The 284,174-nt window shown below is 43.1% G+C and overlaps 3 protein-coding genes across 6 annotated transcripts; 2 read left to right on the top strand and 1 right to left on the bottom strand.

Moving 5' to 3' along the window:
• Nucleotides 1-17,058: 17,058 nt before the first annotated feature.
• GFI1 (growth factor independent 1 transcriptional repressor) lies at nucleotides 17,059-23,561 on the top strand. The gene is made up of 6 exons (XM_062193439.1): nucleotides 17,059-17,203; nucleotides 17,521-17,703; nucleotides 19,414-19,904; nucleotides 20,003-20,140; nucleotides 21,020-21,185; nucleotides 23,383-23,561. The coding sequence occupies exons 1-6, from the start codon at nucleotides 17,089-17,091 to the stop codon at nucleotides 23,559-23,561; spliced, it is 1,272 nt and encodes a 423-aa protein (XP_062049423.1). The 5' UTR covers nucleotides 17,059-17,088.
• A 54,425-nt stretch (nucleotides 23,562-77,986) lies between these two features.
• On the bottom strand, nucleotides 77,987-181,477 carry RPAP2 (RNA polymerase II associated protein 2). 3 transcript variants are annotated; one of them, XM_062191735.1, is made up of 14 exons: nucleotides 181,354-181,442; nucleotides 180,668-180,727; nucleotides 175,902-176,142; nucleotides 174,967-175,081; nucleotides 173,046-173,144; nucleotides 172,350-172,415; nucleotides 171,317-171,405; nucleotides 151,938-151,973; nucleotides 149,089-150,010; nucleotides 145,469-145,551; nucleotides 142,294-142,374; nucleotides 129,063-129,131; nucleotides 85,901-86,050; nucleotides 77,987-80,571 (listed from the first exon to the last, which is right to left on the bottom strand). In XM_062191735.1, coding segments are annotated over exons 4-14 (1,605 nt in total). In that variant the 5' UTR covers nucleotides 174,976-175,081; nucleotides 175,902-176,142; nucleotides 180,668-180,727; nucleotides 181,354-181,442; the 3' UTR covers nucleotides 77,987-80,570. The 3 variants fall into 3 exon arrangements, with proteins under 3 accessions (XP_062047719.1, XP_062047721.1, XP_062047718.1); XM_062191737.1 differs by lacking the exon at nucleotides 175,902-176,142 and having other exon boundaries at nucleotides 181,354-181,389; XM_062191734.1 differs by lacking the exon at nucleotides 175,902-176,142 and having other exon boundaries at nucleotides 77,988-80,571; nucleotides 180,668-180,713; nucleotides 181,354-181,477.
• Nucleotides 181,478-181,549: 72 nt separating this feature from the next.
• On the top strand, nucleotides 181,550-223,174 carry GLMN (glomulin, FKBP associated protein). Of its 2 annotated transcripts, none has more exons than XM_062191732.1 (19): nucleotides 181,550-181,626; nucleotides 182,380-182,439; nucleotides 182,848-182,973; nucleotides 192,045-192,164; nucleotides 193,428-193,536; nucleotides 195,237-195,477; nucleotides 196,349-196,451; nucleotides 207,042-207,229; nucleotides 208,997-209,050; nucleotides 211,136-211,166; nucleotides 211,269-211,358; nucleotides 213,289-213,330; nucleotides 213,433-213,506; nucleotides 214,541-214,625; nucleotides 215,787-215,896; nucleotides 216,549-216,612; nucleotides 221,352-221,475; nucleotides 222,738-222,820; nucleotides 222,929-223,174. In XM_062191732.1, the coding sequence occupies exons 2-19, from the start codon at nucleotides 182,401-182,403 to the stop codon at nucleotides 223,043-223,045; spliced, it is 1,800 nt and encodes a 599-aa protein (XP_062047716.1). In that variant the 5' UTR covers nucleotides 181,550-181,626; nucleotides 182,380-182,400; the 3' UTR covers nucleotides 223,046-223,174. The 2 variants fall into 2 exon arrangements, with proteins under 2 accessions (XP_062047716.1, XP_062047717.1); XM_062191733.1 differs by lacking the exon at nucleotides 181,550-181,626 and adding an exon at nucleotides 181,751-181,867.
• The last annotated feature ends 61,000 nt before the right edge of the window (nucleotides 223,175-284,174 follow it).

Raw genomic sequence — 284,174 nt, 5'->3', positions numbered from 1 at the left:
CAAAGCAGGCACTCTAATGTGGGATGCGGGCATCCCAAGTGGCAGCCTAGCCCACGGTGCCACACCCAACGCCTGCCCTGTCCCTTCCCTTTAGAAAGCCTCTTTCCAGCCTCACTTTCCCTGTAGCACCGATTAACAACATCCTATGCATCTTCCATCTTCCTGTGTTGTTGTTTGTCTCTTCACACTAGGGTGAAGCTGTGTAGTGCACAGATGATTACCACTACACTACTGCCAACAGCCCCTTGGCTCTCGGCACTTCTCTGTTGAATGAATCACCTTACCTCAGTTTCTTCACTATTAAAGTGGGATAAGCAAATCTGTGAAATATGAGTATTCAAAAAGTTCATGGGGGGTGGGGCCAGCGCTGCGGCGCAGCAGGTTAACACCCTGGCCTGAAGCTCCAGCATCCCATATGGGCACTGGTTCTAGTCCCAGCTGCTCCTCTTCCGATCCAGCTCTCTGCTATGGCCTGGGATAGCAGTGGAAGATGGCACAAGTCCTTGGGCCCCTGCACCCACGTGGGAGACCCGGAAGAAACTCCTGGCTCCTGGCTTCGGATGGGTGCAGCTCTGGCCATTGCGGCCATCTGGAGAGTGAACCAGTGGATGGAAGACCTCCACCTCTCTCTGTAATTCTCTTTCAAATAAATAAAATAAATCTTTAAAACAAAAACAAAAAAATTCGTGGGAAAGGTGCATTACCTTTGAATTCCATTTTCCCCCAGTCCTTTTGAAGTGCCTGGTACAAAAGTCGGTGGAAAACTCAGACTCCCAGGACAGCGAGCCTGGCTCCAGCGCCCTCTACTGAATGCTGCTTTAGCACAGAGCGCGCACAGGCAAGAATGCGTGAGACCCACGTCTGCCCTCACCCGTGGGATGTGTGTTAGCTGGCTTTTCATCCCTATAATGAAATACTCGACGGAGCTAACGTCAGAAAAATAAAGAGCTTTATTTAGCTCACAGTCCTGGAGGTGCGAAAACCGAATGACGCAGCGCCATCAGCGAGGTGTGTCTCCGCATGGCAGATGGCGGGTGGGAGCGGGTGGTCGCGCCTCAGGCCACGCTTGCTCCCGTGTCACGGCTCTGCTGTGAAGGGGCTGAATGAGAATCGACCTCAGTCCCGCTCAGGGACATGCCCTCCCACCCCCACCCCCGCCGTTCCCGCAGGCCCCACCCTTGAGAGGCGCCACCCTGGGGACCAAGCCTCCAGCACGCGGGCCCTTGGGGAACACCCAAACCATGGCAGAGTGAGAGACACAGGGGCCCAGAGGCGAGGCCGTGAGACTTCAGAGATTACGTGCGACTTGGGGGAGGCCTCTCGCCTGCTTCACTTCCTGCCCACCTAAAAGCCCCCACTGTGCACCAGGCCAGGCCCCGAGCCGCGGCCCCGGCTCTTCCGCGCCGTCCCCTTCTCCCCCGTGGGCTGCTCCGCCGCTGCGTCTGGAAGGGCTGGAAATGAAGCATGGGCCCCAGCGAGCCTCCCCTCGGAAGGCAGCCGCCCCCGGGGCCGCTCCCCGGCGCCCGCGGGCCGCCTCCGCGACGGCAGCGCGCTCCAGGCCCAGGTGGGAAGGAGTCCGCTGCCTTTAAAGCTGCTGTGTCTCTGACTTCTGCGAAAAGGAAACGCTCGCTGTACACATGACAGGCTCCAAGGCCGAGAGATGCTCCGCCGTTGACGTGCACCTGGGAGCTCCTAACTGTTCCCGGCCTTCGCGGGCAGGGGGCGGGGCGGCAGGCAGTGCCCCGGCCCCGCACAGCCGCGGGTGCACCGCCCCGCCTCCCCTCTGCCCGCCGCCAGAGCCGCGCCGCACTGGCCCTCCGCACGCCCTGGTGTCACCCGATCACCGGAGGCCTGGAGCGGCCGCCGCTCCCCGGCACGGCTGTGTGAGCGAGGCTGAGCAGACAACTCCTTATTCCCCCACTAGCCTGCACTGTCGCTTCTGCTAGGTTTGCCTCGGAGTCGCACCTCCATGCTCGCCGCCACCGGAGTGCAGGGCTGGCCCAGCCACGTTCCATGCACAGATAAGGAGGTTGCTTTAAGGCATACGTGGTGCTTTCTGCAACTCCTTTACCACCAGATAAGCCGCGGTCAGGCTGGGGCTGCCCGGTTCAGGGAGTCTCTCCCTCGCCGCAGCCCCGGCTGAGCCATTGCTGCAGCGGCCAAAGGGAACGGCCAGAGGAGATGGTGAGAGACCAGAGGAGTCAGGAAGTTAAGCATCGATCCGCACATGTGAAGAAAAATCGCAGCCACTTCCCCCAGTGGAGTCTCGGTGGATTCCCAGGCTAACCCTTGGTCCAGCTCTGCCCTATTCCTGCACACGGCCTTCCAGTTGTGCCTTTTGGAGGGATGTTGCCACAGGCCAGCGCTGGGATTGGAGTAATCACAGGCCCAAGTAGGGTGTGTGGGAAGGTGTGTTGTTTGGTCTGGCTCACAGCCCCTGACGCTCTGTGGCTATTTTAAACGCATCCCACAACCTTTCATTTGCTTCACTAATTTCTCTAAAATAGAATTGTTTATTTTGTGGGTCAAAATTGGAGAAGCTTCTTGTTCATCACCAAACTGCTCTATGGTGGCACTGGAGACGCCGCTGGACCCCAAAAGGGCTTGTTGGCGAGTCCTAAGTGCTCGCCGGATGTTAGCTGCTGTTACTAGCTGAGTTCCTTCAAAAGGAGAAACTGTGCATCCTATCTCTAAATTCCCCAGGACCAGTGCAGGCCACACAGCAAACAGCTCCTGATTTGAATATTCCTTCTGACCTGACTCCCCATTTGCATTCCCCATACTACACTTCCATCTGCACAGGAGACCTCCCCGCAAGCGTATCATTTGTAGTGAGGCATAGCAATGATCATTTCCTGATTACGGCTGCTGGTGGTTAATAACAGTAGTTACTCTGGTTACATAATTCTAATATCCGGAACCAGTCAGGATAGGCTGAGTTGTGCCGAGGCAACAAGCACCTGGGAATCTCAGTGGCTTGCAGCAGCTACTCGAGCTCAGGCCCATCACACCCACACCCACCGCTCTTCAATCTGTGCTGCTGTTACTCTAGGACCCAGGTTCACAAAGCCACTTCTGTTTTGGATGTCGTTGATTGCATGGCGGAGGGAAGGGAGATGTGATAAACTGTGTGCTGGCTCCCCGACCTTCTGCCAGGAAGAAAACAGGAGTTCAGGAATGGTCCCCCTACTCGAGCAACCAATTAAAAGCTGCAGGTTCAAGATCTTGACTTGAATGTATGTGGATTTCTGTGTCACCATTGACCAAGTTGTCCTCTCAACACTGGCGCGCACTTTTACTGTAGGTGTGTAAAGTGTTCCTGGGTAACACTTTACAAGAGAATCAAGCCCCAAGACTTACATCTAGGGCTGTTTCAGAATTGCTCTGACGTAGTGGGTTAGGCACCCACCTGCGGTGCCGGCATTCCATATGAGCGCTGGTTCAAGTCCTGGCTGCTTCTCTTCCAACCCAGCATCCCTGTTGCTGGCCTGGGAAAGCTCCCGGTTCCTGGCTTCAGATCAGCACAGCTTCGGCCATTGCAGCCATTTGGGGAGTGAACCAGCGGATGGAAGACCTCTCTCTCTGTCTCTCTGCCTCCCTCTAACTCTGCCTGTCAGATAAATAAATAAATCTTTAAAAAAAAAAAAAAAGCAAGCATGATGGGATTTCTTTCTTAAAAACAAACAAAAACACGGTGATTGAAAAGGTTTCCTAGTTGAGCTGGACAGCAGCTTTCTGTTGTAGAAAAAGAAAGGCAAACACTACTACAGATGCAGATAGATTGTTCTGATTATCTCAAAGGCTCCGATCCCCTTTCAGCTAATTACTGTCAGAAAGATCTGATATTTGCAAGGTAATTTATACTTGTAAGTATTTCTCGTTTCAAAAATTGACTTATTTATTTGGAAGGCAGTGTGAGGAAGAAAGAAAGGAGAGACAGACAGGGAGACAGCTATGTTTCTGGTTCACTCTCCCAATGGCCACAACAGCCAGGTCTGGGCCAGGTGGAAGCCAGGAGCCAGGAACTCCATGCTGGTGTCCCACGTGGATGGCAGATACTCCAGCACTTGAACCACCATCTGCTGCCATTCCAGGCTCATTGGCAGGAGGCTAGATTAGAAAGAGCAGGCAGGACTCAAACTGGCGCTGCGAGGCGGGATGCTAGCATCACAAGCCACAGCTTACACCCCTGTGCCACCATGCCGGTCCCGGAATTAAAAGCTGCTGCATAAGCAATAATGTCGTGAAGGTGACTTTGTTTAGTCACCTCCCTGTCTGTCACAAATCCTCTGTCCTGGAGAGTGTAGCAGAAAATGGCACTACTCAAACTGAAGACTTCTGAGGGCGCCTTGAAATTTTATTTTGGTATTAGCATTATTTTTTTTAATGTCAACATTACGTTGATGTTAAATATAATTGGATTATGTGGAGGGTCATTGTACTATTCCTTAAACTTTCTGTATTGAAAAAAGAAATTTGGGGCTGGCGCCGTGGCTCACTTGGTTAATCCTCCGCCTGCAGCGCCGGCATCCCAGATGGGCGTTGGGTTCTAGTCCCAGTTGCTCCTCTTCCAGTCCAGCTCTCTGCTGTGGCCCGGGAAGGCAGTGGATCATGGCCCAAGTGCTTGGGCCCCTGCACCCACATGGAAGAAAGGAGGAAGCACCTGGCTCCTGGCTTCAGATCGGTGCAGCGTGCTGGCCGTAGCGGCCATTTGGGGGGTGAACCAACAGAAGGAAGACCTCTCTCTCTCTCTCTCTCTCTCTCTCTCTCTGTCTACAACTCTACCTGTCAAATGCATTTTTAAAAAAAGAAAAATAAATTTAGGGGCCAGCACTGTGGCACAGCAGGTTAAAGCCCCAGCCTGCAGCACCAGCATCCCACATGAGTGCTGGTTTGAGTCTCTGCTGCTTCACTTCCAATCCAGCTCTCTGCTATGGCCTGGGAAAGCAGTAGAAGATGGCCCAAGTCCTTGGAACCCTGTACCCACATGGGAGACCTGGAAGAAGCTCCTGGCTCCTGGCTTTGAGTCAGTCAGCTCTGGCTGTTGCAGCCATCTGGGGAGTGAACCAGCAGATGGAAGACCTCTCTCTCTGTTTCTGTCTCCCTCTCTGTAACTCTGTCTTTCAAATAAATAAAATAAATTTTAAAAAAAAGAAAGTACAAATTTGAAGACAAATATTATTTAATCCTGTGATTTTTAGGGTCTCAGATGCAAAACGATTCCCTGGGGAAAGCTCACAGCTGACCTTGGCTTTCCCTTGTAGGTGAGAAAGCCTTTTATAAAGCCAGCTGTCCCGAGGGACCTCAGCTTCCACACCAGGTCGAACTCCACCCTTGAACTGTCTGGCACAGCATTCGGGTCACATTTAGACACGCGATAGCTGCCTTCCAGGATTTAGCTGGATGTAGAAGCTCATCTTGCCACCCAATATTTACCAAAAACTCAGAAGGGAAAAGTAATTTTCAGGGAGGATTATTTGAAGCATACATTAGCTTATGCTCTTTTTCAGATGCGGCTAGTCTAAACCCATCTGTGGATTAAGCTAGATCGGTAGACAGCTGGTACCTTGCTACCCAGTGTCAGAGCTTCTCAAAGAGTTTTTTTTTTTTTTTTTTTTTTAACCAAATTGCACTTGTGTTTGATGTCCACAGTGTATTTTGGTTGTTACAAGAAATAGCAACTTTTGTTCGCTGCCATCACAGTTACCCCTCTACGTTCCCAAGGAGCAATATATCTGATGTCGGTACCAAGAATGGTTAATACTCACTGTTGATCCTAACTTGTGATTGAAAAGAAAGCAGAAGGAGATGGAGAGAAAAGAAGGAAGGAAGGGAAAGAGAAGCATTTCCACGGACCCTGACTTCCTCCTCCACAAATGCAAGCAAGACCGTTGCGCTTTGGTTGAGAAGCACCATGGAATTAGCCACAGTGACGTGCCTCTCCACGGGACAAACTGCTCAATGCTCCGAAGCCAGAGGCAAAAATGTCTCTGTGCCAAAAGTAGGTCACGTTCACCGGCAACCGGTAGACTGTGGCCATGCTCCAGAATCCTGACTCCAGCCACGTGTGGCATGGAGCTCGCGTCTGTAGAGAAACTGAGCAACGTGCTGAGTGCTCTGAGTCCTTCCCCTGCCACCCACGTGGGAGACCTGGATGAAGCTCCTGGCTGTGTCCTTGCACAGACCTGGAAGACACAGGGCTGTCCCTCAGGGTGGCCTCTGGCAAATGCAAGATGCACAAGGCCACTGCTAGTGAACCACAGCTGACTGCGCTGCAGTAACCCAGTCACCGCTGTCCTTGTAAGGAGCACACTCTACAGTAACAGTGCAATGTGCAGTGTAGCAAATACAGCCAGCAATATGGTTGCTTATTATCAAGTAGTAGGTACTGCACAGACTTGTCTGTGCTCTACTTTGTATTTCATTTTATGTGAAAAGTAGAGAGAGAGAGAGGGGTCTCCCATTCACTGATTCACTCCACAACAGCCAGGGCTAGGCCAGGCCAAAGCCAAGAGCCAGGGACCCCTGTGAGTGGCAGAGATCAAAGCACATAAGCCATCACCTGCTGCTCCCAGGGTGCACATCAGCAGGAAGCTTGAAACAGAAGCAGATCCAGGACCCTATGTGGGCACCATAGGCCCACCCCGTGCTCTACGCTATTTTTTAAAAACATTTATTTATTAGTTTAAAGAGCAGAGTTAGAGAGAGGAAGAAAGAGAGAGAGAGAGAGAGAGGTCTTCCATCCACTGGTTCACTCCCCCAATGATCACAGCGGCCAGAGCTGGGCCAATCTGAAGCCAGGAGCTGGAAGCTGGGCGCTTCCTCTGGGTTGCCCACGTGGATGCAGGGGCCCAAAGACTTGGGCCATCTTCTACTGCTTTCCCAGGCCATAGCAGAGAGCTGTTGCGCAGCTGGGACTCGAACCAGCGCCCGTAAGGATGCCAGCACTGTAGCCAGCAGCTATACCCACTACGCCAAAAAAAAAAAAAAAAAAGGTAAAGTCCTTGTGTCCGGGTCCACATCAGATGGCCATCCCCAAGGCCTGGGATAAGAAAGAAAGATTTTTTTTTAAGAGAAAGATTCTTCATTCACGTTTTCCCTCCTTGCTACTCTCACTCCTTGGTGTGACGAAGGACAGCAGAGACCGCATATCTGTCTCTGTATCCCACATCTGGTATATGCGTGGCTTTCCGGCCAATGTCCAGTAAGTATTCACTGAATTGAAATGAATTGTGCTGTGCAGTGCACAAACCCTGTCCCCCTGTGGGACATGGGCAGCTTTGGGCCTTTCCATCCTGCAGGCATCAATGGCTGCTTTCACACTCAGCCTCCACACTGGTGGCTCTGGAGTTAGTGCTCTGGGCAGAGTTCATGTTGGTGCCATCTCTGGTGTTTCCTTGTTGCCTCTTCCACTTCGGAACAAAGGGACCGCGACGTACACAGCAGAAGCCCTGTCCATTGTCCATCTGGTGGGGGGGGGTGTCCGTGTCCGTGTGTGTGGTATGTTGTGTTGTGTGTGCACGCTTGTGTTTCATTAAAGCTCAGATGGAAACTCACGGTGGCTCCTACTGACAGACGGGTCCTGGCCTAATCACAGGAACAGTTAAGACTACATTGGAAAGAGTCAGCGACCCTCTGGCTCTGTTCCGTGGAGATACAGCCCATGACAACTGGAAGTGACCTTGGAAAGCCCGGAACCGAGGCCTCCTTCCTCCCCCCATCTGTGGAGGTGACTCCTGTAGGTCTGATGGGAGATGTCAGAATCCTTTTTGGCTGTGTGACCTGAGGAAGGCTGTGCAGCAGGGTGCTTGGAGATGAGGTGTGAAAGAGCCCCTGACGGTGGCCGGCGTGGGTGGTGCTAATGCTGACTTACAGTTGATGCCCACTCTGTGCCTTCTGCTTGCTAACTCACTGATCGCACACAAGGGCTTGAGTGCTGGTGCTGGAGCCACACTCACAGATGAAGAAACTGAGGTACAGAGAGGTGAGGAGCTCACGGAAGGATAGGAAACGGGAGAGCCAGTACTTCCCGTCTATAGACATCTGGCTCGGTCCAGGCCTGGGGTTACTACATTCCGCTGCTTCTCGGTACTGTGATATTTGTGATTTTTTTAATTTGATTTTTTGACTATAACTATTACACTTATCTGGGGAAATGATTTGCCAATATGTGTTCATTGGCCTTAAAACATTTTTGAGTTCTTACCCTTTGACCCAATCATGGAATAATGAATTAATGGTGATCAATCCTAAAGAATTCTACATTCAGAGGCCTGCGCTGTGGCATAATGGGTAAAGTCGCTGCCTGCAGTGTCGGCATCCCATGTAGGCATTGGTTCAAGCCCCAGTCTCTCCATTTTCAATCTCTGCCTGGGAAAGCCATAGAAGATGGCCCAAGTCCTTGGGCCTCTGCACCTGCGTGGGAGACCCGGAAGAAGTTCCTGGCTCCTGGCTCCTGGCTTCGGATTGGCGCAGTTCCGGCCGTTGCGGCCACCTGGGGAGTGAACCAGAAAATGGAAGACCTCTCTCTCTCTCTCTCTCTCTCTCTCTCTCTGCCTCTGCTTCTCTGTAACTCTGCCTTTCGAATAAAATAAATAAATCTTCTATACAATGTGAGCATAGTACGTAAAATATACATTTAGAATCGTCTTTTCGTCAAGACTGGAAGAAAATAGCCCAAGATGTAGCTAATGGTTGGGCTAAGATGGTGGTAGGGCTTGGACGTCTTGTTTCACCTGCTTTACAAATGCGCCCTCCCATAGCTGTGCTGCTCTTGGCAGCTTTGGTCCTGTGCTTTGCTCTCCCTCCTGAGCAGGACGCCAGAGAAGCCCATGCGGCTGAGGTGGGGGGATTGGGACCTTGCTGCAGGGTGCTAGGGACAGTGTCCTCTCTCCTCCACTCCATCCTCATGGCCTCCCAAGCCTGTGACAGGTATGTGGCTTTTGTCTCAAGGCTTTTCCACCCTGTGCTGGAGTGGAACAGGCAGTGTGGTTTGGTGGGAAGACACAGGATTTGTAATCAACAGACTTGGTTGGAGCCAGGCTTCTCAACGCCCACTCTGCTTGGAGGTGAGGCGTCAGACACTCCTCCAGGGGAGGTGCTTTGTGAGTAATTGTTCAGTGACAATATATAGGATTTGCTGTTTTAAAGTGAAGTGTTCCGTCTGAGGTAGGGGTGCAATGTTCACTAAACATCCTGGAGGAAATGATGAAAAACTCGAAAGAAAAATCATTTTGTGTTTTCTCTCTCATTACATTTTCCATTCACCAAGTAAAATCGACTCCTTTTTTTTTTCCCCATGAAAGTTCACGCTGGGTGTGTTCCTATGAAGAGTCACCTCATGCAACCCACACAGATGATGCCACGTTATTCAGTCAATATGTTCTTAGGAGCTATGTAAAAACACATATGTGGCGAGGTGAACAATTTTCTTACTTGAACTAGGAACACCAAAGAGGCAGCCCCTCCGTTTTTAGCTGTTTGAAATACTTTGCAGAAAAGCTTAATTTAAATTTTTATAATACCAGATTGTATTTTACAATACGATGAGATTTAAATATACCAGTCTCAAAATGTTTACTAAATGGAAATCATGTTTTTCTTCATGTTTGGAAGGTTCAGAATATTAACACAAGATTGGTTCTTACTCATAGTGGAAGTCTTGTATTCATTTGTCTCCAAATTTATCTTTTACCTCATTTCCCAGTTTTTATATGTTAGTAAAAAGGCATTATCCACTTTCCACAAATGATGGTACAATTAAATCATACTGTGACTTATGGTGTGTCATATTAATTTTATTTTGATAACCTGATACTTGTAAGATGAGAAGGCAGGCAATTCTATTGCCTCACAAGAGTTAGGGCATCACACAATTACTACTTTGCTTTTATTTTCCTTGAATCCATACAAGAAAAAATGTATATAACTTTTATTGATATGTGATTAATAACTCACCAAAACAGCTAATCCAAAAATAAAAACAAAGTTCTTTTTAATGCCATGAGCATAAAATCGTGGCAGTGTGAGGGGTGGCCCACTGTCTAACACATCCTTCTTGTATACACAGTAAAAGCCAGTTCTATATCTGGTCCTCATCAAAGTCTAACTTTTCCATAGGTGATTTTTATAGTCTTTTAACTGTCAATAAGAGTTCTTTGGCTTATGTATTACATAATAACCCAAAACACTTACATTGGTGTGCACTGTATCAAGGACCATGAAAATATTCATGGTTAGAGCCAGAGATTCCATCCCTTAAAATTACATTCCAAAGAAGTAATTATAAACATGGGCAAACTCTATCAAGAAAACTTTTCATTGCATTAAGCAAAATCGTAAAAAAAAAAAAAAAATTACACCAGAGGTAGGTGTCTGGCCCGGTGTTTGGGATGCTACTTGGGATGCTTACATCCCATAACGGAGTGCCTGAGTTTGAATCCCGTCCAGTCCAAATTCCAGCTTCGTGCTAAGACACACTGTGGTAGGCACTACTGATGCCTCAAAGAGTTGGGTCCCTGACGCCCACGTGGTAGACCTGGACTGAGTTCTCCACTTCTGGCTTCTGCCTGACCCAGCTCCAGCACTTGCAGCGTTTGGGGAGTGAACTAGTGGAGAGGAGCTCTCTTTTCCTGTTTCTCTGCCTCTCAAGTAAACATGAATACATTTTTAAAAATGAAAACAAGCTAAACACTAGAATGAGAGCTATTTGAGTAAATTAGAGTCATCTAATTGATGGAATCTTTTTTACAGCAATTGAAAATAATGGAAATTATATTAAAAGCCAAGGAAGATGAACATTGTGATTTTTACCTAAATAATTTTTACTACAAGAGTGTATTTTCTATTAGAGAAAATATGAAAAATAAAGAGAGTAGGAAGAATACGATTATAATATTCAGCAAGAAAAGCAGAATGCAAGTTGTATCTATAAGATTATAGTTGTTTTTAAATAACAGAGCAAGAATACTGAGAGTAGTTTTGCTGGGTTGTATTCCTTAATAGATTATAGGTAACATAATCTATAACTTTAAAAATTGGTATTTTTTAAACTAGGATACTCTCCCTTGGAGTGTTCTCTCATTCTTGCTGCCCAGTGAATTTGCAAAGTGTGGGACTCAAAAGACTGTTCCACTGTCTTGCAAGGTGGGGACTGGACTCTGACTTTACAAGAATGAAACTGAGGCCAGGAGAGGTGAGCCAACCTCCCAGGACTGCAAAAGCCAGCACTGGCAGACAGAGATGAACAGCTACCTCTGACTGTCCTCAGAAAGCCTGAATGTGTTATCCCCTCATGGCAGCAGCTCTATGAGGATCCAATGAGGCCAACATTACCGAAATGTCTGTTAGAAATGGTGGCGCCACCTCTCCCTGAGGTTTCAGGATCACCTACTCTTTCTAGGTGCTCCCCCCCCCCCAATAGAATGGAGATTGCCACTGAAAAACAAACAAGAGGTATACTATTCTGTTACAATTCTCTTTCTCAACACCTCTCAAATCTTCTTGTAAGGAACTTCTGATTGGTAAGCTGCTGCTTGAAATTAATGGGCCACTGACCCAAACCTGGGAATGTTTGCCATCTGAGAAGATCACTTGCTTTTGGTGCCTACAGATAAATGACTGTTTAGAAACAATTAGGAAATTGCTGAAAAATCAGTAAACTTAAAATTCTCTTTTTTTGGGAAGCCCCTATAAGGGCTTTGCTTTGTTTATAGAAAATAATGCCCCAAGTTTACATTGTGCTTACCGTTAGATCCATTTCGGCTCCATAGCAGTATATGTGGGTGGAGGAGGAGTCTTTTTAAACAATGTACATGGGCCTGTTCTTCACCCTCAGTTCAGCAGTGAGCAAGAGGCAGCTCGGAGCACTGGGACGGCAGAGGTATCATGGTATCACGCCTTCCAGCGCTGGAACCCTGCAAGCTTCCTAACTGTGCACTCCAAAGTGTGGAGAGCACCCCTCGGCACTCGCCGCCTGGGAGCTGAGCTGACCGTGTCAGTTATATATTTCTCACGTGCATTTGTTTGATTACCAATGCATCCACATGGTTCAAAATGTCAAAGATCTGTAGGGGGATTCAGTGCCAACTCCTTTCCACCTACTCTGCTTTGGGCGTCCCTGGCCCAGTTCCCAGTTCTAGTGAGTAAACTCAGAAATCCTGAGAGGCCATGAAAGGCAACCAGAAAGACGACTAAATTTAATCTGAATGAAAGGGATGTCTTCCGAGACAATTCTGCTCACTGTGCTTATTAGCGGCTTCATAGCCTCCTCTGAGTTTCTTCCTCTTCCTCCCCCCCTCCCCCCTCCTCCTCCTTTTTAAGTTTTAGGGTTTTCAAAATTTTAATTTTAAACTGTTATGTAACACTCATACTTCTCATACTATTTACGAGGTACTGTATTGAAATGTGATCCATGCACACAATGCGTAATACATTTCCAGCTCCTTGACTGTTATCATTTCTACATATTGGGAACCTCTCAGCTCGTCTCCTCTGGTCATTCTGAAATGGATAATAAACTGTCGTAGACTGTCATTTCCCTGCCCCAAGTTTTCTCAGACTTCACACAGCAACACTCAACTAGACTACTAAATAGTCACAGCACCTTTTCAAGAAATTCTGGCTTTGAACTTTTTTAAGCTGCAAAGGAAATGGTTCAGCCATTTCTCTCGCTTTGTTGATAAGAAATTGTATTTTGTCCAATTTATCATTTTCTTTTTTTAAAAAATGTGCTCCCCCACCCCCCTCACCCCCCTGCTCTTGAGCAGAGTAGCAGAGAATAAGGGAAAGATTCGTTTTTGGACTACTTTGAGATTTTTACACCTTAGGCTAAAACAAAGCACACAGGATCGAAGCTATCAACAAAATGTCCTTAATTTCCCTTTGGCTAATTCAGTATTTGTAATCCTTCTGAGCTTGCTGAGCTCCTCACTTATCAAGAGAGGGTTTGGGGCGCAAATGGACAGCAGCAGCAGGAGGCTAGGGAGACAGCCCATGGAGAGCTGCCCTGGCCCGGCGCTGGGCATCCAGTGGCAGCACAGTGTTTAACTGATCAACCCATGCCTGAAGCACTGCTACGCTCACTCGACAAATATTTTCCACGAAGTTTTAAATGTACAATGCAAAATAAAATTCATTTTAGAAAACATTTTCTAGGGAGAGGATTTAAGGGCTTTTTGCTCGTTTTAAATAACAGTTTTGGATCGACCTACAAATAGGGTTATTTTGCAAGGGGAGGAAACACTTCAGCGTCTGACACTGGAGATTTACCCCGCACGAAGTACTGATCAAAATCCAGTTCATTTCATTCAGAAAAGTAGCACGGGCACAGTGATTGCCATTTTAGCAGGCAGAGCTTTGCGTACGCAGCAGGCCACGCACTGTCCGTCGTGGCACACTGTTTAGGAGTGCAGTTCTGAGGTGTTCTTCCCTGTTCTATTAATACAATCACTTCATCCATTACACTCGCTCATGTACTCGGTCTACACACGTTTGTGCAGAGCCCACCCACCGGGGACGTAATGCCGAGGCCCGGTGCCTGCCCAAACGAACGTGCAGTCGGAAACGAGGAGCTTCCCGTGAGCAGTCACCAGGGTCGTGCTGTTGGGGTGCATTGCGGATCCCCGCCAGGACCCGGTGCCTGAGCGCGCGGCCCCGCTTCCCCAGGCTAGCCTCTGCCGGGCGGGCTCATCCGACCAGCCGCAGCCGCTGCCCCTCTGAATCCCGCAGCCCCGAATCCCGCAGCTCCGACCCACGGAAGTTAGCCGAAGCTGAGTGGCCCGGGCCGCCGCGGGCCAGCCGCGCGCGGGGTGGGCGCGGCCACCGGCCCCGCCGGGCGCCCGCGGGACGCGCCGCCTGGGCCCTGTCCGCCGGGGGCTCGGCACTCGCCCACCTCTTCCAAATTTAACCATTACCTAAATCCGAAGGGAAATGAGCAAACCTCTCGGATTGGGTGTCAAGGTATTTTCAGCCTCGTTGGGCGTATTTATCCCGAAGTGTTTCCACAACAAGCTATTTCGGGGCCGCGGGGCAGGTTTCGCTCTGCGGACGCCGCGGCCACTCGCCGGGCTCCAGCCCGGCGGCGCCGCGGGCCGGTGATTCACGGCCCGGACCCGGGGGCGGCGCAGCCCGAGCAGGCGGCGGGTCTGGGGGTGCCCACGGCCGGAGCGGCGGGGAGGCACCCTCGGAGCCGCGCGCACCCCCACCCCGCGCCGCTCCCGTCAATCTGTGTCCCGAATCTGTGACTTCTTCTCGCTGCGGAAGCCTCCCGGGAGCCAAGAATAGTTCTTTTTCTTTCGAGCCATTTCTAGTGCCTGGGTGTCCGGACCTCCGGGTTCCCCAGCCCCTGCTCCCCGCCCCCACCCCGCACACACACAGGGCCGCGAAGGGGCTCCCGGAACCCGGGCTGGAGAGGCCGGTCCGGTGTCCGCCCCCAGCCCCTTGCGCAAAGAGGGAGCGCGCCGGGGCCTGGGGGCAGGTCGGCGAGGGCTCACGGGCCGCTCTGTAACGCTCAGGAAGTGAAGCTTGTGGTTTTGGGGGCTGAGCTCCGAAGGAGATTAAAAAAAAAAAAAAAAAAAAAAAAAGTCAGAGAGCGGGCTCTCCCGAAAGCCAGATCCCGCTTGAAAGCTCTCGGAGCGCGGTGCCCGCGCCCTGACCTCGCAGGTAGGTCCGCTGTCAGGGGCGGCTGCGGGGACTGTCAGGGCACTGGCACTGCGGGGGGCGACCCGAGGGCGCAGGCGGCTCCCCACCTGCTGCCGGCTGCTGTGCGAAAGCCGGAGAGGGCTGGCCGCTGGGTTCCGGCGGGATTCGCGCGCCCAGACTGGAACTGTGGGGCTGGGGGGCGCGCACAAGAGGTGGTCTGGTGATTCGGCAGGGGAGTGGGATCCACCCGGGAAGGAAACATCTGGTGGGGAGGCGGTGGCCGCTGAGCTCGGGAGGCCGCCCCCTCAGCGCCTGTAGCGCCCGCCTTCCCGGGCCCTGAGCTAGAGGCGAGGCCCCGCGCGGCCGCGTGCGCCTAGGGCGCCGCCCCGCCCCCGGCTGCCAGCTGCAGCGCCAGGTCTCCTTCCCACGCGCTCAGCCCCAGGCACTGCCGCCCCCCACCCCCCGCCCCCCTGCAGGAACTGGCAGAGCTGGCCGGGAGGGAGGCGTGGGTTTGCCTCCCGGCCTGGGAGGCGGTGTCCGCGTCCGCGCGCCGACCCTGCCAGTCCAGACCCGTGGGGGAGCGGACGGCCCTGCAGCACCCCCCGTTCGTACTGCTCCCGGCTAGCGTGCTTGGATCCCTAGGCTTCGCTTCACCCCGGTTTCTTCTTCCGAGTTCCATGGTTATTTAAATAATTGGTTCGGGCTTTTGTGCTGATTTGTATTGCCAAGAGTGCAAGGTGGGTGGGTGCGTGGGTGGGGAGGCCGAAACAGCACAGTCCCAGCCAGGCCTTGGAGCCAGTCCGGACGCAGGCGGGCAGCACCCTCACCCCTAGGGGCAACCTGGCGCTGCAGTCGCAGGAAATGTCGCCAGGGGCCCCACGACATGGCCCAGCCGTCTCTTCTCCCAGGCCTTATCCCCAACTTCTCCCGGGAAGGGACGCCGTGGGGCTGAGGCCCTGCAGCAGGAACTGCGCTCCCCAGGACTCGTTTTGAGCCGTTGTGCCGTCGGACAGACTCAAGCTGTGTCCTGCATCTCGTCCTGGGAGCTGAGTGGCTCCTAGTCCGGCCGTGCGAACCGCGCGAAGCCAAGGGGTCCTGCCCCTGGCCTGGAGTCCCCAGGACCCTTGTTTCGGACCCAGCCGAGGCCACCAAGAGCCTGCCAAGGCCGCAGGTCTCCTGGGAGCGCGGCCCCCATCTCCTCCGTGCCCGGAGGCCGGCAGATTCGTTCACCACGGACCTCCGCGGCGGGGTCCCGCCTCCAGAGCTGGCCGGGAGCTGAGCGGGAGTCGCGGCCCCGCCTCCCGCCGGGCTCAGGTTTCGACCCGGGATTAGGTGAACTGATTGGGGGTTAATGAGAGCGACACAGCGGGCGGCTCGCTCCCTGCTGGGCTTGCGGCCGACCCCGGCAGTCTGGCCACCGCCGGTGCAGCCTGCGCGCTCAGGCGTCTGTCTTGCCTTGTTCCCTAAACCGTCGGACACCGTGCGCTTCCCGGTCAGCGCGCCTGAATCGGGTTCGACTTCCCTAGGACAAGATTTGGGGTGAGCAGATTGGAAAGTGCTTGGTTTCCGAAATTATTTCTACCACGTCTGGAGTGGCTCTCAGCCGGTGCGGGCCGCTCCCCCCCCCCCCACGCCCCGCGGCTTCAGAGACAACCGTTCTCTGCGTGGGGCAAGAGTGAGGGGCGAGCGGGATCACCTGGATGCGAGTTTCTCTCCGGACTGGGGTTGGTCGTCTGCCACCCCCTTCACTTTTCTGCCCTCTGCCCTGCTGACTGTTCTCGGCTCTGCTGTCCCCAGATCCTCTGCGACAGTCCTCCCCGACCCCGCCCCTTAGTCCAGCCTAGCGCGCCCCGCCCCTGCCCCCCTCAGGTTTGCAGCGGGTTCTTGGAGGTCTTCTGGGTCCTCGACCACTGACGTACCACCAGCCCCTGAACTGATGCGGTCCCCGCGCTCCCTCCCCAGGCCTGAAGCTGAGCCAGGCAGGCAGTGGGGGAACCGAGCCGTCGGGTACTAGGGCTCTTAGGAGAGCTGGATTGCGGGAGAGAGGTTTGCTAGGCCAGGAGCGGGGCGTGGGGGCGTGAGCAGGGCAGGGGAAGCGGGGCCTGAGCTAGGGCCCTCCGGGGACGGGTTTTACCGCTGAGCCGTGGCAGTGGTGGCGGCGGACGCGGCTTGCGCCACCTGTCCGAGTGCCACCTGGTGAGCGCGGCGCGGCGGGGCCAAGCCCCTCCTTCCGCAGGCCTTCGCTCCTCCCTGGCCCGCGCGCTCTCTGCGCCTGAGTGCCCAGTCCCAGGCCCCGGAGGGTGCTGACCCGCATTGCCAACGGGTTCTCCTCGATCCCTCCGTCTCAGATCTCCTCCGGGCCGGGGCTGAGGAAGCGCTGGGCGTGACCGTGGGCTGACAGCGGCTCCAGGGACCCTCGGAGCGGAGTGGGGAGAGTGCCGGGCCACCATGCCGCGCTCATTCCTCGTCAAGAGCAAGAAGGCTCACAGCTACCACCAGCCGCGCTCCCCGGGACCAGATTATTCCCTGCGTTTGGAGACTGTACCTGCGCCGGGCCGACCAGGTGCGAGGCGCGCGGGCCGGTTGGGGCTGCTCCTGGGGAGGCGACACACCGCTCACCTGGAACCGGGAGAGGCAACCCCTAAGTCCCATTTGCGGCCGAGCTTTTGTTTTTGTTTTTTCCTCCTACTGTCCTGGTTCCTCCGGGGCTTGTCTCCTCGAGGCCACGGCCTCCACGGGGCTGGAGCTCGGATCCCGGCGGGTTCCAGTGAGGGTCTGGGAGGAGAGGGAGGACGCCTGGGTGCTACGGACTGGCGCCCCTTCAGAGTCCTCCGGGCCAATTGGGCCAGCCTGAGCCCCTCTCCCACCTCCTCTCCGCAGACAGCACTTCGAGTGCAGGCGGGGCGAAGGCGGAGCCCGGGGACCGTTTGTCCCCCGAGTCGCAGCAAACCGAGGCCCCCGACAGAGTCTCCACGTCCCCGGACAGCTGCGAAGGCAGCGTCTGCGACCGGAGCTCGGAGTTTGAGGATTTCTGGAGGCCTCCGTCGCCTTCCGTGTCTCCAGGTAGGGCCCGGTTGGGAGCGCTTAGAGCTGCGGGGACCCGCGGTGCGTGGGCGCAGAAGTGCCAAGTGGGTGGCTGAAAGAGTCTTTCCTGCAGGAGAGAGCTTGTCCGAGGGGTAAGAGGCGAGTGGGCTGGCTTCCTGCCCGCCGAGTCCGCTGTGCCCACCCAGGGTGGTGGGAGCCCAGCTGCTGGTCCCCAGCACTGGTTTGCGCGGGGAGCCCGTGGGTGAGAGAAACACAAATCAGTCGTCTCCACCGGCAACAACGTCGGTGTTTCGTTTTCTGACCCGTGTCCCTAGAAAGTGCTGGGATCCCAGAATCCAGACCTCCGAGCCTAAAACGAACGGAGCCCTGGGCAGCTTGGGTCTGGCAGAGCCAGCGCCGGGCAGGAGGAAGGGGTCGGGGATGAAAATCTCAGCCAGCGGCTCGGTCGTGGCAGGCGCAGGCGGGGGACCTGTTTCATTTTTCGTTGGGTCAGGTTGGCCTAGCCTCGGGACCAGCCCACTGGGGTTTCATTTCCAGCGAGCAGTCGAGTTTCCCGCAAACCAAGTGACTGCACGTTGGTGGGGGCGAGGCTCGGTCCGGCTGGGGAAGGAAGGAAGGCGCAGACGGCGGTATTCTGTCAGGGGGCCGGTTGCTTCCAGTTTAGGTCTTACTGGTGTTCGGAGATTCCACCACCACCCACCCACCCCAAACCCAGTGAGTGGACTTGGCCAGAGCAGAGCTCCTTGGGGTCTTTGGGAGCCAGTGGCAGGAGGGTCCTTCCTCACTGTGCGCCACGCGGGGGGCAGAGACCGGCCCCTCAGGAACCCCTGGCTTGGAAACTCCGGGCTCAGCCTCCCACTGCAGCGGGCGGCGGGGTCAGGAGACTGCAGGCGGTGTGTGCGTGTGTGTGTGTGTATGTATGTGCGCGCGCGCACGCGAGCAGATTTGAAAGTGCGCGTGCACTCGGATACATTGGGTATCTAATTTTAGCAAAATGCTCGCAGTAAGGGGCGAGGTTTCAGAAAGCTATTCTCCTGGCAGGTGGTGGCTAAACATTACTAATTGTAAAATTACTCTCCGAGAAATTCGGGCTTCCTCATGAAGCTATGTAACAGGAATGGAAACGGGGAGTACTTGCGGGTGACTCAAGCCTAAAGCCCTTTTCCAGATGTCCTTTGGCTACCTGCTCTGGGCTCTTAATTTTAAGGACTCTTAACACCTGGTGTGTGTGTGTGTGTGTGTTCCAGCTGCCATCTTGGGTAGCCTGGGGCCACTTTTTTTTTTTTTTTAAATTGATCTTCTCCGTCATGGATCACAGGAAGGAAAAGGATTGAATGGGAACACACAGGGGCTGGGAAAGGGCGGGTGCTAGCCACCATCCAGGAGCGCTGTCCAGGGAGAGAGCAGCCGCCGCCTTGGCCTCCCGCACAGCTCAACTCAGAGCTTACTGACGCACCTTTCCCTAGAGGACCGCGGGGAGGTCCAGCCAGAAAAGACCCCAGTCCCGCAGAGCGCTTCCACTGCCCTCGCCCAGAATTGACCCAGGTCCCCACCCCTTGGCGATTTACCCGTTTGCTACCCTGTCGCCTCCAGTGGCCTGCCAGGCCCCTGGCCGCCTTCTGCTTGGGGGGGCATCCCTAGCACCTGGCGCAGGGAGGGTTCTGACGGGGAAGGGCTGGCAGAGAGCAAGCTGAAGCCTGACCAGACGCCCCTCTTGTGCCTCCACAGCCTCGGAGAAGTCAGTGTGCCAGTCGCTGGACGAAGCCCAGCCCTTCCCCCTGTCTTTCAAGCCGTACTCGTGGAGCGGCCTGGCGGGCTCCGACCTGCGGCACCTGGTGCAGAGCTACCGGCCGTGCGCGGCCCTGGAGCGTGGCGCCGAGCTAGGCCTCTTCTGCGAGCGCGCTCGAGAGCCGGGCCACCCCGCAGCGCTGTACGGCCCGGAGCGGGCTACCGGCGGCGCGGGGAGCGGGGCGCCAGGGGGCTGCGGCGCAGGAGGCGGCGGCGGCGGCAGCGGCGCGGGCCTGGGGCTCTATGGCGACTTCGGGCCCACGGCGGCGGGACTGTACGAGCGGCCCCGTGCAGCGGCAGCCGGGCTGTACCCAGAGCGCGGCCACGAGCTGCACGCGGACAAGGGCGCTGGCGTCAAGGTGGAGTCGGAGCTGCTGTGCACCCGCCTGCTGCTGGGCGGCGGCTCCTACAAGTGCATCAAGTGCAGCAAGGTGAGGCTCCCGCCCCCGCGCCCTCGGCCCGCACCCTGGCAGCGCCCGCTCCCCGCGGCCCCTCTCAGCGGCCTTTTCCCCGGCCCCACCCGTCTCAGGTGTTCTCCACGCCGCACGGGCTCGAGGTGCACGTGCGCAGGTCCCACAGCGGCACGAGACCCTTTGCCTGCGAGATGTGCGGCAAGACCTTCGGGCACGCGGTGAGCCTGGAGCAGCACAAAGCCGTGCACTCGCAGGTAAGCGCGCGGCCCCGCTCAGGTTTCCGCCCTCGGGGTCTTGCGCTTCTCCTGGGCGCGGCATCAGCCGCCTGTGCCTGGCAAATTCCTCCTACCTGCCTCCAGTGCGCTCTGGCCAGCCGCCCTGCGGTGCGCCCTGGCCCCGGTGTAGGAGTGCAGGGAAAGGTGGGCCGCGGCCGGCTCTGGCTTTGAGGCAGCCCTAGGTTTTGGTGTCACGTCATTGTGAGCCTTGAGAGTGATATGGATCATCAGTGTGGGTTTCGGAAGGTTTGTGTACACCGACTCTTTGCTGCTGATACAACAGATTTATTAGCTGATTCTTTGCCTCTGTTCTTTGCTCCACATGGCTGTCACTTAATCTGCATTGGCCCCTCCCGACTGAAAGGGCAGGACCTCGGCTGGTTAAGAGCGACCAGTAACACATTTGTCGTGCCGTGTTTTCGTTGGTTCAGTCCTAAGGGTGCATCGTTGCCTAACCTGGCAGGTGCTGAGAGACACCGTGTACGCGGATAGCTATACCAGGAGAAAGCTCCTTTACCAAGGTTGACTCACTGAAAAGAGTCTGCTCATCTTCCCCAACACCCATGCTGGCCCGGGTCGGGTGAGGGGGCGTCTCAAGTGACTGAGGTTGAAGCCTCTTGTGGCGGGAGGTGGCGAAGTGCGTGCAGATGGGTGTCAAGAGTGCAGGGTGAGGACCCGATGTCACCAGGGGGTGAGGGCTGTGGGCAAAAAGCGTCGCGATAGAAAAGTTGTGAAGGGGAAGATGTGAAAGGAGGCGGCTGGAGAGTGGAGCCGGGACGCTGCTGCGCTCGCTCGGGAGGCAGAACCGCGCTGCGGGCCCGCGCGGATGCAGCAGGAGTGCCGCGTCTGTCTCTGCAGGAACGGAGCTTTGACTGTAAGATCTGCGGCAAGAGCTTTAAGAGGTCGTCCACCTTGTCCACACACCTGCTCATCCACTCAGACACCCGGCCCTACCCCTGCCAGTACTGCGGCAAGCGGTTCCACCAGAAGTCAGACATGAAGAAGCACACCTTCATCCACACAGGTGAGCTGGGGGCCGACACCCCCAGGCCAGCCCCTCGCCTGCCGCCTGCCGTCTCGGCGGTGTTCCGGTCCCACTGCGTGCTGGAGGAAGCCTTCTAGCTGGAGTTCATCACTGTTGGGCTAAAGAAAGCAAAGGGACCAGTTCTCCTAGGCTCACTGGGAGACGCGGTTCTCCCCAGAGGAGCCCGGATGTCAGGTTGTGTCTGAAGGACCACGTACCAGGTCAGCGTCTGCGCTAGGAAGATCGGCTTTCCTGCAGGTTAGCAGCTGCTCCACGTGCTGCCTGCTCCAGGCGCCTCTCAGAGCCTTGCTCTGAATGTTTATCTAGAGATTGAGGACTTCCTCTCCGTCCCCACGCAGCCTCTGGCAAAGAGGCTCCTGTGTGGCCCCACTGGCTGCGTTTTTAGGAGTCTGAAAGCCTATTCTAAATGAGAAAAAAAAAAAGGCAAATATTACTAAGCTCTCTGCTGAGCATGTTTAATGCTCTTTTGATGCTCACAACACCCCTAAGAGGTAGGGATTGTTCCTTAACCCCCTTTTAGAGATGAGGAAAGTGAGGCCACAGAAAGGTTAAATAACCTGCCCAGCTAGCAAGCTGGCAGGGCTGAGGTTCAACCTCAGGGCTGTCTGACTTCTCAAATGTCTGTGACCTTGACCACTGTTTATCATATTCTGCTTTCAGAGTCATAGAAGTTGGTAGAGGCAGAAAGCTATTCACCTATTGCCCTTTTCAAAATACCAGCAAGCTCCTGCCACAGTAGTGACAGTTCCTTATCACAGGCGCTGTAAGTTATGAGTGCTTTCAAATCTCCTCTCGTTTGAGCCCGAGCTGCTCTTCCGTCCTGTGCCTCAGAAATCAGAAATCAGGCTGAGTACCTCATGGAGCCACAGAACACTCTGGCTCCAACCCCTGACACTTTATGTGCAGGTGGGCCAAGAATGCCAGGAACACTCTTTAGCGTGGACAAGACATTTACCTGAGACAGAGACTGGCAGTTTTATTGGAGAACATGAATACTGATACCAAATAAATGGTAGCTTGTTCAGAAGTACCCACCGTTAATGTGTACAAGCACACTGGTTGCTACAGATACTCTCACCGGAACACCTGAGAAATACCCTACTTTAATCCCGCCCCCAAGCCTGTATTCACTCCTCATAAGTAAGGGTATTGAACACAGTTAGCCAACTTCAGGTAGGATCTCGGCTGAATGAAACTTTAAGCCCTTATCCATCACTTACTGTTTAGCTAGCACTCACTTCCCAGATTTGGTGGACTGCAAAGCGGTGAGCTCAGTTTTGCTGGGTGGTTCCTGATCAAGGAATTTGAAGCGAGAGGACAGAAGGGAGTGTGGCAGGAGGGACAGCAGTGTCCTGGAAAACAGACTTCATGTTGTGTGTGTGTGTGTATTTTTTTCTCCCTTGCTGTAATGGCCAAGCTGGGGCTGTTTGGAAATCCACGCTGTTTCCCCGAATGTTACACACAGCACGTGATGTGGAGGGAGGAGCCCTTTTCTTGTTCTATTGTTTATTAATCTGCCAGTGAAGGGTTAATCCTGTGATTAACCTCAGGAGAAGAAAGTAAAATCAAACCAAACCAAAAGGAGCAGCTACCCTGAGAAATACACCGTGGCGCCCCACCCCACCCCACCCCACCCCCACCTCCAAGATGTGGGTTTTCAAGTGAGAACTGTTCTCGCTTCTGACCTCTTCTGCTGTCCTTTGAGGGCGAGAAGGCAGGCAGGCTCACTGGCACACACAGACCAACACCCACTTGGAAACTCAGATTTGAAAACTTCCTCTGAATTAGAACAGTCACACGGTTTGTGGGACAGCTCCCCGCCCCCTCTCCGTCCTGTTGAACATCTGCTGCGGGGGCTCTCAGCCTCTCCAGGCAGGGGGAGTCCTCCCGGGCTGGCTCCAGCTGGGGTGGAGGGCACGTGGCCTTGCCTCTGTTTCCGCTCTGCAGGAGACGGTTTGAGGCCTTGGGCTGGGAAACCCCACCCAGAAAGTCTCCCTTTTCACCTGGTGTGCCCCTGGCTTCCTGAGCCCTGCGTTGCAGACTGGGAGTCAGTTCACATTTCAACTTGTCACCCTCCAGCTTGCTCGAAGGCCTCGGAGAGCATGTGGGTCAGGTGGGTCCCCGCTTGTGTCATCACACGCTCATTCTTCCTCCCCTCTCCCTCCCCTCCCCGCAGGTGAGAAGCCCCACAAGTGCCAGGTGTGTGGCAAGGCCTTCAGCCAGAGCTCCAACCTCATCACCCACAGCCGCAAGCACACGGGCTTCAAGCCCTTTGGCTGTGACCTGTGCGGGAAGGGCTTCCAGAGGAAGGTGGACCTCCGGCGGCACCGGGAGACGCAGCATGGGCTCAAGTGAGCAGGCTGGCCGGCAGCGGCTTGGCTCGCACAACACTACAAGGGCAGCCTCCCTCCCCCCTCCCCGCCCTGCCCCACCACTCCCACCCCGACTTCTCAGGCCTCCCAGGTCAGCTGGTGGCTCCTGCAAGGATGTCTCGGGGCTGTCGGGGGTGGAGGGGGGCGAAGAGCATTTCCGGAGGACAGCCAGCGTGGAGACCCCCAGGAACTTGCTGGGCCTTGAACACCAGAGGGTGCAAAATCAAGTGGGGGCGGGATGAAACCTTCCCAGCCCTGCTCCAGAGACAGGGAGGTCCTCTGGGTTCTCCCCTCCTCCTCCAGATCCTGAGTGGGAGGAGGGGACTCACCTGTTACAAGGTGGACAGGTGGACCCGTGCTAATGTGGTTTTCCAGAAAGATAATGAGCGTTACTTTTTTTTTCTTCTGGGGGTCGGTTGACCCCTTTCTGTTGGGTGCTTGCCTGTAGATCTTGGGGGGAATCATATCTTCTCAAAAACTGGTTCAGGAACTACTGTGGAGAAGGAGTTTAGTACTTTGGGGATCATGAGATACACTGTGGAGTGTCCCTCAGGAAGGAACGGACTTGGTGATAAGAGGGGCTTGGAGGCCTGTGGAGACTTCCTCGGAGGAGGGAAAGGCATGGAGCAAAGCCTGCAGAGCAGGTGTCATTCATTCATTCATTCAGCGAATGTGTGTGGACCACCAGCTACCAAGGTACCAAGCACCATGCTAGGTACTGGGGAGCCAGAGATGAAAGTCACGGCCCTATTCCAGCCTCTGAAAGCTAACAGCTGCACCTGCTAGCGACTGGTCTGCTCTTTCCCCTGGAGAGAACTCTGAGAAGACAACAACCCAGGATCTTGAACCTTCCCTTTGGACCCTGCTGGATTTTACCACATGTAAACAAACAGCAGCTAAGGAGTTATTTCAAAGCCTCTTGTGTATATTCAGTGTTTTCTTGTGAAGCTGATACTTTTAAGATGTCTAGCCGACAGGCAGGTGGGAGAGAAGCCTCTGTGTTCAACGTTCTGCCTCTCCATGTGGACCACGTGAGGGGAATGTGGCATTTTTACTTTGGTGATATTTGTACGCATTTTTAGATCTTCTGGAGTGCATTACGTGTGTTTAATACCTATTTATTAGCATGATGTTTTAAGTTAATAAAGTATTAAGACTGGTACACGTGGCCTTTCATTTAGGCAGGGAATCCGGGGGAGGTGTATATCTTAGTGGGGTAGGGGTGGGGATGCTGGCGCTGAAGGAAACTGGAGAGGGGAGTGAGAGCAAAGCAGGCAAGACCACACGCAGTAAAGAGTGAAATCTAGACGCTCTGGTTCCCACGGACTTTTCCTTCCGTGCTCCAGGGTAATTGTTTCTCCGCAGAAACACTAGAAGGCGTGTGAAGCTAAGCTCCCGCACTGCCGAGTCCTTGATGAGCCCACAGCTACCTGGGCTCTTTCCTCTGAGCCTCTCAGGGACTTTCAGGCCAGGAGGCTCCCAGACAGTAAAGAAACCAGATTTCTGGCCTTAGCAAATCCTTTCATTTCCTCAATAGCCGTTTTCTTGACCATTAAGTGTAGACATGATTCTGTCATCTCCGTCCATCAATATTTACTTCAATTCTGTAGACTCGGAAAGAGAAAAAGTATCACACCGGGTAGCTGCCCTGCCCCAGGCAACAGACCAACCGGAAGACGCATAGAGTAGTAGAACTGGGATCTGGATAAGGGCCTGGCCTAAATCCCTGCCATGTGCTCTGACACCTCCCAGCAGGCATTCGGGATGTGCAGGGCCCACGTGACTCCCAGTAGGTTGCTCGTTTTCATTCATATCAGGCTCACGTATACTGGATCCAGCGGCTAGTATGGCCCCAGCACTGTCCTGTGTGTTAGGGATACAGCAGTGAGGACAGTGTCCTGTGACGCTTTCTTGATTTGGTCATTGCTGAATCTTCAGCTCCCAGAATAGTGCCTGGCACACGGGGCAATCAGTAAGGATTTGCTGAGATGGTGAGAGAAGGGACAGGGAAAATTGCCTCCTGCTTCATCTTGTGGGCTGGCTCTGCCCTTCACAAAAGGAAGGGAAATGCCTTGAGTGTGTCAGGAACAAGTGGACAGGACCTTCTTTTTGGAGTTGGTGGGCTGGGGGCTTCAATGCTGCTTTTCTCCAGTCCCTCCAAATCTCAGACCTGGGAGATCTTCACTTGCTTTCCAACACGGCGGCGTCTTTCTACTCTATGTCAGTTTTTCCTCTCATTCAAAAGTTGGCTATTTACTTTGTAATGCAGTTTAAGGTGGTTTTCCAGAACTGATGGGGGAATGGACAGCAGGAACTATCTCCTGGGATCTTTAGAGGCAAAGCTCCCAGTGAATAAAGGTAACAAGATGTTCTTCCCACAGAAGTCACTGTGCCTACTGCTTGGTTGTTTCCAACCTGACTTAAAAAGTAAAGATGTTGCATCAAGGGGTGAGCAGAACTGATTGAAACCGGTCCTGCTCTCCCCTTTCGACACCTGGAACACGTGGCCCGTTCCATTATCCCTGCTTATGCCATAATTGAGAAGTTGTCATTTCTATGTTAACTGAGTGCCTGTTTTTGGAAAGAATTGTATCTTGAGATCCCCAGTTTGGAATCAAAACAAATTACTATGCCTATGACCGTGTGAAATTTGAAGATTGCAAATATCTCTCTTAATGTTATTACTTGGCTCGATTAAAAATAGATTGAATATTCCATGTCACATAATTCATGAGGCAGGCTCGCTATGGCTTTTGTCTGCTAAGGTAACAGGAGAAAGGGTAACGAGAGACACTGGAGCACACCTTTGTGTCTCTCACTGAATTTTTAATAACCCCGCCAGCCAGCCAGTTGGTGAAGCTCAGCTCGTGCATAAAAGTGGAAAAGCACAGCTAGCTCTGAGAAGAGCAACCCTTTCAGTAGCTGCTTTGAGTTTGCCTTCATCTACACCAGGCGGGATTGAATTACCTATCGAGTGTGCCGGGCTATCAGGATTCAGGCCACGCAAAAGGCCAATTTCATCTGATTGATTTGAGACACGGATGGAACAATTGAGTTTTCGAAGCCCCGCCTCCATTAAAGGGCTAGCAAAGTAGCATTCCCTGGCGACTTCTTGACTGCCAGTCGCCCTTGATAACCGGATGGCAAGAGTGATTTGACCCAAGTTACTTTGCTGGGTGCCCGTTTGTTCAACCCGATCATCTAGCAGAAAAGCTTGAGCTAGAGGAAGATCTGAAACCCTTTACTACATTTTACCTTGCATTGCTAGAGCACTTTTGTTTAAATCTCTGCTTATAGTGTTTCTGTGGTGGGAACTTTTCAGGAAGCATGTAATGTACTCACTTTAACAATGTTTTCTTTCATTAAGTCAGATAAATAATTTAACAAAATTTCACCCAAAATCCTCTTGCTTAAAAGTACATGATGATTTTTTGGTGTCTCTTCCCAATCTTTATCTACATGTGTGTATCTTTGTATTTTTTTTAACCCTGTGTTCAGAGTATTTATAATTTATATCTGGGTAGTTATTTCATTTACTTATTCATACACAATATGGACACATTCTTAAAACGGAAACATTTCACAGTAAGAATTTGGACAACTTTTTGATTAAATTTTATTTCATTCTGAGTATTTAGGGATTTTATCAATCATTAAGAAAAAATCTCTTCTGAAGTTCAGTGTTACTCACTTTGTAAATAAAATATCTTAAGAATACCAGAAATTAGAGAGAATAAAACAATAAACAACAGTATACCCACTCTCCTACTACATTTACTTCAGATTTTGTTTTAGAAATAAAATGTTCCAGATATAATTGAATGTTTTTTGGAATATATTCCTCCCTAATCCTGTTCTCTTTCACTTTTCCTCAGAGGCATCTACTATGCCAAAATCAGTACATATCATGCCACATTTTATGCCTATTCCCATAAGCAATATGTAATTTACTATTTAGCATATTTTAAATTTATATGATACTATACATAACCTTCTGTACCTTCCTTTTTTTTTGCTCAACACTTGTTTTTTGAGATTTACCCAGGTTGATGCATGTAGTGTGGTTCATTTATTCTAGCTGCTTCCTTTAGAATTCTGTTGTATGAATGAATATTTTTCAGTTTGTCCACTCTCCCATGGGAAAATTTCCAATTTTCCCTACTACAAACAATTCTGAAGAAGTAACCTTTTACATCTGCTTGTGAAAAAGATCCTTTTGGGTATATTCCTGGGAATGGAAATGCTGTGTTTAATTAAACTGCTCTCCAAAGCGGCTGTGCCAACTTATACTCTCACCAAGAGCAAAGGAGAATTGCTGTTGGTCCACAACATCTTCCCAACACTTGGTATTGTCAAACTTTAAAAACACTTGCCAGTCAGATAGACGTAAAATGTCATTGTAGTTTTTCCAGTTCCTGAATCTTTACTGAATATATTTTCATAAGTTTACTGGTTGACAGGTTTCTTTTCCTGTGAAATGCCTGTTCACATGCTTTGTCCATTTTGGTTGCTTGAGTTGCTTGCTTTTTATTAATTTGTTCTTTAAGTATATTCTGAATACTCACCTCTTAGTACATATTTAATAACAGTTGTTAACTAAATGTGCACTTTTTCACTTTGAAGAGATTTGTTTTGTTTTTGTTTTTGTATTAATGTAGTCAGTTGTATTTCTCTTTTTCTTTATGGTTTCTATTTTTTTATTGTGGTTAAGAATCTCTTCCCTAATTGATGGTAATAAGATCATCCTCTATATTTTCTTCTAAAATATTTAAATTTGTGCTCATAACATTAGCTTTTTAGTCTGGCTGTATGTATATAATGTGAAATAGGATCTAACTGAATTTTTTCCAATGACACCAACATTATTTATTGTAAATTCCACCTTTCCCCTCTGTAATGCCACCTGTGTCACATGCCAAGTTTCAGTTTCTGTATGCTCTCGTTCTGGGCTTGCTGATCTGTTCTGCTGGTTACTTTGTCTATTTCCATGCCAAAGCCATTGTGTTCTAATGAATTTAAGTTATTTTTCCTGACCTGTTTCATCCACTTCAGGAATATGTCAGCTAATCTTGGCCCTTTGTTCTTGCTTGTGAAAAACTCTGTTTTTCTTTACCTGCTGTGGCTTAGCAGGTAAAGCCGCCACCTGTGGTGCCGGCATCCCACGTGAGCTCTGGTGCCTGTCCTGGCTGCTCCACTTCTGATCCAGCTCTCTGCTGTGGCCTGGGAAAGCAGTGGAGGATGGCCCAAGTCCTTGGTCCCCTGTACCGCATGGGGGAACTGGAAGAAGATCCTGGCTCCTGGCTTTGGATCAGCCCGACTCCAGCCATTGTGCCTACTTGGGGAGAGAACCAGTGGATGGAAGACGTTTCTCTCTGTCTCTCCCTCTGTAACTCTGCCTGGCACATAAATAAATACATAACTACATAAATAAATAAATCTTTTAAAAATTATTTACTTAAGAGGCAGAAAGATAGGGATAGAGATGAGGATAGAGAGAGAACACCTATCTTCTGTTTTACTCCCCAAATACCTACTACAGCTGTGCATGGGCTGAGGCTAAAGTTGAAAGCCAGAAACTCAACCCATGTCTCACACGTGGGTGGTAGGTCAGTTACGTGAGCCATCACTTGCTGCCTCCCAGGGTCTGCTGTCAGGAAGCTGGAGCTGAGTACCACATCACCCCCAGGTGTTCCCACAGGGATGGGATACAGGCGTCCTGAATAGAGTGTTAGCTGCTAGGCTGAATGCCCTCCCCCACAGTTTTTTTTTTTTTTTTTAACTTCATTTTCTATTCGTCTGCTTCTGATGTATGGAAACTAAATTAATATTTTTATGCTGATCTTGTGTGATACACTTTGCTGAGCCATCTGTAGTTTGTTGCATATCATGTTAGATTTTCTGTGTAAAATGTAATCGTAAGATGGCCGGCGCTGTGGCTTAACAGGCTAATCCTCCACCTTGCGGCGCCAGCACACCGGGTTCTAGTCCCGATTGGGGCACTGGATTCTATCCCGGTTGCCCCTCTTCCAGGCCAGCTCTCTGCTGTGGCCCGGGAAGGCAGTGGAGGATGGCCCAAGTCCTTGGGCCCTGCACTCGCATGGGAGACCAGGAGAAGCACCTGGCTCCTGGCTTCGGATCAGCACGATGCGCTGGCCGCAGCGGCCATTGGAGGGTGAACCAACGGCAAAGGAAGACCTTTCTCTCTGTCTCTCTCTCTCTCACTATCTACTCTGCCTGTCCAAAAAAAAAATGTAATCGTAAGGTAGGCAAATGATTACAGCTTGGCTTTGTGCTTTCCAACATGTTCAAGGTCTGTATTGAATAGGGATGGGATGTGAGGTGTCCTTGTCTTATTCGTAACTTCTAGGGAAATGTGTCTCATTTCCCACAACTTAGTGTGGTGTTTTGTTAGTTTTTTGTGAGTTAATTTAAAAAAACCAGGTTAAGATTTTTTTAGCACGGTGGTTGAGACACAGCATTCCATATCCAAGTTCAAGTCCCAGCTCCAGCTCTGCATTCCAGCCTCCTGCTAATGCATCCTGGAGGCGGCAGGTGATGACTCAAGTACTTGGGTCCCTGTCACCCATGTAGGGGACCCAGTTTGAGTTTCTGGCTCCCAGTTTTGATCTGGCCCAGCTTTGACTGTTGAGGGTATTTGAGGAGTGAACCAGTGGATGGAAGATCTCTATCTGTCTCTCTGCCTTTCACTACCTAAGAATTTAAATATTAAAAAAAATTATTTGTGTTTGGCAAGAATTTCCAGTTGTGTATATGTGTGTTTTTAACCATTAATTGGTATTTAACTTTTTAAAAGAATATATTATTTATTCATTTAAGAAGCAGAGTTACAGAGATAGAGGGAGAAACAGAGATCTTCCATCTGCTCGTTCACTCCCCAAATGGCTGCAACAGCCAGAGCTGGGCCAATCTGAAGCAAGGAGCCAGGAGCTTCTTCCGGGTCTCCCATAAGGGTTCAGGGGCCCAAGCACTTGGGCCATCTCCCACTGCTTTCCCAGGCACATTAGCAGGGAGCTGGATCGGAAGCAGAGCAGCTAAGACTGGAACAGCATTATATGTGATGTTCACAGCACAGGTGGCAGCTTAACCCGCTGAGCCACAGGGCTGGCCTGGGTATTTAATTTTATTGTATGTTTTTTCCATGTTGAGACTCCTGTGGCTTTTCGTCCTTTGATTGCTCAATGTGGACAATAACATTTGTAGGTCTTCTAATGTTACATCATCTTGCATTGTGGGGGTGGGTAGGGGATGAACCACAACTTAGTCATTTTAAATTTTTTTTTATTTATTTATTTTTATTTTTGACAGGCAGAGTGGACAGTGAGAGAGAGACAGAGAGAAAGGTCTTCCTTTTGCCGTTGGTTCACCCTCCAATGGCCGCCGCGGTAGCGCGCACCGCGCTGCTCCGATGGCAGGAGCCAGGTGCCTCTCCGGGTCTCCCATGGGGTGCAGGGCCCAAGGACTTGGGCCATCCTCCACTGCACTCCCTGGCCACAGCAGAGAGCTGGCCTGGAAGAGGGGCAACCGGGACAGGATCGGTGCCCCGACCGGGACTAGAACCCAGTGTGCCGGCGCCGCAAGGCGGAGGATTAGCCTGTTGAGCCACGGCGCCGGCCAACTTAGTCATTTTAAAAAAACTATATTGTTGATTTGGTTTGTTGATCTTTACTTAAGATATTTGCATTTATGCTTATTAGAGAAACTGGCTTACACTCTTCCTTACACTGTCCAAGGTTTGACTTGTCGCAAATGATTAGGGCAACTGTTCTTTTTCTGTTTTCTGTAATAATTTGTAAAAGATCAGGGTAACATATTCTTTGAATTTTGATAGAACTCATCTGAGGTTTTTTTGGATGACAAAGGGGAGGGCATATTTAAGCTTTAGTGACTCCAGGTCTATTAAGGTTATGAACTTTTTTCTAAATAGATTTATAATACATTCCAGAAAAATTATTGTTTCTTTCAACTTTTCAAATTAATTGACACAAACATTTCATTGGATTGTCAGATTTAAAAAAAAGCTATGTAATTATGTTCAGCTTTTCATTCTAATACTGTTTATTTGTGCCTTTAACTCTTTTCTTGCTCGATTGATAAAGATCTCTATTTTATTAGCTTTTGCAACATTACCATTCATTTTTTAAAAAGATTTATTTTATTTATTTGAAAGACAGAGTTACAGAGAGAGGTAGAGACAGAGAGAGAGGTCTTCCATCTGCTGGTTCACTCCCCAATTGGCCACAATGGCCAGAGCTGCGCCGATCCGAAGCCAGGAGCCAGGAGCTTCTTCTGGGTCTCCAATGCGGGTGCAGGGGCCCAAGGACTTGGGCCATCTTCTACTGCTATCCCAGGCCATAGCAGAGAGCTGGATCGGAAGAGGAGCAGCCGGGACTAGAACAAGCGCCCATTTGGGATGCCGGCACTTCAGGCCAGGGTGTTAACCTGCGTGCCACAGTGCCGGGCCAATATCATTCATTTTTATATCTTATCGAACTGGACTTCTTATTTGGCAAATGTATTATTAACAAGCTAATTAAAAATGTATAAGCATGTTTGTTCAGTAATTTTTAACGTGATTTATAATTATATTTTGATCAGAGAATATAATCAGCATGATATTAATTTTCTGATAGTTGTTGAAATTTATTTTGTGGCTTTCTCCATGGTCAATTTTTACAGATGGTGTGTGCTTGAAAATAATGTGTTTCCAATGGCTGGGTCCAAGTTCTTCACATTAAGTTTAAAAAGGTCTTGTTTTGGGGTCAGTGTTGTGACAAAGTGGTAAAGCAGCTGCCTGGGACCCCAGCATCCCATATGGGCCCTGGTTCATGTCCTAGCTGCTCCATTTCCAATCAAGCTCCCTGCTAATGTGCCTGGGAAAGCAGGAGAACATTGCCCAAATACTTGGGCCTCAGCATCCACGTGGGCGACCTGGAAGAAGTTTCTGGCTCCTGGTTTTATCCTGGTCTAGCCCTAGCCATTGTAGCCATTTGGGGAGTGAACCAGCAGATGGAAGATCTCTCTCTTTCTCTGTCTCTCCTCCTCTCTGTAACTCTGGCTTTCAAATAAATAAATAAGTCTTTATAAAAAAAGATGTTGTTCAAATATTCCTTATTGTAAATAATTTGTCTGCTTAATCAGTGTTACTGAGAAATATATGTTAACATCTCCCACGGTGATTATTAAGTTATACATGTCTTCTTTGAGTGCTGTCAACTCTTTTATTTTTGCCTATTTTTAGACTTCTTATAAGGTGCATAACATTTTTTTTAATTTTAATTTTTATTTTTTTAAATTATTTTTGACAGGCAGAGTGGACAGTGAGAGAGAGAGAGAGAGAGAAAGTTCTTCCTTTGCCGTTGTTCACCCTACAACGGCCGCCGCGGCTGGCGCGCTGCGGCCAGTGCACCACGCTGATCCGAAGGCAGGAGCCAGGTGCTTCTCCTGGTCTCCCATGGGGTGCAGGGCCCAAGCACTTGGGCCATCCTCCACTGCACTCCCGGGCCACAGCAGAGAGCTGGCCTGGAAGAGGGGCAACCGGGACAGAATCCGGCGCCCCAACTGGGACTAGAACCTGGTGTGCTGGCACCACAGGCGGAGGATTAGCCTATTGAGCCACAGCGCCGGCCCATTATTCATTTCTATTCACAATTTTTAATAATTATTTTTTTCACTTTGAAGTTTATTTTGTGTAATGATAATATAGTTATAACAACTTGTTTCTGGTTGGTTTTTGCATAGTATTATTTATTTATCTTTAAAAAGTTTGGGGCCAGCTCTATGGCATAGTGGGTAAAGCCACTGACTGCGGTGCTGGCATCCCATATGGGTGCTGGTTCAAGTCCCGGCTGCTTCACTTCCGATCCAGCTCTCTGCTATGGCCTGGGAAAGCAGTAGAAGTTGGCCAAGTTCTTGGGTTCCTGTACTAGTGTGGGAGACCAGAAGAAGCTCCAGGCTCTGGGCTTCGGATCAATGCAGCTAGGGCTGTTGCGGCCTTCTAGGGAGTGAACCAGTGGATAGAAGACCGACCTCTCTCTCTTTCTCTCTCTCTCTCTGCTTCTGCCCTACTGTTACTCTGCCTTTCAAATAAATAAATAAATCTTTTAAAAAAGTTACGCTTATTTATTTGAAAGACAGAATGACAGGGAGAGATAGGTAGAGAGAGAGAGATCTTCTATCTGCTGGTTCATTTCCCAAATGTCCACAATAGCTGGTCTGGGCCAGACTGAAGCCAGGAGTCAGGAACTCCATCTGAGTCTCCCATGAGGGTGGCAGGAATCCAAGTACCTGAGCCCCCATCTGGTGCCCCACAGCATCCACATTAGCAGTAAACACGAATGGAGAGTGGAGTCAGGACTTGAACCCAGGCATTCCAATATGGGATGTATGTGTCCCAGTTGGTAGCTTAACTGCTTTGCCAAATGCTAGCTCCACATAATATTTGTATATCCTTTTGTTTTAAATCTTTTAATGTGTTTATGCTATAAGTATGTATCTTTGTAAATAGTGTCAACTGAATATTATTTGCCTTTTTTTTTTTTTTTTTTTTTTTTTGGACAGGCAAAGTGGATAGTGAGAGAGAGAGACACAGAAAGGTCTTCCTTTGCCGTTGGTTCACCCTCCAATGGCCGCTGTGGCCGGCGCACCGCGCTGATCCGAAGGCAGGAGCCAGGTGCTTCTCCTGGTCTCCCATGGGGTGCAGGGCCCAAGCACTTGGGCCATCCTCCACTGCACTCCCGGGCCACAGCAGAGAGCTGGCCTGGAAGAGTGGCAACCGGGACAGAATCCGGCGCCCCGACCGAGACTAGAATCCTGTGTGCCGGCGCCGCTAGGCGGAGGATTAGCCTGTTGAGCCATGGCGCCGGCCATTATTTGCCTTTTTAAAGTCTTTCAAACGTGAGTAAAATACAATATCCTAATGAAACTTTATTTTTCTTTTTAAAAAATCTATTTATTTATATGAAAGGCAGAGTTGGAGAGAGAGGAGGAGAGAGAGAGAGAGAGAAGAGACAGAGAGACAGAGAGAGAAGAGAGAGAGAGAGACAGAGAGAGAGATATAGACAGAGATCTTCCATCTGCTGTTTCACTCCCTAAATGGTGACAACAGTGCAGGGCAGGGTCAGGCTGAAGCCAGGAGCCTGGAACTCCATCTGGGTCTCCCTCGTGGATGGTAGGGGACCAAGCACTTGGGCCATCTTCCATTGCCTTCCCAGGTGCATTAGCAGGGAGCTGGATGGGAAGTGGAGCAGCTGGGACTAGAACCGTTGCTTATAAATGGGATGCTGGCATTGTAGGTGGCAGCTTAACGTGCTGTGCCACAATGCTGTCCCATGAAATTTTCATTTCCAGTACTGTTTGTGTGTGTACATGTGCACCTGACCTTTTGATCTCTAAACTACTTAATCTAGTAAAAATCTGTGTGCTGTTCTCTCGTTTCCTCTGTAAGCTTTTACCAGTTAACACACACACACACACACACAGAAAAGTTCTCAATTATACTGTCAAAAGACCAGTTCATTTTCTGGTATTCGAGGAAGGATCCTAATCTGCAAGGTTTTTAAAGCCTGAATTTGTTGTGACTATAGAGGAGAAGCAAAAGTAGGAAGTTAGATTTGCTTCTTGATGCTAGTTTTACAAACTTCATTGAGAATTTTTTAATTTTTGGTACATTTGGAAGCCTAGTTTCAATTCTGTCTTTTAACATGAATTAGACGATTTCCTAGGTTGCCCATTCTGAGAAGTGAAACAGATGGACGTGGCCCTCTGAGACTGGCAGTGAAGGCGATTCCTTAGGTGTTCCTAGGGCCCGGAAGCTCGCAGTGGATGCATCTTGGGACTTTTTAGGAGAGCCAGGAAGCAGCCTTTTGTTAGGCTTCAGTAGCTTTGCCTGTATCTCACCTCTTGGACATAACTTTCCAGTGAATTCTCACAAACTTCACTTCCTCTTTGAAACCACTCACAGTCCATGGGAATCTAGTAAAGAAGAGTAACAAGTTCTTAACCTGGCCAGGGGGGGTCCCGACACAGTACAGTGTCTATGCATGCCATCTCTGGCACTTACCTCTGTGTGGTTATTGGTAACATTGTGTGTTTAGGCACTATATAAAAGAACATGTAAAAAATTAAAAATAGAGGCCAGCATGGTGGCACAGCAGGTTAAGCTGCTGCCTGCAATGCTGGCATCCATATCAGAGTGCTGGTTTGAGTTCCCACTGCTCCACTTCCAATCCAGCTCCCTGCTAATGCACCTGGGAAAACAGCGGATGATTGCTTAAGCACTGGGCCCCTGCCACCCACACAGGAGACCTGGATGGAGTTCCAGGTTCCTGGTTTTGATCTGTCCCAGCCCTGGCCATTGTGGCTATTTGGGAAGTGAACTAGTGAATGGAAAATCTCTCTCTCTGTCTCTATCTCTACCTTTCTGTGTAACTCTGCCTTTCAAATAAATAAATACATTTTAAACTAAAAAAAAAAGACAGCACTGAATTTGAGAGGCCAGGGATCTGTTTTATAATCTCTGTATAGTCCAGGTTTCTCCAAGGAAACATAGCCAGTAGATTATATGCATTTGACAAATGTGATTATGCAGGCTGACACATCTGTAGAAAACTGGGAAGCCAGGCAAAACCAATCTTCTAGTTTCTGTCCAAGAGCAGTTGGAAGCCTGATGTTCCAGTCTGCCAGGCCAGCTGCTTCTCAGCCTTCTGTTCTATTCAGTCCTCCCTGATTGGGCCAGGCCCACCCATCCCATGGAGGGCAGTCCTCTGCACCATCTACTGACCCAAATGTTAATCTCATCTGGGAACACCTTCACAGACAGGTCCAGAATACTGGGCACCCCGTGATCCATCAAGCTGACACATGAAACTGATCATCACAGTCTCCAAACTGTATTTGGCAGATTAAAGAGCCGGGTGGCTAGAATAACTCCACTGTGAAACTGCTCTCTCATGCATAGCATGGTCAGTTTGGGTGTGCCCAGGTTGCTGCCTTCACAGGGGATTGAAGGGTCTCAACTCCTTCTGTTTGGTGGTACCACCGCTTCTAGAGATTCATTTCTTGGCCTCTGCCGGCTTATCTGAATTTAGCTGGCTGATGAATGAAGACTGAGAATGTGTGCAGATCACCTCTGTTTACATTCCATTGGTCAGATCCCAACACAAGATCCCAACCTAACTGCAAAGGAGTCTGGGAAATGTAATCTTCCTTCATAGGACTGGTGCTCATCTTGTAGGTGGTCTTAGCCAGAGCCTTAACCAGCTTTTAGACTTGCTCTTACCTCCTTTCTGAGCCTGTTTCATTCTTTGTAAAGTGAGGAAGATGGACCAGACACTTTCTAGGGGACTTTCCAGCTCTGACCATCTAAGTTCCATGATTCTAGCAAAACCCTGGCTGGGCCCTGGAAACACCCTGCTGGAGATGATCTCTCCCAGCCTGAAAAGGAAGAGTGCAGATCAGAGTTCCCCCGAAGATATTTTAGCCTACACCTGCAACCTCTAGGAAGTTCACCCACTTTCTGAAGTTCCCAAGAATCAAGATAACCTTCTGTTCTTCACCCCACCCTCCCCCTGCCCAGGGTGCAGCCTTACCCTAGGTCACAGTGCCAACACTCCCTCCCATGCGTGGGTGGGTGTGTGCAAACACTAATGTGGCCACGATGCTTCCCCCTTATGTCTTCTTCCTATTTTCATGTTATGAAAAGTGATGACCTTGCTTGGGCTCCTCCCCTAAGACAATTAAGTCACAACAGGAAAGGCCCAAGGTATATCCATGGTGGCCCCAGCTAAGGCTGGAAAAGGACTTCACAAAAGGGTGGCTGGCTGTGTCAGAGTACTGTGCCCACACAGTATCTTCTATTCTGCGTGTTCTGATCATTTACATTAATTTACCATTTTCTCATTATCTGACTTCTCAAGAGTCAGATACCAAGTCTATCTTGTTTGGTCTATAACAGTGCATGGTATAAAGTGAATGTTTTTTGAATGAATAAATATTACTCCAAAAAATTTCAATTTAGTCTAAGTTCAGAGTAACGGTGTTGCTTAGGGAAGTGTGTTAGGAATATATGCATTTGTGTCCTTGGTAATGCTTTTATCTTACCTAAGACTACCTGGTTGATACTTAGAAGCTCAGAATAATGAACAAGCAGCCAATAACAGATTATTCTGGGACCAGTGCTGTGGCATAGTAGGTAAAGCCGCTGCCTGCAGTGCTGGCATTCCATATGGGCGCCGGTTCAAGTCTTGGCTGCTTCACTTCCAATCCAGTTTTCTGCTATGGCCTGGAAATGCAGTAGAAGATGGCCCAAGTCCTTGGGCCCCTGCACCCTCGTGGGAAACCTGGAAGAAGCTCCTGGCTCCTGGCTCCTGGCTTCGGATCAATTCAGTTCCTACCGTTGCAGCCAACTGGGGAGTGAACCAGCGGATGGAAGACCTCTCTCTCTCTCTCTCTCTCTCTGCCTCTCCTCTATCTGTGTAACTCTGACTTTTAAATAAAAATAAATGAATCTTTTTATTTTTATTTTTTGACAGGCAGAGTGGACAGTGAGAGAGAGACAGAGAGAAAGGTCTTCCTTTTGCCGTTGGTTCACCCTCCAATGGCCGCCGCGGTAGCGCGTTGCGGCCGGCGCACCACGCTGATCTGATGGCAGGAGCCAGGTGCTTCTCCTGGTCTCCCATGGGGTGCAGGGCCCAAACACTTGGGCCGTCCTCCACTGCACTCCCTGGCCACAGCAGAGAGCTGGCCTGGAAGAGGGGCAACCGGGACAGGATCGGTGCCCTGACCGGGACTAGAACCCGGTGTGCCGGCGCCGCAAGGCGGAGGATTAGCCTGTTGAGCCACGGCGCCGGCCTATAAATGAATCTTAAAAATAAAAGACTTTACTGTTGTGAAGAAATGTGCTAAATGTTCTGCATACATGTTCTCATTTGATTCCTATGAAGGAATGTGCTAAATGTTTGCATGAATGTTCTCATTTGATACTGACAATATTCCTATGAAGTGTCTATCATTATCATCACCATTTTCTAGGTGAATAAACTAAGGCACAGAAAGGTTAAATATCTTTCCAAGGTCACAGAGTCAAAATGAGACACAGCTGGGGTTTCAGCCCAGGCAGCCTGGGTCTCAGGACTGATCTTAGACTGTTTGCATCCTTCTTTGGGGTCAGCCCATGTCACTGATTTTATTTCTCTACTAGATCATGAATAATCTTATTCTGGGAACCCTGATACTCCTATCATTCCACCACATATTCACTTAAGAGCAATGATTTCAGTATATTTTTTAAACTGACAATGCACAAGGACTTTTTTTTTTAATGATTGATTTGTTTACCTGAAGGCAGAGATAGAGAGAGAGAGAGAGAGAGAGAGAGATCATCCATCTGCTGATTAACTCCACAAATGGCTGCAGTAGCCAGGGCTCAGAGAGAGAGAGAGAGAGAGAGAGAGAGATCATCCATCTGCTGATTAACTCCACAAATGGCTGCAGTAGCCAGGGCTCAGAGAGAGAGAGAGAGAGAGAGAGAGAGAGAGAGAGAGAATCATCCATCTGCTGATTAACTCCACAAATGGCTGCAATAGCCAGGGCTCAGCCAGACCAAAACCAGGAGCCAGGAGCTTCTTCTGGGTCTCCCACATGAGTGCAGGGGCCCAAGGACTTGGGCCATCCTCTGCGGCTTTCCCAGAAGCATTAGCAGGGAGCTGGATCGGAGGTGAAGCAGTTGGGACTCAAGTCAGTGCCAGTATGGGATGCTTGCACTGCAGGCGGCGGCTTAACCTGCCACAGTGGCAGCCCCACAAGGGCACTTAAAAAGCGCAATTTAAAACTTACCTCTCCCGAGCCCGGACAATTTCATTGCCTGGTATCCTTTGATGCCATCAGCCAAGTTATTTCCCTCTGCCTGGAGACCAGGCTTCCTTGTGTCCCTGAATAAATACATTTGTGTGAGATGCTTGATGTAGTAGTTTGCTAATATCCAGAGGCAAAGCTGTAGCTACTTTATTCACTAACTTACTGACTATAAAATGAGCAATGCAGATGTTTTCTGGCAACATTTGGGAAGTGGGGTTCCAGCTTCCTGCTAATGCAGAGCCTGGGAAGCAGTGGTGATGGCTCAGGCACTTGAGTTCCTGCTACCCACATGGGAGACCTGGAATGAGTTCCCCATCCCTGGCACTGGTCCAGCCCTGGCCATTTGGAGCATGTGAGAAGCGAATCAGCAGATGGGAGCACACACGCTTACTCTCTTATCTTTCTCTCTCTCGCTCAAAATAAAAAAAAAAATCAGTTCTAGTTCTCTCTACAAGCTTTGAAATAGCATGATTTTCATGGCAGGTACCCCCCTTCCCAAACCCTTGCTTCCCGTACACTTATATATAGGCTACAATTATTACTTCTCTATTTAGAGATCATTGTGGTTTCAGTTTTCATTGTGTCCTTGTGGGTTTTTCTGTTTTGGTTGCCATTATAAATATCTCCTTTATTCCCCGATGTGGTCACTTTCTTAAACACCTTCTTTAGCACGTCTTCAATAGAGTGTGGTTTGGCTGCAGCATCTGCCAGACGCTAGGGTATTGGCCTTTGTTTTGCTGCAAGGTTGATAATTTAGGTTCTGTGAACTGGGGATGGGGGTAGGGAAATGGGGAGAACATATGTCTTTTAAATAATCATTATACATCAAGTGTTTTGCCACTATTTTCCCAATCAACATTCCTGTTGGGGTATGGTCATGATGGCTGTTTGTAGATAAGCAAATGGAAACTCAGAGAGATACTAAGTGTTGGAGGCAAGATTTGAACCTAGGGCTTCTGGGGGTGACCTGGGTGGGAAGACAGTTGAGCTGAAGGAGAGTCAGACAACCTCGTTCCTGGATATTTGGTTCTCTTTCTCCCCTGTCTGCTCCCAACCTTGCTTCTAGGTAGAGACGGTGGGGCCAGCCCTGTTCCCAGCCCGGGGCCACGTGAGACTTCGCACAGAAATGCTTCCCATTGTGGAGGACAGGCAGCATAGCCCTCCGGGACATTGCCGGTGCTCCTTTCTGATGGCCAGGCAGTGAGGAGACACTGAGTTGCTTGTTGCAGAACACCTCCAATTCAGACATGATCCCGAACTCAGGCCACCCCTGTTGCCACCCATTTCCATTTACCAAACCTCCTCACATAGACTCTTGGTTGTGTATTTGTCCCACCTTCTCCTGCCCCTTCTGGGTCCTCTCACCAAAATGATATTGCGACAGGCAGCACTCCTGATGTACAAATTCAATAACAACTCAGACAATGTCTAATGCTATCAAAAGACATCATGACATTTTATATCAATAAAGATTGTTTGAAAGATGTATTTATTTGTTTGAAAGGCAGAGTCATAGAGAGACAGAGAGACAGAGAGAGAGAGAGAGAGATCTTCCATCCTCTGGTTCACTCCCCAAATGGCTGCAATGGCCAGAGCTGGGCCAGACCAAAGCTGGGAGCCAGGAGTTTCTTTCAGGCCTCCCACATGGGTACAGGGGCCCAAGGACTTGGGCCACCTTCTACTGCTTTCCCAGGCCACAGCAGAGAGCTGGATTGGAAGTGAAGATTAAAATCAGTTAGTTCAAAAAAAAAAAAAATCAGTTAGTTCATCAGAGTTCCAAGGGGTTGCCAGCAAGGAAGTAACTTTCAAACCCAGAGTTTGGTCACGGGATTGGGAGCATCTCACAGATGAAAAAGTATGTGTGCAATAAAGAGTGGCCATTCCTGGCTGTTTCTTTGGTCAAATACTCTGAATGCCCTAAAAGGAATGACTCTCGCTCTTCCTTCGCCTCTGCTATCGGGTTGCTTCCTTCAGCATGGCACTGAGAAGCAACCTGTGCGTGTTAGCATTCAGGGGGTGGTTGGGAGATTTACTCCCGCCAAGTTGATAAACTTCCTCCTTCTTAACGGCCTTCTAGACTCCAATCCTGATCATTGCCTTCTTTCCAAATTCTCTAAGTGTGTTGCTCAGGAAGCACGGGTAGATGTAAACCACAGAGGTTGGCTCTTACCAACTGTTGCGTTCAACCTGTAGAACACTGGACAGAGCATGGCCAGCCCTTCCAGGAGCCCAGAGCCACTCCAAAGTGAAGAAAGTGAATTCAGCTTGTGTTGTGTAAATTGTACCCAGAACAGTCTCAGGAAGTATCACAGCTTCCTGATTGCAAACCCAGATAAAATCTAGGGCCACAGCTGTTAAGGACAAAAGCCACCAACCCCCAGCAAGAAGAAAACGACATCTAAAGGCTGCAGTTGTGAGAAAGTCTCAGCAGATACATCAGAGTCCAAACGACAATTCAGAGCAAGGAATCGGTTTTGTGTCTCAAGAAAACTAAGGTCACCCAAAGCTTAGGGAATATCTGGGAGGCAGATCAGGGCGCTCCGAATGCTAAGGCTGCATGGCCGGGCTTTGCCGGAGGGTTTCACCGCAGAGCATGTCGAATGTGGCGAAGCAGCACATCGTGTGTGGTGGGGACAGCGGCTGAGAGACTGCCATTTGGACTCGAAAGTGGAAAGACTGAACTCACAAACTTCTCTGTTTAATGTGCCGTCAGTGGCTCCTCCAACGTGTGAAACCCACTGTGCACGGTCCATATGCATGCAGAAGTCTCTAGAGCTTGAAAAGGAGATCAGAGCAGGATTCAAGCTGCTTTGCTGACTAGCTGTTTGCTTTCAGACAATTGAATCTGAGTTGCTTCAACTGCTAAGTGGAAAGAATGACGCCTACAAGCGCGGTTACTGGGAGGATTCGCAGACAGTACATGAAAAACGCCAGGATCAGCACCGGGAGCTGATCAGAAGTAGAGCGGTTCATTCTTGGGCTCTGGGGCCAGTGCTGTGACGTAGTAGGTTAAGCCTTCGCCTGCAGTGCAGGCATCTCATATGGGTGTGGCACCTGAGCCATCTTCCACTGCTTTCCCAGGCACATTAGCAGGGAACTGGATTGGAAGTGGAGCAGCCAGGACTCGACCCAGCGCACGTATGAGGTGCTGGTGCCACAGGCGGCAGCTTTACTCACTATGCCGCAGCATTGGCCCCAGTTTTTATTTTTTGTTTTAAGATTTATTTATTTGAAAGTCAGAGTTACGGAGAGGGAGGAACAGAAGGGGGGGGTGGAGAGAGAAAGAGAGAGAGAATCTTCCCTTCACTGGTTCACTCCCCAGAAGACTGACGTGGCCCAGGCTGAGCCATGACAAAGTCAGGAGCCAGCAAGCACTTGGCCCATTTTCTGTTGCCTTTCGCAGGCCAGTAGCAGGGAACTGGATGGAAACAGAGCACAGAACTCGAACCTGTGCCCACATGGGATGCTGTTGTTGCAGGTGGCAGCTTTACCTGCTGCGCCACAGCACCGCTCCTGTCCTTGCTGTTTTACTGGCTTCTGTTCCATGTATCTTGAAGTTCTCTACAGAGCTAACAAGTAGTGTTCCAGAAGAATATAAGACTATAATAATGAGAATGGGACAGAACAGCATTTCTGAGATCCAGGAAACCCAATGAAACCAAGCAAGAAGAATAGAAAATAATTCTCACCTAGAGACATCAAAATGAAACTGCAGACTGCTTATAAATTAAGAGAGAAAGCCAGAGAGACAGGAAAACCTACTTAAAAGAGGGGAATTAGACTGACAGTTCACTTATGAAAAACTGATGAAGTGAGTACAATATAAGAATTTCTTGGGGCTGGTGCTGTGGCGTAGCAGATAAGGTTGCAGCCTGCAGTGCCGGCATCCCATATGGGCGCCTGTTTGAGTCCCAGCTGCTCCACTTCCGATCCAGCTCTCTGCTATGGCCTGGGAAAGCAGTAGAGGATGGCCCAAGTCCTTGGGCCTCTGCACCCCTGTGGGAGACCCAGAAAAAGCTTCTGGCTCCTGGCTTCAGATCCGCTCAGCTCTGGCCATTGTGGCCAAGTAGAGAGTGAACCAGTGGATGGAAAACCTCTCTTTGTCTCTCTCTACCTCTCCTCTCTCTGTGTAACTCTGATTTTCAAATAAATAAATACATCTTTTTTTAAAAAAATAATTTCTTTAATGTTCTGAGAGAAAATAACTATCAACCAAGAATTCCACATGTGGGAAAACTATATTTTAAGAAAAGGATGAGATAAAGAATATTTGCAGCCATAGGCTTCTCAGATGCTCCCTTGCCAGCTGAAGGTCTTCCCGAGCTGCCTCCCCGTAACACATCCTTTGCAATCTCCAGATGCTGCAGCAGCTGCCTTCTATGCATTTTCCATACCTCGTGGTATGATAATGCCCTCCAGATCTGGGTGGGAAGCCTGGGTAAGGAAGATAACTGACACAGTTTCCAAAGATAAACCTGGCCTGTGTGATGGCTGCTGAGCGAGCAGGGCAGGCAGCAGGGCTTACCCAGCCTCCCAGGAAGTTCCTTTGAATTTGGGCGTGGTGCAATTCCTCGTACTGATCCCAAGTGTGGCTTATCTAATCAGCCTTCAAACTAGCCTGCTGACTGCGTTATCACCAACATTCAGGGTCCTCCTCCTTCACAGCTTTTGAAGATGGAATCTACCTTGTAAAAGCAATGCGAAGTGCAAAAGGACCTCGGAGGATATTCAACAAAGTATTATTTAAAACAATGAAGCATCGGTAAGGACCAATCAGCAGAGGAATGGGTGCATCCCTCTATGGTAAGGCTGGGGATTCGACAAAAGCGAGTTGTTGAGTGGTATATAAATCATGATCCCACTGCAGTAAAAACCAATCAGTGTTCTTATACCTAAGAAAAGGCTAGCGCCGTGGCTTAACAGGCTAATCCTCCACCTTGCGGTGCCAGCACACCGGGTTCTAGTCCTGGTTGGGGCGCCAGATTCTATCCCGGTTGCCCCTCTTCCAGGCCAGCTCTCTGCTATGGCCCGGGAAGGCAGTGGAGGATGGCCCAAGTCCTTGGGCCTTGCACCTGCATGGGAGACCAGGAGAAGCACCTGGCTCCTGGCTTCGGATCAGCGAGATGCGCCGGCCACAGTGGCCATTGGAGAGTGAACCAATGGCAAAAAGGAAGACCTTTCTCTCTGTCTCTCTCTCACTATCCACTCTGCCTGTCCAACAACAACAACAACAAAAAAACCTAAGAAAAAAATTTGGAAGAACATATGTATTAAGTACACCACAATGTTAACAAGGATTACTTGGGGATGGGTGAAGTAGGATGGAATTTGAGTAGATATCATTTTATGTGTTACATGCCCCTGCAATATTTGAATTTTATATAATTCTGTGTTACCTTTGAATTAGAAGGAAGAGGAGACAAGGGGAAGGAACAGAAGATAGACAGGGTTAGAAGCTTTTCACATCCCTGGTCTCCTGGTCCCGAGGCTGGAGCCCAAGTGAGGATTTGGTGTGGATTTGCATCAAGGTAAAACGCTTTTGCTCAAGACACAGAGCCATGTTTTTTCCTTTGCTGCAGGTGCAGGTCTTACTCCAGAGGGCACCACAGCAGTTTACCACCTTCATTCAGCTGTCATGCTCTGTTCTCAATGGGACACGCCACACATACGGACATTTCTGTACAAGGCAACTTAGTGTAGCTATTCGGCCACTGAATTTACAATTATTCATATACCACTTCCAAGTCAATGGGTGAATGAGTCCTGCTATTTTTGAGATGTTAGAGTTTCATTTTCTGAGACGTACTCAGCATGTGAGGAAATTCAATACAACATGAAGAATGGAGAATTTCTTTTTTCTTTCTTTTTTGACAGGCAGAGTTAGACAGTGAGAGAGAGAGAGACAGAAAGATCTTCCTTTCTGTTGGTTCACCCCCTAATGGCCACTACGGCTGGCGCGCTGTGCCGATCTGAAGCCAGGAGCCAGGTGCTTCCTCCTGGTCTCCCATGCGGGTGCAGGGCCCAAGGACTTGGGCCATCCTCCACTGCACTCCCGGGTCACAGCAGAGAGCTGGACTGGAAGAGGAGCAACCGGGACAGAGTCTGGCACCCCAACCAGGACTAGAACCGGGCTGCCGGCGCCACAGGCGGAGGATTAGCCAAGTGAGCCGCAGCACCAGCCAAGAATGGAGAATTTCAAAGTGCTAAGATTAAACTCGGAGGTAGCCCACCCCTTCAAAACTTTAAAGCTCCAAAAAATGTTAAGCATAACTACACAGGCAGAATGGGAAATCTTAGCACCTGATGCTGGATCGGGTTTTTAGGTGTTTCCAGGGAGTGGATGTCGTTTTATGTCTAGAGACACAGCCTAACAACATGGGGCATATTTTCACAGGCTTGTTTTGCAATTTCATTCATTCATCCCCTCACTCAAAAAAATATATTGTGATCATTAGTATTCAATATAATAGCTCATAATTCAATAGGTATTTACTACTGGTTGGTTAACATTTAATAGCTGTGTATCACTTACTGTTCTTTAATTCAATGCCTTCTTTTCACTTGGCATTGGGGAAGATACAGAGACGACTGGGACTCTGAAGATATATACATCATCCAAATATGTCTGTGCTCAAAATGGGGTCAGCACTAGGCTATCAGCCTCTTACCTGAATGAATGATTTCCTATCAAGGAAGCTGAGGACGCTTCGCGGCGCGGGGTTGGCATTTTATTTGAGTTTTTAATTCAGGGGTGGGGAACCTTTTTTCTGCCATGGGCCATTTGAATATTTAGAGCATCATTTGCAGGCCATACCAAATTAGCAACTTCAAAACTAGCCTGCTATAGATGTATTGGACTTCGAGTCCCTAACAAGGCCAGACTTTCTCTACTCTTGCTTTAAGGGAAGGATTTCATCCCCTGGAGGAGACGAATTCCAAACAAAGGCAGGAAGGTGGAGGTGGGAGTGTGCAGGGTCTTGGGTGTATCTTGGAGTAGGAGCACGTGGTACATGAAGAGAAGGCACAGGAAAGATGGCTAATGGGACAGAAGCCGGGAATGTGGCCATCGTTAAGGCTAGGGAATCACTTATCACTCAACTCTAATTTTACAGACAAAGGCACCACAGCCATAGCGAAGAGAGATCTTTTTGCTTCATCAGCGGTGGGGATGCAGTTAGATTTCAAGTTCTCCCAGCTCCCACACTTGATCTATCCCAGTTGGGTTGGGATAGATCAAAGAGTGGCTACAGTGCCAGGCTAGCACGAGGCTGCTGTCTCGGTGCAGAGGGAAGCCACTGGACATTCTCAGCAGAATGTGAGTGGCAAAGGTGAAACAGGGGCTAGGAGCATTTCAAGCTTTCTAGGATAAGTGACTGGAAAGCTGGAAATTATATTTTGGTGACTCCAACTTCATATCGCATGGCTTTTGTTAATGCAGAGTGGGTCTAGAAAAAACGATTTGTCCAATTAAAAATGAGTTATTTACAGAGTAACTATTTTAATATGACCTTTTAAACAAAAGACATGTCCTTAACACAGACTATAGTTCCAAAGAGGAAATTATCCAGGCTGGAGAAAGCAGAGACATTCTGTAATGGGTACCAGGTATACAACTGGCTTCCTGGGAATCTTTGTTTCTGCTCTTGGGAGAGGAGAACTATCTCTTGACCACACCCTTGACTAAGAAATCAAACAAACACTGACTCCCTTTTTTTGTGTTCTTTACTAAAGGTTTATTGCAGTTGTGTTTGCTTTATTTTTGGTTTTACTTTCCTCATAAGTAGCACCTCAAGGTAACTTATACAACAGAGATGGGCGAAAGAGGTCACTTTTGGCTACCGACACATAAGTCTGATTGCTGGCATCTATAGATATCACATGATCACCAGGGCTCTCAAGGGAAGCACAGAGCCCAGAGTGAGTCAAACTGTCTGGGTTCCGATCCCAGCCCTGTCCCTCATCCTTGTGCCATCCTGGCCATTCAGTGTGTCCGAAATCGATTGTCATCTGTAAAACAGAGCTAACGATAACTACATCCTGGGTTTGTGCTGGGTGTGAGAACTGCTAGCCAATATGCCAACAAAACTGACCACAACACCAGGTGCACGGTGAGCATCTTGGTCACGTGCTGTATGAATGAATGAAAGCCATCAAGCTCTAGGCACTGGTTCGCTCACACCTCAGGAACAGACAAGCTGCTCAGAGAAGGCAGCAGCACTTCTGGGTGGAGCTGTCGGTTCCGAAGTGTCGAGCGCCCTTATTTCAGATGAGCTCTAACAATGAAAGCAGATGTCACAAAACTCCGGCTTGGCGATTCGGAGCCTTTAAGGAAGATGTGTGTATTTCCACATCTCTGATTTATGTAACACTATCCACCCCAAACCAAAACAGACCCTTTCTCTCCCCAGGTCTGGCCTGCTTCCCAGCTGTTCACATTCCCTCTGGGATTGTTAGAAGCTGCGCTGACTCCGCAGGAGCTGGAGGAGAGTAAACAGCGCGGCCAGGCGAGCGCCCCACCCACCATTTTATTTTGTTAAATCACTCCTTTAGCTAATATTTCAGGGACAGACACGCGACGCATCTGGCTCCAACCAAATATTTTCAGTCACTCGGAACCCAAGGTAAATATTTGCCAGTTCGATTGCAGAAACATTAGTAGCGTGAAACTGCGAGTCATTTATCAACTTTCAATCAGGGCCTGCCTTTCCAGCTGCTCCAGCGTCGCGGCCCCGCCCCCTTCCCGTGGGCCCCTGCGCGGGCCCCGCCCCCGCGCTTCCGGTCTCCGGCTTGGGGACCTCGGAGCCTTTTTGAAGCTGCTTGTGAGTTACCCGTTTTTGCTGAGCGCGTAGCTTTTGGAGCAGGTGTTGGCAGGGCTGTTGCCAACGACGTGTCGAAAGGGTCGTGTCTGAGGTCACCTGGAGGGCCGCGACTGCACAGGGAAGGGTTGGGAAGCCTCCAAGGACACGTGGTGGAAAGCATGATGCGAAGCGGGAAAGGCTGAAGCTCATGGCCGTTTCTTGAGTTGCTGCTTAGGAGACGTCCGCTTGGCACAAGGCTTTTTAGCTACGGTGCTGTGGGCTTTGTGTCTTATAAGGCTTCGGCGGGCGTGGATGAATTATGCCTTTCTTTCGGCACGTTTTAGGCTGGGAGAATAAGAGAATAATAAAGGGACACGGGGACCTAGGGAAGTGGGGGTTAGGTTGAGATTTCATGTAAGTAAACTCCTACCGTATTCTCGGGCCGTTGTTTTTTTTTTTAACCTTAGAGTCCTTTTGAGACTCTGATAAAAACTAAGGGCCATTTCCCCAGGAAAAGATTTATGAACACAGTATTTTGCTTATAGTCCAAGAAAACCTGATTTCCAGACTCCAGTGGGCCTGGTGTGGGGCATGAACTCCATGTTAGGAAACTTTGGTGGTTCTGGCCTGAGAACCCAGAATGCCTTGTCTTCCCCATGTGGTAGGACAAGGACGGAGAGGGTGAGGCACTTACCTAGGACACATGATTTAAGGGGGCATCAAGCAGTACAATTGAGATATATAATATTGAAAAAAAAATTTTTTTTGAGACAGATTCCACTCACTGGCTATCTCTGCAAATGCACTGGATTGGACCTGGGAGCTTTCCTAGCTCAATCCAGGCTCCCAGGGTGGCAGGAACCTAGTCCCCAGGGCAGTCACTACTCCTTCCCAGGGTGTGCATTGTTGGAATGGGGGGGGGGGGTGTATGTCAGGAATTGAACCCACGCACTCTGATGTGGGATGTGGTATCTTATCTAATAGGCTGAAGATCTGCTCACAAGAAATATTTTAGTGCAGTGTTTTAAACAACTCTGCAAACTATGGGATGTGGTCTGTTGTCCTTTTTTGAAAACAGCATTTTATTGGAATCAGGGCTAGGACTAGGGTGAGATGGGTGAGGCAAGGTTGTAGGGACAGATTATTAAACATTTTCATGTTTTGTAGTTTCTTTGTATGATTTTTAAAAGTTTTTTTAAGTGCTTAAAAATGTTACTTGTTTTGAATATTGATTTCTTTGCTACTTCCCCTTAAATTCTGCATTTTTCACAAGTACCTCGTTTGCCTCCCATCCCTGCTTGTGTCCAAGATACTGTTTGGCTGAAAATTCAAGGTAACTGATTGTCGTGTGCAACACTCTGAGCCTGGGCCTCATGCTTCCAGATAGCAAGGACCGTGGGGAAAACTCTGTTCATTCCTTCATGTGTTGATGGACGTTTGGGTTTTTCTATCCTGTGACTATGGTAAATAATGCTGCTGTGAACACTGGTGTATAAATAGCTGTTTGAGTCTGTAATTTCAAGTTTTTGGATGTGTACTCTGAAGTGGAATTGCTGGATCATATGTAATTCTGTGTTCAGTATTGTGAGGAACCACCAAGGCCACCAGGGTTTTTCACAGCAGCTTCACCACTTTACCTTCCCACCCACAGTGAAGAGCTCCAAGTTTCTTCGCATTCTCAGCAACATTTCTTTCCTTTTTGAGAATTACCATACTGATGGGTGTGATGCAGAATCTCACTGTGGTTTTGATGTGCATTTTCCTAGTGATTAGTGATGTTGAATATCATTCCCTGTGCTGGTTAACTTCTTGTGTATCTCGTAGAACTATTTCAAGGCATTTGTTTGTTTTCAAAATTGAGCTTAGATGTTTTGATTGTTGAGTTTTTAAAAATATGTCCTAATTACTAGTCCTTTATCGTATATATGACTTTCAAATATTGTCTTCCATTTGGTGGGAAATATTTTGTCCTGATAGTGTCCTTTGATGAATGAAAGCTTTTAATTTTTAAAAAGTTTTAATTTGGGGATGAACACCAGTTTTTAATTTTGGGTAAAGCTGGTGGTGCTGGAATCCCATATGGACTCCAGTTCAAGTCCCAGCTGCTCACTTCTGATCCAGCTCCCTGATAATGCACCTGGAAAAGCAGCAGAGGATGGCCCAAGTCTTGGGCCCCTGCATCCAAGTGGAAGACTCAGATGAAGCTCCTGGCTCCCGGCTTGGGATTGGCCCAGCTCTGGCCATTGTGGCTATTTGGGGAGCAAACCAGTGGATGAAAGCTCTCTCTCCCTCTCTTTTTTAACTCTGCCTTTCAAAAAATAGATAAATATTTTTTTAAAATAAGATTTTTAATTTTGATATAGTCCAGTGTACCTATTTTTCCTATTTTGTCTATGTTTTGGTGTCATGTCTAAGTATTCATTATCAAAACTAATGTTGTGTCACTTTCTCCATGTCTACTTCTATGAGCTTAGTAGTTTTAGGTCTCACATTTGGATCTTTGATTCTGTTGGAGTTAATTTTTTTTCCATGGTATATACAGGGCCAACATCACTCTTTTGTATGTGGGTACCCAGGACTATTTGTTGAAAAGACTGCTTTCCCCGTGTACGACGTGTTTTTGATGCCAGACTGACTTTGCCTGGACCCTGGGCTGCTTCTCTGGACTGTCCTCACCCTCTGGTGTGTGCTCCAGAGATTGTAAAACTGTTTGACTGGCAACATATGGAAGACATAAACTCAAATCTAGTGTAGGATGGCCCAGCAGAGCCTAGTGAAAGTGATTGCTGAAATCAGGACTATAGAGTGCTACTGAAATCTTGGCTAAGCCAGGTTCATTTGTCATGAACTGGAGATAATGGCCATGAGGAGAAGACCTGCTTTGTTTTGTCTAACAGTAGCATAAATGCTGGTATATTGTGCTAATGGTCATGATTGTGGTTAATGCTTACGAGCAGTGTGCTATGTCTTGAGTGCCGTGTGTTAAACACTTCACATTTACCATCTCAGCACACAGAACAGCTTTGTAAGGGAAGTACTGTCATTTCACATTTTATCACCACTGAGGCGGTATACAATGAGAAACATATCTGCCCTGCAGAACTGTTGTGAGGATTAGATCACATAGCAGCCATAAAGGATTTCGTTAAGAACATGCACATACGAGGTGCTTAACAGATAGGAGCTCCTCTTCCTCAGTCCAGGAAATGATTCCCCGGAGCACAAACTAACTTACAAGCAGATTCTACTTGATTACTGACAGCCCTAACTTTCCTGTTACTTTGTTTTCAAGATGAATTCTATTGGTTATACTGGTCAGATAGAAAAAGTCTGATGCCGCTTATTTATGGGACTAGACTACGTTATAATCACCTCCCTGCAAGGACAAAGCAAGGCAATGGTTTGTTATTTTTTAAGATTTATTTATTTATTTGGAAGTCAGAGTTACAGAGAGAGAGGGAGAGAGAGAGAGAGAGCTTCTGTCCACTGGTTCAGTCCCCAAATGGCTGCAGCAGCCAGGGGTAGGCCAGGCCCAAGCCAGAAGCCAAGAGTTTCTTCTGGGTCTCCCGCATGAGTGCAGGTGCCCAAGTACTTGCATCATGTTTTGCTGCTTTTCCCAGGTGCATTAGCGGAGAGCTAGATGGGAAATGGAGCAGCTAGGACACGAACTAGTGCTCATGTGGGATGCCAGCGTTGTAGTCAGCAGCTTTACCTGCTATGTCACAGCACCAGCCCCAAGGCAACTGTTTACTATTACAAACTAGGAAGGCTTGTACGGTCTCATCTAGGAGTGAGCAAGACCAGCAGCCCTGGAAACAGCTGTGTGTTTCGGTTCAGTGTGTTTGTGATGCCTTAACACTTCATCATTTTGGATGATAAAGTACTATTTCCTTAAACCCTTTTTCATTTTCTACTTTTACTCCTTTTTAAATATATTTTTTGATAATTAAAAATTAAAAAAAAATAATTGCAATGAAGATGACTGATTCCTGAGACGAAACTAGAATAGGCAAACAGCACTTAAAATTGGTTAGTGTATTAGTGTAAGCCTCAGTGGTTGTTATTCTGGGCCATGCTTTCTGGATATCATTTGGGCCCCCTTTGGGTGGATCCAGGCCACACAGAGCCTCTTTGGTTGCAGCTAACAAATTAATTGGTAGTGGGATCAAGTCCTTGTCCTTAGTGGCAGCTGGGCCCTCCTTGGAACCCTTCTGCAATCCCTTCTCTTATTGTTAATTAACTTCCTAATTCCCCCAAACAGCTGTTGTAAACCTTTCCCACTCTCCTCCATCCCCTTAATCATTTCCCTGCTCTGACACAGCAGGTGGCAGGTGATGGTGCACTGGTGATCTGTTCTCTTGCCCACTGCCTTCGAGTCCTCTGCCGTACTCACCTCCTCCCTGGAGATCCTGCCTCATCTTCGGGGACTCCCTTCCGTGTTCAGGCCAGGTTTCCATACTCACTTCCTCTCTTACGTAGCTAAGTCTCTCTTCATTTCTATTCCCATATAAACCAGCTCAGGTTTTCCTCACTTTCTGGAAGCCCCAACTGTACATTTCCATTAAAGCTAATCACTTTCTCTTTTCATTATTGTTAAGCTATTATTATTTTTCATCACAAAAATAATATATACATTTGTAGCAGAAAAACTGGAAAATACAATAAACATACTTGAACCCTAAACACTATATCTCTAGAGGTAAACACCAAAGTTAGTTAACATTTTGGTTTACTTTCAACATTGAGAGTATTCTGTATGTTATATTTTATAACCTGACACTTTTCCTGTGTCAATATTCTTTTTTTAAAAAAAAAGATTTATTTATTTATTTGAAAGGAGAGATACAAAGAGGCAGAGGCAGAGAGAGAGAAATCTTCCATCTGTTGGTCCACTCCCTAAAAGGCCACAATGGCCAGATCGAGGCCAAATAGGAACCAGGAGCTTCTTCTGGGTCTCCCACGTGGGTACAGGGGCATAAGCATTTGGGCCATCTTCCACTGCTTTCCCAGGCCATAGCACAGAGAGCTGGATCAGAAGTGGAGCAGCCAGGTCTCAAAGCAGCACCCATATGTGATGCTGGCACTGCCGGCAGCGGCTTTACCTGCTAAGCCACAGCACCAGCCCATTCAATATTCTTTTACAACATTATTTTTCTGTCATTTTTTTAACTTTTCATAGTATGGATGCATTATAATTTATTTAACCACTGTAGACCATCACTAGTGTTTTTCTAGTTATTTGCTATATTTAATAACATTATAGTACAATCTTCCTGATTGTTCCTTTAATTTATGAAATTACTGAGTGCGTATTTTAAAAAGTTTCTTTATTTGGAAGACAAAGAGACAGAACAAGAGAAGGAGAGAGCAAGTAAACTTCCATCTACTGGTTTGCTCCCCAAATGCCTGCAGCAACTAAGACTGGACCAAGTTAAGCTGGGGGAACTCAATCTGGTTTCCCAAGTGAGTTACAGGGAAGCAATTACTTGAGAAAGCACCTGCTGCTTTCTAGGATGTGCGTTAGCAGGAAGCTGGAATCAGAATAGAGCTAGAACTTGAACCCAGGCACTCTGATAGGGGATGTGGACATCCAAGTGGCATCTTAACTGCTAAGCCAAATGCCCTCCTTGAGTGCATATTTTTAGTATGTGGATTTTTTTTTCAAAGATTTACTCATTTATTTGAAAGCAGAGTTACAATGACAGAAGGAGAGAGAGAGAGAGAGATATCTTTTCATCTGCTGGCTCACTGCCCAAATGGCTGCAACAGCCAGGGCTGGGCCAGGTTGAAGCAAGGAGCCTGGAACTCCTTGTGAGTCTCCCATGTGAGTGCAGGGAGCCAAGGACATGGGCCATCTGCTACTGCTTTTTCAGGTGCATTAGTAGGAAGATGGATCAGAAGTGGAGCAGCTAGGACTTCAACTGGTGCCCATATGGGATGATGGCATTGAAGGCAGCAGCTTAACTCACTGTACCACAATGCCAACCCCTGGATATGTATTTAAAACATATTGACATTTTGAAAGAATAGCCTACTATCACTTCAGCTTTTAAATCCATTCAGTACATTCCAAGTAGTCATGGCCTTTCTACTCTCACTGATGCCACTCTGCACAGGTCAGAGTTAATATCATTTACTAATCACAAGTCTTCTTTTTATGATGGGACTTCTCTTTCCTAGTCTCTTTGCAGTAACTTCTACTTTCTATCTTTGCCTTTAAAAATGTTTTTTTCTGGAGCCAGTGCTGTGGTGTAGCAAGTTAAGGTGCTGTCTGCAGGGCTGGCATCCTATATGGACACTGGTTTGAGTCCCAGCTACTCCACTTCTGATTCAGCTCCTTGCTAATGCACCTGGAAAAGCAGTGGAGGATGGCCCAAATGCTCCAGCCCCTGCTCCCATGTGGGAGATTCAGATGAAGCTCCTGGGCCTTGCTTCAGCCTGGCCCAACCCTGACTGTTGGGGCCATTTGGGGAGTGAGCCAGCAAATGGAAGATCGATCTTTCTCTATAACTGTGCTTTTCAAATAAATAAAATATATCTTAAACAAAATATTCTTTCTGTTTTGCTTGGGTCATTCCATCTCTGGTAAATGCCTTTTTGGGCTCTTTGCTTGTTCCTTTCCTCCTGCTTGATCTTTTCCTTATTCTCTGTGCTTACCCAGGTCTCCAACTATTGAGTTCCTGTCAGTGTCACACAAACCTCTCCAGCCTCATATCTCACCTCTCTTTCCTCGCTGTCTCCTCCTCTCTCCGTCCTCACGTACTATGTACTCCAACCATTCTGAACCACTTCTGTTTTCTTGAGTTTTTCAAGTTTTGTGCATGTGGTGCTCTGTGCTTGGAGATCTCTTTTTCCTTTCTGTACTTAATAAAGTTCCCTTATCCCTCAAGATTCCTCTGTTTTGGGATGCTCCACGACAACCACTCACCCCTACTCATTTATGCCTCTTAACCCCTTGGACTCACTGAGCAGGGTCACGCTCCTCTGTGCTCTCTTGTTCATGCTTTTCTCCTTTGTGCTGTGTTATCTATCTCCTTGTGAAGGAGCTCCTGCATGGCAGGAGTTGTGTCTTTGAGCATTATATCCCGAGTGTAGCATAGCACTTGGCATTTGGAAGAGGCTTAGGGTTAGCATCTTCCATCCTTTGGTCAAATCATACCCTACTCTTCCTCTGGAGTTCTGTTCACTGCCTTACTGTTGAGCCATAGGGATGGGTGGGATTGATGTAATCCCACTTCCAGGGATAGGTCCCATCTCGTCACGTTGCCCAGTTACAACAAATGAGAAGAAAGAAGTTTTTGGAAGGAAAAGCTTCCTTTGTGTTCTGTGACAGCAGTTAGAAAGATGTGTTTCTCTGAGATAAATATTTGACATCTAGAATTGTTTATCCATTCTGCTAGTGTTAGGGATTGCCTGGAACCTCCTGATGGCTATGTGTGGAAGATAAAACTGGGAGCCCAGAATTCAGAGAAGAGATCCAGAGTGAGCCAGCACATGCATGGGTGTGTTGTTATTTTATTATCACATGTGTTTTGTTTCATATGTGCCAGGCACTGTTCCAGGTGCTTTATAAATATTAACTCATTTAATCATCACATACATCTCATGAATTAAGTCTGTTTTCTTCCCTATCTTACACAGAAGAAAAGCAATACACAGAAAGGCCAGGTAACTTGCCCAAGGCCATGTAACTTGAAATTGGGAACTTGAAGCTGTTTGATGCCATCACTTACTGTACAAGGGCACCAAAGAAGGGGTTAAAGGGCAGAGGTTGCTCTGAAGTCAAATATCCTCGTACTATGTCCCTTCAATGTGTCTGAAATCCAGGAGACTCTGAGTCCTGCACCTGGAGGTCTGGAGGTAGCTTTAGGGAGACCCTCAGGCAGGCCTTGTGAGTTCTTGCCCATGGCTAATTAACAGCCTTCGACCTCTGAGTGAGCTTTTGCATCAGAATGCCAGGGTTTTAAATGCTCCCTGCTGGGAGAAAGCTAGACAGGAGTCTGTCTCTGTGTAGTTCATTGGGTCCTGGAATATCAAGGTTAGAAGGGGCCCTTAAAGCTGATCCCCTCTGACCCTCTTGGTTACCAATGGGAAAACTGAAGGCAGTAGAGGAATTGTGGCTTGCTTAGGTCAAAGAGAGTGAGGGACACATCGGGACCTGGGATGCCCATGCGTGTGTGTGTGTGTGATAGCTGCTGTATGGGTGGTTGATAGCCCTTTTCATTTGAGGACACTTTTCAGAGCTCCGAATGTGCCGGGACAGGCTGAGAGTATGAGAAGGTTTGGGACCTGTAGCATTAGGACTGTAAAGGAAAGGACAGAGGTCAGCTGAGACTCAACTGACAGCTGTGTGCACGTCTGCCTTTCCCCCAGGGGAAGTAGGCCCCTCCCCTTCCTACTTAGGGTTTTTCTGAGTGACATCTCCTAAGAAATTCAGAAGTCCTGATGGACATAGCCAGGTCACTTGACCTTTCAGAAGTCTTTGACAATGGTGTCCCTTTCCTCCTCCAAGGCACCACAGCCTGTTTTCTTCCTACTCCTCTGGCTGTTCCTGTGCTATCACCTTCATGGACTGTTCTTCCACCTGATTTTAGAGGCTGGTGTCCCTCCCACATCCTTTTTCTCCCTTGCCATAGTCTTCCTTTGAGATGTCATCTATCCCCATGGCTTTAGTGATTTACATGTTGGTGCTCCTCAGACTTATATCTCTTACCTCTTGTTCTCCAAACATCAGACCCATCCACGTTCAAGTTAGCTGCTAGGTAGCTCTGTCCAGATATCCCATGAGCACTTCAGCTCCCAGCTGGACAAAACTGCTCTCATTGTTTCTCTGCTCTCCCGCACTGCTAACCAGGTCTGATTTCTCTCGTGCTCTCTGTCTCCATAAAAGTATCAGCATCCACACAGTTGCACACTCTTGAAACTTGCCTTTTCCTTTCCCTATCCTCACAGGGTTAAGGCTTCATCAACAGGTACAGTGACCTCATCTGGCTTCCCTGACTTGTGGTTCTATACATTGCAGTCAAAATTTAGTTGTTTTTCATTTTTAAAAAGTGTGCTTTGGGGGCTGGCACTCTGGTGCAGTAGACTAAGCCTCTGCCTGTGATGCCGGCATCCCATGTGGGCATTGGTTTAGGCCTGGCTGCTCCTCTTCCAATCCAGTTATCTGCTTAAGGCTTGGGAAAGCAGTGGAAGAGGGCCCAAGTACTTGGGCCCCTGCACCCATGTGGGAGACCGGAAGAAGTTCTCGGCTCCTGTGAATAGGACATGAACAGGTCTCAGAGAAAGCAAGATGAGGAGAGGACCTTCTGTGAGAAGGTAATGGGTGAGGGGACTGATTTGCTGTGGTATGGTTAGGATCCAGTAGGTACAGAGGAATGCTTTGTAGGGAAGGGGACCAGCTACATTTGGGAGAAGATGGAACAGTGTGAAGTTGAGAATGTAGAACAAACAGATGAGAAGACAGCAGCTAAAGACTACAAAAGCTAACATGTGGGTGTAGGGGGTCAGCACAGATAGGGCCAGGTTGTTTTGGGGAAGACCCAAGTTGTGGCCTCAGAATAACCGTGGGCTGCTGCCTTATAGACCTGCTCAGGGATGGGTCCTTGGTGGTCAGGCCACACCAGAAACTTCTGGATGTCTAAATATGGAGCATTGCAGGCCACAAAGAGCACCTTGCCCTCCTTAGAACCCTTGTCGCGTCCCTCCTAAGGCATTCAAGATGATACATGGACCTCCGAACAGGCATCTCAGTCAGCTGCTAGAGATGATACTACTCAACAATGCCAAGAATCTTGCTTTTGTGGGGCCACTGCTGTGGCGCAGCGGGTTAACGCCTTGGCCTGAAGCGCCAGCATCCCATGAGGGTGCCCATTTTAGTCCCAGCTGCTCCTCCTCCCGTCCAGCTCTCTGCTGTGGCCTGGGATAGCAGTAGAAGATGGCCCAAATCTTTGGGCCCCTGCACCCACATGAGAGACTTGGAAGAAGCTCCTGGTTCCTGGCTCCTGGCTTCGGATTGGCGCAGCTCCGGCCATTGTGGCCATCTGGGGAGTGAACCATCGGATGGATGACCTCTCTCTCTCTCTCTCTCTCTCTCTCTCTGCCTCTCCTCTCTCAGTGTAACTCTGACTTTCAAATAAATAAATAAATCTTTTTTTAAACGAATCGTGCTCTTCTAACATCCATTTTGATTTAAAATCTTTTATGTTTGTGATGGACTTTCCTCTGTTGACAATAGGTTGGGTTTGGCCTGCTCATTAGGTGTGGAACCCCTGGCTTGTGGTAAATCCTGATTGGAAAACAATATAAACATGTTTCCGGGTAAATGTATAAATATATATAGATATATAGATGTTGGTTGTCCCCTCCCTGCCACCAACACACACCAAAGCAGCAGCAATTTGAAGCAATTCAGACATGCTCAGCATCTGGCCCTCATAAAAGGTCTCAGGTGAGTCACATTCTGCACTAACAGAAAGTGCTTATGGAGAGAACAGTGTTTACCTCCCATTCTGCCTGCTACCCTCTATGCTTTATGATCAGTCTGATTTGTGTGCAGAGACTGGTAGGAGAAGCAAGGGCACAGGAGGCTGCATATTCAAGGTAAAAATCAGCCATTTACCTTTGAAGATCCAGCAAAAGTAAAACACTCTTCTGTGGTACCTTAGTTTGTCCATCTGATAAATGGGACCAGTGATGGCTTCTCTTGCCAACTGAGAGGAAAGAAGAACTCTTGCTTGACAGCCCTGCTGGGTGTCAGCTGTAAAGTGAGCTCGTTAAATATACCATCTCCTTTCATGCCCAAGACAGTCCCCCAAAGGAAGTGGCATTAAACATTCTTCTGATGAAGGAACAGACTTGAGGGGCTACGTGGCTTTTGAAATGCAGTACTCAAACCCATGTCTGTCTGGCTCCAAGTGTTCTCTCCATCCCTTCATGCTGACATTAATGTCAAAGAACATGTTATAGCCTCCTCCTGGAAGGGGAGAAGCCAAATGGCTTCTGGGCTCCAAGGCCCTGGCATCCCTGTATCACTGCCCCCAGAGCCCTGCCCTCTGCTGTGACAGCAGGCGGGTTGTTAATCTGATCAACGGCTTCCTGCCAAGGTGGGGGTGGGGTGAGCTAAGGGGTTGCTGTGTTGCCCTCCCAGTGGCAGGTGGAAGACTCCAGTGACTTTGCTCACAGAAGCTATGACCTAAAAGGATGAGGGTTTGGGAGTCAGTCAGGCAGGGGTGGGAGTCCTGGCTCAGCTCTTTGCTGGTTGTATGATCCTAACTTGTCCAACTTCAGTTTCCCCATGGGTAAAACTTTGACCACAAGGCTCACTGTAAAGGGTAGATGTTGTTGGGAATAGTAAATAAAGTCATGTGGGAAACGACCCTAGCTCCCTCAGACTCAACCCAGTAAACTGCAGCCATTGTTTCCATGCAGGAGTGGGCAGACTTCTAGGAGAGCTCTTTAGGTGTTTTTTTTGTTTGTTTGTTTGTTTGTTTTTTGTGTCCAACTCCTCAAACCCACATCATGGCTAACCATTTAGTATTCACTTATTCAGTAAATGCTTTGCAAACAGTCTGTGTGTTAGCGTCCTTTCCCTTGTGGAGCTCACTGTTGGGCTGGAACCGTACAACGTGGAAGTTATCTGTTACCACGGCAACAGGATATGAGGCTATAAACCCAGCCATCTCACAGGGGTCTGTTGAAATCTGCATTTTTGAATCCAGGCATCTTCTTGGGGTGTAACAGGGGGCTCTTGTGGAGGTGTGGGACACAGCCCTTCCTTGGTGGAGCTAGGAGACTGGGCTGCCAGACTGTTGGGAGGGTAGGGTCGGGGGAGCAGCCAGCAGAGCTCCGGCAGGGTGGTGGTCAGCCATGGGACCCTGGAGGTGCTTCCCATCTGGTGTTGGCAAAAACCTTCCACCTTTGGCAGACACAGCCTGAGGCCTCTAGCTTAGAGTTTATGGGATCATATATCTGTTATCTGAAGCATTTATAGAGTGTTAGGTATTGCCATATCTTCCAGGGACAGTAAATGTGGCAAGGACCTGTTCCAGCTCCCAGCCCACTGACTCACCACTTACATTGACATTGGGCAGGTCAGTGAGCACTTTGGGCCTCTCCTGGGAGTCAGCAAGGTGAACTTGAAGGGGCCAATGCCCGTCAGCTTGGTAGGAAGGGCAAGGTACCGCAGTCTTGGGGATTTGGTAGTAGGGTATAGGTTTCACCCTTCTGGGCTTTGCAGAAGTTTCGTGATCCAGCCCCTCCCCACCTCACCCCCCTTCCCCACTATCCTGTTTGTTCCTCAACAACCAACACCCACACAAAGCTAGCAGGTATGTTTCTCATGAATCACAAAGAAGTCATTCATATTTCTTTGATTTTCAGGTTGTATCCTTACTGTTTCATGTGTACTTAGACAACACAAACTCTTCTCTCAAGTCCAGCTCTCATTCTTCCTCCCCCAGAAGGCCTTCATTAACTTCTCTAGCATATGTTGACCTCTCTTCTCTTACATCTCCCACTAGGTGACTGTTTACTACCTTATTCACTAATTTGTTCAGCGCACCAGCAAGCCTTCCCTGTTCTATATGAAAAATACTTCCCAAATCCGACAGCTTCTCTTCGTCTCCCATTTGCTGTCTCTCCACGTGTGCATCAGCAGGAAGCTGAATCAGAAGCAAGGTGCTTGGACTTGAGCCAGGCACTCGGATATGGGATGCATCTCCAGCAGCATCGTAACTGCTGCACGCTCACTCACCCCAGTCATCACCATGTCCTCAGCCCACCTGGCTCCTTTGTTTTTTCTGCTCCTCCTCACTAGAGAAGAAGCACCTTCAGGAGAGAAACCATGTCTGTCTTACACACTGCCATAGTCTCAGACTTCAGAATATCCATAGTTTATTAAATATTAAATGCCCCCTACATATGAGGGACTGAAAATCAATAATTGTTATCACTGATTAGTGATACAAATGCCCATTTGGAGCAGTTTCTTAAAGGTTGTCCATGAAACTCTGGTAGTCTATAAATAAAGAATTTGCAAGTTGGTTGATTACTTTCAGAGAAAAAACACATAAAGTGGTCTTATTTACATACATGTAATTAATTTAAAATGTAAGATTAATTTGTTTTCCATAGTAATTCAATTACTTGATTAATTGTTTCATGAAATTTATTGTCAAGACTATTGGTCAGTCGTCTAACTCTGGTGATAAATTATAGATTACTTTGGACATATTTCACTTTATGATAGTGTTAAAAATCTTAGTTGTAAAAATCTACTTTTTTGTTGATTGTGTTGCAATAATTCTTTCATGACTCAAGAGTAGCTCATTGAAGAGTAAAATTAACAATGAACATATTATTAATAGGGCAATAGAGAGTAATGCTGTGACTGTAAATATTTAGTAAGATCACAGTATAAATATGCACCATCAATCTGTACAAGCAAGGACAAGGTAATCTTTAAGAGTGTTGATTTATCACGGTAGCTGAACAAAGGCTCAAATAGAAGACACAGTGCTTAATGAAAATTGGACTTCATTGAGTTGTAAATGGTCCCAAGGGAGTTGGTTCTTTTGATACTTTCGGAGCTATCAAAGTTTGACATGATTTCTATTTTACATATTTATTTTTATTTTTTTGAATGGCAAGACAGGCGCACACACACACACAGACACAGAGAAAGAGGAGTTGTCCATCTGCTCATTCATCCCCCAAATGCCTGCAATAGCTGGGGCTGTACCAGATCAACCTGAAGCCAGAAACTCAATCCAGGTCTCCCATAGATCCAAGTACTTGACCCAGCACATTCCCAGGATGCATTAGTAGGAAACTGGAATCAGAAGTGGAGCTAGGACTCAAACTCGGGCTCTCCAGTATGGGAAGTGGGCATCCCAAGCAGCATCTTTTTTTTTTTTTTTTTTTGACAGGCAGAGTGGACAGTGAGAGAGAGAGACAGAGAGGAAGGTCTTCCTTTGCCGTTGGTTCACCCTCCAATGGCCGCCGCGGTGATCCGATGGCAGGAGCCAGGTGCTTCTCCTGGTCTCCCATGGGGTGCAGGGCCCAAGAACTTGGGCCATCCTCCACTGCACTCCCTGGCCACAGCAGAGAGCTGGCCTGAAAGAGGGGCAACTGGGACAGAATCCGGTGCCCCAACCGGGACTAGAACCTGGTGTGCCGGCGCCGCAAGGCGGAGGATTAGCCTAGTGAGCCGCGGCGCCGGCCACAACCAAGCAGCATCTTAACTGCTGTGCCAAACGCCTTCCTCTGATCAATTTTCAAACCACATACGCTTACTCCTCTAGTAAATCAACTCATGTTGCAGCGTTTGTGTAGGAAACTGATGGATTTTGTTAATAAAGGTAGAGACCGACATTATAGAGATATCATTCAAAGTTGTATTTCTTAGAGCAAAAAATATATGCAAGTCCTATTACTATGAAGACGCTTGAATAATCAGCTTTGGCAAGTTAATGATAAGATAAGCATTGGGGGCCGGCGCCGTGGCTCACTAGGCTAATCCTCCGCCTTGTGGCGCCGGCACACTGGGTTCTAGTCCCGGTTGCCCCTCTTCCAGGCCAGCTCTCTGCTGTGGCCAGGGAGTGCAGTGGAGGATGGCCCAAGTTCTTGGGCCCTGCACCCAATGGGAGACCAGGATAAGTACCTGGCTCCTGCCATCGGATCAGCGCGGTGCGCTGGCCGCAGCGCGCCAACCGCGGCGGCCATTGGAGGGTGAACCAACGGCAAAGGAAGACCTTTCTCTCTGTCTCTCTCTCTCTCACTGTCCACTCTGCCTGTCCAAAAAAAAAAAAAAAAATAAATAAATAAATAAAAATAAAAAAAAAAGATAAGCGTTGGGCTTAGAAAGAAAGCAGAACAAACTTTGACACAATTCTTTTATCAAAATATTTTGTTGAAAGTAAGAAACAACTGAATGTGGAACCTGACTTATGGTTAAAGCAAAAACAGTTTTATCCCTCTCATTGTTTGGGAATGATTATTTAGAAACCATTATGTTTTATGTATACAGTTTTAAATGTTAAAATAGGTCTCTTATTAAATATGATGGGTTGGACACATGTCTTTATTTCCTATTTCATCCCAACATTGTCAATAAATGGATGTTAGAAAAAAAATGGAATTTGCTATAATTCATGATGGAGTAGCAGGGGTTACATTTACTTGCCACTGTAAACAACTAGAAACTGAACAACATGTATGGAACAACTGTTTTCTGATACTGAATGAAAGCTAGCACAGGATTCTAGTCTTAAAGAAATGAGGTGAGCTCTACCATTATCTAGTTTTCTACCTGGAGGCACATTCCAGGCCATGGAGAAAGGAGGAGATCCAAATGAGAGCACAGTGACATCACGGAGTAAAAGGGAGACTGGAGTTTGAGGGAAGTTGAGGTGTCTAAAAGGTACAAGGAAAAATCACAGACAAGGAGGAGTTATGCAGAGAATGAGCTCTAGAACCTGTGTTGGAGTCTCCTTAATCTTTTTTGAATGGTAAGAAACAGTAGTAAGAATCTGAAAATTTTTCTAAGTTTGATGAAAACGCTATGACAAAAATCCAAGACCAATGAACCCCAAGCAGGATAAATACATAAAACTCACACAAAGATAAGAGTTACTGCAGACTTGTCATCCAAAGAAATGCAAGCCGGGAGACAATAATATGGCATCTTTAAAGGGCTAAAAGAGGGGCAAGCATTTGGAATAGTGGTTAAAACACTGCTTGGAATGCCTACATCCCATATTGGAGTATCTAGATTTGAGTCCCAGCTCCTCTTCTGATCTAGCTTCTTAATATGCACCCTCAGAGGCAGCGAGTGATGGCTCAAGTACAATAATGCATTATTATTTCACATACCGAATAAAACTCCTATCCTTTGTACTACAATTATCATACATTTCACTTCTATGTTTGGTCTAAACATCACCACACATAGTTAATTTTTGCTTTAAATAGTTAATTGTATTTTAAGTAAGTTTTAAAATGAGAGGAAAAAATTTCTTCTATATTTACCCACACATATGACATTTTAGGTACTCTTCATTCTTTTGTGTACAATCATGTTTCCGTCTATTTTCTTTTTACTTGAACAACTTTTTTTTTTGAACCATTTCTTACAGTTCAGTACATTGACAACATATTCTTTCAATGTTTTTGGTATGAAAATCCTTTATTTTGCTTTCATTTTTGAAGACTTTTTTCACTTGTTTTCAAATTGTCACTTTTTTTTTCCTTTTGCACTTAGAAAAAATTTTTAGTTTATTTGAAAGCAACAGATAGGTCTTCCATCCGCTGGTTCATTCTCCAAATTCCTGGGACAATTGAGGTGGGGTCAGGCCAAATCTAGGCAATAAAACAAAAATTATTTCAAAAACCAAGAAAATTGATAACATCTAGATAGATTAATCAAAAGAAAAGACTCAAATTCCTAACAGCTGAGAAAAGACACATTGTTAAGATCCTATACAGATAGGAAAATATTGTGAATAACTATGCAAATACATTCTAAAATTTAGATGAAATGGAAATGTCTTCTCTAAAAGACACAGATTTCCAACATTGATTCAGCAAGAAATAGTCCTAAATACTCATATTTCAATAAAAGTAATGTATGGAAATGTTCCCACAGAAAATTTCCGGGTCAGGTTGGTATCACTGGTGAATCCTATCGGATATTTAAGGAAGAAGTAATGTCAATCCTTTATCCATGCAGAACTTTCAGAAAATAGAATCTGAGAGCTCAGACACTGATAGGGTGGTGCTGTGGGTTGGGTTGATACTTGCAACACCTGCATCTTATATCAAAGCGCCTGGTTTGAGTCCCAGCTACTCTACTTCCGATCAATCGTCCTGGTAAGGCACCGGGGAAGTGGATGATGGCCCATGTACTTAAGCCTCTGTCAACGAAGTGGGGACCAGAATGGATTTCCAGGCCCTGGCTTTGACTTGGCCCAGATCTGGCTTTTGTGGTCATTCAGGGAGTGAACCAGTGGATGGAAGATCCCTGTCTTCCTCTCTCTTGGTGTCTCTCTGTTGCTCTGCTTTCCAAATAAATAAATAAATCTTTAAAAAAAGAATGGGACATTTCACTTTCCAACTCATGTTTTTCAGGCCAATAAGAGAATATTTAAAAATGTTCATGGAAAATGGAATTAAATGCTAAGTTTTGGGGTGGGTTTTGACCTTGTGGTTCAGATGCAGGTTAGGAGACCCACTTCTCACATTACAGGGCCTGGACTGGAGTCCTGGCCCCAGCTCTCAATCCCAGCATCCTTCTACTGCAGACCCTGGGAGGCAGCAAATGTTGGTTGAAGTAGGTGGGGTAATGCCACCCATGTGGAAGACTGGGTTGAGTTCTCAACTCCTGGCTCTGACTCATCCTAGCCCTAGCTGTTGTGGGCATTTGAGGAGTGAACCAGTAGATGGGAGCTCTCTTTTTCTCTATCTGTCTGCCTTTCAAAACATTATTGTGGTACAGAAAAATGTTTGAAATCCGTGCATACAAAGGGTCTTCAGTAAATTCATGGAAAATTTGCATCATGAATAAATAATGCATGGGTTTCAGATATTTTTGGCATCAAAATAAACTGATCTTTTGATTGCACTTTTCCACAAACTTTTTGAAATATCCTTATATTACTTTGATTTCAAAAACTGGAAAAAGACATTACAAAGAAAAATTGCAAACCGGTATCCATCATACACATAAGCAAAATTCTTAATGAGCTATGAAAGAAATTAATACAGCAATATACAAAAAGGAAAACACATTATGGTCCAGTGGGGCTTATCCCAGGATGCAAGGCTAATACAGCATTTAATATAAAAAAAAAAGTAATTGGGGCCAGTGCTGTGGCCTGCAGCACTAGATCCCAAATGGGTGCCGGTTCATGTCCTGGTTGCTCCTCTTCTGATCCAGCTCTCTATGGCCCAGGAGGGCAGTAGAAGATGGCCTAAGTCCTTGGGCCCCTGCACCACATGGGAGACCTGGAGGAAGCTCCTGGCTTCTGGCTTTGGTTTTGGCTTGGCTCCAGCCATTGCAGCCATATGGGGAGTGAACCAGTGGATGGAAGACCTTTCTTTTGGTCTCTCCTTCCCTCTGTCTATAACTCTACCTCTCAAATAAATTTTTAAAAAAATCTTAAAAAATTATAATTTACGGCCGGCGCCGCGGCTCACTAGGCTAATCCTCCGCCTTGCGGCGCCGGCCCACCGGGTTCTAGTCCCGGTCGGGGCACCGATCCTGTCCCGGTTGCCCCTCTTCCAGGCCAGCTCTGTGCTGTGGCCAGGGAGTGCAGTGGAGGATGGCCCAAGTTCTTGGGTCCTGCACCCCATGGGAGACCAGGATAAGCCCCTGGCTCCTGCCATCGGATCGGCGCGGTGCGCTGGCTGCATCGCGCCAACTGCGGCGGCCATTGGAGGGTGAACCAACGACAAAAGGAAGACCTTTCTCTCTGTCTCTCTCTCTACTGTCCACCCTGCCTGTCAAAAAAAAAAATTATAATTTACATTATTAGCAGGTATGAGGAAAAATACAATCATTTCTATAGGTGCATTAAAAGCCTTGGTAAAATTCAACTTTATGATGTAGAGACAGAGACCTCTTAGCAAACTATGTCAGGGAACTCCTTTGACTTGGCAACGGGTCTCTATGACACTTAGAGCTGACATTACAATTAATGGTGAGAGGCTGAACCCTTCTCCTCTGAAGGCTGGGGACAGAGAAGAATGTCTGTGCTCACCACTCACATTCAGAGTCATTCTGAAGGCCCTAGCCAGGGCAGTAAGGCAAGACATACAGATTGGCAAAGAAGGAGTATAATCATGTGTATTTGCTGATGACATAATGGCATTGAAGTAAGTATTCTACAAAAACTTACTAGAACTCATAAGTAGTAGGAAAAGTATTCAGTCTTTCTAAAAATGGCCTAGAACCCTTATTCTGTAGACATCATTACTTCTATCACCAACAGGAGTAGCTGGTTTTCTTGGTGTGTGTGTTGCTTTCCACAAAGAACTTAAGAATTTAATCACAGAGGACAAAGTTGTGACAGGTGTGTGCTGGCAAACGGATCCTTACAGAAATGGGTTAGAAAAGTCTTCAACAGCTTCCTGTCCCACTTGGTAAACATTCCTTCTCTGCCCTGGAGGCTTGAAAACGCCTGAAAGTGACTGACTGGTTTTGCCAAATTTGGAAAAGCCAAGGGCTGCTTGGTGTTTCTATGGTGTCCCAACCTATAAACCAAGCATGGAGGCTTCAAACAAAACTCTGGGCCTTAAAAACCAAATGGTGCTATAACTCCAACGGGGCACCCTTGACAAGCTCAGCTCTCCCTCTGGTGACAACCCTTGTTTTGCGATGGAAGTGGGGGATCTCGGTTTAGCTCATCCGGACAGGGTGGCTGCCCCCATCCCAGGTGAGTTTTGATTCAGAGTCCTGTTTTGAGTTCCCTCTCTCTCTCTCCAATGCTTTTTTGTTATTGCTGTTGATGCTTAGTAGGATGAGCCATCAACGTGGAGTTTGAGAACTGTGTGCCAGCAATTACACTGCTAAAAATGGCTGACCTGGTGTTGGGTAAATCTCTCTGGGTCTTAGTTGGCACAGTTTTAAAGTGAGGGATTTAGACTGCCTCAGGGAGTTTCAAACTCTGTTTCCTACCAGTAAGACTCTTTGTACAAAGGAATCTCATCTGGATGCCCAACATGGAAAACGGTGGTGACAGGGATCTGCTTGACTTGCAACTGGACTGTCTTCCGTGGGGCCATCCTGAGTGTGACAGTCTACAGTTGTATCTCTTTTTCTTCAGTGATGGATAGTGTGTTAGTGGGATAATCTGAATCTGAGGAAGACAAGGAGAGAAGGATGTGGGAACAAGTAAGTTAATAGTTATGATCTTCTTACCAAACATGAAAATAAGATATTGCAGAAGGTATTAGTAAAATGTTTCTCTGAAAAGTCTTACAAATGAAATTACATTAACTTATATGTATGCCAACTTCTGCACATTACAGTGCTGACAGTGGCCACTGCCTTGGCTGTATGACCCTAGTAGGTAGAGGTCAGATGAGCTTCTAGCGGGCCTTGCTTTTCTTGCTCATCGAAATAAAAAAATTTCGTTGCTGCAACACTTCCTTTTGTTGCTGTCTTATTTCTGTCAGAGGCCCTGTAAGCTTTCTTGGGCCAAGGGTCATCCAGAAAATAACGAGCTTCCACTTTATGCAAACTAGAGCTAGGTGACTGAGACCTTGCTTTTGGTCTGCAAGACACGGAGTTTTGCAAGCCCTAAGGGAGTGCAGTTTCCTGAAGATGTTGCAAAGTGGTTGCCTTTCTTCTGAAGTCGCACAGTTATTCTCCTTTGCTTTGGTTATGACTGCAGAAGCACTGGAAAGCAAAATGAAAAGTAGCACCTTGGAGTGGGCTTTTCTTCTTGGGCCCCAGTGGTGAGGCCAACTCACTTAGATGGATGGGTTTGTACCACAGCTTTCTTGTAAAGGTATTTTGATCAAATTCCACCTCCCAGTACCTTCACTGGCAGGCAGTTTTCCAAAAACATTTTCACTAAGGGTGGGACAGAGGCTTGGGCATTCAGGGAAGGCTGGATGTTTGAGGACGTTTTATAAAAGTTTGTATTTTTGCCGGCGCCGTGGCTCAATAGGCTAATCCTCCGCCTAGCGGCGCCGGCACACCAGGTTCTAGTCCCGGTCGGGGCACCGATCCTGTCCCGGTTGCCCCTCTTCCAGGCCAGCTCTCTGCTGTGGCCAGGGAGTGCAGTGGAGGATGGCCCAAGTGCTTGGGCCCTGCACCCCATGGGGGACTGGGAGAAACACCTGGCTCCTGCCATCGGATCGGCGCGGTGCGCAGGCTGCATCGCGCCAACCGCGGCGGCCATTGGAGGGTGAACCAACAGCAAAAAGGAAGACCTTTCTCTCTATCTCTCTCTCTCTCACTGTCCACTCTGCCTGTCAAAAAAAAAAAAAAAGTTTGTATTTTTAAAAAAATTAGAGTTAGAGAGTGAGAGTGAGAGCGAGAGAACGCTTCTTTCTATCTGCTAGTTCACTCCCCAAATGGCTGGGTCTCTCTCATGTGGGTGGAGGGAAACAAGCGGTTTGAACCATTCTCCAATGGGTTCCTAGTGTTAGGGAGCTGGATCAAAAGTAGAGCAGCCAGGCTGTTAGCATTGCAGGCAGTAGCTTAACCTCTTTGGCCACAACACCAGTCCCAAAAGTTTATATTTTGATAGTTTAATTGGCAAAGGACACATGAATTCCCAAAGAAAATGAGCACTATGGGAGAAGACAAATTCCACTGGGGCATTTCTTCAGGAATCACAGAGACCAGCCCTAGGCTGCCACTGGCTCACACCCTGCAGCTTCCAGGCTGTGTTGCATATGCAAGGAGGGGTTAGGATTCCCAACTAGGGCTTTGATGTCAACCAGCCTGGTTACAAAAGCGCCAGGAATCAGTCCCAAGCTCAGAGTTAGGACACTGTAGGCACAGGTCAGATGGAGGTCACCCCTGCTCACTGGCTGCCAGCCCAGCACGGGTGGGCTCCTGGACAGCCTTACTCTTCTCTTCCTACAGCACTTTTCATGTGAGGCTGTTAAAGGTTTTCAAATTTCAGAATGATACCATGGTATCTTGTTCCCTAATGAGTAGGAAGCTCAAACAACTTTCAGACATGAATATAGAGGCACGAGATGCTAAATTATACCAATTATACCTTAAGGAGTCTCCACTAAGTAGGTGAAGCCCAGTGGGGTTTCAAGAGAGAATCTCAAGGGATTGGAAACATTCAAAGGGCAAGATTGAAAAAAAAAAAAAAGCCATAATTCTTTGTACCAGTTCCTAAAGTATTTAATGAAAAGTGAAACTGAATCACACTGTTTACTTTTCAGAGTAAAACCTACTTAGAATTCAATTCTTCTCTGAAAGAGGAACAGGTATGTTATGAAAACACTTTTTCCATTCTTTGAAATTCTGTTTACAAGAAAACTGGGGGATTGTGCTTCACTGAGGGAACCCTTTCCATCAGTAATGAAGAATACCACGAGGGGACCAAGGAGTGGTGTTCTGGAGAGGAGACAGTGCAGAGCACAGGTGCGGACCACAGACTGGGCTACACATGCCAGGCCTCGGGGACCACGTGCTCCAGTATTGCCAAGCTCGAGAGCTAGCCTTTTCACCAGTGCCTACTCTTCCTTTTCAGTCTCTTTAGGATCCTGTAGGAGCGGAGAGCAGGCATGACTTTCCGTGGGTGCTCACTGGAGACTGTACAGAACTTCCCGGGCCAGCACCAAACGTGAAAGCCACACAATGAGCTCTCCTATTGCTCCATTGGTGGCAACACACATGTTGCACAGAGCAAAATGTTACACAGAGCAATGGAAAGCATGCTGATAGGAAGATGCTTCTGAGAGGTTGGTGATCAGCCCTGTGATAGGTAACCTATGGAAGATGCAGCTTAGAGATGGCTGCCCGATTCTGCTTAGTGATGGCTCCAAGAGTGATGTGCCCAGCAATGGGAGCAGCTGACTGGCCAGCATTCTTGGAGGATATGACACTGGCAATAGTGGTATGAGCCATTAGCACGGGTGTATAGGTTCTCTTCATATATATGTATATATATGAATTTGGGGGCTTGGGCCCCTGCACCCATGTGGGAGACCTAGAAGAAGTTCCAGGCTCCTGGTTTCAGCATGGCCTGGCTCTGGTTGTTGTGGCCATTTGGGGAGTGAACCAGAGGATGGAAGATCTTTCTCTCTCTCTCTCCCTGTAACTCTGCCTTTCAAATAAAATAAATCTGAAAAAAAGGATTTGTCTCCTCTCCCATCTATTTCACTTGATCATTTATATCTGCACAAATTCACGTGTATTTTGTACTTTGGGTTATAATTCACCCTCATGTTCTTTTGTCACTGGAACTATTTCACCATTGGCCACTGGTAGCTCTTTCAGGTTGGCTCCTTGTCTCTTTGGCGTGCTCCCCCTCTTTTACTTTGGAGCACTTGCTCCAAAGGTTCTGGTACAGGATGCTCCAGGCTTATTTTGTATTTTCCCAGTACCACCATGGAACTAGCTATTTTCTCAAGGAGTTTGGTTCCTTTTATTGGAAAATGATATTTAGAGATCAAGACCCAGCACAATTCTTTGAACCAAATTCTGTTTCAGTCCTTCCAGGCGACCATAAACTTGGCAGGAATGTGTGGGAGGCATATGCAGCATCAATAAAAGCAACTGGCCCATCAGCGACCTGATAGTTATGGTACACTTGGGCATTGATCTGTTTGTATTCCTTTTTTTTTTTTTTAAAAAAAAGATTTATTTATGTGAAAGGCAGAGTTACAGAGAGGCAGAGGCAGAAAGAGAGAGAGAAAGAGAGAGAGACAAAGAGAAAGAGAGAGAAAGAGAGAGAATCTTCCACCTGCTGGTTCACTCCCCAAATGGCTGCAACTTCTGGAGCTGGGCCGATCCAAAGCCAGGAGCTTCTTTCAGGTCTTCCACAAAGGTTCAAGGGCCCAAGAACTTGGGCCATCTTCTACTGCTTTCCCAGGCCTTAGCAGAGAGCTGGATTGGAAGTGGAGCAGCCAGTATTTGAACCAGTGCCCACATGGGATGCCGGCACTGCAGGTTGTGCCTTCACCCCTTATGGCACAGTGCTGGCCCCTCATATGTATTCCTAATGTTTTGATAATGAGCTGCTGGCTTCTCACTGAGGCCACCAGACCCACAGGATTTGGGAGTTAACTGAGGAGTTAACTCTGGGTACAAGGAAGGAAGATGTAGGGATACAGCAGTTTCTTCCTCTCTTTACCCAAAGAAGGGTCACTAGTAGGCCAGAGAGAGGGGCCCTGTTATCACCTGTAGTTTTTAACATTTCTATTAAGGTATAGTCTATACACATAAAATTCATGTAAGCACATAAATAATTATTTTTAAAGTTTATAAAATTGTGCAAAAAAAAATCACAATTAGTTGGAGAACATTTTCATCACCCCAGAGACATCCTCTGTGTCCATTTGCAAACAACCCATGCTAGGCTCATGCAACCACTATTCATTTTATTTTATTTATTTATGTTTTTAAGGATTTATTTATTTATTTATTTGAAACTCAGAGTTACATAGAGAGAGGAGAAGAGGCAGAGAGAGAGAGAGAGTGAGAGAGAGAAAGAGAGAGATCTTCCATCTGCTGGTTCACTCCCCAATTGGCCACAATGGCCAGAGCTGTGCCGATCTGAAACCAGGAGCCAGGAGCTTCTTTCTCGTCTCCCACGTGGGTGCAGGGGCCCAAGGACTTGGGCCATCTTCCACTGCTTTCCCAGGCCACAGCAGAGAGCTGAATTGGAAGTGGAACAGCCGAGACTTGAACCGGTGGCCGTATGGGATGCTGGCACGGCAGGCATGGCTTTACCCACCATGCCACAGCACTGACCCCAACAACTACTAATTTGATATCTGCTTTAGAGAGTTGCTTTTTCTGGACATTTTATATAAATAGAATTGCACTAGATGTGGTATATTGATCAGAGAGCTTTCACTTAGTCTGTGTTTGAGGTTCTTTCATGTTGTGGCATGTATGAATACTCCATGGATATAGTATTTAAAAAATCCACTTCCCAGTTAGTTGGTCATCCTTTGGATGGTTCATAATTTTTGAGTAATATGAGTAATACTGCTGTGAACATTTGCCTACGAGTCGTTTCTCTTCTGATTGAATACTGAGTAAAACTGCTGGATTATATCGGAAACTTATGTTCAACTTTTCTTTCTGGAATTAAAAGGTAATTTTGGGGGTACAATGCAGCATTTCAACATATATGCATAATTTAAACCAACCATGCCAGGCATGGTCTCCCTTTTTTAAAAAAAAATTATTTATTTGATGGAGTTATAGAGAAAGGTAGAGCCAGATAGAGAGGTTTTTCCATCTGCTGATTCATTCCCCAAATGACTGCGAAGTCCAGAGCTGAGCTGATCTGAAGCCAGGAGCTAGGAGCTTCTTCCAGGTCTCTCACACAGGTGCAAGGGCCCAAGGATTTGGGCCATCTTCTACTGCTTTCCCAGGCCATAGCAGAGAGCTGGATCAGAAGTGGAGCAACTGGGACTCGAACCAGCACTCATATAGGATGCCAGAGATGCAGGCTGGGCCTTAACCCACTGCACCCCTCCCTGTCTTTTATGTTCATTGTCGCCTACCAGCTCTTCTGTTCCAGTTTTTAAAGTTTATTTATTTATTTGAAAGGCAGAATGAGAAGAAGGGAGGGGAGGAGGGAGTGGGGGGAGAGAGAGGGAGAGAGAGATACTCATTTTCCATCTGCTGGTCCACGCCTCAAAACAGATACCAACAGCTAGGACTGGGCCAGGCTGAATCCAAGAGCCAAGAATTCTACCTGGGTCTCCCACATGGGTGACAGGAGCCCAAGTACTTGGACCATCATCCACTGCCTTCTCAGGTGAATTTGCAGGAAGCTGGATGGGAAGTGCAGTAGCCGGGACTCAGAACCAGCACTGCAATAAGGAATACCAGTGGTGACGCACCGCACTGCACCCACTGGCCCCTATTCCAGTTGTTAATGCAGAACTTAGTAGTCATCATGATCTAGCTACCCAACTGTGCTGCAAAACACAGAACCTGTTCACCCTACTGTGTTTGGTACCCGTTATCTAATCTCTCCCCACTTCCCTCCCCAATACTGCCAAGCCTCTAGCTAGTCACTATTTAAAAATTGGATTGAAGATATTCTTTTTAATTTCTACATAAAGACAGAACAAGCAGTATTTGTCTTTCTGTGTCTGGCTTACTTCACTTAAACATAATGATCTCCAGGTCTTTCCTTTTTGCTGCAAATGTCAGGATTTCATTCTTTTTTTCACGACAGTAATATTGTATTCTGTATTTTTAAGCCATTAATGGACATCTGGTCTTATACCATATCTTTGCTATCGTGAATTGTGCCACAATAAACATGAGAGTGCAGGGATTTCTTTTATATGCTTACTTCATTTTCTTTGGGCCTATTCCCAGAAGTGGGATAGCTGGGGCATATGGTAGATCTACTGTTAGTTTTCTGAGGACTCTGCATACTCTTTTCCATGGCTGTTCTAATTTACATTCCCACCAATGGTGTATTCAGGTTCCCTGTTCTCCATAACCTCAGCAGCATCTGTCATTCTGACTTCCCTCATGGGTACTGATACTGAGCATTTTTCTTCATATAGTCTTCTTCTGAGAAATGTCTTTTCAGGTACTTTGCTCATTTTATTAAAAAAAAAGATTTATTTATTGGAAAGGCAGAGTTGGGCGGGGGGAGGATCCATCTTCCATCTGTTGGTTCACTCTCCAAATGGCCACAATGGCCAAAGCTGGGCCAATCCAAAGCCAGGTGCCAGGAGCTTCTTCTGGGTCTCCAACATAGGTGCAGTGGCTCAAGCACTTGTAACATCTTCTACTGCTTTCCAATGCTATTAGCAGGGAACTGGATTGGAAGCAAAGCAGCTGAGACTCAAACCAGCACCTATATGGGATGCCTTATTGTAAGTAGTGGCTTAACTCACTATGCCACAGCGCCAGCCCCTCTTTGCCCATTTCTTTTTTTTTAAGATTAATTTATTTATCTGAAAGAGTTACACAGAGAAGGAGAGGCAGAGAGAGAGAGAGAGAGAGAGAGAGAGAGAGAGAGGTCTTCCATCCGCTGGTTCACTCCCCAGTTGACTGCAATGGCCGGAGCTGCGCTGATCCAAAGCCAGGAGCTAGGAGCTTCCTCTAGGTCTCCCACACAGGTGCAGGGGCCCAAGGACTTGGGACATCCTATACCAATTTCCCAGGCCATAGCAGAGAGCTGGATTGGAAGTGGAGCAGCCAGGACTTGAATCAGTGCCCATATGGGATGCTGGCACTGCAGGTGGTAGCTTTACCCACTATGCCACAGCGCCAGCCCCCTCTTCCCATTTCTTAACTGGACAAATTGTTGTTTTGTTGTTGAGCTTCTTAAGTTTCTTATATAGTCTAGATATGAATCCTTTGTCAGATGAATGGTTTGCAGTCTTCACTCATTCTGCAGGTTGTCTCTTTACTCTGTTGTTTGCTGTGCAGAAGCTTCTTAGATATAATCCCATTTGTCGAGTTTTGTTTCTGTTGCCTATGTCAAAGTCTAGGAAGTGCGTCCCCCCTTTTTTTTCCTAATCATTCCATGTCATACATTTAGATCTTTGATGCATTTTGTACAGGGTGAGATGTGGGTGTGTGTGTCTTGATGTTTTGTATATGTATATCCAGTTTTCCCATTTAATTTGTTGAAGTCTCTCTCTTCTGTAGGGTGTGCTTTAGCTTCTTTGTCAAATATCAGCCAGCTGTAGATGTATGGATTCATTTCTGGGGTTTCTCTTCTGTTATGTTGGCTGATTTGTCTATTTTTATGCCAGCATTATGCTGTTTTGGTTCCAGTAGCCCTATGGCATATTTTGAAATTTGTTACTGAGATGTGTTCAACTTTTCTTCTAAGATTTCTTTGGTCATCCTGCTTAAGTTTCAAGAAACTGCCAAACTGTTTGCCAAAGTGGCAGGGCCAGCTTTTTCTGCCTTCCAGGTGTGTTAGCAAGAAGCTGGGTGGATGTGGAGCAGCCAGAATCAAACTAGTACTCCAATAGAGGTTGCTGGGTGCAGTTGATGACACTGAGCCACAATACTGGCCCCAAAGTTTCATAGTTTTAACTCTTACATTTAGGTCTCCGATTCATTTTCAGTCTATCTTTGCACATGGGTAGAATAAAGGACCTAAATTATTCATTTTGCATTTGATACTCAAATGTTCTAGAAGCATTTGTTGAAAAGACCATCTTTTCCCCACTGAATTGCCTTGGCGCATTTGATGAGAATTAGCTAGCCATAAATGTTAGGGTTGATTCTTGGGCTTTCATTTCTGTTCCATTGATCTATAGTGCCCTTTACTTTTCTTTTCTTTTTTTTTAAAGATGTATTTATTTATTTATTTATTTGAAAGGTAGATTTACAAAAAGGCAGAGGCAGAGAGAGGTCTTCCATTTGCTGGTTCACTCCTCAAATGGCCACAGCAGCCGGAGCTGGGCCAATCTGAAGCCAGGATCCCAGAGCTTTTTCCTGGTCTCCCACATAGATGCAGGGGCCCAAGGACCTGGGCCATCTTGTACTGCTCTCCCAGGCCATCGCAGAGAGGTGGATCGGAAGTGGAGCTGCTGGGACTTGAACCAGCGCCCATATGGGATGCTGGCACTGCCACAATAGTGCCTTTCCTTATATTAATACCATATTCTTAGTTACTGTAGTTTTGCAATACATTTGTTATATATTTATTTATTTTGATTTGCTTGAAAGCAGAGCAACAGAGACACAGAAATTTTCCATCTGCTTGTTCACTCTCCAATTGCTTACAACAGCTAGAGCTTGGCTAGGCTGAAGCCAAGAGCCTGGAACTCCATCTGGAGTGACAGAGATCCAAATACTTGAACCATCATTGGCTGCCTTATAGGATTTATTAGCAGGAAGCTGGATTGGAAGTAATGTATCAGGAACTCCAACTGGAGCTCTGATATGGGATGCTTGTATCCCAAGTGGCAGCTTAACCTGCTGTGCCACAACACCTACCTGTTTTCAAATCAGGAAGTATTCCTCTTTTTCAGAACTTTTTGGTTATTCTGAATCACTTGAATTTCCAAATAAATTTTTAATTTTTTTTTCAAAGATTTATTTATTTACTTGAAACTCAGAGTTACACACAGAGAGAAGGAGGGGCAGAGAGAGGGAGAGGTCTTCCATCCGCTGGTTCACTCCCCAGATGGCTGCAATGGCTAGAGCTGCGTCATTCCGAAGCCAGGAGCCAGGAGCTTCTTTCGGGTCTCTAACGTGGGTGCAGGAGCCCAAGGACTTGGGCCATCTTCTACTGCTTTCCCAGGCCATAGCAGAGAGCTGGATCAGAAGAGGAGCAGCCAGGACTAAAACCAGTGCCCACATGGGATGCTGGCACTGTATGCGGTGGCTTTACCAGCTATGCCACAGCACCGGCCCCTGAATTTCCATATAAATTTTAGGATCTGTTTGTCAATATTCAAAAGTGCTTGCTATGATTTTGATAGGAGTGGTACTAGATTTGTATATCAATTTGGGAAGAAATGTTTATTTATATTTTAGAGTTGGAGAGCCTGGAGTGGGGGTAGTGATGGGGAGAGTATGAGAATGCTCACATCTGCTTGTTCACTCCCTAAATGCCTGCACTGGCTGGGGCAGGGCCAGGGTGAAGCCAGGATCTGAATCAGATTTCTTTTCTTCTTCTTTTTTTTTTTTTTTTTTTTTGACAGGCAGAGTGGACAGTGAGAGAGAGACAGAGAGAAAGGTCTTCCTTTTGCCGTTGGTTCACCCTCCAATGGCCGCCGCGGTAGGTGTGCTGTGGCCGGCGCACCACGCTGTTCCGATGGCAGGAGCCAGGTGCTTCTCCTGGTCTCCCATGGGGTGCAGGGCCCAAGGACTTGGGCCATCCTCCACTGCACTCCCTGGCCACAGCAGAGAGCTGGCCTGGAAGAGGGGCAACCGGGACAGGATCGGTGCCCCGACCAGGACTAGAACCCAGTGTGCCGGCGCTGCAAGGCGGAGGATTAGCCTAGTGAGCCACAGCGCTGGCGATCTGAATCAGATTTCTAAAGTGCGTGGCAGGGACCTAGTTACTTAAATCATCACCACTGCCTTCTCAGGTCTGCATTGCTTTGAACCTGGAATCAGGAACAAGAGGCAGGCACTGAACCCAAGCAATCTGATATGGGACACAGGTGCCTTAACTCACCAGGTCAAGTGACTGCCCCAGAATCGTTACCTTAACAATAATGTATGCTCCAATGAATGAACATGGAATGCATCTACATTTATTTATATCTGCTTTAATTTCTCTGAATGCTTTATACTTTCCATTTATTTATTTTTTTATGATTTACTTATTTATTTGAAAGTCAGAGTTACACAGAGGGAGGAGAGGCAGAGAGAGAGAGAGAAAGAGAGAGAGGTCTTCCATCTGATGGTTCACTCCCCAATTGGCCACAACGGCCGGAGCTGCGCCAATCTGAAGCCAGGAGCTAGGAGCTTCTTCCAGGTCTTCCACGTGGGTGCAGGGGCCCAAGGACTTGAGCCATCTTCTACTGCTTTCCCAGGCCATAGCAGAGAGCTGGATTGGAAGTGGAGCAGCCTGGTCTTGAACCAGCGTCCATATGGGATGCCGGCGCTTCAGGCCAGGGTGTTAACCTGCTGTGCCACAGCACCGGCCCCCTATACTTTCCATTTTAAGTGTTGTATTTCTTTAATAAATTTATTCCTAAGTATTTAATTCATTTTGGTGTTGTTGTGAATACAACTGTTCTCTTAATTTTGTTTTTGGATTTTCTCATTGCTAGTATACAAAAATTGACTTGTATATTGATACTGAGCTGTGACCTTGCTCAACTGGATTAATTCTAGTCCACTCTTTTTCTGTTGTTAGATCTTCAGCCAGTTGGATGGGATGAACTCCATCTGGGTCTCCCACAAGGGTGGCATGGACCCAAACACTTAGGCCATCTTCCACTGCCTTTCCATGTGCACCTGCAAGGAGCTGAATCAAAAGTAGAGCAGCCCAGGCTCATGCTCTGATATAGGACAGCTGTCAGCATTGCAAGCGGCGGCTTAACCAGCTGTGTCACACTGCTTACCCGGTAGTTTAGTTTGCAGTCCTTTCCCAAAAAGACTGTACGTCACAGAGTACAGCACTCAAGTGCAGAAAGTTTATGTGACTTGGCCACAGAACCAATTATTGGCAGAGACAAGAGAATTCCTATTTCTGCCTCCCTGCCCACAAACCTCCCCAGCCCTCCTGGCTGCTTTCTGGTCCCTTTCCATGACTGGGCTTTAACAGCTGCCGTTTCCTCCAGTGTCCAAAGAACAGATCAGGAGGCCAGCATTGTGGCACAGCAGGTAAAATCACCATGACGCAGAGGGCTCACGTTTGTGTCCCAGCTGCTCCACTTCTGATCCAGCTCCCTGCTAACGGCGTAGGAAAAGCAGCAGCAGATGGCCTAAGTGCTTGGGCCCCTGCCATTCATGTTGGATACCAGAGCTCCTAGCTTTGGCCTTACTCAGCCCTGGCTGTTGCAGCTACTTGGGAAGTGAATCAGCAGATGGAAGACTCCTTTCTCTGTCTTTCCCTTTCTGACTTAACTCTTTCAAATAAATACTTAAAAAAAAGTATAGATCTGCTTTTAACTTTTTTTTTCTTTTAGTAACCCCAAATTGTCTGAGACCGCCCCTTCAAATGTTCTGGAGGTCTTCCTAATTTGCTTGTTTGACAGACATTTTATAAAGCAACCCAAATTCTCAAGATTCTTTTTTATTTTTTAAAAATATTTATTTATTTGAAAGGCCTAGTTATGGGGGTGGCGGGAGAGAGGGAGAGGGAGAGGAAGGGGGGGAGAGGGAGAGGGAGAGAGAGAGAGAGGTCTTGATCTGCTGGTTCACTCCCCAATTGGCCACAATAGCTGGAGCTGCGTTGATCCAAAGCCAGGAGCCAGGAGCTTCTTCCAGGTCTCCCACGTGGGTGCAGGGGCCCAAGGACTTGAGCCATCTTCTACTGCATTCCCAGGCCATAGCAGAGAGCTGGATCGGAAGTGGAGCAGCAGGGGCTTGAACCAGCGCCCATATAGGTTGCCAGCACTACAGGCGGTAGCTTTTCCCACTATGCACAGCGCCGGCCCCTACATATCCCATGTTTAAAAACCTTCAGTCCAGAAAGTTCTGAGATTCTTGTGTTTTGGACTTATGAGATTAACTATGTTGCTTAGGCCCATTTTACAGCTTCTTTAAAAGAATAATGATTAGACTTCCAAAGGGCTTCATCTTAATTTGCATTTATTGACCTAATTGTTGTTCACTAGAATCTAGAAGTTAGATTGGGAGGCCAAAATAATAACTTTCTCAGCTTTTGGTTAACTTATATGATGGCTAGAATCATCCAGAAAAATTAAGAGGTAATTATATTTTCTTGAATACTCATTCAAGTTTCAACTTAAGACTTCATCTTTCATTTTCAAATGAAGATACAACGTCTCGTGGGTAGGTTTCGTGGACTTGGTTATCCTTGCTGGAGTAATGGTTCTCCTCTATCTGGGAAAGTCATTCTCTGCAGTTAGGCACTGGGAGGTAGGCGTTCTTTCTTGGAACAAAGCTAATTATCAGTTACTACCAGATTCCCACTGGGGCTAGAATTCCAGAAAGAGGGAAGAGAACTCCATCTTCTATTCTGCCTTCTTGGATTATATCTGTGAAGCAAAAAAAGACAGTTTGAATAAAACATCTAAAATACTTTATCAGCTGTTGTCTTCCCAACATTCCATTTCTTCCCCACTATGTAACAGTGGTTTGAGTGGAATAGATCCAGCTTCATGTTAAACGTGAGGGGTTGGCCTTGACTGATATAGGTCAATTGGAAAATCCCTTCTTTTCCCCATTCCTGAATGATTCGGTTATCTCATAGCATTCCTGGGTTAATGTGCACTGGGTAGGGTTGTACTTGATCTGTGTGAAGTTCAAAACTCTCACGAGGACAGTGTGCTATGTATAAACTGGGAACTATTTTTTTTTTTTTAAGATTTATTTATTTATTTGAAAGTCAGAGTTACAGAGAGAGAGGAGAGGCACAGAGAGAGAAGTCTTCCCTATGATGGTTCACTCCCCAATTGGCCACGATGGGCAGAGTTTTGCTGATCCAAGGCCAGGAACCAGGAGCTTCCTCTGGGTCTCCCATATGAGTGCAGGGGCCCAAGGACTTGGGCCATCTTCTACTGCTTTCCCAGGTCATAGCAGAGAGCTGGATCAGAAGTGGAGCAGCCAGGACTCAAACTGGCGCCCATATGCGATGCTGGCACCGCAGGCGGCAGCTTTACCTGCTACGCCACAGTGCCGGCCCCTAAAACTGGGAACTATAGAACAATTGTGTCTCCTCTGGTAGTCAGCTTCTAAGATGACCCTGCATGTTGCTGCCTCCTGGTACTCATGTCCCTATATTTGTTCAATTCTCTCATCTTGAATGTAGTCTGGACCCAGTGACTTTCCTAACAGAATATAGAGAAAAAAAATGTGATGGGATGCCACTTCTGAGACTAGTTACAGCAAGACTGTGGCTCCCACTTTGGGGGTCCTCTCTTGCCTGCTCGCTGAGGGAAGCCACGTGCCACGCTGTGAGGAATACTATAGACAGGGCCACCCGGCAAGGAATTAGGAGAAGTCTCTGGAAAACAGTCAGTGAGAAACTGAGGCTCTGCGCTCATTAACCTGTAAGGAACTAAATCCTCCCACTAGCCATGTGCGTGAACTTGAAAGGAGACCTTCCGGTTAGGCCTTCAGGTGACACTGTGGCCCTGCGCTGGCTTAACTGCAGCCTCAGGCAAGAACGGGCCAGAGGCTCCCGGCTCATCTGTACTCAGGTTCTCGACTCACAGGAACCGTGAGATAAACAAACGTTTGTTTTAAGCCACTAAATTTGAGTGATCTGAAAAGCAGCAAAAAATAATATATTATCCTAACAGGAGTTGGAGCTATATATTTTCCCTGTTAGTTGGAAGCATATTAGCATATACTACCTCGTAATGATCTTGGAAAGGTTATTAGGCATTAAAATGTTTACACGCAAATGAATTACCATGGTATACAAAAATCATACAGAAAAAACCTATCTACCTACTTAAACTGTCTCCATTTCTCATATGGAAAATTATATAATAAGGCCTCATTCATTGACAGCCCCTTATAATACTGACAAAGTCTGGGCCTCTGATTACTAAACAAATAAACAATGACCACAGGGTAACTGTTCACTTGAAAATATCCACTGTTTAAAGTCATTAAAATCACACTCATATGTCAATTTTCATATAAACTTTAAACTTTTCCATCTGGGAGGCAGAGAGAAAAAGAGACAGAGACAACCTTACCAAAATAGGCAGGTGAGGATATTCAAAATGGATCTGCAAACAGAGACCTCCCGTCTGCTGCTTCACTCCTCAAATACCTGTAACAGCTGGGGCTGGGGGAAGCCAAAGCCTGAGCCAAGAATTCTATCCAGGTTCCCCAAGTGGGTGGCAGGGACCCAATTTTTGGAGACACCTCCTAGGGCAAGCTGGAATCAGGAGCAGAGCTGGGACGTGAACCCAGGCACTCTGGTATGGGATGCAGGCACCTCAAGTGGCACCTTAATCACCAGGCTAAATGCTTTCCTCTACTTACATATTAGTTTTAAATGACAGTTAAAAATGATTCTTTTTTTTTTGACAGGCAGAGTGGACAGTGAGAGAGAGAGACAGGGAGAAAGGTCTTCCTTTTTACCGTTGGTTCACCCTTCAATGGCCGCTGTGGCCGGCGCACCGAGCTGATCCGAAGGCAGGAGCCAGGTGCTTCTCCTGGTCTTCCATGTGGGTGCAGGGCCCAAGGACCTGGGCCATCCTCCACTGCCTTCCTGGGCCACAGCAGAGAGCTGGCCTGGAAGAGGGGCAACCGGGACAGAATCCGGCGCCCTGACCAGGACTAGAACCTGATGTGCCGGCACCGCAAGGCGGAGGATTAGCCTACTGAGCCAGGGCGCCGGCCTAAAATGATTCTTAATTGGTATCTATGCATTAAAGCAGTCCTTTAAGGACTTCTGCTTAGGCACTGCATACTGGGTGAAAAAGAAGCCTTTCAACCAATGGACATAGGGTGTCAAGAAGTGAAAAGCATGATTAATTAAATTCTCTGGACACAACATTCAGTAAAAACAAAAAACCTTAACCACATCATCTTCTTTATTTTTTTTATTTTTTATTTTTATTTTTTTTTTGACAGGCAGAGTGGATAGTAAGAGAGAAACAGAGAGAAAGGTCTTCCTTTGCCGTTGGTTCACCCTCCAATGGCCGCTGCGGCCGGCACATCGTGCTGATCTGAAGCCAGGAGCCAGGTGCTTCTCCTGGTCTCCCATGCGGGTGCAGGGCCCAAGCACTTGGGCCATCCTCCACTGCCTTCCCGGGCCATAGCAGAGAGCTGGCCTGGAAGAGGGGCAACCAGGATAGAATCCGGTGCCCCAACCGGGACTAGAACCTGGTGTGCCGGCTCCGCAAGGCGGAGGATTAGCCTGTTAAGCCACGGCGCCGGCCCATCTTCTTTATTTTAAAAGATTTATTTATTTATTTGAAAGAGTTATACAGAGAGAAGAAGAGACACACACAGAGAGAGGTCTTCCATCCACTGGTTCACTGCCCAAATGGCTGCAATGGCTGGAGCCTGGCCCAGGCTAAAGCCAGGAGCCAGGAGCTTCTTCCTGGTCTCCCATGTGAGTGTGAAGGAGGGGTTCAAGCACTTGAGTCACCTGCTGCTTTCCAAAGTCAAGAGCAGAAGGCCGGCGCCGCAGCTCACTAGGCTAATCCTCCGCCTTGCGGCGCCGGCACACCGGGTTCTAGTCCCGGTCAGGGCACCGGATTCTGTCCCAGTTGCCCCTCTTCCAGGCCAGCTCTCTGCTGTGGCCAGGGAGTGCAGTGGAGGATGGCCCAAGTGCTTGGGTCCTGCACCCCATAGGAGACCAGGATAAGCCCCTGGCTCCTGCCATCGGATCAGCGCGGTGCGCTGGCCGCAGCGCGCCAACCGCGGCGGCCATTGGAGGGTGAACCAACGGCAAAAGGAAGACCTTTCTCTCTGTCTCTCTCTCACTGTCCACTCCGCCTGTCAAAAAAAAAAAAAAATAAATAAATAAAAAAAATAAAAAGAGCAGGGAGCTGGATCAGAAGTAGAGTAGCTAGGTCTCAAACTGGTGCCCATATAGGATGCCTGTGTTGCAGGCAGCGGCTTTACTTGCTATGCCAAAGCGCTGGCCCCAGAGGCACATGACCTTGAAGGGCCTTTGAATTTGAATGCTATGCTTACCCAGACTGCCCTGAACTCAATCCCTAGGTAACAACAGCTTTTGCTTTACAGGATCCTCAGGATTGCAGGGTCATTTGAAACGGCCATTGGGTTCATCTGGGAGGCACTTACTTATATCTATTCTCTAGCAGTTTCAATAAGGGATGATGTTCTTTCTTATCTGCCAAACCACTTCTCTCAGATATCCTTCCTATGTATTTAAAGATTTGCTTTATAAAAAAATCAAATAGTAAATATAAAATGAGATCCATCAAGTGCGCTTCTGGGAAGGAGATGGGCTTGGAGGCAGAGGTAAAGGGACAATTTTCCCTTTTTATTACATATGGAACTCTATATTGCTTAATTATTAGTTTATAACACATTTGTGTTGCTTTTGTAATTTAAATTAGTTTTGAGGTTGGCATTGTGGCATAGTGGGTAAGGATGCTGCCTGCGATGTCAGCATCCCACATGGGCACTGGTTCGTGTCCTTGCTGCCACACTTCCAATCCAGCTCCTTACTAATGGCCTCGGAGAGCAGTGAAAGACAGCCCAAGTGTTTGGGCTCCTGTCACCCACGTGGGAGATGGGAGACTTGGAGGAAGCTCCTGGCTTCTGGCGCTGGCCTGGCCCGGCCCTGTCCATTGCAGTCTTCTAGGGAGTAAACCAGCAGATGCAAGATATCTCTCTCTCTCTAATTCTCACTTTCAAATAAATAAATCTTAAAAAAAAAAAGTTTAAAGCTTTTTTTTTTTTTTTAAAGGAAATTTCCCTGAGAAGGTCTCATTTGTATTTTAAGACGAATTCCTTCAGTTAGAACATCAAAGTGGTTCCTATCTAAAGCAGTCGGGAGTGTGTGAAATGAGAAGGAAGGAAGAGATGGCGAGTTACAATGAAGGCAGGATAAAGGAGGTCCATTGTGGTGGGCAGTTCTGAAAGAGGCAAGATTTAACAACGCCAAGCCTGTGAATTCACCTGCTTATCGACACAGGAGCTGACTAGGGATAGGCTGGCTAGGGGGGGTTTCATGGAAGAGGCAGAGGATGAGAGAGTTCACAGTGCATCAGTGCAGTGGTGGGGTCCAAGTAAACTGCCACTTATCAAGTAGGACATGTGAGATGGCCTGAGCTTGGGGATGAAACTGAGAGTGGGGAGTTTCCTGGATTGCAAGAAACAGGACTGCAAGAGCCTGTAAAGGAGGAATAGCCACCAGGAGGGGACGCAGAATACAAGAGTAGGCAGCGAGTGGCTGAGGCAGCAAAGAACGGAGGGAGACCATGTCCTTCCTGATGAGCTCTTGGTTCTTAAAATTTCCAGCATGGGCCGGCGCCGTGGCTTAACAGGCTAATCTGGGTTCTAGTCCCGGTTGGGGTGCCAGATTCTATCCTGGTTGCCCCTCTTCCAGGCCAGCTCTCTGCTATGGCCCGGGAAGGCAGTGGAGGATGGCCCAGGTCCTTGGGCCCTGCACCCGCATGGGAGACCAGGAGAAGCACCTGGCTCCTGGCTTCGGATCAGCGAGATGTGCCTGCCGCAACGGCCATTGGAGGGTGAACCAACGGCAAAAAGGAACACCTTTCTCTCTGTCTCTCTCTCTCACTATCCACTCTGCCTGTCAAATAAAAAAAAAAAAAAAAAGAAAGGAATTGCTTTAAAAAAAAAAATTTCCAGTATGAAAAATGCATCTACATAGGCAAAACTAAAGTAAAACACAACCCAACTCACCACTCTGGTTGACAGCTTGTTTTAAATATGGTGGTTAAACTTTCAAGGTCTTCATTCTTTAAATGTAATTCATCCAGCAGGGTGGCTATAAACTGTGTGAACACCGTGTTTTCCTGTGAATGCTTCTGAATGCCAAGAATCGGGGCCAGTCTGAAACAATCAAAAACACAAGGTGCATATCTGTGACATGAGATGGGCTAAGGGACTCCCACATTCACCAGGGCAGAGATTTTGTGAGGATAAGGAGTCTTTGTGATTCAACAAAATCCCCAGAGAGAAAAAGGCAGAAGAGAAGTCTCAGGAAAATATCAAGAGATTAAACATTGTTAGGTGTGGAGAAAAGTCTAAAAGCCTGTATCTATAACATGTTCTTCATCATGCCAGCAAAAACTATTAAAACTCTGCTCAGTAAGAAAAATTAATGAACTCATTCCATTTGAGGAAGAGTGGTGTGGAGAGGCACTTAGAGCTGAGAATTATTTTAAAAATATAATTTATAAGGAATTATTTATATTATTTATATTGATTATGTCACCTGGAAAAAAGCATTCGATAAACAAAGATCACCTTTTATTATTAATATTTTTATTTATTTAAAACATTTAAAATTTATTTTCATTTTCCTTCAAAGGTCAGGTCCCTCCCCACCTACCCTATACCTATGGAGGGGAAGAGAGAGAAAGAGACGGAGAGAGAGCGAAAACTGATCAATCTTCCATCAGCTGGTTCAGTCCTCAAATGCCCACCAGCAGGGGCTAGACTAGCTCAAAGCCAGAAACCAGGAACTCAATCTGGGTCTCCTACATAGCTGGCAGGGACCCAAGTACTTGAGCCATCCATCACCTGTTGCCTCCTGGCTATGCATTAACAGGAAGCTGGAATTGAAGTGGAGTCAGGCACTCTGAAATAGGAGGTAGGCATACCAAGTACGCCTTAACTGCTGAGCCACATGCCTGTCCCCTAATACTTTTATTTTTGAAACACTAAGTAAATGAATTACATCTCACAAGGTATTTAATACCAACTTAATAAAAAACAATGTGCTTTTTTTCCTCTAATAATTTCCAGTAAATACCTTTAAAGAATGAATGACTGGGGCCAACACTTTGGCGTAGTGGGTAAAGCTGCCACCTCCATGGGCACTGGTTCAAGTCCTGGCTGCTCCACTTCCAATCCACCTCTCTGCTATGGCCTGGGAAAGCAGGAGAAGATGGCCCGAGTCCTTTGGCCCCTGTACCCTCATGAGACCCAAAGGAAGCTCCTGGCCCCTGGCTTTGGATCAGCGCAGCTCCGGTCGTTGTGGTCATCTGGGGAGTGAATCAGCAGATGGAAAACCTCTCTCTCTCTCTCATTCTCTCTCTGCCTCTCCTTCTGTCTCTATCTCTGACTTTCAAATAAATAAATAAATCTTTTTTTTAAAAGAATGACTGACTGCCTATAATAGAATCTTAAAAGTAATTTTCCTTGAAATGTGATTAGTCAGCATGATCTCCTATAAGTCAGCAATATATATCTAATTAGAAAGATTAAAGACCATTACCTTTCATAAGCTATTTTCTCTCTATAGAGAGTATGCTTTGTAGAGCCCTTGCAAGGTATATTCTTGGAAAACTTCTTGGGAAAAATTCTTTCCCCCCAAAGAGTCTTACACTTCCCACAACTCTTTCAGATGCATATTTAACCTAAGTCATTGCCGCTGTATAATTCAAGTACACATAAAACAACTCTCGGACTGAACATCAATAACAAGCTCAAGGAATCAGAGCATAGTCAGTTCTGCAGTCGTGAGTGTGGAATGGGAAACGTTTTCTGAGGGGAAGATTTATTTCTTCCTTGCTTAGCCATCTCATACAGAAGGCAGAAGTAAGAGGAAAATTTTGTCAGAACTGTCCAAAGATGGCTAGGACACTGGTAAATTCTCTTTATCCCTACAGGTATCTTAGCAAGAACTAGAGAGTAGGTGACACCAATAATAGTTCGGTGAAATCGATAGAGTTCAATTTGGGAAGATCACTTGTAGTGCATTCCTTCCCTCATCTTCTTGTGTGGATGACAGCTAGGGAAGGGAGTACCAAGCTCTTACACTTCATCAGCTTTATCTGCAGACAGTTAATACTGGCAAACAGGACTACTCAAATCTCCCAATGGTAAGTCCAAGCTGGGTACTCAGGTGAACTTAGACAGTGGTAGTCAGCTTCTCCTGAGGCATCTTCCGATAGAGAAGGTGGAACGTAGAGGCCAACTCTGGTTTTTCTCAAATTTAGGCAAAGTCAATATTCAAAATGTGAGTTGTGGGGTGGCACTGTGGCATAGGAGGTAAAGCCACTGCCTGCAATGCTGGCATCCCACATGGGCGCCTATTTGAGTCCCAGCTGCTCCACTTCCAATCCAACTCTCTGCTATGGCCTGGGAAAGCAGCAGAAAATGACCCAAATCCTTTGACCCCTGTACCCGCATAGGAGACTGGAAGAAGCTCCTGGCTCCTGGTTTTGGATCAGTGCAGCTCTGGCCATTGCGGCCATCTAGGGAGTGAACCAGCAGGTGGAAGATCTCTCTTTCTCTTTGCCTCTGCTCTCTGTTACTCTGCCTTTCAAATAAAAAAATAAATCTTTAAAAAAAAACCCAAACAAAATGTAAGTTGCCACTCTCCCACAGTAAGTCTAAAAATACTGGGAATGAGATGACATTGGCTAAAATAAAACCAAGAAGTCCTGAGCATGCAGATCAAATATACTGACTTCACAGAAACCTAGCTCTTGTGTGTATTTAAAATGATATTTACAAGATACATCCAAAACAATTTCTCTGGCCTTCAAGCCTGGTATTTGGCTTACATGAAAGTGCCATTAGTACTCAACAAATTTCCAAACTTAGCCCTAACATTAGAGATACATGCTGATTACAAGATTCTCAACCTGTATGTCTATGCAGAAAATACGAAGAGTTGTTACAGAGAAACTGTGAGAGAACCCCTCTGCCAACAATCCTAGTAAGACACTATTTTAGGAATAGTAACACTTCTCTAGCAAAATTTTAAGGCTAAAAATGACTCCATATAAATTTAAACTCATTACAAAATATATATATATATATATATTTTTTTTTTTTTGCACAGAGTGGACAGTGAGAGAGAGACAGACAGAGAGAGAGGTCTTCCTTTGCCGTTGGTTCACCCTCCAATGGCCGCCACAGCCGGCGCGCTGCGGCCAACGCATCGTGCTGATCCGAAGCCAGGAGCCAGGTGCTTCTGGTCTCCCATGGGGTGCAGGGCCCAAGCACTTGGGCCATCCTCCACTGTACTCCCAGGCCACAGCAGAGAGCTGGCCTGGAAGAGGGGCAACCGGGACAGAATCCGGTGCCCCTACTGGGACTAGAACCCGGTGTGCTGGCGCCGCAGGCAGAGGATTAGCCTATTGAGCTGCGGCGCTGGCAATATATTCAAATTTATCTCAAATTTTTGTTTATAAAGAAAAAACATCAGGATTAATAAGAAACTTTAGTTAGGAGAGGAAAAAAAAAAAGCAACTATGTAATCCTAAAGCCATAGTGAATACTGCTCATCAATCAGGCCTTCTTTCCTTAAAGACCTTGGGAGGTTTACTTGGAGAATTCTCCAGACAGGATTCTGAGCAACCCTTCAACTGCTCTGTACAGGCTCCTGACGTGAGGCCTGTCCACTGCTCAGTCTACCTACAAGCCTGGTGAGGAACTATGGATACAACACAATTCTAACCCTGGCCTTAGGGTCTAAACACAAAATGAGGCTAATAATACTTCATACCTTAAAAGAGTACCACCAAGCTGGTGCCGCGGCTCAATAGGCTAATCCTCCACCTTGCGGTGCCGGCACACCGGGTTCTAGTCCCGGTCGGGGCACCAGATTCTGTCCCGGTTGCCCCTCTTCCAGGCCAGCTCTCTGCTGTGGCCAGGGAGTGCAGTGGAGGATGGCCCAAGTGCTTGGGCCCTGCACCCCATGGGAGACCAGGAGAAGCACCTGGCTCCTGCCTTCGGATCAGCGTGGTGCGCCGGCTGTGGCGGCCATTGGAGGGTGAACCAATGGCAAAAGGAAGACCTTTCTCTCTCTCTCTCTCTCACTTTCCACTCTGTCAAAAAAAAAAAAAAAAAAAAAGAGTAACATCAAAAAAATTCAAGTGAGGAATTGTAGAAGAGCATGTCTTATCAATTATAATAATTATGGTAATCTCAGTTAACCTTTGCTGTGTGCTACCTATGAGCACTTACTGTGTACTTGCTCTAAGCATGAATTATCTTTAACTATACCGTGATGCTAAAGGATGAAGTTACCACCTGTTTTATGTTTGAGGAAATACAGGCACAAAAAAGTATTTCTCTAAGGTCACACACACACAAAAAATAAGCAGCTTAAACCTAAGCAGTTCACCCCCAAAGTCCAATCTTGTAGCCCATGTGCTACCTGTCAGTCTTTGTAGGCTGTAGATCCCGCTAAAGTTAACCCTTACTTGCCTGACGTGTATTTAGGCATCAATGAGCATGCAGAAAGAACTGCATAATTTAAACTTGCATTGCAGAACCAGAGGACTACAAGTGTAAAAATGCAAGTGGCTGGTCTGCAAAGGAAGTGCTGATACAGAAATCACATAGAGGCTGGTGTCTGCAGATTTCTGCAGCAGGCCATCAGCAGAGAGGCCTCGCAGGCAGCTGAGGATTTCCTGACTATTATAACACCTGCGCCGACCCGAGGTGTCACTGTATGATGAGACTCCTGCAGAGTCAGCCTGCAGATTTGCTTTGCCCTTATCTCTCTCCTTGGATTTTCCTTCTGATATTTAACTGAAAAGACTTCTTCTCTGCCCCCAGTCCCTACCACAGAATGTAAATGATTACAGAACTATAGAATACTCAGTTTCTGGCCGGCGCCGCGGCTCACTAGGCTAATCCTCCGCCTTGTGGCGCCGGCACACCGGGTTCTAGTCCCGGTCGGGGCACCGATCCTGTCCCGGTTGCCCCTCTTCCAGGCCAGCTCTCTGCTGTGGCCAGGGAGTGCAGTGGAGGATGGCCCAAGTGCTTGGGCCCTGCACCCCATGGGAGACCAGGAGAAGCACCTGGCTTCTGCCATCGGATCAGCGCGGTGCGCCAGCCGCGGCGGCCATTGGAGGGTGAACCAACGGCAAAAGGAAGACCTTTCTCTCTGTCTCTCTCTTTCTGACTGTCCACTCTGCCTGTAAAAAAAAAAAAAAAAAAAAAAAAAAGAATACTCAGTTTCTAAGAGTTAGAAGCTGACTTAAAATTCTTCCTGCAACAAGGGTAGGTGTAAATACATAAATACAAAAGTTCCTGTGCACCTCTAAACATTAATCATCTGGTGGATGACTTCTGGAGAGTCTCATAAAAATTTGTTTTGTCTTTAAAATTATCCTCTCTGGAAACCAGGCTCAAGAACACAAGGAACAAAGAAAGTTTTGACAACATGAAATCACAAAAAATAGTGTGTCAAGAAAGATGCTGAACCCTGAAAATCTGACTTAAAATTTTATGAATGATTCATTTAAGAAAATTATGATTTCTTTCCTATTTTAAATCTAATTTACATTTGAAGTTGAATAAGGATTACATATATTATCTTTATGTTTTCTAGTTTCTTTGTCTCATACTTTAACGTATTTCTTTACTTAACAGCAGTTGACAAGCTGCCCACTCTCCCAGCTTAGTTGCTTACTATACATCTTCTGATTTTTTTGCGTCATCTTTGTAGCAAGAGGCTCTGTGCTTGTATATATGAACTGGAGCAAAGATTATAACCTTCTATCAGCCTATTATGTTTTAGTTAATGGTAAGAGTGTGTTGTATCCATGTTAAAGATGCTACTAACCAAGTCCTGGGGTTCTTTTTATTAAAGTGCATGCTGCCCCACTGACAGGTGTTGTGGGGCTGACTGGTGTTGAAGTGTCCATCGGACATACAGGGGCACTGCACTGAGCTGGGAGACTGGGTTCTAGCCAGTCTCCTTCTGTTAGCAGTGAGCAATACAGTCCCTTTGTGTGCTTGGAATCAGGTTAAATGACAAGGGAGCAAGTACACTTGCTGCTCTCTACTGTTTCAAGTCTTCATTTTGAAAACACAGACAGCGCTTTCTAACTAGTTCTTTACCATATGGTGAGTGGCATGACATCACAAGCAAAAATCCAGTGTCAAACTGAATCTCATTGATAAGACCTTTATTTAACTGACTGCTCCACATATGCTACACATCAAAAGAAAGAGAATATAAGTCAGGTTAGGACAGGTACCTTCCATTTGTTATTACTGAGCTATCAAACAGCATATGGTTAACAGGAATTATTATGTATAGTAGTAGTAGGAAGAGTTTCAAGGTTTGGACATGGCAACTGAAATGAAAGATACTTAAAAGTTTTTTGTTTGTTTGTTTGTTTTACAAATGCTTACATCCAAGGGCTTAGAGAGGTTTGAACTTTTGATTGAGCCTCAGAAATAAGGTGCCCATAATTTAGAGGTCACTGGTTTGATCACATCAACAGAGAAAATGACATCAGGAGTTCAAGTTGTAGTTGACTGGGCAAGTGGAGCCAAACAACTGATGGAACTCCTATTGTCCATCTCTGGTTGTGCAACACAAACTGAACCTGGATTTTAAAATGACTTTCCCATTCTGGGCCATATTGCTGCACTTAAACCAAACCACTGGGGACTCTGAACCATTGCTCCTAGAACACTGTAAACCATGGACAGTCTGAATTATCCTTTCCTGGTCAATCCTGGGTGAGATGTGCAAATATCACATCTGGCACCTGCCTGAAATGATACAGCAATTTTCTCTGAACCTGAGCCTCAAAACTGAGCAGAAACAATAGCTCTTAGAGGGAGTTTCCTGAGTGTTCACTATTGGTTTTCAAATTCATAGAATCAGACTGGTAGCCTGTTGTAAAATGATAATGAGTAACAGTCTTCATGTACAACAAAATCTTACTGGAAGAAAGAGTCGTGAGAATATCTGTATGAACAAATGTCACCAGAAAGCATGCTTCTCTATGGTTTGGGGTTGGAGGAAGGGACAGGAAGTGAAAAGCCACACTATTTTCTGTACCTATCAGATTTGAGAAATTACTAGGTTCATACAGAGTTCGGCTGTAGTAGGGAAACCTGTGTTCTGATTACCACGCATAAAGGTGATGAAAATGCAAAGACCACTAACAGGTAACAATGGAGACTTTTTTTTCAACGTTCACTTTCTCATCCTTCAGAAGTCAGAGCTGGGAAGGAGAAGGTAATGTTTCAATGTTTACATGTGCAAGCACTGTACCTGTCACTTTACCAATGAAAACAAACAGGTATTATAAGACCTGACAAGTTGGTGGCTTAGAATCAAACAAAAAGCCTTCTGGGATAGATGAGCCACCTGCATCAGTAATGGCATGGGTAGCAAACTAAAAGATGAGGTTTTATTTTAGGATTTTATTTTATGAGGCTATAGTGCCTAATTTCCTCAAGTGTGATTTATTTTCAACCTATTTAATTTTCCTTTTCTTTGATTAAAGTTATTTTTCAATTTTAGAGTAACACGGAATACTTAACAGATAAAAGTTCTTGAGGTAAGGGATTTATCCAGTGTCATCCTTGTTATGAACAGTGCTAAAAATGAATGTCTTTATCACAAAGGTGTCTTGCTTAACTATCAAGTCTCATCTCTTTCTCCTTGCATGGCAGTGGCAACTGTCACCTTACCCATACTATCCTCTTCTAAAGAATGAGTTGGGATTTTCCCTTCTCTACATGAGCAAGTGTTAAATGATAAAGCATTAAACCAGAATACCTCTGTCCGCACAACCACACCTTCAAAACTGAAACACAAGAGAGCTGTGACCAGTAACACCAAGGGTCAAAATGTCATCTATTTTCAGAAAGTTGAGGGCTGACACAAACCCCAGACATTTTGCAAAATGCCTTTCTCAGATACTGAAATCAAGAAATTCTGAAATCAAGAAAATGTTCAAAAGCAATTTCATCTATATATTTGGGGCTCCTCAACATGCAAGTAATTAGAATTTCGTATTTAACATTAACTCTTCCTTTACATTCTTGTTTCTTATTACAAAGAAGACAGAAGAAGATTCAACTTATCAGTGAGCTTCTGACATGTGTGTCCCTGACTTCCTCTCCAAACACAACAGCCAGCAAAGCACAGGGAAAGAATCAAAAAAGTCACCTTTTTTGGTACTGGGCCATGTGTGGTGACAACTACTTCATAAGATGTATTGATGTTTCTAAGTAAACATGGTCTACCCTTTTTTAAAATTTTAAAAAAATATTTATTTACTTGAAAGAGTTTCAGTGAGGCAGAGGAAGAGAGAGAGAGAGACAGAGAGGTCCCCCATCCACTGGCCCACTCCCCAAACGGCCCCAACAGCCAGAGCTGGGCTGATCTGAAGCCAGGAGCCTCCCCTGGGTTTCCCACGCAGGCGCAGGGGACCAAGGGCTCGAGCCATCTTCCACTGCCCTCCCAGGCCAAAGCAGAGAGCTGGACCAGAAGAGGAGCAGCTGGGATCCGAACTGGTGCCCACATCGGGTGACGGCACCACAGGCGGCAGCCCTACCCCCTATGCCACAGCACCAGCCCCAAACATGGTTTACTCTTGACAAAGAAACAAATGCTAAAAAGGTAGAGCTAAGTCTAAAATTCAGACACTAAAATGGATGGTGAGTGACTTTCTAAATTGGAACAAAGGAGTTTGCTTCTCTTAAAAAATGGCAATTTGTTGGGGCCTGCACTATGGCGTGACAGGTAAAGCCGTTGCCTGTAGTACCGGCATCCCATATGGGCACCGGTTTGAGTCTTGGCTGCTCCACTTCTGATCGGCTCTCTGCTATGGCCTAGGAAAGCAGTGGAAGATAGTCTAAGACCTTAGGCCTACTTGGGAGACCTGGAAGAGCTCCTGGCTCCTGGCTCCGGATTGGTGCAGCTTGGCCAGCTGGGGAGTGAACCAGTGGATAGAAGATCTCTCTCACTTTCTGTCTGCCTCTGCCTCTCTGTAACTCTGACTTTCAAGTAACAAAATCTAAAAAATAAAAAAAAAATAAAAAAATTTTAAAAAATGCCAATTTGCTTCCCAGTTTTTCCCTTTGTCTCAGGATCTCAACCACTGAGTCAAACATTAAGAAGCTACAGTGAGTTCCAAGTTTGTAAAGGAAAAAAAAAGTTTTTTGAGACTAACATTGGTTTCCAACCTTTCTGTGAAGCTGTAGCAAGTGTTAACTCTAAGGTGAGACTCAAGTTAATTTCTTAAGGTCATGTAAGTCACTACAAAATGAGAAAATAACCCCAGACGCACTCCCACTAGTCAACATTTCTAACCACTAGACCACATATGCTCACATGTCTGATTCATTTTAAGAACTGAGTAGGTCTCATGATTTTCAAAAACCTACTTATATACGCTCCTCAAATTTTCAAATCATTACAAAATAAAACACGTAAATTAAAACTGACACATCTACTGCTTCTAATTCATCCTTTCTCTGTAACAGCCAAGGGGCATTTTCCACTACCATTAACTCACAAAGACTTTAGAAAAAGCTAAACACTTCTAATCAAGTAAATCCTGGTAGACCAACCAAGTCAACTGATCTAGCGTCTACCTACAGAGCACACCAATAAGCACTGGAATTAAGACACTGGTTCTCAATTCTCAGGAAACTTAAAAAATACTTAGGCCCCACTCAAGACTGGTGACTCAGAATCTTTGAATCAGTCATTAGAATTTTTAAAGAGCTCTCTATATGATTCTAATGTATAGCTACTTTGAGAACCAGTGATTTGAGTATCCATTAAAATTTTAATTGAATACATTTATACAGTTCTGATTTCTTTTTCTTATTTTTGCTTTCCAAAATATTTTATTTATTTGAAAAGGCAGAGTAACAGAGAGGGAGGGAAGAAAGGAGGGAGGGAGAGAGAGGGAGAGAGAGAGGGAGAGGGAGAGGGAGAGAGAGAGAGAAAGAGAATGACTCTGTCTACTGCTCACTCCCCAAACGGCCACAATGGCTACAGCTGGGCCAGGTTGAAGCCCAGAGGCAGGAACTCCATCTGGGTCTCCCACATGTATGGCAGGGACACAAGCACTTGAGCCATCATTGCTGTTTACCTAGGGAGCTGGATCCAAAGTGGAACAGTTGGGACTTTAACTGGCACTCCACTATACGATGCTGGCACTTAAACTTGCTAACTAGACTGTTGGAAGAAATGAAAAGGTAAAGGAAATGAGGGGTTGGTGTTGTGGCATAGCGGGTACAGCTGCCAGCTATGCCTGTTTGAGTCCTGACTGCCCCAGCTTCCACTAACGGCCTGGGAAAAATGGTGGAGGATGGTCCAGGTTCCTGGGCCCCTGCACCACTGTGGGAGACCTAGAAGAATCTCCTGTCTTTAGCCTGGCCCAGCCCCAGTGGCCATCTGGGGAGTGAACCTGCAGACCGAAGCTCTTTCTGTCTCTCCCTCTCTCTCTGTAACTCTTTCAAATAAATAAATAATTTTTAAAAAAGAGCAGGGGATTCCAAGAAGGCTGAATACAGAGAGGATGTACTGCTTTAGGCAAGGGAAAACTACTAGCAAAGAAGTGGAGGAAGTGGATTCCCAGGGGGGAGCTGGAGAGAAATCTGAAGTGAAAGTTCTATAAAAGGAAGAGGGATGCTGTGGATCATTGTGAAGGTACAGAGCGCACAGCGACGAGCATGGACACAACGTACGATCCCCATAGCTGAAGGCCAGAGGAAGCAGCAGCTTTGCAGAGCAAGGCGAGAGCAGACTGCAGCAGCCCGTGCCTGGGGATACTGCTGGAGGGAGGGCCTGCGGCAGCACACTGTCAGAGTTGGCCTGAAGGCCCAACAGGGGGAGGGACCCACCGCACCCCGTGAAAAAAGGGCGTGTTTCTTCCTCCCGATCCCCCAACACGGACACCCCACAACCAGCACGGAGAAGGCACCATTTTGTCACCAGTAGCAGCTGCGGTGGCTCTTGTACATGTGTGTGATCTGGCAAAGGGAAAAATACACATTCCCCACTGACTTTGATTCTGGCTAGGAGAGTGGATGGGGACTGGGCACACATGTAGGACTGTGCCCCCAGCCTCTCAACACAACACAGGCCCTGGGGCTCAAACTGCCAAGGCAGAGCACCCATAGGCAGCTACTCTGGGATGTCTCTGTTCTCTCCACAGACGGGAAAGGCTGGTGGGGTGAAGCGTATTCTCTGCACCCCGTGACTGTGTAAGCCTTGTGTGCTGAGACTGTGGGAACTCTATGATTGCACCATAGGGCACAGGGTGTAGCTGGGTTTCTGGGCAACCTCTGTGTGTGATGCCAGAGGCTCAGAGCTCCCTGAGTGCCTGGAGTGGGTCACTGCAGCAGGATCCATGCTCACAATGAGGATTGCACAGATCCTTTGTGCCGTTCATGTAGCAGTGCAGGGCAGCCCACTGTGGGCTAGCCCCAAGCACTGATGACCTTGGAAAAGAGGAGGTGAAGGTGTGACTACACCAACAGAAGTGATCATATCCTCCACTCTGCTGACAATAGAGGAGAGCTACCACACCCAACTGGACACTTGCTCCACCCTAGAGCACTGACCAGACCTCCTTGACAACACCCAGCACACACTTCTGGGTATTCATTGAAAGAGAAAACATTCTCAGCCAGTGCTGCGGCTAACTAGGCTAATCTTCTGCCTGCAGCACTGGCACCCCGGGTTCTAGCCCTGGCTGGGGCGCCAGATTCTGTCCTGGTTGCTCCTCTTCCAGTCCAGATCTCTGTTGTGGCCCAGGAGGGCAGTGGAGCATGGCCCAAGTGCTTGGGCCCTGCACCCGCATGGGAGACCAGGAGAAGCACCTGGCTCCTGGCTTCGGATCGGCACAATGCACCGGCCGTAGTGGTCATTTGGGGGGTGAACCAGTGGAAGGAAGACCTTTCTCTCTGTCTCTCTCTCACTAACTCTGCCTGTCAAAAAAAAAAAAAAAGAGAGAGAGAGAGAGAGAGAGAGAAGACACTCCAGTAAGCCATACAGGCACAGTTCAAAGATAAAAGTCATCAGGAGAGAAAACCAACAAATATTTTAACAAATGCCTAAAAATAAATGCAGAAATTCAAGAAACAGGAATAAGTAAGATAACATGACTCCCCCCCACCCCCAAGGAACACAGTAGCACTTCAATATTAGAATGTGAAGAATAAGAGGCTAATTAAATGCCTGAAAAGGAACTCAAAACACTGATGATAGGATTACTCAGAAGCAACGAGAAGCAAATTCATGAGTTAAAGAAATCCATACATGACATACAAGAAAAAATTTCTCAGAAATATTAGAAATGAAGAGTTAAATATATCAAATAAAAACACAATGGAAAGTGTTAACAACAGACTTGGTGAGGCAGAAGACAGAATATCCAAGCTAGAAAACAAATCTTTGGAAATGTTTCAGTCAGACAAAAAAAAGTTTGAAAAATTAAAAACAGTGTTGAAGATTTATGAGATACTATCAAATGACCCAATATCTGGGTCTTAGGAGTTCTTGAAGGTGTGGAAAGAGAGAATGGGTCAGAAGGCATGTTCAGTGAAATAATTACAAAAAACTTCCCTAACTTGGACAAAGGAAGGGAGTAGTTCAAGTATAGAAGGTGCATAGAATTCCTAACAGACATGACCAGAAAAGATCTTCACCACAACACACTGTAGTCAAACTCTCCATAGTAAAACATAAAGAAAAGATTCTAAGTGAGAGAAACGCTAGATTACTTTCAGAGGATTCTCAGGTTCACAGCTGACTTCTCATCAGAAATCCTACAGGCTAGGACAGAATGGAGAGACATAGTCCAAGCATTAAGAGAAAAAACCTGTCAACCTAGAGTACTGTATCCTGCAAAGTTCTCATTTATCAATGAAAGTGAAATAAAGACCTTCCAAAACAAAGAAATGGAAAGAATTTATCACCACTTGTTGAGCCCTAAAAATGATGCTTAACGATGTACTTCACACAGAAACACAGAAAGACAGTCATCACTGTGAAGAATGTGAAGGCAGAAAGTCTGCTATTAAAAGGACAAAGGAAATATAATGCAAATAATTGGAATATTTATGGAAAAATGGCAGGGCCAAGTTGTTACTTATCAATAATAAGTATGAATGTAAATGACATAAATTCTCCAATTAAAAGATACAGACTGGTTGAATGTATTAAAAAATAAGACCCATATATTTGTTGCCTACATGAAACACACTTCACCAATGAAGATACACATAAGCTGAAAGTGAAAGGTTAGAAAGTTATTCCATGCTAACATAAGCCAAAAAAGAGCTGGTGTAACCATCCTAATATCATACAAAATTGACTTTAACATAAAACCTGTTACAAGAAACAGCTAAGGGCATCATGTAATGATTAAGGGATCATTTAATAGGAACATGTGACTATAAAATGTATATGCACCCAATGCCAGGTCATCAGGCTATTTAAAAGCAATGTTGGCCTGCGCTGTGGCTTAACAGGCTAATCCTCCACCTTGCGGCGCTGGCACACCGGGTTCTAGTCCCGGTCGGGGCGCCGGATTCTATCCCGGTTGCCCCTCTTCCAGGCCAGCTCTCTGCTATGGCCCGGGAAGGCAGTGGAGGATGGCCCAAGTGCTTGGGCCCTGCACCCGCATGGGAGACCAGGAGAAGCACCTGGCTCCTGGCTTCGGATCAGCGAGATGCGCTGGCCGCGGCGGCCATTGGAGGGTGAACCAACGGCAAAAAGGAAGACCTTTCTCTCTGTCTCTCTCTCTCACTGTCCACTCTGCCTGTCAAAATAAATAAATAAATAAATAAAAGCAATGTTAATGGATCCAAAGGGAGTCAGGCCAGTGCCGTTGCTCACTTGGCTAATCCTTCACCTGCAGCGCTGGCACCCCGGGTTCTAGTCCCGGTTGGGGCGCCAGGTACTAGTCCCGGTTGCTCCTCTTCCAGTCCAGCTCTCTGCTGTGGCCCGGGAGGGCAGTGGAGGATGGCCCAAGTGTTTGAGTCCTTGCACCCCACCCGCATGGGAGACCAGGAGGAATTACCCAGCTCTTGGCTTCAGATTGGCGCAGTGCCGGCCTAAGCGGCCATTAGGGGAGTGAACCAATGGAAGGAAGACCTTTCTCTCTTTCTCTCTCACTGTCTACTCTGTCTGGCCAAAAAAAAAAAAAAAAAATGAGTCATATACTTCAATACAATAGTAATGCATGATTTCAACACTTTACTTTCATCAATGGACAGATCAAGTAGACAGAAAATCAACAAAGAACAACAGAGCTAACTTACACTAAGGACCAAATGGACTTAATTGATATCTATAGAACCTTTCATCTCACAGTTGCAGAATACATATTGTTTCACTGATGAACGTAGATGTAAAAATCCTCAACAAAATACCAGCTAATTGGATCTAAAAATACATCATAAAGATCAATCACTTGGACCAAGTGGGATTTATACCTGGTATGCAGGAATGGTTCAACATTCACAAATTAATAAATGTGATACATCACATTAACAAACTGAAGAATAAAAACCATATGATTATTTCTTTTTATGATTATTTCAATAAATGCAGAGAAAGCATTTGATAAAAGACAACATCCTTTCACGATGAAAACCTTATGTAAATCTGGTATAGAAGGAACATTCTGCAACACAATCAAGACAATTTATGACAAACCTACAGACAACATCTATTGAATGGGGAACAGTTGGAAACATTTCCACTAAGATCTGGAACCAGACAAGGATGCTCACTTTCATCACTGTTATTCAAATATAGTCCTGGAAATTTTAGCCAGCGCAATTAGGAAAAAAAAAATCAAAGGGATACAAATTGGAAGGGAAGAAGTCAAATTATTCCTATTTGAAGATGACATGATTCTATATATGGGGCAAGCAAAAGACTCCACTAATAGACTATTTGAACTTGAGTTTTGTAAAGTAGTGGAATATAAAGTTAACACACAAAAATCAATAGCTTTTGTATACACAGACAATGCTATGGCTTAGAAAGATCTTCTAAAAAAGTTAAATACCTTAGAATATATTTAACCAAGGAGGTAAAAGATCTCTATGATGAAAATTAAAAAACATTAGAGAAAGAAATAGAAGGCACACAAAAAATGGAAAAATCTTCCATATTCATGGATTAGAAGAATTAATATCATCAAAATGTCCACAGTACTGAAAGCATTTTACAGATTCAATGTGATCCCAATCAAACTACCAATGGCATTCTTCTTAGATCTAGAAAAAACTATGCTGAAATTCATATGGAAACACATGAGACCACAAATAGCTAAAGCAATCTTATACAACAAAAACAAAGCCAGAGGCATCATAATACCAGATTTTGAGCTATACTACAGGGCATTTATAATTGTTTTTAAAAGGTTTATTTGAAGGCTGGCGCCATGGCTCAACAGGCTAATCCTCCACCTAGTGGCGCCGGCACCCCAGGTTCTAGTCCCGGTTGGGGCGCCGGATTCTGTCCTGGTTGCCCCTCTTCCAGGCCAGCTCTCTGCTGTGGCCCAGGAGTGCAGCAGAAGATGGCCCAAGTACTTGGGCCCTGCACCCCATGGGAGACCAGGATAAGCACCTGGCTCCTGGCTTCGGATCAGCACGGTGCGCCGGCAGCAGCGCGCTGGCCGTGGTGGCCATTGGAGGGTGAACCAACAGCAAAGGAAGATCTTTCTCTCTCTCTCTCTCTCTCTCTCACTGTCCACTTTCTGTCAAAAAAAAAAAAAAAAAAAAAAGGTTTATTTGAAAGACAGAGTTACAGAGAGAGGTAGAGACAGAGAGAGAGAGAGAGGTCTTCCATCCAATGGTTCACTCCCCAGATGGCCACAACAGCCAGAGCTGAGCTGATCTGAAGCCAGGAGCCAAGAGTTTCTTTTGGGTCTCCCATGCGTGTACAGGGCCCCAAGGATTTGGGCCATCTTCTACTGCTATCCCAGGCCATAGCAGAGAGCTGGATTGGAAGAAGAGCAGCTGGGACTGGAACCGGTGCCCATATGGGATGCCGGCGCTTCAGGCCATGGCATTAATCCACTGTGCCACACGCTGATCCCAGGGCATTTATAATTAAAACAGCCTGGTACTTGCATAAAAGTAGACATGTAGGCCAATGGAACAGAACAGAATCTCCAGAAACCAATCCATACATCTACCCCAACCAATCTTTGACATAGGAGCTAAAATCAGTCCCTGGAAAAGGACAAGTCTCCTCAACAAATAGTGCTGGAGGGGCTGGTGCTGTGGCGTACCAGGTAAAGCTGCTGCTTGCAGTGCTGGATTCTCATATGGGTGCCAGTTTGAGTCTTGGCTGCTCCACTTCTGATCCAGCTCTCTGCTATGGCTTAGGAAAGCAGTAGAAGATGGCCCAAGTCCTTGGGCCCCTGCACCTGAGTAGGAGATCCGGAAGAAGCTCCTGGCTCCTGGTTTCAGATTAGCACAGTTCTGGCTGTTGCAGCCAATTGGGGAGTGAACCAGCAGATGGAAGATCTCTCTCTCTGCCTCTTTTTTTCTATGTAACTCTGACTTTCAAATAAATAAATTAATTAAAAAAATAGTGCTGGGAAAATTGTATCTCCATGTGCAGAAATATGAAACAAGATCCCTACCTTACACCTTATAAAAAAGTCAACTCATCTCTCTCTCTCTCTCTCTCTCTCTCTCACTGTCTGTAACTCTACCTGTCTAATAATAAAAAAAAAATGTCAACTCACAATGGATTTAGGATCTAAATCTACAACCTGATAGCACGAAATTACTAGAAGAGGACACTGGGGAAATTATGCAAGACATTGGCATAGGCAAAGACTTCTTGGAAAAGATATCAGAAGCACAGACAAATGGGATTACATCAATGTGAGAAGCTTCTGCACTGCAAAGGTGCAGAAATGCTCAACAAAGTGAAGAGGCAACCTACAGAATGGGAGAACATATTTTTAAACTATGAAACTGATAAAGGACTAATATCCAGAATCTAGGATGAGGTCAAGAAACTCCACAACAAAACAAACAATCCAGTTAAGAAATGGGCAAAGTACTTGAACAGGCATTTTTCAAAAGAGGAAACTGAAATGGCCAATAGACACATGAAAAAATGCTCAGGATCATTAGCCATAAGGCAAATGCAAATCAAAACCACAACGAGGTTTCACCTCACTCCAGTTAGAATGGCTTTCATACAGAATTCAACAAACAATAAATGGTGGTGTGGATGTGAGGAAAAAGGTATCCTAATCCACTGTTGTTGGTGGGAATGTAAACTAGTAGTCATTGCGGAAGACGGTATGGAGATAACCTCAGAATGCTGAAAATTCTATCATATGACCCAGAAATCCCACTCCTGAGAATTTAATTGAATCAGCATAAGAAAAAATTATCTGTATTCCCATGTTTAATGTAGCCAATTAATAATAGCTAAGATATGGAATCAACCCAGATGTCCATCAACTGATGTTTGGATCAAGAAATTAGTGTGTGCATGCGTGTGCATGTGTGTGTGTGTGTATATATAGTATGGGATACTACTCAGCCATAAAAAAGAATGAAATGCTGTATTTTGCAATAAAATGGATACAACTGGAAACTGTTATATCTAGTAAAATAAGCCAGTTCCAAAAAGACAGATACCGTACGTTTTTCCTCTGTGGTAACTATTAGAGTACCAAAAATGTGATGTATAGAGTGAAACTGACATTTTGCGATTCGATGATTGCTTACAACTCTTTATTGTTGAGGAACACTGTTCCTTCCTTCTTTTTTTTTTTGACAGGCAGAGTGGACAGTGAGAGAGAGAGAGACAGAGAGAAAGGTCTTCCTTTGCCGTTGGTTCACCCTCCAATGGCCACTGCGGCCGGCGCACTGCGCTGATCCGAAGCCAGGAGCCAGGTGCTTCTCCTGGTCTCCCATGGGGTGCAGGGCCCAAGCATTTGAGCCATCCTCCACTGCACTCCCTGGCCACAGCAGAGAGCTGGCCTGGAAGAGGGGCAACTGGGACAGAATCCTGCGCCCCAACCGGGACTAGAACCTGGTGTGCCGGTGCCGCAAGGCGGAGGATTAGCCTAGTGAGCTGCGGCACCAGCCTGTGTTCCTTCCTTCTTACAATTGAACTCTTTACTTAGTGTAGGGTTAATCTTACGATTATAAAGCAAACTAAAAATAGATCACTTTAAAAATTAAGGGACAGAATAAGAGAGGAAGGAGCAGAAAGGATGGGAGTATGGATCGTAGGTAGGGAGGGTAGGGTGGCAAGTACCCCTATGTTCCTAAATCTGAATACATGGAATCTGTTTACCTTAAATAAAATTAAAAAAAAAAAAAGGAAAAAAAGGGGGAAAAAGAAACTAATCTTTTTTTTTTTTTTTGACAGGCAGAGTGGACAGTGAGAGAGAGAGACAGAGAGAAAGGTCTTCCTTTTGCCGTTGGTTCACCCTCCAATGGCCGCCGCGGTAGCGCGCTGCGGCCGGCGCACCGCGCTGATCCGATGGCAGGAGCCAGGTGCTTCTCCTGGTCTCCCATGGGGTGCAGGACCCAAGGACTTGGGCCATCCTCCACTGCACTCCCGGGCCGTAGCAGAGAGCTGGCCTGGAAGAGGGGCAACCGGGACAGGATCGGTGCCCCAACCGGGACTAGAACCCGGTGTGCCGGCGCCGCAAGGCGGAGGATTAGCCTGTTGAGCCACGGCGCCGGCCAGAAACTAATCTTTTAATTCCATTTACCATGAGCTTTCTGAGGTAGCACATACTTAAAATTATAGGGAATAGACTTCATTAACAATATATTTTCAAAAATGTTTTCCAAAGGTATGTCAAATAGAAATAAAATAAAATAAAAATGATTAAAGTATAACATATTCCCATATTTGGAAATGCCATGCTCAAGCCCATAAATATGCACAATATTTTTATTAATAAAATTTTTTAAAATGTCATTAAAAAAGTAAAGGAAATATAATGTTTACATAAATAATTGCATAATAAAGTGAAAAGTAATACTATTAGAAGAGACATTTATGGGCGTTTAAAGAGAGAAGATAATGCTTTTACCTGTGAGGGTTAAGGAGCACTTGTAAGGTGTCAACATTTGACCAGGACCTTGAAGGCTGGGACAGAGGTATGAACAGGAAAGGCATTTCAAGCAGAGGCCACAGTCAGTGGCCTAAAAGTACCTAAAAGTACCTAAAAGAGAATTAAGCTGGAAAGGCGGGTTGCAGCCACTTTAGAAGGGCCTTGAACTTCATGCAAAATAATGCAGTAGAAGCTGGAAAGCCACCAGGTTTTTTTTTTTTTTTTTTTTTTTAAGATTTATTTATTTATTTCAGAGGCAGAGTTATAGACAGAGAGAGGGAGAGAAAGGTATTCCACCTACTAGTTCACTCCCCAGAAGGCCACAACAGCTGAAGCTGGGCCAATTCAAAGCCAAGAGCCAGGTACCTCCTCAGAGTCTCCCATGTGGGTGCAGGGGCCCAAGCACTTGGGCCATTTTCTGCTGCTTTCCCAGGCAGTCAGCAGGGAGCCAGATCAGAAGTTGAGCAGCCGGAACTTGAACCGCTGTCCACAGGGGATGCTGGCACCCCTGTGCAGAGGCTTAACCTACTATGCCACAACGCTGCCCCCAGTCACCAGCTTTTTGATTAAGTCCTGTTCTCATTAAACTTTAGAGAGATGATTATTATAGCTGGAGGAAGATGGACTCGTTGAGTGAAGAGACATGTGGCAAGGACACCCATTTAGGAAGGCTATGATTATAGGCGTCTAGGTAAGTAAAGAAGGCTTGATGGGGACTAGCAGAAGTGTAAAGAGAGGAAAAAATTATACAAAAGAATAACTAAAAAGACTAAGCAATTGATAACAAACAAGAGAAGCCCAAAAGACGAGTCAGGAATGGGTACTGTGTTACAGTGGTTAAAACATCCACAATATCATATTAGAACATCTGGGTTTCAGTCTCCAGTTCTGATCCAGCTTCCTGCTAATGTGCACTTTGGGAGGTGGCAGGTGAGGGCTCAAGTGCTCGGGTCCCGGGCACCTATGTGGGAGACCCAGATGGAGTTCCAGACTCCTGGCTTCAGCACTGGAAATTGCAGGCATTTGGATACTGAACATGCAGATGGAAGATCTTTCTTTGTTGTGTTGCCTTTCAAAAAATTACATAAAACTGAAAAATAAACATATCAGATTTTAATTCTAGGTAATTAGACATATACAAATGCCACCAAAAGAAAGGGGACATTTGAAAGGGACGATGAGCTCAATTTGAAATATGACTTTGAAATGCCTGAGTCATATCCAAATGCAGATGCTCAGGGAAATAATTAAAAAATTTTTTTTGGTCTACAATTTAGGAGAGACGTCAGAGTTGAAGATACAATTGTGGGGTGTCAGGACACAAGAAACATTTGGCTAGGAAAACTATTTTAATTCCCAGTATAACTACACTTTGTTTTACCGCTTATATTTGTTCTGATTTCTGAAACTAATCTTTCATCAGACTTTTCTGAAACTGTTGTGCCTTTGCCTCAGCTATTCCAACTAGCAAAACTGCATCCTGGGATCAGTGCTGCTTTTTCTACCCCTACAGTGATATGGCTGAAAACTACAGGGCGGGAAGAAACAAGGAACCCTGAAGCTGGAACCACAATGATCCATGAGCTCCAGCTTGATCTAGATCCTTAATGCCACTTACCAGTTTTTTCCCTCCCGTGGCTAGATCCTTTTCTGGATCCTCTCAATGAATACTCTGTGATTGCTGTTTTCATTATCCATATAACCAGCAATGACTTTTAAGACTACAACTTCATATTCTACTTTATAAAGAAGTTGTCATACATGGTTTAAAAATTTCTCCCTTCTACTTATAAGCATACTTTTTTTGCCAGTCTTTTTTTATTTAATAAATGTAATTTACAAAGTGCAACTTTTGAATTGTTGTGGCTTTTTCCCCCATAATCTCCCTCCCACCCACAGCCATCCCATCTCCCACTCCCTCTCCCATTTCACTCTTCACCAAGATTTATTTTCAATTATCTTTATATACAGAATATCAACTTAGTATATACTAAGCAAAGACTTCAACAGACTGCACCCACAGAACCGCACAAGATATAGAGTACTGTTCAACTAGTAGTTTTACCGTTAATTCTCATAGTAAAACACATTAAGGACAGAGATCCTACATGGGGAGCAGGTACACAGTGACTCCCATTGTTGATTTAACAACTGACACTATAAGCATACATTTTGCTCTATTGTTCTTCATTTTTTCCCCCGTCTCAGAATATGCAGTGTTTCTCTCCTGTTCAGGCGATTTCACCCCTTGTTGTCTATCGATCCCACTTTGTGCATTCTCTAAGACCCTTCTCCATTGTGTGTAACTCCTTCCCACCCACCCATAGCTTCCAATTATTTACTGGCTACTTCTCTATACCCTACAAACATGCTTAAGGTTCTTTCTGTTAAAAAAAATTGTTGCTGTTCACTCTCATACCCTTATCAAGACTCTCAGAAGTCTTCATTCACTGCTTTCACTTTCTTCTATTAACATGGTATATAGCGGTTCACATCTTTCTTCAAATTATATAAAAGTGGTTTTTAAAATGTGTATTCTTCCTCCTGGGAGATACGTATCTTTTCTTCTACTTTCCAATGTACAGTTATATATCTCAACACAGAATCTTAACTGTAGAGATTTAGTGATAGTTAATTTTATTGCTTTGGGATCTGATTTTGGAATATGAAAGTTGTGTCTTAAAGTGATTTAGATGAGCAATGTTTTTCTCTGCACTGAAATCAGAGGAATAATAGTATAACAATAACCTAGCAATTACTTTAATCTCATGAAACATTTTTGCAGTGCAGAGCTGATTTGTCACTCAGTTAAAAACCTCCATTTTGAGACTAGCACTGTGGCTTAATGGGTAAAGCTGCCACCTGCAGTGCCGGCATGTACAAATGTACACTGGTTCCAGTCCAGGCTGTTCCACTTCTGATTCAGCTCTCTGCAATAGCCTGGGAAAATAGTGGAAGAAGACCCAAGTCCTTTGGTCCCTGCATCCACATCGGAGACCCAGAAGAAGCTCCTGGCTCCTGGCTTCAGATTGGCCTAGCTCTGGCCATTGTGGCCATCTGGTGAGTAAACCAGTGGAAGGAAGACCTCTCTCTCTCTCTGCCTCAGCATCTCTGTAACTCTGCCTTTCAAATAAAATAAATAAATCTTAAAAAAAAAAAAAAACCTTCATCTGCAGAAAATCATCATGATGTGGGCCTGAAAAACTCACTGGAAAAGAAAATCAGTAAGCAAAGGAGACTGTACAATACTTTAGAAGATTAAGGTAGTGTAAGGTGATTTAATCCCTTCCAAAATGGCAGGTGTTTACCAAGTAGTTAGCAGCAGTTTCCAAAAGTGCTTTTCCTACACTGGAATTTTCATATTAAGCCTTGATATTTTGATATACTCCTTTGTCTTTTAATGCAGAGTATCCCTGAGTTGTATTAAAATGCAAAAAAAGCAACTCCCAAACTCATTTACAATGGATGGTAGGACAACACAAAGCCAATAGTTAGAACCAGATAATTACAAGCCTTGTTTCACCCTTTGGCTTTTATTATCTGCTTTAAAATTTTGCACAAATATTTAAATGAGGAAAAAAGGAATCACTTGAGTTTCACCGCCAAGAACAACATGACTTTACTATTAACTAGAATTATCCGAATGAGAAAAGCCAGAGGCAGAGGGATATCTGCAAGGTGTCCAGTCTTTAGTACATGATCTAAACATAAGTGCTCAGAGATAACAGAAAACACACCAGGTGATCAGGGTCTTGAATTTATAAAGCATTGTTAACACATCTGGGAATAATAATTTTTTCTCTTTCTAATGTCATTCAGGTCTGCAAGACTAATAAAATATGGTTAGTAAAACTAGTTAAAGGAAGAGTTTGCCTCCAGAGTGAGAATTTCCATTAGGACCCATTAATATTTGATAGATACTTCCAATTCAGTGAACAAATATCAACATGTAAAACATTTAAAGAATTCTCCAGAAGTGTGTGTGTGTGTGTGTGTGTAATGCATCAGATAAATAACCAGAAAATTTAATGCTGTATTGACCTATGAGGTGATGAACTGCTCTATAATCAATTCTATTTTATTAATCCAAGTCTAGTTTATCAGTCCACAAAAGAAAAAACAGTAAGTTCATGGAAGAGGAAAACATTTGGAATAATGTATCTGAATGAAAGAAGCACCTTTAAAAATTAAAATATTCACTAATTATTTTGATTTAATGCTATAACTAGTACTCAAACAGTATGTTTCACTTTGTGTTTCTATGTGGGTGCAAACTGTTGCAATCTTTATACTAAATTGATCTTCTGTATATAAAGAGAATTGAAAATGAATCTTGATGCAAATGGAAGGGGAGAGGGATTGGGAGAGGGGAGGGTTGCGGGTGGGAGGGAAATTATGGGAGGGGGAAGCCATTGTAATCCATAAGCTGTACACTGGAAATTTATATTCATTAAATAAAAGTTAAAAAAAATATTCACTAATTATAGTATATAAACCTTATACTTAACATCTAACTTTGTTTTTTGTCAATTTTTATTAAATATTTTATAAAAACTTTATTTTAAAAAAAAGTAATGCTAGATTTGGTTAAAAAGAGCAGTTATTTTTTAGGATAGTTACATCCCTATTAAACTATACTCACTCTAGAAAATATGAATCATTACAAAGAGTTTGTCTCTGTAATGAAAGTCTTTCCTTCATAACAGTAATTAACTATTTTTGTATTTTTCACATGTAATGCAATTTTTAAAATACAGATTCACTTGGCTGGCGCCGAGGCTCACTTGGCTAATCCTCCACCTGCGGTGCCGGCATCCTGGGTTCTAGTCCCAGTTGGGGAGCCAGATTCTGTCCCGGTTGCTCCTCTTCCAGTCCAGCTCTCTGCTGTGGCCTGGGAAGGCAGTGGAGGATGGCCCAAGTGCTTGGGCCCTGCACCCTCATGGAAGACCAGGAGGAAACACCTGGTTCCTGGCTTCGGATCGGTGCAGTGTGCCAGCTGTAGTGGCCATTTGGGGGGTGAACCAACGGAAGGAAGACCTTTCTTTCTCTCTCTCTCTCTCTCTCTCTCTCTCTCTCTGTCTAACTCTGCCTGTCTTATATAGAGAGATAGATAGATAGATAGAGTCACTTATTTATTTATTTGAAAGGGAGAGTGACAAAGAAAAAAAAGGAGAGACAATCAGCAGTCTTCCATCAGCTGGTTCATTGCCCAAATGTCTGCAATGCCCAGGGTGGGGCCAAGCTGAAGTCGGGAGTCAGGAACGCCATCTGGGTATCCCATGTGGGTGGCAAGGACTCAAGTACTTGGCCATGATCTGCTGCCTTTCCAGATGCATTAGCAGGAAGCTGGGTCAGAAGTGGAGCAACCAGGAACTGAAACAGCACTTCAATATGGGATGCAGGTATCACAAGCAGCAGCTTAACCTGCTGCGCCATCATGCTGGCTCCTTACATGTAATGCAGTGTTATTAGTGTTACCAAATCTAGTCGAAGCCCATAACATATAGAATAATTTATTCAAGTTTTCCCCATCCATTCACTTGATTTATTCTTTTTTTAAAAAAGATTTATTTATTTATTTGAAATGCAGAGTTACAGACAGAGAGGGAGAGAGACAGAGATCTTCCACCTGCTGGTTCTCTCCCCAGATGGCTGCAAAGGATGGGGTTGGATCAGGCCAAAGATGGGAGCCAGAACCTTCATCTGGGTCTCCATGTGGGTGCAGGGGCCCAAGCACTTGGACCATCCTCTGCTGTTTTTACAGGCACACTAGCGGGGTGTGTGTGTGTGTGTGTGTGTGTGTGGTGCTGGATCAGACGTGGATCAGCTGGGACAGGAACTGGCACCAATATGAGTTGCTGGCATCGCTGGGTGTGGCTTTATACATTATGCCACAACACCCAGTCCCTCATTTGATTTATTCTACAAATATTTTCTGAGTGCTTACTAAGTTCCAAACCAATGCTTGGCAAGAAGGTGAAAAAAAAAAAAAAAAAGTAATCCAGACAATGCCTGACTGCACAGAGATTATGTTTTGGTAAGAAAATGGTTTCAAATTCACCTCACCTACTGTAGACCTCTTTCTTTGTTGTACTGTGTCTTATTCTCATGTAGAAACTTGTGTGTATATGTAAAAAAAAAAGTTTGCTTGGTGACCTAAACATGTATATTCCTATGACTGATTTGTGGATCATGGAATAAGACAGAAAAGATAAAAATTGAATATGTGGGGAAGTGGAAACCCCTACAATTAAACACAGTGGCTGTACAGAAATGCTACCCTAGGGCCTGGTGGTGTGATGCAGCAGGTTAAGCCACTCTCTGCAACCGTAGCATCCCACATGGGTGCCGGTTCAAGTCCCAGCTGCTCCACTTCTGGTTCAGCTCCCTGCTACTGGGCCCAAGAAAGCAATAGATGACCCACATGGGATGGAGTTCCAGGCTCTTGGCTTTGGCCTGGCCCAGCTCCAGCCACTGTGACCATTTGGGACTGAATGAGTGGATGGAAGATCTCTCTGTCTGTCTGTCTGTCTCTATATATATCTGCCTTTCAAGTAAATAAATAAATTATAAAAAATGAAGAAATGCTGCCCTATATTAGTAGTCCTAGGAAAGATCACTACTCTGCGGTAGGAGGGGGTAAGAATCAGAGCCAGTATTGAAATATGGGTTTTTAAAGCAGAAATATTTAAAGAAGTTTGGTTCATTTACTTTTAAAATTAGGGTCAAGAGTCAAAAGGCTACCAATTAACACTGATATTCAAGGCAAGGAGAAAGAAATGTGAAGGCAACAGTTGGGAAAGGGAAGTAGGTGAATGGGGCTAGGAAAGACAAAGCAAAAGGCAAATGCCTTTGCTGACAATCCCAGTTTCTTCATGGCCACTTACAGTTACGCTCTTTCATTCTTCCCACTCTGCCTGTCTAATGTCACCTTTCCTTCAGATACCCACATGCTCAAGGCTCCACTATCTTGAGAAGTCTCAAGATTTACCACATCATATCAGATTACAATGCCATTCTCCTTTCCTCTTGTGCTAACTATAATGAAGAGTAATTAACATTTGCTATGTCCAGTATCCCCACATCTGTCTACTACAACAGCCTTTGCAATCTGTTATCCGCGCCTATCATTCTATGTAACCTCATTTCTTAAAAGTTACCCACAACCCCTAATTGTTAGGAGCCTTTTTGCAATCTTCATCCTTGTTCAGCAAAGGACAAATATCTTGTCCTCATAAAGATAGTTACCAACTTTCTTGAATCTCAAACTCATTTTGGATGCCTCACAGTGTTCTGGTTAATATGCATATCTCTCTGAGGCACATTGTGTAGTGCAAAGTGCAGATGCTATGAAGTCAGATAGATCTGAGATCGAATCTAAGCTTAGAGCCCATTTCTTCCTCTGGTAAGTGGACTACCAGCACTGACTCATCAAAGTGTGAGAAGCAAATGAAATAATGTATGTAAAGAGTCTAGCCTAATCTTGCAGAGTGTCCAAAGAATGTCTCTTTCTCCCTACTCACTTCTGCTTTTTCTGAATTCTTCAGGTACCCTTGGCCTAGATGTAGCCATTCCACAAGGTTCTGTTTCATCTTGACTCTGCATTTAACATCCTCTATCTTTGCTATCTCCCCCATTCCAATGTTGACTCCAAAATCTAGGTCCGGTTTTCCTTGCCATTTGTCAGCTCCACTTCCACATTTTTAACCACCTGCTGGGGACTCATTCAACTGGATCATCTGCCTGAATCTTAAACTGAGCAGGATAGTCCTCAGTAGTTGCAGATCAGGCACAAAACCAATGAATCATTTCTTTCAATTAGTTCCTCCTACTCACTATCCTAAAGGTACCAGTATCTTCCCAGTCACCAGTCTTAACATCAAAATGTTTGACTCCTCATACCCAGCCTATATTGCTAAACCCTGTAGATTCTAGAGTTGTAATGATTCTCATCATTAGTGTGTCCCTTTTTATCTTCACTGTAATCATATTAGTTCATTGTCTCACTGATTAATTAGGCTTTTAAAAGGCTTTGAGAAAATCAATTGGCAGGGACAAGATCCAAAATGCAAGGGGTTTATGAGAAGCTATGGAATCACAAAACTGATGAACTATTACAGAGGTTTGGCAGGTAAGTGGATGATAGTCTGAGGTCAAGGACAAAGGACAGGTGTGTTGTTTCTTTGTTTTATATTTACTTATTTGAAAGGTAGGGGGATGGATAAGAATGAGGGAGAACTTCCATTTTCTGGTTCACTCCCCAAATACCTGCAACGGTAGAGGGTGGGATGGGCTGATGCCAGAAGCCAGGAACTGGATCAAAGTCTTCCATGTGGATGGTAGGAATCTAACCACTTGAGATATCACTGTCTGCCTCCCAGGGGGTACATTCATTAGCAGGAAGCTCGAATTGGAAGTGGAGCCAGGACTTGTTCCAGGGCACTCTGATATGGGATGTGGACATCTTAACTGTTACATCAAAGGCTCACCCCATGTTTTGTGTTTTAACTATGAGGAGCAGATGTTTGGCACATTGGTTAAATGGCCGCTTAGTATGCCCACATCCCACTTCAAAGTACCTGGGTTTCAGTACCAGCTCTGTTTCCAGTGACAGCTCCCAGCAAATGCACAACCTGGGAGGCAGCAGATGATGGCTCAAATATTTGGGTCCCTACAATCCACATGGAAACACTGGATCCAGTTCCTAATTTTTGGCTTCAGCTCGGCCCAGACTTGGGCATTACAGGTATTTAGGGGAGCGAACCGGTGGATGGGATCTCTGTCTCTCAAATAAATAAATTAAAAAATTTAAAAAGATGAATAAGCACTTATGGAAGTAATCAACAAAGACCAAGAAATGATGGTTTTGAAACTAATCTCATCCATCTACTCATTCAAGCGTTGCCAGATATTTATTGTAAGTCTATGATGTTCTAAGTACAATGCTAAGTGCTAGGTATCTAATGGTGAGTAAAATAAGACATGGAACCAGCCCCTGAAAGTCTTTTTTTTTTTATTTGACAGGCAGAGTGGATAGTGAGAGAGAGAGAGACAGAGAGAAAAGTCTTCCTTTGCCGTTGGTTCACCCTCCAATGGCCTCCGCTCTGCGGCCGGCGCACCGCGCCAATCTGAAGGCAGGAGCCAGGTACTTATCCTGGTCTCCTATGGGGTGCAGGGTCCAAGCACTTGGGCCATCCTCCACCGCACTCCCGGGCCATAGCAGAGAGCTGGCCTGGAAGAGGGGCAACCAAGACACAATCGGGCTCCCCGACCGGGACTAGAACCCGGTGTGCCGGCGCTGCTAGGCGGAGGATTAGCCTGTTGAGCCACGGCGCCGGCCCCCTGAAAAGTCTTTAAGTCTAGTAAGGGAGGCAGACATTCATTAAGTAACCATACAATTAAATATAAAACAAAACAGCACAAGTGCTAGGAAGGACAAGTACATAGTTGTGAGGGCCTATTAATAGAGACATCTGATCTCTAGGGAAGGCAGGAAAAGTTTCTCGAGGAGGAAATATTTCCTTAAGTTCTGAAGATGAAGAGGACTGAGCCAGCAGTGCCAGCAGCATGGTTGGGTAGGGAGGACCTTCTGGACCTGCAACCTAAGGTGGGAGAGAGTACGATGAGGAAGATATGAAAGGTGGTCAGAGTGGCTGGATGGGGAGAACAAGGTAGGGTGTGTAAGATGAACCTGGAGAAGAAGGAGTTAAACTATCCAGGGTCACGCAGGCCACAAAAAGAGGTTTTCCTTTAAGAGCAATCAGAAGCTTCTGAAGGCCTGGTTCGAGGAAGACAGGATCAGATCTGACTCCCTGTCTGCAAGACTGATCTTCTAAAGCACAGGCTTCAGATTGCTCTGCTCAGAACTTGAATGATGTTCACTGCCAACTGAATTAAGTCTACCTGTCATTAAAGAATCTATCTCTACAATAGACTCAACCTTCGTTTGCAGTTACCTCATACTCCTGACTATACCTCTTGCTTTTTTCATGCTATAAGTACTTCCTGGAGTGTTCTCATTTCTAACTCTTGAAATCTGTTGGCTTCTGAACCCATCACAAATTCTATTTTCCATTAGGCTTTTTAGATCCTGATTCAGATATTTTATTTCTTTGAACCCACAATAGTTTGTGCTTCTGTGCTGATATCTAAATTCAGTTTTTTATTGCAGTTACTTGTGGACATGTTCAGCCCCCTGCTCCAACCTCTAGTGGCTGAAAAGTCTGAGGACAGAGGACTTTTTTTTTTTTTTACAGATTTATTTATTTATTTGAAAGTCAGAGTTACACAGAGAGAGAAGAGGCAGAGAGAGAGAGAAGTCTTCCATCCATTGGTTCACTCCCCAATTGGCCGCAACAGTTGGAGCTGTGTTGATCCAAAGCCAGGAGCTTCTTCCAGGTCTCCCATGCGGGTGCAGGGGCCCAAGGACTTGGGCCATCTTCTACTGCTTTCCCAGGCCATAGCAGAGAGCTGGATTGGAAGTGGAGCAGCTAGGACTAGAACCGGTGCCCATATGGGATGCCAGCGCTTCAGGCCAGGGCGTTAACCCGCTGAGCCACAGAGCTGGCCACCAGAGGACTTTTTTAACCTTTATATTCCCTATATAGTTTTACCCACAATGCTACTCAAGAATCATTTAGTGTATATTTCTGAGTATAATCTTTATGTATTTAAAACTTTTCTGTTGGCCAGCGCTGCAGCTCACTTGGCTAATCCTCTGCCTGTGGCACTGGCACCCCGGGTTCTAGTCCTGGTCGGGGCGCCGGATTCTGTCCTGGTTGATCCTCTTCCAGTCCAGCTTTCTGCTGTGGCCCGGGAAGGCAGTGGAGGATGGCCCAAGTGCTTGGGCCCTGCACCCGCATGGGAAACCAGGAGAAGCACCTGGCTCCTGATCGGCGCAGCGCATCGGCCATGGTGGCCATTTGGGGGGTGAACCAACGGAAAAAGGAAGACCTTTCTCTCTGTCTCTCTCTCTCTCACTGTCCACTCTGCCTGTCAAAAAAAGAGAAAAACAGACAGAAAACGAAAAAAAAAAAAAAAACCAAAAAACACTTTTCTGTTATTATGTAGATGGCTGCATCTACACTGATGTACTATTATGATGCTCCAGTACATGGATGTCAGTGTCATCTTGTCAGGTATACATGGGCTCTACTTATTGCTGGTTTTCATGACATGATGTTAAAAGAAAAAAGTCCAAACAAATTCTTTAGCATGGAAATCGGAGAAGGAAGTGCGTGGCACAGCTGATCAGGCCACTGCTTGTGATGCTGGCATCCCATATGGAGTGCTAGTTTGAATCCCCAGCCGCTCTGCTTCTGACCCAGCTTCCTGCTAATGTGCCTGAGAAGGCAGCAGAAGATGGCCCAAGTGTTTGGGACCCTGGCACCCATGTAGGAGACCAGGACGGAGTCCCTGGTTCCTGGCTTTGGCCTGGCCTAGACCTGGTTGTTCAGTCTTTTGGGGAGTGAAGCAGTAGATGGAAGGTCTCTCTGTTTCTCTTTCTTGCTTAGTCACTCTGCCTTTCAAATAGATAAAAAATAAATCTTAAAAAAAAAAAAGTCAGAGCTTCAAGTAATGTGCCTATCAATCCTTTAGCAGACAATCAGATAGTACTATCTCTGAGAAGAAACTCAGGTAACTTTCGAGTACCTGGTTTAAAAAAGTTGTAACAACAGATACTTGGTATTTTTTATCAATGAAAGAAAAAGAGAAGAGGGAGTAAAAACAAAACAAAACAACATATTATCTAGAACTACAAAATTAAAAAATCCTTAGATGAGATTTCAAAAAAGAAACAGAAACTTGTAAAATAAGTTTCTGATTTACTGATGAGACTTATTCCCACAATAAAATGTTAAAAAAAAAAAGGGCCACTGTTGTCATGAGAATTCTATAAGCAAAACAATTTTAAAATATATTTGTGCTCTTCTACGCCTCTAATGCTGAGGTCCTAAACCACTCCATTTCCCTTGGCATCAGGGAACGTTCCTTCCTTATGTTTCATATACAGAGCAATATAATGTCAACCAGAGTTTGCAGTAGATGGTGAGGGAATCTTGGATACGTTCCTCCCAATTACTTACATGAGCACCCTGTAATCTTTCAGCAGAAAGAGTGACTAGACATATCATCCGAATGTATTTCTTTGCTAAGCTTAATGACTAAGATACCCAGTGTCACCATGGATTCCTTATCAGCAAAATAAAATTGTCTCCTATGCTAAATATACTACTTCCCATTTTATCTTTCAGTAGACTTTGATATTCCATATTAGAACCATTTCCTAACTCTTTTTTTTTTTAAAGATTTATTTTATTTATTTGGAAGACAGAGTTACAGAGAGAGGTAGAGATAGAGAAAAAGAGGTCTTCCATCCAGTGGTTCACCCCAAAATGGTTACAATGGCTAGAGCTGAGTTGATTCAAAGTCAGGAACCTGGTCTCCCATGTGAGTGCAAGGGCCCAGGGATTTGGCCATCCTCCACTGCTTTCCCAGGCCCAGGTGCTTTAGCAGGGAGCTGGATTGGAAATGTAGCAGCTGGGACTGGGACTGGCGCCCATATGGAATGCTGGTGCTACAGGCCAGGGCTTTAACCTGCTGCGCCACAGCACCAGCCCCCAGTTTCCTAACTTCTAACACCTCATAGTTGAATCTCCACTGCCAAGTTAATTTCACTTGTATTTAGTCTAATCCTTCATAATGAAATATGATAAAAATACTCACTGAGGTTAAATAATTTGTGCAAAGTTATACTGCTTTTTAGGGATAATAATATGATACAGTCTAGAATGAGGCTGAGTTCAGGATCGCTAAAGACCCTCGTATAGTTAAAGATGTTCTCATCTGAGATAAAGGAATTACATTTAATTTTTAAAAGTTTAATAATTAATTACAAAAATTAAAGTTGCATTTAGTTTTATCTTAGGCACAAAGCCAAAGTCCCAAAACTTAAAAACCAAAAGCCATGTGAGCTGGTACCAGTAAGAACTTCTAAGAGAAACAAAGTAAGTAGAAAAGAAGACTATTCCATGAAGAAGTATGTAATTATGGGCTTTCCACTTCAGAACTATTATCTAGCAAACTGAGATAAAAACTTTGATTATAGAAGATGAGGATTGCCAAATAAAATAAAATGTTTTTCTTATAACAGATGGTTTATGCCCTGATGATGTTTGCATTTAATGCTTTAAGATTACCTATTAATAAGGAAGCAGGGATGATTTTCATTGATATTTCTAATTCAAAAGAAACAAGTTCTTTGTAATTCACTTTGTAGTGATATATTACAGGTACGTTTGTTTAAAGGGCTGGGTTGTAGTGACTTTAAAACTTTATATCTAAATCCTGTTTGTAACAGATCTATAGAACAGTTTTGTAGATGAGTGTTGGGAAAGCTTTTCTTCATAATTGTTGCTATGTAACAGTTCTTTCAGAATATTGACTCTAGCTTCCCTCCACCCAATGTTCTCAGATTGAAAAGGAATCAACCAGAGAAATCCACACACAATGGTTATCAGACTTTTATAATGCAGAACTCTGAGTCTGCCTTTAAGCCTTGTGTTTCCTATCTTTCAGGGAGCTCAGTAAGGATGTGAAGATGGGGAATGTTCCCGAAACTGAGGCTATGTTGGGCAAGGACTAACTGTTACCATTACCACGGCTGCTGCTACTTGTGATGGGAAAGCAGGAGAGCATATATTTTTGCTGAGGACATTTGGTGATTTTTAATATGGATCATGGCCTGAGGTTAGGGACTCTAAACTACTTTTGGAACTAAAATAAATAAATAAATAAATATAAAAATAAAAAATTGGGACCAGCATTGTGGTGCAGTGGGTTTAAGCCAGTGCCTATGAGGCCTGCATCACTTATGAACATTAAATCCCAGCTGTTCCACTTCTGACCCAGCTCCCTGTTAACGCACCTAGAAGGGAGCAGAAGATGGCCTGAATACTTGGGCCCCTGCCATCATGTGGGAGATCTAGATAGAGTTCTAGGCTCCTGGCTTTAGCTGGGCCAGCCCTGGTCATTATGGCCATTTCAGGAGTGACTCAGTTATTGGAAGCTCACGCTCTTTCTCTTCTTCTCTAAGTCTTTCAAACAAATAAGTAACATAACTCTTAAAAAAAAAACAACAACACCCTAACATTATAAAGTTGCCATAGATACAGGAAAAATTCCTATAGAAAAGAGGCTTTGATTAAAAACTTAATCAAATATTATTTCTTTAGGAAGCATCTGTATTCTCTCACATTGCTCTGATGGCTGAGGGTAAAGTTACCTCAATGAAAAAAAAGGTTTGGTGAATACAGAAATAATCAAATCACTGTTAATCCTAAAAAATATGCATATATTTAGAAACTGCACAATGACAAAGGTATTGGGATAGTAAATATCACCAGGTAAACCAAAGATTTAGACAAGCAAACAAACAAACAAAATTTTGTGGATACTGAGGAAGTTGAAGGAAATACCACTAGGTACTATTCAGACATAGTTACATGGTCTCAAATTCAGTATTATAACCTTTTCCATCCCCATCACATACTTATTTTGTATATGAGATAGAAATTCCCAGAATATAAGCAATTGTTATTACAAGTCCTTGAAGGTCTCAAATCAATTAGAATCAGTATATTTTAAGTTTTGGAGCCCCTAAAATCACTGAGTGTGTGGTCAGCTGAGCCGGCTTTTTTTTTTTTTTTTTTTGACAGGCAGAGTGGATAGTGAGAGAGAGAGAGAGAGAGAGAGAAAGGTCTTCCTTTTTGCCGTTGGTTCACCCTCCAATGACCACTGTGGACGGCGCATCTCGCTGATCCGAAGCCAGGAGCCAGGTGCTTCTCCTGGTCTCCCATGCGGGTGCAGGGCCCAAGCACTTGGGCCATCCTCCACTGCCTTCCCGGGCCATAGCAGAGACCTGGCCTGGAAGAGGGGCAACCGGGATAGAATCTGGCGCCCCAACCAGGACTAGAACCCGGTATGCCGGTGCTGCAAGGCGGAGGATTAGCCTGTTAAGCCATGGCACCGGCCTGAGCTGGCTTTTAAGGTTCAATCTTTGGAGCCCTCACACATTACCAGTAGAAATCGAAACTGGCATAGCTGCTGTGGAAAACAGACTGGTAGCTCCTCAGCAGGTTAAACACAGTTACCCACGGCCTAGCAATTCCACTCCTAAGTACAGACCCAAAAGGACTGGAAACGTATGTCCATACAAAACATTTGCACACGAATGTTCATAACACTGTATCCACAATGCCCAAAAAGTAGAAAACAACCCAAATTTATCAGCTGATAAATGAATAAACAAATGTGGTATGTCCATACAATGGAATATTATTTGGCCATAAAAAGTAATGGAGTATTGTTATAACACACTATAACAGGATGAACCTTGAAAACATGTTAAGTGAAGAAAGTCAGATACAAAATGCCACATGATATATGATTCCACTCATATGAAATGTTCAGATTACATTAAATCCATAGACAGAGAGAGTAGAAAACTAGTTACCAGAGGGTAGAAGAAGGGGAAATTGGGACTGAGCTTTTAATAGATATAAGGTTTCTTTTTGGGGTGATAGCAATGTTCTGAAATTACTGCTGTTGAATGAAAAACACAGTGTATAATCCCAAAAACCAGTGAATTGTACATTTAAATATGGTAAGTTTTACATTACATAAATTTTATCTCAACAAAGTTCAATTAAATATAAAAATTTCATAATTATAAGAAAATATCTTAAAAATTCCAATGATCTTCTAATGTGGTCTCAAATGCCCTGAAGTAAATGTGGAATGTTAAGATAAAGACTTGGGAATACTTTTAAATACCAGTAAATTTCTAAGGAAACATCTCTTTGTTTTTCATAGAATGCTCACAAATTTTTCTGAAAAAATTAGTTATGGGCAGGCTTTAAAAAAACAGCCTCCTGAGGCAAAAGGCCTTAGTCACATCTTTCCATTCATGCCTGGTAGCCCCAGGGAAGTGACTCTCCAGAGTATCTGTCTGTATGATGGTTACCTAAAGTGGCTGCCCATGTCCAGTGATGGCTTTTGTTTAGTGATCATGGTCAAGTTGAGCTTGTTTAAATACCATTTCCCAGACTTACATGCTACTCCCTGAACGACGGGAATACTCAAAGCTTTTAGAGGGAATAAACTATTGCATGGTCTCTGCTTAGGAAGTGGGCCACAGTTCACTGGAAACAGCCAGTTCAGATAAGCAAAATGAAAGCAGACATTTTTGGAGATGGTTTTGAAAGCTTTCCATTAGAGAACATCAAGGGCATAAAACTAGGCATAACATGTCTCCATGTTAGACTACTGCAAGTCACTTTACCCCCTATTCCTGAGTGGGATGAAGTAAGTATTCATCTCTTTTATTCTTTGACCAGATAATTTCCATGGAATGTAACACCTCTCTCTCTCTCTCTCTCTCTCTGGCCACCCATTAAGAAGACAGTTGACTTCTATGCTACAATTAACCACAGACCACCAGATTATAAAGCAGCGGCCCGTTTACAAAGGTTCCGTGTTACACCTTGGTAAAAGAGTTATGTTTTAAGTACAAGCCATTTTGAGGGAACTTATTCCCATTTCTGGCAGGGAGTATGAAGGCATAAAGCTTCTTTAGCTGCCAGCTTCAGTCTGGATCTTTTCCTGTTTCTCAGCTTTAAGGCAACATCAGAACAACTCCCTCCCCCTTTGTGTTACAGGTTCTGGTATGACAGAAATCAAAGACTGAGGAGGACTAAGAGTAAAGGGAAGAAGAATAGGACAAATGGGACAGAGCTGAAGGAGCTGTCCCATGGTTTTAAAAATCTTCTCAAAATACCAGTCAAAATTCCTCAAAGGAGCTATTCTTATCACTATATTCATGATTAAAAATGACTCTTCACTTTCTGGTTTTCTATATTGTGGGTAAGATGGAAATTATGAAGAATATAAAAATGAATATATGATACCCTATGATCGCCATCACAAAATATACTCGTACACAATTCATTCTTGTGCTTTCTAATTGGGTATATAGATACTTTAAAATATATAAATACATTAACAAGTTTTGCATAGCAGAATTTATAGGTAATAAATATTTATAGAAGACTATATATTTATATACATTTTTATTAAAAATCATGCATCAAAGACTATTGAGAAAGCCTAATATCTTACTAGGGCATATTGATAAATAAGGGAAAATCAGATACAATGCATTATTTCAACATGTAGATGTTTTCCAAGAACAAAACCTGGGGTTAAATGTAAAGTCTGATAAAGTTCAACTGAGATACAAAGTTATAACCAGTGCTAAAGCAATAAATATCAGCAATTACCAGGAAACTTTATTGCATTTCTAATCAGTTCTTTAAAAAAAAGATAAATTTTCATTATTATAGATATTCTTCATGTGAGGAATTTAAAGAGTTATATATAGAGAAGAAGAGACACAGAGAGAGACTGATCAATATTCCATCCACTGGTTCAATCCCCAGGTGGCTGCAATGGCCAGGGCTGGGCCAGGCTGAAGCCAGGAACTTCATTTGGGTCTCGCATGTGGATGGAGGGACCCAAAAACTTGGGCCATCATCCACTGCTTTTCCCAAGCCATTAACAGGGAGTTAATTTACAGGGAGTAAACCAGCGGATAGAAAATCTCTCTCTCCCTTTCAAATAAGTAAATTTTTTTTTTTTTTTAAACTAGTGGAGCTGCTGGAACACAAACTGGTGCTGATATGGGATGCTGGTGTACAGGCAGTGACTTTACCTGCTAAGCCACAACACCAGCCAGGAAGATTTTTTTTTTTTTTTAAGATTTATTTATTTATTTGAAAGGCAGAGAGACAGAGAGAGAGGTCTTCCATCTGCTGGTTCACTCCCTAGATGGCCACAATGGCCAGAGCTGCACCAATCCAAAGCCAGGAGCCAGGAGCTTCTTCTGGGTCTCCCACGTGGGTGCAGGGGCTCAAAGATTTGGGCCATCTTCCACTGCTTTCCTAGGCCATAGCAGAGAGCTGGATTGGAAGTGGAGCAGCTGGGACTCAAACCAGTGCCTATATGGGTTGCTGGCCAGCTAAACCACAGCATTGGTCCCAGCCAAGAAGATCTTTAACTGTTAACATTTACTAAATAAGAATGGGAGGATTCAACAGACATTCATTTCTTCATTCTTAAGATAAATTTATATTGCTTAAATTCTGCTTTCAAAGATCTTTTTATGTGTTCTTGTTAGGGTCTGAATATGCAGTATATATATCAATAGGGAATGGGTGTTTAGCCTATGGTTAAGATGCTCATATACACAGAGCACCTGGGTTCAGTTCCCAGCTCCGGCTCCTGACTCCAGCTTCCTGCTAATGCAGACTCTGGGAGGCAGAGGTGATGGCTCAAGTAACTGGGTTCCTGCCACCCATGTGGGAGACCTGGATAGCATTCCTGACTCCTGGCTTTGGGCCCGGACTCAGCCCAGCCCCAGCCACTGTGTGCATTTGGGGAGTGAGCTAGTGAATGGGAGTTCTTTCTTATTTTTCTATGCCTTAAATAAATAATAATTTGAAAATAAATATCAATAAATGTTGCAATTATAAGTCATTCAAGTCTATTAGTGAGAAATGTAAATGAAGTGGAACTGGGTCATGTTATACACTCACTTTTAGATGGATTTCATTAATGTAGTGATTGGGTCAGCATTGTGACACAGCAGCTTAGGCTGCTGCCTGTGATGCCCACATCCCATATTAGTGCCAGTTTAGGTCTCACTTCTGATCCAGTTCCCTGCTTATGGCCTGACAAAGCAGTGGAAGATGACCCAAGGGCTTAGGCCCCTGCCATTCACATGGGAGATCTAAGATGGAGTTCCTGGTTCCTGGCTTTAGCCTGGCAGAGGTGTGGTGGTTGCAACCATTTGTGGAGTGAAACAGCAGATGGAAGACCTCTCTCTCTACCTTTGCCTTTCAAGTAAATAAATATATCTTTTAAAAAAATGTACAGTAGTTAACCATAACTAACATTATTTGAACAAAATTCTTTCTGAATTATGTGGGTCTAAAATGCCCATCAACATACAGTGATAAATGACATGTTGTGATCCAATTTTTTTAACTGTTAGTACATCAGCAAAAGTAAAAGGGTACCTCATAAAGCTTGCAAAAAAGAATTACATTGGTGAAAAAGTTTATTTTGGTGAAAAAAAATTAGAAATCCGTGCAGTGATTTCAGAATATGTATTTTGACCCTTCAAACAATTGAAGTCACCAAGAAAAGGGGATTTACTGGGGCCAGTGTTGTGGTGTAGCAGGCGAAGCTGCCACTTATGACACTGGCATCCCATATGAGTGCCAGTTTTTGTACCGGCTGTTCCACTTCCGATCCAGCTCCCTGGAAACATGCCAGGAAAGCAGCAGAGGATGGCCCTAAGTACTTGGGCCCTTCTACCAAGTGGGAGACCCAGATGAAGCTTCTGGCTCCTGGCTTTGGCCTGGCCCAGCCCTGCCCTGGCCACTGTGACCATCTGAGGATTAAACCAGTAGACAGAAAATCTCTCTCTCTCTCCCTGTCTCACTTTCAGATAAATTAATCTTTTTTTTGTAAAAGATGATTTAGTGTAAAAATATCTTATTTACTTTTAAAAATATAGATGTGAAGATTCAAAACTCAGCTTTACTTCTGTTGTTAAAGACTCTGGTGTTTTGGTTGAAATGTTGACTAGCTGAGTTAGACTTGAGCCATTACCATAACATACCCACATATGTATATGTAGAGGTGTGTGTGTGCATTCCTTTGTAAGTAGTTCCCAAGAGGAATTTTGAAAACAGCTTTGATGCATTTAAAAAATGATAGTAATAACAAAATTCTGCAATATTCATATACAAATAATAGTACTATAGTATTTTGAACATATTATCTCTTATTTTCATATTCAGTGACAAAATTACCATTCAGAATTTTTTCCTTAGCTATAAAGACTTGTTTTGGGGGCCAGCAATGTGACACAGTATTTCAGGTGCTATTTGTGCCCCTCACAGAAATGTTAGTTGGAGTCCTGGCCACTCTACTTCTAATCCAGCCTGCTAAAGTGCCTGGGAAGACAGAAGATTGCTGAGAACTTGGGTCCCTACTACCCACAGGGGAGACCAGGATGGAGGGCTCCTGGTTTTTACCTGGCCTAGCCCTGGCTGTTGCTAGCATTTGGTGAATGAGCCAGTGGACAGAAGATCTCTATGTCACTCTTTTAACCAATCAATCAATCTCTTTTTTAAAAAATGATTTATTTATTTATTCAAAAGGCAGAAATACAGAGAGATCTTCTATCTGCTCATTCATTCTCCCAAATGGCTGCAATAGCTGAGGCTGGGCCAGGCCAAAGCCAGGAGCCAGGAGCTTCACCTAGTTTCACACGTGGATACACAGGCCCAAGCACTTGAGTCATCCTCCATTGCTTTCCCAAAGAGCTGGACTGTAACTGGAGCAGTCAGGACTTGAACCGATGCCTGTATGGGATGCTGGCACTGCAGGCAGAGGCTTAACTTTCTACACCACAGCACAAACCCCATACATAAATCTTAAAATAAAAAACGAATTTGTTTTTAATGTGAGTACCAGAAAATCCAACAAATTCTAACTACAAAACCTTCATTAGAACTTTGAGAGTAGATACAAAGGTTTCTGAATGATAGAATAATTATTTAAAAAAATACTTCTACATATGCCTGGATTCAGTCTTAATTGCAATACGCTACAGGCTGAAAGGTGGAGTTGGTGCTCCTCTATGGTGCCTGAGGACTCCATATTTTCACTGTAAGGCTCTTCATCCAATGCCTTCTCTAAAAAGTAATTAGGAACTAAGTGAAGGAAAGGGGTATAAATTTGAAGTGTAATTACACTTTATAGTTTTAATATGATGGGTATATATTTTACTGTGAGTAATACAAGGACAAAGTTGAGGATGAGAGGAAGCATCAGTTGAGCCACAGATACCCTGGGGGTCAGAAATATGAAAAGCTAATGGGGACTTTCTGAGAAAAGAGGAAATAAGAAATAAAATAATACACGGGCAGGAGACAAAGCTGTAGAAGCTGATAATCAAAGAATAAGGAGTTTCAGATAGTAAAGATACAGAATGGAAAGGATCTGTAAGGAGGGCTTACAGCAAAAGTTAGAATTATAAGATTTCAACAGCAAAAACCTAGGAAGCACCATCTGAGTTGATATCTATAGTAACCACATTTTTAAAAAGAAGCCCAAAGGGCCCTAATTGGAATGGATTTCAGTTGTCCAGAGATCAAAGGTACCAATGACTATAAGAAAGGTTAGATCTAGCTTTAGGGGCTGGCGCTGTGCTGCAGTAGGTTAATCCTTCACCTGTGGTGCTGGCATGCCATAGGGGCACCAGTTTGAGTCCTGGCTGCTCCTCTTCCGATCCAGCTCCCTGCTATGGCTTGGGAAAGCAGTAGAAGATGGCCACTGTACCCACGTGGGAGATTCAGAAGAAGCTCCTGCCTCGGATTGGCACAGCTCTGGCCGTTGTGGCCATTTGGGGAGTGAACCAGCAAATGGAAGACTTTTCTGTTTTTCTTTTCTTTTCTTTTCTTTTTTTTTTTGACAGGCAGAGTGGACAGTGAGAGAGAGAGAGACAGAGAGAAAGGTCTTCCTTTTTGCCGTTGGTTCACCCTCCAATGGCCGCTGTGGCTGGTGCACTGCGCTGATCCAAAGCCAGGAGCTAGGTGCTTCTCCTGGTCTCCCATGCGGGTGCAGGGCCCAAGGACTTGGGCCATCCTCCACTGCACTTCCAGGCCACAGCAGAGAGCTGGACTGGAAGAGGAGCAACCGGGACAGAATCTGGCACCCCGATTGGGACTAGAACCTGGGGTGCCGGCGCCGCTAGGCGGAGGATTAGCCTATTGAGTCGCGGTGCCAGCCAACCTTTCTTTCTGTCTCTCCCTCTCACTGCCTGTAACTCTACCTCTTAAATAAATAAAATTGGGTATTATGAAAGACAACGCAAGGCAAATGACAAAAAGTAATACCATTTATTGTCACAATTTCAAGATTGATTGCAAGGTAGAAAATAGCTATCTAAGATGTGTACAGTCCTTTCTTTAAAAAAAAAATTATTTATTTACTTGTAAGGCAGTTACATAGATGGTAGGGGTGGGAGTGGGGGAGGTAGCTTTCTTCTGCTGGTTCACTCACTAAATGGCTGCAGTAGCAGGGAAGGGCCAGGTCAAAGCCAGGAGTCAGAACTACATCCAGGTCTCCCACATGGTGGTAGATGCCCCAAATCCAGTGCTTTCCCAGGTACATTAGCAGGAAGCTGGATCAGAAGCAAAAAAGCTAGGACTTGAACCAATGCTCCTATATGGGAAGCCGGCACCAAGGGTGGCAGCTTAGCCTGCTCTACCACAAGGCCAGCCTTCAATCTGTTTCTTGAATTCAATTAAGTTACTGTTTTTTGGGTCACTGATCCTTGAAATCAGAGGTTCCCTATATTACATCCAAAGTTAGGAAAGTCAAATAGTGTATAAATGGACTAGTAAAGCATTCGGTATTTTGTGCTACATGAGTGCCTCTACTAAAATCAAATACTAGAGGTTTATTTTTGTATGTAATAATCATATAAAATGTTAATGGTAGCCTTCATTATTTCATTTCCCACACTTTTTCTGTTTCTTGGTACACGATATGTGGCAATAGTTCAATATAAAAAAAATGTAGGATTTAATGTGTCCCTGATAAACAGCTGCTCATGAAGATAATAATTCCAGCCACTGGCTTAGAAAGCAAGATTCTGAGATTACTGCTGGGCCTAAGCCTCTGACTTGTCAACCAGAAACGTTACTTCCTCTTTAGTATAAAGAATTACAGAAGTATAGTTAAACAGATGTCTATGAGGGTTTATTAGCAGGCGTACGACATGGTGGGTGAGCAGAGATACTGATATTTTCTTTGCCAGTGACCAAAATATTTACAAATTTCATAAAAATGGAAAGAACTTTCTAAAAAATTAATAAGATCTGTTTCACAGATTACCAACTCAACCAGAACACTGAATAGTAGAAATGACAAAAGATTTGTTCCTATAGTTGATAAAAAATTTATATCAGGGCATTCAAGTAAAGTTATTTTCTGTGTTCTGATTTAATGAATCATGTGAGTTGTATCTGGTTGGGTGACACAGATTCTGGCTCACTGAAGCCTACTCTAATGCTTCCCAGCACAGCCTTCCTTGGGACAGAGAAGCCAGAATAACATGTCAGACTGAAGTAAGATCAAAGAAAGAGAAAACAGGGCTGGCAATACTATGAGGTTGACTCTTAACATTTCTTGCCCTGTGATCGTCTGGGAAGTTTGCAATGTCCTATGGGCTTTGATGACCTAACAAGGACCAAGAAGCAACAGTAATGCAATAATGACTGGTCCTCCAAAGGTTTTTGCAATTCAAGCTGAAAAACACTACATTTATTAAATGGTTTAACCCTATTGAAAAATAGCCTTAGAAACCACTAGTGGTTTCTTAAAAGGTGGTTGAGTAGTAAATGTTTTATATACACTTGTTCAGTAAGCATCTATTTTAGGCCTTTAAATTTGTTAGATTTTAAAGTATATATTAATTTGGAAAACAAAACTTCTCTGATGCTATTAATGATAAAATATATTGAAAAATGAAAAAGCACTGAACATGTAAAAATGTAGATGTAAAATAACAAAGCACATCAATACATTAATAATAAAAGACTGTTAAAAATGAAACTAAAGGAAAATATTTATCTCTTTCAAAAGATAACAACAAACAGTATTTGTGACAAAGTCCTCAGAAAAAATAAAGATGGTAAAACATATAAAGAAATGATTAAAGCTTATCAAAATAAAACATAATTTTACATGAAAATTTTTTAGATATACAGGAAAGGAAAATAAGCACAAAATAGACATATGACATTTTCCAAAACAGAAGTTGTTTACAAAATCAGTGAATAGCTTTGTTTTTCTCTAATCAAAATCATTCATATTTAGCATTTAGAGTTAAAATCTTAAAGAATACTTACAATGACAGCAACACCATAGCAATTAAAGTCCATTCTGCAGGTTTGTGTATAATATTTCTATTTGTTAATCTGGAAGATAGTAAGATAAAATTAACTAAGTACTATTACATTTAAATAAGTAAACCTATTTCTGGTTAAAATGATATTTATGACAATTTGTGTCTAAGAAGAACTTTTTTTAAAAAAAATTTTATTTATTTATTTGAAAGTCAGAGTTCCACAGAGAGGAGAGGCAGAGAGAGAGACAGAGAGAGATGTCTTCCATCCACTGGTTCACTCCCCAATTGTCCACAACGGCCAGAGCTGTGCTGATCCGAAGCCAGAAGCCAGAAGCCTCTTCTGGGTCTCCCACGTGGGTGCAGGGGTCCATAGACTTGGGCCATTTTCTACTGCTTTCCCAGGCCATAGCAGAGAGCGGGATTGGAAGTGGAGCAGCCAGGACTTGAACCAGCGCCCATATGGGATTTTGGCACTGCAAAATGGTGGCTTTACCCACTATGCCATAGCGCCACCCCCCAAGAAGTACTTTCTAAATACTTGTTATATTTGATAAGAAAGAGTCACTATCTGATAATGATAATTTCAAAAGGAAGCTTTCAGTCCTATTTTATATATTTATAACAACAGTACTGTTAGACAAGATGGGGGTATAGTGGGAAACTAAATTCAAGGTTTTTCAAAACACATATACATATCCTGTGACAACATCTTCTATGCTTTCCCCTAAGCAAATATCTTATTAAATCTAATAAAGTAAGCAATTTCTGACTCTAATTTCACTTAATCTTTTGTACTCTTCTACCTGGTGCTAGGTTGGCAGCAGGCAATAAAGGGATGTCATAATCCATATCTTATAGAATGTGAGTTGGCTTAATCATAAAAATAAGTCCTTAATAAAGAGTACTTGTTTTTTAAAAAGTTAGAAGTAAATTCTATAACTTAGCTGTTCATGGCAAAAGAAATTCTATCATCTTAATTCCTCAAAATGTGTTTAGAAAGATCACTCTGTATTAATAAACAAGTGATAATACCAAGGTTGGTGAGGACAGGAAGAAACAGCTGATGTGAACAATAAACAATTTGGCAATAACTAACAAAGTGGACAATGCACTATGAATAGTCTAAATGTGTGTTTTCTCATGTTCTCACATATGCATAAGGAAATGTTTATGAAAGTTGTTCACGTAACACTGCTTGTTATGGGGTAAATTGTGGCATAGTATACTGAATGAACTGGATTTACAAATTTTGCTGATTATAATTTTAAATGAAAGAAAGCAAATATGGTATGGTATTATAAAAATTTTTTTTTAAATAAAGATTTATTTATTTGAAAGGCAGTTCAAAAGAGAGAGACAGAGAGAGACAGACAGACAAGCACCTTCTATCTTCCGCAACTGCCAGGGTTGGCCAGGCTCAAGCCAGGAGCCAAGAGCTCCATCAGGGCATCAGGGTCTCCCACATAGGTTGCAGGGATCCAAGCACTTGGACAACCCTCTTCTGTTTTCCCAGGTGCATTTGCAGGGAGCTAGATAAGAAGTGGAGAAACCAATGGGGGCCAGTGCTGTGTGTAGTAGGCTAGGCCTTGGCCTGTGGCACCAACATCCCATATGGGCACTGGTTTGTGTCCCAGCTGCTTCTCTTCTGGTCCAGCTCTGTGCTTATGGCCTGGGAAAGCAGCGAAAGATGGCCCAAGTGCATGAGCCCCTGCACCGACATGGGCGACCCAGAAGTTCCTGGCTCCTGGCTTCAGATAGGCTCAGCTCCAGCTGTTGCAGCCACTTAGGGAGTGAACCAGCAGATGGAAGACCTTTCTCTCTGTCTCTCCCTCTTACTGTCTGTAACTCTACCTCTCAAATAAGTAAATAAAATCTTAAAAAAAAAAGAAAAAAAAAGTGGAGCAGCCAAGACTCAAATGGGCACTCATATGAGACGTTGGCATTACAGGTGGAGGCTTAACCTACTGCACCACGATGCTGGCCCTAGAAAAATTGTTTACAGACACATACACATGTAATGAAAGTATAAAAACAAATTCTAGAAGGTTACACGTTCACTTCACAGTGTCAGCTGTCTGAGGAGGAAAGCAGAGAGGGAATAAAGGGGACTGTCTTCCTCCTCTGCATTAGCTATTCCACCTGTCTGAAGCTATCTTCTGCCAGATAAATTTACTTACATCATCTTTGCAATAAGGTCTGTCCGGCACAACCTATCAAAAAGTGCAATTTGAGGTGGGTATTGTGGCACAGTGGGTTAGGCCACTGCTCAGGATGCCTGCATCCCATACTGGAGTGCCTGGTTTGATTCCTGGCTACTTTGTATTTCTGATCCAGCTCCCTGCTAATGTACCGGGGAGGCAGCTGAGATGGCCCAAGTACTTGAGTTCCTGCTACCCCCGTGTGGTACCCAGATGGAGTTCTTGGCTTTGGCCTGGCCTAACCCTGGCGTTGCGGGCACTCCCTCTCTGTCACTTTGCTTTTCGAATAAGAAAAATTAATATTAAAAACAAAAGTGCAATTTGCCCTCTTCCTCCTAGCCCAATTCATGAACCACTGATGGTGCTATGTATTTTTCTTCTTTTTCCATACTGCTTGGATCTTTTAGCATATCATTATTGATCAGCTGTTTTCTTTTGCCTGAAAGCAGGAACTTTTATGTTCTTCACCTATTTGTTCCAAATGTCCAGAATAAATGCCTGTTAGTTGGCATTCAACCAATATTTTTCTAAATGAATGAATTAATTTCAAATTTTAAGCAATATTAAAATATATTTTGAGTGGAAGATATATTTTGTTACATTAATCTGAATTTTCTCTATAGTTTAAAACTTTTTCAAAATTATATAGTTTAGATGATATAAAAAGGGAGCCCAGTATAGTGGTTACAATCTGAGAAAGATGGGTTTAATCCTCAAATCGGTCACTTAGTAGTATATGATCTTGGGTATGTTATTTGATGTCAGTAAGCCTTTTAAATTTGGCAAAATAAAGACAGTAATTATGCCTACCTCATAAGGTTCTTGTGAAGATTAAACGTACAAGACATTGCCAAATCCAACAGACACTTCCCAGTCCTCATCTTTTGACACTGATCATTCTCTTCTCCACCAAACATTTTTTCACCTGATTTCCCCTCTCTTCTTGCACTTTGCAGATCTTTCAGAGGCTACAGGGCCTCTGTCCTTAGGTCTCTTCTCTCTCTTCTATAAAAATGTTTTGTCCCTTGGTGATGTTATCCAGTCTCATGGCATTAAATATATAACTGTGCTGCCAGTTCTCAGATTTATTATGTGTAGCCTGGACCTCTTCCTTGAATTCCAGACTTTTTTTTTTTTTAAGATTTTATTTATTTATTTGAGAGGTAGAGTTACAGACAGTAAGAGGGAGAGAAAGAGAGAAAGATCTTCCTCCCATTGGTTCACTCCCTAAATGGTCACAACAGCTGAAGCTGAGCCAATCTGAAGCCAGAAGCCAGGAGCTTCTTCCGGGTCTCCCATAAGGGTGCAGGGGCCCAAGGACTTGGGCCATCTTCTACTGCTTTCCCAGGCCACAGCAAAGTGCTGGATCGGAAGAGGAGCATCCGGGACTAGAACCAGCGTCCATATGGGATGTTGGCGCTTCAGGCCATGACATTAACCCACTGCGCCCTAGCACCGGCTCAGGCCCAAAATTCTTATGGTTAAACTCACTCTTTCCATATCCTTGGTCTAACTGGTCATCAAATCTCAATGGCTGTACCTTCAAAATAGAACCTGATCACTTTATATTACCTTCACAGCATTCTCTTAGGTCTATACCATTTCTTGCTTAGATTACCAAAATAGCTTCCTAATTGGTTTCCCTGTGTCTGCCTATCTGTTACAATTCTCAACTCAGCAGCCAGAGTGGTGCTGTTTAACATGTTAGATCATAGTATTCCTATGTTGAGAACCTACAAATTGCTCTCAGTCTCTTGCTGAGTAAAAGCCAACAAATTAAAAAAAAAGAAAAAAGAAAAAGCCAACAAATTACCATAGCTGTAGAACCTGTACTATCTGTACCACACTCAACCCTTACTCCACACTTCTCTGATCATGATCTTTTTTTCTTCTTGCCTCCACTTGTTTCTCCAACTTCATCAGCATCCTAAATATTCTGTGGATACAGAAAGCTCATTCCTGCTTTCAAGTCTTTGCACTTGATAGTCCCTTAGACTGATTTATTTTCACAGACAGTAACAGCGTGATCCCCCTTCTTTTTTGGTCTTTACACAAATAATATCTTCCCTAACTAGCCTATTTAAAATGATAACTTTCTTTCTCCTTAGTACCATCCATCCCATTTCCCTGCTTCTGGGAAGAAAAGAATGGATGGGAAAGGGAAAAAGTCAAGTACCATAATAATATCATATGAAAGGTCTTCAAAAAGTTCATGGAGAATGTGTATTATCTTGTAATTCCATTTTTATGAAGTTTCTGAAGTACCCTACACGTATTATATTTTCCAAAATTACCACTTCTGTTATAATATAAGCTCCATGACAGAAGGGGTTTTTTGGTCTATTTTGTTCACTGTTGTACCTATAGTAACTAAACTCACCAAAAAGTTCAAAGAAAGTTAAGGATGCAAGAAAAAAGAACAAAAACAAAACAATATTTTCTTTCCCTTGTATTCAAATCTTCCAAAGGTACGACAGATTTAAGATTTCATGAATTCATTTACTCATTCAGCAAAAACTGTACTGAGTGCTTGCTACAACCATTGTTCCAGGCACTCTTAGGTTTTGCTTTTACTTCAAAGTACTTCTAGTAACAGAATAGCAAGTTTATTGTTTTCATGTTTTCCCTTTTGCTGAGCCAACAGACTGTCCAGCATTGATGCTAATGAATATGTTTATTATTGTCTGGGTGATAATTAAAAAGTGAAGATAGTAATATTTGTTAGAAAATGATTAAAATCCACATTTATAAAATGCAGTAATTGCAACTGATTTAGAAAAGTATCTTGATTAATCATTGATGAAATTTTAAAAGGATATTTGTGTCAAATATTATTTTAATTAAAGCCTGATTTAGAAAAAATGTCTTGATTCAACACTGATAATAAGTGTGAATCATTACTGAACAGCTTCTGATGGCACTTATTTTATACTATTACGGGTAACTCAATGTAACATTCTGGATAACAGACTGAAGCAATTCAGTGGAAAGGACATTTCTATTCACTGGGGAAAGATTCTCCAAACAACTGAAAAGCTGCTCTATGTTCGGGTCCTAAAACAGGCTGTCAACTCTGGCTGCACATTAGAACCACCCCGGGGGCTTTTAACAAATACTAAAGTCTGAGTTCAATCTTAACCAATGAAACTCAACCTCTAGGGGCGGAGCCAGGCATCTGTAGTTCTTAAAAGCTCCCCAGGTAATCCTGATGCACAACTGGCTTCAGAATCATTGTTCTACAAGTTCCTATTATTGATTATCATTTCCAAGAGAAGGATATGGTTATTCAAGTCAACTCCTTCCCGCTGTCAGTATCGATTGAAAAGACTTCTCAGCACTAGTCACTGTCATCAATATGGCACTTTTTCAGAAGCTTCACTTGTTAGCTCTAGCAATAGAAACATATCTGCTAAAGTTGTATGTCAGAATCTGAAGGCCCCAAATCAGTTATCCTATAAGCAACTGGCATTTTTCTAAATGGCAGCAAAAGCAATTCAAGCAATTTTTATTAAAGTTCTGGACTTTCACTTGCAGGTATTAAGGAGTCAAGATTTTCAGGGGCTGGCAGTGTGGCACAGCGGTAAAGCCACCACCTTTGATACTGGCATACCAAATGGGCTCTGGTTCAAGTCCTGGATGCTCCACTTCTGACCCAGCTCCCTGCTAATGGCCTGGGAAAACCAGTGGAAGATGGCTCAGGTGTTTGGTCCCCTGCCACCCATGTGGGAGCCCCCCAAAAAGCTCCTGGATTCGGCCTGGCTCAGCCCTGGCCATTGCAGCCATCTGGGGAATGAAATCAGTGGATGGCAGATCTCTCTGTTGCTGTCTTGCTGTAACTCTGACTTTCAAATAAATAATTTAAAAATTTTTCAAAAATAATTTAACATCAAATTCTGATTTTTGGAACAGGTACTAATATCATCTCTTAACATCATAATGCTTATTTTCTCCAAATTTTTATTAACTTAAAAACATTTATAAAAGTACAATGAGTATAAAATAAATCCCCAAATGTTCATCCTAACTTTTGACAGTTATCAATGTGGCCAACTATGTTTCATCCACACAACCCCTTTTGAACACCACTCATAAGCTGGGTAATTCTGAAGCAAATATCAGAGATCATATCTTTTTATCCAGTCTTTGTTTTACTTTCACGTAAATAATGCAGAAAGTAACTGGAAGGGACTTACAATTCCATAACAGGAACAACAGAGGTGTTAAAGTATTCTGCAGATCTAAGAGGAAAAAGACCTCTGAAAGTCTCACACTTGCAGTGTATAAGCCACCTCTTACGGGAATGACAACATGCCTGTTGTCTTAGTTAGCTTTGGTGTCACAAGAAGGCTGCTTCACAACAGAAACTTCTTTTTTTTTCTTTTTTTTAAAAAAGAGATTTATTTATTTATTTGAAAGTCAGAGTTACACAGAGAGAGGAAGACACTTCCATAATAGCTAAAAAAACCCAAAAAACAAAAAACAAAAAACAAAAAAACAAATACCTTGGAATAAATTTAACCAAGGATGTCAAAGATCTCTATGATGAGAATTACAGAACATTAAATAAAGAAATAGAAGATACAAAAAAAATGGAAAAATCTTCTGTGTTCATGGATTGGAAGAATCAATATAATTAAAATGTCCATTCTTCCAAAAGCAATTTACACAGATTCAATGTAACACCAATCAAAATACCAAAGACATTCTTCTCAGATCTAGAAAAAATGATGCTGAAATTCATATGGAGGCAGAGGAGACCCCGAATAGCTAAAGCCATATCATACAACAAAAACGAAGCCAGAGGCATCACAATACCAGATTTCGAGACAGTCTACAAGGCAGTTATAATTAAAACAGCCTGGTACTGGTACAAAAACAGGTGGACAGACCAATGGAACAGAACAGAAATCCAGAAATCAACCCAAGCATCCACAACCAACATACATTTGACCAAGGAGCTAAAACCAATCCCTGGAGCAAGGACAGTCTCTTCAACAAATGGTGCTGGGAAACTGGATTTCCACATGCAGAAGTATGAAGCAGGATGCTTACCTTACACCTTAAACAAAAATCCATTCAAAATGGATAAAGACCTAAATCTATGAGCTGATACCATCATATTATTAGAAAGCATTGGGGAAACCCTGCAAGACATTGGCATAGGCAAAGAATTCTTGGAAAAGACCCAGAGGCACAGGCAATCAAATCCAGAATTAACAAATGGGATTACATCAAATTGAGAAGTTTCTGTATTGCAAAAGAAACACTCAGGAAAGTGAAGAGGCAACTGACAGAATAGGAAAAATTATTTGCATGCCATGCAACTGATAAAAGAAAGATTAATAACCAGAATCTACAAAGAGATCAATAAACTCCACAACAAAACAAACACCCATTTAAGAGATGGGCCAAGGACTTAAACAGACATTTTTCAAAAGAGGAAATCCAAATGGCCAACACACACATGAAAAAATGCTCAGGATCATTAGCTGTCAGGGAGATGCAAGTCAAAACCACAGTGAAGTTTCACCTCACCCCAGTTAGTGGCCTTCATACAGAAATCAACAAACAACAAATGCTGGCGGGGACATGGGGAAAAAGGTACCCTAATCCACTGTTGGTGGGAATGTAAACTGGTAAAGCCAATATGAAGACTGTATGGAGAAACTTCAAATATCTGAATATAGACCTACCCTATGACCCAGCCATCCCACTCCTGGGAATTTAATTAAGGGAAATGAAATCAGTAAACAAAAGTTATGTGCACCTCCATGTTTATTACAGCTTAGTTCACAATATCTAAGACATGGAACCAACCTAAATGCCTGTCAATTGAAGACTGGATACAGAAATTATGGCATATATACACTCTGGAATACTACACAGCATAAAAAAATGAAATCTGTTCATTTGCAACAAAGTAGATGAATCTGGAAAACATCATACTTAGTGAAATAAGCCAGTCCCAAAGGAACAAATACCACATGTTCTCCCTGATCTGTGATAACAGAGCACCTAAAAGTAAATCTGTAGTACAACTGACACTTTGAGAAGGGATGACTTTAACTGTCCTTGTCTTGACTGCTGAGGAATAGTTTCATTTTGTTTTTTCATTTTTTTCTTCATACTATTTGTTTAATTCTTTACTTAACATAATCAAATGTGTATAAAGTCAATTAAAAATAGATCTCAGTAAAAAATAAGAGTTGGGAATAAGAGAGGGAAGAGAAAGTTTTTAACTGTAAAGCAGTATTGTTCTGCATACATTCCTAAGGACCTACTTCTAAGGGTATAGTTTAAAAACTTGTCATAGGACTCCAAATCCTATTAAGCTGGATGGTAAAAATGCCATCTTAAGTGTTAAAGTGTTCATATTAAGTGTTAAAGTGAACATATAGATAGGATTAAATGTTAAAGTGATCATATAAATAGTATTAAGTGTCTGGTAATAATAATAGATAGAATTAAAAAGGAGAGAATGTTCCAACATGAGGAGCAGCTCACACATCAGACACAAAGAATGACAATTGCTTTAAGTAAAACTCTGACCTTAAGGCTTCCTGGTCTGGCTGAAAATCCTGTTAGAGCATTTCAGGCATGGAAGCCAAGACATTGTGGCAAAAAATGTTCTACATGAAGGATCTCTGTGAATGAGACCCCAGTGGAAAGAAGTGCCCATCAAAGAAGGATGTACTTTTCTCTGAAAGGAGGCAAGAACTTCCACTTTGCTTATGGCCTTGTCCAAATAATGACCAAGTTTGTGGATTCAAAAGGCTTTCACAGCCTAGGCAGCTCATGTCAAGAGCCTCGGGTAGTCACGGACATCATATGAAAGAGTATTAGTTGTTAAATTAACAACAGGAGTCACTATGCACTAACTCCCCATGTAGGACCTCTGTCCTCAATGAGTTGTATTATGAGAGTTAACTGTAAAACTAGTTCTTAAACAGCTTTTTTTTGGTGTGGTGCATGTGTGTGCAAATTGTTGACATCTTTACTTAGTATAGAGTCAGTCTTCTGTATACAAAGTTATGAAAATGAATCTTAATGGAGAATGGGACAGGCAAGGGGAGAGGGAAGAGGAGGAGGGCTGGGAGTGTGGGTGGGAAGGTGAGAAGAATGATTATATTCCTAAAGTTATACTTATGAAATTTGTATTCCTTAAAAATAAATATAAAAAATTTTAAAATTTATAAAAAATTTATTCGAAAGTTAAGAGTTACACTCAGAGAGAAAGACATGCCTACACAGAGAGAGGGAGAGAGAAAGAGACTGAGAGAGAGGATCTTCCCACTGCTGGTTCATTCCCCAAAAAGCAGCATCAGCTAGGGCTGGGCCAGGCTGAAGCCAGGAGACAGGAGCTTCTTCTGGATCTTCCACATAGGTGTAGGGGCCCAAGCACTTGAGCCATCTTCTGCTGCTTTCCCAGGAGCATTATCAGGGAACTGGACTGGAAGTGTAGCAGCCGGGTCTCAAACTGGTGCCCATATGGGATGCCAGCGTTATAGGCAGCAGCTTTACCCACTATAAGGCTGCCCCATAACAGAACCCTGTTAAGTGAAGTTCTTACTTGGAGTCTGGAGAGGAGATAAATGAGATGACTTTTATATATATATATATATATATATATATATATATATATATATATATATATATGTATTTTTGGGGCCAGCACTGTGGCACAGCAGGCACAGCCACCACCTGCAATGCTGGTACCCGACATGGGTGCTAGTTCCTATCCTGGCTGCTCCCCTTCCTATCAAGCTCCTGGCTAATGGCCTGGGTAAAGCAGCAGAAGGTGGTCCAAGTGTTTGGGCCCCTGAAACCCCTGTGGGACACCTGCATAAAGCTCCTGCCTCCCAGCTTTGGCCTGGACCAGTGCTGGCTGTTACAGCCATCTGAGGAGTGAACCAGTGGATGGAAGACATCTTCCTGTGTCTCCCTCTCTCTATGTAACTCTTTCAAAATAAATCAATCTTAACACACAAGATTGATTTATATCTTTGAGACTAATGACTGCAGAAAAAATCAATGGTAGATTTCTTACAAAATCTTTCTGTAACAAATTCCATCAGGCCCACTGCCTCAAGTTCACCTGATGGAAAGGTCTGGGTCCAGGTTTCTGGCATGGTGAGATCACTAGTTCTCAATTTGATGGCTCCTTCCAAGTACACTGAACATACTACCAGATGCTCCGTTTTTACATATGTGAGGGTCAGATCAGTGTTTGGACTGCTGGTATAGTAAGGCTACCATTTCAGAGAATGGGAGACATGATACACTGCAAATGACTAAGTATTTTTCACATCTGTCTTAATGTCATTTCCTTACAGGGAGGACTGTCCCAGAGGATACAATAATGTCTTCCCCAACTCGAAGGCTAATTCCCTGTTGTAAGCTTCCATTAATTCCCTATATTGCCATTTTGTAAACTTTATCATACTTGTATTTTTCTAGATTTATTGAGGTATAATTGGCAAATAAAAATTACATATTTTGGGAGAGGCGCTGCGGTGTAGTGGGTAAAGCCATCGCCTATGGGCGGCCCTATGGATGCTGGTTCAAGACCTGGCTGCTCCACTTTCGATCCAGCTCTCTGCTATGGCCTGGGAAAGTAGTAGAAGATGGCACAAGTCCTTGGGCCCCTGCAGCCACATGGGAGACCTGGAAGAAGCTCCTGGATCAGCCCAGCTCTGGCCATTGCAGTTGTTTAGGGAGTGAACCACGGTATGAAAGACTTCTCTATCTCTGCCTCTCTGTAACTCTGCCGTTCAAATAAAATAAATAAATCTTTAAAATAAAAAAAGAAAACACCTTATTGAAAAACTATTTTTCTGAATTACTCTCAAGCATATAAAAAAGCTATTGATGATGAGGCCAGCATTTTGGTACAGTGGTTAAAACTACCACTTGCAACACTGGCATCCCCATATGAGCACTTGCTTGGGTCCCAGCTGCTCTGCTTCTGATCAGGCTCCCTAATGTGCATGGGAAAGCAGCAGAAGATGTCCCAAGTACCTGGCCACCAATCACCCATGTGGGAGAACAGGATAAAGTTCCAGGCTCCTGGCTTTAGCCTGGCTTAACCTCAGATGTTGTAGCCATTTGGGGAGAGTCAACCAGTGGTTGCACAATCTCTGTCTCTTCCCTTCTCCCTCTGCCACTCTGCCTTTCAAATAAGTAAATAATTCTTTTTAAAAAATCACTTTAAAAAAGAATTATTTATTTATTTGAAAGGCAGAGTGGCAGGCAGTGGCAGAGGCAGAGGCAGAGAGAGATAGAGAGACAGAGAGAGAGGTCTTCCATCTGTTGGTACACTCCCCAAATGTCACAATGGCTGGAGCTGGGCCGATCCAATGCAGGAGCCAGGAGCCAGGAGCTTCTTCTGGGTCTCCCATGTGGCTGCAGGGGCCCAAGGACTTGTGCCATCTTCTACTGCTTTCCCAGGCCATAGCAGAGAGCTGGATTGGAAGTAGAGCAGCCAGGACTTGAACTGGTGTTCGTATGGAATGCTGGCACTGCAGGTGGCTGCTTTACCTGCTACGCCACAGACCAGCCCACATGGTATTTTTTTGTTTTTTAAAGATTTATTTTATTGCTAATCCTCCACCTGTGGCGCTGGCACCCTGGGTTCTAGTCTTGGTTGGGGCGCAGGGTACTAGTTCTGGTTGCTCCTCTTCCAGTCCAGCTCTCTGCTGTAGCCCAAGAGGACAGTGGAGGATGGCCCAAGAGCTTGGGTCCCTGCACTCGCATGGGAGACTGGGAGGAAGCACCTGGCTCCTGGCTTCAGATTGGCGAAGCACCGGCAGTAGCAGCCATTAGGGGAGTGAACCAATGGAAGGAAGACCTTTCTCTCAGTCTCTCTCACTGTCAACTCTGCCTGGCAAAAGGAAAAAAAAAGATTTATTTTATTTATTTAAAAGACAGAGTTACAGAGAGAGGTAGAGACACAGAGAGAAGCCTTCCACTCGCTGTTTCACTCCCCAGATAGCCACAATGGCCAGAGCTTTGCTGATCCAAAGCCAGGAGCCAGGAGCTTCTTCTGGGTCTCCCATGCGGGTGCAGGGGCCCAAGGACTTGGGCCATCTTCTACTGCTTTCCCAGGCCATAGTAGAAAGCTGGATTAGAAGAGGAGCTGCCGAGATTAGAACTGGCGCCTATATGGGATGCCGGCGCTTCAGGCCAGGGCTTTACCCTACTGTGCCACGGCGTCGACCCCCCCACCCCCATGGTGTTTTTAAATATGCTTGAACATGATTGCTTATTTGGTATTACCAGTATATAGTATATTGTCTACAAGAAAAATCTAATAGCTGACAAGTGTCAAGATACTGTTCCTGTACTATAATTTTTAAACTTTAAAATATCTACTATTGTTGACAATAATAAAGTATAACAACAATAATTACATTCTTGGGTGAAATGATTCTTCTACCCTTGAAGTTACCCTGTTGGTGCTATCTGGCATTGGCATGTATTGATCTTAATATCTGGTCATCGATATTTGACCAAAATTTATGTTTGCCACATCTCTGTTAATGAGGTGTTTAGAGAGCTCTCTCTCTTTCTTGGTAGAGAATCTAGACTTACCCTGGCTGAATATTTTTACCTTAATAGTTTTAAATCCCAACTGTTCCACTTCATAATTGATATAAATCAGCTATTTTCCTTTCCCTTGTAGATATTAGCTCTTCATGTCTATTTCACACAATTCAATATAAATTACTCACTCTGTTGTACTGTTCACTGTACTGAAGTTACCTTCTCACAGAAGACTTCTTCCTTGAGGGTGGGCACTACATTTTTTTTGTGTAGCCTATAATGTCTTGCCTAGGGATGACCATTTGATTTACATCTACTATTTCACAATATCTACAATGGTACTGGCTTTGTGTCACAGATAAAATGTTATATTCAAATTTAAGATATTGAAGGCAAGTCACTTGCTTTGTGACTTAGTCTATTTATGATTCTGCAAAACAAGCAATAATGTCAAAACAACTTACAAGGAAAATTGTAACTATTAACACTTACCTGAAAGTTCGGACAAGGTTTTTAAGTTGTGTATAAATATCTGCTAATGTAATCTGAAGAGGACCCAGAAGTGCAGGCAATCTGAAAGTTAAAAAAAATCACACATAAAAATATGGTTTATTTATACAAAAACTTTTGTTTTTACCTAGGTCTGGGTTTTCCATAGGCAATCACAGCATTTAAATGGAAGCAAGCAATCATGATTTGAATCAAATAGTTAAGCTTGATTATGACTGATAAGAAGTCATAAGGAAATATTTCATTAGTAACCAACACTTCACTTTTGTAGTTTATGTCTGAGTGTGAAGCACTGAAATGGAAAATCATTTTGGCTGCTGTCTATACTCTTTTTTTGTTAGTTTTGCTTTCTTATTTACTTTCAAATTTTAGACCAAGATGAAAAGAACCCAAGTTCAGAGGAACTGCCCTCAAAATGGTCCTGGGGGTATGGTATATTACTCTCTATAGAATCATCTTGGTGGAAGTGAAGATTAGTGCGATACTTTTAGAGAGCAATTTGACAACATATATTAACATATTAAATGTGGCCACCTTTTGACCCAGTAGTTTTACTGTGAAAAAAAATTTATCCTAAGGAAATAATCAGATAAACATAAGAAAGATACTTATTGTTGCAATATTTTTATTAGTGAAAAATTGGAAACAAATGTATATTAATGGGTGGTTGGTTAAACAAATTATGATATATCCACTCAGGAAACTGTAATAAAATCTTTAAAGTGATGTGAATCTATTTTTCAAAATGTGAAAACCTATGATAAACGTTAAGTGAAAAAATATGTATAATATTGTCCTACTTTTAATAAAAACATATATAATGCTTTTGTATGTCGTATTACATATCAAACATAATCTACTCCTAGGTTTGTTTTTATAAGAGAGGGAGCCAAAGGGAATGAATATACAGATAACATATAATCACACACACGTCATGGATAAACATCAAAATATTAATAGTAGTTACTGTAGTGTGGTGAGATTACAAGTGATACTCACTTCCTTCTTTGTATCATTTTAGTACTGACTAAATCTTCTCCAATAAGTATGTATTACCTTATTTAAGAAAAATTTCTTGAGGCTAGTGCTATGTTGTAGAAGGTTAAGCCTCTACCTGCAGTGCCGGCATCCCTCATGGATGCCAGTTCTAGTCCTGGCTGTTCTACTTCTGATCCAGCTCCCTGCCAACGTGCCTGGGAAAGCTGCTGAAAATGTTCCAAGTGCCTGGGCTCCTGCCACCTATGTGGGAGACCCAGAGGAAGCTCCTGGCCAGTTCAAACCATTATAGGCATTTGGGGAGTAAACCAGTGTATGGAAGATCTCTATCTGTATCTCTGCCTTTCAAATAAATAAATAAATCTTAGAAAAAAAATTTCTTACTACTGAAGATTTAAACATGTTTCAATATAGAAAGAATGTAATAATAACCCACAGATGTATTTCCAGAGTCAACCTCCCTGAATTGTGCTACATTTGCTTCATTTTTTTTTCCTTTCATTTTGTTATAGTAATATTTTAAAGTAAAGTAAAATAAATTCCTGAGTTCATGTCATTACCCCCTATTTCTATTTGTATCACTAACTACGTAGGCATTTCCCTGTATAACCAAATTAACAATAGATTAACAATAGTTCCTTAATATCATCTAATACCCAGTACATACTTAATTTCCTCAAATTATTTTAAAAAGCCTTTTTCTCTACACATTTGGCTATTCATATCAGAAGTCAAAAAATGTCTTATTTTTACAACCAACCAACCAAAAAACCCATGCCACATATTTTGTTTTGTTTTTACTGGTCTTAATGCTTCTTTTTCTTTTTTCTATTTTATGCTTCCTTTTCTCTATGTTCTCCCATCACATATCAAATTCAGTTCTTGTGTCATTATCCACAATTTGGTCATCTATCACAATTCCTTTCAGTATCCTCTGTTTTAGCAAAAAGGAGGAAGAGAATTACATCAATGAAATACCTAAATGGTCTTAAATTTAAAATCGATACTTTCATTAGCTAAAAAGTGTAGAAAATTATTTCCATATAATTCCTTATCTACTAAGTACATTCCACTATAGACAATCCATCCCAATTTACAAAACCTTTGTAATTAAAGTCAAGGCTGGTATCTTCTAGGCCAATGAATCAGATAGGTGGTGAGTTATACTGTTTTTTAAACTACTATTTAACAGAAACAAATGTACAATCAGGAAAACCAGATAGAAAGGCAATACTAGTAACAGATTTATTATATACAAAGAACTTGACATATAGAGCCACTTAATAAATACTAAATGCTTATTTACAAAGCCAACCAAAAAGGATTTTAAGTGTTTAGAACAACACTTCAAGTGTTTTCAAGTAAAACCATCAAACTTCCCATTATATCAACAAGTAATTTTGTTATACTTCGACTGTTCAAAATATTATAGTTTCCAGAAAATGCTTTTCTTAAACTGTCACAATATCAAAATTTGTACATATTTACAACTCCTTAAACAATGAGTGACATATTTTTCCGTGTTTTCTGCTGTCTAAAAAAGCAAAGGCAAGTTGAAATGTTCATGATAGCCCTCACACCTGTGGACAACAGATTTCTAAGCTCCTTTTACAGAGAAACCAAGAGAGCAATTTAAAAATGTCTTTTATGACTGGGTTAATTTAAAGAACAATAATTTCCACCACAAGAAGCTTAAAGCTAAAGTGCAAAGTTGAGCTGAACAGAAACTCAAGTTGCTGAGTGTGAAAATGGTTCCATGAATACAGATGAAGAATAAGTTAACAGACTGTTAAAACTGTAACAACTCATTCACACACGAAACTAAGGTGACACATTTACCACAAATCAGTATTTAAGTAGGTCTAGCTTTGATATTTTTTCCCTGACTTCACCGGATTATTAAGTAGGAGTGAGGTAGTTTGTTTTTCTACTCATATAATCTCAACTTTCCTCTTTATGGTGTGCAATTTGTTCTCTACAAACATAATTTCCTGGATAGAATACCTTACAAATCTAAAGTTCTTAAGTAAAGAAATTCATGTAAACTTTTTATATTATTGTTTAAAATGTCCAAAATTCAAGAATAAAATTTATAAATTATGAACTCATTAACAGCAAGTTAACTCAGAAATATTACAAAACTGGAATATTATATACTTACACTTTACTCAATTTTTCAAGCACAATGCGTTTTCTGATCTGGTTCTGGGAACTTGAGTCTACCAGTGGAAAGGTGGGATCATGCTGAATCAAATTTTTAAACAAAGCAAAACAAATAATAAATTTACATTCCTTGATAAGTATAAAAATAAGCATTAAATATAGTTTACATGTTATTACAGTAGGAAAACACTAGATTTGAGACGGATATGATTTAGATTTCATTATCAGCTCAGTCATTAGGCTGATGTGAACTTGCTTGAATCATTTGCCCTCTTTGGAGAGCTGGTTTTCTCATCTGTAATACTATGATATTAATAACTCCTTCATTAAGAAAAGTATACGAAAGGATTCTGCAAATTGCTAACTGCTATACAACTGTAGATTTGAATATTAAAATTATAAAAAACTTTTATAACTATATTATGGGAAGTTCTGCTTCCAGAAATTTCAGACCAGACAATTCAAACGAACACTCTCTGAGAACTGAAAGGGGGAAACACTGCCACATTTGTTCAAAAGCATCAGAGAGCTAACAGTAAAGCTTCTGGGCTGACATTCTGGAGAAGGTAATTCTAGAGAGGAAATTGACTACTTCCAAAAGAGGCAATTTAGAAACCGAGAACCTGAGCAGAGTTTTCCCAATACACATTAGAGCTCAGGGCATGCCCAGGAGGGTGAGGTGTGAGCAACACTACCCAAGCTGATGACCAAGTCTTGTTTAGACCCACATTCCAGGAGTAAGGATGAACAGAAAATAGACTGCATCTTACTGAATCCCACATTCAAATCCTCTTAATTCCTGTTAGGTGATTTGAGACTGAAATAAATCATGTCAGAAGCAAATATAAATCCATTCCAGAGGAAGATAACACCTGCCTTTTTCCTTCAAATCTAGAAGTAGCGAGGACTCACAAAGTAGACCATACTTGTACTTCTGAACACAGTTCCTTTATTAAACTTTCCTCAAGTTACTAAATTATCATCTTTTATGATGAGACCATGTTAAATTTCTAGATCATTCTCACTCATTCTGAAAATATGAGCAAAGCTGGCACTGTCATGTAGCAGCTTAGGCTAACACCTGCAACGCCAGCATCCTGTATGGGTACCAGTTCCAGGCTCAGCTGCTCTGCTTCCAATCTAGCTCCCTGCTAATGTGCCTGGGAAAGCAGCAGAAGATGATTCTCCCCTGCACCCACGTGGTAGACCTGGAGGAAGCTCCTAACTTTGGCCTAGCCCAGCCCTGGCCATTGTAGCCATCTAGGGAGTGAATCAGCAGATGGAAGACTGATCTCTCTATCTCTGTTTCTCTCTTTGTTTTACTCTTTCAAATAAATCTTGAAAAAAAAAAATGAGCAAAAATTCCAAGGTAAATATTGGAAAATGAAACTCAGTTTTATATAAAAAAGGCTTAATCATCTTTGACTTATTACAAGAATGCAAGGTTGATTTAATAGTAAAAAATGTAACTGGATATCAACTCATGATAATTATTAGTAAATTAGAAATAAAAAGAAATTTTATAATCAGATAAAGTGGGCCTAATAAAAACTTCAACACTCATCATAGTTAGTGATAAAGTAATTAAAGCTTTTCTCCTGAGATGCAGAATGAGACCAGGAAGCCCATTGTTCTGGAGGTCTAACCAGTGGAATAAGGCAAGAAAAAGAAATGCTGGCAATAAAGACTGAGGTAGAAATAAATAAAACGATCACTCATGTAAGATATGACTGCAAATGTAGTAAATCCAACAGAGCTTACAGATAAGTTGCAATAATTTGATTACTATAAATTATGAAATTTGCAATTTAAGCTAGTTTAATGGCTTCAAAATCAATGTACAAATAGTTTGATTTTCCACATAAAGCTTAATATAGAAAATTTAATGATAATATATAAAAACAAAATACCTAGGAAGAAATGCAAAGAAATACATTCAAGACCTCTACACCTAAAACTATGAAATATTATTCGGCACTATTAAAGCTGTCTTAACGGGAAGGACATACCATGTTCCCAGGCTGATATAAAGATTTTAGTTCTCAACATTCTAAAATATGCTGTAGTTATGATTTTCCAAATCTGTGAATATACTAAAAACCACTGAACTGAAAATTTTAAATAGGTGAATCACATGGCATATTTATTATATCTCAAAAAAGCTATTATCAAAGAAATGGCATCCCCAGGGTCCTGCACACAGACTTGTGCAATCAATGTTTTTTGAGTGATGAACAGTAGTAATACTACATGGCTTTTAATGTTCAGATTCTTATAGTCTATTAATGGAATGGTTTGTACATACTTACCAGTTCTTTGTATTAGAACTGGCACTTCTTTTTTTTTTTTTTTTTTTTTGACAGGCAGAGTGGACAGTGAGAGAGGGAGACAGAGAGAAAGGTCTTCCTTTTGCCGTTGGTTCACCCTCCAATGGCCGCCGCGGTAGGCACGCTGCAGCCGGCGCACCACGCTGATCTGATGGCAGGAGCCAGGCGCTTCTCCTGGTCTCCCATGGGGTGCAGGGCCCAAGAGCTTGGGCCATCCTCCACTGCACTCCCTGGCCACAGCAGAGAGCTGGCCTGGAAGAGGGGCAACCGGGACAGGATCGGTGCCCCGACTGGGACTAGAACCCGGTGTGCCGGCGCTGCAAGGCAGAGGATTAGCCTACTGAGCCGCGGTGCCGGCTAGAACTGGCACTTCTAAAAGTGTGTTCTGTTTGGCAGTTAAATAACCCTCTTGCCAACTTTCTTTTTTCTTGTCATATATGTATCAAATTTGTTCTTCACACTGTCTGAATTATTACCTTTTGAATTAATAGGGGCTCAATTAAGGAGGTTAAACTCTATTTCAGATAACAATATTCACTATCATGCTGCCCACAGTTTAAACTAGTCCCCAAGATTCAAAGGTTATAAATCGCTTTTGAGTTCTTCAACTGAGAGACCTAAGAGAAAAGATGGTGCCACTACTGTAATTAGTCTTCAGGTACAAAACAAAACGAAACAACAAAAATCTGCAAAGGATGAATCAAAACCAGAAACTGTAAATGCCTGCTGGAAGAATTTATGGAGTGACGTCATGAATTATTTTAAAGGCTCCCAGATACTGAAACAGAGAATTTAAGAAATCATTCATTCAATAAGACAAGTTGGTAAAAAAGGATTTGTTCAAATGCTTGATGAAGAAGTGGAAAAATACATTGAAAGCCATTAAGAAATGTTCACTTCTCAAATGCTGGCAATAGCCAGGGTTAGACCAGGCCAAAGCCAGGAGCCCAAACTCCATTTGGATCTCTCATGTGGGTAGCAGGGACCTAAGCACTTGAGACATCATTATCTTCTACCTCCCAGGATCATTAGCAGGATGCTAGATCAGATGCAGAGGAGACTAGACCCAAACTGGCACTCCAATATAGGATAAGAGCATCCCAAGCAGTTGCCTAACCCTGTATGCCACAACATCTACCCAAGAGATGACATTATAAACCAAGATAGACTGGCTAAAGAAATTTTCTGAAAATTTAATAATTAACTCTGTGATAGTCTTACTCCTGCTCCAAGAGCTGCTTTGCAGAGTTTTCTAACTGCTAGCAGCTTGGACAAATTCATCAGGACATACCTCTTCTGAATCTTCTGATTTGGTGGTTTCTTCATTCAAAACATATCGTCCTCTAAAAAACTCTCTGATCCTTAGATTTAATGTTTCGGTTTCTTTTTTCAAGTTCTCATAACTTGGCAGTGGTTTAATGGCTGTCTCTGAACCTGTAAAAGGTAGAGACTCATCCAGGCTGTTCTGAGATTCTCTCAAAGCAGGAGAATGACTATCTGGGTCAGGGTTGATGTCATCTTCATCAAGTTCTTCATTAACCATAGATGCTGAAGAGGGCTTCAGACACACAGAAGTATAATTCTGACCGTATAAAAACCTCAAAGTTTCTTCTGTCTTCCACTCGATCAAAGTCTCCTTCAGGACTTTAAGTAAATTTTTCTTTGCAATTTCAGGACACACCTGCACTGAACTAGAAACTTGATTTGGTCTGGCAAATTTCCTCTTAAAATGCTCAGCACTTTTCTTACTTATGCCCACTAGAGTTATTTCCGATGTAGTGTATTTACTGTCAGAATTTTCTACAGCTTTTAGTTCTTCTTGCAAAGGACTGTGTGAAGAAATCTGGGTATTTACTCTCTGTAAAGGAAGTTCACAAGCAGCAGGTGTCTCCTGACTATCTAATCTGCAATTGCCTAACTGCCCAGTGATATCTTCTATCCTCTGGTCTGTGTCTATGTGTTTGGAGTCTGCTTTTCGACCAGCTTTCTTTTTCATTATGCTTTTTTTGTGCAGCTGTGGCCTTGCACACATTTCATCTGGTCTGTTTCTTGGTAGAACAGAGGACACAAAGTCTTGCTCATTATCACTGGCACTGTCACTATAAGTGCTAGACGAACCAGAGTCATACTGCTTTTCAAAATGCCCAGGATTATCAATATCTGATGTTTTGATGGCTTTACTGCACAACTGTACTTCTTCTCCAGAATCGCCACTGTAGAAGGAAAGGTAAACAGAGTAAGTACAACAGGAAAGCAAAGAATCCCAGAGCATTTCAGACTTGTAACTTTCAAGGTAGACATTTCTATTCCTTAGGCATGGTCTTATTTATAGATAGGCTCTAACGTATAGGTTTCAGAGGTTGTAGTTTCTCTATATCTAATAGTCACTTGATATACTTCTTCCATTTTTTTTTCCTTTTGTCTTTCTTCCTAATTATTTTTAAATTGTTAAAGGAGTACACACAGCAAGAAAAAAAATCCTTTGATAATTATGACTTTTTGGGGATTTTTTTTTTTTTGTCTGTTGTTTCTATATCTGATTTATATAGCCTTTAACAAAGTTTTTATTTTGGGGCCAGTGCTGTGGCACAGGTTAATCCTCTGCCTGCAGTGCCAGCATCCCATATGGGTGCCGGTTCTAGTCCCGGCTCTCCTCTTCCGATCCAGCTCTCTGGTATGGCCTGGGAAAGCAGAAGATGGCCTAAATGCTTGGGCCCCTGCACACACATGGGAGACCTGGAAGAAGCTCAAGGCTCCTGGCTTTGGATTGGCCCAGCTCTGGCCATTACAGCCATTTGAGGAGTGAACCAGCGGATGGAAGACCTCTCTGTCTCGCCTTCTCACTATCTCTAACTACCTCTCAAATAAATAATAAATAAAATCTTTTTAAACAAGTTCTTATTTAGAAAATTTCATTACTTGTTTTTCAAAAGGATAAATTACAAGAACATTATTTAGTTTTGAAAAATCAAAAAAGAGATGGATAAACAGTTTCCAATTCTGGTTGGTCATCACCTAGAAAATTCCACAGAATAAAAAATGTAAGTTAACTGCAGAAAATAAAGTTGACAAATCAACATTTCCAAACAGAAGATATTTAAGTTTGAAAATCCAGGGTTATAACAGGATGCTAACAATAAAAAACAGTTGTCCATTCGACTATGTCTTTCAATTTTCTGATTACGTCTGAATAAGTATTATGAAAGAGTGAAGGGAAGAGTAGATTTGCTAATTTAAACTTGAGACAAACAAGGATAGGTGAAGAGTTATTCTCAAGTGCACATATAAGAAAAGAGCAACACTCTGAATGAAAATGGAAGAGAGAGAAAAAGTTTGTTCAGTATTTGATAGCATTCTTCATTAGAATCTTTATAGCCATGGGACTGTCTTTTGGATAAGAAAAGGGTAAGTTAAAAAAATTAGAATTAAACCTTCATACATTCCATATTTCCTCTTGGTATTTTCTTCTGGTTCTTTTTTTTTCTACTTTTTTGTTTTTAAAGTTTTCTCTTGGAATTTTAAGGAAATTTTATTTTTTCTATAAATTGAAAATATACATAAAAAAATCTCTTACTCAATTCTATGTAACTAACATAGTGATTAATAACCAGGAACATTTATTCTCAGAGTTCATGATGTGTCTTGAGAGATGACCATGACTGGGAAGCAATATCATAAGCAGAGTTAAAAAAAAAAATCACAATTTGGGGATTTATATTAAAGTTTTAGAAATTCTTTCAAATAATTAAACAACAGATGGATTAATATCCTGAAATCCTATAAAATAAGATCATAAAAACCTTTCAACAAATGTAATTGGCAAAATCCAGCAGACAAAGAAAAACAGTATCTGAAATAGAGGCTGTGTTTGTGTGTGTTTGTGTCATATTTCAACAGGTTCAATTAGACTTCCTCAGTAGGAACAGCTGTACAATAAATCATACAGATCAAACACATCATCTTACCATCACAAAAGAAAAAGCTGGACAGGTCAAATATTTCTTTATGTGGGCTAGAATGGGACACCTATCTAATGTAGCAGCACAATAAGTCCAAGAGCTCCTACCACCTGGTACACTCCTAATGTTCCTATTAACATGGGTACTACACAGAAGGTAAGTGATACTGATTCAGTCATACCTTTGTCCTTCCTTTAGCAGCTGAAAATCGGGATGGCTGTGACAAAAACACAGAAATAGAAAATTAAATACAACTAACACGCCAAACATGGTCAGGTGTTCACTGTAACTACATTGGGTCAAAAATACAATTAAAACGGAACAGTTCATAAAAAGATTATTTCCTCTAAGAAAAAAATTTAAGGACAAAGTACTGTGAAACTCACTGACAAGAAATCTGGATTAGTCTCTTATATGAAATTAACTCATGTTCAGGACTAAGTTCATATTCTATTCACCTAAGGTTTTCTTTGACTAACATGAATGAAAGCAAATCACTCCCTTCTCTAAATTCAGACATTATGATGATCTGATTGATCATGTCCTCCTTTATGGCCTGCTACCAGAACTATTATCTACACATTTTATTTTTCTTACATTTAAATCTGGTTTCTTAACTAGACGACAAGCTCTTTGAGAGTAGAAATTATGTCTGTAATTCTCTTGTAGTTCCTTTATATGACCAATGAGAGACTTTTTGCCTCAATTTCTGAGAAAGCAGTCATAGTATAGAACAGACGTGAGCAATGTAGAGCAAGTGATTTAATTTAATTCTAGGAAGAACTCTGTTATGCAATACCAGAAACCATATTTAGCCACCACAGATATTTAGAAGGGGGAGAAAAATCTCTTTTCAAAGCAAAATATAAAGCAGAATAAACATAATAGTAAATGAATCCACAGGACAGGAGAACTCTGTAAAATACTTCTGAAATAACAACAACAAAAAAAAAAATCGTGTCTTCTTAAAGAACTGGAGAAAAGAAGCTGGTAGGCTCCATACATAAAGAAAGGGTAAGGAAACAGAAATACTAATTTCTTGTTAAACTGTATACTTGTTGAATATTGCATGGTACCCCATAAAAACGTACAAGCTCTACATGTTATTCAATTTTTTTTAAAGGGGCCAGCATGTGGTGCAGCAGGTTAAGCCACAGCTTGTGACACTGGCAGTCCATGTTAGAGCTCCAGTTTGAGACCCAGGTGCTCTGATTCCAATCTAGCTCCCTGCTAATGCACCTGGGAAAGCAGTGAACGATGGCCCCAGTGCTTGGGCTCCTATTATCTATGTGGGAGATCTGGATGGAGTTCCAGGTTCCTGGGTATGGCCTCACCCAGCCTCACCACTGCAGCCATTTAAGGAGTGAACCAGCTGATGGAAGATCTCTCTCTCTCTCTGCTTCTCTCTGTATATCACTCTGTCTCTCCAATAAACAAGTCTTTCAAAAAACGAAAAGAAAAAAAAAAAGAGGCAGTTATTTGACCTACTGGTTAAGGCTGCCAAATCAGAGTGCCTGGGTTTGAGTACTGGCTGTCTCTAATTTCAGCTTCCTCTTAACACGCATCCTGGAGGGTGGCCAGGTAGGGCAAGTGGTCCCTGCCACCTACATGGGAGACTTAGAATGGGTTCCTGGCTCCTAGCTTTGGCCTGGCCTAGCCCCAACTGTTGCAGGCATTAGGGAAGTGAACCAGATGGGAGCTCTGTCTCTCTGCTTTTCAAATACATAATAAAAACAAAACAAAAATGTACCTTCTAAAGATTGCAAAATGGATTAAACAAAAAGAAATATAAGGGACTAAATACACACTAAAGAGAAGCTAAGGCATAAATTATGGGATCACATATACCACTTGAAGGCCAAAATAAGGATACACTCAAGGTCATAATTTTACAGAACACTGTCAATTGAAAAAGTAAAGCTCAATGGATAGATAGAAGCAGAATTCAGTAGAATTATGACATTTCAAAGCCACCAGTTAAGAATGTTAGTCACAAGTATTTTTTCTGTATAATTAATCATCCCAGCATCAACTATGTAAGTAGTGTCTAGATAATATGTCTTCCCTTTGTTTAGTTTCAAGTGTAGAAGGCACTGCAGAGAATAGGCTCTCTTGCTAATCCTTCCTTAAGTTATGGGAGACACTGTTAACTGATTAAGGCATTCATTCCCATTAAATTCCTTCTTGTCATCACACATTAGAGACATACAGAATGAAGTCAATATTGGCCATCCTTGCTCTAGTGCAGGGATGGGGAATGTTTTTTTTTTTTTTTTTTTTTCCAGCCAAGGGTCATTTGGATATTTATAACACTATTTGTGGGCAATACAAAATTATCAACTTAAAAATTAGCATGCTCCAGATTTACTGAATTTCCAGTCCCACCTGCAGGCCTTATACAGCCCACGGGCTGATGTTCCCCTCCTCTGTTCTAGAGATATGTCTGCAGTTCAGGAATCCCCCAAACTAAAAATAAATAATTTATGCCAATTTTAGAAATTTACCTTTTTTCTGCCCCCTAATACCTTAGCCAAATTAGGCAAAGTCTTTCCCTAGACTCCCAATTATCCTGTTTACCTTACTGCTTTCCACTCACAAAATTTCTAATTACAGAAGTTATTGCTGCTTAAAAAAAAAAAAAAAAGATACTACTTGAATGGTGACTAGCTTTGACTACTCCAAAGGATATTTTAACTCCCATTAAGGTTTTGTTTTGTTTGAAAGGCAGAGTTACAGAGAGAGAGGTCTTTCATCTGCTAGTTCACTCCCTAAATGGCCATAATGCCCAGGGCTGGAGCAGGCGGAAGCCAGAAGCCAGAAGCTTCTTTCAGGTCTCCCACGTGGGTACAGGGGTCCAAGCACTTGGGCCATCTTCTACTGCTCTCCAAGGTCACAGCAGAGAGCTGGATCAGAAGAGGAGCAGGCAATGGCTTAATCCACTACGCCACAACACGCTGGCCCCTTATTAAGGTTTTTAGGCTTAAATAATTAGCTAACATTTACAATAGAGTGTTCGTTCTATTTTCCATTGACTACTTCCTCCACTTCGACTTCTAGTTCTGTCACTTTTATCCTACATCCTCATCTCATTCTTCCTGGATAAAATTAAGGTTCAGCACTATGCAGTAATTTGGCATTTGGTCCAATAACAGGGTCTGAGTATCACTGGGGAAAAGAAAATATGCATAGATAGCAGTGATTTTCAATTGGACTCTTACATTTAATGGCTAACTTGCAAATGCAGAATACATTCCATCATTCAACAAATTCCCTTAAAAATCAAATTCTGTGCATGTATGTGTGTGTGTGTATATATATATATCGACTATGTTGGGCACAGTAAGTAATAGAAAGAATAGGTTCAGGGGGAGCAGCAAGATGGCGAAATAGGAAGGGAGCACACTGATAGTCCAGGAAGAGATAGTTTAATAAAAGTGGAGATACCGCAGGTTCAAGGAAGAGTAGGGGAAGAAACAGCAGAGGAAACTCTTCCGGAACTAGTGATTCACAGTGGACCTGCGTGGAGAGCGTGGGAACCCATGATTCGGGACACCAGCGGCGGAATCAACACACCAGCGCTGGAACGCGAGGTGAGCCGAACCTCAATAGCCCGAGAAACCAGCTGGCAAGCGGAAAGAGGAGACTAGAGGGAATGAGGCTTGAAACCCCGTTGGGAAATGTTCACCTGGCTAACTAGAAGAGAGAGCAAAACAAAAAAAAGTAACCGATACGCACACGAGTTTCCCTCTCTCCGCTCACCTCTCAAAGGTGAGCAAGACAAAGAGCAGGCGCCATTTTGGACATACGTCATAAGCAGGGCGACCGATCTCAGGTCTGCACCGGCCCTCAGCCTAGCAGAAAAACCTAACTCTGGGGTGAAATAACAGGAGATTAGGACCTAGTGAATGTGTGGTGCTAATGAACTGAGACTGTGAAAAAAAGAGAAGGTACAAGTCGGTAACCTTGGCAACCAGTGGGAGACTGCAGGAGAATATGAGCCCACACTGAGGGCAGCACAGATTCCCTGTGTGGTTCTTGGGAAAGAGCTTCCGGATTGCTGGCTCCTGTGGGTATATCAACCACCTGCTAACTACCTCCAATTCCGCTCAGCTGTGCAGAATTACTTCCCTTCTGAATCAAAAAAAGAAAGAGAGAGAGAGATTTACCACGCCTAACCTGGGAGTGTCACTTTTGGCACACCCTTAACCCTGAGGAACCAAACAGACCTCTCAGGCCACACCCATTTCAAGCCTCTAAGGCTCCATCAAAAGCAGACAGTCCACTTCATACAGTCATAGTATAACAAGAAAAAACACCACAGTGAGGGAAGGAGAATCCAAAGAATATCTCTACAATGCCAAGCAACAAATGCAAAAACTGAGAAAACAAGAACAAGGATGACATTATGACACCCCCAAATGAACAAGACAGCCCAAGCCAAGATTATGAAGATGATGAGATGGAAGAAATGCAAGATATGGATTTCAAAAAATTAATGATAAGAACAATTAGAAGTGTTCAAAAACAAATGCTTGAGCTACAGGATTCTTTACTGGACAGGATAGAAAATCTCCTTCGAGAAAATGAAATCTTAAGGAGGAATCAAAATGAAATGCAGAAACTAGTAGAACAGGAAAGTGTGATAGTGAAGAGAAATCAAAATGAAATGAAGAACTCAATAGATCAAATGACAAACACATTAGAGAGCCTTAAAAATAGAGTCAGTGAGCCGGCGCCGCGGCTCAGTAGGCTAATCCTCAACCTTGCGGCGCCGGCACACCGGGTTCTAGTCCCGGTCAGGGCACCGATCCTGTCCCGGTTGCCCCTCTTCCAGGCCAGCTCTCTGCTGTGGCCCGGGAGTGCAGTGGAGGATGGCCCAAGTGCTTGGGCCCTGCACCTCATGGGAGACCAGGATAAGCACCTGGCTCCTGCCATTGGAACAGCGCGGTGCGCTGGCTGCAGCGTGCCTACCGCGGCGGCCATTGGAGGGTGAACCAACGGCAAAAAGGAAGACCTTTCTCTCTGTCTCCCTATACTGTCCACTCTGCCTGTCAAAAATAAAAAAAAAAAAATAGAGTCAGTGAAACAGAAGACAGAATATTGGACTTAGAAGACAGAGAACAGGAAAGCATACAGTCAAACCAAAGAAAAAAAGAGGAAATTAGAAACCTAAAAAATATTGGTGGGAATCTACAGGATACTATTAAAAAACCCAACATTCAGGTTCTAGGAGTTCCTGAAGGCATGGAGAGGGAGAAAGGATTAGAAGGCCTTTTTAGTGAGATACTTGCAGAGAACTTCCCGGGTTTGGAGAAGGACAGAGACATCCTAGTACAGGAAGCTCATAGAACCCCTAGTAAACATGACCAAAAGAGATCTTCACCACGACACGTTGTAAATAAACTCACCACAGTGAAACATAAAGAAAAGATTCTAAAATGTGCAAGAGAGAAACATCATATTACTCTCAGAGGATCTCCAATCAGACTCACAGCAGACTTCTCATCAGAAACCCTACAAGCTAGAAGGGAATGGCGAGATATAGCCCAGGTACTAAGAGAGAAAAACTGCCAGCCCAGAATATTATATCCTGCAAAGCTCTCACTTGTGAATGAAGGTGAAATAAAGACCTTTCATAGCAAACAGAAATTGAAAGAATTTGTCACCACTTGTCCAGCCCTGCAAAAGATGCTTAAAGATGTGTTACACACAGAAACACAGAAACACGGTCATCAATATGAAAGAAGGTAAAGGAAGGAAACCTCACAGCAAAAGATCACAGGACACTCAAAGTATATATTAGAAAATATCTTTGGCAAATGGCAGGGCAAAGTTACTACTTATCAATAGTCACATTGAACATTAATGGCCTGAACTGTCCAGTTAAAATACACCGATTGGCTGATTGGGTTAAGGAACAAAACCCATCTATTTGCTGTTTACAAGAAACACATCTTTACAACAAAGATGCATACAGACTGAAAGTGAAAGGCTGGAAAAAGATATACCATGCCAATAGAAATGAAAAAAGCTCAGGCTAAAATTTGTGTTACCTTATTTAAAATGTTATCCTAATTGTGTTACTAGACATGATAGTTATCGTAATGAGAAAGCCCCAGAGGCCTAAAGGGTTAAATACTTGTAAAATTCTACAGGTGCTTTCAAAAATATTGTGAAGTAAGCAAGTGACTCTTGTTGGTTGATGAGTTTATAATTTTAAACATGGCGACTTAAAGTCTTTTGTCATCCACAGTTATATATGATTTGCTGCTCATAAAACGAAAGCGTTGTTGATTCTGTTTAGCTGTCCTCCTATAGGTTCCTATGGACTTTTTCCAGCCACTTCTATTGTATGCAGTACTTTGGGATGGCTCTGTAAACAGATGAAGCCAATAATGCATTAATAGTACCAACTGAGAGAAAGTATGGTTAACTGAGGTTACTAAAAACAAAAAGCAATTCAAATCAATTGGCAATTTACAAAAAGAGTTTAAAGACTTTAAAAGCTATTATTAACATTGCTATATTGGTCTATTAGGTTATATGTGTGTACATATTGTATGCCCACATTGGGAAAAAAATTTTTTTAAAGGGAATTTGGGGAGAAGTAAAGTAACTTCTATTTTTTTTTTTTTTTCTGACAGGCAGAGTGGATAGTGAGAGAGAGAGAAAGAGAGAAAGATCTTCCTTTTTGCCGTTGATTCACCCTCCAATGGCCGCTGCGGCCGGTGTATCATGCCGATCCGAAGCCAGGAACCAGGTGCTTCTCCTGGTCTCCCATGTGGGTGCAGGGCCCAAGGACTTGGGCCATCCTCCATTGCCTTCCCGGGCCATAGCAGAAAGCTGGCCTGGAAGAGGGGCAACCAGGATAAGAATCCGGCGCCCCAACCGGGACTAGAACCTGGTGTGCCGGCGCCGCAAGGCGGAGGATTAACCTGTTAAGCCACGGCACCAGCCACATGGGAAAATTTTATTAAGAGTTTTATTTTAATTGGCTTATAGATAAGATTGTCCATAAATTTAAGCTGCTAAAATTAATCAATTAATTCGTGTGACCTGAATCTCTGCATCATATGTTTTAAACTTGTTGGTAGAAAGAAACTAAAAACATTTTATGTGTTTGTGCTTAAGTTTACTGGTTAAACAAACTACACATGTTAGATATTTAAGAGGTGTTTCCAAATACATGATTCTTAAAATTTATAGAAGGCATTGGACCTTCTGGTAAATGTTTTATTAAATTGTTATCTAATGGTTGAAACTGTTTGCTAAGTTTTAATGTGATATTGCTATTGTCAGCAAGCGATCTAGGACTTGCTCCCTCATTTCTCTATTCTAAGCACAACTTGTTCTTTCATTTCTCTATTCTCTTCAAGGTAGGAAACTAACTCTATTATGAAGGAATCTGTAGGACGCACAATTTAATCTTTAGACCTTATAAAAGAGATGGCTAACATTTTTCTGTAATAGCATAGCCAAAATAAGAGTTTAAATTATAATTTCATAGCTAGATTTACTTCGCCATCAGTGAAGTAAACAGTAAGTAGAAAAAAACCTCCCTTTCAGACCAAAGGGAAAGAAAGGGTTTTTTTAAAATTATTTATTTATTTTGACAGGCAGAGTGGATAGTGAGATAGAGAGACAGAGAGAAAGGTCTTCCTTTTTGCCATTGGTTCACCCTCCAATGGCCGCTGCGGCCGGCGCATCGCGCTGATCCGAAGCCAGGAGCCAGGTGCTTCTCCTGGTCTCCCATGTGGGTGCAGGGCCCAAGCACTTGGGCCATCCTCCACAGCCTTCCCGGGCCATAGCAGAGAGCTGGCCTGGAAGAGGGGCAACCAGGATAGAATTCGGCGCCGCAAGGCAGAGGACTAGAACCCGGTGTGCCAGCGCCGCAAGGCAGAGGATTAGCCTGTTGAGCCACAGTGCCGGCCGGAAAGAAAGTTTTAAAGTGAGAATATAATTTTCCTCATGGCATTGTCTACCTTAGAAAAACTACTACAGAACATGCCTGTGACCATAGACTTGTAGTTTAGGCCACCGAAGATTAGAGATGGGACTTGGGCACTCCCTTGACTTGCATCCTCTGGTCTGCTTTAACAAAAACCAGGAGGAAAAGAAAGCTAGGCATCAGAAGCAATGGGTGGCAGGCCTATTAATGGCTGATCTGTACAGTGATCTGCGCTCAAGGAGACCCAACAGGGCAGTCCACTGCAGTGGCTTTCAATGTGGTAAGCCTGGGCTTCAGCAGAAGTCAGCTTGTGAAGAGCCCTGGCAGCTCTGCCAAGAGTTGGATCACTGGAAATGGACCTGCCCTGGAGTCGAAGGATGCCTAGGTCAGAGCCACAGATCTTATTGGCTCTAAGCTGAAAAGCCCTTCACTCAGCCCAACTTCCAAAGTGACCACTGCAGCTGAGGGGACGGCCAAGTAGGGTCAGCAACATTGCAGGCGAACTATAAATTTGTTGTTAGAGATGCCACCTGCCTTTACCTGGCCAGCTCTCCTCCCAGACCAGCTAAGTAATGAAAGTCAACAGAGTGCCTTCCCCTAGGAGGTTCACACCTCCCTTAGGATGTACCCCATGTGAAGAGATAGATAGGTCTGGGCCTCTTAACTTACAAGGCCTAAAGCCCACCAGATTATTATCAAGCCCGTTCTGTCAGGTTCTATTTGCCTCTCAATCAGAAAATTTAATTGTAGCTTAGACAGCACCTTTCTTAGCTCCTCTAATAATGACTCTGTCCTTTGTTCTAGACCCTGTCTAGCGCACTTGGGCCTCATTCCTTTGTAATCATAACCTCTACTCTACCACCAATGGCTCTACTCCCAACCTGTGTGTACTGATGGTCCTCTTCCCCACTTATGCTGTATAATTGTTCAAAATTTCTCTACAGACAAACCCCTCTACCTACAAAAGATGAGTGACTTTTCTCCCAGTCTTGGCTGGAATCAGCTTTCCGGTCTGTTGGGTGTTTCCCAGTAAACCCTTTCCCTTAAAAAAAAAAAAAAAGGCCGGTGCCGCGGCTCACTAGGCTAATCCTCTGCCTTGCGGCGCCGGCACACCGGGTTCTAGTCCCGGTCGGGGCACCGATCCTGTCCCGGTTGCCCCTCTTCCAGGCCAGCTCTCTGCGTGGCCAGGGAGTGCAGTGGAGGATGGCCCAAGTCCTTGGGCCCTGCACCCCATGGGAGACCAGGATAAACACCTGGCTCCTGCCATCGGATCAGCGCGATGCGCGGCGGCCATTGGAGGGTGAACCAACGGCAAAAGGAAGACCTTTCTCTCTGTCTCTGTCTCTCACTGTCCACTCTGCCTGTCAAAAAAAAAAAAAATTAAAAAAAAAAAAAGAGGGAGGTGCCTTTCTCTGAAGGGAGGAGAGAACTTCCACTTTGACTATGACCTTGTCTAAATATGATCAGAGTCGGTGAACTTGGAAGGCTTCCATAGTCTTGGCAACTCATGACGAGAGACTAGGGTGGTTACTGGCGCCATAAACTAGAGTGTCAATTTGTTGGGTCAACAACAGGAGTCACTGTGCAGTTGCTCCTCATGTGGGATCTCTGTCCTTAATGTGCTATACATTGTGATTTAACTAGTACTCAAACAGTATGTTTCACTTTGTGTTTCTGTGTGGGTGCAAACTGTTGAAATCTTTACTTAATATATACTAAATTGATCTTCTGTATATAAAGAGAATTGAAAATGAATCTTGATGTGAATGGAATGAGAGAGGGAGTGGGAGATGGGAGGGTTGAGGGTGGGAGGGAAGTTATGGGGGGGGGAAGCCATTGTAATCCATAAGATGTACGTTGGAAATTTATATTCATGAAATAAAAGTTAAAAAAATAAAAAATAAAAAAATAAAAAAAAGAAAGAATAGGTTCAGATTCTTAGTATGTTAAAATTTAGTAGATAAAAAAGTGTGTTCTAAAAGCTTTTCAAGTATTAATCTATATAAGAATAAGCTAGCTACTATTATCATCCTCACATTAGAGATAAGGAAATTGAGTACAGAAAGAATAAGAAATTTGCCCCAAATCACATAGCTAGTAAGTGGTGAAGCCAGGAATCAAATTCAGAAAACACTGCTCACAGTAGTAATTATACTCTTGCAGCATATAATTCAAGAGAGTAGATGTGTTAAGTACCCTGAGAAATACATGAGCTGCTACAGAAAATCAGAGAAGACTTCCTGCTGAACCAATCAAAAAAAGCTTCAGAGAGGAGTCATCAATTGGGCTTTTAAAGACATAAATTCGTATATAAAGGCATTTGAATCTAATACTATTAATCTCACTCTGGAGTGTTACATCACAAACCTTCCCCTCTTTCTCTTTTAAAACATATAACAACGCATAAATCCACCCTACCTCTTAAAAAAAAAAAAAAAAAAAAAAAGACTGCCTGCCAAGCATTAAGCCCTTCCCCCTTTCAATGTAAACTTTCTTTAAACAAGACTGCACTCATCATTTTCAATTTCATATCTCCTGTTTAGCTACAAACCCTCAGTCTCCTGAAATCTGAACCCATAACTTCCCTGAATGTTTTTGGTAAGATCACCAAAAAACATACGACTCTAAATCTAATGGATATTTTTATTGATTTTATTTTTCAATTTGAGGAGGAAAGGATCAGGATAAAAGGTGATCTTAAAGGAGGAAGAAAAGGAATAAATCATAAAGCAAGGCCCTGGAGAGAAAACAGAATCAGTAACACAGAGGGGGGTACTCTCTGCATATAGGTCATGATAAGACAGAGAAAAAGAGTGTGCATGAAGAAAATAAAGTTGAAGGAGATTCTGTTGGATGCTTTCAATGGCTTCAGTAAAGTGGTAGGTGAAATCAGTCTACTGTGGGTCAGGGTCAAGGGCTAATGAGAACAGAAAAGGTTTGTATGTATCAGATCAGCAACAAGGAACAAAGGAAAAAGGAGAGCACACAGTTGCAAACAGAGCCAAATGCAGGCAGAGTGCAAGCTTTGGTGACAGACTTGGAGTAAAATCTCTCTCTCTCTCTCTCTCTCTCACACACACACACACACACAGTTACTTCACAAATTTTTTGAAAACCTGAATTGGAAGATGTTTCTTTTGGTATAAAAATATTGAAATCCATCAGTTTTTCCTAATATACATTTTCCATGAGTTTTTTTAAGATACTAGACATAATCAGTGTCCTGGACTGAGTCACCACTCCCATCTGAGCCTTAGCTTCACCATCGGGAAAATGAGTAACATTATATTTCCCTAGGAATGCTTTGAGAACTGAATTAAATGAAACTGAAATGTTAATGGTCTTAGATGAGAACTTTTCCCAATAATGTTGAGAAACTTAAGCACAGGTATAAAAGGTCGGCTAGAGGTTGGGAAGGTGGGCATGGCAGCAAGTTAAGGGAGAAAGAACCTGGGATTGTCTGAGAGGACAATACTAATAGCAGACTCTGGATGTCAAGGAAACTGTAATAAGTGTTGGCCAGCCCAGAAGAACAAAGCTGGGAGAGACAGAAGGTCACAATGAGGTCACTAAACAGACTGATAGCTGTAGATGAGATAGAGGCTGTGGTCAGAGACGGGAAACTCTTATTTCAAGACCTTGAAGGCTGAGTAGTTCCAAGTAAGAATGAGGTCCAAGTGTGGTGGAATCAAAGGGTAATCAAAATGAAAACTTATTGTAAAGCATGAATATGCTTTAAGACAGTTTTACAAGAAATCCCCAGCTATACAACTTGACCTTTTTTGAGAATTAAAAGAAAATTCAACCTCTAAAAAAGACAAGTAAAATGCCTACTATATGCTAGGTAGGTTTTAAAAAATTGTAGTAAAATACATCTAACATAAAATTTACCATCTAACACAATTTTTAGCTATGCAGTTCAATGATAGTAAGGACATTTACATTTTTACTATTATTATCATGCATCACCAGCACTTTTTTACTGTCTTAAGTGGTTTTATATTTTATATAATCCTCACATAACTTACAACCTTTTTATAGGTAAACCTAAAGCTTTGAGAGGTTAACCAACTTCCTAAGATTACACAGCTAATAAATAATAAATCAAGTATTTGAACTTAGGCCTGATTTCATAGTATAAGCTTTTTCCATAGCATATTGCCTCTATAATTAATATCAGGAAAAAAAAAAAAAGTTGTGGGGATACTATGTTTGGTTAATATATCATTGGAACTCATTATTGTTTACAAACTATTTTCTTCTCCTTCATTTAATTTCTCTGATTTCAGGTAGAGAACAACACACTGTGTCTAGATGTTATCTGCTTTACCAGTGACCTTAAATATCCTCTCTGATTTCAGTCCTATAAAATGAAGAAGGGTACCTGATGCTAAAAATAAACTAGATAAGTTTATTCAGGTATTAGATGAAAGGCTCAACATAAAACTTCAGTCTTTGCTATGCATTGTTTTAGAATGAACAAGGTAACAATTTACATTGCTCTATCCTTTCATACATGAAATTAAAATTCTCGTTTGTTAAAAGTGCTATTTCTCTTTCTGCTAAGTATTTTCCATTTTCTTCCAAATTTATATTGCTCTGGAGATAGTTATATAAGTTCAATTAAAAAAACAAATTACAAACATTTTTATCTTCTTTTCACTAAGGCATAAATTAGATGATTAGTTGTAACTTTTGCAAAGTAAATCTGAAACTGCAAATAACTTATGTCAGAAAACCTACACACACTACACACACACACACACACAAGGGGAGTTCTCAAAAAGCTTATGGGAAATGTGTATTATTAAAAATTTATGCATGGGTTTCAAAAAAATTTTTTGCACCAAAATAAACATCTTTTAATTCTGTTTTCCACAAACGTTTGGAAGTTCCCTTGTATATGTATTTGTATATCTATCATTTGGAATGTGAACATTATATATAAATCAACAGAAACAGCTGGTTACAATTCCCCGCTGTGGTGGAAACTTTTTAAATATAGCTTCAGACATGTTAAAATCTGTTTCAGAAAGCTTTTATTCTCCAATACTGAGCAACAGAGGTGGCTGTTCAGGAAGAGGTTCTAAAAGTTGCTCTGCAGAGGTTTTTGGCTTCCGCACCCCTGAGATTATACTGTTTATTGCCAAGAAGCCATGTGTGAAAATCCCCTACTCTGGGCCACATGATGGCGCTTTTAGCTCTGTCAGCATTAACCATTCACCCCAATCTGATCTTTAAAATCATAATTTGGTTTTCAACATTTGTCCTTCCTGGTTAGATTTTTAGATTTTAACGTACAATTCAAAAAACTTCTCTCCTTCAAAGACTTGTCAGAGCATACATTTAATCAAACAGGATTTATAAATGCAAGCACACGTCTGTCTAAATGAGCACATTGTTTCAGAGCATCAAAATGTATGTGGTCTGTTTCTGACCACTATGTGGGTGAAACTTTTCTAACTCACAATGTGAAAAGGATCATTCTGCATTATGACCCAGACCATTCTAGGTCAATGTTTTGTCTCTAACTGGGCATCAGGAGCCATTTTCTGAGAGCATTGCTGCTCTCCATGACAATAAGCCTAGACTTCCAATATGTTTTCTTTTCTTTTTTTCTTTTTTTTTTTTTTAAGATTTTATTCGAGAGGTAGAGTTACAGACAGTGAGAGGGAGAAACAGAGAGAGAGGTCTTCCGTCCATTGGTTCACTCCCCAAATGGCCGAAATGGCTAGAGCTGCGCCGATCTGAAGCCAGGAGCCAGGAGCTTCTTCCAGTCTCCCACACAAGTGCAGGAGCCCAAGGACTTGGGCCATCTTCTACTGCTTTCTCAGGCCATAGCAGAGAGCTGGATTGGAAGAGGAGCAGTCGGGACTAAAACTGGCGCCCATATGGGATGCCGGTGTTGCAGGTGGAGGATTAACCTACTGTGCCACGGCGCCAGCTCCCCCTCCCAATGTGTTTTCAAATCTTAAAAATGATAACCTACAAAGCCCTGATTCCAAAGTCTTGATAAAATTATAGAGGTAGAATTCATGTATTTGTCCAGATCTTTCGTAAGTCTGAGAAAGTGAGCTTACTGTAGTATAAAGTAGTATCTTGTAAATTTTAAGAGACCACTACTAGGTTTTAGCATTTAGAATCAGGCAAATAAATTTATACTACTTGCCAGCACTATGACGTAATGGGTAAAGCCGCTGCCTGCAGCGCCGGCATCCTATATGGGTGCTGGTTTGAGTCCTGGCTGCTCCTCTTCCAATCCAGCTCTCTGCAATGGCCTGGGAAAGCAGTAGAAGATGGCCCAAGAGCTTGGGTCCCTGTACACACATGAGAGACCTGGAGGAAGCTCCTGGCTCCTGGCTTCGAATCAGTACAGCTCTGGACGTTGCGGCCAATTGGGGAGTGAACAAGCAGATGGAAGACCTCTCTCTATCTCTGGCTTTCAAATAAATAAATCTTTAAAAAGAAAAAAGACTCACTAAGATAATGAAAATATATCTCCACTAAATGCTGTTATTTAAAAGAAGCCATTTTGGGGATGGCTAGGTGGTGTAGTGGGTAAAGCTGCTGCCTGCAATGCTGGCATCCCATATGGGAGCCAGTTCGTGTCCCGCCTGCTCCATTTCCGATCCAGCTTCCTGCTAATTGCCTTGGAAAAGCAGCAGAAGATGGCCCAATTGTATGGGCCCCTGTACTCATGTAAAAAACCTGGAAGAAGCTCCTGGCTCCTGGCTTCAGTCTGGTGCAGCCCAGGCTGTTGTGGCCATTTGGGGAGTGAACCAGCAGATGGAAGATCTCACTATTTCTCCCATTCTCTTTGTTAACTCTTTCAAATAAATAAATCTTTACTAAAAAAAAAAAAAAAAAAAAAAAAAAAAAAGCTATTTTTCACTTTATAAGATTGGTTCTGTTGTACTTCATGCCTTATGTGAACAAACTTTATTTAAAATAAAACATTTCTGTAGAACTTCCATGTGTGTGCAACAACTAGACAAGTTTTTTAAATGCTGAATTCTAAAATTCTTACCCTTAGCACACAGTAAAAAAAAACCAATCCATCTGTGAAAAAAACAGTGACCTCTAGTGGATTCATTAAGTAACACTGGCATCATACCTGCCTTTAAGATTTTAGAAATTAAGGTAACAATGATGCATCCAGATACAAAAGATACTAATATAGTTATAAAATGACCATAATATAAGGACTATAGTGACTTTATACAATGAGACAGATGAATATTTATAGATTACTTACTCACTGGTTTCTTTTAATCAAGTGCAATATGATGAATAGAATCTTGGCCTCTGGGGCGGGCACCTGACTTAGTAGTTAAGATGCCTGTATTTCATACCGCAGTGCCTGGGTTTGATACCAGCTCTGGTTCCTGACTCTGGCCCCCTGCTAATGCAGTTATGGCTCAAGCGACTGAGTTCCTGTGCAGCTGCAGGCGTTTGGGGAGTCAGTTAATGGCTAGGAACTTGCTCTCACGCGCTCTCTCTCTCTCTCTCTCTAAATCAACTGATGGGAACTAATTCATTCTTTCTCTGCCTCTCAAATAAACAAAAGTAAAATTAAAAAATTCTGGCCTCCAAGTGCTTGGGCCCTGCACCCGCATGGGAGACCAGGGGAGGCATCTGGCTCCTGGCCGCAGTGGCCATTGGAGGGTGAACCAATGGTAAAGGAAGACCTTTCTCCCTGTCTCTGTCTACTCTGTCAAAAAAAAAAAAAAAAAAAAAAAAAAATCTGGCCTCATTCAAAATCTACCACTAAGAAATACAGGTAATCTTCTTTTTTTAAAAGTATGTATTTTCATCTACTTGAAAGGTGGGGTGGTGGTGGGGGACAGATAGGGAAAGGGAGAGGAAGAGGAAGAAGGAGTTAGGCAGAGGGGAGTAAGAGAGAGATTTTCCATCTATTGGTTCACTCTTAAATGGCTGCAACTGCCAGGGTTAGGCCAGGCTAAAGCTCCACCCAGGACTCCCATGTCAGTGAAGGAGCCCAAGCACTTGAGTCATTTTCTGTTGCCTCCCAGGGTGCATTAGCAGAAAGCTGGACTGGAAGTGGAGCAGTAGGGACTCGAACCAACACCCTGATATGGGATGTAGACATCCCCAACAGCAGCTTAACCTGCTGAGACACAATGCCCACTCCCACTTAATTTTTCTCTGAATTAAATTTCTCACCCTATTTGTGATTCTTTTTTATCTTGTACACCAATACCAGACTAAATTATGGCTCTTGTGGCTCCCTAGGACTTGAGGATTTACTGAACTTATCATGGCCACTTTTTACTTACCTTTCTATATCTTCTGTTTTTCCCTCCAACATATAGTATTCCCTCCTTATCTGTGGGGGGCATGATCCAAGACCCCCAGTGGATGTCTGAAACTGTGGATAGTATGAAACCTATGTACTATGTTTTTATTTTTATTTATTTTTATTTTTTGACAGGCAGAGTGGACAGTGAGAGAGAGAGACAGAGAGAAAGGTCTTCCTTTTCCATTGGTTCACCCTCCAATGGCCGCCGCACCGCGCTGATCCGAAGGCAGGAGCCAGGTGTTTATCCTGGTTTCCCATGGGGTGCAGGGCCCAAGCACTTGGGCCATCCTCCACTGCACTCCCGGGCCATAGCAGAGAGCTGGCCTGGAAGAGGGGCAACCGTGATAGAATCCGGCGCCCCGACCGGGACTAGAACCCGGTGTGCTGGTGCCGCAAGGTGGAGGATTAGCCTATTGAGCCACGGTACCGGCCTGTACTATGTTTTTTCATATATGGCTCTAAGCAACTCATAGGTGGGTAGGATATACTGCCTGGACACATTAGACAAAGAAATGATTTATGCCCTGGGCAATATGGTACAAGATTTCATCATGCTATTTGGAAAGCATGTGATTTAAACATTATTTCTGGAAATTTCCATTTAACACTTTCAGGGTAACTAAAAACATGGAGAGTGAAACTTGTGTATAAGGGTGGACTATCCTATATTCCTTATTTCAATATTCAATACCCCAACCCGCTTCCATGAATTTCTCATTTTTGTACATAGTTTTCCATTATACAAGGTCCTAACTTTGCTAACTATCATCTCTACTAAAGCCAATACAAAACTGTTCATTCATGTATTTGTTCTACCATTCCAAAAATAAACTCACAGGTTGGGTTTTATATCTGTGGATGTACCCTTCCAGGTACTAAGCACATACTATATACTTTGAATGTGAATTAAATTGCTTAGTTTAGATTAGGGAAACAAAGGCCATTTTCACCTTTCTTTTTAACTGATGTAAGGAAGGGAATACAGATAACGCATAACTTCAAGAACCACAAATATAAAGTGGCAAGGTTTCAAGTTTTGAGGAAAAGTGGGCATTCTGTCTGGATACAGGTTGATAAGATTAAAGGAAGTGATTAGAGGGAAGAACCATTTTAAATTAGCTGTACAAAGTATCAACAACTATGTTTTAAGAAAATAGGGATTTGGGGCCAATACTGTGGCATAATGGATTAAGCCACTGCCTGCAATGCCAGCATACCACATGGGCACCATTTTGTGTCCCGGCTGCTCTACCTCTGATCCAGCTCTCTGCTAATGCACCTGGCAAAGCAGTGGAAGATGGCTCAAGTCCTTGGGTCCTCACACCCACATGGGAGACCCTGGCTTTGGCCTGGCCTAAGCCTGGCTGTTGTAGCCATTTGGATAATGAATGAGTAGATGCAAGCTCGCTCTCTTTGTATTTCCCTCTCTCTCTGTAACTCTACCTTTCAAATACATAAAACAAATCTTACCAACCACCACCCCCCCAAAAAAAAAAAAGAAAATAGGGATGGCAGGAAAGGTGGTTTGATAAATGGTTTGAAGCAATTGAAGCAGATGAGAATGGAACAGAGGGTTATGTTTAAGAAGCAGAGAAGATATCTTTGGAAGCAATAATGAAGATGACCTAAGAAACACCAGCCTTAGAAATACTCAAGGGGGTTGGCACTGTGGTGTAGCAGGTAAAGCCTCTGCCTGCACTGCCGGCATCCCATATAGACGCAGGTGTGAGTCCCGGCTGCTCCACTACCTCTGATCCAGTTTTCTGCTATGGCCTGAGAAAGCAATAAAAGATGGCCCAAGTACTTGGGCCCCTTAGGAGAACCAGAAGAAGCTCCTGGCTTTGGATAAGCCCAGCTCCAGCCATTGCAGCCATCTGGGGACTTAACCAGTGGATGGAAGACCTCTCTCTGCTTCTCTGTAACTCTGCCCTTCAAATAAATCTTAAAAAAAAAAAATTACACAAATAAAAAAGGTCATACTGGGGAATGGTTGCTCAGGAGATATGAGGAAGTGATGGGCAGCACTGGAGAAAGAAGCATTGAGAAGGGAGACAAACAGAGGACTAATGCATCCTGGGAAGCAATAGATGGCTCAAGCACTTGGGTCCCCACTAAAAACATGGGAGACCCAGGCAGTGTTCTGGGCTTTTGGCTTTCACTTGGCCTAGACTTTGCTGTTCAATCATTTGGGGAGTGAACCAGCAGATGGAAGATCTCTATCATTCCACATTGCCTTTCAAGTAAATGAAAATAAATAAACATGAGAGAGAGAGAGCAAGAAAGAAGGAAAAAGGTGCTCTTGGTTTCCTATTGCCTTTGACAATGACATGATATTTTATTCTCCAAATAAGAATGCTAACAGGCTGGATGGGAAATGATGAACAATTTAGTCTATTTTTTAATTTCAATTAACAAGTGCCACAAGGTGATATGTTTTACATATTTCAAACCACACAGGATTGGACTGGCAGGCAAAGGTGTCTGATATCAAAGGTACTGTCATCACTGTAACTATGTTAGTTGAATTCAGAGTGGTATCACCTTGGGCATCAGTAAAAACTAAGGTTTGCTTGTTTATTTATTTATTATTTATTTATTTTGAGAAAGATATCTTCAGTTAACTTGCATCTCATTACATTTATTTAGCATATCTCTTCACTATCTTACCACAAATAACTGCCTTGTGTTGTTATAATACTCTTTATCAGACATGAATTAATTTGGACATTATCTCATTAAGCCTTTGTTACAGTTTTATTACCTTTGGTGTATTACGCCATTTCACTTTTAATAATAAATTTTCTCAAATTTAGCATCAAGTGTTTAAATATTTCCCAAGAGGCAGAACTCCAGCAAAGACCATAAATGTTTTTGAAAACAAAGGACTTTTTAATTTGCTTTCTTTAAATTAACAAAATAGTGTACTGACTTTGAGATGAAATGAATTAGTAATCTTAACTTTTTAATCTTAGTAAATAGTTTCCTAATAATAAAGTGAGTTCAGCTGGATCCCAAGACCTAGTATCTTCTGAAAAAAAATTACATATTTATTCTGGGATTACTATATTAACAGTATTCACAGACATAACTGGTATAGCACACTTCCTGCTTTGTGATTAAAGCTAAAACAGTCAACAAACAGTGTTTGTAGGAATTTTCTAAATGCAAATCCTTAATAACTATGCTTAAAAAGGTAATGTTCTACAGAAAACCAGACCTCTCAGCCTAGCTCAAAAAAACAGAAATTATTAGACTACATGAGCAAATGTGTATAAATAATGATTGAAATTACCTGTCTTCTTCTCGAACCCATACTGGAGTCTTAGGAATTTGTGCTTCAAAAAACTTAGAGGCTTTGTAACAAAAATTGCTGCAAAAACACTGAAAAGAACATTTTAAGACTAGTTTTTTTCTTATTGTGAAATATTAACTATATACAGAAGAGTAAAAAAAAATACCTGTGTATTTTTAAAGAATACAGAGAAAACCCATGAATCTACCACCCACATACAGTACCTTTGAAGGCCGCCGCGTGTTTCTCCCCGACTGCACTGCCCTCCACATGCCCCAGCAGTATCCATTATCACATATTTGGGATTAAACATTTTCTTGTTTTTCTTTAGTTTTACCACCTGTATCTTACCCCTATAAAACATTACCATCCAGTTTTGCCTTTTTAAAATGTTATCGAAATGGAATCATAGTCATGTATTCTTATCTTTTCTTCTGTTTTTCAAAATTATATTTTTAGATTCATTCTGTAGGTGTAGCTTATTAATTTTCACTGTGTGTTATACTTCATTGTCTTAGCATATTACACTTTATTCTCTACGGACAACTGAGTTCTTTGTAATGTTTTACTACTGCTATAAAATTTAGCATATTAACTATTTATTAAGTGTATAGTTCGGAGGCATGAAGCACCTAAAATTGATGTTTCCATGTAAACTGAGGCAGGGGTCAATTCTCATTTTTCCATCTGGATAATTAGTTGTGCCAGTACTAGGTACTGAAAAATCCATGCTTGCTTCATTAATCTACAACACACCCAATACCATGTATCAAATGTCCACATATTTGGTAAATCTGTTATTTTGTTCCATGATTTACTTGCCTAGATTTGTGCACTTTTAAGTTTTAAACACTGAAGTCTTAATTAAAGCTTAAGCAAGGAATTTTTTAGTACTTTGACTGAAATACTTATAACTAGAAACAAACTTTTAACATAGTTATTTCCTAGCAGGCAAGATTTTATAATTATTTTCAGAATTTTATTTCATATATTGAAAATTAGCTGTTACCTTGAAAATAGCCTTCAAACTTACCTTTCTTTCAGTAATATCATACACTTTATTGGTTTTGGTAGAAATTTTATATTTCTGTTTTGGTACCTAAGGAAAAGTAAGTACAGCTTACAAAAGAATCTAAGTAATAAACATGAACATTATGTTACAAGATTAAGACATCTACATATCACATCTTTGGCTAATCCATGTCATTAGTGCATGATTTCATTTCCTGATCTTTCCATAAGTATTTTGCTAAATAAAAGTATATAAGTAAACAAAGGCCTATATTTTAAAAACTAGTTACGGGCTGGCACTGTGTAGTAGCAGGTAAAGCCTACCCATCCCACGTGGGTGCTGGTCTGAGTCCCAGCTGCTCCACTTCTGATCCAGCTCTCTGCTATAGACTAGAAAGCAGTGGAAGATAGTCCAAGTCCTTGGGTCCCTGTACCCAGATGGGAAACCTGGAAGAAGCTCCAGGCTCCTGGTTTCAGATCAGTGCAGCTCCAGCTGTTGCGGCCATTTGGGGAGTGAACCAGCAGAAGGAAGACCTCTCTCTCACTCTGTGGATAGAAGACCTCTCTCTCTGCCTCTGCCTCTCTGTAATTCAGCCTTTCAAATAAATAAATCTTAAAAAAAAAAAAAAAAAAAAAAAAGCTAAAGAAACCTTAGAGCAAAAAAAATCACAAAAGCCTGGAAGTACTTTAAAAAAAAGAAAAAACACTAGTTACTTACAATTCCCAGTTTCTTTTGACATAAAGGGTAGCCACAGAGTTTGATAATAGAACGCTCATCCACGACATCACTGTAGTGAGCAGGTGTGATAAACATTCCCTATAAAGAAATGAAACAGAGGTTTCTTCCCAGATCAATGGAAACGCAACTTATCAGCTCTCTAAGCTTCATGAATCTCATCTGAAAACACAGACAATAGTATCCACCTTAAAAATTCAGAAGTTAGAGGAGAAAATAAAAGCCACTTAAAGAACTGTTTGACATATAGTTAGCACCCCAAAAATGTTATTAAAACAAAAATGTCTGCCACAGCAGATTATGCATATTAAAAGATAAGTTTATGAAGTAATTTTGAGACAGAGAAGTGGAGATATAGCTATAGCAAAGCCGAATAATGACATTATCTTTTATTTTTAAAAGAAGTCTAATTCAAGTGACTAGAGACTACTAGTTGAAGGGAAGAGTTGAAGGAAGAAGGACAAAGGCAGCAAGGTGACTACAGAACACAATAATGTATTACACATTGCATAAAGAACTGGAGGAGAGAAGCTGGTAAGCTTCAAACATGGAGGAGGAAGCGGGGGGAGGTAAGGATGCTGATTGCCTGATTTGATCAGTGAGTGTTGTATGTATGAGTTGAAATACTGCACTGTGCCCCATAAAGGTACACAATCATGTTAATCAAAAATTTTTAAAGATACATTCATTCAAAAAGTATATTAGCAACGTAAGATTAATAAAATATGATTTTACTTATTTTCTAAAAGTAGAATCTGAAAAAAGTTACATTAAAGATTTCATTGTCACTCTTCAACAAATTTTTGTCCAAAACTTTTCTGATCCTGAAAAAACTGCACAGAATGGTAAGAAGCTGACATCAAATATTTTCCTTTGACATTTTCATGTTCACATTGCTTTTCTTGTTTCACAACTTTGAGACCTTTAACAAGTTCTTCTGTTGTCACAGTAATTGCTATACTCTTTATTGAAAGTGACATTTTTACAAATGAAGCATTTCTGTTTTGTCTGTTTTCTTTAGTGTCATCATGCATGTAGATTCTGATGCAGTAACCTATATCAATTTACAATACTGTCCTGTTCATATTTCTCTTATTTAGAAAAATTTCCAAAATATGCTAAGAATTATTTTAGCAACAGAACCTCTGAGTTTTAGTTTTTTCTCTTAAGGATTATGATGACACAAAAGATATTTTTATTCAAAAATTTAATGCAATAAAACTGCTTAAAAAAACAAAAAAAATTTAATTCAGATTGCAACTTTCTTATTTTGAATCTAGTAATGACTAATAATCCACGTTTTTAAAAATATCAAAATGAATTACATTAACAAAAATAACACTGTTTGTTAAAATAGCACAACAGCATATTAGAAAACTGACATTGTGACCATAAACACAAAGTGAGGAAAATCAAGTGGTATTAGCAGATTTATTAAAAGAACTACAACTAAGGGGTAAAATATACTTATCCATCATTAACTTCTTATTTTTAATTGACAAATAATAATTGTATACAGTTACGGGGTACAACATGTTTCAACACATATATACATTGTGGAATGAGCAAATCAGGTCATAACAAATCCAGTTCATATACTTATCATTTCTTTGCAGTGAGGACATTAAAAATCTACTCTTTTAGTAATTTTGAAGCATACATTATTACCTATAATCATGTTGCTATGTACTTGTTATTTTTCATTAGCATATTTGAAAGTCATTATACAATGAAAAATGCATGGCACTTGATTATTTTTAAAGGTACAAGTTATATAGCTTGTTACATACATGTAATGACTGGAAACAGTTTCAAAGATTTCAATAAGGCAAATACATTTCATGTTGTACTGATTTAAAGATACTATACCATAAAACTAATAATTTACCAACTTAACACATACACATTCCATTAGGAATTCTTCTGTAATATTCTCTTCTAAAAGCTGTTCAACAATACGTAGAGCTTTTCTCTCAAACTCAATCTTCCTTCTCACAGCTGCTTCTAGTTCTGCCTTCCTAAAATTTTAATGAGAAAGTTAATCTATATATGAGCTTTATTATGTCCAATATTCCATGTTTTAAATCCAACACTAGCCTAACCCACTGTTGTGCCTACACACACACAAACACATACACACACTCATTTAAAGATTTTATGCGATGAAAGGCAGAGTTACAGAGAGAGACAGAGAGAGATCTTCTATCTGCTGGTTCACTCCTCAAATGGCCACAATGGCCAGGGCAGGGCCAGGTCAAAGCCAGGAACCAGGATCTTCTTCCAGGTCTCCCACATGAGTGCAGGGAGCCAAGCACCTGGGCCATCCTCCTCTGCTCTCCTAGGCTCATTAGCAGGGAGCTGGATTGGAAGTGGAGCAGCTGAGACTTGAACTGGCACCCACATGGGATGCCAGCATTGCAAACGGTGACTTAACCCATTAAGCCACAATGCCAGCCCCAAGTTCATACTTTTTTAATACTGTTATTACTGATCCAACACTCTTCAAAAATAAAACAAGCTAGCTGTTGCCCTGTACAGACCAGAAAAATCAGTCATAATGGTTACTGCCAGGATCAGAACACAAGCAAGCACTTAGTGACTTCTATAGTTAACAGGACGAGATTTTTTTTTTCCCTATTAAGAGTTTATACTCTTCACTCCCATGTGTATCTAAAAAGGGATGCTTTTTCTTTGGTAAGTAGCCAGAAATCCAAATAGTTTAGAGGAAAAAACATGACATCTGTTGTTCTTATAAGCAGAAATTTCTGTCAATTCTCAAAGTTAACTAACAGTCGATTGACAAAACAGAGTCACATTTGCAAAGAAGCGTTCACTTACTTTTGTTGTGGAGAATGTATGATTTGGGGCAGGCATTTGGTCAACGGTTGAGATCCTAGTTAAGATGACCTGTGCCCTGTATTGGAGTACCCAGGTTGGACACCTCTGGCTCCTGACTCCAGCTTCCTGTTAATGCAGACCCTGAGAGGCAGCAGTGATGGCTCAAGGGTTGAGTTCCTGGCATCCACGTGGTAGACCTGGATTGTGTTTCCAGCTCCTGCCCCAACCACAAATCCAGCCACTGTGAAGATGTAGAGAGTAAACCAGAGGATGGGAGTTTTCTATGTCTGTCTGTCTCTGTCTCTACTTGTCAAATAAATTAAAAAAAAAAAAAAATGCAAGGAAAGTCACTTACTAGTGGGACTAGGTGAGCCTTTGCTGGTACCCTTGCATTACAGAATATAAAAGCAGAGATTGGATGATTAATCAATAGTCCCTAAAACAGTAGTTTTAAAATCCCATCTGCACATTAGGATCATCTGAGGAGACCTTAAAAAAAAAAAGGTACTATATCTAGGTTCCACCGTAGACTAAATTAGAACTCTGAGGATAGGGCATGGTTTGGGCATTTTTTAAAAAGTGCTTAGATAGGGGCCAGTGCTGTGGTGCAGTGGGTTAACACCATGGCCTGAAGCGCTGGCATCCCATATGAGCGCCGGTTCGAAACCCGGCTGCTCTACTTCCAATCCAGCTCTCTGCTATGGCCTTGAAAAGCAGCAGATGGCCCAAGTACTTGGGCCCCTGCACTCATGTGGGAGACCTGGAAGAAGCTCCTGGCTCTTGGCTTCGGATTGGTGCACGTGTGGCCATTGCAGCCAATTAATGAACCAGCGGATGGAAGACCTCTCTCTCCCTCTCTCTCTCTCTCTGTCTCTCCTTCTCTTTCTGTGTAACTCTGACTTTCAAATAAATAAATAAATCTTAAAAAAAAAAAAGTGCTTAATATTACTGTTCAACAGGGTTGAGGGTGCCATAGACCAAAGATATCAACCATACTGGTGACTCATTTGTTCCTCTCCTGTCCTGCTCTCTACTTGCCTACCAAAACTACCTTTGCTGGTTTCTTGGACCTTGACCTACCTCTCACGTTCAGACCTAGAATGCAGTCACTTTTCATCCTAGTTTTCATCATTGATACCTTAAACTTTAGACTTGCCTGGAGCAACACGCTTTACAAAAACAATTTGGAGAACTGATGTAGTTTTGCCAACAATTCACCTAACAGGAACCTTAAAACAAGAATTTTGCAACATTCATTCTCCCATCATTTCATAAAGGCTATTTTTATATGAAAGAAGTATAAAATACATGACAGTTTATATGGCCATTTTTTATACTGAATATTTAGTTTCATGAAAACTCATTATTTATTTTTATCTTTTTGCTGTCTACCAATAAAAGATATGCTATGTAGTAGACAGGGCCAGAGTTGTAGCATAGGAGGCTAAGCTGCTGCGGCCGACATCCCATATAGGCATTGGTTGGAGTCTCAGCTGCTCCATTTCCAATTGAGCCCCTTGCTAATTTACTGGGGAAAGCAGCGGAAGTGGCCCAAGTACTTGGCCACCTGCCACCCTTGTGGGAGACTTGGATAGAATTCCAGGCTCCTGGCTTTGGCCTGGTCCAGCACCAGCCATTGTGGCCATTTGGAGAAAGAACCAGTGGATGGAAGATGTGTCTGCTGTCTGTCTGTCTCTCTGTCTGTAACTCTGTCTTTCAAATAAATAAATCTTTGGGGGAAAAAAGATCAGTAGACAACCCACATTACAAAACTGCTGTCTCATCAATCTCTCTAACCTGTGATAACAGCCACATTCCTCTTCACTGATAGATACTAGAGCTGCTGCCCTCTGCCCCAAAAGACGATAGGCAGTGCATATACAGGGGCAGTTCACAAACTTTTTGGTCTCAAGACTCCTTTATAGCCTTAAAATTAGAAACTTTGCTTATGTGGGTTACAGCTAACAATAGTTACAATAGGACTGAAACTAAGAATTGTAAAAGCACTTATTTATTAATTCATTGAATAATAATTAATGCATTACATATTAACATTTTCAAATAAAAATTTTTATGAGAGAAGTAGAGTTAACCCCTATTTTATCAAGTCTATTCAATACCTGTTTTAATAGTATTTGGCTGGATTCAATAGAGATGTATTTTTCAGTTTGAATAAACTATTTTAGAGGGTCTCTTCTCTCAACAATTATTTGGCTACTCCCACGGATTTTCTTTCTTTTTTTTTCAGCATCCTGGGTGATCTGCTCAAAACAGATTTCAAAGCTTACCTATTTTGCTCAAATTGTAGGAAATGTGATTTCCACAGGATTGTGGTCAGACCAGTAATAAGGACAGCGGCAAATCACCATCACATCGATATTTCCAAAAGTTAGTATTATGTTGCTCCACAGGGAAATATTCTCTAAAACAGACCCCAGAGCCATCCAGTTCCCCACTCATGGATGACCACCACCCCTCGGGTTTTAAAACTTTCAGAACTTTGGCTGGTCTTGCAGCTCACTTGGCTAATCTTCCGCCTGTGGCGCCGGTACCCCGGGTTCTAGTCCCAGTTGGAGCACAGGTTCTGTCCCGGTTGCTCCTCTTCCAGTCCAGACTCTGCTGTGGCCCGAGAAGGCAGTGGAGGATGGCCCAAGTGCTTGGGCCCTGCACCCACATGGGAGGCCAGGAAGAAGCACCTGGCTCCTGGCTTCGGATCTGCGCAGCGCACCGGCCATAGCAGCCATTAGGGGGGTGAACCAATGGAAGGAAGACCTTTCTCTCTATCTGTCTCTCACTGTCTAACTCTGCCTGTCAAAAAACAAAAACAAAACAAAACAAAAAAAACCAAACTTTTAGAACTTAAATCCTACTCCGTTGTTTCTTAAAGCTTTCGCCTTTGCACGTAGACAATCTTCACGTCCCACCACAGCCTCCCAGTCTCCGTCTGAGCCTTCCTCATGCTGTCTTCCCTTGTGCTAGTGTGGCAGCTCATCCTCGGCATCTCTTTATTTGAAGCGGTTCTTTGGCTGGAGGTCTTGCCTCACTACTCTATGTGGTCCACACCTATTCAGCCTTCATGGCTCAGCTTCACTGGCGTTTCCTCAGAGAAGTTTCTCCCTGGAAACCCACAGCCAACTTCCCTACCACCCTCCACTTCACTGGACTTTTGTTATTAGTGAATCTTCAGAAAGTGATAAATCATATATATGATTTATATATACATATACACGCAAACACACACATACACACACACACTTTTTAAGCCCCTTCACTGACTGCTCCTATTCTAGAAAACTTTTGTGACATGAGATAGTATCATGCCTTAAAAAAAAAAATTTACCTGAGAGGCAAAGAGACAGAGAGAGAGAGACAGATAAAGAACTCCCATCTGATGGTTCATTCAGAAAATGCCTGCAATGGCTAGGGCTAGACTACGGTTGAAGCCAGAAGCTGGGAATCCAATCCAGTTCTCCCATGTAGTTGGCAGGGACCTAATTATTGGAACCATCACTGCTGCCTCCCAGGGTCTGAACCGGCAGGAAGCTGAAGTTAGAAGCCAGAGCCAGGAATTGAACCCAGACTTCAAAGTGGCACATGGACTTCTCAACCACTAGGCCAAACATCCACCCAAATCTTGCCTTTGAAGAAACCAAGACAGTACAGGATAGCTTTTTGATGAAAATCTGGACTTTATGTAACAAACAACAAAAAGATTTTTCAGAGTGCCAGAGACATGTATGAACAGTGACTCAGTCTGTAGCATATAAAGCAATAAAAGAAGAGTGTGGCCGGCGCCGCGGCTCAATAGGGTAATCCTCCGCCTTGCGGCGCCGGCACACCGGGTTCTAGTCCCGGTCGGGGCGCCGGATTCTGTCCCGGTTGCCCCTCTTCCAGGCCAGGTCTCTGCTGTGGCCCGGGAGTGCAGTGGAGGATGGCCCAAGTGCTTGGGCCCTGCACCCCATGGGAGACCAGGATAAACACCTGGCTCCTGCCATCGGATCAGCGCGGTGCACCGGCCACAGCGCGCCGGCTGCAGCGGTCATTGGAGGGTGAACCAATGGAAAATGAAGACCTTTCTCTCTGTCTCTCTCACTGGCCAAAAAAAAAAAAAAAAAAAAAAAAAAAAGAGTGTACCTAAAAAGGTGGGAAGGGGGATCTGGTTAAATCAGTAACGTTGTTACCAGACACCTTCCTACAGATATTGGTATCTTTAACCAGCAGTCTGAGTGTCTAGGTTGGTTTTGTTTTATTTAATTCATTTGAAAGGCAGAGTGACAGAGATCTCCCTTTTACTGGTTTACTCCCAAAATGCTTGCAACTGCCAGGGCTGGCCCTGCTAAAGCTAGGAGCCAGGAACTCAATCTGGGACTCCCAAGCAGGTTGCAGGGTCCCAACTTCTTGAGTCATCACCTGCAGTCTCCCATGGTGTGCATTAGAAGGAAGCCGGAATTGGAAATGGAGCCAGGACTGGATCCCACGCATGTTGACATGGAACACAGACCATCCCAAGTGGCATTTTAACAGCTGCACCAAGTGCCCACCCTCTAGTTTGGTTCTCTTAAAGCCTAGAGTAGAGGGATGTAACAACTTACAGTGCTTTCCTTGCATCATAATTGTCTCCCAATAGACCGGTTTAATTAATACAATACTGGTTTAATAATAAAGACTGGTTTAATTAATACAATATTTATTTAATAATAAAGACTGGTTTAATTAATTCAAGGCACACAGATAAGCGAATGCAGTTGTTCAAGCAGTTTTCTTACCTTTTAGAAGCATCTTCTGATTTCAAGGCTCTTGTCTGTTTAGTGCCTACAATATAAGAACTATATATATAGGTCAACTCTACACCAACATATCAGGTGCAGCAGATTCCTACCCAAATAACAAACTGTAGCCCACCTTCTCTTTTTCATTTCCAATTATATATGTAAATCAAAATGAAACTGGAAGGGAAACCAATTTCTTTGTAAATTACTCCCTCATTTTCCTTAGTTACAAGGTTATCTCTTTTGGTGACTGAATGGGCTCACGTGTCACAGCTGCTTAATCAAGCACTCCTACAAATCCGAGATCGGAGTACTTTCTCACGATCCCCCAACCGTTCGCTCCCAGGAGGAGAGAGGCGAGTCCAACACCTCCGAGGGCAGGTCCAAGGGTTAGGGCAGGCTGTATACGCCTGGTCACTCGCCCACCCTGGGGACCCCAGCTCTGGGCTCCCAGCACCCCCACTGCCCTTTCCTTCACACAACCCCTGTATAAAGGGTTCGGGTCCAACGGGGAGATCTTTCCCAAAACGCGCAAGGACTGCGGTGCAAAGCTCTAGGCCTCCTCTGCACCAGACAACCCTCCCCTAGGGCAGTCTTTCGAGAGCACCCACGCGCCTCCGGCCGGAATTCCGTCGGGATCCTGTCCCGGGGCTCCAAACGTGGGAAGAGGGCCCTGTTCCTACCTTTGGCGTTTCGGGAGGCGCGAGGAGCCCGGGCCTTCCGGCCGGGAGAACACGACTCCAGCCAGTCAGCCATGGGAGTCAGTCTTGAGAGCGCCAGGAACCTCCTCCGGCGACTCCCGGCCCCGCCCCGCCCCCGCGAGGCTCCGCCCCCTACGCACAGCGCGGGGCGGGCCTGCCGCGGCGGGGCGGGGCCGGAGGCGGGGCCGAGAGAGCGACCTGCGCGGCCCGAAGACGAGGTGGTGGAGTGGGTGGAGAAGGCGCGAGGTCTGGCCGGTAGGTGGACGCGCCAAGAGCCGTGGGGCGGCAGGGGCTCGCGGCTGCTGGTGAGCGGCGGAGGCCTGGGTGCCGCGGGCCTTGTAGGCCCCCGCGGGGTGGTGGGGCCGGAACGTCTGGGCGAGCCGGAGAAATGGCCTCCTCCGGATGCCGCCCGCACGCGTGCGAGGGTGTTACCGGCCTGTGAGACTCTGCTGACCTGCGCCCGCTCTGCGGGCTGGGAGGCGCGGGGCCAGCGACGGTGAGCGGGGCGGAGCGCTTGCCGGGGCTCGGCGGGGCAGTGTCGCCGGATTGATGACTTTGGGGACTGCAGCTCTCAGACCTGGGATGGAGGGCATCTGAGCCTTCACCCTCTCTGGGTGGTTTAGTTCTATTGCACCCCCCCTTTTTTTTGGTCAACTTTGTATTGAAAAGTAAACAGTTGCCAAACAAAATTTTTATTTCAAGTCCGCCTTTTGGAACTACTTCTGTATTTGCCTCGCCTTTTGGGAGTGCTCCTTGGGTTTTTGTTTTTGTTATTTAAGGTATCTGAAAACTATGCTCCTGGAAGACTGAAAAGGTGAATAAGAAAAAAAAAATGCAATAGTCTTAAAAAATCGTTGATTTCTTAGGATAATTAGTAGTGACATTTCGACTACAAAACTTTGCATTCTCTATATTGTGTTTACTAACGTTCATCATGTTATGTATGCATGAATACATCAGTGGGATATTACACAGTTAACTGTTTTTCTTTGTACATTTCGGCGACAGAACTAGGATATATAAGGAGAAATGGCTGTAGAGGAACTGCAATCCATAATAAAAAGATGTGTAAGTGATTGTTTGCCTTTTTCTAAAGTTAAATATCTTTCAAAACACCTAAGGGTATGGATTATTTTTAAATAGTTTTGTGTTTATCTTCTTTAATCCCTGCTCTTTTTGATCTATAAATAGAATGAGGGCAGGAAGGCACATTGGATTATTTCTCCAGGTAACATACTCATCTAAATAACCTTTTTACTGTTAAAACTGATCCTTTTCCCTAGGTTTCTTTGGTACAGTGGATGTCGAGATCATTAAAGTACTTATTAGGGTAACCCTAATTTTCATATATGTATTTATATGGAATTTATCTAGAATTTAAATTTTTTTTTTCTGGAGAGAGAAAATAAATCAAGAAGTTGTTATATTGAACTTTTATTTGTATACATGTTTAGTTTTTTGTTTTGTTTTTATCAGCAAATACTAGAAGAGCAAGACTTTAAAGAAGAAGATTTTGGCCTATTTCAGATAGCAGGCCAAAGATGCCTAGAAGAAGGGCATATAACCCAGCTCTTAGAAATTATTCAAAATGAAAAGAATAAGGTAAGTTCAATCTTTGTGTTTACTTTTCAGTCTTTATTTGGGAAGAGAATAATCACATGATGCCATTATTCATTCCTTCCTTTATGTATCACACATTTAAGAATCAACTTAAACTTCCACAGTAGGAAACTGTGGAAGACAAAAAAGAAACTAGGAATGTTTCTGTACCTTAAGGTAGATAGAGTCTGGTGGAAGAGAGAAACATGGAGGCAACCAGCAGTAAGGAAGCAGAATAAATGAAAGAAATGCTGTGAAGTCCAAGTGAAGGCTTTACAAGGAGCACTGTTACTTCCGGTTTAGGGAGGCAGCGGTGGCATTTTAACTATTAATTTACATTGAGAAGTAGAAGCAACAGGTTCATTTTTAATGAGCAGCCCTTTCTCCAGCTGGAGTGGTTATGGAAAGCCAAATTTTAATTAAGCAATATATTACACACAATATTTTTGTGTATAGTGTTGCAAGAAGAGAAAGCTGAGTGATCTTACTGGCCAATATTTTCCCACTGAAATGGTCTAAGACATCATTCTCCACATTGGGAAAGGATCTTGTTTGTGGATCAGGAACAGTTTCTTCCTGGGACACAGTGTTGGGAACACACTGCCAGATTTTCTGTCTTTGGACTCCTCTTCTTGACTCTGGGGAACATCGTGTTCTCTCTAGGAATATGGTCTTTCTTCATTTTAAGTGCTATTTATTTATATGGAAGTTGTCTTTGTTGATATCACAATCTACCAGTGCTGGTCTGTGATTCTGTCCAGGGCACATTGATTGGATTTGGGAGATTCCTAAGACTTTAATTACAAATTGTTGTATAGCTTAAATGACTTATCCCTTTTTAATTTTTTATTTTGTTTTTGATATGTGTCTAAAATTTTCTAGCAAAAATAAAGGAAATTTCATGTTTTTTTAAAACTCTTGATTTTTTACCAGTTACATTCTCAGAGGATAATCTTGAGTATATGTAGCTTTTATCAAATAATGAAATTAAATAACAGTACTTTTTACTGTGTGCCACATGCTATCCTAAGTAATTTACATTTACTGACTTACTTAGTTTCTTCAGAATCCCAAAAGATAGATTCTACAAGGGTGCTTCAAAAAAGTTCATGAGTGGCTGGCACTGTGGCGTAGCAGGTTACGCTGCTGCTTGCAGCACTAGCATCCCGAATGGGTGCTGGTTTGGGTCCCAGCTGTTCCACTTCCAGTCCAGCCCTCTGCTAATGCGCCTGGGAAAGCAGGAGATGATGGCCCAAGTGCTTGGGGCCCTGCACCCACTTGGGAGACCCAAATGAAGCTCCTGGCTCCTGGCTCCTGGCTTCTGTCTGGCCCACCCCTGGCTGTCGTAGCCATTTGGGGAATGAACCAGTGGATAAAATATCTCTCCCTCTGTAATTCTTACTTTCAAATAAATAAATAATTTTTAAAAAGTTCATGTAAAACAATTAAAAGATGTTTGTTTTGGTGCAAAAAAATTTTTAGAAATCCATGAATATGGAGAGTGGTGGTTCTTAAAGAGAGCTGGATCGGAAGTGGAGCAGCCGGGTCTAGAACCGGCATCCATATGGGATGCTGGCGCTTCAGGTCAGGGCTTTAACCCACTGCGCCACAGCGCCGGCCCCTTTAAAAATGTTTATTGGGTGAGTATTGTGGTGCAGTATTGTGGTTAAGCTGCTGCTTGTGACACCCACTTACGTTTCAGAGTACCTGGGATTGACTCCCCAACTCTGCTTCCAATGCAGTTTCCTGCTGATGCACCTGTGAAAGCCAGTGATGGCCCAAGTAGTTGGGTTCTTGCCACCCATATGGGAGACCTGGATGGAGTTTCAGACTCCTGCCTGGCCCAGCCCTCGCCAGTAACCCTGTGGAAGGAAAAAAAATCTCTCCCTGTGTTCCTCCCTCTCGTGCTGCCTTTCAAATAAATAAAATAGGTAAAATTTGAAAAATGCTTAGTATGAAAGACTATGCATAGACTTGAATTTTTTTTTTTTTTTTTTTTTTTGGCAGGCAGAGTGGACAGTGAGAGAGAGACAGAGAGAAAGGTCTTCCTTTTGCCGTTGGTTCACCCTCCAATGGCCGCCGTGGTAGCGCACTGTGGCGGGCGCACCGCGCTGATCCGATGGCAGGAGCCAGGTGCTTCTCCTGGTCTCCCATGGGGTGCAGGGCCCAAGCACTTGGGCCATCCTCCACTGCACTCGCGGGCCACAGCAGAGAGCTGGCCTGGAAGAGGGGCAACCGGGACAGGATCGGTGCCCCGACCGGGACTAGAACCTGTTGTGCCGGCGCCGCAAGGCGGAGGACTAGCCTAGTGAGCCGCGGCGCTGGCCGACTTGAAATTTTTTATACCCAAATAAGCTTCTCTTTTAATTCCATTTACCATGAACTGTTTGAAGTGTTCTCATACTATTAAATTCATTTTGTAGATGAGAAACATAAACCAAAAGGTTAAGTGACTTATCCAAAATTAACTCAGCTTTTATTTGACATCCAGGACTCAGAACTAGATAACTTTTTCTGGAGGCCTTAGCCGCTCTATGTCACCTCTGGTTAGCACTGTGTAACACTTGCAGATTTTCTGAATTTTAGGGTAGAATAGAGTGGACTGATTGATTGTGGAGGTGAGGCACCAGAGAACTGGTTTCCTAGTCTGCGAAAGGACAGTGCACCATTTGATATCCAGAACTGAAAAATGAAACCTACATAGAGGAGCAGATTTGCTTTTTTCTTTTTAAAGATTTGCTTATTTGAAAGACAGAGTTACAGAGAGAGATGGAGAGACAGCGAGAGAAAAAAGTCTTCCAGTCTGCTGGTTCACTCCCCAGATGTTTGCTGTCATCTAGGACTGGGCCAGGCTGGAGCCAGGAGCCAGAGCATCAGCTGGGTCTCCCATGTGGATGGCAGGGACCCAAATGTCTGGACCATCTTTTGCTGCTTTCCCAGGCTCATTAGCCGAAGCTGGATCAGAAATGGGACAGCTGGGACTCGAAGCAGTGCCCACATGGGATGCCAGCGCTGTAGGCAACAATTTAACCCACTGCGCCACAGCGCCAGTCCCCAGGAGCAAATTTTCTGAAGGAAGTCAAGTGAGTTCACTTTTAGAAATTTTGAGTTTAAGATGCAACAGACAATTGGAAAACAAGATTTAGAGCTCAGTAGAGACATAGGAGATTAAGCTGTGGATTTGTGCATGACTGTGAAAGGTTAAGTAATTGAAGCAATGTGGGGAGAAAAAGAATTTGCCTGAGTTCACAGGAAGAGGAAAGAAGGGAAGAGGCCCAGAATCATCTTGAGGAATTAATGAACAGGTGAAGACTGGCATCAGTGACAGAGAGAGAAATGTGATTGTTCTTCATGCATTGCATACTTGAGTGCTTTATTTTTAGTATGCTTCAAAATAGCTAATGGGATAGATTTAAGTACAGTGAGGCTTAGTCTTACTAGCTGGAGAATCACCCTTGTGTGTGTGATCTAAATGTAGAGGTTCAGATGTTCATAAGACAGTATTTAAAACTGACTGCTGTTTAATTTTCTTGCCAGGTAACCCTATCAACATTGATGAGGGTTCTGTTAATCTGTTGTGTTTCATGTTTAAAAATATATACCATATGAATAGTAATTTGTCCCAAGATTATATTGTAGGACTTATCAACCTTAATGCTATTAACATTAAGGAAAGGATAATGCTTTATTGTGTGGGCTGTCGTGTGCATTGCATGATAGTTAACAGTAACCTTAGCCCCTACCTGTCAGATACCAGTACAAAAACCCTACCCCAACACCACCTCCGGTAATGACAACCAAAAATGTCTCCAGAAATTGCCCTTTGTCCTCTTTGGAGGTAGGGGGCAAAATTGCCCCAGTGGAAATCTCTGATACAGGAGGAAAAGCGTGGGCTTGGGAACTGGATAGTCTTACATGCAAACCCTGGCCAGATATTGTCAGATATTGAGCATGTTACTGATTTCTAAACTTTGGCATTCTCATTTATAAATTAGGGAAAACAATTTAACCCTGTATAGTTTTTATCATTAGACCAAACAAGAATAGCATATCCTACCTGAGGGGTACTCAGTAAGTATTCCCTTCCTCGTAACTATCTACCACTCCTCTTCCCTCAGAGCCGTGTGACATTTATAGTGACAGGTTACTTTGTAGGTAATAGTATATTTGTAAAATATATTGTAAAAAACCTCACTCAAATCTGAGATTCCCATTTATTCTTCAGTGGATCACTTAAAGGGTAAAAATAGGCTTATAAAAAAGGAAAGAACTGCTTAGTTGTAAGAGAAGAAATTAATTAAATCTATAGAAATATAGGCTTTGTAATAAGTAATTTGGGATAAATATTTAATAATTTGGAAAAAAACATTAGTAACCGAATAACATAAATTGCTGAGTAAAATCCTGAATATTGCAAGTCAAGCCACACAAAAAGTAGACGAAAACAGAATATCAAATCTTTGGAGGTGAGATAACTTGTTATGCTTAAAAGTGATAGGGACATCGCTTCTCGGCCTTTTGGCTAAGATCAAGTGTAAAAGTAATAGGGACATCATTGTGGCACAGAGCATTAAACTGCTGCTTGCAGTGCTGTCATCCCATATTCCAGTTGCTCTGCTTCTGATCCAGACCCCTGATAATGTGCCTGGAAGAGCAGCTGTTGATGACTCAAGTACTTGGGTCCCTGCAACCCATGTGGGAGACCAGGGTGGAGTTACTGGCTCCTGGATTTGGCCTGGCCCACCCCAGGTGATTGGGATATTTGAGGAGGGAACCAGTGGATGGAAGATCTCGATCTCTCTCTCTCCCTCTCCTCTACCTCTCTCTCTTCCTCTCCCTCTCCCTCTCCTTCCCCCTCTCCCTCCCCTTCCCCCTCTCTTCCTCACTGTTGCTTTGCCTTTCAAATAAATAAATAATAAATTTAAAAAAATTTTTTTTGACAGGCAGAGTTAGACCGTGAGAGAGAGACAAAGAGAAAGGTCTTTCTTCCGTTGGTTCACTCCCCAAATAGCCGCCACAGCCGGCGCTGCGCCGATCTGAAGCCAGGAGCTGGGTGCTTCCTCCTAGTCTCCCATGTGGGTGCAGGGCCCAAGGACTTGGGCCATCCTCCACTGTACTCCCGGGCCACAGCAGAGAGCTGGACTGGAAGAGGAGCAACCAGGACTAGTACCCAGCGCCCCAACCGAGACTAGAACCTGAGGTTCTGGCGCCGCAGGCGGAGGATTAGCCTAGTGAGCCACGGCGCTGGCCATAAATAATAAATTTTTTAAAATAAAAGTAATAGACATCATTCAAACTGTATTTGTTGAATACTTATTTTGTAACAGGTTCTATTCTAATTGTGGGGAGTAAGCATAACCGTGAACAAAAGTCACTGGTCATATGGATCTTTAATTCAAATTAATGAAACAGATACGTACATGATAAATAAGTTATATAATATGTCAGAAAGTGGTAAATACTATAGAGAAAAATAAGGCAGAGTAAGGGAGGTGGACTGTGCTGGGTGACGTTTCACAGAGATTTGAAGGAAGTCAGGATATAAACTCTGGGACTGTTTGGGGGAAGAGTGTACCAGGCAGAAGAAGTAACTACCATTAGAAGAATGTTCACAGAGATCAACTGAATTAACTCATTAGGTTAAAACATAGGATTGTTTGCTATTTATTAAAATCTAGATCTTCATTTTGTGTCATATTCCAACATAAATTTTAATGAATAAAAGATACACATTTTAAAAAAAATTTTAAAGAGTGTTTATAAATATGTAGACGGGAAACCCACCTTGGGCCTAAAAGTAGTAGAAGAGGAACTAAAGGAAAAATCATTACATGTGGTCATATGAAAAATGACAGGGTGGCGGCCCGCGCTGTGGCACAGCGGGTTAAAGCCCTGGCATGTAGTGCCAGCATCCCATATGGGCACTGATTCTAGTCCCGGCTACTCCTCTTCTGATCCAGCTCTCTGCTATGGCCTGGAAGAGCAAGAGAAGATGGTCCAAGTCCTTGGGTCCCTGCACCCACATGGGGAGACCCGGAAGAAGCTCCTGGCTCCTGGCTTCGGATTGGCGCAGCTCCGGCAGTTGCGGCCATCTGGGGAGTGAACCGGCAGATGGAAGACACTCTGTCTCTACCTCTCTGTAACTGTCTTTCAAATAAATAAAATAAATCTTAAAAAAAAAAAAGAAAGAAAGAAAGAAAGAAAAATGACAGGGTGAGTGAGTGTTAGGCCTCGTGCTTAAGCCATCAGGTTGCTTGCATCCCACCCTGCAGGAGTTGGGTTCAATTTCCATGTGTAGCTTCTTCTTCTTTTTTTTTTTTTTTTTTTTTCAATTTGACAGGCAGAGTGAGACAGAGAGAGAGAGAGAGAGAGAGAGAGAGAGAGGTCTTCCATTGGTTCACCCCCAAATGGCCGCCACAGCCAGCGCTGCGCCGATCTGAAGCCAGGAGCCAGGTGCTTCCTCCTGGTCTCCCATGTGGATGCAGCGGCCCAAGCACCTGGGCCATCCTCTACTGCTTTCCCGGGCCACAGCAGTCCTCTTCTGGACTGGAAGAGGAGCAACCGGGACTAGAACTGGTGCCCTTATGGGATGCTGGTGCCGCAGGTGGAGGATTAACCAAGTGAGACACAGCGCCGGCCCCACCGTGTGTAGCTTCTGATTGCAGCTTACTGGTGATGTGTACCTGGGAAGTGGCAGTGATGGCTCACTTTTCTGGGTTCCTGCCACTCATAATAGATTTGTGGATTGAGTTCTTGGCCCCTGGCTTCAGTCCCTCCAGCTGTTGTTAGCAAACGGGAAGTGAGTCAAAGGATGGGAGCTCCCTGTATTTATCCAAACAGTGCTCTGGTTGGCCTGCTCTAGCAATCAATAATAAAAAGCAAGGCTAACCAAAAACCCTAACAGGTTTTTGTCATAAAGAGTTAACATTGACGTTTAGGTAGCACATGCAGATTGCTAAGACGAACACTGAAATAACTGGCTGGTAAGTGAGCAAAGATGCGAACAGATAGTATTTTCTCTTTTGTGAACTGTGTTTCACCAAACGTTCTCCACGGATGGTTCTGTGGAACATGTTAAGCCTGTTTCAGAGTATTCAGTGAATTTTCCACTTAGCATTGCTTCACTGATTTCTCTGTTTCTCCAAAAAGTCTTTTATTTTATTTATTTATTTATTTATTTTTGACAGGCAGAGTGGACAGTGAGAGAGAGACAGAGAGAAAGGTCTTCCTTTACCGTTGGTTCACCCTCCAATGGCCGCTGTGGCCGGCGCGCTATGACCAGCGCACTGCGCTGCTCTGAAGCCAGGAGCCAGGTGCTTCTCCTGGTCTCCCATGGGGTGCAGGGCCCAAGCACTTGGGCCATCCTCCACTGCACTCCCGGGCCACAGCGGAGAGCTGGACAGGAAGAGGAGCGACCGGGACAGAATCCGGTGCCCCGACCAGGACTAGAACCCAGGGTGCTGGCGCCGCAGGCGGAGGATTAGCCTATTGAGCCGTGGCGCTGGCCTCCAAAAAGTCTTAACTTGGCTTCTGGGATGTCTCTCCTGCAAATGGAGATAACTATTCTCTTGTCAAACCTGTACTGACCTTCATTATCTTACAACACTGGAGTCGGGAAGGAGTATTGAGTATGCCATTCCATCATCTTCCTATGTCTGTTCTTAGAAATGGTTTATTTTATATTTTTACATATGTATTTACTTAAATTTGAAAGACAGAATGACAGGGAAGGAGAAACTGAGATCTTTCATCTGCTGATTCACTCCCCAAATCCCTACAATAGCCAGGATATGGCCAGGCTGAAGATAGGGGCCCAGAACTCCATCCAGGTTTCCAATAGGAATGGTTAGGAACTTTAGAACTTGAGTCATTATCTGTTTCCCAGGATGCATTAGCAGGAAGCTAGATCAGCATGTGGAGTAAGCTTGAACCAGCACTAGGATAAGGGACTTGGGCATCCCAAACATCATCTTAATCTGCTGTGCCATAACGCTTGCACATTTTTGTTTCATTTTCAAATACTGAGCCTAGAAATGTACTCCACGAGGGTAGAAATCTTATCTGAGGGGTTCCTAACTTTTGCCACCCATAATATATAGTATATACTTGGTAAATGCTGATGAATTGAAGTACAAAGCATGCTGGAGAAGTGGAGTATAATACTTAAATTTTGAAAACCAGTGGTTTTGATAATGAATGTGTATAACTGTATAGATAAACTTTCTGTGATAAGCATTTTGAAACATGAATGAAGTAACATCCTTTCTTTTTATGTAAGTTACAAATGATTATGTTTAGAAATTCTGTAAGGTTGGCCGGCACCGTGGCTTAACAGGCTAATCCTCCGCCTTGTGGCGCCGGCACACTGGGTTCTAGTCCCGGTTGGGGCGCCGGATTCTATCCCGGTTGCCCCTCTTCCAGGCCAGCTCTCTGCTATGGCCCGGGAAGGCAGTGGAGGATGGCCCAGATGCTTGGGCCCTGCACCTGCATGGGAGACCAGGAGAAGCACCTGGCTCCTGGCTTCGGATCGGCGAGATGCGCTGGCCGCAGCGGCCATTGGAGGGTGAACCAACGGCAAAAAGGAAGACCTTTCTCTCTGTCTCTCTCTCACTAACCACTCTGCCTCTAAAAAAAAAGAAATTCTGTAAGGAATTGATTGGATTTCCTTTATATGTGGGAACAAAATTCCTTGTAGAAATTAAGTCATTGCTCATCTTAAGCAAATTATTTCTCTTTTTGGAAATAGAGAAGTTATTTATTTTTTAAATTTATTTTTTAAAGTTTAAAACTATAAAAAATGATAATTATTGGAACTATTTAAATCCTGGCAAGGTCAAGGTACCCGATAAAAAAGTAGACTCTTTTTCCTTTGCTCAATGAATATAAAAAAAAAACTGTTTTAAAGTACTGATATCTGTTAACAGCCAGCCCTAAAGAGAGTCACTGGTAAAATGTAGGCCTCAGTGGCCTCATTTTTTCTTCTTGAGAAAATTCTAAGCTTCTCCAAGTTAGGAAGCATACTGCCAGAGTCCTGTAGATGGCAGTGTTTGCTTACTCCAAAAATGTTTTTACAGGTCATCTTTAAGACTATGGGCTGGAATCTTGTGGGACCTGTTGTTCGATGCCTTTTATGGAATGATAAAGAAGATGATAAAAGAAAAGATTATTATCAGATGCTTGATTTATTGGTAAAGGTAAGTTAACAAAACTGAGCTCTTATAAAACACAGCACAATCTTATAATTCCCTTTAATGTGTAATGGGTAAGAAAATTTTCGCTTCACAAAAATACATGCAGCAAAGGCTTCTGGAGAAAAGCTTCATCTGATTAATTGGATGAGCAGTTTTGTTTCAAGATTTCCTGAATTTCCCAGGTATAAGAATTCTCTAACCTCCTTTTAGCCCCACTGATTCAGACTCTCCAGGGAGAGACCTGAAAAGCTGTATTTTAGCAAGTATCCATATGGTATAAATGGTGAATTCAAGATTTAGTGAAGTGGTTCAAGGCTATGCTGATCTTTTGGCCACATTGGAATTGGAATCAAATGTCACTGCTCTTACCTCTGGTATCTTCCCTGAAAGAATATGAAAAACCTAGAATGCAGTCACAGTGGAACTGTAAATAGGAAGTAGTACACAAGATTCTACTGACAACCTTAGAGAGAGATCATTGATAAAAGACTAGTAGAGTTATAAGTCAGTATATGATGGCTTAGAAATATAAATCTGAAGAAAAGGGACATTATAAGAAACCTCTTAGAGATCAGTGCAGATAAATGCAATTGTATACTTAAAAACAGGGAACTTCATCTAGAAGTTTAAAAAACAAGACAAAGGGCAGGCATTTGGCCTCGCAATTAAGATACCCACATCCCAGGTCAGAGTCTGGGTTACATACCTAGCTCTGCTGCTGGCTCCAGCTTACTGCTTAGGCAGATCATGCAAGACAGTGCTGATAGCTTAAGTGATTGGTTTTCTGCCACCCCACTGGGAGACCTGGATTAACTTCCTGGCTCCCTGCTTTGGCCCCAGTTAGGGATATTGTAGGCATTTGGAGAGTGAGCCAGCAGATGGGACCTCTGTATGTTGAATAAATTTTTTTTTAAAAAAACAAGTGAAGTGATAAGATGTGGCCAGTGGAAAAAGTAATGCAAAGTTGTATCTGTTCAGGAAGCACAGGAGAGAGTCTGGACTAGTCTTAAGTAGCTGGGCAGCATGGGGTGGGAAGCCCTAGGATCTAGGGCAGCCTTCAGAGTAAGCGGTGAAGGTCACGGGAAGCCTGAGCTCGGATCAGACTCTTCCTTCCCCTAGTTCTCTAATATTTCCTTTTGACAATTGTGTAAGATGTTTTAAGCAAAAATAATTATATTATCTCAGTATATGCCTTCTTAAAATAGTAATCATGTGGCTTTAAATACAACTTGTATTAAACAGGTTCAATTGTGAATATTTTTATAGTTATGTAATCCAAAGGAATTATTGTTGGGTTTGCTTGAATTGATCGAAGAACCCTCTGGAAAACAGATATCCCAAATTATTCTTCTTTTACTTCAGCCATTGCAAACAGGTAATGAACATTTTGATATCAAAGTATTTCTTGTTTTAATTGTGTAAGTGCCTTGATATTTACCCTAAAATGTCAATAGTATACCAAAGTAAAGTTTATGATGAATTATTGAGAACTGTGTTTAAACTGGTAATAGAATGTCAGTTTGAATCCTGTTGCTGTGTTTCTGGCACAGTATGGATACCCAGTAAATATTTTGTTGAATATAATACTAGCTTTCATGTGCTATGGTGGAAACTGTGGCATTTCCCTTATCCTTCCTATCTACAACTTATATCTAGAATTTTTCCTCTAAACACATTTAAAGTATTCTGTGGTGTCTAGTACTCAGTTGGATAGCATGGTGGCAGTCTTGGATCTTGGTTAAAAAGTATTAGAGGGCCTGGCGTTCTGGTTAAGCCACAGCCTGTAGCACTGGCATCCATCGTGTCCTGGCTACTCCACTTCTGATCCAGCTCCCTGCTAATGTCCTGGGAAAGCAGCTGAAGATGGCCCAAGTCCTTGACCCCTGCACCCATGTGGGTAACCTGGATGAACCTCCTGGATACTGGCTTCAGCCTGGCCCAGCCTTGGCCATTGTAGCCATTTGGGGAGTGAACCAGTGGATTGAGGATCTCTCAATTTCTCTTTCTCTCTCTCTCTCTCTGCCTTTCAAATAAATAAATAAATGTCAAAAAAAATATTCTGATTCAGCTCTCTATTAATGCACCTGGGAAGACAGCAGATGACACAAGTGCCTGGGCTCCTGACACCCAATAGGCGACCCAGATGAAGCTCCTGGCTTCAGTCTGGCCCAGCCCTGACTTTTGTGGCTATTTGAGGAGTTGACCAGCAGGTGGTAGTGCTAGCTGTCTCTGTCACTCTCTCTCTGTAATTCTGCATTTGAAATAAATAAATCTTTTAAAAAAAAAAGCTAAGGACATTTTTTTTTAATTTTTAAAAAGGAAATACATACATTTTACTCTGACAGAGACTCAGAATCAGAAATTAGAGTAAATTCATTTTAAATATGAATGGCCACCAGCTTTGTACCACTTGAAAGGTTCAGTCTTCTAGATAAAACTGTAATACTACCACCTCGCATTTGTATGGTGCTTTATAATTTACCAGACACACATATGTTATGCTTATATAACCACCAAAAGTATGGAAGGAATGTGTTTTTGTATTAACTATGTGACCTGTTACAAATGTACCTAAGGATTTAATGGCATATTTTGTAAGAGGCCCTGATTATAAGATGCTCCATTAATGTGTGCGCCACTAAGAAGGAAATAACGCTGCCCCTTAAGCTATGATATGTCATCTCAATTTCAGATTTGTTTAAATGTGAGGGGGAAAAAGTGCTTGGTAATTCTACCTACTGAGCTTCTTTTCTTTTTTTAATTAAAAAAAAATTTATTTATTTGAAAGGCAAAGTTACTGGTTCATTCCCTAAATGGCTGCAACAGCTGGGGCTGGGCCATGCCAAAGCCAGGAGCCAGAAGCTTCATGTGGGTGTCTTCTGCTGCTTTTTCCAGGCACATTAGCAGGAGCTGGATAGAGGTAGAGCATTCAGGACACAAACCTATGCCCATATGGGATGCCAGAAGGCAGCAGCTTAACCTGCTGTGCCATAACGCCTCCCCTCTATTGAACTTCTTATCCCATGTTTATTGTACTCAAGGTTACCTCAAGTAGCATCTTGGTCTCTGTTTCAGTGATTCAGAAACTCCCTAACAACAAAGCATATTCCGTTGGATTAGCATTGTCTACCCTTTGGAGTCAACTATCTCTTCTTCCGGTTCCATACTCAAAAGAACAAATACAGACAGATGACTATGGCCTCTGTCAATGCTGCAAGGCCTTGATAGAGTTTACTAAGCCATTTGTGGAAGAAGTCATTGATGCCAAAGAGAACTCAGTGGAAAATGAAAAGTTAAAGGATGAATTGCTGAAATTGTAAGTATATTTTAAGAACATCTCACAGTGTATTTTAGAAATTGGTAGTTCAGTTATTTTATGTTTGTTTGCCTTGTTTGCCATGTAAATATAAGTCTAGTTTCAGATTTTGAATTTTTTAAGAATATGTGATTCAGTTGACATAACTAGCATGGACATTTAATGAGATTCATATTTTTAAAACTTACAAAGCCCTAATCCATTCATTTAACTTTATATTCTGTGTTTTGCCCTTACTCATCAGAGTAAACAATGAAAGTGGGGGAAATAGATACTGCAGCTCAGGAATCTGCCCCTTCTGTGGGGTGATTGTATTTTTATTCTCCCTTTGAAAGCAGCAAAAGGACCACTATACAGTTGAACATACTGAATCCAACACGACGTTCTAATGTCTCCCCATAAGATGGTATATCACCAGTTTTCTAAGCTGTTAAGTTGTTAGTATTTAGCCTAGCTTGTGCTGCTATAAAAGGGTGCCTAAGACTGGGTAATTCATAATGAACAGAAATTTATTCACTCATACTCCTGGAGGGTGAGAAGCCCAAGATCCAGGCACTAGCATTTGTTGAAGGTCTTGTTTCATCACGTGGTAGAAGGGCAAAGAGGCAAAATGGGGCCAAGCTCACTGTTTTAAAACAGCATTAATCCCACTCATAAGGGTGGAGGCCTCGCCTACTCTCCTGTCCACGGTCCCCCCTTCTGAATGTTCTTAGAGTGTCAATTGAGTTTCAACTTGAGTTTTAGAGGCGACAGATATTCAAACCATAGCAGTGCTTCGGTTATTTTTCCTGTAAACTTAATTTAGATTTTGACTAGACATTTTACATTTGGGAAGGGTTGATTTCACAGTTACCTATTTCTTATGCTCTAGTTGTTTGAAATGCTTGAAATGCCCTTTGCTGACAGCACAGTTCCTTGAACAACCTGAAGAAGGGGAAAATGATCCTTTAAAGTTTTTTGCAGCTGAAATAATAGTAAGTACAGCTAATTCAATCTGTTACACTATATTACCCTGCTATATTCTTTGGTGCTGCTGCAAGTGGACATGTAAGTTGATACCTTCATTAATAAAGCAATATGTATTTTCTGTAGAACACAGATAGGTGAAAAGATGGCAAATAAAATGACAGTAACTTCATTATCCAAAGACAAATACTAAATACTGTTAACACCTAGACTTTTTCTGCTGGTATACTCACAGACAAGAAAATGTGTACATATATATGTTTATGAGTACATAAAAAGTTCATGGAAATGGAATTAAAAATTATTTTGATGCAAAAAATTTTGAAATTCATGCAGTTTTTTTAAAATCACTTACTTTGTGTTGTGAAGTACACTTGTATATAAACTTTTTAAAGATTGTACCATGTTGTACTCTTTCGAAATCACCTTTTTTTTAACAGTGCATTGTGAGCATTTGTTGGCTTAATAGCATTGTATGGTCTGGATTTAGCATAATATATTTAAATTGGGCCATATAGTTCAACATTTGGATTGTTTATAATTTTTCATTATTATCAGTCATTTGCAGCTTTCTCTCTTGTTTTAGCTCTTATGTCTGTGGTAAGTAGTATCCTTGTAACTAAATTTTTCTTGTAACTAAATTCTTCTTTATTTCCTTTAAATTCCTTAAAGGAATTTCTTAAAGGAATATAAAGTGGGCTTTCTGTGTCCCTAAAATTCCTTTTTAAGGTTCAAATATTTCCAAGAGCTTGTAGAAATATGTAAATCTTATTTTAGAAGCAATTTGCCTTTTTCATTAAAAAAAGATTTATTTATTTTATTTGAAAGGCAGAGATGCAGAGAGAGGGAGAGACAGAGACTGAGAGGTCTTCCATCCACTGGTTCACTCCTCAGATGGTCACAAACGACCAGATCTGGGCCAGTCTGAAGGCAGGAACCAGGAGTTTCTTCTAGGTCTCTCATGTGGGTGAAGGGGCCCAAGCACTTGGGCTATCCTCCACTGCTTTCCCAGACCGTAGCAGAGAGCTGTATCAGAAGTGGCATAGCCAGGACTCGAACAGCACCCCTGTGTCATGCCGGTGCAGGCATAGGCTTAACCTACTACGCCACAACACATGCCTTCAGTTTGCCTTTATGTATTAAGCATTTTAGCGGTGGTGTTGGGCCCGTATTTCATATTGTATTGCCTAGGTTCAATTCTTGGCTCTTACTTCTGACTCTTGACTCTAGATTCCTGCTAATAAAGTCCCTTTGGGAACAGTGTTGAAGGCTAAGGTAATTGGGTTCCTACCAGTGATGTGGGAGACTTGGATTGAGTTCCCAACTCCCACTTTGGCCCCCAACTATTGGCAGGCATTTGCAGAGTAAACTAGTGGAAGGGAACAGCCCCACCTCTACCCCCATACCCTTCTCTCCGCCTTTCTGTTTTTTTCTGTTTTGTTTTTGTTTCGTTTTCTAAAAATTGTACTTATTTATTTGAAAGGTAGAGTTACAAAGACAGAGGAAAGAGAGAGCGCTTCCATCCATTGATTTATTCCCCCAGTGGCCACAATGGTCGGGCCTGGGGCCAGGACAAAGCTAGGAGCCAGGCGCTTCATGTGGGTCTCCCATATGGGTAGTAGGGGTGTCTTCTGCTGCTTTCCCAGGCACATTAGCAGGGAGCTGGATAGGAAGTGGAGCAGCCAGGACATGTAAACCAGCGCTGCAGACAGTGCTTTACCTGCTGTGCCACCGTGCCACCCCATCTCTGTCTTTCTTTTTCTTTCTCTGTATCTGGCTCACAAGTAAATAAAATTTTTTGAAAAGAGAATTTTAAATTGTGCTGGTATTCTGTTAGCGAAGTAATCTGAAGTACAGAAATATATGTACTTGGCATTGGTGGTTATGAATTTCAAAAAAGAGCAGTCATTGTGGCTATATGTGTTTTTTTTTTTTTTTTTCAGCCATGTTTTAGGCTGCACAAGTGTAAGTATAGCATTGGAGGAAAGCTGCATTTAAGTAGATTGGGGTTTTGAAAACTAGGTGCATTCTCAAAAGCAAGAGAAGGGCAAGAAACTGAGCATATATGCAAAGGAGTGACTTTAATGATGGTTGGTAGAATGTAAGTTGGGAAGGAGGAAAGTCAGTACATAATAAATGTGTGGGACAATGAAAAGATGATGGGATCACTAGGCTGTACATCTTGGTATGGTTGTTGGAATTAGGATACTAAGACGAATAAGCTGAAAAATAGGTTTAGAGACTAGGGTGCTAGAAAGTAGAATGGAAAAGTTATGATTATTAATATGAATGTCTGGGGTATGACCATAGGAGTGGGTGTTCTAAGAGAGAAGATAGAAGTTACGATCATTGGACTAGCAAAAATGAAGATTAGAAAATTGTTGATTATCCATTTAAGCCCCCACAGAATTATGATAAGAGTAATATTAGAAAAGCTCTTAGACTTGGGGCTAATGACTGCAACAAGGAGATGTAGAGGTAGTAAAGTCACAAAGAATGAGTTTCAAAGTGGAAGGATTTTAGGGAGTAGGGAGGAGAGTAATCTAGAAACAGCAGGCTCAGTGTTACAATGGGTGTAGATGAAAAAACATAGCAACCCTTTGTGGGGTTTCCAGGGAAAATTTTCAGAAGAGAACCAGAATTTTCTGGAGAACAAAATAGGTAAGAAATTATTTAAAGATGAATGAATTTTTCTGATGAATGTGAAGTCCAAAGGCCATAATTGAAGGGTTTGTGTGGTGTAAGGAGGTTTGGGAAAAGTGCCAGAACTTTATTGGAAGTAAATTCTGAGAATGAGAGGTGATATGGTGACTGTTATAAATAGGGATCCCTAGTTTAATAGGGTTAATGCTGCTGTTAAAGATACTGGCAGAGAAGCTGAGCAATGAAAGACAGGAGAGGTGAAGGAGTTTCCCAGGAGCACAGCAGTGTCCCAGTGCTAGAGCACAGTATAATTATACTACTCAGTGCAGCACGGTGTCAGAAACACTGCTATCTATGGTATGTGTCCTCCGGTTTGAGAGATGGCCATGAAATTCAGAAACTATTTAAAAGCTGTTAAACCTGGGAGCGATTTAATCAAACTGTTTTGGATTCATCACTTAAAAAAAAAAAGATATGTTTGTTTATTTGAAAGAGTGAGAGAGAGAATCTTGCATCCACTGGTTCACTCAAATGACTGCAACAGCCTGAGATGGGCTGATCTGAAGCCAGGAGCCAAGAGCTTCTGGGCCTCCCACGTAGGTACTGGGGCCCAAGCATTTGGGCCATCTTCTGCTTTCCCAGGCACATTAGCAGGGATCTGGATCGGCAGTGGAGCAGCTGCAACAAACCATTAGATACAAACCAGTAGAGGGGAAAAGAGAAATGTTTATGGGGTAATTAAAGTCTTGTGGCTTAAGTTGGAGCATGCAGCTGGGCAGAGGACCAAGGTTATAGGAGGACTCCTGGAGAGGAAGTCAGTGGGTATGCATGTCAAGTGTTGTGTAACAGGCGTGGGATATAACTGAGGGGAATCAAACCCACTGAACTCAGGTTTCTAGATGAACAAGAAATAATCTCCAGGGAGCAAGGGGGTAGAGATTAGGATTGCGTAAATGGCTTCAGGAAGCTGGTTAAAGGTTTGGAATACTGAGGGAAAAGAAAAGAGATAGTGGAAGACTCAAGTGTTAGTTAGAGACCACAACTGTATTGAAAACAGCTTGGCTGGTGCCGCGGCTCACTAGGCTAATCTTCCGCCTGCGGCGCCTGCACCCCAGGTTCTAGTCCCAATCGGGGCACCGGATTCTGTCCCAGTTGCTCCTTTTCCAGTCCAGCTCTCTGCTGTGGCCCGGGAGTGCAGTGGAGGATGGCCCAGTGCTTGGGCCCTGCACCTGCATGGGAGACCAGGAGGAAGCACCTGGCTCCTGGCTTCAGATCAGCGTGGTGCGCCAGCAGAAGCGGCCGTTGGGGGGTGAACCAATGGAAAAGAAAGACCTTTCTCTCTGTCTCTCTCTCTCAAAAAACTCTGCCTGTAAAAAAAAAAAAAAAAAAAAAACAGCTTGTGTGTGTGTGTGTGTGTTTTTTTTTTTTTTTTGACAGTATGAGTGGATAGTGAGAGAGAGAGAGACAGAGAGAAAGGTCTTCCTTTGCCGTTGGTTCACCCTCCAATGGCCACTGCAGCCGGCACACCGCGCTGATCCGAAGCCAGGAGCCAGGTGCTTCTCCTGGTCTCCCAAGCACTTGGGCCATCCTCCACTGCACTCCCAGGCCATAGCAGAGAGCTGGCCTGGAAGAAGGCAACCAGGACAGAATTCGGCGCCCCGACCGGGACTAGAACCCGGTGTGCCGGCGCCGCAAGGCGGAGGATTAGCCTAGTGAGCCACGGCGCCGGCCCAGCTTGTGTTTTTGTGCCATCTTCTGCAGCAGTTCTCAGCTGCCTGGGTGTAGAAATAGAGGAGGTGAGTTGCGGTTATTTTTAGACTGGCATTTTATTGGTAAATCCAGGTATAGAATGTCGATAGTGCAAATGATCAATAATGTGGGATCCGGGATCCAGGTTGGAGGGGACAGCTAGGTTAAAATGAAGGAATCACAGGACTGGAGAAATCAGAGGTAAAAAACCAGATTGGTAGGAGAGATGGGATAAAAAACAGGTTGTGGTCAGAAATTGGGATATTGGAGTTTAACATATCTAATGGAATACCTCCAAACATTGACAGAGATCTAGAATGAGACTAGGTGCTGAAATGGTTTGGAAGTAAAAGTCAACAGAATCTAGAAATTGAGAACTATGAGGCTTGCTTTTTGGGGGAGTTGTCTACAAACACAATCAACTTTCCCAGGATCATAGCAGGTGTTGAGTAGAGAGACAGTGAGTGGGTGCCAAAGTGTTCAGAGAATGTGGGGAAATGGCTGGGAGGTCAGTATGCAGCAGAGAAAGAGAAAAAGGACAGTGTGGCGTCTGCCTCAAAGGAAAATGTGCTTTTGCCAAAGTGTTAAGAAAGGGCCAAGGTAATACTAAGCCTCCGCTGGTACCTCCAAACCCTTCTCCCTTCCTGGCCCTGCAGTGAAAAGAGTATGAGAGAATGAGTAGCTCTCAGCAGAAGGCAGATAAGTTAATTACCGCAGAAGCAGGTATGAGTGTAGGAGAGTGGTCCTGAGATCTCAGAAGGAGCCAGCAGTAAGGGAGCATAAGCAGTCAAGAAGTAGACGTAAGACCAGGCAGAAGAGAGGATTTGCCTTCTGCGCTGCAGAAATACTGCTAAGTGTGGTGTGGCTGGGATTGACTGGCCATTCTATCTGAACACAAGTCATTTGGGTAAAGAACTGCTTGAATGTGCCAGAGGGTACAGCACAGGAACACTCCCGAAAGGACAGAGACTGCCGGGAAGAGTGAGAAATGGAACAGCAGCAGGTACAGCTGAGTGGTGTGTGGGTAGATGGTGGACGTTCTGGTTTGGGTGTAGGTTGAACTGATATTCAGGCAGCACTCACTGTAGAATCTAGTTACATGTGATGATTTTTTTTTTTTGAAGGCTACCTTGCTCTGAAAAAACACACATAGCATTGGCTGAATGAAGAAATGGGGCTTTATGATTAAGAGGACATTTGGATTCTGAGTGCAGTAAGCTTTTTGTCTTGTAGCTATAATGAGTGCATGGTTTTGAAAATTGGTACAGCAGCATATATTTAGCATCTGGTAGCTGAATAGCAGTCTCTTGTGATTGAGGATGTTTTTCTTGGTTCCTTTTTGTGCTCTGAAATGACTAATGAAACCATCTGGGATCAGTAGATTTTAACTCGCTGAAGGCCAGGAAGGTCTTATTTGACTTTGTATTTCTCTGCAAAGTCTAACGGATGTATTGAAAAAAGAAAAAGAGTAATTATGTAGAAGGTCATTATTCATTCTGGCTTAGCTATTTTTATCATTCATTCCTTTTTAACTTCTATATGGTAGTTTTTGTTGTGACTTTAACTTTCTGTTAAAAAAGTTTTGTTTCGTTTCGTTTTGTTTTTTAAATCAATTTGGAAGGCAGAGGTGGAGAGGAGGAGAAACAGATCTTCTATCTGCTGGTTTACTCCCCAAATGGCTGCAATGGCCAAGGGTGAGCCAAGCCAAAGCCAGGAGCCTGGAGCTTCTTCTGGGTCTCCTGTGTGGGTAAAGGGGCCCAAGCACTTGGGCCATCTTCTGCTGCTTTCCCAGGCGCATTAGCAGGGAACTGAATCGGAATTGGAGCAGCCAGAACATGAACCAGCACCCACATCGGAGGCAGAGACTTAACTTGCTACCCCCAATGCCGGCTCCGAGACTTTAACTTCCTTAGCATTTTTTATGGCACATAGGTATTATATTACTTTTCAGTAAGGAACCTGAGGCTTAGAGAGGATAGGCAAGTTACCTGGTGTCACACAGCTAGTGAGTGGTGGAGTCAAAACTCAAAAGCTGTTTCAACAGAACAAACAACAACAAAAGCCCCTCCCTGTTGTCACACAACACTATCTGATCATGTGAAATTAGAAATAGTGTAAAATAGAGGGGTGACCTATGTTTCCCGAGTGTAAAGCTTCTACCCTTTGGTCTGTCGACTCATACAAGGATGCCTCTTTTTCCCTTGTGCTACCAGAACCCATGTGACCCAAGAAGAGCATTGTCTCCTCAGGCCCTGCTGCTGAGCAGGTTCCTGCAGCCCGCTCTGGAGGGAGGCAGACAGCGGCCGGTGGAGCGCTGTTCTGAGAGGAGTGGTCATCCGGCTGATGCGTGGCTTACTCTCATTCCATGATACTTTTATGTCTCCCACGTTTAGATTGCTCTCTCATACCTCAGAAGCACTTTGTAAAGAAATGGTGGTAGAAAATACATAACTCAAAATGTAACATTTTAACTTTACAAGCACACACTTTGGTAGTAGTAAGTGTGTCCATGTTGTTTGTTTCACGGTCATTATGAGCCTCCATATGCAGCGTGTTTTTGTCTGCCCACTTGAAACTGTTCCCATAAATACTAACTTCCCATTCTCCCTTCTCTTCAATTCCTGGCATCCACTTTCTATTTTCGATGCCTGAAGCAGTTAAGAAAAATGGTTTTTTAATACAAAATGATGGGGCCAGTGCTGTTATGCAGTAGGCTAAGCCTCTGTGTGTGGCACTGGCATCCCATACGGGCACCGGTTTGTGTCATAGTTGCTGCTCTTCCGAGCCAGGTCTCTGCTATAGTCTGGGAAAGCAGTGGAAGATGGCCGAAGTGCTTGGACCCCTGCACCCACATGGGAGACCCAGAAGAAGCTCCTAGCTCCAGGCTTTGGATTGGCCCAGCACCGGCTGTTGGGGCCATTTGGGGAAGAAACCAGCGGATGGAAGACCTCTCTCTCTGTCTCTCCCTCTAAATTTCCCTCTGAAATAAATAAATAAAATCTTAAAAGAAATACAAAATGATTCCTTTTGTTTACTTCAGAGCCCTCCATCCAGCAGTCGTTTAGCTACCAGCTGGTGCTGAATTGATTTAGAAAACCATCTGACATTTAAATTCTTATGTAAAATATGATTTTGCTGTTGACTTCTATACTAGTTTTCTTCTGCTGTGTAAGAATTCCTGTGAATGTAGCAGTAAAACAACATACTTTTTTTTTGTTTAAGATTTTATTTATTGGCCGGGGTCACGGCTCAATTGGCTAATCCTCCACCTGCGGCGCCGGCACCCCGGGTTCTAGTCCCGGTTGGGACACGGGTACTAGTCCCAGTTGCTCATCTTCCAGTCCAGCTCTCTGCTGTGGCCCTGGTGGGCAGCGGAGGATGGCCCGAGTGCTTGGGTTCCTGCACCCACATGGGAGACCGGGAAGAAGTACTCGGCTCCTGGCTTCAGATCGGCGCAGCGCCGGCCATCGCGGCCGTTAGGGGAGTGAACCAACAAAAGGAAGACCTTTCTCTCTATCTGTCTCTCACTGTCTATAATTTTCTCTCTGTCTCTCACTGTCTAACTCTGCCTTTCAAAAAAAAAAAAAAAAGATTTTATTTATTTATTTGAAAGGCAGAATTACAAAGAGGCTGAACTGCACTGATCCAGAGCCAAGAGCCAGGAGCTTTTTCCAGGTCTCCCACATGGGTGCAGGAGCCCAAGCACTTGGGCCATCTTCTGCTGTTTTCCCAGGCCATAGCAGAGACTTGGATCAGAAATGGAGCAGCTGGGACTTGAAGCAGCACCTATATGGGATGCCGGCACTGCGGGTGGCAGGTTTACTCGCACAGCGCCAGCCCCACGATGTACTTTTTAAAATCACAGTTCCTGTGGCTCAGGAGTCTGGTCTTCGCTTAGTTGGATCCTCTGTTCAGGGTGTTCTTTTATTTATTTATTTTTTTTGACAGGCAGAGTGGATAGTGAGAGAGAGAGAGACAGAGAGAAAGGTCTTCCTTTTTGCCGCTGGTTCACCCTCCAATGGCCGCTGCGGCCAACGCATCTCACTGATCCGAAGCCAGGAGCCAGGTGCCTCTCCCGGTCTCCCATGCGGGTGCAGGGCCCAAGGACTTGGGCCATCCTCCACTGCCTTCCCGGGCCATAGCAGAGAGCTGGCCTGGAAGAGGGGCAACCGGGATAGAATCCGGCGCCCCAACCGGGACTAGAACCCGGTGTGCCTGTGCCGCAAGGCGGAGGATTAGCCTGTTAAGCCACGGCGCCGGCCTGTTCAGGGTGTTCTTAAGCCTATCGCCAGTCATTAATTGTTCCTGCAGTGTCATCAGAAACTTAACTGAGAAAAGATAAGCTCACATGTGCTCACATCTTCTTGTTCCCCAAAGTGTTGGCACAATTCATCACCTCAGGCTCAAGAACTGAGGCCCCCATTTGCTTGCTTGCTTCCTTCCTTCCTTCCTTTCTTTCTTTCCTTCAAGATTTATTTATTTATTTGAAAGACAGAGTTACAGAAAGGCTGAGGCAGAGAGAGAGGTTTTCTATCTGCTGGTTCGCTCGCCAGATGGCCACAATGGCCAGAGCTGCACCAATCCGAAGCCAGGAGCTAGGAGCTTCCTCCAGGTCTCCCACGTGGGTGCAGGGGCCCAAGGACTTGGGCCATCTTTACTGCTTTCCCAGGCCATAGCAGAGAGCTGGATCGGAAGTGGAGCAGCTGGGACTTGAACCGGCACCCATATGGGATGCGGGCACTGTAGGTGGTAGCTTTACCCGCTATGCCACAGTATGGCCCCCAACCCCAGCCAGGGACCACAGCTTCTGGAGGCTCTGTGGATGCCCTGGCCATGCAGCTGGCTCATGACATGGTGACTCGGTTGTGAAAGGCAGCAAGGGAGAGTTGCTGGCTCAGAGGGAAGGCCTGTACCTCTTTAAAAACCTTCTGCTCAATTAGGTCAGGCCTTCCCAGGATAGTCTTGGTTCTGAATAACAAACCAGCTGATTACAGGCCCTACCTACATCACACAGGCCAGTATTGTGCACAGTGAGTGTGACAAGCTACACTTGCAATGCTAGCATCCCATATAGAGTGCCAGTTCATGTCCTTGCTAATTCCACTTTTGATCCATCTTCTGTGTGCTTGGGGAAGTAGCAGATGAAGGCCCATGTACTTAGGCCCCTGCCACTCATGTGTGAGAAGAATTCCTGGTCCCTGGCTTTAGTCTGGCCCAGAACTGGCTGTTGTGGGCAGTTGGGGGATAAACCAGCAAATGGAAAGTCTCCTCTCTGTCTCTACCTCTGTTTGTTGCTCTTGTCTTCCAAATAAATAAATATTAAAAGGGGGGGGGGGGCGCTGTGGCACAGTGGGTTAACGCCCTGGCCTGAAACGCCAGCATCCCATATGGGCGCCGGTTCTAGTCCCGGCTGCTCCTTTTCCGATCCAGCTCTCTGCTATGGCCTGGAAAAGCATTGGAAGATGGCCCAAATCCTTGGGCCCTTGCACCCACGTAAGAGCCAGGAGCTTCTTCCTGGCCTCCTGGCTTTTTTTTTTTTTTTTTTTTTTTTTTTTTGACAGGCAGAGTGGACAGTGAGAGAGAGAGAGAGACAGAGAGAAAGGTCTTCCTTTTGCCGTTGGTTCACCCTCCAATAGCCGCTGCTGCCAGCGCACTGCGACCGGCGCACCACGCTGATCCGATGGCAGGAGCCAGGTGCTTATCCTGGTCTCCCATGGGGTGCAGGGCCCAAGCACTTGGGCCATCCTCCACTGCACTCCATGGCCACAGCAGAGAGCTGGCCTGGAAGAGGGGCAACCAGGACAGGACCGGTGCCCCGACCGGGACTAGAACCCAGTGTGCCGGTGCCGCAAGGCGGAGGATTAGCCTTTGAGCCGCGGCGCCGGCCTGGCCTCCTGGCTTTGGATCAGCGCAGCTCCGGCCATTGCAGCCAACTAGGGAGTGAACCAGCGGATGGAAGACCTTTCTCTCTCTCTGCCTCTCCTTTCTCTGTGTAACCCTGACTTTCAAATAAATAAATGCATCTTTAAAAAATAAAAAAAAAACTTCCTGATCATTTGGGTGACTTCTTGCTGAATTCTGACAAGTCTTGAAGGTTGGGACCCTCAGCGGAGGGGATATATGGGATGTGGTTGTGGTTGTGGTTGTGGTTGTGGCTGGGGCACTTAGAGTCTGTCTGCTATTGTCCTTTTGTATCCATTTCACAGGGGTTTTTATCAGCAATTGGACACCCTTTCCCCAAAATGATTTTTAATCATGGAAGGAAAAAGAAGACTTGGAATTACCTTGAATTTGAGGAAGAAGAAGATAAACAGTTAGCAGACTCTATGGCTTCACTGGCCTATCTAGTATTTGTACAGGGCATCAGTATTGATCAGCTTCCGATGGTCTTAAGGTAAGAGTGTTTGATTTATTTATATATTCTAAAAGAAATATCATTAGACTCTCAATTTTCTGCAGTCAATATATGCATATTAATATATACTTAAAAATAAAGTTAAAAGAGAGGCTGTTTTTCTAAGTGATACTGGCTATAATCTACTAAAGGCAGTAGGAATCCGTGAAACAGGATGGTGTTGAAGTCTATGTAAGGGGACGATAAAGACAAGAGGGGCAGGGGACTGGCACGGGACTGGCACAAGACAAGAGGCAGAAAGTGTTAAACCAGGCATGACTTTGAAGACTGGGGGGCCACCCTGGGCTAAAAGAGAGGGAACTAGCTAAGCACTCTTGGGGGTCATCATCTCTTCACTGGATTACGACTATAATCCTAAGAAGGTATTTATATATCCGTTCTCATTCCCTTTTAATCCAACCTGTTCTGAACACACTACAAAGAAATATGCATTGGAAACCCTTCAGCAGTTTTGTACTGCTCCAAGAACAAAGTCTAAATGCCTCCTTGTGACTCCAGTCAAGTTTCTGCACCATCTGCTCACTGCTCGAATGCACTGTTTCATCTCCTGTAGCCGTTGCTCTTGTTTGCGGGGCTCTGATAGCACAGTCCTTTGGTTTTCTTACACAGATGTGTCAAACTTTCCTGCACCCTTGCTTAGAGCCATCTCAGTGTCACTTTCTGAGTAAAGCCTTCTCTCGGTACCCAATTTCAGTTGAATTCTCCCATTGTAATTACCTTGATCTTGTCTTTCTCCCATGAAGTTTATCAAAATTATTTTTCAAATAAATGTATAATTTTATAATGTAACAACTTCTGGACTTTAAAGTCTGTGATGGATTTTGATAGTTTTAGTCATTGGGTGTATTAATATACATTTATGTTTATATATGAATATACTTAGGGGTATAAATAAATATTACAAAAATGGCTGCTCTTTGCATGTTCATCATGCATGAAACGTTAGGCTAGTACACTATCTAATCTTTGCAATAACCTTGTGAAAGAAACCATTATTTCAATTTAAACATAAAAGTAGCAGACAAGGTAGCACCCAAGATTATACAACTAATTAAAGGTATAGGTAGAAATTCCAGTACAATTGTATCTGACTCCAGAGTCTATGTATACTCATCATTTCCTACCACTAAAATAACCAGTGTATGCCTGATAGTTTGCTAGGGCCGCTGTAACAAAGTGCCTCACACTGGCTTGTGAAATCACAGAAACCTGTCATAGTTCTGGAGGCTAGAAGTCTGAGATCAGGGTGTCTTATTGAAGGGGTCGTTGCTTCTGAGGGCTATGAAGGAGACTCGTGTCTCTTCCTTAGCTCCTGGTGGTTTGCTTACAATCTTGAAAGCTCTCTGGCTGCAGATGCGTTATCCTGTCCTCTTCGTGTTCACGTGGCAGTCTCCCTGTCCACATTCCCCCTGGATTAGGGCTCAGTGAACTCACTTTAACATGATTACTTCTGTAAAAAAAACAAAACACTATCCCCAAATTCGAGTAAGATCATATCCTGAGGTACTAGAGTTAGGACTCCCAACATAGCTTTTTGCAGGGGGACACAGTTTAGCCAACCACAGTATATGTAAGGCTCTTCAGAAAATTCATGGAAAATGTGTATTAGGACAAAAACCTATGCATGGATTTTCTGGTGCCAAAGTGAATTTACCTTGTAGTTCCATTTTCCTTGAACATACTCTCATAGGTGTATAAAAAATTTTAGTGTTTATATATTATATTTACTATTTTTTTCTGTTTCAGCCCATCGTACCTTTTGCAGTTTAATATGGGGCATATTGAAGTCTTTTTGCAAAGGTAAGATAATTTAGATGGCATCTTAGAATGGTATAGGCAACAGTTTTTTAGATAGGATCACAAGGGCTCAAGCAATAAAAACAAAATAGACAAATGGTTTTTTTTAAAATTTATTTGAAAGGCAGAGATACAGGGAGAAAAGGAGAGAAAGAGAGAGAGAGAGAGAGAATGAGAGGAATCTTCTATCCACTGGTTCACTCCCCAAATGGCCACAATGGCCAGAGCTGGGCCAGGCTGAAGCCAGGAGCCAGGAGCTTCTTCCAGGTCTCCATGTGGGTACAGGGGCCCAGAGACTTGAGTTTGTTACTCCTGGCTTTAGCTTGGCTCAGCCCTGGTGGCCATTTGGGCAGTGAACCAGTGAATGGAAGATCTCTCTCACTCTCTCTCTACCTTTCAAATAAATGAATCTTTAAAAAAAAAAAAAAGCAGGACTTTTTCTTTAAAAAAAAAAAAAAATTGCAAGGGGGCAAATAAACTTAATTTCTCCAGATAGAAATGTAAGAATTTTGAAAAATTCAATACTTTTCTTACACTATAACATGTTGAAATTATCTCTGGGACCAGTCAGTGCCTTGCAGTACTGTACTCCGGGGATACTAATGTCATCTCTCAGTGTTCTCTTCCCAGTGAAGGAAGATTTGTAACATGGCAGATGTCCAAAGCCTCAGCCTACAAGGCAGGAATTTCAATTTCCATGGGTTTCCTGACACAAGTAGTTTTTTTTTTTTTAAAGATTTATTTATTTATTTGAAAGTCAGAGTTACACAGAGGAGAGGCAGAGAGAGAGAGAGAGAGAGAGAGAGAGAGAGAGAGAGAGAGAGAGGAGCTTCCTCTGGGTCTCCCACACAGGTACAGGGAGAGAGAGCGAGAGAGAGAGAGAGAGGAGCTTCCTCTGGGTCTCCCACACAGGTGCAGGGACCCAAGGACTTGGGCCATCCTCTACTGCTTTCCCAGGCCATAGCAGAGAGCTGGAATGGAAGAGGAGCAGCCAGGTCTCGAACTGGCACCCACATGGGATGCTAATGCTTCAGGCGTTAACCCGCTGTGCCACAACGCCGCCCCACAGTAGTTATTAATGCTGTGAATTTGCTTTGTTGTGTAGGCTTTAGTGATTTTATATTCATTTCACGTAGTCTCTTAACTCATACAGAGAATATACATTGTGTTGAATGTAGTAAGTGCTACACTCCTGAGCTTTTCAAATTGTTTAGTCATTGAACTAAAAACACATTTAATTTCTTGTGGGATTAGAATAAGAGCCTGGAGCCTGAGATAGTTTTTGCCACAGATATTATTTAGTTAAGAATGATTAGAACTTTTTCAAAAAAAGTATCATCATAAGTGAAAAGCATTTAATTCTTTTTTGTATAAAAAGAACTGAGGGGCCGATGCTGTGGCACAGTGGGTTAAAAAAACTGAAAAGATTTTACATAATGGTCAAGTGGAATATAAAGTATTTTTCTTTAAAGATTGCTTTATTTGGAAGGCAGAGTTACAGAGAGGCTGCGGGGGGTGGTGTCTTCCATCCACTAGAGAGAGAGAGAGAGAGAGAGAGGTCTTCCATCTGCTGGTTCACTCCCCAGGTGTCCGCAGTGGCTGGAGCTGCACTAATCCAAAGTCAGGAGCCAGAAACTTCTGGGTCTCCGATGCGGGTGCGGGAGCCCAAGGACCTGGGCCATCTTCCACTGCTTTCCCAGGCCATAGCAGAGAGCTGGATTGGAAATGGAGCAGCCAGGACTCGACCCAGCACCCATGTGGGATGCCAGCGCTACAGGCAGCAGCTTTACCTACTACACCACAGTGCTGATCACAAAGTATTATTAACACTAGCTTTTGCAGATCTGTTGATTTGTCATCAGGAAATAAACTCTGAGCAGGCTAATTTTGATCTCCTTTGGATGTCAGTAGCTAAATGAAAAGATCAAAGTGGATTAAGAATTTTGGCAAATTCTTGAAGAGAAGTTCTTCTTAATGATGTATATTTTAAAAATCTTTTCATTTCAATTATTTATTTTTCCTAAAGTGAAGAATTGTTCTAAACCAATTTATTAAATCATGTTGATATATTTTAACATTCTCTTCCAGAACAGAAGAGTCTGTTTTCTCCAAAGGATTGGTAAGATGTCTTTATTCTCATTGTAATTTAAATACATAGTCGTGTCAACAATTATAGCTGCTGATTTCACCATGTGTGTATCTTCATAATTTTAATCTATAGGAATTGCTGGAGAATGGCTTGTTAAGAATAGAGGACAACAGTCTCCTTTATCAGTACTTGGAAATCAAGAGTTTTCTTACTGTACCTCAGGTAAAAACAACAACAAAAGATACTCTAATTTTAACGCAGTCTATTCTGAACTTTGTAAGGTAAAGGTGTTTTCTGATCCTACTTCCGTTTTCTTCTGTTTATGTCCTTTGAAAGCACTCATGCAGTGCTATTCAGTGGAACACTGCGTGATGATGGAAGTGTTCTATTATCTGTGCTATACAGTGTGAAAGCCACTAGCTGCTTTGAACACTTGGAATGTGTGGCTAGTGTGATGAGCAGTTGAATTTTAAATTTAAATTAAATTTTGCCATGAGTGACTACCACAATTAATAGCATAGCATCCAGTGGAAAAGGATAACCTTATTCTTACACACTTTCTGTGAGAAGCTTAGTTAAAGAAACTCCTTTATTTTCCTCATAACTCAGATTCTCAGGACTACATCTTTAGGAGTCTACACTGACCCGTTACTGAAAAGGCTAATCCACATTTTGTTCCCTCCTGTGGTTAATTTTGCCTAGCACTCTTTGTTATGATATCCAAGTAGGTCTTTAGCTATGAGTATAGATCTTTCTTAAAAATGGAATAACATGGCTGACTTTTGTTAATACAGTGGTATTTCAGAAAATTCATGGAAAAATGGAATTAAAAGATACTTTTATTTGGTGCAAAATGTTTGAAATCTATCATGGTTTTATTGTATGTATTTTATATGAATCTTATATGTATTTTATATATGTATTTTATATGATTCTTTGAAGATCCCCTTCATGTGTTAAGGTTGTTGATTTTTAATGAATGGATTGCATTTCTGTGTTTGATTTCATATTCTTACCACTCTAAACAATAAATAATTAAAAATATAATTCATTTTTTTTTTAGTTCAACTTCAAATTTTTATTAATGTTATTCAAAATACACATGGTGGAGGAAAATCTGGGATAAGCACAAGAGCCACAGATGTCTAACTGGGACCATCCAACATTCAAGGCAGTGGTTTCCCTTGGCAATATAGCAATATCAATTTTAGCTAAAATGTAAAAATTGATTTTGTGACCATAATTCTTAAAATAAAGGTTAGGACAAAAACTTAAATAGCCAAGCAATGTTGAAAATAAATAACAAAGGGAAGTTGATTTTTCTCTAAAAATGGCCTTTACTAGATCTTCCAAGGAGACTTCAGATCAATGACTCATAACAATTAATTGTAATTTCATACACACACTTCTGCAGCTGTCCCACTCATACACACACAACCAGAATGTAGGATGCTTTAGTATCAAAGAGCTGTTTCTTACTGACAAATAGTTAAATACTTCAAGATTTCCTTCCTTTTTTTTTTTCTCAAGAAGTGGCAAATATTTATTTAAAACTTTTAATGATAATATCATGTTGTAATATGCAACTTCTTCCATTTTTAGAACATGAATGAGATTCAAAACTGCTATAGCATTTCTTTTTTTTATTTATTTTTTATTTTTTTTATTTCATAAATGTGAATTTACAAAGTGCAACTTTTGTATTGTTGTGGCTTCCCCCCCAACCTCCCTCCCTTCCATGGCCCTCCCCACTCCCTCTCCCATCCCGCCCTTTATCGAGCTTCATTTTTAATTACCTTCATATACTGAAGATCAACTTCGTATATACTAAGCAAGGATTTCAACAGGCTGCACTCACACAACCACACAAGGTATAGGGTATTGTTTGACTAGTAGTGTTTTTAAGTTTCATAGTAAAACACATTTACTTTTAAAATCACACTTTGTAATACAACACTATTACTTACAAAGTCGATTATAGTTAGCCGTGTGGTAGACTTGGAATGGTGGAATGAAAGGCTCAGGGAAAAACAAATTTACTTCACTTTTAACTTTCCTACCTACAGTTCTTTAAATTTTTAGTACCCAGTATTGATAATATGCTTGTTTGTTGTATCTGAATTAAAAATTTTTTGTTTTGTTTTGTTTTCAGGGTTTAGTCAAAGTAATGACACTTTGCCCCATTGAAACACTGGTATGTAAGTAATAATTGGTTACAGTGAGAAATTTTGATAAGTAACAATATTTTAAAATATTTTTTCATTTTATGTTAACAATATTATTTGTTCCATTTTAGAGGAAAAAGGGTTTAGCTATGCTTCAGCTATATATTAACAAGTTGGATTCACAAGGCAAATATACATTATTTAGGTATGTATCAAGCAAGGGTAGTTGCTAAGTGTGTGGTTGATTGAAAGGCAAGTTAGCCTGTAATTATTCTAGTGTGTGGTATTTCAGTATGTCTTATGTGTAATTCAGCTGTAATTGGAAACCTCATTGTAGTAAGTTCTCTTACCTCAGATAGGTAGAGAAGGGGTTTATATACATATGTGTGTATGTATTATAAGAATAATATATATTTCAATTAATTGAAATATTTAAAACCTAAAGGTTTATGTATTCTTAAATTTTAAAGAAAGATTAAACTGAGATTGATAATACTCTTGCTAGAACTTTACATATGTAACGATTTCCATTGTTCACTGTTGAAATTAATGGCTCTGGAGTTATAACTGACAGGCCATTCATTTTAAGTTGATATTAGAGCTGTCCAATAGTGCTGTTTGTGGCAGAAAAGATTGTAACAATTTTCTAAGTTAAAGATTTAAATTCTCTGTATAGGGCCAAATAGTGAAGATAGGTGTTATGGGCCTCACAGTGTATTCCAGTTGCTCAGCTTTGTCTTTGTATTAGAAATTATTGTGTTCCAGTAAAACTATTGTCCAAAACGGACAGTAGGCAAGATTTGACCTGCAGACCTAAGTTTATCGGCCCCATTCTAGGTAATAAAAATGAGTTAAAAACAGATTTTGATAGTGGTGAAGTGCTACAGAATCTTCTTTGGGATGAGCTAATACTTGCACTCTTGATCCGACCTTCATTTCAGTTACCAGTCAGAGCAGGTTTGTGAAATCTCAGTAACTAGTCCTTATACCAGCTTTTCTGCTTGCTTTCTGTATCTTGACGAAGGATTCTCCTCCTTTCTTAAGCTGGTCATACTGAATTTCCTTTCTTTGCTTAATTAATCTAGCCAGCACAAGTCTGCTTTTACAAGGAACAATTTGGGTAGTTTTTAGGTTGTTAGACTGATGCTTATTCTTGCCATGTTAAATTACTGCAAATGTATCCAGAGTAATTGTAATACAGCCTAGAATAATTTTGTGTTTTGTGATTTTGCTTTTAAGGTGCTTATTGAATACCAGTAATCATTCAGGTGTGGAGGCCTTTATTATTCAAAATATCAAAAATCAAATTGACATGTCATTTAAGGTAAGAGCATAGACACAATATTACCTACCAATTTATTTAGTAGGGTAAAATATTCATATGTAGAATACATTAAATGTGAGGTTTTGCTCCTCAGTCTCTTTCTAGTATTAGTATATTTTTGCCTATTTTTACTTTTTTAAAAAAATCATTTATTTGAAAATCAGAGAGATGGAGTGGAGAATGTAGGGCAAGAGATCTCTCACCTGCTGTTCCAATTCCCAGTGCCTGACCACGAACCATAAATTCAATTAGGATGTCCTACATGGATGGCAGGGACCCAAGTACTCGAGCCATCACCAGCTGTCTCCCAGGATATGCATTAGCAGGAAGCTCCCATTGAGACTGGCGCCAGGACTTGACCTCGGGCATTTCAGTGTGAGATGCAGGCATCCCAGGCAGCATCTTAACCTCCACACCAAATGCCTGCCCCTAGTACTACTTCAGACACATACACACATGCCACACACACGCACACACACACACACAAAGACATACATAACCACAAACACCACACACTTGAATCTTGAAAACTTCTGTTAACTATAAATTTAAATTATTTTAATTTTTCGAGCTGCTGGTAACTTTTTGTTTTGATATATAATTTGGAAAAATTAATGGAAACAATTCTCATTTATTTGAGAATACTCAGTAATCCCATACAGAAAACAGAAAGAGCACTAATATGCTCAAAATGGCAGGTTTTGTTCTGTAGGTCTGAAAAGTGAATGAATATATGGAAATTTTTTTAAAGATTTATTTATTTGAAAGAGTTACAGAGAGAAGGAGAGGCAGAGAGAGAGAATGAGAGAGAGGTCTTCCATCCGTTGGTTCATTCCCCAGTTGGCTGCAACTGCCAGAGCTGCGCTGATCCAAAGCCAGGAGCCGGGAGCTTCTTCCTGGTCTCCCACATGGGTGCAGGGGCCCAAGGACTTGGGCCATCCTCCACTGCTTTCCCAGGCCATAGCAGAGAGCTGAATTGGAAGTGGAGCAGCCGGGACTCGAATTGGCTCCCATATGGGATGCAATAGGACACGGCTTTACCTGCTGCATCACAGCACTGGCCCTAAAGTTTAAAATATTTTTAAAAAACATAATAATGGTTTATTTCTGTAGTGACAAGCTGTTATTTAAAACTTTTACAAATTTTTTTTTGCTTTTTAGAAAATGCAAAACGATAAATGGTTTACAGGACCACAGCTGATTTCTCTTCTGGATTTGGTGCTCTCCCTCCCAGAGGGTGCTGAAACGGATTTACTGCAAAACTCAGACAGGTGAGGTGACCATTACTGAAGTTCACACGGTAAACACCTAAACTAATAAAAATGTGTTTTCCTGTGATTTTATAATCTAGGGGGTTACTTCATAAAATTACATAGCGAGCTTCCTATGTAAGTGATTTGATAAATGTGCAGCAACCTGTTTTTCCCAGATTAATGACCAGCATTGTAATTTTATATCTTTGTTGCAATCACCATTCCACAGATGTTGGCAACTGCAGCATTTGTAACTAAAACTAAGAATCACCTGCATATAACTGATAAAAAAGCTTATGTGTTTAGGTTTTGTTGTTTTTATTTTCCAGGTCATTTTTTAAAATATAGAACATATAATTTAGTAAACCCCACAGTAGACATTGACAAATGATTTTAAACATTTATAAAAGAAATCTTAAAATTCAAACAAGAGATGATGCTGTCAAATATTAAAGATAACAAGATTCTGTTGAAGAAAAAAATAGTAATTTTCATAATTGAACTCTGTGAACTTAAATGTAAACAAGAGTGTTACTACAACTCCAAAAGATACATGAATAATTTTTAATGACAAACATAATTATCAAAATGTATACAAGATTTTAATATACATTGAAATTGCTGTTAATTATATGAAGCTATAAGTAACAAATATATGTTTAATTAACAGGATTATGGCATCATTAAATATGTTGAGATATTTGATTATCAAAGATAATGAAAATGACAATCAAGTAAGTGAATTATTTGATGAAGAAACTGTGAGTATATTTAAAATTTGTAAGGAATGTTTCAGATGTTCCAAGTTACAAAGGCTGGAAAAAGTGCCAACAATTATTCTAAAACCTGAAGTTAATTCCCAGGAGCATTTACTATCCCAAATAGAGCTTCCCTGCCCTTTTCCTTTCCTGCTGTACCTGTGCTCTTTCTTTTTTTAAAGGTAATTATTTGTTTATTTGAAAGTCAGAGTTAGAGAGAGAGAGAGGGAGAGAGATCTTTCATTCACTCCTTAGATAACCACAATGGCCAGGGCTGGGCCAGTTCGAAGCCAGGAGCTAGGAACTACATCCAGGTCTCCTACACGGGTGCAGGGGCCCAAGGACTTGGGCTATCTTCCACTGCTTTCTCAGTCCGTAGCAGAGAGCTGTTAATCGGAAATGGAGCAGCCAGGACACAAACTGGTAAAGGCAGCTTTACCTTCTACACCATGATGCCAGCCCCTGCTCTCTCTCTTTTTTTTTAAAGCAGTGTTTTTTAATTTTCTCTTTTTAATTTATTCATCTGAAAGGCAGGTTGACAAAGAGAGACACAGAGATACTTTCCATCCTTTGGTTCACTTTCCAAATGGCTACAACAACCAGGGTTGGACCAAGCCAAAGCCAGGAGCCAGGAACTCCATCCTGGTCTCCCCCATAGGCGGCAGGGGCCCAGACAATTGAGCCGTCTTCTGCTGCCTTCCCAGGCCCATTAGCAGGGAGCTGGATCAGAAGCAGCTCTGCTTATGCTCTTTTGCTGAAAGTAGTGCTTAGCCTTATCGGGTTGTTCAGTTGCAGGTCCTAAGTTAATTATCCTTGTGGAACACAACATATATTTGGGTGTCCTGTTTAGTTCTTTCTGCCTATAGTTCATGATTTAAATCTGAGCTATATAGAAGAAAATCATCTGATATTTTAATTTTGCTTCATCAAATATGACAAATTGAAGTGTTTTCAGCACTAAAACCAAATTTGTTAACAGCACCTTTTGGATAATGTGTAGGAAGTTGAATTTTTTTTTAATAGCTCATCATTAAAAGTGTTCAATAAATAGAAAAGTATTTGAGGGAGATGTGTAATGCTGTAAAATTATATTAACTTTTTATCTTCTCTCTTTCTACTTACCCTGTTCTAATAACTTCTTTCCCTAAATGTCACCTTCATTAACTGTAACTACTTGAATCATGAGTTGCTGATGTTTTCTTAAGAAAGTAATAAAGATGCCAAAAAGATTTTCTACATCAAGTAAATTCATTACTTGGGGTAAAAAGTTTCTGGAAAAGGTAGAAAATTCCTTTCCTCTTGACAGATGTATATCCATCTTTAGCCAAAACTGGTTAGTTCTGTCAGTACCAGGTGCAGTCTTGTTTAGCATTTGATTGTGATTCACAGTGCTATAAGAAGCTGTGTTTCCCTTTTCATAGATAATGTAGGCACAGCACAGCAAAGACATTAATTTGCACAAGGGCACATATTTTAGTAAGTTTGAGACAGCTATAACTGTAGACAGTGTGGCCAGAACTTTTGAAATCCAGCTAAATCTTGAATCCTTAAGGAACTTCTAATAAAAATAGAAAAAATACAACTTAAAATTCAGCAAGAGGCTGGCGCCGCAGCTCAATAGGCTAATCCTCTGCCTGCGGCGCCGGCACACCGGGTTCTAGTCCTGGTCGGGGCGCCGGATTCTGTCCGGTTGCTCCTCTTCCAGTCCAGCTCTCTGCTGTGGTCCGGGAGTGCAGTGGAGGATGGCCCAAGTGCTTGGAGAAGCACCTGGCTCCCTGCTTCGGATCAGCGCGGTGCACAGTGCGGTGCAACGGCCATTGGGGGTGAACCAACAGAAAAAGGAAGACCTTTCTCTCTGTCTCTCTCTCACTGTCCACTCTGCCTGAAAAGAAAAAAAAAAAATTCAGCAGGAGTAGAGACTGAGGCTTTAGGAAGGTGTCCAGAGGGTTAACTGTAAGTCTTGTGTCTGGTTTTGTTTGTTTTTTTACTATTTTAGCAATCAGAAAACGTTCCATAAGAAATAATCTGGGCCTGGTAGTGTGGTACAGTGAGTTAAGCTGCGACTGTCAATGCCAGCATCCCACAGAGGAGGGCCAGTTTGAGTCCCAGCTGCATAGCTTCTGATACAGTTTCCTACTAATGTACCTGAAAAGGCAGCAGATGATGGCCCAACTACTTGGACCCCTGTCACACACATGAAGGGCTTGGATGGAGTTCTTGGCTCCTGACTTTGGCCTGGCCTAACCCTGGCTGTTGCAGCCATTTGGGGAGTGAACCCATGTATGGAAGATTGGCTTGCTCTTTGTCTCTCTTTCTCCCTCTGGTGGCCTTTCAAATAAATAAATAAATCTTTAAAAAACAAATTAAAAGAAATACTCTAATTTGCTTGACAGGAAGAAAAGGAATCTTGTAAATTAGGAGTGATAGATTCTTAGGTCTGGAGCACTGTGTAGTGCAGAGGCAGCAGATGGGTCTCTCCCTAGAGAGGGAAGACATGGCAGCAGCTTGACATTTTGCACTGTCTGCTGTGACCCACAGATAATGACTCTCTTCTGTTTGGTATCAACATTTTACAGTAAAGTAAGAGCTACAACCACCTTCCAAAGATTGCGTTCTTATTTAATGGTTTTCCAAAAAATTTTCTTAGAGATCAGATACTCCAAATAGTTGTCATGTAAATTACTATAAGAATTACTGTTCCAGGTAAACTAGCAAAAATACTCATCCAAGATGGCAACCTGACATCTTTGAGGCAGCTTTTGCCTGTTATCATGGAAGCATTTCTCCCAAGTTCATTTACATAGCTGTATACATAAATGAGAGACAAATGTGTCCACTGTGGTTAATTAATAAGTAACAGCTTCTGAGATTTTAGAAATTTTGGTTAAAGGAGAAACAAAAGGATACTCTAGTAATACTAATTTTTAGGTATTTTATTCAAAAGGACTCATACCTGTAACTTTTTGACAAGTTGAGTGTGCTGAGATGTAAACTGAAAAGCATTTGGAAAGGTATACAGGAAAATTTAAAAACAAACAGAATCATTCAAATACAAAGAATAAAGTGATTCATAATTGAATACTAATGCATTTCTTTACCTGGTATTTTCAGTTACTGTCAACTGATATACTCCTTGCCTAAGCTATTCTCTCCTCTCTCTGCTGTCTTATGCCTCTTGATCTCTGACTAAGTTACAGACACCAACTTCCACACTCAGTTTCACATAACTTTTCTTGAATCTTATAGTATAAATCATCCCCCATCTCTACTGTTAAAACCAGCCTATAAATATGTACGATTATTACATGTCAATAGAAAAGTATAAAACCCTTACAGATTGTTAAAAAATAACTTTTTAAAAAACTTTTTAAAAAATTTGAGAGGCAGAGTTAGAGTTAGAGACAGAGAGATAATCTTCCATCCTTTGGAATCTTCCATCCATTTCACTTCCCAAATGGCTGCAATGGCTGGGGCAGGAGCAGGCCAAAGCCAGGGGCCTGGAACTTCATCCAAGTCTACCATGCGCATGCAGGGACGCAAGCACTTGGGCCATCTTATGCTGATTTTCCCAAAGCAAATTAACAGGGAGCTGGATTGGGAGTGAAGCAGCTGGGACCTGAACAGGCCCTCACATGGGATGCTAGCATTGCAGGCACCAGCCTAACTTGTTGTGCCACAAATGCTAGTCCCAAAAAACCAACTTAGATTTTATACTTAATGTTCTTTATTTGGTGGGTACTTTTGTAATTGTTTTGATTTACCATTACTTATTCTAAAGCACAGGCGATAATCATAATATCCTTTACCTTTTGTCTTGTCTACTTATATCCTTTTTCAGTTTGTAATAGTAATATGTAAATGAAAGCAGGGTCAAAGGAAACAGAAGCAGAGTGAAAGGATATGTGTGTTTTCAGTTTTGGATTCTTACCTAGTTTTTCCCTATAACTTCACTTTTCCTAGTGGTAGAGGAGGAAAGGATGTGCGTGATAGTCATTCATGTGACCAGTTATTCACAGCTGTGTGTAGATTTTCTTTGGATGGTATAATAGTGAAATATATACTGCTTGGATCAAGAAAGTTCATTTCAACATAGGTTTTCAAGAGATCCTAAGGTGTTTTTTGTTTTTTTTTTAAACCTATTTTCTTGGGTAAGATTATCTGGAAACAGTAACAATGGATTTTTTTTTCTTTTTTAAATGAAGATTTCATGACTCCCCTCTTTTAGTATTTAGCAGCAGATGTTCTTGGTATAGAAATCTCTGAAGAGCTTCCTGTTAGAAGAGTTTCCATCAATAGGGAAGGGAACAATCTTACAGAGCTAAGTCTATGGCAAGGTATCAATTGAAAGATCAAGGTGTGAAAGTATAAGGTAGAATCATTGTTGGCTTAGAGGGGAGGAGAAATGTTTCAGACTGTGGATCATCATCACATAATTTCTTCGTGGAAAAAACTTGCATGTTAAAGACTTTCAAACCAGGAGGCTGTGCCAGTGACGCAGTAATGCGCATGGTGCACTGCAGACATTTTTGTTTCAGCCAGTGCTTTTTGTTTGGATGGGTATGTGCATAACGACTAGATGTATTAGTTTACCTGGAAAAACAAGGACCATGTATCATTCATTTTTGTTTCTCCTGCTGTTAATGCCTGTTTTGTAATAGTAGGCAAATGATAAATGTTAAACCAATTAACTAATTTTTTTCCTTAATTCTGAGCAGACTGGAGTTTGGACAGAACTTGGAAAGATTGAGAATAATTTCTTAAAACCACTCCATACAGGACTTAACATGTCAAAAGCACATTATGAAGCAGAAATTAAAAACAGTCAAGAAAATAGCCAAGGTTGGTAGTGTGCAATTTTCAGTGAGATCTAAAAATTACTTAAAATTTGGAAGTACTGTATTATATTCAAAATAAAAAACTTGTTTTATTTCGTATTTGTTTACTTTCTACCAAACAAGGGACACAGCTTAGTCATTTTTCCTTAAAATGATTCATAGCAGATCTGTGAGTCAATTAGCACTGAGATGGGTTAGTGAAGATTTATGCGGAATTGAGTATAATTAAGAACCTAATTGTATTGCAGGTATTTTAGTGTGGGTTTCATTGTACTTCCTTCAGTTTTACTGAGTCACCCATCTTAGCCCTGAATAAATGTGTACAAATTATGGAAAAGAAGTTTTTAAGTCAGCACTTCTATAGTAATCATAGCATCGCTTTGATTTGTATAGTGGTTTTTGGTAACAGGCAGTACAGGTTGAGTATGTCTTATTCAAAATGCTTAGGACCAGAGTGTCTCAGATTTCAGAAATTTTTATCATTATTATTATGAAATATCTGCATAGACTTTACACCAGTTAAATACTCCTAATCTCAAAAATCCCAAATCCAGGTGCTCCAAGATCTGAAACCTTTCAAGTACGAATATAATTCAAAAACTTTTGGATTTAAAGCATTTCAGATTTCAGCTGGGGATGTTTAACCTGTACTAGAACTTGTCCTTTTTAGTGTTCCTGCTTTAATTTTGATTATATACTTGGAAAAAAAGTTTTATACACCTTATACATACCAAAATAATATTATTTACATGAAGAAATATTCATTCGTACTTCCTAATTTTGGTAATTTGCTTACAGCTTGATTTAAATATACCCTGGGCTGTTGAACATTAAAGACTCAAAAATTTACACAGCTGACACAATTTATGATGCTGCCACTGACGATTAGAGAGGCAGAGCTCCCATAGTAGTTTACTACACAGAAGCCTCAACAGTGGGGTCCAGGCCGGGGCCAGAACTGGAAACCCAATCCATGTGTCCCACCTGGGTAGCCAGGACCCAATTACTTGAACTAAGACCTGCTGCCTCCCAGAGTCTGCATTATTAGGAAGTTGGAATTGGGAGCAGAGCCACTAACTGACCCCGTGCACTCCTATGTGGGATGGGGCTATCTCACCTGGTATCTTAACTGACAGGCTAAATGCCAGCCCAGACGTAATTCTGAGTTAGTGAATGATGAAAGTAGCTTATACATTTATTATTGAAATCTGAGAGTTGTTTTAATGGTTATGTGTGACACATGACTTTTCTTCTCTTTTCTTACAGCAACACAGAAGTCTAAGGATCTCTGTTCTATAACTGTAGGTGGAGAAAAGATGCCAAATATGCCTCCTGAAATGCAGCTTCAGGTGACGAGAAATTCTCCTTAGCTACATCCTGCTGACGTCTTTCCTCTGATCTGCTTTGCCTTGTGTTAAAGGCAAAATTAGTAACGCTAATTTTTCTTGGCATTGCAGGTCTTACATTCAGCCCTTTTCACATTTGATTTGATTGAAAGTGTACTGGCTCGAGTAGAAGAACTCATTGAAATAAAAACAAAGTCTACCTCTGAAGAAAACACTGGGATAAAGTAAAAGTTCCACTTTCTAAATAAAAACTAAGAAAATACTCTGTTTTCTATTATTTATTTAATACCTTTATAAAAATTTGTTTCTGTAAAAATTGAACTGCTAGAAATATAAATGTAGCCTTTTTCATTTATCAGTTTCTATAATGACAGTGTGGATTGGTAGTTTTCTTTGGTTTTAAAAAGTTATCTAATGGTATAAACAATGCCCATATGTATATTCTAAACAATAATTTTGAAAATCCAATACAAGCTCGTAATTTTGTATTAAAATTTCATTAAATTTTGTTGTCTTTATTAATATAATTGTAGTGAGTTTATAAAACTACCAGTACATATTTTGTTCTACTTAGATGCTGTGTAACATTTTGAAAACCCTAGTGTCAGCTGGATTTCACACACACTACTGTTAACCGTGCAGAAAGTTGTGAGTTCAGGCCTGTTGATTGCTTCTCTTAGAGTCTCCTGTTCCCTGCCTCAGGAGCAGTCTTAGGGAGCAAAGTCCCATTACTGCCTCACCAGCAGAAGTTGCAATGTGAGAGCATCTGCAAAGATTCATTTCAGAGAAACTCAATGCCCTGTGGAATGCCTAAAAGTATAATATGATGTTTCCTTTAAGGAGCTAATTACAAAGTTCTGTAGTTTTATTTCTTACTAAATACTTATCCATCCAATTTGTATCTTTAAGAAACTGGATCTGGGTTTTAATGTATGTACTATCTAAATATTATTAATGGAATCATCCAGCAAAATTGCTAAAATGAAATCACTTTTAATTGTATACATGTTATTTTAAATTAAGCATTTTTAAAGTAAATACGTATTTGAACATTATAGTTTTTAGCAGGTCTAACTATTTTAACAATCTTCCAAAAGAACACTTACAACTGATACTCTAATTTGGAACAATTGGATCATCATTTAGTTTTATCTTCTGAAGTGTTTTCCAAACAGGGCTTTGCTCAATGATGTAAGCTTTAGCTGTTATCATTCTGTAGCAGATGTTACTGATGCATGGTTTGGAAGCAGTCTGGAAGAAGATAAAAGTGTGCAGCACTATTTACATAAGGTATTTTACCAGATCATATAAAAAAACACCTAACTTTGATTCATTCTGCAGACATCTCTTGATCAGCTATGTGCTAAATATTACATGCCAGACTACTTGAAAAAGTTCATGGAAAATGTATATTATGAGAAAACTATTGGCTGGAGCCACGGCTTACTAGGTGAATTCTCCGCCTGCAGCACCGGCACCCCAGATTCTAGTCCCGGTTGGGGCGCCAGATTCTGTCCCGGTTACTCCTCTTCCAGTCCAGAAGAGGACTGCTGTGGCCCGGGAAAGCAGTGGAGAATGGCCCAAGTCCTTGGGCCCTGCACCTGCATGGGAGACCAGGAGGAAGCACCTAGCTCCTGGCTTCGGATTGGCGCAGTGTGCCAGGTGTAGCGGCCATTTGGGGGGTGAACCAACGGAAGGAAGACCTTTCTCTCTCTCTCTCTCTCTCTCTCTCTCTAACTCTGCCTGTCCAAAACATAAATAAATAAATAAATAAATAAATAAATAAATACATAAACTATGCACAGACGTCAATTTTTTCTTGCACCAAAATAAGTATCTTTTTTTCTTTTTTTAAAGATTTATTTATTTATTTGAAAGTCAGAGTTACACAGAGAGGGGAGAGGCAGAGAGAAAGTCTTCCATCCACTGGTTCACTCCTCAGTTGGCTGCAATGGCTGGAGCTGAGCTAATCCAAAGCCAGGAGCCAGGAGTTTCTTCTGGGTCTGCCATGTGGGTGCAGGGGCCCAAGGACCCAGACCATCTTCCACTGCCATAGCAGAGAGCTGGATCAGAAGAGGAGCAGCCGGGACTTGAACCAGTGCCCATATGGGATGCGGGCACTGCAGGCAGTGGCTTTACCCGCTATGCCACAGTGCCGGCCCCAAAATAAGTATATTTTTAAAAATTTATTTGAGGGGCAGGCACTGTGGTGTAGCAGGTAAAGCCACTATGTGGCACTGGCATCCCATATGGACACCCATTTTCTACTTAAATCCAGCTCCCTGCTAATGTGCCTGGGAAAGCAGTGGAAGATGCTTGGGCCCTTGCACCCACTTGGAAGACCTGAAAGAAGCTCCTGGCTCCTGACTGGCCAAGCTCCAGCCATTGTGGCCATTTGGGGAGTGAACCAGTGGATGGAAGAGCTCTATCTCTCCCGTTCTCCCTCTCTACCTCTGCCTTTCAAAAATAAATCTTTTTGTAAAAAATTATTTGAAAGGCAGAGTTACAGAGAGATAGAAGGAGAGACACAAATCTTCATCTGCTGACTCATTCCCCAAAAGGTGGCAAGGGCTGGGGCTGGCCAGGCCAGGCAAAAGCCAGGAGCTTCATCTGGGTTCCCACATAGGTGACGGGCACAATCATTCAGGCCATCCACCACTGCTTTCCCAGTGGAGCAGGGAGCAGGATCAGAAGTGGAGCAGCCAGGACTTAAACCAGTGTCTGTATAGGATGCCAGCATTGGAGGCAGCAGTTTAACCCACAATGCCAGCCAAAATAAATACTTCAATTCAATTTTTCCATGAACCTTTTGAAATACTTTCATATGTATAATAGGAAAATGCCTGATCTCTAACTTGAAGGGATTACAAACATGCAAGCCCTGAAGTGACTTGGTATAAGAATGTATAATGGGCCAGCTCAACAGGCTAATCCTCTGCCTTGCAGCGCCGGCACACCGGGTTCTAGTCCCGGTCGGGGCGCCGGATTCTGTCCGGTTGCCCCTCTTCCAGGCCAGCTCTCTGCTACGGCCCGGGAGTGCAGTGGAGGATGGCCCAAGTGCTTGGGCCCTGCACCCCATGGGAGACCAGGAGAAGCACCTGGCTCCTGCCTTTGGATCAGCGCAGCGGCCACTGGAGGGTTAACCAACGGCAAAGGAAGACCTTTCTGTCTCTCTCTCTCTCACTGTCCACTCTGCCTGTCAAAAAAAAAAAAAAAAAAAAAAAAGAATGTATAATGGGTGTATGTTCTAAGTATAAAGGTAAGAAACGCCTAACTCTGACTACAGAGGTGGTGGTGGCTGGGCAAACTACACAGAGGACAAGCTTGAGGAGATAAACATTTCATAAATTTTATCTGCACCCAACAGTTTGTGACTACAATCTGACCAGTATTTATACTGTAGGCTTTTAAGGAAGGTGTAAGTAACCTATGTGGTCAGCACAATATAAATATGGCCAAATATTCTTTTGACCCAAATCCAAGTCATAAATGCATGGTGGCATGAGAAGTAAACTGAAAAGTAAGGTGTGAGAAATGCTGAAATAACTTCTCTAGGGGACAAGAAATAGGCTATTTTTCCATCATTTGAAGTAAAAATGCCCTACAACACATATGTGGATGAATGTGTCATTTTCTCCAGTGACTCACCTTAGCTATGGTGCTCATTAGATTAATTGCATTTACTGTGTTGTGTACTGGAAGTATCCGTAAGTTACTACCCAAGAATCTGAAAAGCAATTCATAAGTTTTATAAACCATATAATTTACTGACCTCTATTCTCTTAAATAGGTGGGAAGAGACAAAACCATATTGCTTATTACTTATTCATTCATGCCCTGCCTTATTCCACAGAGGGTTTTAGGTAGCTTTATAGCCAGAACTTAACTCACTAAAAAGTGTTCACTTTGGGTTTGGTGTTGTAGAAACCCATAAATCACCATGAACTCTGGAAACTTGTCTCCTGATTCACAGAATAGCTGTTTGGCCTGTTTCATTAAATATGACAGGTTAATATTAAGTTTATCTACCAGCAAAACAAAAACACCTTCCCAGAAGAATTAAGAACCAAAGTAAATGGGACGGTGCTGTGGCATAGTAGGCTAAGCCTCCACCTGCAGCACCAGCATCCTATATGGGCACCGGTTTGAGTCCTGGCTGCTGCTCTTCGAATCCAGCTCTCTGCTATGGCCTGAGAAAGCAGCAGAGGATGACCCAAGTGCTTGGGCCCCTGCACCCACGTGAGAGACATAGAGGAAGCTCCTGGCTTCCGATCCGCCCAGCTCTGGCTGTGGTACCCATTTAGGGAATGAACCAGCAGATGGAAGACCCTCTCTGTTTCTCCCTCTGTCTGTAACTCTACCTCTCAAATAAATAAATAAAATCTTTAGGAGGAAAAAAAAAAAACAACAAAGTAAATTACAATTGAGTCGTAGTGCCCTTCTTCCATACCTCTGCTGAATCCTGAATATCAGTTTCCATTCTTCAGACCCATGGAGTGCTGCAGACAGAACTAAACAACTATTTTGGTGAATATTAATAAACTTCTCAATTTTCGCTAGATACAATTCTTCAGGTGACATAATGCATTCTTTAGCGTCCATCAGTAAAAATGCAACTCCTAGGAAATGAGAATGTAATATAAAATGTCACTGTGTCATACACATCAAATGGTGTAAAAAAAGCAAAATCCACAAAACACAGCATCTAGATCATAAGCACATAAGAAGTAGAAACAACTATAACAATTCTTAAGAAGAGTTTAAAGGAAAAGCTGATTTGGTCAATTAATTATGTTGTTTCAGACTAAGGTACTGCACATGAAGGTAATGTCTAATTTTAGTTGAGATGAATTATATTTTAAATGTTAAGTTTTCAGGTTATAGTTGTTTTCAGCATTTACTGGTTTATTATAAAGAATATTAACAAAGGATACAGAGGGGTAGGCAAATGGGAGAGCTGCACAGGAAGCAGAGAGATTATAGAAAGGGGCATGGAGCTTCAGTGCCCTCTCCAGTCTGCTGCCATCCAGGCACCTCCATGTGTTCAGCAACCAGAAGTTCCCACATGGGAAGTGGGATACACAGCAGACTCATAGGATGGCAGATGTTCTAAACAACACTCCGGCCTCAGAATCAGCCCTCAAGGCATTCAGATCTGGCTGAAGAGCCCATGAGAGTATAGCAGGCATGGAAAGCCAAGATATCATGGGGAAAAAAAAAAAAAGACCTAAATGAATGATCTCTGTGAGTGAGATCCCAGTGGAAAGAACGGGGCCATCAAAGAAGGAGATACCCTTCTCCGAAGGGAGGAGAGAACCTCCACTTTGACTACGACCCTATCGGAATAAGACCAAAGTCAGCGAACTCTAAAGCCTTCCATAGCCCTGGCAACTCATGACTAGAGCCTAGGGAGATTACTGACGCCATGAACAGGAGTGTCAAATTGTTAAGTCAGCAACAGGAGTCACTGTGTACTTACACCCCATGCGGGATCTGTCCCTAATGTGTCGTCTAAAGCCAAGTGATGCTATGACTGGTACTGAAACAGTATTTTTATACTTTGCGTTTCTGTGTGGGCGCAGACTGATGAGGTCTTTGCTAATTATATACTGAAGTGATCTTCTGTATATAAAGAGAATTGGAAATGAAAAAAAAAAAAAAACAACCTGGTGTTAAAATGGAAATGGCATAGAAAATTAATTATTTTGAAAAAAAAAATTATGTAGGATCTCTGTCTTTAATGTGCTGTACATTGCTATTTAATGCTATAATTAGTAATCCAATGGTAGTTTTTTCACTCGATGTTGCTATATGGGCAAAATGTTGAAACCTTTACCTAATATATACTAAATTGATCTTCTGTATACAAAGAGAATTGAAAATGAATCTTTACATGAATGGAAGGGGAAAGGGAGCGGGAGGGGGGAGGGTTGCGGGCGGGAGGGAAGTTATGGGAGGGGGGAAGCCATTGTAACCCACAAGCTATACTTTGGAAATTTATATTCATTAAATAAAAGTTTAAAAAAAAAAAAAAAAAAACTACCTGTAACCCCTGCTCGGGGCTCTCTCCACTGCCTGTGGTGCTGGGGAGCCCGCTTGTGCAAACGTTCAATAAACCCCCTCATGTTCTTTGCAAAAAAAAAAAAAAAAAAAAAAAATTATTAAAAGCTGGAAATCAACTAAAGAAAGGTAATCTTAAACCTTAATTTATTTCTTGTTGGAGAACTCTTTCTATTAGAACATAAAGAATCGGCCGGCGCAGTAGCTTAACAGGCTAATCCTCCCCCTTGCGGCGCCAGCACACCGGGTTCTAGTACCGGTTAGGGCGCCAGATTCTATCCCGGTTGCCCCTCTTCCAGGCCAGCTCTCTGCTATGGCCCGGGAAGGCAGTGGAGGATGACCCAAGTGCTTGGGCCCTGCACCCGCATGGGAGATCAGGAGAAGCACCTGGCTCCTGGCTTCGGATCAGCGCGATGCGCTGGCCACAGCGGCCATTGGAGGGTGAACCAACGGCAAAAGGAAGACCTTTCTCTCTCTCTCTCTCTCACTATCCACTCTGCCTGTCAAAATAAATAAATAAATAAATAAATAAAGAATCATAAATTATTACAGTCAGTGAGCAGATAGTTGCAATTTCTGATCAGGTCCATAAGAATGATCTTGAAGGAAAGTTTGACTTAATTATAATTCTTAGACATGATCTAAGGAAAGTGACTATGTGACAATATAATAATTGAATGAACTTGGCAATGTGTTATCTTCTCTGTAACATGGGAATAATTCTTTGTTAGGTTTGTCAAGATTGAATAAGATCATGTGTATAAAGTGGCCAAGGCACACAGTAGGTATTCACCAAAAACATGGAGGACGCTCTTCAGCAGGGAGAATGAGTTTGAGGCCAGTCCACATTCAGCCTGCAGGTCTATATTGAGGAGCTTTTCAAAGTGCCTGTTTTCTAAAACCTCTGCTAGAACAGAGGTCTAATGCTACCCTACTAAGAAAATCCTTTATTTACCTCTTGTGTCACTTCTGTCATCTCCCAACAAGCAAGGTGGAGTTGCCCCTTCCCATCTCTCCAGCCATCTTTTACCCTAATCTCTTCCTATATATACCTTGCCTATGACTCACAGCTATACCATTTTATGACTTCAGGAACACTTACTTGTTCACGTATTGTTCTTTTAGTTAATATTTGTATATATTATATTCAGAAAACACATATAAAATCGTGACAAAGATTCTCAAAACGTGGTAGAGGCCTGCCTTTATCTTTTAATTAAACTTGTTTTTATCTACTATGATTAAAGTTGTGAAGAGGCCTCACCAAGGTCAGACAGAAAAAAGAAACTTACCCTGGAAATGGAATGTGATCATCATTTGCTTGCCTATGAATGCTTCAACTGTAGTTACTACCTGCTTTTATGAAACCACTTTAGGTTCTTCTTGCTAGTATAGAGCAATGGTATTAACCCTTGTCAGACAGCGTATGGCTCAGTATGTGTGCAGAAAAAAATCATTAACTATATATGTGTAGTTTGTATCAATTCCTGCGGCCACCATATAACATTCGGATAACCAATCAAATGGATGCACATAACCATATAAGGGAGACAAAGGCTAAAAACATATATAAGGAAACATCCCCTCTTTATTCCAGGCTCAGGCTTTTAGATAAGAAATTACACCTACAAATCTTTTTTAAAAAAGGGGGCCAGCACTGTGGCGCAGCAGGTTAATGCCCTGGCCTGAAGTGCTGACATCCCATATGGGTGCCGGTTCAAGACCTGGCTGCTCCACTTTCAATCCAGCTCTCTGCTGTGGCCTGGGAAAGCAGTGGAAGATGGCCCAAGTCCTTGGGCCCCTGCACCCACGTGGGAGACCGGGAAGAAACTCCTGACTTCTAGCTCCTGGCTTTGGATTGGTGCAGCTCCAGCCATTGCAGCCAACTGAGGAGTGAACCACTGGATGGAAGACCTCTCTATCGCTTTCTTTCTCTCTCTCTGCCTTTCCTCTCTGTAACTCTGACTTTCAAATAAATAAATAAATCTTTAAAAAAAAAAAAGAAATTCCACCTGAGCCTTCTGCCAGCATAGATAAAAAAAGACTACTTGCTATTAAAAGGCCTTGGTGTCAGGGGCCGGCACTGTGGCTCACTTGGTAAATCCTCCACCTGCGGCACTGGCATCCCATGTGAGCACTGGGTTCTAGTCCCGGTTGCTCCTCTTCCAGTCTAGCTCTCTGCTGTGGCCCGGGAGGGCAGTGGAGGATGGCCCAGGTCCTTGGGCCCTGCACCCGCATGGAGATCAGGAGGAAGCACCTGGCTCCTGGCTTCGGATCAGTGTAGTTCCTTCGTAGCGGCCATTTGGGGAGTGAACCAATGGAAGGAAGACCTTTCTCTCTGTCTCTCTCACTGTCTATAACTCTACCTGTCAAATAAAAAAGGCAAAAAAAAAAAAAAAAAAAAGGCCTGGGTGTCTTGTCTCTGTAAATAATCCAGCTACAATATGTTGCTTTTTAAGTATGGATTTTGAGCATTGTTGCAATATTGACCTCAGTACAGGTTAATACTTTACTGATTGTTAGCAAAGTGGCTTTTTCTATTTTCATTTTAGTTATATAGCAAGTAGTTTTTCCCGTCCTCTACTAGATTCTACTGGTTCAGCTTTAACAATTGTAACCTAAAAAAGAAATACATTTTGGCGCCAGTGCTGTGGCATAATGGGCTAAGCCTCCCCTATGGGCTGGTATCCCATATGGGAGCCAGTTTGAGTCCTGGCTGCTCCTCTTCTGATCCAGCTCTCTGCTATGGCCTAGGAAAAGAGTGGAAGATGGCTCAAGTATTTGGGCTCCTGCTCCCGTGTGGGAGACCCAGAAGAAGCTCCTGGCTCCTAGCTTCAGATCAGGCCAGCTCCAGCCATTGCAGCCATTTGAGGAGTGAACCAGAGAATGGAAGACCTTTCTCTCTGTCTCTCCCTCTCTCTGTCTGTAACTCTCTCTCTCTCTGAAATAAACAAACAAATCTTCTTAAAAAATACATTTTTTTGGCTATATGCCCTTCTTTTGCAGCAACAACAACATTTTGTACATTTACCTCTCTCAAAAGACATCTTAGGCTATTACACAGTTATTTAACTACAAAAATTATTAGAATTTATACCCATATTTCTATAAGAACCTTAAGGCACTTAGCAAATATACTGTACCAGAAAGGGAAAATATAATTGATCCATTCTCCACTGAATCTGAATACCGAATCTTGTGGCTCCGATTTTCTAGGGCAGTTGCAATTTCACAGCCCTTTTAAAAAATGTTCAGAAACATAAACTTTAAGACATGCTTATAATTTTTACTAAAGTAATGAAAAAAATCAGTTAAAGATTTGATCATCAAAAGACAAGCAACCTGCTTTCTATGGAAAAAAAAAAACCACTTCAAAAATAAAAGCAAAACATTTAGTCTTACTGAAACACTGTAAGTGTGGAAGAGTCATGTACTACAGCTATTTGGGGAGAGAAGGTAAGGGGAATATTGAAGAACTAAACCATAAGAACCACAGCAAATACAAACTTGTTCAAAAAAAAACTGGAAAATGAATTTTGATATTCATTAATATGTAACTGTGGAAGATGGATGGTGTGGTATTTCTTGGTTGACAGAACCACAAAGTGCTAGATACACAGAATACCACACAAGACACAACCAGTTTTCCAATTCATCTATTTACATGGCAGTTACATCAGAAGGCTTTTAAAATGTTGTAAGTTTTAGGTCAGTCAGAAAACACATATGAAGACAGCAATAGGACTTGTGGTTTAAATACTATTTCAAAAAACACCTCATTTCCTATTCCAACCAAGCAGTTAGATCATATTACCCAAGATACTAGAATCTATGTGGTTAACAGTGTTTCCAGATTGGCTGAAATTCAAGCTTGTTAGTTTCCACGTGGATACAAATCCCCTAGGTGGTGGTGGTCATTTGGCCTAGCAGTTAAGATTCCATTTGGGCTGCTGCTTCCCAAACTGGAGTGCTTGCATTTGAGCCCTGAGCTGCTCCCCATTACTATTTGCTGCTAATGCACACTCTAGGAAGCAGCTAATAATGGTCCAAGCAGTTGGGTCCCTGCCACCCATGTGGAAGACCTGAACTGAGTTCCTGGCTCTCAGCTTTGGCCTGGCCCCACTGCAGAGGTTGTGGGTATATGAGGAATAAACCAGTGGGTGGGAGCTCGCACTCTTATCTCCCTCCCCCTCAAAATAAATATATATTTTAAATTCCTTAGATTCTTATTTTATATTTTGTTTCAGTGCATGCATATCAGCACATTGGCTAAATTTATGTATAAAACATATGCTTCTTTTTCTTCCTAAAGAGAGTGTTTTATGCTACTTAAATCTTGATCTAGAGTTCAACTAGATCTTTTCTTCTGCTGTTTTAAAATTATACACTGCTTCCAGCAATGGCAGATTAAGTAATATAGGTCAACCCTCCTTCTGAAAGCAACTCGAAAAATTGGGCTAGAAAAAACTGATTTTTTTTTTTTTTTGAACCTACTTGAATGCATCAGAAAGCTAGCAGGAATAGCGAACAAATATAAGACCAAGATCCATACAGAAATTCAAAGATACGAGCCCATCATTTAGGCCATTTCTTCCCTGAGGGCATCTGTCAATTCAGGAAGAGGCAGAAGAGAGGCTGAACAGAGCTTTTGACAAAAGTAGAACAGCTCTCACAGGGACTGAAGCCCAGCTTCAAACCATTTCAATCCTTGCAGTTGTATTAAGGTGATGCTCCTGAATTACTAGTGCTACCAGCACCTGGCAGAAACACTCCCTAGAGAAACCTTTCTCTCCCTCTTTTAAAGATTTGTGTATTTGCATGGCAGAGTGACAGAGACAGACAGACACATAGAGAGAGAGAGAGAGAGGAGAGATGAGAGAGAGAGAGAAAGAGAGAGAAAGAGAGAGAGAGAGAAAGAGAGAGAGAGAGAGAGAGAGAGTCTTCCATTCACTGATTCACTCTTCAAGAACAGTCAGGGCTGGGCCAGGCTGAAGTCAAGAGCCAGGAACTCCATTCTGGTCCTCCACATGGGTGGCAGGAGCCTAAGTACTTAGGCTATTATCTGCTGCCTTCCCAGACATATTAGCAAGAAGCTGGATTGCAAGTGGAACACCTGGGTCCTGAACTGGCACTCCATCATGGATGCCAGTGTCCCAAGCTGTAGTCTTAACCCACTGCATCACAATGCTGGCCCTAGATTATGTCTTATGTAGTCTTCCCTGACTGCTAAAAAAGGTAAAATTCGGGGGCCTTCTTTATCAGGTCTCTTCATCTGAATTACAAAAAACAATTATGACTATTTTCTCAATTCTCCCAAAACTAGTGCCATTCTGCATACACTGAAAGTTAAAATTCATCATATCTACACCTGAGGGTGTGGATTGCTAGATTTAGGAAATAAAAATATAGAACACCCTGATAAATTTGAATTACAAATTGACAACATAATTTTTGTATATGCATATATTTCATGCAATATTTGAGATATACTAACACTAAATCTATTATTTTTATCTGAACTTCAAATTTAACAAGTCTCCTATGTGTTATCTGGAAAATATTTAGAGCATTAGTGGCTTATCTGTCTTACAGAATCCAGACTTCTTTAGAAGAAAATAACACTAATCTAGGCCCTAAGTTATTTCTACAATTTCTCAAATAAAAATTCTAACAATCAAAAATAATCAGGGGTAGGCACTGTGGCGTAGTGGTAAAGCTGCCGCCTGTGGCACCCACATCTCATATGGGCACCAGTTTGAGTCCCGGCTGCTCTACTTGCAATCCAGCTCTCTGCTCTGGCCTGGAAAAGCAGCAGAAGATGGCCTTCCCAGGCCACAGCAGAGAGCTGGACTGGAAGAGGAGCAACCGGGACAGAATTCAGTGCCCCAACCGGAACCAGAACCCAGGGTGCAGGCGCCACAGGTGGAGGATTAGCCAAGAGAGCCGCGGTGCCAGCCATAAATAAATAAATCTTTTAAAAAAAAAATCAGACATACAAAAAGATAAATCACATAAAAGAGAACTATCAGTAAAAAGAGACAATAGTAACTAACTTACAGGGGATCCACATAGTGAAGCTATCAGATACATACTTTAAAACAGTCCAAAGAATATGTTCAAGCAGATGAAAGATAAGGTTGAGAATTTTGGCAAAGAAACAAACTATACAAAAGGATGTGACAGGTGTGAGTCAGGGAAGGTTACTAAAATTTGTCTTAAGTTTTTTAGGATTTATTTATTTAAAAGTCAGAGTTACAGAGAGAGAGGAAGATACAGAGACCTTCCATCCACTGTTTAAATTCCCCAAATGGCAGTAACAGCTGGGTCTGGGCCAGGCCAAAGCCAGAAGCCAGGAGCTTCTTCCAGGTTTCCCACGTGTGTGGCCGGGGCCTGGAGACACAGGCCACCTTTTGCTGCTTTTCCCAGGTCATTAGCAAGGAGCTGGATCAGAAGTGGAGCAATTGGGACATGAACCAGTGCCCATATGAGATACCAGCATTTAGCGGCTTTATCTGCTACACCACAATGCTGGACCCTGCCTTAAATCTTTCAAAGTGGAAAGCAATATATCAAGCAAACAACTAAAGAAATAAGACAAAGGTAAGAAGAGCAGGGACAAAAAGAATAACATGGAAAGGCATTCACACCTGAAGTTCTGATTCTTGTTACAATGAATCTGGAAGGTGTGTTTGAGGACAGTGCTTGGAATAGCTGCTAGCAGATCATGAAGACCCATGTATGCCATGCCAATGAATTTCAGTCATATTCTATTGAGGAGAAAACTAAAAGAAGGATAGTAAAAATAATAGCAAAGACAGAATTACAAAGTACTGAATTGAGAAAAAAATAAGTTCAAGAATTAATAGGGGAGCAGGGTTGTGGTGTAGTGGGTTAAGCTGCTGCCTGTGACACCAGCATCCTATACAGGTACAGGTTTGTGTCCTGGCTGCTCCACTTCTGATCCATCTCCTTACTAATGTACCTGGGAAAGCAGTGGAAAATGACCCAAGTGTTTGTGCCCCTGATCCCACTTGGGAGGCCAGATGAAGCTCCTGGCTTAAACCCAGCCCAGCCCTAGCCATTGTAGCCATTTGGTGGAGTGAACCAGTGGACAGAACCTCACTCTTTCTCTCTGGCACTGTAACTCTGCCTGGTAAATAAATAAATCTTTCCACTATATGAAATATCTGAAAATAAAAACACAACTTATCAAAATTCGTAAAAGTGGTTAGAGCAAAATTTATAGTATTGAACAAATGTTCAAAAAAGAAGAAAGATCTAAAAAAAATCAATAAACTAAATCCTGGAGCAGATGTCACGGCGCAGTGGGTTAAGCCACTGCTTAGAATACCTGTATCCCGAGCCGCACGGAGCTGCGCTGAGCCGCACCTAGCAGCGCCCAGCCGCGCCACGCCGACCCGACCCGCACTGAGCCGCGACACGGACACAGGGGCCACTAGAGTTGGGAAAACAATGAGCCCAGCTACAGAAGCCCACCCACAGAACTTGAGCCCCGGCGCTGGAAGCAAAGGTAACCAGAGAATTGGCCATGAAGGTTAGATCGTGGTCCGAGCTCACGCGGTGGGGAGGGGGAACTACACCAGGCTGACTGGAAGAAAAAAAAAAAGGGGGGAGCCAGCTGGGACACTAGCCTCTCTCTGCACTCTCCAAGATGCCAAACAAACGTAGAAACCAAGGTAACAAGAGCAGGGAAGACACTATAATGCCCCCAAATGAAAAAGACACCCCAATTCAAGATTATGAAGATGATGAGATAGAAGAAATGCAAGAAGCGGATCTCAAAAAATTGGTAAGATCATTAAGAAGCTCTCAAAAACAAATTCTTGAACTACAGAAATCCTTAATGGACAAGATAGAAAATCTCTCTCGTGAAAGTGAAATATTAAGGAGGAATCAAAATGAAATGAAACAACTAGTAGAACAAGAAACTGTGATAGTGACGAGAAACCATAATGAAATGAAGAATTCAATAGATCAAATGACAAACACATTAGAAAGCCTTAAAAACAGAATGGGTGAAGCAGAAGAGAGAATATCAGACTTAGAAGACAGAGAACAGAAAAGGAAACAGGCAAACCAAAGAAAAGAAGAGGAAATTAGAAACCTAAAAAATATTGTCGGGAATCTACAGGATACTATTAAAAAACCCAACATTCAGGTCCTAGGAGTTCCTGAAGGCATGGAGAGAGAGAAAAGATTAGAAGGCCTTTTTAGTGAGATACTAGCAGAAAATTTCCCAGGTTTGGAGAAGGACAGAGGCATCTTAGTACAGGAAGCTTATAGAACCCCTAATAAACATGACCAAAAGAGATCCTCACCACGACACATTGTAATTAAACTCACCACAGTGAAACATAAAGAAAAGATCTTAAAATGAGCAAGAGAGAAACATCAGACCACTCTCAGAGGATCCTCAATTAGACTCACAGCTGACTTCTCATCAGAAACCTTACAAGTGAGGAGGGAATGGTGAGATATAGCCCAGGTACTAAGAGAGAAAAACTGCCAGCCCAGAATATTATATCCTGCAAAGCTCTCATTTGTGAATGAAGGTGAAAGAAAGACCTTTCAGCAAACAGAAATTGAAAGAATTCGTCGCCACTCGTCCAGCCCTGCAAAAGATGCTTAAAGATGTGATACACGCAGAAACACAGAAACGCGGTCACCAATATGAAAGAAGGTAAGGGAAGGAAACCTCACAGCAAAAGATCACAGGAAACCCAAAAATGATAGGGCAAAGTTACTACTTATCGATAGTCACATTAAACATTAAAGGCTTGAACAATCCAGTTAAAAGACACCGATTGGCTGATTGGATAAAAGAACAAAACCCATCTATCTGCTGCTTACAAGAAACACATCTTTCTAACAAAGATGCACACAGACTGAAAGTGAAAGGCTGGAAAAAGATATACCATGCCAACAGAAATGAAAAAAGAGCGGGAGTAGCCATCTTAATATCAGATAACATAAATTTTACCACAAAAACTATTAGGAGAGACAAAGAGGGGCACTATATAATGATTAAGGGATCCATTCAACAGGAAGATATAACGATTATCAATGTATATGCACCTAATTACAGGGCACCGGTTTATTTAAAAGACTTGTTAAGGGAATTAAAGGGAGACTTAGACCCCAATACAATAGTACTGGGGGACTTCAATACCCCACTCTCAGAGATAGACAGATCATCAGGACAGAAGACCAACAAGGAGACAGTAGATTTAAATGACACTATAGCTCAAATGGACCTAACAGATATCTACAGAACTTTTTATCCTACACAGAAAGATTTTACATTCTTCTCAGCAGTACATGGAACCTTCTCTAGGATTGACCACATACTAGGCCATAAAGCAAGTCTCAGCAAATTCAAAAGAATTGGATCATACCGTGCAGCTTCTCAGACCATAAAGGAATGAAGTTGGAAATTAGCAACTCGGGAATCCCTAGAGCACGTACAAACACATGGAGACTGAACAACATGCTCCTGAATGAACAATGGGTCACAGAAGAAATTAAAAGAGAAATCAAAAATTTTCTGGAAGTGAGGATAACAGCACATCATACCAAAACCTATGGGATACAGCAAAAGCAGTGTTAAGAGGAAAATTTATATCAATAGGTGCCTACATCAAGAAATTGGAAAGGCACCAAATAGATGAACTTTCAAGTCATCTCAAGGATCTAGAAAATCAGCAGCAAACCACACCCAAAGCTAGTAGGAGAAGAGAAATAATTAAAATCAGAGAAGAAATCAACAGGATTGAATCCAAAAAAACATTACAAAAAATCAGCCAAACAAGGAGCTGGTTTTTTGAAAAAATAAACAAAATTGACACCCCATTGGCCCAACTAACTAAAAAAAGAAGAGAAAAGACCCAAATCAATACAATTAGAGATGAAAAAGGAAACGTAACAACAGACACCACAGAAATAAAAAGAATCATCAGAAATTACTACAAGGACTTGTATGCCAGCAAACAGGGAAATCTATCAGAAATTGATAGATTCCTGGACACATACAACCTACCTAAATTGAACCAGGAAGACATAGAAAACCTAAACAGACCCATAACTGAGACAGAAATTGAAACAGTGATAAAGGCCCTCCCAACAAAGAAAAGCCCAGGACCAGATGGATTCACTGCTGAATTCTACCAGACATTTAAAGAAGAATTAACCCCAATTCTCCACAAACTATTCAGGGCAATCGAAAAAGAGGGAATCCTCCCAAACTCTTTCTATGAAGCCAGCATCACCTTAATTCCTAAGCCAGAAAAAGATGCAGCATTGAAAGAGAATTACAGACCAATATCCCTGATGAACATAGATGCAAAAATCCTCAATAAAATTCTGGCCAATAGAATGCAGCATCACATTAGAAAGATCATCCACCCAGACCAAATGGGATTTATCCCTGGTGTGCAGGGATGGTTCAATGTTCGCAAAACAATCAACGTGATACACCACATTAACAGACTGCAGAAGAAAAACCATATGATTCTCTCAATAGACGCAGAGAAAGCATTTGATAAAATACAACACCCTTTCATGATGAAAACCCTAAGTAAACTGGGTATAAAAGGAACATTCCTCAATACAATCAAAGCAATTTATGAAAAACCTAAGGCCAGTATCCTATTGAACGGCGAAAAGTTGGAAGCATTTCCACTGAGATCTGGTACCAGACAGGGATGCCCACTCTCACCACTGCTCTTCAATATAGTTCTGGAAGTCTTAGCCAGAGCTATTAGGCAAGAAAAAGAAATTAAAGGGATACAAATTGGGAAGGAAGAACTCAAACTATCCCTCTTTGCAGATGATATGATTCTTTATTTAGGGGACCCAAAGAACTCTACTAAGAGACTATTGGAACTCATAGAAGAGTTTGGCAAAGTAGCAGGATATAAAATCAATGCACAAAAATCAACAGCCTTTGTATACACAGACAATGCCACGGCTGAGAAAGAACTTCTAAGTTCAATCCCATTCTCAATAGCTACAAAAACAATCAAATACCTTGGAATAAACTTAACCAAGGACGTTAAAGATCTCTACAATGAAAATTACAAAACCTTAAAGAAAGAAATAGAAGAGGATACCAAAAAATGGAGGAATCTTCCATGCTCATGGATTGGAAGAATCAACATCATCAAAATGTCCATTCTCCCAAAAGCAACTTATACATTCAATGCAATACCAATCAAAATACCAAAGACATTCTTTTCAGATCTGGAAAAAATGATGCTGAAATTCATATGGAGACACAGGAGACCTCGAATAGCTAAAGCAATGTTGTATAACAAAAACAAAGCCGGAGGCATCACAATACCAGATTTCAGGACATACTACAGGGCAGTAGTTATCAAAACAGCATGGTACTGGTACAGAAACAGATGGATAGACCAATGGAACAGGATAGAAATACCAGAAATCAACTCAAACATCTACAGCCAACTCATATTTGATCAAGGATCCCAAACCAATCCCTGGAGTAAGGACAGTCTATTCAATAAATGGTGCTGGGAAAACTGGATTTCCACGTGTAGAATCATGAAGCAAGATCCCTACCTTTCACCTTACACAAAAATCCACTCAACATGGGTCAAAAACTTAAATCTACGACCAGACACCATCAAATTATTAGAGAGCATTGGAGAAACCCTGCAAGATATAGGCACAGGTAAAGACTTCTTGGAAAATACCCCAGGAGCACAGGCAGTCAAAGCCAAAATTAACTATTGGGATTGCATCAAACTGAGAAGTTTCTGTACTGCAAAAGAAACAGTCAGGAAAGTGAATAGGAAACCGACAGAATGGGAAAAAATATTTGCAAACTATGCAACAGATAAAGGGTTGATAACCAGAATCTACAAAGAAATCACGAAACTCCACAACATCAAAACAAACAATCCACTTAAGAGATGGGCCAAAGACCTCAACAGACATCTTTCCAAAGAGCAAATCCAAATGGCCAACAGACACATGAAAAAATGTTCAAGATCACTAGCAATCAGGGAAATGCAAATCAAAACACAATGAGGTTTCACCTCACCCCTGTGAGAATGGCCCACATTCAGAAATCAACCAATAGATGCTGGAGAGGATGTGGGGAAAAAGGGACACTAACCCACTGTTGGTGGGAATGTAAACTGGTTAAGCCACTATGGAAGTCAGTCTGGAGATTCCTCAGAAACCTGAACATAACCCTACCATTCAACCCAGCCATCCCACTCCTTGGAATTTACCCAAAAGAAATTAAATTGGCAAACAAAAAAGCCATCTGCACATTAATGTTTATTGCAGCTCAATTCACAATAGCTAAGACCTGGAACCAACCCAAATACCCATCAACAGTAGACTGGATAAAGAAACTATGGGACATGTACTCTATGGAATGCTATACAGCAGTCAAAAACAATGAAACCTAGTCATTTGCAACAAGATGGAGCAATCTGGAAAGCATCATGCTAAGTGAATTAAGCCAGTCCCAAAGAAACAAATATCATTTGTTTCCCCTGATCGGCGACAACTAACTGAGCACCAAAGGGGAAACCTGTGGAAGTGTAATGGACACTATGAGAAATAGTGACTTGATCAGCTATGGTGCTGACTGTTGATGTACAATGTAACACTTTATCCATTTTAGTATTTTTTTTGTAAACTCTGTAATTAACACACAACTATTCTGAGGTGTCTAAATCTTAACTGAAAAGTGATCCTGGTTAAATATAAGAATGAGAAAAGGAGAGGGATGAGATGTATAATAGGGGACATGCTCAATCGGATTTGCCCCAAATGATGGAGTTAGAGAAGTGCCAGGGGATTCCAATACAATCCCATCAAGGTGGCATGTACCAATGCCATCTCACCAGCCCAGGTGATTAATTTCAGTTCACAACTGATCACACTGATAGGCCTAAGAGTCAAAGGGATCACACAAGCAAGATTAATGTCTGCTAATACTAACTGATAAAAAAAAAAAAAAGGGAGAGAAGGATCCAACATGGGAAGGGGAAGACACAGCAGACTCATAGAATGACAGATGTCCTAAATAGCACTCTGGCCTCAGAATCAGCCCTTAAGGCAATTGGATCTGGCTGAAGAACCTATGAGAGTATTTTAGGCATGGAAAGCCAAGACACGCTGGGGGAAAAAAAAAATATGAAGAAGAAGAAGACCTAAATGAAGGATCTCAGCGAGTGTGATCCCAGTGGAAAGAACGGGGCCATCAAAGTAGGAGGTGCCTTTCTCTGAAGGGAGGAGAGAACTTCCACTTTGACTATGGCCTTGTCAGAATGGGATCGAAGATGGCGAACCCTAAAGGCTTCCATAGCCCTGGCAACTCATGGCTAGAGCCTAGGGAGATTACTGACGCCATAAACAAGAGTGTTAAATTGTTAAAACAACATCAGGAGTCACTGTGTACTTACGTCCCATGTGGGATCTGTCCTTAATAGGTTGTTGAAGGTGAAGTAATGATATAGCTAGTACTGAAACAATATTCTTACACTTTGTGGTTATGTGTGGGTGCAAACTGATGAAATCTTTACTTAGTATATACTGAAGCGATCTTCTGTATATAAAGATAATTGAAAATGAAAAAAAAACATTGTTTTTTTAAATTGGAAATTACATAGAAAAATAATCAATCTTTTTTTTTTAAAAAATTATTTTGCAGAATCTCAGTCATTAATGTGATGTACACTGTTATTTAATGCTATAACTAGTACTCCAACAGTATTTTTTTCACTTTGTGTTGCTATGGGAGGGCAAACTGTTGAAATCTATATATATACTAAACTGATTTTCTATATATAAAGAGAATTGAAAATGAATCTTGATGGGAATGGAAGGGGAGAGCGAGTGGGAAAGGGGAGGGTTGCGGGGGGGAATTTGGGGGGGGGGAAGCCTTTGTAATCCATAAGTTGTACTTTGGAAATTTATATTCACTAAAAAAAAAAAAAAAGAATACCTGTATCCCGTATTGGAGTGCTGGTTCAAGTTCTGGCTACTCCACTTCCAATCCAGCTTCATGCTAATGCACTAGGGAAGGTGGCAAATGACAGATCAAACACCTGGGTCCCTGCCACCCGTGTAGGAGATATGGATGGAACTCTAAGACCTGACTAAGCATTGGCTGTTGAGGGCATTTGGGGCAGTGAACCAGCAGATGGAATATCTCTCTCTCTTTCCCTTTCTGTCATTCTGTCTTTCAAATAAAAAAATAAAACTTTAAACACTAAAATTTCTACTTTAGAAAATTAGAAAAAGAAGAGCAAATTGGATCCAAAGTAAGCAGAAGGAAAGAAATAATAAGAATTACACCAGAAAGCAATGACATTGAAAAAAACAGGAAATCTGGGGCTGGCGCTGTGGCGCAGCGGGTAAAGTATAAACTAATTCTAATGTTTAAAAGGAAAGGCAAGGCCGGCGCTGTGGCTCAATAGGCTAATCCTCCGCCTGCAGCGCCGGCACGCCAGGTTCTAGTCCCAGTTGGGGCGCCGGATTCTGTCCCAGTTGCTTCTCTTCCAGTCCAGCTCTCTGCTGTGGCCTGGGAAGACAGTGGAGGATGGCCCAAGTGCTTGGGTGCCTGCACCCGCATGGGAGCAACAGAAGGAAGACCTTTCTCTCTCTCTCTCTCTCTCACTGTCTAACTCTGCCTTTTAAAAAAAATAAAAATAAAAGAGGAAAGGCAAAAGACCCAGAATAGTCAACACAGTATTGAAGGAGAGGAATAAAGTCAGATCTTACCTGATCTCAAGACTTACTAGAAAGCTACAGTAATCAAGACAGTGTGGTATTTCAGAGAGAACAGAGAAACTGATCACTGGAAAAGAACAGAGAGCCCAGAAATAGACCCACATAAATACAGTCAACTGATCTTTAACAAAGGAACAAAGGTAAGACAGTGTAGCAAGTAATTTTTCAGACTTAAAATTAAAATGTAAAACTACAAAATTTCCAGAAGATAACATAGGAAAAATCCTAGATGACCCAGGGTTTAGCAATGACTTTTTTTTTTTTTTACTTTCCATAAATACATTTATTAGTGAATTATTAAAATTTCAAGATAGTTAGAATAAACACACAAAGAGTAGCCAACAAAATTTCATTTTCCTGTTGATAATTTAAAAATAAAATATTTTCACTAAAAATTTCAAACTGAAATTCTGGAACCATTTTATATTCTTCAATAAAAACACAGACTGTCTTGTTAAACCTTCACAGGAGCCAATAAAACACATGAGCCAGTTGTTTCACTGCCACTTTTTAGAAATGATAAAATTAAAACTGCTTGATTAAATAATCCATTAATTCAAAAGCCCAAGGACCTTGCAAAGGAGGGGCTAGAATTCATTCTGGTGATACGAAATTCTGAATCCAGTGCTTTAAGCATAAGTTGCAGTGAAAATTTTTTTTAAAATTTTTTAAAAATTTTTTTAATTAAACTTTTATTTAATGAATATAAATTTCCAAAGTACGGCTTATGGGTTACAATGGCTTCCCCCTCCCAAAACTTCCCTCCCACCCACAACCCTCCCCTTTCCCGCTCCCTCTCCCCTTCCAATCACATCATGATTCATTTTCAATTCTCTTTATATACAAAAGATCAGTTTAGTATATATTAGGTAACGATTTCAACAGTTTGCCCCCATATAGCAACACAAAGTGAAAAAAATTACTGTTGAAGTACTAGTTATAGCATTAAATAAGAGTGTACAGCACATTAAAGACAGAGATCCTACATAATATTTTTTTAAAAATTAATTAATTTTCTATGCCATTTCCAATTTAACACCAGGTTTTTTTTTTTTTTCATTTCCAATTATCTTTATATACAGAAGATCGATTCAGTATATAATTAGTAAAAATCTCATCAGTTTGTACCCACGCAGAAACACAAAGCAAATCAGAGAAATGCAAATCAAAACCACAATGAGGTTTCACCTCACCCCTGTGAGAATGGCTCACATTCAGAAATCTACCAACAATAGATGCTGGAGAGGATGTGGGGAAAAAGGGACACTAACCCACTGTTGGTGGGAATGCAAACTGGTTAAGCCACTATGGAAGTCAGTCTGGAGATTCCTCAGAAACCTGAACATAACCCTACCATACAACCCAGCCATCCCACTCCTTGGAATTTACCCAAAGGAAATTAATTTGGCTAATAAAAAAGCCATCTGCACATTAATGTTTATTGCAGCTCAATTCACAATAGCTAAGACCTGGAACCAACCCAAATGCCCATCAACAGTAGACTGGATAAAGAAATTATGGGACATGTACTCTATGGAATACTATACAGCAGTCAAAAACAATGAAACCCAGTCATTTGCAACAAGATAGAAGAATCTGGAAAACATCATGCTGAGTGAATTAAGCCAGTCCCAAAGAGACAAATATCATTTGTTTTCCCTGATCGGCGACAACTGAGCACCAAAGGGGAAACCTGTGGAAGTGAAATGGACACTATAAGAAACAATGACCTGATCAGCTCTTGTCCTGACTCTAGATGTACAATGTAATACTTTATCCTTTTTAGTATTTGTTGTTGTTGTTGTTGTTCTAGTACTAGTGGTTGAACTCTGTAATTAACACACAATTATTCTTAGGTGTTTAAATTTTAACTGAAAAGTGATCCCTGTTAAATTTCAGAGTGGAAAAAGAGAGGGAGGAGATGTACAATTTGGGACATGCACAATAAGACTTGCCCCAAATGATGGAGTTAGAAATGTGCCAGGGGATTCCAATACAATCCCATCAAGGTGGCATGTACCAATGCCATCTCACTAGTCCAAGTGATCAATTTCAGTTCACATTCGATGGCTCGGATAGGTCTAAGAATCAAAGGGATCACACAAACAAGACAAGTGTCTGCTAATACTAACTGATAGAATCAAAAAGGGAGAGAAGGATCCAACATGGGAAGTGGGATACACAGCAGACTCATAGAATGGCAGATGTCCTAAACAGCACTCTGGCCTCAGAATCAGCCCTTAAGGCATTCGGATCTGGCTGAAGAGCCCATGAGAGTATTGTAGGCATGGAAAGCCAAGATACCATGGAAAAGAAAAAAAAGAAGAAGACCTAAATGAAAGATCTCTGTGAGTGAGATCCCAGTGGAAAGAACGGGGCTATCAAAGAAGGAGGTACCTTTCTCTGAAGGGAGGAGAGAACTTCCACTTTGACTATGACCCTATCAGAATAAGATCAAAGTCAGCGAACTCTAAAGGCTTCCATAGCCCTGGCAACTCATGACTAGAGCCTAGGGAGATTACTGATGCCATGAACAGGAGTGTTAAATTGTTAATTCAGCAACAGGAGTCACTGTGTACTTACATCCCATGTGGGAACTGTCCTTAATGTGTTGTCTAATGTGCAGTGATGCTATAACTAGTACTGAAACAGTATTTTTACACTTTGTGTTTCTGCGTGGGTAGCAATGACTTTCTAGACATAGCACCAAAGGCATTGTTTCACGAAAGAAGTAACTGATAAACTGGACTTGATTAAAATTAAAAATTCTGCTCTGTGAAAGAAAGTATGACTAAGGCCGCCGCCTTCAGTGCCAGCATCCCATATGGGCGCCGGTTTGAGTCCCAGCTGCTCTACTTCCAATCCAGCTCTGTGCTATGGCCTGGGAAAAAGCAGTAGAAGATGGCCCAAGTCCTTGGGCCCCTACACCGCGTGGGAGACCTCCTAGCTCCTAGCTCCTGGCTTTGGATCAGCTCAGCTCTGGCTGTTGCTGCCCTCTTGGGGGTGAACCAGCGGATGGAAGACTTCTCTCTCTTTCCCTCTGCCTCTGCCTCTCTGTAACTCTGCTTTTCAAATAAAAAAATCTTTAAAAAATATAAAGTATGAATAGATTAAGACAAGCCATAGACTGGGAGAAAATATTTTAGAAGACATATTTGAGAGGAGAATGCAATCCAAAAAATGCAAGAATCTCTAAAACTCAACAATAAAAATCCTTGATTTTTAAAAAAGGCCAAAGCCTTTAATAGGCATCTCATCAAAGATAGATGCATATACAAAGGCAAATACACATATGAAAAGGTGTTCCACATAATATGTCCGTGAGATACTAGCACTTAGCTTTAGAATGCCAAAATTCAGAACGCTGACGGGCCGGTGCTGTGGCACAGTGGGTTAACGCCCTGGCCTGAAGCGCTGGAATCCCATATGGGCACTGGTTCTAGTCCCAACTGCTCCTCTTCCAATCCAGCTCTCTGCTATGGCCTGGGAAAGCAGTAGAAGATGGCCCAACTCCTTGGGCCCCTACACCCGTGTGGGAGACCCGGAAGAAGCTCCTGGCTCCTGGCTTCGGATCGGCGCAGCTCTGGCCATCGCGGCCATCTGGGGAGTGAACCATCGGATGGAAGACCTCTCTCTGCCTCTCCTCTCTCTGTGTAGCTCTGATTTCAAATAAATAAATAAATAAATCTTTTTTTAAAAAAAAAGAACACTGACAACCCCAAATATTGGCAAGGGTGTGGAGCAACAGTAACTCTCATTCACTGCTGATGAGAATGCATAGTACAGCCAAGCTGGAAGACCATTTGGTGGTTTCTTACAAAACTAACTACACTTTCACCAGCTATCACACTCCTTGCATTTATCCATAGGAATTTAAAACATTAGCCCTCACAAAAACTTGCATATGAATGTTTATGTCAGCTTTACTCATAACTGCCAAAACTTGCAGGAAACCAAGATGTCTTGTAGTAAATGAATAAACTATAATACATTCAGATTTAGAATTATTATTAAGTCAAGGAATGAGTTATCAAATCATAACAAGACACAGAGGAAACTTAGATTCATATTACTACTAAGTAAAAGAAACCAATCTGAAAAGGCTGTGTCACTATATAATTCCAACTATATGACATTCTGGAAAAGGCGAAACTATAGAGACAGCAAATAGATGAGTGGCCACCAGGAACTGGGTGGTGCAGGAGAGATGAACAGGAGGGGCACAGAGGATTTTTTAGTGTAGTGAAAGTATTCTATATGTTACTCTAATAATGGATACATATTATTAAATGTTTTCCAAACCCACAAATGTACAATGCCAATAGTGAACCCTAATGTAAACTATAGACTTTGGGTGATTATGCTATGCCAACATGGATTCATCAAATTTTTTTAAAAAAGATTTATTTATTTTACTTGAAAGTTACAGTTACACAGAGAGAGGAGAGGCAGAGAGAGAGAAGAAGAGGGAGAGGGAGAGGGAGAGGGAGAGAGAGAGAGAGAGAGAGAGGTCTTCCATCCACTGGTTCACTCCCCAATTGGCTGCAATGGCCAAAGCTGTGCCTATCCGAAGCCAGGAGCCAGGAGCTTCTTCCACTTCTCTCACTTGGGTGCAGGGGCCCAATGACTTGGGCCATCTTCCACTGCTTTCCCAGGCCATAGCAAAGAGCAGAGAGCTGGATCAGAAGTGGAGCAGCCAGGACTCAATCTGGCACCCATATGGGATGCTGGCACTGCAGGCAGCAGCTTTACCTGCTATGCCACAGTGCTGGCCCAAGATTCATTAATTATTAACACATGTACTATTCTGGTGAGGGATGCTGGTAATGTAGGAGGCTCTGTATTTGTAGAGACAGAGAGTTTCTACTGCTAGAGTGCCAGTAGAAAACAGGATAAAATATAGGTAATTATCAAAGAAATAAAAATAAGTTTATGAGAAAACAGATATAAAATATTATTTTGGTGCAAAATTTTTATAAATTCATAGTTTTTTCAAAAATGTATTTTCCATGAACTTTTTGAAGATCCCTTATATAGGAAAAAATGGCCAATCTCGGGTCGGCGCCGCGGCTCAATAGGCTAATCCTCCGCCTTGTGGCGCCGGCATACCGGGTTCTAGTCCCGGTTGGGGTGCCAGATTCTGTCCCGGTTGCACCTCTTCCAGGCCAGCTCTCTGCTGAGGCCAGGGAAGGCATTGGAGGATGGCCCAATTGCTTGGGCCCTGCACCCGCATGGGAGACCAGGAGAAGCACCTGGCTCCTGCCATTGGATCAGCGCGGTGCGCCGGCCGCAGCGTGCCGGCCACGGCGGCCATTGGAGGGTGAACCAATGGCAAAGGAAGACCTTTCTCTCTGTCTCTCACTGTCCACTCTCCCTGTCAAAAAAAAAAAAAAATGGCCAATCTCTCTCTTCATCAAATAAGTATAAAATATAAATTATACTTTCAATTTTGTTAAAAAAAAAAAAAGTACAACTTGAAATTGTTGGGGCCAGTGCTGTGGTGTAGCAGGTAAGGCCACCGCCTGCAATGCCAGCATCCCATATGGCCACCAGTTCAAGTCCTGGCTGCTCCACTTCTGATCCAGCTCTCTGTTATAGCCTGGGAAAGCAGTAGAGGATGGTCCAAGTCCTTGGGCCCTTGCACCCATGTGGGAGACCCCGAAGAAGCTCCTGGCTTCAGATCAGTGCAGCTCTGGCCATTGCGGCCATCTGGGGAGTGAGCCACCAGATGGAAGACCTCTCTCTCTCTCTGCCTTTGCCTGTCTGTAACTCTGCCTTTCAAATAAATAAATAAATCAATCTTTAAAAAAAAAAAAAAGTGATCCAAAATTGAAGGCCAGAGTCATATGAAAGAAAATACAGCAAAAAAATAGAAAACATGAGTAAATCTAAACAAGTGCCACTTAAAAAAAATATTTTGCGTAGTTAAAAACAGAATTAAAATATATAAGATATAATATTTAAAAAGTAAGAAATAAAAATGTTGTAAGATCCCTTTGTTGTTGAATAAAAGGCCAAAAGTATTCACTTTAGATTTTGTGGAGCTGAGTAGATGTTAGAATTTCTGGGAGAACTATTAAAAAGAAGAAACAGAGACTATACTGCCAAAGCTAGTAAAGAAAAAGAAAAGAAATGAGAAAAAACTAACCAACCAATATAAAAAGATGCAAGAAAGGATAGAAAAAGAAACATTCAAAAGGTGGGACAAACAGAAAGCAGAAAGCAATGTAGATGAATAATAAATATACTAGAAATAGTTGCTTTTGGAAAATTAGCATGAGTTTATGGTTCCCTCTTTCAAAAATCAACCTGGGGCTGGTGCTGTGGCTCACTTGGCTAATCCTCTGCCTGTGGCGCCAGCACTCCAGGTTCTAGTCCCGGTTGGGGCACCGATTCTGTCCTGGTTGCCCCTCTTCCAGGCCAGCTCTCTGCTGTGGCCCAGGAGTGCAGTGGAGGATGGCCCAAGTGCTTGGGCCCTGCACATGCATGGAAGACCAGGAGGAAGCACCAGGCTCCTGGCTTTGGATCAGTGCAGCGTGCTGGCCAGCTGTAGCGGCCATTTGGGGGGGGGGGGGGGTGAACCAATGGAAGGAAGACCTTTCTCTCTGTCTCTCTGTCTCTCTCACTAACTCTGCCTGTAAAAAAAAAAAAATCAATCTGGAAAAGCTATAGCAACAAGAGAGAAAGATGGATTCCAGAAAGCTAACACTAAGAAGCCTGAAAAATTCTTGTGAAACTTAAGCTGTATTAAACTGGTGTATGTTATGCAGCTGGATAGCTGAAGTCAACAGGGCAAAGTACAACTTGATGCAGCAATAAAAAAGAGGACAGAGTAGATAAAAACAATTGGGGTCAGCTTTGTGGTATACAGGTTGGGCAGCCACCTGCAGTGCTAGCTGTCCACTTCCCATCCAGCTCCCAGCTAATAGCCTGAGAAAGGCAGAAGATGGCGCAAGTAGGAAACCATGATGAAGCTGCTGGCATTTGGTGTCAGCCTGGCCCAACCTGGCCATTGTGGCCATGTGGAGAGTGAACCAGCAGATGGAAGACCTCTCTCCTTTCTCTTTGTAACTGCCTTTCAAATAAATAAATATATATTTTTTAAAAAACATATTTTAGGTTGTATTCTTTCTTCTCTCCTCCTTATCACAGGAAAAATGATTTCTTGCCCCTTCATTTCAGACTTCAGCTGCTGTCCATTAGATAAATATCATGGCAATGGGAAAGTCGGGCCAGCTGAGCAGTTGCACTGCTTTAACAGTTGCAGACCAATCAACTGCCCTCAAGCATTCTACTTCCCTTGGCCTTCCTCTCCAAATTGTAAGGAGATGGCCTCATTGCAATTCTGTCTTAGTAAGGGGGATCAATTTCTGGTGTTTGTCTTTCAAAAAACTTTAGGTAATAAATATGTGCATATGCTTTACTGTTTCTGGTGTCACGGAACATCTCTACTAGGACAGGCTTAGAGACAGAAAATAAAAAGAACTTTACAACCTTCAAAGATTGGGGGAAGCAGGATATTGAAAATGGGTGTAAAGGGATTACATAAATAAGACAAGTGTCTGCAAATAATAATTGATAGAATTAAAAAGGAGAGAATGATCCTACATGGGAAGCAAGATACACAGCAGACTCATAGAATGGCAAATGCCCTAAACAGCATTCTGGCCTCAGAATCAGCCTTTAAGGCATTCGAATCTGGCTAAAAAGCCCATGAGAATTTCACAGGCATGGAAAGCCAAGACACTGTGGCAAAAAAAAAAAAAAAAAAAAAAATGACCTAAATAAAAGATCTCTGTGAGTGAGATCCCAGCGGAAAGTATGGGCCATCAAAGAAGGCAGTACCTTTCTCTGAAGGGAGGCAAGAACTTCCACTTTGAATATGGCCTTGTCTAAACAAGATTGCAGTTGGTGAACTCAAGAGGCCTCCATAGTCTTGGCAGCTCATGACAAGAGCCTCGGGTGATTACTGATGTCATAAATAAGAGTGTCAATGTTAAATCAACAACGGGAGTCACTGTGCACCTGCTCCCCATGTAGGACCTTTGTCCTTAATGTGTTGTACTATGCGAATTAACAGTAAAACTACTACCCAAAAAAAAGTATATAATTTCTCTTAAAAATACATTTTACTTATATAAAGATAATTTTAAAATGTGACAACTGCTTTCAATTTTTTAAAGATTAATGGCCCAAATAACCCATTTACCTTAAGAGATGAGCTTATAATAATGGTGGTTGTCCATTTTATCTTTTCTTTTCCACCACTTTCAGCCATCTGTTTGTCTTTTGATCAACTCAGCTTCTAAAAGGTGCACAATCTAAGAAAATTAAGAGCAAAAAGAATACATAAAAATGTTTGGTTAATAAAGACAAAAATAAAACTAGGGTAATGGAGACATCTTAAATAATATTTGAATATCAAAATTTGACTATGTTTTGAAAATTTGAATGTATTTACTATGCTATTAATAATTATGAAAAACAACAAACAGTTCACACTTCAGAACACTAACTTATGGAAAGAGAAGTGTGTCGAAAATTGTGAAAAGTCTGAGGTTTTATCCTATTTTCAAGCTAAAAAGCTAGCCTGACAGTTTCATGGATACAGACAAAAGACACAAGCCTCAGAGACAAAGGGCATTTTACTCATGCATAGCAAGAGCAGTATGGTCCATGTATTACACTAGTTCCCAAGCCAGCTGCCACAGGGTGATAGGACAAAGTCCAGGTGACATTTGTATACACACTGGGTTGTTACAGGAAAAGAATCCAAGTTAGGAAACTCCAATCTTTTAGTAGCAAACTTGCCTTCTAAACTGGAAGGAAATGCTGTATCTTACAAAGCTATCTGCTATACAAGCATCCTTGAAAAGATAGTCCAGGGGTGGTACCTGAATATTTGCATTTTTAAAAAAGATTTATTTATTTGAAAGGCAGAGTTATATAAAGGGAAAGAGATCTTCCATCTGCTGGTTCACTCCCCAAATGGTTGCAATAGCCACAGCTGGGTTGGTCCAAAGCCAGGAGCCAGAAGCTTCTTCCAGGTCTCCCATGTGGGTACAGGGTCCAAAGACTTGGGCCATCTTCTCTTGCTTTCCCAGGCACATCAGCAGGGAGTCAGATCAGAAGTGGAGCAGCTGGGACTTGAACCAGCACCCACATGGGGTGCTGGCATTGAAGGCAGCAGCTTTATTCACTATTCCACAAAGCCAGCCCCTCAGGTAATTTTTGATATATACAAATTATTACTTCCAATGTAGTCAAATGTATCAATCTTTTAATTTATGCTTAGTGCTTTCTGTTTCTTATTTAAGAAATCCTCACCTGGTGCCGGCATTGTGGCACAGCAGATAAGGCTGCTGCCTTTAACACCAGCATCCCCTACGGGCACCAGTTCTTGTCTTGGCTGTTCCACCTCTGATCCAGATCTCTGCTAATGGCCTGGGAAAAGCAGTGGAAGACAGCCCAAATGTTTGGGCCCCTTCCACCTATGAGGGAGAGTTGGATGAAGCTCCTGGGTTCCTGGCTTTTGCCTGGCTCAGTGCTGTCTATTGTGACCATCTGGGGAATGAGCCAGCAGACAGAAAATCTCTCAATCTCTCTCTCTCTCTCTTCCAAAATAAGTAAAAATAAAATCTTTGAGAAAAAAATATTATTCTAAACTTTTATAAAAAAAGAAATCTTAGGCCGGCGCAGTGGCTCACTTGGCTAATCCTCCGCCTATGGCGCTGGCACCCTGGGTTCTAGTCCCAGTTGGGGCACCAGGTACTAGTCCCAGTTGTTCCTCTTCCAGTCCAGCTCTCTGCTATGGCCCGGGAGGGCAGCAGAGGATGGCCCAGGTGCTTGGGTCCCTGCACCCGCATGGGAGACTGGGAGGAAGCACCTGGCTCCTGACTTTGGATCAGCGCAGTGTGCCGGCTGTAGTGGCCATTAAGGGAGTGAACCAATGGAAGGAAGATCTTTGTCTCTGTCTCTCTCTGTCTATAACTCTACCTGTCAAATTAAAAAAAAAAAAAAATCTTTACCTACCTCAAAGTCATGGATAGACTTTTAAATTGACTCCTAAGTTTTTTGTTTGGCCTTTCACAGTGAAATCTTTAATTCATCTCTATTTAAAATTTGCATTTATGTGTTTGTGCATTTGAGAGGCAGAGAGAGAGAAAAAGCTTCCCTCTGTTGGTTCACACTCCAAATGCCTACAATGGCTGGGACTGGAGAGAAGCTGAAGCCTGGAGCCCGAGATGCACTCCAAGTCTTCTCTATGGGTGGCAGGTGCTGCTTCAGAGGCTGTGCATCCTCAGGGAGCTGGACTCGGAGGCCAGAGGTGGGCATCTTACCTACTCAGCTAAACACTGGCATTTTCCAGCGGCAGTCTTCTGTGGAATCCTAAGTACAGATCCAATTTCATTTTTTAAAAAAATATGGCTACATAGTTGTCACAACACTACTTACTCAGTAGTCTCATCTCCCCTGGTCATTTCTAATCCACATTAGACAGCTTATTGCTTTCACACACACTTAGGTCTGTTTGGGATTGTTTCATTACTGTTTCATTGCTCAGTTTGATTATATCTGAGCCAATTTCACAGTATTTTAAGTTTTATTTTTTTTTTAAAGATTTATTTTATTTGAAAGAATTACAGGCCGGCGCCGTGGCTTAACAGGCTAATCCTCCAACTTGCGGCGCCGGCACACTGGGTTCTAGTCCCGGTTGGGGCGCCAGATTCTATCCCAGTTGCCCCTCTTCCAGGCCAGCTCTCTGCTATGGCCTGGGAAGGCAGTGGAGGATGGCCCAAGTGCTTGGGCCCTGCACCCGCATGGGAGACCAGGAGAAGCACCTGGCTCCTGCCTTTGAATCAGCGAGATGCGCCGGCCACAGCGGCCATTGGAGGGTGAACCAACAGCAAAAAGGAAGACCTTTCTGTCTGTCTCTCTCTCTCACTATCCACTCTGCCTGTCAAAAAAAAAAAAAAAAAAAAAAAAAGAAAGAAAGAAAGAAAGAATGAATGAATGAATGAATTACAGAGAGAGGTAGAGACACAGAGAGAGAGGTATTCTATCCGCTGGTTCACTCCTCAAATGGTCACAACAGCTGGAGCTGAAGCCAGGAGCCAGGAGCTTCTTCTGGGTCTCTCACAAGGGTGCAAGGGCCCAAGGAGTTGGGCCATCTTCCACTGCTTTCCCAGGCCATAGCAGAGAACTGGATCGGAAGTGAAATAGCCCAGACTTGAACCAGCTGCAGGCCAGGGCTTTAACCTGCTGTACCACAGTGTTGGCCCCAGTAAGTTTAGTTTTATTAAAAAAAAGGGGGGGGGGCAACACTGTGGCACAGCAGGTTAACACCCTAGCCTAAAGTGCTGGCATCCCATATGGGCGCTGGTTTGAGACCTGGATGCTCCACTTCCGATCCAGCTCTCTGCTATGGCCTGGGAAAGCAGTAGAAGATGGCCCAAGTCCTTGGGCCCCTGCACCTGCATGGGAGACCCAGAAGAAGCTCCTGGCTTTGGATTGGCACAGTTCCAGCTGTTGTGGCCAATTGGGGAGTGAACTATCAGATGGAAGACCTCTCTCTCTTTCTCTCTCTCTGCTTCTCCTCTCTCTTAAGTAACTCTTTCAAATAAAATAAATAAATCTTTGTTTTTTTTTTTTAAGTCTTCATATCTACATGGGAAGTCTTACTATTTTATTCTCTTTTTAAAAAGATTTATTTATTTATTTATTTATTTGAAAGGCAGAATTACAGAGAGGCAGAGGCAGTGAGAGAGGTCTTCCATCTGCTGGTTCACTCCCCAGATGGAAGCAATGGCTGGAGCTGTGCCGATTCGAAGCCAGGAGCCAGGAGCTTCCTCTGGGTCTCCCAGATGGGTGCAGGGGCCCAAGGCCCTGGGCCATCTTCTGCTTTCCCAGGCCATTGCAGAGAGCTGGATCTGAAGTGGAGCAGCTGGGACTAGAACCGGTGCCCATATGGGATGCCAGCACTACAAGGAGGCAGCTTTACCAGCTATGCCACAGCACTGGCCCCTTTATTCACTAGTTTTACAGCCATTTGGATGTCTTTTTTATTCCCAGACATTTAGAATCACGTTAATTGCATAAAAAGAGCAATTGGAGGGCTTTTTTTTTTTTTAAGATTTTAAATTACAGCATAGTGACAGAGGAGAGAGAAATGACAGCGGGTGGTGAAGGAAGAGGAAGAGGGAGGGGAAGGGGGAGATTTTCCATCCACTGATTTACTTCCCAAATGGCCACAACAGTTAGGGCTGGGCGACGCTGAAGTCAAAAGCCAGAAACTCCATTCTAGTCTCCCAGTCAGGAGTCAGGAACTCAAGCACCATCATCTGTTGCTTCCCAGGTGCATTAGCAGGGAACTCTTGAACTGGCACTTCAATATGGGATACAGGCATTCTAAACAGACGCTTAACCTACTGTATCTCAAATGCCTGCCCCTGGAGAACTTTTTAAAATTAGAATGGCTTCTAATTTATAAAACAATTTGGAAAAAAATTAACTGCTTATGTATCTATTTAGAACTTACTCTTGTATTTTAATTTAACATTTTTTTTTTTATTTGACAAATAGAGTTAGAGAGAGAGAGAGAGAGAGAGAGAGAGAGTCTTCCTTCCATTGGTTCACCCGCCAAATAGCTGCTATGGAGGAACTACGCTGATCAGAAGCCAGGAGCCAGATACTTCTCCTGGTCTCCCATGTGGGGGAAAGGGGGCCCAAGCACCTGGGCCATCCTCCACTGCCTTCCCGGGCCAGAGCAGAGAGCTGGACTGGAAGAGGAGCAACCAGGACTAGAACCCAGTGCCCATATGGGATGCTGGCGCTGTAGGCAGTGGACTAACCAAGTGAGCCACGGCGCTAGCCCCTCATTTAACATTTTGTCGGCCGGTGCCACAGCTCAATAAGCTAATCCTCCACCTGTGGCGCTGGCACACTGAGTTCTAGTCTCAGTTGCCCCTCTTCCAGTCCAGCTCTCTGCTATGGCCCGGGAGTGCAGTGGAGGATGGCCCAGGTCCTTGGGCCCTGCACCCCATGGGAGACCAGGAGAAGCACCTGGCTCCTGGCTTCAGATCAGCGCAGCGTGCCGGCCGCAGTGGCCATCGGAGGGTGAACCAACGGCAAAGGAAGACCTTTCTCTCTGTCTCTCTCTCTCTCTCACTGTCCACTCTGCCCATCAAAAAAAAAAAATTTTGTCATAAGCTTTTTTTTTACATACTTTTCAAAAATGCGTAATGGTGGCACAATTTTCTGTCATGTGGATATACATTTTATTTGACCATTATCATTAGTAATTGACTCTCGACATATGATCTAGTCCCAAAGTTTTCCCATTAAAAATGATTTTAAAGTAGCATGGAATCATCCTTCAAAATCATACATCATATTCCTCCCATAATTAAAATCATTCAATGATACATCATGCCTACAGAAAAAAATCCAATCTTTGCTTTTCAGCCTAATGTCCTGCCATTCTCTCACATTTTACGTTTGCTTTAGTCATTCTGAAGAACCTGTTGTCCTCCGACAAGACACGTTTTTCCACACCTCGTCTCTTTACATATTCTGACCAAAATGCTCCTCCCCCTCCTTGTCACCTTTACTTATTTTTAACAGTAAGCAGATTGTATGTACCTGCTTCCAAAAGCTTCCACTGCTCTCCAGACAATCAGGACTTTCCTTTTATGGTCATACAGTATCCCAAATATATCTCTATTACACCACTCATTAATATAGTTATATAATTTGGTGTCACAGATGTATTCCCAATGAAGACTTCTCAATGAAAGCTGCTCAAACAGGCATTTTTGCTAGCCTCTGTATCCCCAATTCCTGACAATTTTTCCAAATATAAGCTGTCAAAAGTAAGAGGCAAAATAAAGATCATAGCAAGTTAGGAACAAGTAAACAAAGTCCGGCTGAAAACAAAATGGGTTGAATACCATTAACACTGCAGAATTTTTGCCATCTCTATTTGTCAGAGATCTGTTCTGCATAGATCAATCGAGCTGGCTTAAAAGGCACCACTCTTCAGTATGTCAAGGCCATGTTTCCTGAGTTCGCCTGGGGAAAAGTTCTGATATATTCTAGGGTGTATTTAGGAAGAGATGAAGTTACACGATCTTTTCTGGCTCATACCTACCCACTCATTGTTTCTGACATGGAGTTGGCGGAGCCATCAACAAGAGATCAGCACATCTACAATGTCCTCTAGTTCTCTATATCCGGTTAAGGGGTAAGGAGTAAAAGAAACAGGGCATTTTTACAGGCAAATATATGTGGTAGGTGTATAGATGGACCATTTACTTTGAAGGTAAGAAGTAAGGCATCCAAAGTATTCTGGTATATTCTGACTGATAACAAGCTGAGTGATGAGAGGAGAGGTTATAAGCAGATATGAGCAATATTTTTTAAAAGATTTATTTACTTGAAAGGTGGAGTTACATAGCAGGAGAGGCAGAGGCAGAGGCAGGGAGAGAGATCTTCCATCCACTGGCTCACTCTCCAGATGGTCGCAATCACTGGAGCTGGGCCAGTCCAAAGTCAGGATATAGGAGCTTCTTGCGGGTCTCCCTCATGGATGCAGGAGGCCAAGGACTTGGGCCATCTTCCACTGCTTTCCCAGGCACATTAGCAGGAAACTGGACTGGAAGTGGAGCAGCCAGGACTCGAACCAGTGCCTACATGAGATGCTGGTGCTACAGGTGGTGGTGGCTTAACCCACTTAGCCACAGTGCTGGCCCCATGAAGAGTACTTTTTTAAAAAAAAAAAAAGATGTATTTATTTATTTGAAAGTCAGAGTTACACAGAGAGAAGGAAAGGCAGAGTGAAAGAGAAAGAGAGAGAGAGAGAGGTCTTCCATCCGCTGGTTCACTCCCGAACTGGCCACAACAGCTAATGCTGCACCAATCTGAAGCAAGGAGCCAGGAGCCTCCTCCAGTTCTCCCTCACAGGCGCAGGGCTCAGGGCCTTGAGCCATCTTCCACCACTTTCCCAGGCCATAGCAGGGAGCTGGATCAGAAGTGGACAGCCGGGACCCAAACTGGTGCCCATATGGGATGCTGGCACTGCAGGTGGTGGCTTTACCTGCTATGCCACAGTGCCAGCCCCAAGAATATTTTAAAACCTGTATTATCAAAGAGAGATCTTTTATTCACTGGTTCACTTCAGTGATGGCCACAACAGCTAGGGTTGGGCCAGACCGAAGCCAGGAGCTTCATCTAAGTCTCCAACGTGGGTGGCAAGGACCCAAACAGTTGGGCCATATTTTGCTCATTTTCAGAGACCATCAGCAGGGAGCTGGATAAGCAGTAGGGCAACCAGGATACAAACTGGTGCCCATATGGGATGCTGGCATCCCAGGCGGTGGCTTTACCCACTATCCCACAATGCCAGCCTTGGGTGGAGACTTCTTGATATTGAGCTTAGCTGTTTGCAGTTACATTCGCAGATTTCCTCCTTAGCTGGGTTTAAGGTCTGCCATTCCAATCCTCTTATTTCAGTAGACTCTTGAAATGCTTATGCAAAGATTATTACTCAGGAGTCATAGGCAATTCAGAATAGTCATAGTTGGTTCTGTTAGTTAAGATAAGGGAAAGGAAGATGCCTTCATTAAGATAAAAATGAAATATGCCTTTATGAAGTGTACAATTTCCTCACTGTCAGTTTCCTTCATTCCATATCTATGGAATAAGTGCACTGACTCCATTCTGACTACCTCCTGCTAACTGAGGGTGGAATAGGAGATTTTTGAAATGCAAAATTTTGACACAGTAAAATACATATTCCTTGGATCCCTCTCTAAGGGAGAGCTGGTAGCTTAACTGGTAGCTTAGAAACAAGGTGGCTGCAATTAAGGACAATATAATTTTTAAAAAATATTTATTTATTTATTTGAAAGGCAGAGTTAGAGAGAGGCAGAAGCAGAGAGAGAGAAAAAGAGAGAAAGTCTTCCATTCGCTGGTTCACTCCCCAAATGGCCACACCAGGCAGAGTTGAGTTGATCCAAAGCCAGGAGCCAGGAGCTTCTTCCAGGTCTTCCACGTGGGTGCAGGGGCTCAAGGACTTGGGCCATCTTCTACTGCTTTCCCAGGCCATAGCAGAGAACTGGATCAGAAGTGGAGCAGCTGGGACTCAAACTGGCGCCCATATGGGATGCTGGCACTGCAGGTGGTGGCTTTACCCACTATATCACAGCAACAGTCCCAAGGACAATTTGTTTTAAAGATTCATTTATTTATTTGAAAGGTAGAGTTACACAGAGAGAGAAGGAGAAGGAGAGAGAGGTCTTCTATCCGTTGGTTCACTCCCCAGTTGGCTACAATGGCCGGAGCTGTGCTGATCCAAAGTCAGGAGCTAGCAGTCTCCTCCAGGTCTCCCACGCAGGTGCAGGGGCCCAAGGACTCAGGCCATCCAGAGGACAATACAATTTTTACAGTCATGTTTAGATTATCAGATAATATTGCTAACGTGTTTCCAAACAGCCGTAAGTGAGCAGGTAACCTCCCTTTGTTCCATAAATGGCAACACGCAGTGAGGTAGACTGCCCAAGAATGAACAATTCTGCTTCCTGCAGCCCATCACAGGTGACTCCAATTGACCTCAGATGAGTTGATTGGCATTGGATGACAATGTCCAAGTTTTTGAAAAAAATATAGCATTGGGCATTTCTTTTTTTAGATTTTGAGTCAATACACTCAGTCTTAATCTGCTTCTGATTACCAAGAAGTTGAAGAGCTATTTCAGATTTGACAACCTCGGTATGGGTGCTATATATGGATTACAGCATAAGGTTTGAGAATTCCAAGCATCATATCTAGTTATCTTATCTTTGAAATGGTGGCCCTCTGTAGAGGCTGAAGCTCTGGCAGTCCATTTTGAAAGTTATTATCAAGTAAGTATGCATACAAACCATTTCTTTACAACCTCTCAAACTTATGTTTTAGTTTAGAGTTGACACCACTGACTGCATCTTAACTTCTAACCCCCCCTTCCCCTTTCTTTATATATAAAATACATGAAGTGTGTTAACATTAAAAACATTAAGTAAATAATTTTTAAAAGCCCTGTGTTAAGCATCTAGAGCTATGATTGGTGCATAAATGTCAAAGTGACCTGAGGAGGTGGAATTACACAAAGGTAATGGATGTGTTTAGACAGGTTTCACAGAAGCTGTCTTCTTGGTGATGGCTTTTTCCTTTACCAAAATTTTGTGGTGGTAAATTTCTGAGTACTTGGAATGATCCTATGGAGTCAGGAGTGAGTGGGATGACTGTTGGTCTTTTCCTTGGGCACACATGTAATAGTTCACTATCAATACACAAAGAGTTGGCAGCATTTGGCACAGAGGTTAAGACACTCTTGGGATATCCACATCACATACTGGAGTACCTGAGTTCAATCCCTGGCTCTGCTTCCAAATCCAACTTCCTGCTAACACACACCTTGGAAAGAAGCAGGTGATGGCTCAAGTACCTGGGGTCCAGGCCACCCACATGGGGGACACAGACTGAGTTCTGGGATCCTGCCTTTTGCCAGGCCCAGTTCCAGCTGTTGCAGGCATTTGGGGAGTAAACCAGTGGATAGAAGATTTGTCTCTCAGTCTTTCAAATAAATAAAGATGCAGGTTCCCATTCAGCAACCCATATCAGAAAGGCAGGGGGCAAAAGCAACTTCACAGTGGAGAAACTTGATAAACACTACCTCAGGTAGATGGTCAAGGCCTATATCAACAGTCACAAATCATGCCAAGAGTGTGTACCCTTTTTTTGACAGGCAGAGTGGACAGTGAGAGAGAGAGAGAGAGAGAGAGAGAGACAGAGAGAAAGGTCTTCCTTTGCCGTTGGTTCACCCTCCAATGGCCGCCGCGGCTGGCGCGCTGTGGCTGGCACACTGCGCTGATCCGAAGCCAGGAGCCAGGTGCTTCTCCTGGTCTCCCATGGGGTGCAGGGCCCAAGCACTTGGGCCATCCTCCACTGCACTCCCTGGCCACAGCAGAGAGCTGGCCTGGAAGAGGGGCAACCGCGACAGAATCCGGTGCCCCGACCAGGACTAGAACCTGGTGTGCCGGCGCCGCAAGGCGGAGGATTAGCCTATTGAGCTGCGGCACCAGCCAAGAGTATGTATCTTTGATATGATGTAGTCTCCTTCTCAGTAGCCTATAATCCCAGTCTTAGCATGAGAAAAAAAATCAAACACATTCCAATATGAGACTGTCCTACAAATTATCTGACTAGCACTTCTCAAAGCACTTCAAGGTCATCAAAATAAAATAAGTCTGGGGACCAGTGTTGTGGTGTAGCAGGTTAGGCTGCCATTCGCGATGCTGGCATCCCATATTGTATTGCTGGTTCCAGCCCAGCAATGATCAGTTTCTGATAGACAGCCCAAGTGTTTGAGCCACCGCTCTGCATGTGGAAGACCAGGATGGAGTTTCTAGGTTCTGGCTTCCACTTGGCCCAGACCTGGGTGTTGTAGCCATTTGGGGAATGAACCAGAGGATGAAGAATCTCTCTGTCATTCTGCCTTTTAAACAAGTAAATAAATCTTTTGAGAAAAAGGTTAATCTGAAAAACTGCCACAGCAAGAGGAACCTAAGGAAACATTAAAACTACATGTACCTTGGTATCTTGGCTGGGAATTTGCAACAGAAAAAAAGAACACCAGGTAAAACCTAAGGAAATCTAAATAAACTATGGATTTCTTATACTCTGGTTTCTTTTCAGATCCTATAAATCTTTTGCCTTTTAAGGTGCTGTGGCGTACTGGGTGGAACTGCCACCTGCAGTGCGCATCCCACGTGGGCACCGGTTCGAGTCCCTGCTGCTCTACTTCTGATCCAGCTCTCTGCTGTGGCCTGGGAGGGCAGTGAGAGACCCCAAAGAAGCTCCTGGCTCCTGGCTTCAGATCAGTGCAGCTCCAGCAGTTGCAGCCATCTGGGGAGTAAACCAGCAGATGGAAGATCTCTTCCTCTTTCTCTCTCTCTCCCTGCCTCTGCCTCTCTGTAACTCTACCTTTCAAATACAATAAATAAATCTTTAAAAATAAACAAACTATGGATTTCTTGCAATATTGTTTCACTAAACAAATATACAACACCAAGATATTATTAATAGGGGAAACTGGATGTAAAATATTAATAATAGGGGAAATGGGATATAGAATGTGTGAGAATACTCTGTATTATCTTCTCAGTATTTCTGTAAATCTTAAACACAAAGTCTATATTTAAAATCCTACTTCTGCTTCAAGGTCCACTAGAAATTCTGTCTCCTTCAAGAAACTATCCCTGATCCCCTTAAACTGAAACTTCTAATTCAGAATCTATTTTACATGCCTCTGTAGAGCAATTATCATATTTTGCCCAACATTACTGCTCATCAATGTATTTCATTTCCCCTACTAAATCATAAACTTAATGTCAACCAAATCTATATTCGCCATGTTATTTAACACAAAAGTAGTTCACAGTAAAATTTAGAAACTAATCCAAATGAAAGTCATTTTCAGTGATGGTGAGTTAATATCTCCCGGGATGGTTTCATTCTACTTTTGAACAATTCTAATAATTAGAAAGTTCTTCCTGCTGGGTTGAAACCAGCTGCTCTATAATTTCCTCATTTATTGCATGAATGATGAACAAGTTAACTAGCTCCATGAGAGCAGGGACACCTGTTTTACCTGATCCAGTAGGTACAAGCAGACGTTGAAAAAACATTTGTTTCTGAATGTGTAAGTAATCAGATGACTGGGGAGGGGTGTAACTTTTATCGCCCCTCCCCCACATAACTGCATCTACGCAAAGGGCTACCACAGTAATACAGTAGTTGGTTTTTTTGGGCACTTACTGGTATGTTATCTATGTATGCATGTGCGTACATCAGCTTATCATCTCTATATATTCCTTTAAATATTCACAGTGCTAGTCACAGGTTTTATAAACCGTTTAACTAACCACAAGAGAAGTAAAGTAATTTTGTGCACTAATAAGTGAGAAAGGATGATGGGCAGTGGATCCCCAAGAGTACACTGATCATGATTGGGAATGGATCCAAAACTAGGGCTGGGGCAGCCAGGCTTCCCGGTTGCTCCCCGGGGTAAAAGCTGCTGGATGAAAGCCACCCAGAGCTATGGGACTTTGGGCAAATTACTTCACCTCAGCCAGCCTCCTTTCTCCTTAAAGAAGAAAAAGCCAGGACTCAATGGCTTTTTACGCCTTGGCTAGTTACAAGGCCCTTTTGTACGGTTTTGTTTATTTTCTTACACTATAGCATGCTTTCAAATTTAAACAAGATTTGCAGTGCACAACAATCTCCAGTAAACACTTTTTTTTTTTTTTTTTTTTTGACAGGCAGAGTGGACAGAGAAAGAGACAGAGAGAAAGGTCTTCCTTTTGCCATTGGTTCACCCTCCAATGGCCGCCGGGGCCGGCGCACCGCGCTGATCCGATGGCAGGAGCCAGGTGCTTCTCCTGGTCTCCCATGTGTGCAGGGCCCAAGCACTTGGGCCATCCTCCACTGCACTCCCGGGCCATAGCAGAGAGCTGGCCTGGAAGAGGGGCAACCGCGACAGAATCCGGCGCCCTGACCGAGACTAGAACCTGGGGTGCCGGCGCGGCAGGCGGAGGATTAGCCTAGTGAGCCAGGACGCAGGCCCCACAGTAAGCCACTTTCTCTTCCTGTTCAGTTTCCTCCTTCAGGGAGCTTCAGCCAACAGTCACCTCCGTGGCCTCACTCAGTCTGTACGTTTTAGGTCTTAACACAGCCTAAAGGAATAAAATACAAATTCGTAGAACGCTCAACGGGTCTTCTGAAAAGTAAGTGTTACAGCCCTTGATGCTAGACCTGAGGCAACCCCTCTCCGCACCAAACTCTGAAGGGCAGAAAAGGGTGAGGAAGATCCTCCCGCGGCCGCAGCCAGGGCCGAGGTGAGGATTTGATCTTGCCAAGTCTGAGGGAAAACGAAACACACTGGCAGGAGGAAGAATGAAAAACGTAGAGACGGGTCTTTCGAGGCCCATGGACAAAGCTGCGGCATACCTGCTCCACAGGTCCTTGGAGGCAGCGCAACTGCTCCCAAGTTTCCAGAACCTTCCACGAACAGCGAGAAGTCCACCCCTTGCGTGAGAGCCCGGGCTTGGCCCTGGAACTCTCAAGCCGCAAAGCACCCTGGGCCTGCTGGGCATCTGCGCAGCCGCAGACTGCACTTCCGGCCTGAAAGCAATGTCCGAACTGGTAAGTGGTTACGACAAGCAAGCGTTTTTTCATGTTACACTCGGTTAGCCGAAATTGAATTTTAACGACAATTCTCTAAATTTTAGACTGAGTTCTTGTACTACTATTATTAGCATATCTGGTGTATGCGGCTTATGAGGACTCATTTCGTTCATGACTAAATATATAGCGGCCTGGGTGTTTGCCTTTTCAGACGATGTTTTGTTTTCAGACCTCACTGAAACTTAGCGTGTTGCAGGGCAGCGGTGATCAGAATGGTAAAAAATGTTAAAGCAAGAAAAAGAAAAGTCATCACTTGCCTAGAGCCTAATGCTTAGGTTAACAAAGTTTTTAATGTGTTTTGTTTTGTAAAGCGTGTGTTCCTGGGTGTGGCAGAGGAGGGGGATAGGCATTCTTTTCTGAGGTAACCATTTTGCAAGCTTGGATTTCATATAACTGATGTAATTAAAAGCAGGTGCACTGTTTTGCCGCTCCTGTTGGGCAGTTTGCTAAGACAGCATAGGACAGAGCCTAAGAGTGAAGGCCCTGTTCCAGCCACACCTTCTGGGCATGTGAAGTCAAGGCACTGACTCAACGCTGGTGGAGGCCAGCGAAGTTTAGGGTCACCTTGGAAGGTAACCCTGGAAGTGGATTGGAAGTGGAGTAGCTCAGACTAGAATGGGCATTCTGGATATGATGTGAATGTCCCAGGTGAGGCTTAATCTTCTGTGCCATGACAGCTGTCCCAGCCTCAAGGCTTTTGTGCCAACTTTTCTGTCTACAGTCCTTCTTCCTGGGGCCAGGGCTGTGATGCAGCCAGTAAAGCTGCCGCCATTGATGCCAACACCCATATGGGTGCCTGTTGGAGTCCTGGCTGCCCGACCCTGCTAATGCACTTGGGAAAGCAGTGGAAGATGGCCCTAGTGCTTGGGCTCCTGCACCCACGTGGGAGACTCAGAGGAAACTCCTGGCTTCAGCCAGGCCCAGTTCTAGCTATTGCGGCTATTTGGGGAGTTAACCCGCAAATGGAAGACCTCTCTCTCTTGTCTCTCCCTCTTTCTCTCTGTTACTCTGCCTTTCAAGTAAATAAAAAATAAAATTAATCTTTAAAAAAATTTTAAAGTGCTTCTTATCTCCTGCCAGCCCCCCAGATGTTTTCATGGCTCGCAAGCTCTCCTTTATTTTTAAAAATGTTTAACTGATACTAATTGTACAGATTTATGGGGTATCACGTGATGCCTTGATGTGGATGTATATATTCTATTGTTCAAATCAAAAACTTATCTAGCTCTTCTGACATTTGTCATCTTCTTATGGTCAAAATATTCAAATTCTTCTCTTTCAGCTTTTTAAAAAAAATACACTACATGTTGTTATCTGTAATAACAGAATTTCTTTCTCCTATGTAAGTATAACTTAGTACCCATTAATTAACCTTTTCCCATCTCTCCATCCCTGCTACCCTTCCCACTCTCTAGTAACCACCATTCTACTCTCAACTTCTATGAGAGCCATATTTTTAGATTCCGTGTATGAGTGAGACACACAAGTAAGTATTTATCTGTTACTAGCATATTCTACTTAATATAATGACCTCCAGTTCCATCTATGTAGTCACAAATTATACAATGTCATCCTTTTTATGACTGAATAGTTTTATATTGTATATATGTACCACATTTTCTTTATTCATTTATCCATCAGTAGACACCTAGGTTGATTCCATTTCTTGGCTTAGGTGAATAATGTTGCAACACACATGGGAATTCAGATATTTCATTCCCTCTCTCTCTCTCTCTCTCTTTTTTTTTTTTTTTGTTTAAAGATTTATTTATTTGAGAGAGTTACAGACAGAGAGATGGAGAAACAGAGAGAGGGGTCTTCCATTTGCTGGTTTAAAACTCCCCAGATGTCCGCAATGGCTGGAGCCAGGAGCCAGCAGCTTCTTCCGGGTCTCCCACACAGATGCAGGGGCCCAAGGAGTTGAGCCATCTTCTGCTGCAAGAGAGAGAGCTGGATCAGAAGAGGAGCTCCCAGGACATGAACCGGTGCCATAACAGAGAGCTGGATCAGAAGAGAAGCAGCCAGGACATGAACTAGCACCCATTTGGGCGCTGCTGGTGCTGCAGGTGGAAGCTTAGTCTACTATGCCACAGAACCAGCCCCAAGATATCTCTTTCACATACTGATTTTGTTTTTCTCGGATATATACCCAGTAGTACAATTACTGGGACATATCATAGTTATATTTTTAATTATAGAGAGAAATTCAGTATTGTTTTTCCAAAATGACTATACTAATAAAAGGTTTCCTTTTCTCCACATCCTCTCTACCACTTTTGATGATAGCTCTTCTAATTGGAGTGAGGTGATATCTCATTGTGGTTTTGATTTGCATTTTCATAGTTATTCATGAAATTTAACTTTTTTTCATATATCTGTTGGCCATTTGTATGTTTTTCTTTGGAAAAAAAAAGTCTTATTTAATATCTATTCCCCACTTTTTAGTTAAATTATTTGCTACTTGCTGTTGATTCTTTGAGTTCCTTATATGATCTGGCTATTAATCCCTTGTCAGGTGAATAGTTTGCAAATATTTTCTCCTGTTCTGCATGCTGTCTCTTCACTTTATAGTTTTTTTGCTGTGAAGAAACTTTTTAGTGTGATGTATTCTCATTTATCTGTTTTGCATTTATTGCCTGTGCTTTTGAGGTCTTATCCAAAAAACTCTTTCTCATGTCATGAAGCATTTCCACTATGCTTTCTTATACTAGTTTCATAGTTTGGAATCTTACACTTAAGTCTTAGATTCATTTTGAGTTGATTTTTGTATATGGTAGAGATAGAAGTCTAGTTTCATTTTTTTGGCATGTGGATATCCAATTTTCCCAGTGCTATTTATTGAAAAGAATATCCTTTCTCTAGTGCATGTTCTTAGCACCTTTGCTACTTATCAGTTGGCTACAGATGTGTTGGTTTATTTGTAAACTCTATTCTAGTCCATTGGTCTATTTCTCTGTTTTTGTGTTAATACTATGCCATATTAATTATTATAGCTTTATAATTTGTTTGGAAGTCAGATGGTGTAATGCCTCCAGCTTTATTTTTGCTCAAGACTATTTTAGCTATTCAGGGATATTTCGCAATGCTTTTAAACTTTAGAATTGTTTTCTAATTCATTGAGGAAGGTCATTGGTATGTTGATAGGGATTTCATTCAATCTGTAGATTCACTTTGGGCAGTACAGAGGTTTTTTAAAAATATTAATTAATTAATTTGAAAGGCAGAGTGACAGAGAGCAAGAGAGAGAGAAAGAGATTTTCCACCTGCTGGTTCACTACCCAAATGGCCACAACAGCTGGAGCTGAGCCAGGCCAATGCCAGGAGCCAGAAACTCTGAGTCTCCCACATCGGTGGCAGGAACTCAAGTACTGTTGCTTCCCAGGTGCACTAGCAGGGATCTGGATCAGAAGCAGAGTAGCTGGATGTAAATAGGTACTCCAGTATGGGGTGGTGGTGCCCAGGCAGCAGTTTAACCTGCTATGCCACAGCACCAGCCCTAGAATAGAAATTTTTACAATATTGTTTTTTTTAAATATTTGTTTGTTTATTTGAAAGGCAGAGTTACAGAGAAAGAGGGGGGGGGGTGGGGGGAGGGAGGTCTTCCTTCCACTGGTTCACTCCCCAAATGGCTACAACAGCCAGAGCTGTGCCAATCCGAAGCCGGGAGCCAGGAGCTTCTTCCACTTCTCCCACTTGGGTGCAGGGGCCCAAGGACTTGGGCCATCTTCTGCTGCTTTCCCAGGCCACAACAGAGAGCTGAATCAGTAGTGGAGCAGCTGGGACTCGAACCACTGCCCGTATAGAATGCTGGCGCGGCAGATGGAAGCTTAGCCCACTGCACACAGCACTGGCCCCACCAATATTGATTCTTTAAATGCATAGGCAGAGGATGTCTTTCCATTTTTTCATGTGTCTTCAATTTCTTTCACCAATGTTGTATAGTTTTCATTGTAGAGATCTTTCACCTCTTTGGTTAAATTTATTCCTAGATATTGTATTTTATGTAGTTATTGGAAATTGGATTGCTTTCTTGATTTACTTTTCGAATTATTTATTGGTATATAGCAATTGTACTTCATATGTTGATTTTGTTTCCTGAAGCTTTGCTGAGTTTGTTTATAAGTTGTAATAGTGTTTTGGTGAACTCTTTTTGTTTTCCTATATATAAGGTTGTACCTTCTGCAAACAGTGACAATTTGACTTCCTTCTTTCAATTTGGATACTCTATTTCTTTCTCTTGCTGGATTTCTCTGGATAAGGCTTCCAGGTCTATGTTGAATAAAAGTGAAAGTGGATATCCTTGTTTTGTTTCAGATCTTTGAGAAAAAGCCTTCAATTTTTCCCCATTCAGTATAATGTTTGTTGTTAACTGGCATATGTTGCCTTTATTATACTGAGTTACATTCCTTCTATTTCTTTTTCTTTCTTTCTTTTTTTTTTTTAATTTATTTGACAGCTAGAGTTAGACAGTGAGAGAGAGAGACAGAAAGAAAGGTCTTCCTTCCATTGGTTCACTCCTCAAATGGCCGCTTCGGTCGGCACTGCGCCAGTCCAAAGCCAGGAGCCAGGTGCTTCCTCCTGGTCTCCCATGCAGGTGCAGGGCCCAAGCACTTGGGCCATTCTCCACTGCCTTCCTGGGCCACAGCAGAGAGCTGGACTGGAAGAGGAGCAACCGGGACTAGAACCCAGTGCCCATATGGGATGTCGGCACCGCAGGCAGAGGATTAACCAAGTGAGCCATGGCGCCGGCCCCCCTTCTATTTCTAATTTGTTCTGAGTTCTTATGATGAAGAGATGTTGAATTTTATTAAATGCCTGCTCTGTATTTATTGAGATGATCATATGGTTTTTTTTGTACTTCATTCTGTTGATGTGCTGTATTACATTTATGGACTTATATGTGTCATTCCTGGGATGAATTTCAGTTGGTCCTGGTGAGTAATTGTTTTAATGTGCTGTTGGATTTAGTTCATTGATTTTTTTTGAGGTCTTTTGGATTTCCGTTCATCAAAGATAACAGCTTGTATCTTTCTCTTTTTGTTGTGTCTTTATTTGGTTTTGGTATGAGAGTAATGCTTGCTTCATCAAATGAGTTTGAAGGATTCCCTCTCTTCTCTGTTTTGGAATAATTCACGAATTGATATTAGTTTTTCTTTGAATATCTGGTAGAATTCATCAGTGAAAAGCTTTTCTTTGGTTTGAGTTTTTTTTTTTTTAAATAAAGATTTATTTACTTATTTGAGAGGTAGAGTTACAGACAGAGAGACAGAGAGGTCTTCCATCCACTGGTTAACTCCCCAAATGGCCGTAACAGCTGGCACTGGGCTGATAGAAGCCAGGAGCCAAAAGCTTCTTCCAGATCTCCCACGTGGGTGCAAAGGCCCAAGAATTTGGGCCATCTTCCACTGCCTTCCCAGGGCATCAGTAGGGATGCTGGATTGGAAGTGGGACAGGCAGAAGCTTAACATACTGTGCCACAGTGCTGGCCCCCTGGTGGGAGATTTTGTCATTCAGTCTTTCCTCTCACTAAATTGACCCCTTTATTATTATAAAATGACCTTCCTTGTCTCTTTTTACTGCTTTGGTTTAAAGTCTTATTTTATCCAATGTATTTGTATGACTATTCCTGTTTTCTTTTGAATTCCCTTGGCATGGAATATCTTATTCCATCCTTCATTTTTAGTCTCTGTTTTTACTGGTTAAGTGAGTTTCTTCAAGCAGCATATAGTTAGGTTTTCTTTTTTTGATCCATTCAGTCACTCTATGTCTTTTACTTTGATGATTTGAACCATTGGTGTTAATTATTAGTAGGTAATATCATAGTACTGCCATTTGAGAACTAGCTTCTACACTGCTACCGGCTGGGTGCTGCTAATGTAGACTCATAGCCCAAGACCACTGCAGCCAGCCATCGGTGATGCTGGCTGGGACTTGAGTCCCATGGACTAGAGTTATGTGTCTGCATCTGGCACTGGGACAGGTCCGTAGGCACCCATCTGTAGGCACTGGTCTGAGGACAGGGACATTTGGGATCTTCCCAGTGTTGGGTTTTACCAGTCCAGCACTGAGCTCCTAGACACAGTTCTGTGCTCACTTTCCTTTCCTACTCCTAAGTGACTGAGGTCTTACTCTTCCCTTCTTCAAATCTTAGCACAGTTAACACCTTTCCATAAAGCCTACTCTGACTTCCTTGTTTAAAATTGGAACCACTCCTGATTCCTTAGCCTGATTTGTGTTTTGTTCATAGTACTCATCACCTCCAAACATATAATCTGACATATATATTCATTTTATTTATTATTTATGGCCTTTCTTTTCTCACTAGAATGTAAAGTCCACATAACCAAGGATTTTTGACTGTTAGGTTCTCTGATGACTCTCTAGCACCTAGAATGGTGCCTGGTATCTATTAAGTACTAATATAGACAAATTTTTGAAGTATCATTCATCTTTGCATGTAAAAAACCCTTTCTGGTTTGTATCTTGGTGATAACATGTCAGACTTGATTGAATGTTAGTAGCCATAAGACACACAGTACCAATGAGAGCTTCTATTTTTATTAAAATTCTTAACCTTATTACTTTTAGACTTGAACTAATTTATGTCAAGTTTTGGTCCAGTAGGTCCAGGCTAATATTTTGTATGATAGGTATTTGCTAGAAATAAACATTAATAGCTAACTCTGTTAACAGGTTTTCATTTGAGAGGCGTTTGTATTATCACGATTCATTTGTTAGTAGCACAAACAAGGCTATTTGAGTTGTGTTTTTAAAGGTACCTTCATGATTCAGGCCCAAATATACTGACTGAAATTAGATTCACAAATACACTTGGAAATTCTATAATAGCCTGCCTCCCTGATTCACTTCTCTCTAGAATTCCTAGACAGAAATATGTTCCATTTACATTCCTGCTTATAGTCAGACCATGCCTAATTCAGCATCTGTGAGAAAGTATAATGAAAAATTTATTCCATAAATTATTGATTCTTGGATTGAAATGTATATTTCAACCTGAAAGCATAGAATCAATAAAACTACATATTTTATAAAGCTCGCAATGCCATATTTCCACATTAGTTGCAGAATGACAGACTGTTATGAGACTGTTCAAAGAACAGCTTAATGCTGGGGTGTGTGTGTCTGTATGTGGCTTCTGTTTCATAGGCAGCAGTAAATCCTCTAATCTACTTAATGGCTTGAATATTTTGATAGATCTATAATAATGAGTTTACTTCAATATTTTTCTCTGACCATCTGTTGCAAAGATTCAACAAACATTTTCTTTTGATGTTCCACTCTGGATGTTCTCTTTGCTCTCTGCTTTACTCTGATATTTTTTACCTTACTGTTGTACCTGTCAAAAGGAAACACACACATACACACACACACATGCACGCACACCCACAGAGGTGAATGAACTCATACAAGTCTCATGAAAAAAAAAGTGGCTATTTTCTTTTCTTTTTTTTTTGACAGGCAGAGTGGATCGTGAGAGAGACAGACAGACAGAAAGGTCTTCCTTTTTGCCGTTGGTTCACCCCCCAATGGCCGCTGCGGCCGACGCATCTCGCTGATCCAAAGCCAGGAGCCAGGTGCTTCTCCTGGTCTCCCATGTGGGTGCAGGGCCCAAGCACTTGGGCCATCCTCCACTGCCTTCCCAGGCCATAGCAGAGAGCTGGCCTGGAAGAGGGGCAACCAGGATAGAATCTGGCGCCCCAACCGGGACTAGAACCCAGTGTGCCGGCGCTGCAAGGTGGAGGATTAGCCTGTTAAGCCACGGTGCCGGCCAAAAAGTGGCTATTTTCAAATCTAATCTTTTTCCAGTTTTCTGGAAAAGTGGCACAATGGCGTATTCTCAGACTCTTACTATGTTTATAAATTTTTAAAAATAATTGGATTAAACAATTTATTATTTTGAAAGCTTCAAGCTCATTTTAGTTCAACCTTAGGTAGTTTAAAAATAGCTAATTGTTCGACTTTAAAAACTTCCATTTTCAAATAGGTTTAAATGTATGTATATGGCTTAACCAAAATAAAACATATTTTGTTTTCTACTTATGTACTATGAAAATTATTTGTACTTTCCCGCCCTACTTGTTGTATTAGCCCTGTTCAAGTTAATTATCTCGTGGTTCTTAGCTGACTTTCATGATAATTCCTTGTGCTTTAACTGTGGTTGGTGTAATGTGATTACTGAACATAGCTATAATTCAATGGTGGATTTCTGCAATTTTTCCCCCCCGGCACTGGATGTTTAATCACTGGATGGGCATTTACTGAAAAATAGCATTGGTGGGCAATGCCTTGGACAATGCTTGCCTTCGCCATTTTATAATCTCAGGCAGGTGCTGTAGGCTGAGGATTAGGTAAATACATGCAGAGCCAGCAAGTAGGAGGCATGGTGCCAACCCACAAAAAGTGTTCAGTCCTTATTACCTGTACCTGCTTAGAGCCAGGCTTCAGGCCTAGGGCAGGGGGACATTCTCCCTCGCCCTCAAATAATTTTAACGGGTGGTGGTAGGGGGAATGGGGAGTCAGGTGAGCAAATGAAAGCTATTTCTGTGCAATGTGGTCCCTGTGGCCACTGGAGGGTATAGATGAAGGACCCAAATTCAGGCCACCTAGTACAGTTGCACAGTGCATGCACTGCAAAATGTCACCCAGCAAAGAGAGCTTGGAAGGCAGTCCATGGATCTCCTGTGCACGTTCCTACACTTGGATTTCCCCTAAAGGGATACCTTTTTCTAATTTGCACAAAGGCTAGTGGTGGCCCCGTAGGTGAGGCCCAAACTCAGGCCAGGAATGACAGTTGGAGAAGGTTCCCCTGGGAGGTGTGTTCTTGGGCTTCGGTGAGTTCACAGGCAAGCTTGATCAAGGCCCTCCTGGGTGGAGGGCATGGGACCTGCAGAGCCCTGCACATGAGACTCCTTGCCAGGGCAGCGAACCTCCTGGACAGTTAGCGAACAAACCTGCTGCCCATCTCACTTCTCTTTCTTCATCATGACTGTTGAGCATAATGTCCTGCTCAGAGGAAGGGCTGCGTGGGTGGCCTGTGGGCAGACTCAGCAGGATTCGGTAGAGCGCGATACAGGGGCCTGGACTGCTGCACCCCTCCATGGCCAATTTGTCTGGAATGGCTTTGATGAGGGTGAAACAGGCTGGCTTTGAGGCACAGCTATGCCTGTATCCATATGAGTGCTGCTTTGTGTCCTGGATACTCCACTTCAGATCCAGCTTCCTGACACTCGGTGTTGGGGTGGGCTCTCAGCCTGGGGGCCAGCTGCTTGGAGATCCTGGGTGCACACGCCCTCCTGAGACCCCACGTGCATCCCAGTGTTTGGGGGTCGATGGTAACTGCTCTGCACGCCCTACACCATGCATTGCTGAGCCTCCCCCTCCACTTGGAAGAGACAGCAGCCACCAATTTCTGCAGTTTTTGACATTTTGAAAGATTCTTGTTTTTGGCAAAGGAAACTGCCTTCAGTCCTCAGTCATACTGTAAAAGCAAGATAAAAAACTCAATGTGCCAAGGAACAACTAAGTCTGAGAACATAAAAATTCCTAAAACTAAGGTATATGAGCCAGATAGGAAAATTCACACATAGGCTTCTTTACAAAGCTAGTCAGGTTTTTTTTTTTTTTTTCATATGGATCTGATATGGAATGAAAAAAGGTAAAAGTACGTAATATTTACCTCTTCTTTTTTTTTTTTTTTTTTTTTTTTTGACAGGCAGAGTGGACAGTGAGAGAGACAGACAGACAGAAAGGTCTTCCTTTTCCATTGGTTCACCCCCCAGTGGCCGCTGTGGCCGGCGCTGATCCAAAGCCAGGAGCCAGGTGCCTCTCCTGGTCTTCATGTGGGTGCAGGGCCCAAAGACTTGGGCCATCCTCCACTGCACTCCCTGGCCACAGCAGAGAGCTGGACTGGAAGAGGAGCAACCAGGACAGAATCTGGTGCCCCGACTGGGACTAGAACCCAGTGTGCCGGCGCTGCAGGCGGAGGATTAGCCTATTGAGAGCCTATTGAGCCGTGGCTGGTAGGATAAGCTAACAGAGCAAAGCTGCAGTAGGTAAAGGCCTAGTAGACATGGGAATTCAACTGTCAACTGTTAACATACATACAGATGGATAGGTGGCAGGACCTAGATAAATATGTACATTTTATCTGTTAATAAACACTAACTCTGAAGACTGTTACTCACAGGAAGGTGAGTAGAAGAACAACAAAAGCTGACACTGAATCTATGGAAAAGGATCATGGGGCTGGCGCTGTGGTGTAGAGCAGCCGGGACTTGAACCAACATCCATATAGCATGCCGGCACTGCAGGCAGCAGCTTTACCCGCTATGCCACATGGGTGGCAGGAACTTAGCTACATTAGTCATCACCTCTGCCTCCCAGGGAGCCAAGAGAAGAGGTGGGTATTGAACCCGGGTGCTCTGATGAGGGACATGGTACCCTACCAGGTATTGTAACTTCTAGGTCAGACACACATGCCTGGTTCTTTTCCTGATACCTTTGGCTAAATATGAAAATGGTTAAATATATTTTTGTTGTTTACTAGCTTTTTGCATTTTAATTTTTGTTAAAGTTTTCCCTCAGTTTATCTTCTGTCTTTTCATTCTATTTAAAATATTTTGGACATATTTTAGTTCTAAATTGTAAACAGCGAAATTGTCAATCTTCTATTTTAGTTTCAACTGCTATGGTTTCCTAGGTTTTCTGCTTTCGTATTATAAGATTATATTAAAATATCATTCATGCTTTCTTTTTTTTTTTTAAGGCTTATTTATTTATTTGAAAGAAAGAGTTAGAGAGGGATAGAAGAGAGAGAAAGAGAGAGAGAGAGAGAGAGAAAGATCTTCCATCGGCTGGTTCACTCCCCAAATAGCCACCATGGCCAGAGCTGGGTGGATCTGAAGCCAGGAACGTCATCTGGGTCTCCCACACGGGTGCAGGGGCCCAAGCACTTGGGCCATCTTCCACTGCTTTCCCAGGCCATAGTAGAAAACTGGATTGGAAATGGAGCAACCAGGACATGAACTGGTGCCCATATGGGATGCCAGCATGTTAAGCCATGATGCCAGCACCCCCACTCATGCTTTGTTATACTACTCTTCTGATTTTGTTATTCCAAGTTAAAATTTGGCATGTTTTGTCTTATTTAACCTATTTATATAGATGTACTATGTGACAGTTTTCTCAATATTAAAGCACCTATTATACTAATATACTGCTAGATGTAATCAGAGTTGTGCACTCCTGTACTGTGATCCAATACTTTTATGTTTTTGCTATCTGTAGTCAGGTTTTAATGATCACATTATGATGGCTTCTTTTCTTCTGTGTTTTCTGAGATGACTCAGTGACACACATTAGCACTATTTTGAAAGGTAGAGTTTGAACACTTTCTGAATTCCTTCCAAGGTTAATAATCCATGTAAATTTTCTGAGTCCACGTTGGTAATTTATATTTTGATACAAGTCATTCACTTTGTGGAGATTTTCAACTGCATTTTTATGTTTGTGCTGCAAAACACTATATTATTATGTTAATTTCTGTTATTTCCTCTCTTATTTTGTGTATTTATGCTTTATTTCCATTAAGCTAGCAAGGGTTATTTTGTTTTTAAGGATCAACTCTTAGATTTATTTGTTCTACTCTTTCTTTTTCCAATTAAGCCCCCTATTATTTGTTAATTCTTTCTTCTTTCTTTTAATTCAACTGGATGTTATTTTCTAATTTCGCCAATATGTGCTGTTCTCTATAATTTACTCTAAATTGGAGAACTACAAGAACATAGTTTATTGGGGCCAGCGCTATGGTGTAGTGGGTAAAGCTAGCACCTGCAGTGCAAGCATACCATATGGATGCCAGTTCAAATCCCGAATGTGAGAGACCTGAGCCTGGATCAAGGTGCAGCTATTTTAAAATAGGCCTCCATCTTGTAACTCGGGCCTGACCGGGCCCTGAACCCTAAGCCAAAAGCTCCTGAAATAAGCTCCTTGCAATAAGCTTCCCTAGCATCAGCCAGTCAGCAGATAGCAGGGAAATACCTAAAGTTCCAGGTGCCTTTCAGGTAGTTAAGATGATTGATAACATCCCGAAACCCAGCAGTTTGGTATGCACACCCTAGCAGCTTGGACTCTATACTTTAGCCAATCATTTTAAAAAGCATCAACCCCAAAAGCCATCCAACCACCTTTACTAGCTCCATTCCCACCGCTGGATGCACTAATCAATTTTTAGAGATGTTCTTTGTATTTCCCGTGGAATGAGATGATTTGTTTAAAGATGCTATAATGTATAGAATGTCTCTGAAAACCCTATAAAAACCCCATTAACTGAAGAGTTGGGGCTCTCAACCAGACCCAGACCTACAATAAAACTCTTATGTGTTTCACAGTGGATTCGGCTCCTTGGTGATCTTTGGGGACAATCGAACTGGGCAACACAGCTGCTCCACTTCTGATCCAACTCTCTGCTATGGCCTTGGAAAGCAATAGAAGATGGCCCAAGTTCTTGGGCCCCTGCACACCTGCGTTTGAGACCCGGAAGAAGCTCCTGGCTCCTGGCTTCGGATCGGCACAGCTCTGGCCGTTGCAGCCAAATTGGGGAGTGAACCATCAGATGGAAGATCTCTTTCTCTCTGCGTCTCCTCTCTCTGTGTAACTCTTTCAAATAAAATAAAACAAATCTTTAAAAAAAAAAAAGAGGGCCGGCACCGTGGCTCACTTGGTTAATCCTCTGCCTGCGGGCACCGGGTTCTAGTCCTGGTTGCTCCTCTTCCAGTCCAGCTCTCTGCTGTGGCCCGGGAAGGCAGTGGAGGATGGCCCAAGTGCTTGGGCCCTGCACCCGCATAGGAGACCAGGAGGAAGCTTCTGGCTTCGGACTGGTGTAACTCTGGCTTTAGTGGCCATTTGTGGGCTGAACCAATAGAAGGAAGACCTTTCTCTCTCTTTCTCTCACTGTCGAACTCTATCTGTCGAATAAAAAAAAAAAAAAAAGCAGTTAAAAGAAAAACTTTTGACATTTTAAATTTAGCAGAGTTTATTTGAGCAAATTCATGAATTGCACAGTACTCAAACTCAGAATAGGTTCAGCCAGCTCAGCTCTGCAACGGGGATTATTTATAGCCAGAAAAGGGCAATAAAGTACAGAAATAGCTTCACCAGCTGCAGCTCCACCTTTTGTCTTATTAGAACATGGTCTGATCAATTGGCAGCTTGAGATTGGCTGAGGATCGGCTGCTCATGATTGGTGGACACTGAGCTGCTCCTTCTACCCCTAAGGGAGGCTTTCACTTTATCTACTGGGTTAGGTTGTAGTTTCCTATGTTGGAACTCCAGATATGAAGACAGCCTCAGGTCCATGGCCTCTTGCTTATTTAACAAAGTAGAGCATGTATATTTTTGAGACCTGACTGTATATACATAAAAGGACCATTTTCCAAGCATGTGATTATTTAAATGCATATATAGTTCAATTGCAATTTTTAAAACTTATCTTTCTTTCCAGGATCTAAGACTGAGATGACACAGAAGGAGAAGAGGTAAACCCCAGTATACTTTATGTGAAAACCCTTTTAGGGAAAGATGTTATATCTTTGCATAAAACTACCATTCCTGAGTATGTTCCTGATGTGAGGGTCAGATGGGTTAATAGGTTGTCAGTGGAATTTGGGGTGTAAAATATTTGCTTCCTTCCCCAAAACCTTATCTTTAGCAAGAACAAATAGGCCAACCTGTTGTTACCATGAGAATAGCAAGGGAGCGCTTCCTGAGCTCACAGCTTATGTGAAAACAAGTTACTTCTTCCACCCTTCTGTATGGTTTTTTTTTTTTTTTTTTTTTGACAGGCAGAGTGGATAGTGAGAGAGAGAGACAGACAGAAAGGTCTTCCTTTTTGCCGTTGGTTCACCCTTCAATGGCCGCTGCAGCCGACGCATCTCGCTGATCCAAAGCCAGGAGCCAGGTGCTTCTCCTGGTCTCCTATGCGGGTGCAGGGCCCAAGGACTTGGGCCATCCTCCACTGCCTTCCCGGGCCATAGCAGAGAGCTGGCCTGGAAGAGGGGCAACCGGGATAGAATCCGGCGCCCCGACCGGGACTAGAACCAGGTGTGCCGGCGCCGCAAGGCGGAGGATTAGCCTGTTAAGCCACGGCGCCGGCCTTTTTTTTTTTTTTAATATTTACTTATTTATTTGAAAGAGTTACACAGAAAGAGAAGGAGAGGCAGAGAGGTCTTCCATCTGCTGGTTCACTCCCCAATTGGCTGCAACAGCCAGAGCTGCAGCAATCCAAAGCCAGGAGCCAGGAGCTTCTTCCAGGTCTCCCATGTAGATACAGGGGTCCAAGCATCTGGGCCATTTTTCACTTCTTTCCCAGGCCATAGCAGAGAGCTGAATTGGAAGTGGAGCAGCCGGGACTCGAACAGCACCCATATGGGATGCCGGCACCGTAGGCGGCAGCTTTACCTACTCTGCCACACCACCGGTCTCCTGTATGGTTTTTTGTTTTAGCAGGCCAGACAGGCCTTTTTATGGGTTTTGTCTCCATCTGGTAACTGAATACCAATCTGATTGTCAAGGTTTTTTTTTTTTTTTTGCTTCCAAATTGTACTTAAAAACCTGAATGCCATGGGGCCTTTTGTGTTTTTTCCTTTCTTGGAAGCCCCCTTCCATGCCGTTCTGGCTGGAGGCCTTTGAGTCTGATAAATCTACGTAAATCCCTCTGCTGTCAGCTCGGAAATTCTTCTTTCCTGTGAGACAAAGAACCGAGGTGACAATACTTTCTCCACTGCCATTTTCCCTTAACACTGACTTGGAAATTCATTGTTTAATTGGTCAAGAGAACATTAAAAAAATACAGAATCAAAGAATGGAAATTCTCATTTAGTATTACAATTCTTGTGTTAATATTGCCTAAATATTGAAGTAATTAATAAACCACCATATGAAGTGAATCAGTTTCTAAATTAACTGATTTATTTGAAAAGCAGAGAATTACAGAGAGAGGGAGAGACACAGAGAGAGAGGGACATCTTCTGTCATCTGATTCACTCCTCACATGGCCATAATAGCTGGGGATGGGCCAAGCCAAAGCCGGGAGCCTGGAACTCCTGGGTCTTCCACATAGGTGGCAGAGACCCCATCCTTCACTGCCCGTCCAGGTGCACTAGCAGGGAGCTGGACTAGAAGTGGAGCAGCGGGACTCGATTTGGTGCTCATATGGGAGGCAGGTGTCTCAGATGGTGGCTTAACCTGCTGCACCATAATACCAGCCCTGAGAGGTGAATCATTGACACCATGCAATATTTGCATGGTAGAAACACATTTCTCATATCTAGCTAAGCTAAATTCAAAGTAATCTTGGTGTCAGGATTTATAATACAAAAATAGTATCAACATCACCAGAGAGGAATATGTAGATAATTCCAACTCTAAAATAGCTCCTGTAAGAATTCATTAAACCGAGCCAAAGTTCCCATCCTAGCACTTCTCCCTGCAAAGAAAAAAAAAGAAAGAAAAGAAAGAAAAAGAAAAACTCGCAGCAAAAAGAGTGGATATGTGGAAAGATTGTGGTTTGCTGGGTTTCTGAATTTTGAAAGACATTATATTGCGTACCTTCATGTTCTCAATGATATCTCAAATTAACATCTAAATTGAAAGTTGTCTTTTTTTTTTTTTTCTGACCAGGAATCATTAGCTTTTCACTTAACCTGTGCTATTTACTCATAAACAATAAAACTCACTTTTCTGTACTAGAAAACACGGAAAATTATGGGTGAGTTAAAAGATAAAAATAATTTATACCCCCCCACTTAACTATAACCACCATTTACAATAGAACTTCAGATTCATTGCAATCCCTATCAAAACACCAAAAGCCATGTTTCACAGAAATAGAAAAAAAAATCCCAAAATTTACATAGAACCATAAAAGACCCCAAATAGACAAAGCAATATTTAACAAAAAGATCAAAACTATAGTCATCACACTATCTGAAGTCAAAATATACTATGGTGATATAGTAATAAAATCAGTATGGTACTGGCACAAAAACAGATATTAGGTCCCATGGAACAGAGAACCCAGAAATAAATCCACACATTTATGGTCAACTGATCCTTGGTAAAGACACCAAGAACAAAGTGGGGAAATCAATAAACAGTGCTGAGAAAACGATGTCCACATGCAGAATATGAAACCAGACCCTTATCCCATATACAAATGTCAACTCTAGGTAAAGACTTAAATATAAGACCTGAAATAATGAAACTCTTAGGAGAAAACATAAGGAAAAATCTTGTTGACATCTATGCAATTCTTTGGATCTGATCCCATGAGTACAAGGAACAAAAGCAAAAACAGACAAATGGGATAACACCAAACTGGAAATCTTCTGCACAGCAAAGGAAACAACCAACTGTGTGAAAAGACAGCCTACAGACTGGGATAATGTATTTGCAAACAATATATATGCTAAAGGGTTAATAATCAGCAACAAAGATGCACGCAAACTGAAAGTGAAAGGATGGAAAAAGATATTCCATGCCAACAGAAACCAAAGGAGAGCTGGTATAGCCATCATAATATCAGACAAAATAGACTTCAACACAAAAACTGTTAAAATAGACAAAGAAGGGCACTATGTGTTGATTAAGGGATCAATTTAACAGGATGATGTAACTATTATAAATGTATTTGCACCTAATTACAGGGCACCTAGCTATTTAAAAAGAAAACTTAAGGGATCTAAAGGGAGATATAGACTCCACTACAATAGTAATGGGGGACTTCAGTAACCCACTTTCAGCAATGGACAGATCAACCAGAAGAAAATCAACAAAGAAACAGCAGTTAATCGACATTATAGACCAAATGGACCTAACAGTTATCTACAGAACTTTTCATCCTACAGGTGTAGAATACACATGCTTTTCACAAGTGCATGGAACTTTCTCTAGGATTGACCACATGCTAGGCCATAAAGCAAGTCTCAGCAAATTCAAAAAAATTGAAATTATACCATGCATCTTCTTGGACCACAATGGAATAACTGGAAATCAGCAACTCAGGAATCTCTAGAATATATGCAGACACATGGAGACTTAACAACATGTTGCTGAATGAACAGTGGGTCATTGAAGAAATCAAAAAATTTCTGGAACAAATGAAGACAACAATACAACATATCAAAACTAATGGGAGGGACCGGCACTGTGGCATAGTGGGTTACAGCCCTGGCCTGAAGTGCTGGCATCCCATATGGGCGCCAGTTCTAGTCCTGGCTTATCCTCTTCTGATCCAGCTCTCTGCTATGGCCTGGGATAGCAGTGGAAGATGGCCCAGGTCCTTGGGCCGCTGCACCCACGTGGGAGACCTGGAAGGAGCTCCTGGCTCCTGGCTTCAGATCAGCACAGCTCTGGTCGTTGCGGCCATCTGGGGAGTGAACCAACAGATGGAAGACTGCTCTCTCTGTCTCTACCTTTCTCTGTAACTCTGCCTATCAAATAAATAAATAAATCTTAAAAAAAAAAAAACTAATGGGATACAGCAAAAGCAGTGTTAAGAGGAATGTTTATAGCAATTGGTGCCTACATCAAGAAATTGGAAAGGCACCATGTAAATGAGCTATTAGTGCATCTCAAGGATCTAGAAATAATAGCAAACCAAACTCAAAACTATTAGGATAAAAGAAATGATTAAAATTAGAGAAGAAATACACAAAATTGAAACAAAAAATACAAAAGATCAGCAAAACGAAGAGCTGGTTTTTTGAAAAAAATAAACCAAATTTACACACCAATGGCCCAACCAAAAAAAAAAAAAAAGGGGGGGGGGATACCCAAATCAATAAAATTAGAGATGATGAAAAAGGAAATTAACAACAGACACCACAGAAATAAAAAGAATCATCAGAAATTACTACAAAGAGCTGTATGCCAACAAACTGGGGAACCTAGTTAAGAAATGGATAGATTGCTGGACACATACAACCTACATAAATTGAGCCCTGAAGACACAGAAAACATAAACAGACCCTTAACCAAGACAGCCAGTTTCATATTGAATGGGGAAAAGCGGAAGCATTCCCACTATGATCCAGAGTCAGACGTGGATGCCCACTCACAACTGCTATTCAATATAGTCCTGGAAGTTTTAGGCAGAGCCATTAGGCAAGAAAAAGGAATCAAAGGGATACAAATTGGAAGGAGGATGTCAAACTATCCCTATTGCACATGACATGATTCTATATATAGGGGATCCAAAAGACTCTACTAAGACTATTGGAACTCATAGAAGAGTTTGGTAAAGTAGCAGGATATAAAATCAACAAACAAAAATCAACAGCCTTTGTATACACAATGTCATGGCTAAGAAAGAACTTCTAAAATCAATCCCATTCACAATAGCTCAAAAAAAAAAAATACATTGGAAGAAATTTAACCAAGAATGTCAAAGATCTCTATGATGAGAATTATAAAACATTAGAGAATGAAATAGAAGAAGACTCAAAAAAGTGGAAAAATTTTCCATGTTCATGGATTGGAAGAATCAATATCAAAACGTCCATACTGCCTAAAACAACTTATAGATTCAATGAGATACCAATCAAAATACCAAGGACATTCTTCTCAGATCTGGAGGCATCACAATAACAGATGTCAAGACATACTATAAGGCAGTTATAATCAAAATAGCCTGGTACTGCTACAAAAACAGGTGGATAGGCCAATGGAACAGAATAGAAACACCAGAAATCAATCCATGCATCTACAACCAAGTTATCTTTGACAGAGGAGCTAAAACCAATCCCTGGAACAAGGACGGTATCTTCTACAAATGGTGCTGCCAAAACTTGATCTCCAAATGCAAAAGTATGAAGCAAGACCCTTACCATACACCTTACACACAAAAAAGCACTCCAAATGGATTAAAGACCTAAATCTATGACCCAATGCCATTATTAGAGAACATTGGGGAAACCCTATAACACATTGGCATAGGCAAGACCCCAGAGGCACAGGCAATCAAAGCCAAAATTGACAAATGGGATTACATCAAATTGAGAAGCTTCTGTACAGCAAAGGAAACACTCAGGAAAGTGAAGAGGCAACTGACAGGATGGGAGAAATTATTTGCAAACTATTCAACTAATAAAGGATTAATAAGTGGACTATATAAAGAGATCAAGAAACTCAACAGGGGCTGGTACTG

The sequence above is a fragment of the Lepus europaeus genome, chromosome 5 (genome assembly GCF_033115175.1).
Source record: "Lepus europaeus isolate LE1 chromosome 5, mLepTim1.pri, whole genome shotgun sequence".
Classification (NCBI taxonomy): Eukaryota; Metazoa; Chordata; class Mammalia; order Lagomorpha; family Leporidae; genus Lepus; species Lepus europaeus.
Note: the sequence above shows the minus strand (reverse complement) of the source record. Positions and strands in the feature narration are given on the sequence as shown.

Excerpts from the sequence above, each read along its gene's own strand:
- GFI1 (XM_062193439.1), top strand. The coding sequence starts at position 17,089 with ATGCCGCGCTCATTCCTCGTCAAGAGCAAGAAGGCTCACAGCTACCAC. Across the intron at positions 17,204-17,520 it reads ACCTGCGCCGGGCCGACCAG|ACAGCACTTCGAGTGCAGGC; the intron begins GTGCGAGGCGCG and ends TCCTCTCCGCAG. Across the intron at positions 20,141-21,019 it reads ACAAAGCCGTGCACTCGCAG|GAACGGAGCTTTGACTGTAA; the intron begins GTAAGCGCGCGG and ends CTGTCTCTGCAG.
- RPAP2 (XM_062191734.1), bottom strand. The coding sequence starts at position 181,426 with ATGGCTGACTGGCTGGAGTCGTGTTCTCCCGGCCGGAAGGCCCGGGCT. Across the intron at positions 173,145-174,966 it reads AAGAATTCCTAATGGAATGT|GGAATGTTTATCACACCTGC; the intron begins GTATGTGTTAAG and ends ATTTCTTTATAG. Across the intron at positions 171,406-172,349 it reads ATGATATTACTGAAAGAAAG|TGTTTTTGCAGCAATTTTTG; the intron begins GTAAGTTTGAAG and ends TGTTCTTTTCAG.
- GLMN (XM_062191732.1), top strand. The coding sequence starts at position 182,401 with ATGGCTGTAGAGGAACTGCAATCCATAATAAAAAGATGT. Across the intron at positions 207,230-208,996 it reads CAGCTTCCGATGGTCTTAAG|CCCATCGTACCTTTTGCAGT; the intron begins GTAAGAGTGTTT and ends TTTCTGTTTCAG. Across the intron at positions 214,626-215,786 it reads AAATTGACATGTCATTTAAG|AAAATGCAAAACGATAAATG; the intron begins GTAAGAGCATAG and ends TTTGCTTTTTAG.